At 54.2% G+C, this 211,506-nt stretch overlaps 45 protein-coding genes across 45 annotated transcripts; 24 read left to right on the top strand and 21 right to left on the bottom strand.

The window, feature by feature from the left end:
- Window positions 1–1,739: 1,739 nt before the first annotated feature.
- Window positions 1,740–7,377, top strand: COCSUDRAFT_55478 (hypothetical protein; the record flags this gene model as incomplete). Its single annotated transcript, XM_005651958.1, has 17 exons — window positions 1,740–1,874; window positions 1,990–2,101; window positions 2,189–2,287; window positions 2,594–2,907; window positions 3,018–3,101; window positions 3,256–3,467; window positions 3,619–3,691; window positions 3,817–4,096; window positions 4,235–4,335; window positions 4,525–4,707; window positions 4,925–5,042; window positions 5,216–5,378; window positions 5,587–5,681; window positions 5,964–6,178; window positions 6,380–6,493; window positions 6,685–6,838; window positions 6,995–7,377. 17 exons carry the CDS (start codon window positions 1,740–1,742, stop codon window positions 7,375–7,377), a joined length of 2,835 nt encoding a protein of 944 aa, XP_005652015.1.
- Window positions 7,378–10,456: 3,079 nt separating this feature from the next.
- Window positions 10,457–13,243, bottom strand: COCSUDRAFT_55477 (hypothetical protein; the record flags this gene model as incomplete). The annotated part of the gene is made up of 6 exons (XM_005651957.1): window positions 10,457–10,537; window positions 10,822–10,950; window positions 11,218–11,534; window positions 11,794–11,904; window positions 12,027–12,234; window positions 13,136–13,243. 6 exons carry the CDS (start codon window positions 13,241–13,243, stop codon window positions 10,457–10,459), a joined length of 954 nt encoding a protein of 317 aa, XP_005652014.1.
- A 487-nt stretch (window positions 13,244–13,730) lies between these two features.
- On the bottom strand, window positions 13,731–15,005 carry COCSUDRAFT_55476 (hypothetical protein; the record flags this gene model as incomplete). Its single annotated transcript, XM_005651956.1, has 4 exons — window positions 13,731–13,818; window positions 14,021–14,161; window positions 14,328–14,545; window positions 14,895–15,005. 4 exons carry the CDS (start codon window positions 15,003–15,005, stop codon window positions 13,731–13,733), a joined length of 558 nt encoding a protein of 185 aa, XP_005652013.1.
- Window positions 15,006–15,227: 222 nt separating this feature from the next.
- On the top strand, window positions 15,228–20,614 carry COCSUDRAFT_45875 (hypothetical protein; the record flags this gene model as incomplete). The annotated part of the gene is made up of 14 exons (XM_005651955.1): window positions 15,228–15,575; window positions 15,669–15,774; window positions 15,863–16,029; window positions 16,124–16,331; window positions 16,515–16,638; window positions 16,853–17,138; window positions 17,403–17,577; window positions 17,982–18,070; window positions 18,216–18,389; window positions 18,586–18,739; window positions 18,991–19,191; window positions 19,527–19,745; window positions 19,950–20,135; window positions 20,363–20,614. The coding sequence occupies exons 1-14, from the start codon at window positions 15,466–15,468 to the stop codon at window positions 20,612–20,614; spliced, it is 2,451 nt and encodes an 816-aa protein (XP_005652012.1). The 5' UTR covers window positions 15,228–15,465.
- Window positions 20,615–21,524: 910 nt separating this feature from the next.
- On the bottom strand, window positions 21,525–23,158 carry COCSUDRAFT_11197 (phosphate acyltransferase; the record flags this gene model as incomplete). The annotated part of the gene is made up of 4 exons (XM_005651954.1): window positions 21,525–21,807; window positions 22,111–22,317; window positions 22,645–22,773; window positions 22,938–23,158. 4 exons carry the CDS (start codon window positions 23,156–23,158, stop codon window positions 21,525–21,527), a joined length of 840 nt encoding a protein of 279 aa, XP_005652011.1.
- A 1,052-nt stretch (window positions 23,159–24,210) lies between these two features.
- COCSUDRAFT_39129 (hypothetical protein) lies at window positions 24,211–27,539 on the top strand (the record flags this gene model as incomplete). Its single annotated transcript, XM_005651953.1, has 5 exons — window positions 24,211–25,050; window positions 25,215–25,934; window positions 26,473–26,610; window positions 26,765–27,098; window positions 27,304–27,539. The coding sequence occupies 5 exons, from the start codon at window positions 24,211–24,213 to the stop codon at window positions 27,537–27,539; spliced, it is 2,268 nt and encodes a 755-aa protein (XP_005652010.1).
- An 842-nt stretch (window positions 27,540–28,381) lies between these two features.
- On the bottom strand, window positions 28,382–28,738 carry COCSUDRAFT_32014 (hypothetical protein; the record flags this gene model as incomplete). The annotated part of the gene is made up of 1 exon (XM_005651952.1): window positions 28,382–28,738. One exon carries the CDS (start codon window positions 28,733–28,735, stop codon window positions 28,559–28,561), a length of 177 nt encoding a protein of 58 aa, XP_005652009.1. The 3' UTR covers window positions 28,382–28,558.
- A 244-nt stretch (window positions 28,739–28,982) lies between these two features.
- On the bottom strand, window positions 28,983–36,829 carry COCSUDRAFT_55471 (hypothetical protein; the record flags this gene model as incomplete). Its single annotated transcript, XM_005651951.1, has 21 exons — window positions 28,983–29,171; window positions 29,306–29,343; window positions 29,524–29,730; window positions 30,022–30,132; window positions 30,580–30,808; window positions 31,097–31,255; window positions 31,531–31,737; window positions 32,191–32,361; window positions 32,646–32,838; window positions 32,950–33,161; window positions 33,362–33,596; window positions 33,772–33,924; window positions 34,256–34,424; window positions 34,594–34,681; window positions 34,825–35,012; window positions 35,113–35,301; window positions 35,416–35,548; window positions 35,863–36,027; window positions 36,133–36,260; window positions 36,397–36,490; window positions 36,647–36,829. The coding sequence occupies 21 exons, from the start codon at window positions 36,827–36,829 to the stop codon at window positions 28,983–28,985; spliced, it is 3,441 nt and encodes a 1,146-aa protein (XP_005652008.1).
- A 599-nt stretch (window positions 36,830–37,428) lies between these two features.
- On the top strand, window positions 37,429–41,233 carry COCSUDRAFT_64244 (tRNA guanosine-2'-O-methyltransferase; the record flags this gene model as incomplete). The annotated part of the gene is made up of 11 exons (XM_005651950.1): window positions 37,429–37,438; window positions 37,755–37,996; window positions 38,181–38,294; window positions 38,397–38,480; window positions 38,627–38,710; window positions 38,860–39,003; window positions 39,209–39,352; window positions 39,638–39,742; window positions 40,061–40,190; window positions 40,444–40,640; window positions 40,930–41,233. The coding sequence occupies 11 exons, from the start codon at window positions 37,429–37,431 to the stop codon at window positions 41,104–41,106; spliced, it is 1,431 nt and encodes a 476-aa protein (XP_005652007.1). The 3' UTR covers window positions 41,107–41,233.
- Window positions 41,234–41,365: 132 nt separating this feature from the next.
- On the bottom strand, window positions 41,366–42,309 carry COCSUDRAFT_55469 (alpha/beta-hydrolase; the record flags this gene model as incomplete). Its single annotated transcript, XM_005651949.1, has 3 exons — window positions 41,366–41,643; window positions 41,799–41,999; window positions 42,249–42,309. The coding sequence occupies 3 exons, from the start codon at window positions 42,307–42,309 to the stop codon at window positions 41,366–41,368; spliced, it is 540 nt and encodes a 179-aa protein (XP_005652006.1).
- COCSUDRAFT_45873 (N-terminal nucleophile aminohydrolase) lies at window positions 42,266–46,047 on the top strand (the record flags this gene model as incomplete). The annotated part of the gene is made up of 7 exons (XM_005651948.1): window positions 42,266–42,372; window positions 43,770–43,787; window positions 43,951–44,058; window positions 44,217–44,428; window positions 44,700–44,842; window positions 45,016–45,102; window positions 45,197–46,047. The coding sequence occupies 7 exons, from the start codon at window positions 42,266–42,268 to the stop codon at window positions 45,269–45,271; spliced, it is 750 nt and encodes a 249-aa protein (XP_005652005.1). The 3' UTR covers window positions 45,272–46,047.
- A 2,079-nt stretch (window positions 46,048–48,126) lies between these two features.
- Window positions 48,127–56,211, top strand: COCSUDRAFT_39124 (hypothetical protein; the record flags this gene model as incomplete). The annotated part of the gene is made up of 18 exons (XM_005651947.1): window positions 48,127–48,190; window positions 48,413–48,563; window positions 48,849–49,185; window positions 49,663–49,816; window positions 50,072–50,247; window positions 50,467–50,638; window positions 50,757–50,848; window positions 50,967–51,160; window positions 51,330–51,505; window positions 52,069–52,286; window positions 52,436–52,522; window positions 52,669–52,812; window positions 53,073–53,520; window positions 54,088–54,336; window positions 54,687–54,875; window positions 55,177–55,692; window positions 55,852–55,971; window positions 56,108–56,211. The coding sequence occupies 18 exons, from the start codon at window positions 48,127–48,129 to the stop codon at window positions 56,209–56,211; spliced, it is 3,591 nt and encodes a 1,196-aa protein (XP_005652004.1).
- Window positions 56,212–61,138: 4,927 nt separating this feature from the next.
- COCSUDRAFT_52173 (PEPCase 1) lies at window positions 61,139–70,782 on the bottom strand. The gene is made up of 20 exons (XM_005651946.1): window positions 70,722–70,782; window positions 70,473–70,652; window positions 70,148–70,240; window positions 69,862–69,996; window positions 69,423–69,596; window positions 69,022–69,114; window positions 68,532–68,741; window positions 67,916–68,109; window positions 67,452–67,602; window positions 66,712–66,821; window positions 66,183–66,396; window positions 65,417–65,629; window positions 64,972–65,127; window positions 64,459–64,605; window positions 63,854–64,084; window positions 63,297–63,419; window positions 62,815–62,892; window positions 62,452–62,568; window positions 62,023–62,115; window positions 61,139–61,711 (listed from the first exon to the last, which is right to left on the bottom strand). Exons 1-20 carry the CDS (start codon window positions 70,770–70,772, stop codon window positions 61,595–61,597), a joined length of 2,880 nt encoding a protein of 959 aa, XP_005652003.1. The 5' UTR covers window positions 70,773–70,782; the 3' UTR covers window positions 61,139–61,594.
- A 261-nt stretch (window positions 70,783–71,043) lies between these two features.
- On the bottom strand, window positions 71,044–73,131 carry COCSUDRAFT_21410 (WD40 repeat-like protein). Its single transcript, XM_005651945.1, has 6 exons — window positions 73,006–73,131; window positions 72,620–72,869; window positions 72,277–72,447; window positions 71,969–72,079; window positions 71,638–71,772; window positions 71,044–71,410 (listed from the first exon to the last, which is right to left on the bottom strand). Exons 1-6 carry the CDS (start codon window positions 73,113–73,115, stop codon window positions 71,234–71,236), a joined length of 954 nt encoding a protein of 317 aa, XP_005652002.1. The 5' UTR covers window positions 73,116–73,131; the 3' UTR covers window positions 71,044–71,233.
- Window positions 73,132–74,083: 952 nt separating this feature from the next.
- Window positions 74,084–79,058, top strand: COCSUDRAFT_55463 (hypothetical protein; the record flags this gene model as incomplete). Its single annotated transcript, XM_005651944.1, has 10 exons — window positions 74,084–74,235; window positions 74,495–74,609; window positions 74,736–74,897; window positions 75,052–75,186; window positions 75,328–76,081; window positions 76,194–77,923; window positions 78,028–78,163; window positions 78,297–78,489; window positions 78,740–78,863; window positions 79,005–79,058. The coding sequence occupies 10 exons, from the start codon at window positions 74,084–74,086 to the stop codon at window positions 79,056–79,058; spliced, it is 3,555 nt and encodes a 1,184-aa protein (XP_005652001.1).
- Window positions 79,059–79,659: 601 nt separating this feature from the next.
- COCSUDRAFT_39121 (hypothetical protein) lies at window positions 79,660–85,804 on the bottom strand (the record flags this gene model as incomplete). Its single annotated transcript, XM_005651943.1, has 15 exons — window positions 79,660–79,839; window positions 80,346–80,516; window positions 80,828–80,977; window positions 81,227–81,385; window positions 81,678–81,803; window positions 82,082–82,165; window positions 82,525–82,676; window positions 82,866–83,047; window positions 83,335–83,465; window positions 83,635–83,792; window positions 84,071–84,279; window positions 84,535–84,668; window positions 84,860–85,056; window positions 85,086–85,199; window positions 85,399–85,804. 15 exons carry the CDS (start codon window positions 85,802–85,804, stop codon window positions 79,660–79,662), a joined length of 2,553 nt encoding a protein of 850 aa, XP_005652000.1.
- A 1,197-nt stretch (window positions 85,805–87,001) lies between these two features.
- COCSUDRAFT_55461 (hypothetical protein) lies at window positions 87,002–89,628 on the top strand (the record flags this gene model as incomplete). Its single annotated transcript, XM_005651942.1, has 8 exons — window positions 87,002–87,028; window positions 87,379–87,444; window positions 87,537–87,695; window positions 87,919–88,100; window positions 88,492–88,608; window positions 88,697–88,787; window positions 89,013–89,240; window positions 89,446–89,628. The coding sequence occupies 8 exons, from the start codon at window positions 87,002–87,004 to the stop codon at window positions 89,626–89,628; spliced, it is 1,053 nt and encodes a 350-aa protein (XP_005651999.1).
- A 295-nt stretch (window positions 89,629–89,923) lies between these two features.
- COCSUDRAFT_55460 (hypothetical protein) lies at window positions 89,924–90,645 on the top strand (the record flags this gene model as incomplete). Its single annotated transcript, XM_005651941.1, has 3 exons — window positions 89,924–89,941; window positions 90,070–90,258; window positions 90,493–90,645. 3 exons carry the CDS (start codon window positions 89,924–89,926, stop codon window positions 90,643–90,645), a joined length of 360 nt encoding a protein of 119 aa, XP_005651998.1.
- A 326-nt stretch (window positions 90,646–90,971) lies between these two features.
- COCSUDRAFT_39119 (acyl-CoA N-acyltransferase) lies at window positions 90,972–93,948 on the bottom strand (the record flags this gene model as incomplete). The annotated part of the gene is made up of 8 exons (XM_005651940.1): window positions 90,972–91,142; window positions 91,480–91,656; window positions 92,123–92,212; window positions 92,353–92,514; window positions 92,780–92,944; window positions 93,224–93,349; window positions 93,514–93,780; window positions 93,919–93,948. 8 exons carry the CDS (start codon window positions 93,946–93,948, stop codon window positions 90,972–90,974), a joined length of 1,188 nt encoding a protein of 395 aa, XP_005651997.1.
- Window positions 93,949–94,094: 146 nt separating this feature from the next.
- On the top strand, window positions 94,095–95,482 carry COCSUDRAFT_64238 (hypothetical protein; the record flags this gene model as incomplete). Its single annotated transcript, XM_005651939.1, has 4 exons — window positions 94,095–94,123; window positions 94,595–94,704; window positions 94,823–94,905; window positions 95,030–95,482. 4 exons carry the CDS (start codon window positions 94,095–94,097, stop codon window positions 95,213–95,215), a joined length of 408 nt encoding a protein of 135 aa, XP_005651996.1. The 3' UTR covers window positions 95,216–95,482.
- Window positions 95,483–96,655: 1,173 nt separating this feature from the next.
- On the top strand, window positions 96,656–97,804 carry COCSUDRAFT_55457 (hypothetical protein; the record flags this gene model as incomplete). Its single annotated transcript, XM_005651938.1, has 4 exons — window positions 96,656–96,715; window positions 96,828–97,061; window positions 97,258–97,368; window positions 97,613–97,804. 4 exons carry the CDS (start codon window positions 96,656–96,658, stop codon window positions 97,802–97,804), a joined length of 597 nt encoding a protein of 198 aa, XP_005651995.1.
- Window positions 97,805–98,275: 471 nt separating this feature from the next.
- COCSUDRAFT_45870 (SecY protein) lies at window positions 98,276–102,065 on the bottom strand (the record flags this gene model as incomplete). Its single annotated transcript, XM_005651937.1, has 9 exons — window positions 98,276–98,407; window positions 98,685–98,903; window positions 99,254–99,365; window positions 99,586–99,773; window positions 99,953–100,122; window positions 100,409–100,646; window positions 100,989–101,176; window positions 101,579–101,746; window positions 102,023–102,065. The coding sequence occupies 9 exons, from the start codon at window positions 102,063–102,065 to the stop codon at window positions 98,276–98,278; spliced, it is 1,458 nt and encodes a 485-aa protein (XP_005651994.1).
- A 1,014-nt stretch (window positions 102,066–103,079) lies between these two features.
- Window positions 103,080–104,144, top strand: COCSUDRAFT_39116 (hypothetical protein; the record flags this gene model as incomplete). Its single annotated transcript, XM_005651936.1, has 4 exons — window positions 103,080–103,109; window positions 103,371–103,649; window positions 103,785–103,943; window positions 104,052–104,144. 4 exons carry the CDS (start codon window positions 103,080–103,082, stop codon window positions 104,142–104,144), a joined length of 561 nt encoding a protein of 186 aa, XP_005651993.1.
- On the bottom strand, window positions 104,134–106,195 carry COCSUDRAFT_64236 (hypothetical protein; the record flags this gene model as incomplete). Its single annotated transcript, XM_005651935.1, has 4 exons — window positions 104,134–105,177; window positions 105,354–105,549; window positions 105,760–105,914; window positions 106,076–106,195. 4 exons carry the CDS (start codon window positions 106,193–106,195, stop codon window positions 104,659–104,661), a joined length of 990 nt encoding a protein of 329 aa, XP_005651992.1. The 3' UTR covers window positions 104,134–104,658.
- Window positions 106,196–107,678: 1,483 nt separating this feature from the next.
- COCSUDRAFT_64235 (hypothetical protein) lies at window positions 107,679–112,310 on the top strand (the record flags this gene model as incomplete). The annotated part of the gene is made up of 9 exons (XM_005651934.1): window positions 107,679–107,816; window positions 108,105–108,281; window positions 108,704–108,901; window positions 109,167–109,275; window positions 109,806–110,004; window positions 110,269–110,351; window positions 110,715–110,899; window positions 111,356–111,520; window positions 111,868–112,310. The coding sequence occupies 9 exons, from the start codon at window positions 107,679–107,681 to the stop codon at window positions 112,078–112,080; spliced, it is 1,467 nt and encodes a 488-aa protein (XP_005651991.1). The 3' UTR covers window positions 112,081–112,310.
- A 1,615-nt stretch (window positions 112,311–113,925) lies between these two features.
- COCSUDRAFT_45867 (Oxysterol-binding protein) lies at window positions 113,926–116,742 on the bottom strand (the record flags this gene model as incomplete). Its single annotated transcript, XM_005651933.1, has 10 exons — window positions 116,487–116,742; window positions 116,227–116,337; window positions 116,013–116,130; window positions 115,730–115,897; window positions 115,438–115,548; window positions 115,267–115,323; window positions 114,999–115,163; window positions 114,646–114,791; window positions 114,426–114,552; window positions 113,926–114,156 (listed from the first exon to the last, which is right to left on the bottom strand). Exons 1-10 carry the CDS (start codon window positions 116,513–116,515, stop codon window positions 113,926–113,928), a joined length of 1,263 nt encoding a protein of 420 aa, XP_005651990.1. The 5' UTR covers window positions 116,516–116,742.
- Window positions 116,743–117,291: 549 nt separating this feature from the next.
- Window positions 117,292–123,865, top strand: COCSUDRAFT_45866 (hypothetical protein). The gene is made up of 14 exons (XM_005651932.1): window positions 117,292–117,394; window positions 117,646–117,744; window positions 117,851–118,090; window positions 118,225–118,359; window positions 118,534–118,726; window positions 119,052–119,240; window positions 119,468–119,634; window positions 119,850–120,008; window positions 120,413–120,652; window positions 121,136–121,375; window positions 122,039–122,200; window positions 122,563–122,673; window positions 122,965–123,070; window positions 123,234–123,865. The coding sequence occupies exons 3-14, from the start codon at window positions 117,875–117,877 to the stop codon at window positions 123,254–123,256; spliced, it is 1,941 nt and encodes a 646-aa protein (XP_005651989.1). The 5' UTR covers window positions 117,292–117,394; window positions 117,646–117,744; window positions 117,851–117,874; the 3' UTR covers window positions 123,257–123,865.
- A 438-nt stretch (window positions 123,866–124,303) lies between these two features.
- Window positions 124,304–125,391, bottom strand: COCSUDRAFT_55450 (GILT-domain-containing protein; the record flags this gene model as incomplete). Its single annotated transcript, XM_005651931.1, has 4 exons — window positions 124,304–124,377; window positions 124,601–124,693; window positions 124,933–125,137; window positions 125,233–125,391. The coding sequence occupies 4 exons, from the start codon at window positions 125,389–125,391 to the stop codon at window positions 124,304–124,306; spliced, it is 531 nt and encodes a 176-aa protein (XP_005651988.1).
- Window positions 125,392–126,238: 847 nt separating this feature from the next.
- COCSUDRAFT_45865 (beach-domain-containing protein) lies at window positions 126,239–134,420 on the top strand (the record flags this gene model as incomplete). Its single annotated transcript, XM_005651930.1, has 18 exons — window positions 126,239–126,447; window positions 126,568–126,811; window positions 127,117–127,372; window positions 127,643–127,821; window positions 128,192–128,470; window positions 128,774–128,997; window positions 129,355–129,534; window positions 129,910–130,115; window positions 130,526–130,683; window positions 130,816–130,926; window positions 131,208–131,396; window positions 131,795–131,861; window positions 132,009–132,214; window positions 132,495–132,608; window positions 132,770–132,903; window positions 133,173–133,353; window positions 133,706–133,909; window positions 134,025–134,420. 18 exons carry the CDS (start codon window positions 126,239–126,241, stop codon window positions 134,217–134,219), a joined length of 3,336 nt encoding a protein of 1,111 aa, XP_005651987.1. The 3' UTR covers window positions 134,220–134,420.
- Window positions 134,421–135,477: 1,057 nt separating this feature from the next.
- Window positions 135,478–136,315, bottom strand: COCSUDRAFT_55448 (hypothetical protein; the record flags this gene model as incomplete). The annotated part of the gene is made up of 2 exons (XM_005651929.1): window positions 135,478–135,704; window positions 136,201–136,315. The coding sequence occupies 2 exons, from the start codon at window positions 136,313–136,315 to the stop codon at window positions 135,478–135,480; spliced, it is 342 nt and encodes a 113-aa protein (XP_005651986.1).
- Window positions 136,316–136,758: 443 nt separating this feature from the next.
- Window positions 136,759–139,795, top strand: COCSUDRAFT_34828 (putative Acttin-related protein 4; the record flags this gene model as incomplete). Its single annotated transcript, XM_005651928.1, has 11 exons — window positions 136,759–136,771; window positions 136,872–136,963; window positions 137,131–137,247; window positions 137,394–137,467; window positions 137,616–137,827; window positions 137,991–138,157; window positions 138,334–138,486; window positions 138,598–138,666; window positions 139,051–139,114; window positions 139,437–139,568; window positions 139,692–139,795. 11 exons carry the CDS (start codon window positions 136,759–136,761, stop codon window positions 139,793–139,795), a joined length of 1,197 nt encoding a protein of 398 aa, XP_005651985.1.
- A 575-nt stretch (window positions 139,796–140,370) lies between these two features.
- COCSUDRAFT_39108 (protein prenylyltransferase) lies at window positions 140,371–142,697 on the bottom strand (the record flags this gene model as incomplete). Its single annotated transcript, XM_005651927.1, has 7 exons — window positions 140,371–140,507; window positions 140,686–140,827; window positions 141,076–141,248; window positions 141,489–141,751; window positions 142,067–142,233; window positions 142,343–142,504; window positions 142,626–142,697. 7 exons carry the CDS (start codon window positions 142,695–142,697, stop codon window positions 140,371–140,373), a joined length of 1,116 nt encoding a protein of 371 aa, XP_005651984.1.
- Window positions 142,698–143,253: 556 nt separating this feature from the next.
- On the top strand, window positions 143,254–151,812 carry COCSUDRAFT_11457 (hypothetical protein; the record flags this gene model as incomplete). The annotated part of the gene is made up of 24 exons (XM_005651926.1): window positions 143,254–143,348; window positions 143,648–143,801; window positions 143,994–144,128; window positions 144,301–144,401; window positions 144,516–144,669; window positions 144,813–144,871; window positions 144,986–145,123; window positions 145,237–145,382; window positions 145,492–145,580; window positions 145,774–146,013; window positions 146,303–146,542; window positions 146,742–146,840; window positions 146,967–147,134; window positions 147,359–147,478; window positions 147,584–147,764; window positions 147,861–147,930; window positions 148,056–148,255; window positions 148,543–148,799; window positions 149,120–149,323; window positions 149,659–149,775; window positions 150,038–150,199; window positions 150,483–150,632; window positions 150,944–151,189; window positions 151,417–151,812. 24 exons carry the CDS (start codon window positions 143,254–143,256, stop codon window positions 151,810–151,812), a joined length of 3,921 nt encoding a protein of 1,306 aa, XP_005651983.1.
- A 447-nt stretch (window positions 151,813–152,259) lies between these two features.
- COCSUDRAFT_45864 (Saposin) lies at window positions 152,260–154,027 on the bottom strand. The gene is made up of 4 exons (XM_005651925.1): window positions 153,527–154,027; window positions 153,294–153,354; window positions 152,930–153,165; window positions 152,260–152,756 (listed from the first exon to the last, which is right to left on the bottom strand). The coding sequence occupies exons 1-4, from the start codon at window positions 154,019–154,021 to the stop codon at window positions 152,550–152,552; spliced, it is 999 nt and encodes a 332-aa protein (XP_005651982.1). The 5' UTR covers window positions 154,022–154,027; the 3' UTR covers window positions 152,260–152,549.
- A 157-nt stretch (window positions 154,028–154,184) lies between these two features.
- COCSUDRAFT_26736 (hypothetical protein) lies at window positions 154,185–155,715 on the top strand (the record flags this gene model as incomplete). Its single annotated transcript, XM_005651924.1, has 6 exons — window positions 154,185–154,466; window positions 154,545–154,651; window positions 154,745–154,865; window positions 154,975–155,124; window positions 155,263–155,439; window positions 155,563–155,715. Exons 1-6 carry the CDS (start codon window positions 154,242–154,244, stop codon window positions 155,713–155,715), a joined length of 933 nt encoding a protein of 310 aa, XP_005651981.1. The 5' UTR covers window positions 154,185–154,241.
- A 3,800-nt stretch (window positions 155,716–159,515) lies between these two features.
- COCSUDRAFT_32006 (hypothetical protein) lies at window positions 159,516–160,291 on the bottom strand. Its single transcript, XM_005651923.1, has one exon. The coding sequence runs from the start codon at window positions 159,817–159,819 to the stop codon at window positions 159,622–159,624; it is 198 nt and encodes a 65-aa protein (XP_005651980.1). The 5' UTR covers window positions 159,820–160,291; the 3' UTR covers window positions 159,516–159,621.
- A 935-nt stretch (window positions 160,292–161,226) lies between these two features.
- COCSUDRAFT_11629 (thioredoxin-like protein) lies at window positions 161,227–161,771 on the top strand (the record flags this gene model as incomplete). Its single annotated transcript, XM_005651922.1, has 2 exons — window positions 161,227–161,382; window positions 161,529–161,771. Coding segments are annotated over 2 exons (399 nt in total), but the record flags the coding sequence as incomplete, so codon positions are not given.
- Window positions 161,772–163,153: 1,382 nt separating this feature from the next.
- Window positions 163,154–167,188, bottom strand: COCSUDRAFT_52166 (Zn-dependent exopeptidase; the record flags this gene model as incomplete). Its single annotated transcript, XM_005651921.1, has 8 exons — window positions 163,154–163,318; window positions 163,703–163,915; window positions 164,276–164,467; window positions 164,850–165,043; window positions 165,246–165,339; window positions 165,671–165,883; window positions 166,205–166,410; window positions 167,122–167,188. 8 exons carry the CDS (start codon window positions 167,186–167,188, stop codon window positions 163,154–163,156), a joined length of 1,344 nt encoding a protein of 447 aa, XP_005651978.1.
- A 6,515-nt stretch (window positions 167,189–173,703) lies between these two features.
- On the top strand, window positions 173,704–181,593 carry COCSUDRAFT_39101 (hypothetical protein; the record flags this gene model as incomplete). The annotated part of the gene is made up of 15 exons (XM_005651920.1): window positions 173,704–173,782; window positions 173,902–174,150; window positions 174,273–174,349; window positions 174,441–174,522; window positions 175,938–176,129; window positions 176,235–176,347; window positions 176,718–176,881; window positions 177,110–177,277; window positions 177,512–177,573; window positions 177,731–177,789; window positions 177,936–178,074; window positions 179,683–179,765; window positions 179,925–180,092; window positions 180,962–181,177; window positions 181,444–181,593. The coding sequence occupies 15 exons, from the start codon at window positions 173,704–173,706 to the stop codon at window positions 181,591–181,593; spliced, it is 2,001 nt and encodes a 666-aa protein (XP_005651977.1).
- A 3,071-nt stretch (window positions 181,594–184,664) lies between these two features.
- On the top strand, window positions 184,665–187,603 carry COCSUDRAFT_45860 (hypothetical protein). Its single transcript, XM_005651919.1, has 10 exons — window positions 184,665–184,795; window positions 184,975–185,073; window positions 185,178–185,324; window positions 185,435–185,545; window positions 185,639–185,854; window positions 186,180–186,350; window positions 186,494–186,604; window positions 186,732–186,915; window positions 187,080–187,207; window positions 187,295–187,603. Exons 1-10 carry the CDS (start codon window positions 184,706–184,708, stop codon window positions 187,340–187,342), a joined length of 1,305 nt encoding a protein of 434 aa, XP_005651976.1. The 5' UTR covers window positions 184,665–184,705; the 3' UTR covers window positions 187,343–187,603.
- Window positions 187,604–188,640: 1,037 nt separating this feature from the next.
- Window positions 188,641–190,043, bottom strand: COCSUDRAFT_45859 (hypothetical protein; the record flags this gene model as incomplete). Its single annotated transcript, XM_005651918.1, has 5 exons — window positions 188,641–189,013; window positions 189,215–189,325; window positions 189,442–189,657; window positions 189,784–189,888; window positions 189,996–190,043. 5 exons carry the CDS (start codon window positions 190,041–190,043, stop codon window positions 188,831–188,833), a joined length of 663 nt encoding a protein of 220 aa, XP_005651975.1. The 3' UTR covers window positions 188,641–188,830.
- A 1,874-nt stretch (window positions 190,044–191,917) lies between these two features.
- Window positions 191,918–194,100, top strand: COCSUDRAFT_64225 (vacuolar H+ ATPase V1 sector, subunit C). The gene is made up of 7 exons (XM_005651917.1): window positions 191,918–192,362; window positions 192,477–192,617; window positions 192,718–192,927; window positions 193,067–193,183; window positions 193,328–193,453; window positions 193,564–193,723; window positions 193,846–194,100. Exons 1-7 carry the CDS (start codon window positions 192,102–192,104, stop codon window positions 193,947–193,949), a joined length of 1,119 nt encoding a protein of 372 aa, XP_005651974.1. The 5' UTR covers window positions 191,918–192,101; the 3' UTR covers window positions 193,950–194,100.
- COCSUDRAFT_64224 (hypothetical protein) lies at window positions 194,071–200,543 on the bottom strand (the record flags this gene model as incomplete). The annotated part of the gene is made up of 19 exons (XM_005651916.1): window positions 194,071–194,587; window positions 194,709–194,939; window positions 195,041–195,198; window positions 195,323–195,575; window positions 195,725–195,996; window positions 196,173–196,286; window positions 196,401–196,580; window positions 196,693–196,822; window positions 196,915–197,221; window positions 197,315–197,483; window positions 197,762–197,866; window positions 198,125–198,345; window positions 198,451–198,606; window positions 198,771–198,894; window positions 199,023–199,139; window positions 199,267–199,386; window positions 199,495–199,662; window positions 200,079–200,339; window positions 200,430–200,543. The coding sequence occupies 19 exons, from the start codon at window positions 200,541–200,543 to the stop codon at window positions 194,374–194,376; spliced, it is 3,414 nt and encodes a 1,137-aa protein (XP_005651973.1). The 3' UTR covers window positions 194,071–194,373.
- A 1,941-nt stretch (window positions 200,544–202,484) lies between these two features.
- COCSUDRAFT_83456 (hypothetical protein) lies at window positions 202,485–204,758 on the top strand (the record flags this gene model as incomplete). The annotated part of the gene is made up of 7 exons (XM_005652323.1): window positions 202,485–202,682; window positions 202,916–202,990; window positions 203,086–203,310; window positions 203,407–203,657; window positions 203,810–204,170; window positions 204,346–204,528; window positions 204,687–204,758. The coding sequence occupies 7 exons, from the start codon at window positions 202,485–202,487 to the stop codon at window positions 204,756–204,758; spliced, it is 1,365 nt and encodes a 454-aa protein (XP_005652380.1).
- A 4,401-nt stretch (window positions 204,759–209,159) lies between these two features.
- COCSUDRAFT_34821 (AAA-domain-containing protein) lies at window positions 209,160–211,070 on the top strand (the record flags this gene model as incomplete). Its single annotated transcript, XM_005651915.1, has 6 exons — window positions 209,160–209,278; window positions 209,396–209,573; window positions 209,772–209,953; window positions 210,059–210,172; window positions 210,366–210,474; window positions 211,023–211,070. The coding sequence occupies 6 exons, from the start codon at window positions 209,160–209,162 to the stop codon at window positions 211,068–211,070; spliced, it is 750 nt and encodes a 249-aa protein (XP_005651972.1).
- Window positions 211,071–211,506: the final 436 nt, after the last annotated feature.

Raw genomic sequence — 211,506 nt, 5'->3', positions numbered from 1 at the left:
TTTATTTTGAGCACAACCTGTCAGCAAGCTAGTTTTGACACTGAAATGCAAGAGCGCGCCCAAAGTCCGATAGTACAGCACTGTTTTGGAGCTGCTGGTTGCTGGCAAGTGAGGGGGATATGAAAGCAGAGAGTCAGGCAGCAAAGAGGCATGCACTGCACACTCGCCTGCATCCAGCCAGAGGTCAAAGGCATCGATGGAGTCTAGAGGCTCCACGCCTCGCACTGGCTGTGTTCTTTGCAGCGGGGCCACGCCATTGCCGTTCTGATCTGCTGCACTCGCTGTGCGCTGCTCGGGACTGATTGACGGGCTGGTGGACAAGTGGTCTGGGCTGGCACCGTTGCTGCTGCTCGCGGACGAGGCCTGGGGCCGGTTCGCCCCTCTGCTGGTCTCGAAGGGCCTGTCTGACTTGAAGGGACTCTCTCTGAAGCTGTGCCTGATGGCGCAGGGTGGCTGCCCTTGCGAGCCTGCTGTGCAAGACACATCCTGTTATCAGCGGCATTGACACAGGAGACAGCTCAGAGTCGTCATAGAATCAGACGACGATGCAGAGCAATCATAAGTAAGAATGTAAGAAGCTTGCCTGCACTGCTGGACGAAATGTGTCTCGAGGAATTACTTCTGGCTCCTCTCAGAGGACAGTGCAGTGTGCGATCATGAGGAGGAATGTGCAGACTGCTAAACGATGAGGCTTGCGTGGGGAGGCATTGAGGGTGATTATTAGCAAGGCCCCACTGCGCAGTCCCTTTGTATGACATCATTTTTCTGGCCCCACACGAGAGCTGCCCTCAAGCTCACCAGGTTCAGAAGTATGGTGTTGCTGTGTAAAATAAATGAAGTACTGATGAACAAGCTCTCTCAAATAGGCTTTTTGCCTTTGCTTACGTCAGATCACTTTATCTGTAATCAGCTTTCTTCTCTTTGTTCGGGGAATCAACACAGAATGCAACTGAACAGACGCCCTTTCGCATGAACGATCCACAGACTTGCTGACCTGCAGGAACCAGCATAGTCCCCATCGGAGAGTCCTGCGTCCAGGAACGGGGGGACCGCCTTCACCCCCCCGAAAAGCGAGACCTTTTTGCCACGCTGGCACTTTTCCCACCAAGCACTGTCTCTCACTCATGATCAGATGTAGCATATTTTAGCTTTGTTCCAAAGGAGCTCGCTTCATCAAATTGCAGTTTTTGGGGGGCACTTTCTTGCTCCACCTTTTTTGACTGACTGCAAATTGCTGCACCCAAGACTTTTCGGATCATCTCCACCCAAGCTTGGCAGTGATTACCAGCAAGCTGATGTGTGGGCCAAACATTGATATCAAGTATTGAGATTGGAAATATGGTTTTCATGCTCAGCAAGTGCTGCAGTTTCATCTCATCCTTAACATTGATGGCGTGCTGGTACTGCCGGGGGGACCCCCGAAAATGACTGGACGATTTTTGCCGACGCTGGGTATCTAATCAGGCAACGGAACAATTATGGCCCAAAAGCGTAAGGAGCCTATCCACATCGATAAAGCAGACCACCTTTTCATCTTTTGGGGTTGAGAGTCGGGAGCCGGGTTTGCCGCACGGAGCGCACACAGCGGTAGTATATCTGACCAACAAGCACTGTGTAGTGCTCCAGGAGGCAGCCCGCAGCGCAGCTCGCGTAGCCGGAGCCGGGAAGATTGACACGGGGCAGCAACGCTTTAGCCGGGGGCAGCTCATGGGTGGCTTGAATAGAGCAGCAGGTGGGCTATGAGCCAGATGGAGCGATCAGAGACGGAGGAGAGGCGCGATGCCGAGACGCTGGCGGGCCTGGCCAACGCCCCCAGCACCAGCGGTGGGAACGAAGACCGGCCCAGCAGCTCGGGCCTCAAGCGCAAGACCAAGGTACTACCCTGCTAGTGGCCTGTGACAGTCAAAGGTCGCGCCTTGGGCACGGGAGTACTGTGATGGGGAGGCTGAGTGCTCAGAAGCAGTGTCTGAGGCGCTTTTGTGTCCGCAGACGCGCAAACCCTACACCATCACAAAGCAGCGAGAGAAGTGGACTGATCAGGAACATGCGCGCTTCTTGGACGCCCTGCGCATGTATGGCCGGGCGTGGAGGAGGATAGAGGGTGCGCGCCGTGCCCTGCTGCGGTTTCTTGCAACTTCCGGGCCTCTTCCCCTTCTGCCTATCCTGACATCCTATCCTGATGCCGCAGAGCACATCGGGTCGAAAACCGCGGTGCAGATCAGGAGTCATGCCCAGAAGTTCTTCTCGAAGCTGGAGAAGCAGGAGATGTCGGGGGCCAAAGGCGAAGGTGCGATTGCGTGGGAAAGTATCTCGTCCACAAGTATCTGGGCGTTTATGTGTCCTCCGATGGTCCGGTCCGAAGGTCCGTGTTTCAGCGTGGGGTCTAAGCTGGCCCAGCCCGACGGCCTCAGCCAGTGCGGTGGAGTTTCCTGGACGACAGAGCCTGGGAGGCTGCTTTGCATCTGCCGTGCTGACCTGACTGGTGAACTTGGAGGGGAGTATCCTGCCTTGGTATCATCATGGCACCTGGGCAGGAGGGGGTACTGAGTGGCATCCACCGTGGCTCTCACGAAGCCATGCCATGTGCACTCAGGGCTGCCGGACAGCATCATCAACATTCCGCCGCCCCGCCCCAAGCGCAAGCCCTCGCACCCCTACCCCCGCAAGCCATTCTCCGGGATCGGCAGCTACGATGGAGCGGGAACCACAGAGGGCGCGGGGTCGCAGGATCAGATGCCGGCGCATGCGCGGATGCCGGACTACTCACATCTGGCGCCCAAGCTCAAGGGCAACGAGCGCCTGGACGTCGCCGTTGCGGCCGTCACCCAGGCCGCCTCGGCCGCCGCGGCCGCGGCCGCTGCCGCGGTCATTTCTGCGGCCGGGGAGCACATCAGGGCGCACATGCAGGTGGGTCTTTTGCACAGCGCTCGGCTGAGAAAAGGCTGTGACGGCTTGGTGCTGGATTAGTTGTTGTATGCGTGGCGCACATGTTGAGAGTTTGTGCGGTGCGCGTGCAGGCATGCCCGCCTCAGTGCTTCCCCTTCTATGGCCTTGCGCCGTCCATGCTCGCTCAGCTGAGCCTGCAGCAGCTCAGCCCACAGGTGCGATTTCTACGCACCATCTATTTGAAGCAAGTACAAAGCGCATGTCAGCCGTGTCCAGCCATTGCCATGTCTCATTCTAGCATGTCTTGAGGTTCTGGCAGCAGCAGTATTGTGAGGTGGATCTTACCTAGCGCGCTGTGTGTCCATCCAGGGCGCGCTGCAGGGCTCGCAGTCCTCGATGCTGCCGCAGTACTCCGCCTTCAATCTGGCTGCGCAGACGGCGCCGCCGGCGGTCGGGCGGCCGGGCGCCTTTAGCAAGCTGCAGCGCAGCGAGTTCTCTGGCACCAGCGCCGACCCCTTGTCGGCCCCTGTACCCGTGCGCGCCATTGGGCGCACAAATGTTGATGGCAGCGATGGCAACAGGTGTGTGGCTCCCTGTACTTTGCGATGGCGTGTTTCTTTGAATGGCTGTTGAGTGCTCAGCTCGTTTGTACAGCGCTATGCTTGCAGCAGAAGGAGTGGCTTTGTGAGTGTGATGCATGGGGCTGAGGCGCTCGCTGTGGCTGTTGTGCAGTGCTTGCTCTCGGGAGGACCCACTTGCGGAGGATGGCCGTCTGCCAGGAGACACAGGAGCCACGTCGCGCCAGGTGCTTTCCCGGGTCTGTGCTTGTGGTGCTGGCGGGGACATGTGTAGCCCTTATGTCATTGAGGGACTTCTGCACTCCATTCTATGACCTGGACTGCAGGCTAATAAGCCGCAATCTGTGTGCAGGGCATGGGTGTCAACACGCTCAGCTCATGGCCATCCGGTGTGGGGCTGCAACAGCAGGCGGCGATGCAGCAGCAGTGGTCCCCGGAAATGCTGTCAGAGCTGTACTACAACTGGAACAACATGACCTCGCTCTCCGCCGCTGCGGCCGGGGCGAGCGGCGGTGTTGAGGCGGCAGCCGCCACCAAGGACAGCAACTGGCGCGCAGTGGTGCAGGCGGCCGCCGCAGCGGCTTCCCAGTGGGAGGTTCAGAAGCTGTCTGGCCTCCAGCACCGCGACAGCGGTGAGCTTGTGCCCACAGCATGACTGCAAGTTCTTTGCAATGTGTAGCTCTTCACTGGGCTCGTTTGATCTGTGTTGCACATACTGCCAAGGAGGGTGGGATCATCGCCTGAGCAGTCAGCCGTGTGCCTGTTTGCAGGGATGGGCCAGACGCAAAGCGTCTCTGCGCAGGCAATGGGCAAGGACAAGACGCTTCCTGTGCAGAACATAGCTTCGCGCAGTGCTCTCCGTGGGAACAAGGTGAGCTGAGGGACATCACACTTCTGTCTCTTCCTTTGTCAAATCCGTGTAGTCTGCCTTGTTTGTGGCATGGCTCAGCTTGGACCATCTATCATTATTTGAACGTAAATCTTGATTGGAATAAAATCTTGTACAACATGGCTTGTTCCAATGGCGCTTGCATTTATTGAACCTTGTCTGTTGCCACAGGTGCACAGCCTGGAGTTGAAGGCGCGCCGTCAGGGGCTGAGCGGCTCAGATGGCAGCGGTACCAATGCGGCCGAGGGCCGGGTGGATGCTGCATGCGCCAACGTGGGCAACCCCGACGCTGGCGACGAAGACTCTCCCTCGCGCAATTTTGACGACTCCCTGTACCAACCCCTGGGCAAGAAGGTGCGCAAGAGACTCCTCTGCCGTTGAGGCCAGCTTTAGAAAATAATTGTGATGCAATGCTGAGCCTGCATCCAGTTTGGGCATTGGCATTTGGCATGTTCAGCCCACATTCTGCTTGGTGATGTATACATGGTCGCCTTGTTCAATTACTTGGGCATCACACTTGAATTGTGCGTGCAAAGGCATGATGTGCGCTGAGCGGACGAGTTTTTTGCAGGGGGCGATGGGGTCGCTCGATACCAACAACTCTGACCTGGACACGGGCATGAAGGGGGAGGGCGAGCTGGCATACCAGGTGGACGCTGAAGGAGAGGGCTCCGGCTCAAACCCTACAGGTGGGCCCATAACTGCTGCCATGCACCCACTGCATTCGCTCACTTCTGGATTTTGGGCTTCATTGTGATTTGCATGGAGAAACTTTAGAGAAACTTTACCCGTTTCTTATGGAGACGGGTAAATCTTTTATTTAGGCAGTGCATGTGCTCACGGGAGCTGGTGGTATATGCAGGCAATGGGGAGAGCGGCAACAACAGCAATGGCAACTCTGGCGGCGAGGGCAAGAGGGGCAGCAACAAGGGCTCCAACTCTGGCTCTGGCAATGACACAGACCCCTGCGACAAGGATGTTATTGGCACCAGCAAGGAGCCCGCCGCTGCTGCACCCCCCCAGAGGTACCGCCTGGGCCCCACTCTCAAGAATTTACACATGCAGGGGGTTGCCATGCCCGTGACCCGTCTTGTGACATTCCCGCCTGCAGCATTTTCTGCAGTGCCCATGTGCAGCATGTAGCATACAGTGCTCGGTCGCCGCAGCAGCAGCAGTCATGAGTGGAGAGTTGGAAGTTGAGGCATTTTGTGAGAGATGGGTTGGGGTGTGCAGTGTGAGGGAGAGCATTGCTGGCAATGATGCGGGAGGCAGCGGGGGCACCAATGGCACCGGCAGTGGCAGCGGGAATGCCACTAGGATCAGCAATGGTGAGTGCTCCTGTTCTCTCTTCTGCCTGCATGTAGACCTACACCCTGTCAGTGTTTGTAGGCGTGTTTGGTGCTTTTTCAAGAGTCAGAGTTCTGTGCTCCCTCTTCTGCTGCCACTCAACTGGTAACAGGCGGGTCTGCATGGTTCGCTGCCTTGCAGGTACCCTTGCACAGCGCTCGCGCCCTGTTTTGCGCGTGTGTCGCTTCAGGAGAGCTGCGCATGGGGAGGCCCATGAGCCCCCCAGGCTGCTGGTGCCTTGTTTGATGGCGGTTGTGCCACAGGCGCGACAGTTCCAACAGGTCTGAGCAAGCGCGAGGGCAGCGATGAAGGCTGCACATCGCTGGAGCACCCGCAGCCGCGCGCCCACGGTGTCGGCAGCAGCGAGCCGGCCGACCCCGCCGCGGCAGCAGCCGCCGCCGCAGCAGCCGCCGCCTTCCTGGCTCAGCAACCGGCTGCGGCTGCTGCCCCCGACTTCTCCGCCCTCAACGGCGCGCAGGTGCGCTGCACTGTCGCTTGCAGCCCTTTCAGGGAGGGTCTTTCAGAGATTATTTCCGTCCTATACTTGCACGTATGTGTGGGTCTGAGTGTTGGTCTGCTTGTCAGCCACACTCCCAGAGTTGCTAGCAGTGTTACTGTGCAATGCTGGGGATTGCATATGGATGATGCCGGTGCTCACAGAAATCTCTGTGACGTGCAGGGCCTGATGGACACTGCGCAAATGGCGCAGGCGGCATCAGCGCTGCAGCAATCGGGCCTGGCGCCCTATCTGCTCCAGCAGCAGTACAATGCCCAGATCGTGCAGCTGCAGCAGGTGTGCACACCCCTTAGTCATCCATGGATCGCCTTTTTGGCGTTTGCAACTCTTGCCTTTCGTGTCTTGCGTTGTGTTTTTGCACCCCCAACTTACCTGGCTGACATAACAGGTCTTTGATGTGCCAGAGATTCTGGCCATTCTTGTGCTCAGTTGTGCATGTTGCTGAGGAGCTAAGGTATGCCGTGCAGGCGGCGATGATGAATTGGGGCGGCCAGAAGATGTCAGCGTTGGACATGTTCAGCAGCATCATGGGATTCCAGGCGCTGGCTGGGCAGCAGGCTGGACACCTGCAGGCCCCCGCGCTCAGACCCCGTCCCTCCGCCATTCCAGCTAACAGCGCTGGTGCGACATCCTCCTGCAACCGTATTTCCCAGCCAATATTGCTTTCTGGACAGTATTCCTGCACGTCCCTCCAAGTTACTTTATGCGTTAGCACATGTGCGCTTTTGCAAGCAGAAAGTCGAGTCTGTTGCACTGACCTCTTTGGTGCCGCGGCAGGTGCTAGGGAGCTCCTGTCGGCGCAGTCGGGGATGGCCTCCTTTGACGCGATGCCGCACGCGCCCGGTATGGTGCCGTGGGCGTCGGCCGATGTCGGGGCCGGCCTGGCCGATGCCGCGGCGCTGCCGACGGCCGCCTCGGGCGTCCTGCCGCGGCCCGGCAAGCCGCCCGTCGGCGCCGGCGCCGGCGCGGACTCGGTGTCCGTCAGCGGGCATGCGCATCAGAGCCAGGGTTTCATGCCGTACAAGTGGCGTCACCATCCGTTGCCGCGCGGCGTGCACCAGCTGCAGCCCGGCGGCCTGCTGTCGCTGGGCAAGCGCTCGGCCTCGGCGTCGCTGGCGGAGCCCGCGCGCAAGCGCGCCCTCAGTGGCAACCTGCCCTGACTGCCTGGGGCCCCGGAGGGGAACACGCAATGTCCCCTTCCACCTTGTGCACCGCCGATCCTCTGGACGGCCCCAGGCATGGCACTTGGACTCACTCCACTCTCCCATGTGAGTTGGCCGTGGTAAATAAAGGCGGCTGAGTGAACATAAATAAAGTGCTACTCTAGGGGAGTGGCTGAGACAGACAGGAGCCAGGGGCTGTAGAGCACTCAAGTGTGGGCAGTTCAGATCTTGGATGATAAAATTGGTGTTTGAGTTAACAACGTTTTAAGTCTCGCTCGCAATCGACTCTGATTTCTGGCAGGCCAATTGCCATATTGCAGAGACACCGGGAATGTGTTGCGCCCTTCATGTGTGTTATGATGGGTGCCCGTGCATGGTCGCAAATGGATGGAGGCTGCAACCTGTGGTCGAAAGATGTGTTTGATCACAAGTTGTATTGTTGACTGGTTATGGCTCAAGACGTGTTGACATGCACAAGCACAGCTAAAATTGTTTTGGCCCGATGATTGTCTGGATGATTGTCAAGCCGAAAGCTTAAGCTTCTTTCCTTCTTTTTTTCAAATCCGTGGCAGGGCTTGCAGGCAGCAATGTGACGGACAGATCGAGTCCAATCTGAGAGCCCCTGCCACTAGCGTCCTAGCTGTGTGTCAGCAGGACTCGCAAAGTAACGCTCATTGTATTGTAGACAAATTAAAAGCAATAATATTTTGGGTGGACACTCTGGGCTCTCTTTGTCTGGGTGTTCTGCTCAATGCAGCAGAGGCACTGATCATGTCTTTTGATGGTTTTGCGCGTACGCGCAACGCGTTCAGTTTCCTATTTCCAATTTGAAAATCATTTTTGACTTGTGTGGCACGTGTAACAGATTGGCTCTGATGACATCCTCAAGCTCAGGAATGTCAACAAAATCTGATGTATGCGCCGATCAAGGTGCAAGGCCTTTATTTTCGCCCATTTTGGCAATGGCAATTGCATGCACATAATGCTGTCTTCTTGGTGATCGTTGCTGCAATTGATCGTCTTGCGAGCAGAAGTAATATTGCACACCTTAGTGCCAAGTCATCAACACGCTCTGCATTGAACACTTTGGTTTCGACCTGAGCTCGATACTTATCACACAAAGCGCTCAGAATCTAGGAACATACCGCAATAGCCAATCAAGGTCTCTTCAGTGTCATACAGGAAGTCCACAGGATCATGCTGCAAATGAATATGTAATATCAATCCTTGACCATACCCTCAAATCCATTCGACGCCTTGGTGAGATTGGATCCAACAAATCAGCATTCAGAATGCATACCTACTTCCCCTGAGCAGTCCAGCAGCGGTTCGACAGAGAGAATGTATAAATCTGGGCCAGATACTGAGACTGGCCAACGCCTTTCTTCTCCCGCACAATGCCTCAAGGCAACACTGCACGAAAAGGAGCCAACAATAATATGTTGTTCTTCTGAACCTAAACTGCCTTCTTGTCTCATTCCTGGAATCCTGAATCCGCAAATTGACCTGGTCACACCGGTTTCAGAAGCAACTACAAGTCTGGGCTTGCACGATGACTTGCAGCAGCAGAGCTGCACCAGTCACCTTCGCCTCTGCATATCAACCAGACACACTCTCGACACATCAGCGCAGGCCAAAGACTAAAAATGCCACAGGGGGATCACCTGCTGCACAATTGCAGCTCAGTCCCTGCATCACGCCTCCACAATCTCAGACAGGTACTCTGAATAATCGTATTCCTCTGATGCCTGCAGCAGAAGGTTCCGCATAGCGCATGCACCACAACATAAAAAGTCACCATGCAATCTTACGGTACATCTTTCAGGTCGCCATTATTCCTCCACCACTGACCACATCTTCTCACACCGTGCATTGCCACCACAGGGTGTCTGCTCCCCAACACACAGACAGCTGCATGTTGGGAGACTCCAGCCATCTGACTGCAGATTAGCTTTCTGACTGGGCAGGCAGTGCCACTGAGCAGCAAGTCCGCCCAGTACTTGACGGCCTTCCCCACAGTCTCAGCATAACCTGTTCAATCCAACAGATCCCGAGGTCTCCGCGTGTGACTCTGCCTGCTTGTCTTCGCTGGATCGAACAACAAAGAATGCCAGGATTCAGGACAAAGGCTTATCAATCTGAGCCTGAGCTCGCACCCCACCAAAAGGGGTGCAAAAGCCCATATTCCCCTGGCGATCCTCCATTCGGCACTGCTCAATCCCCCCTGGCCCAATTCTTCCTGCAATCTGACTCTGGCACTGCAAATGAATAAGGGGGGCAAGCTGAGCAGAGCCTGCAGGAGGGCCAGCGCTTATATATCTAATAAAGTCTTCAAGAGGCTCCCTTGCAGATCCCCCGGAAACGAGGGCAGGAGCAGGAGAGGGGTTGCAGCCCCATCTCAAGAGCAAACAAAGATAGAATGCATCCCCAAAGCCAGCAGACAGCCGATACTCCCCTAAAGAGTCTGCACCCACACCTTGCAATCCCCGCCAGACAGATCCTGGCGGTTCCATTGCATGCATGCACAGCGCGCTCCTCCCACCACTGCTCAAAATACTTGACTTTTTCGGGGGACCGGGCGCTCCAAAAGCAGCCCATCAAATGTTGGATCCAGCAGGCGCCACTTGTCATGCAAATTTTGGCAGGCCGGGGGGGTATTGTTTTGCCCCATCACCCCGTCTCAGTGCCAGAACCCGGAAGGACCAGGGTCGAGAAAAAAGGAAACAAGGTACCCGAACACTCCCTTGCACCCGCAGCAAGTCCCGTGGTAGGCTCGACCCCCCACAGAAAACTCGGGGGGCCATGTCACCGGGACACAAGGCCGCCAGGCACAAGGGTGCACCCTGCTCGCTTGGAGCACCGACAAGCCAGCCTCAAACTTCTGAAATATGCGGACGAAGGGGCATGGACACTTTCCAGCCCCGTTGGATTCAGAGCGCTCCAAGCCTCCTGTGCCGGCGTCACATGACCAGCCTGCAGCGGGAGATCTCAGGCAAATTGGCCTGGCAGGCTGGCGCTGAGGGCGGTTGAGATGGCCTCAGCTTGGTTTTGTGTGGGCGACGTCCTCGCCAGAGACTCACATGAGCATGGTCAGCTGGCTGCGGTCGCCATACAGGTCCCGCCAGTGCCTCTCGTCCTGAGTCAGGGACTGAAGCTTCTGCATGACACAGATGGGTCTTCTCAGCAATCAGCACGCTGTCCTTGCCCGTTCAGGAAATGCGGTACTCCATCACACCCTGGCTGCGCAGCTTCGGATTTCGGACTTTCGGATCAAGGCAGAACCAGGAATTGGCACTACCGCTGGGAAGATGCATACAGCACAGCATCCACAATCAGAATCCAGCAGGAATCTTCTGGTGCCTTCAGAGCCAGAGTGAGACGGTCAAATCACAACTCAGATTTCAACTCTTTCCAGGCTTAGTGGACTGGGCTGGGGCGCACCTGCATGGTGATCAGGATGTTCTTCCTTGTCTTGGAGGCCACCGCCACGCAGCCGTCCTCGGCGATGGGCTGGAACGTGGGTGTCAGCGTGAAGATGTAGTTCTTGCCATGCAGGTCGTGCACCTTCACCTGCGCAGCCGCACAGCAGATACTGGTGAGCTCCAGTGCACACATTCCAACTAGCACGGCATTGACGCATGCCAAGTCTGCTCAATGCCTTGCTGAGTCAGCGATGCTGACAGCTGAGTATGAAGTATCAAGAGCATCAAAGAGCCCCCTCCGACCACAAAAAGCAAGCCATGCAAGCAGCACTAGTCCTACAGAGATGCCAAGTCCTCCCGGCGTATCAACAAACCGAACTCCTGCTGATCGTCAACTACCACTCTCATAGCATACCAGGCGTCTCTTGACCACGCTCTCGCCACGGCAAAGATGCGCGCAGGTGACTGAGCGGGCAGTCACCTCGACGGAGGTGGGCGTGAACGTGGTGCGCAGCATGTCGGTCTGCACGCCGCGCAGGGGAACGTACACCTTCACCATCGTGTCACTCTGCTCCCACGAGCACGTCGTCAGCACCCAGTACCCCTCCGACCCTGCCGCCGGGCCCGTAGCGCCGTAACCAAACGGCCACGGGTTCGCCAGCGCACCCCCCAGCGGCCCCGGGGAGACCAGCGCCCCCGGACTCGTGTGCCCCTGCGGCATATACACTCCCCCTGCGTGCATCACACACCCCTCGGCTCACCCCCTGCACTACAAGAGCAAAGGGATTTTAATTGCACCTTACAGAGCAGGCAAATGCAATACAAAGGACTACAGAAAAGGAAACCATCATCGTACAGCAAGCAGACAAGCACGCTTCGAGGCTGCCTTCACTGGCACACTTTAGGGATCCACATGATGGTAGGAACAGGCCGCCATGGCGATAGAGAATGACATGCAGCAAGGGAGAGGTGGGCAGGGGCGGGCAACCACCATCCGAGGCGTCGGATCTGCCGGAGTACTGGCGCTGCTGCTGGCCCCCAGGCGGCCCTGGCCACATCTGCGGCATCCCATAATCCAGCTGCATGGGGTTAGGTTGAAGCCCTGCAGGGGCGGCATCCTGTCTATCGTGCGCTAGAGAGGCCAGAAAAACGGCCCGAGGTACATGCAAATCTGGTGCATAGAACACAGTGTGAGAAGAGGGCGATGCAAGCACGCCGCCGCACCTGGCACGGCCTGCATGTTCTGCAGCCCCTCCACCAGCGGATTGCCCAGAGAGGGCTGGCTGGTCAGGCCTGGGAAGGACTGCCTCACAGGATCCACCTGGCCCAGCCCAAGTGGTTCGCCTGGCCGCTGAGCATTGCGGTATAATGGCAGTGCGCCCGTGACGGCTGTTTGAAAAGGGGCGAGGGCGACTTCACGCCTGCGCTTCTCCTGTGCAAGGGCACAGCAGGCCTTCAGGCTGATGGTGCAAAATGCCCATCGGCATGCCTCGACATGCTCTCCCAACGATTCTCTGCAATCCGCTTCGTGCCTGGTAGTAACAGCACGTTACCAAGGGTACGCTGGTTGTTCACAGCTACTTCGACGCTGCTTAAACCTTATTGTGTCAAGACCTCCTTGTTCCGGCTGCCACGCCATGACCACGATAAGCTCCCACTTCTAGTCGACACCCGAGCACTGCTTTCATCCAGCAATTGCTGGAAAGAATTAACAAATAGAAACGTGATGCACGCGTCGTGCAATTGCGCCGAAATTGAGGCCTTCTAACGGCAATCTACTTGTACGACACCCTCCATCGAGTTGAGGAAATTGGGACTCTAGCTCGGCCTCCAAGCCGAATTTTCTGTGACGGAGATACAAAACTCCAGCTTCGAGGGCACAGCATATCGATAGCGAAAGCAGGGCGGCGGACACACCAGAGACCAAGATCCGGCGCGTGTTGCCGGCAGTCACGCGTTGCCTTAGACACCTTCGAACCGCAGACGTCCTCCTAACTCTAAGGTGCCATTGACAGAAATGCCAAAAAGAAACTGTGCTGCGAATGTCCACATGAGGCACAGCTGCCGAAACCAGCAGGCTGCTGCATCACAATACAAACCTCGGTATGATCAAACGTCTTATCAGAAGCTCTCGTGCCCCAAAGAACACTCTGCAAAGCAAGCCAGTGGTATCAGGGGCCCCTCTACCAGGGGCAGGGATCTCCTGACTGCTGCATTGCTCGCTTGCAAGGCTAAAATTTGAGTCAATAAGTCATTGCGACGCGTCGCCCAGCAGCGAGAGCTCGCCAGAGCTTTGTGCGGTGTTGCCAACACTATACGTGAAACCTGCATACCTTCTGGAGGTCTGACAAGAGTAACACGAGGCGTGTGCGGACAAGCTGTCTGGTGGTGAGTCCCAAGAGCCTCTCCACTTCCAAAATGTCATCGTCAAAGTTGTCCATTGAGCACAAGCCTCATATCGTGTCTGCGCCGCCCCTGCGCAGACTACTTGAGCAATCCTCCTCCAAATTATGAGAAGTTTGTGTGGTGGGCTCAAATGGGTGCTATGCTGACGGTAGAGTCTCTACCGCGTGACGCACGAGATATGTTCGCCGAGCGGCGTTCTTCTTTTGTGGCCTTTTCCCGACCCCAACTCGACATGGGATTTAATGTGGCCCTCCCTACCCTAGACCTACAATTCACAGTCCGAACTCCAGGTCAGGATATGCTGATCTTCTGAATGCCATCGTACACACTTGACACAAAAAATCACGATGAAGAAAAGAAGCTCTTGTGTCGGCCGGGGTGCAGGGCGGTCGGGGGCGAGGGGCGCGCAAGGGACTCTAGTTGTAAGTGTTGCGGCAGAGGGCCGTCTGATCCAGCAGTGAAAGCACTGCTTTGAGGAGTTTGATCATGGAAAGCTAGGCTGCAATGGGCACGCACCTCTGCCTATGCTGAGGTGGGTGGCAGGAGCACCAGCGCTGGTGCCCGCTCCGCCACTGCCGACAGCCTCTTCCTGCTGAATTTGCCCAATCCCCTGCAGCAGCCCCAAAATGCTAGTGAGAATCTGTCCATTCTGCTGCTGTCAACGGGCCTGCAGCCACCCCAGCAGTCTTCCATTCCATGGTCATCATGGCGCCATGGTCACCAACAGCTGCCAGCGGGGACTGTCTCGCACCTTGTCAGGAACACTCCCTGTGCGAGGCAGCTGCTTGGGTTAAAGGGCACTCTCCACCAACCATTGGAGCCGCTGGTTTTTTGCCACCGCCGATCTCTCCAGCTTCAGCCGGTCGAGCGCCCGCTGCAGCTCCTCTGCGCGGCTCTCGCTCACCGCCAGCTTGTGATTTCTCTGCCGGTCCCGGAATTTCTGCTGCGTGCGCCTGCGCGGCCCAGATCAGCCCATGTCATGCACAGGCATTTGACAGACAACCTTCCAAATCGTCACCAGAACGGGCAGTGTCTCGAGGGGCATGCATGGCATGCATTGCATGCTCAACAAAGCAGTGAGATAAAAGAGGACAGATGGAGACAAAGGCATTTGCCTACCGGTTGTTTTTCCTGATGGCTCTCAGGCCGTCAGCATCGCTGCCTCGCACAGGTTCCTTCCCATCTGAGCTGCTTGCTTCCGGCTGCTCGAGTGGCACCACGAGCCTGCTCTGGGCTCTTCTGGGCTGCCTGCGCTGCACAGGCAAGTCCGTGCTCCCCAGGCCTTGGCCGGTTCTGTTGCGGCTGCTATGCCTTCCCCTGCCTCCCGGCTCCTGATCCTGAAAGACGCGATGATGTGTCAGATTGCATGAAATGCACACCAGCAATTCAAAAACAACTCTTATTGTGGCGTGCCCTTGATCTAGGCCCTCAGACCAAAGAGGTTGCATTTACAGCAGCCATCCACCCAAAGGTTTTCCACTTAGACAAATGGCCTGGACTTTTTCGGAAGGGGCAATCAGAAATGCTGCAAAGGGGGCACCTTTTATGATCCTACCAAGAAACTCGCTTAGAGGCTTTCAAGACAAATGTACATGCAATGGACCCCTTGCGACGGGACCATGTTATTGTACTACACTTTGCGTCCCAGACGAAGACTCTTACTTATATCAGAGGCATGCCGATGACGTTGTCGGATAGACCCCCTCGAGGCTGAATGTTGGGCGCAGCCAGATCCAGCACGGCATCGAAGTCCACGTCTTCGTAGTCCAGTGGGAGCGACACGACCCTTAGTGGCATCAGGGTCACACAGCTGCCATTCTTAGACTGCAGGATCCTCCCAATTCCCCAACACGCACTCCCTAGCAGAAAAGAATGTCCAAGGTGGAAATCTTGCTACGTCCGTTCTAGTGATGACGAATGCGGTGGTCGGCGGAACCCGAATTTGGGCAGTGTGCGCTGCCCGCAATGGGCAGCACCAGGAGTCCTTGGTGCCGTGAATTGCCCCTCGTTAAAACGATAATGAGAACTTGTCATTGAGAGCACGTAGATCTCTGGATTTGGGCTCCCGTCATATAGCACAAAATTCATCTTGGTGCTCTCTCCACTTTCGGAGCTGTGAAAATGTTTCCATCACCACCTGCTGGCCTATGGCGATGGTCACCTATATTCATAAATATTGAGAGATAATTGACGGTATTGGCACATATTAGTCAAGACCTGGAGGAGGATAAATTGAATCTAGAGGCCAAGGATCAACATGTCTGATGCTGCATATACAACCTTCCCTGGATTGAATCAGGCCCTTGAAAGCCGCTGGGCCATTCGCAAGAAATGCCAGGCTGTTGAGCTGTGCTTAGACGCCAACAGGTGGGCGAGCTCGGTGGCATGGTCCATACCTTGCTCCATGCATCACAAGCTGCTCCATTGATGATAGCTAGAAAGGACCTTGCTATGCACCAGGGACAACTACCGTGGATTCTTCGAGCAGTGCTTTTCTCAGCTCCTGAAGCAGATTTTTGGCTATGATGGATCCAGCTGGCTGGATCAAGTTGCCCAGGCAAGTCCAGTGTGTATCATAGACACTCTGCACTTTCTACTTTCAGGACCACCATGAGCAGTATGTTAGATGATTACCATCATGTGTACTGTCGCAGAGTGGCGAGGAGGCCAATGCGCGAGCCCTTGAGGACCTGCTCTCACCCCACGGCAAGCTGTTCAGGGCCATGCACAGCGCGGATGCTGATGGGCTCATCAAATTCATGTTCCCCCTAGAGCGCCTCCCCACACACACGCAGCTTCTTCTTGCATCAGAGGGGGGCAGGTAAACGCAATCATTCTCGCCCCAACCTTCGGCTTCTATCCTGTCATTGTTTCACCGTACAGGGAAACAAAAACAATTGTCTTGTGCTGAGCAGGCAGGAGCTGGAGCGCTGGCCTCAGTACAGGGGCCGCATATTCCAGGACGCGCAAGGGCGCACCCAGATCCACCTCAACGTGCTCTCCTATTTCCTCTTCTGGATGGCCTTCTATGTGCTGCGCGGCAGCCAGGCGCAGTCCCTCGCTGCACCCACGCGCGCCGCCCTCTACAGCCACCTCAACCCCTCCTTCGGCTCTGTCAAAAAGGTGCTTTAGTGCCCCCCTTTATGTCCCTCCAAGGACCTTCCCGTCTTGAGAATTATTCTCAATCTATAACTGGGCAAAGAAGGCCCACATCAACCCAGTGGGCAATGCCTGCTGTCCCATGTATATGTGAAGGATATGGCTACATAAATGTGTAAAAAGCTGACGTCTTGTATACTTTCGTAGACACTGGGGCTGACGAGGAGCCAGGAGCCAGTGGAGGGGCACCCTTACCTGCGCCTGCTGCGGCTGTATCTGGAGGATTTCCTGCCGCGTGACGATGCCAGCAGGCTTGCAGACCGCAGCAATGGTGCGTAGCCCGCAGAATCCTTCGCACTGTCATGGACGTTCTGCTGTGAGCAGCTTCTGTCCCCGACCACCTTGCTTGAGTATTGCCGAGGCTCGCGCGGTGAATAATTCAGCTGTCAGATTGGCCCGGATCTGTGAGAATTGTTGGCTGACCGGCACCCCATCCCTCCTTTCCCGGTACATCTTACATTTGTTATGTCTGCGTTGTGCGCCAGGTCTGCGGGGGTCGGGAGCAGCGGGGTCGTCGCAGATGCTGATGGGTTTGCCGGCGGCGGCGGCTGCTCGGCCGGCCGCGCAGGAGCACCCAACGCGTGGCGAGCTGCTGCTGTCGGTGTTCATGGAGTTCTGGATGGCCGACGGCGACTGCCCATTGCCCGGAGCGCCCCTGCCTGGCGGCGGCAGCGGTCCCAACACGCCAAATGCGCGCAGCGGCCGCGACGGCTGGCGGGACTTCAACGACAGCTGGGGCGGCCTCCTCTCCGCACGATCCTCCTCCCTCAGGTCCTTCTCGGCCCCTCCTTCCTCATTCTCTATTCTTTTGATCTGATCACTGTTATCCAGTGAGGTCATCTCTCCAATGTCAAGAGATCACCTCAAACTAGAGCTCAGAAGGTGGTCTCTAAGCCCTGCAAGATCGCTGATTCATCTTGCAGGGCATTCATTGCGGGCATGGCTGTGTGGCCAAGTGATTGTCTTGTGGATGATGGCGGCTGGATTGATGACGGTGCACATAGGAAATTGCATGGTGCTTTGGATGGGCTGCAGGGCGGTGTCGTTTGATCCCCCCGGCGAGGATCTGGTGGGGGCTCTGGTGGTGCTGGCGCGCTACGTTGTGTCGGTGGAGACGCCCGGCAGCAAGGACGGTGCTTACAGCCTTGCGCAGGCCGGCGCCTCAGCATGGCTGCCGCTGTCTCCAGTGCAGCCCCTCGTCTCCATGCAGGTATGTCATGACTTGATGCAGGACAAATCAAGGAAGCTACCAAGATGTTGATGGAAGTGTCAGCTTGAAAATTTGGGTCGGGAATCAATAGAATAGCAAAGAAGTGCTCTAACGTGCACTGCTGCACCAGTGCTCTTGACTGTGCCTTGCCCAGCGCCGAGGAGTGCTAAATGTGTAAGAAATCTTTGTGATGGATCCAAGGATGTGATGAAGGGATCAGTAATCTGGACTGTGCAGGTGCCACGAGTTGTAGGGACTCCGTACTTGCCGCCCAGTCTTGGAGCAGCCGCCCGCCCTCCTGCACAGGTGGAGCCCTACCTTCCTCCTCTTCACCAATCATTTGTCTTTCCCAGCTCCCCTAAATTTTCCCTTGCAGCAGGATTTTAAGAGAGCTATGCGCGCAGGCGTTCGCTCGGAACCTGTACCGGCTGCTGCGCAGGGCCTTCACCCAGTGGCCGGAGCAGCGCGCCGTCACCCCCATCGTGCACCTCTGGTGAGCGGCCCCATGCTCTGCAGAACTCACTCTTGTTCAGCCAACGGCACAACTCTCAAGAAGTCTCCCCCAGTCTTTCAGTTGGGCTTCCAGGGTTGTGCCCGATCATCTGGTTTTTATCATGACGGCGGTGGTGTGAGCGCAGGTGCGCATATATTGCGCCGTGGTGGCCGCCGAACGGCGCCACGGCCGCGGCCTCGGGGGGAGGCCAGCCGCAGCCGTCGCCGGGGGGCGCCCCGCAGGCGCTCAGGCGGCAGCTCAGCCACGTGGGCGAGCTTGTCGTGCGCCGCGCGCCGGGAGAACCCCAGCAACAGCAAGGGTGCGCTCTCCAGCCGTCCATGCGTGCGTCGTGGGCTGCGTGCCATAAATGCAGGATGCGCAGCGAGCGGCTGCAGGCTTCTTTTTTATTGGCAGAAGGACCATGTTCATGGGAGATACGCCACGATGATGCACATGCGTGCTTGGGGATTATCTGGTGTTGGGTATCAGCTTGAGATGGTCTTCACGCTGCGCAGGGATGCCTCGGCGGGGCGTTTCAGCGGGGCGCAGTGGCAGTCCCACGTGCTGGCAAACATGCCCTTCTACTCGCTGCTGCTGCCGCTGTTCCTGGAATTCACGCGCTCGCGCGTCTCCTTCCGCTGCGACGAGTCCCTGGAGGGCCTCAAGCGGGTACGCCCTTCTGCGCTGTACATCTTGCAGCATGCTGGTCTGTGTGGGTTTACAGGCTTCTGGGTACTGGGTACTCCTGACCTCATGCGGAGGCAGTAAAAGAATTGAGTCGAGACCTCTTGCATAGCTCTGCCCGCGTTGCTCTGAGACCTTCGTTGATGCAAGAGCATTCAATAGCTGGACATGTTCCAGACTGTCAGCGCTCATTTGTGTCAACACATGCTTGAAGCAGAGGGTGTGGCGCTGCGCAGGTGCTGTTGATATTCGCGCAGGCGCCGGAGCTGTGCGAGCTGATCGCGGCGGTGGAGGACGACTACGCACGCTTCCTGCAGCACCCCGGCCGCCGACCGGAGGGGCCCTACGCGGAGCTGCTGCCCTTCCTGGCTGAGCAGGCGCAGGACTGGGAAGCCGCCGCGCTCGCCACGTCATCCGCCGGGTCTCCCACCTCCTCTGTGAGTGTTCCCTCCCTGGGAAGCATTGGATCCCTTCCTCTGCCTTGCCAAGGCACGCTGCTCACGCCGAGAGCGCGCCATTGTAAATGCTCAGGACCTGCTGCTGAAAGTGGCAAGTGTTGAGGAAGTCTCACTCCACTGCAACGAGTTCTGCCAGCAAGCCCCAACGTGGCGCTCAGTCTTGCTGTTGCAAATGTGCGTGCACGTAAAAGCCCCAGTACCAGTGCATTGATAAGGGCTGCACGGGTTTAAAAGGTGCTCGAGACTGCATGGCAGCCGCGTCACCTGTCAGCTTGTGACCGTGCGGGCTGAAGGATGCCTTGCTGGCTGCACAGGCGCTGCCAGAGCTGCAGATGTTTTCGCGGGAGGCGGGCGGCGCGGCCGCAAAGGCGCAGGAGGTTCTGACAGCCGCGGCCGGGGCCGGGCGCGACTCGCTGCTGGCCGATGTGCGCGCTCTGGCCGCCGCCGTGCTGCCCATGCGCGCCGCTGAGGCCACCGCCACGCAGCCGACTGGCGCCGCCGCAGCCGCCTCGCAACCGCTGCCGCACGTCCGGGTGTGTCTTCTCGTTCAGTATGATTGGAATGGCAAGCGGCGGTCTGTGTGGGCTTCCATAGAGCCCTGGTGGAGTCTGGGCATGATATAGCGACTGCACTGGCCTATTTTCAGGGCTGCAACTGTGCAGTGGTTCTGCAGAGCAGATCGTGACAAGCTCCAGGAATGGACTGCCGCGAGTAATGTTGCGTTCTGTCATGTTCAGGCGCTAAGGCTGGGACGACGGGAGGACCTGGGTTACAGGGGAGACCCGCTGCGGCGGCCCATAGCGTCGAACGAGATAGCCTGGCTTGTGCGCGCTCTCGTGCACGCCTCGGAAGCGGCCAACGGTGCCCTTGGTCTCGACCGGCCTGCCACAGAGGAGGAGACAGCACAGGGAGGCCTTGTGCAGGTGCTGCGGCTGTAATTCTGCTGTGTTCTGCCAGACAATTGATTTTACTGATATCCTATGTGCTTGAACGGTGTTTATGTCAATTGCAGTTGTGCATACCCTATGCTAGAAGGTACCACAGAGGCAGCTTTTGGGGTCGCACCTGCGGCGTTATTCAAGAAACCCTCGCGCATCATGCATTCTGTGAGGAAGACTGCTCTGCTGATGAAGAGTGTCTTGCTGTGCAGCATGCAAAGGAGGTGCTGCGAAAGAGGGGTGGCATAAATATGCGCAACCCCTGGGGCATGTGCCTGGCCGAGGTGCAGACGCTAATATGGATCCCAGTGCTGCTGACAGCGCTGCGGCTGAGCTGGCACACCCTGGCATTCATCTGGCGAGTCATCACCGAACCTTATGAGGAAGACCCCCACCCGTCCCCCAGCAGCGGCTATGAACATGGCCATGACCACAGCTCCTATAGCCACGAAGCATCCCTGTAGCAAGACCAATTTGAGTATGGACCACACTGTATGGTGCTGCTAGCTGGGTGCAGAAGTGGGGCCCGAACTCGAGCAAAGGATGAAACATTGACTTGGAACAAACAGGAATACTGCAGGGTTGCTGAAAGTGCCAATCTTTGCGTGCATGGGTGTGTAAGAATGGGCTGGTGCCACCGTGCTGGTGCCAACTAAATTAGGCAAGGTTCTCCCAGGTGCATCTTCGCTTACACTGCTGCTGGCATCTTCGTAAGAAGCATAGTGCTAATGACCTATGATCTAATAACCCCATTTCCTCCTCCTTTCTTCCTAAACCACCAATTTCCACAAGCAGGGTCATGAGGGTGCATGCGTTGTGGGTTATCTCCCATCTTTGACAAATTCCTGTTCTAATAAAACGCATGAAAACTTTCAAACCCAGTGACACTGTGCAGCTTAACAAACATTTATATTCAATGAACATGCGGTGTGCGATAAATAACATGAAAAGACATGTTAGTCAAAAGGGCATGTGCCCTTAAACTGCGCATTTTCTTACCACTGCATCCAGATTCATCCACACCGATGACTGCAGGAGCAACTCATCGCTCTGGCAGCACAGGATCCTTCTTGCGCAAATCAGCTTCAATGCCCTCCTGTGTCAGACTCTTCTTTTTCAACTGGTTTGCGTTGGGAGGAGATGCCGCCTCCAGCTCCTGCAGGCTCTGGCAGACGCGCTCCGTTATGTCCTTCCACACCTGCACAGCGAGCACATGAACATTCAACACCTTGCCATTAATGCTGTGCGCGCACTAAGAGAGTCCATGCAAGATGTGCCATGCTGTTGGCCAGCCCCTCTGAACTTCCTGGGGCGCCGATCAGCTTTGTTGACTTGTGAGTCGCAGAGGCGCCAACTTCAGTATTATCATATCATTTACCATGTTGCCATGCTGTTCCTGCCAGAGACAGGGTGCGTCTGCAAACACGCTGCAAAAAAAGGCGACAGCGAAGAAAGGTCGGCCAGGTGAGCTGGATGGGGCAGGTGGCGCGCCTGTTTCTGGTCGGTGCCGGGCTGGCCGCAGCGGCAGGTGAGGTCTGACACGTCCAGGGGCTGCCCAACGGTGATGTCCACCTGGCGGCCCACCCGCGGAATCCGCCCATGCTCCGGCATAACCCGCCCCATCCCACTGTGGTAGAAGGGCAAAATCACCGGGTTCCTGCGAATGTGCACAGATCTGCTCTCACCACCCCCTTGCTCAACAATTGCACATTGTAAGTCAACACCTCCACATGTTATTGTACTAGACAAGCAGAGCCATGCAGAAGCCCTGCTCTCACACACAGCGCATGATGTGCAATGCATGCATCCCCAGGAAAATTCGCTGCACCCTCCTCGGATCCAGGGGTTTCACGGGGTCACAGGATGGCCTCTGGAAGCATGCGTGAGGCAGAGCTCTGATGCACAGGCATGTGTGGCAGCTGTATAACGAGCAGAAGGAAGAAGAGGAAATGTGACTAACCTGCCGCTCTCAGCGACGCAGTCGCAGACGAGCTTGCCGACGCCCCACTTGCAGGGCTGCACGCGGCCGCTATAGCCGACGCGGCCCTCTGGGAACACGTGCACCCAGTCCCCCCGCCCCAGCAGCCGCGCCGCCGTCTGCATCGCCGGCTGCTGCAGGCCCCGCCCCCGCTCGATCGGCAGCGTCTTGCCGCTCAGAAAGAACTGCCTGGCGCGCCACACAACCACCCTCAGCACATGCAGCTCAGGGGGCGCAATACATTACTGTCCAGGGGACTCTAGAATATTTAGTACCCCCTGTGCACAAACATGATCACGTGACCTGGAAAAGCGGCGCTGGAGAGTGACGGGTAGGCTGACCTAGCAAGATGTGGCTAGGTGTCTGGAAGGTGTAGAAACATCTGGTTACACGGACATGAAACAAGAGTCAATTCCAATAACCATGTCCCTGCTGGGCGTTTAACCGTTGAAGCCCCGGCACAGTCCCTTGCTGGTGTCTATAGGGGGTAAAGGTTGCTGGGCTGAGGAAGCTCACCCCAGAAAGGCGTTGCGGTAGCAGATCTCCTTGGCGCATAGAGACCACCGGTTGCCCCCATGCATGCTTTCTGTGTAGAAGAACTTCCACGGCAGCAAGGCGCTGAGCACGACGGGGTCATCTATTGTACTGCAAGGACACATGACGATCAACGAGCCGCATGCACATGTTGGGCACGGAAATATTGACAAAGGCTACAGGCGAAAGACACCAGATTCCTTTGTTGGTGATCCCACTAGCGGCAAAGTATATGCAAGCTTGGATGTCTCGGGTGAGGCTTTATAATCACGCACCTGGTGTGATTGCAGACTGTCAGCAGGCCAACGCCAGGGGGCCTGTTATTGGCTACCTCCTCGATGCCTTCAACATTGGTGATCCTCGTGGTGTTGAGCACATTGAGCACAAACTTGCTCCCTATAGCTACTAGACCTAGCGTAAAATTTCTACCTAGATCTCCCCACGGCGCATCTATGGGCACCCCGTCAAGAGGATCAGTTTCACAGATCGAGTCCATCAAGACTAGTGCGTCTGCACCGCCCTCCTGCTCAATGAGATATCAATGATAGGTGTTACGAAGACAATACGGTGGCATGAGTAGTAGCCCATAGATCGGAGGATGTAGTCATGAGATGCACTTGTTCAAGGAAGCCGAGGTGCCGTGAAAATACCAGCCTTTTAGCTACAAGAATTACGACTTAGTATACACAGAAGTTGCTCGATCTGATGGGCCGGTGAAAGATTCAATCTTCCTTCCTCTTCGACTCCTACTGCTTAAAGTGAGAATGAGTCACCTGCCAGCTCGGCGCAGCGCGGTCGTTGTTCCGCCAGATCCTTGCATCGCGATCAAGGCTCACTGCGGATCATGCGTTCTATTCCCGCATGACATTCTCAATATGCTTGAGAGCCTGAGCCGTTGATTCAAGCACGGCGGTTTGCTTCTTCGTACTGGGGTCGTGCAAGTTTGGTTCTACTACATCAAGTAAGTCTCGGGAAAGTAGCACAGGACTGCATTTTGGCCTACCACTCAGATTATCACTCCTTGGGACGTAGTTTTCCGGCCTTAATTTGCCAGGAATCACCTTGGGGCCTTTGAGGGAGCGGGCATAGGGCTGGATCTTCTGATGACGGACGCCCACCTCAGGTGCTCTCTCCTGAGGCTGCTCCTAGTGCACGGGATACTTAATATAGTAAATAGCTGCTGTTGGAAGCCTTTTCTAGGCCAGCTGTGCCTCTTGGGACCCAAGGAGGTGTTCCCAGGACCTAACTTAAATTTGTCACGAGGCCACAGAGGTCTGTGAAAGCGTGAATTGTGACCTCCTTCGGCGTAATGTTCTCATACATATCATTGATCGCCAGAAGTGCAGATATCCTGGATGTCTCATGCCAGAGGGCAACACCTGAGCAGCTGCTACCTGGCTTCTGGCGAGGGTTGGTCCCTTCCAGGATGCAAAAAGGAGCCTCCTGTGATGTCTATTCACCCGGAGCACTCTGTCTGCAGGCGGGTCAACTAAAGCCAGCCACTCCTGCGGATCAAGGCCGCCTGCCGCCCAGCGGCAGAAAAGAGGTATGCCGCAAGTAGTAGATGCGGCCGCCGCAGCAGCCTCCGCGAGCTTGTGTTGGCCGCCCTTGGGCGCCTTCGCGCAGGCCTCCAGCGAAGCCCCCCCAGACTGGTGGCAGCAGGGGCATGCCATGGGGGCCATCCCAGAGCGACAGTCCAATAGGCAGTCTCCTCAGATCTCAGGCAGCCCCCACACCACCCCCACCAGCCCCATGAACCAATCGCGCGAGATGTCGCAGCTGTCGATGTTCCGCCTCGGCTCCGAGACGGAGGTTGAGCGCGGCTCCAGCTGCGAGGGTGACATGGGGCCCTGCACCAGCGATGGCATGCCAGCCTCTGCGCCCTCCTCCATGTTCTTCAACACGGGGCCCAGCGGGCAGCGAGACGCGCCCTCGGCCCCCGCGCTCCCTCCGCGAGACACCAATTCCCCGCCACCGCTGCCGCCGCAGCTGCGCGCAGCCGAGGGGGGGATAGTGGGGCTGAGCACCGTGGGGCTGGATGGGGACTCGGGGGAGCAGAAGGCCTCGTTGGACAGCAGCTCGATGTGGTCGCCAATGCTGACCACCGGGATGGCCGCGCTGCAGACGACGATGGGGGCCGGCAGCAGCGTGCAGGGGGACGCGCCGGCCGGGCGGCTGCCGGCCGCGCCGAGCCTGCAGTCCTGGGCGGGCAGCCTGGAGGTGCCCGGCTGCCCGGCAGGGCGTTCCTCGACCCTCAGCTCGCCCGCTGCGGCTGCCGCTCCGCTGGAATCGCCGCCGCCTTCGCCCCTGCAGGAGGCACTGGGCGTGGGCCGCGATGCCGATCCCTCGCTGCAGGGCGGCTCTGTCACGCTCAGCATGCTCGCACAGGTGACACCCTTGAAACGTGCACTTGTTGTCAGGAAATTTCAACACATACATTTGCATGGATATTGTATTGTAAACGAGCTGGTGCTCTAGTCTTAATAAAGGAGCTGCTGCTTCAGTTTATCATAACGATACAGCACTTGAACTGAGAGGGGTGGTGTGAGCAGGGAGCCAGCGTGCAGTCCAGCCCGCAGCTGCCCATGAGCAGCCGGGATCGGACGCCCGCCGCGGCCGCCGGCGATTCCTGGGGCGCCCCCGACACGCCGCGCCCGAGCGCTTGGGAGGACCAGCCGGTAGCCGCCCCTGCAGCGCAGGCGCCGGCCGGAGCCGGCGGCAGCGCAGATATCGCGGCAGCAGCAGGCACCGGGCAGGCGACGGCCGGCAGTGCCGTGCGCTATGAGAGGGATAGCTGGGCCGCTGGATATGTCCGCCCCGACACAGGCAGCGCCGCTGGGGCAGCCGGCCGTGATGCGGCGGCGAGCCCTGCGACCAGCAGTACCTTGCAGACGGCACTGGCGGACGAGGCACGCGGGGCGGCCAGGCTGGGGCGGCCGACATTTCGCGAGCGGACAGACAGCGCAATATACCACCGGGACGAGGAGGCTCCGGAGGCTCCCTCCGCGCCGTTCAGGGTCGTCCGGCTGGAGCCGTTGACTTCTGCGTCGCCGGCGCCTGCGCGGGAGAATGCGCGTGGCAGCAGAGGGGTAGATACGGGCAGGGGCGGCGCGCAGGGGCAGACAGGGGAGATGGGGCTGCGCGGGGCGGAGGAGGCGGATGCACGCGCGCATGTGCTGCAGGCGGAGCTGGGCACCAGCGTGGTGCAGCTGTGCCGCCGCACGCGCGAATCGCTGGACGCTCAGGCCGCGCCGGGGCCGTCCGCCGCGCAGGTGCGGCCCCTACAACACACTTTTCACCTCAATGAGTGCCCGAGGCATTCTTTTCGCATAAAGACAGTGCCATCAAGACGCTGTGCTGTGGGGGGACATGTCCTGTGCTTCCAGGGCAACGGAAGGCCTCTTGAGCTGGGCATGATTGGTGGCTGTGTTGCAGGCGGGCGCGGGGAATGGGAAGTGTGCGACGGCGCCGTGGTCGTCGGGCGCACAGGCGGGCAGCGCCCCGACCAGCGGCGAGCTGCCAAAGTCCTCCCTGCGCGACGACAGCGCTCGCGACTCCTGCGGCCGCACCGAGGCCGACTGCGCCGACAAGGCACGCCTACTGGCTCACTAGAAACCCCTTCCCACAGCCAGATCTAGAGCTTCTGCTCCCAGATTCCCTCGAGGCCCATCTGCGTGTCTCAACATGCCCACTCTAGACGACGTGTTGCGAGCACCTTTCCTGCAGCCCTCCTCGTGTGCCACACCGTGCTGTGCGTGAAATGTGAGTCACTAAGCATGCAGCGCTGAGATGGGTGTACGTGTTTTGCAGGTGTGGCCGGGGCTGAGCCTGAATACCGCGCTGACCCCTAATAGCGGCATGCGCTCGGTTGCGTCTGCAGTGGACGGCTCGAGGATGGAGCGAGAGCTCTCCTCACCCTACACATCCTCTGTCATGCCACCTGGCCAGGTGAGCGCCTTGCCTGCAGCCTTGCCTAGAGCCTTTATCTTGATTGGCACTTGCACTCCTGAGGGATTGCAGGCACAGCTACAATTGGCCTTAAGACGTAATGCTTCTGCAATGCAATGTGCATGTTGATCTGTCTTTGAAACGCGGGTGACAGGAAGAGAATTGGACGCAGGTGGAGGGTCCTCGGCTGAGCGGCCAGCGCAGCAGCGAGCAGACCAGCGGCAGGCTTGGCGAGGCGGCGGCGGCTGCGGCCGGCGCGGGCGGCTACTCCCGCGCGCAGCCGCAGGCCGGGCCGGCATCTGCGCGGCAGCCGCTCCTGGCTGGGGACCGCGCCGGGGGCGGCGGCGGCAGCAGAAGTGTGAGGCTGAGCGGGGAAGCGAGCTTTGGGTCCAGCAATTCCAACGGCCCGCGCCTGACGGAGGCGCTTCTGGCCGACCTGGAGACCCAGCAGAAGATGCACGCGCGCAAGGAGAAGCTGGATGTTCATGGTGGGATATTTTCTGCCCCTTTGCTTTCTCACACCTGCCACATTGCAACATTTTTTAGCATTGCTGCTGCACTGCGGTGCGCTGTGCAGGGGTTCTGTGTGTTGAAGTTGAGGGGATTGGAAGCATGCAATCTGCTGTATTGTGGCATGACTTTCTGACAATGCTGCAACGGTGAATGAGAAGAATGTGAATGGTGTGTGCGCAGGGCGGACGCGGGCGTGGCTGGCTGCAGCAGAGCTCACCCTGGAGACGGAGTGCCGGGCAAAGAGGATGGCAGCAGCGCGAGAAAAGAGCTTGAACTCTGTTGACTCAGCCATGAAGAGAGGGGGCAGGAGCACCCCTGCAAAGGCAGCAAACAAAAAGGCAGAACCCAAAAAGCAAAAGGAGCGCCAGGGATTTGGCCAGTGGCTGTCCTGCTTTATTGGAGGGGGCACGCACTGACCCCTTTCCCTCTACTTCTTTACATTCGTGTGAAGCACGGCTTTCGTGTGGCTCTGGCTTTTATATTGTCGTCTTCAAGAAGCTGCAAGCACGAGTTTTTTTCCTTGTGCTAGTTCATCTGCATTTTCTGCATGCCGCAGCAATTTTCACAGATCGGAGAGATTTGCGTTCATGTTGGGCTGGGAGAGGCAATCTGCCAGCAAATGATCAGGCACTGTATGTGTCTGCAACGTTGATTGTGTGCTTGCGGGGACTTGGGAGAGACCAATAATGAATTTGGCGGCAACATGCAAATCTGGGTGCCATGGCCCACACAAGAGGAGTTGTCATGCTCTGTCGCCCAGATTAGCATTTTGATTTTGAACGGGGGCTAGCTCACTACTTATGCGCATTGGGGAAATCATAAACATTTGTTCTACTGAATAGAACCTTAGGCAGGCCCATCTCATTCCCTAGGGGCAGAAGACTGCACATGGGTTTGTCCGGGTATCACAGCATTGCTGCATGCCTGAAGGGCAAGTGTTTCTTCCAATTGGCCTGCCCTGAAATAGTCAACGGTGTATCCCTTTCATTCATTCAAAGGACTGCGGAAGTTGTTATTCATTTTGCAACGGTACCAGAAGTGTGATTGATCAAGGATATCGACTTGACAATCTGAGTGTTGTTCCTGCTGTGCCATGCCATGCAATTGTCTGTGTGCTAAGTTAGGGTCTTTTGTTCCTGCTCTGCCCCCATATTAGCATAGGGACCGTTGCTTTCTTATTCAGTACTCATGATCATTGCATATTCCTTACTAGCAGCAGAGCTGATGGGGTGTAAAGCTGATGTGTTACGTTTGGGATGCCCAATCAAACGTAATTGCCTCGCTTACTTATGCGCACTTGCATGGCATGTACTCAGTGAGTACTTCTCACGCACCAAAGTTCCAGCATAGACTGATCGCCTAACGCCACTCAGTGTACACATACATTAGATCTCATCACGATGATCTCAGAGGGCCTTGGACGGAGAAATCCTCGTCACTTAACTGTTAGGCAGCACCCATGAACAATGTCTGAGCCTCTGCCATGCATGTCAAGAGGGCGAAAGAATACATTTACAGTACTACTTCTACTGATCAACAACCGCCGACCAAACAAGTACATGCATATCACGCAGTCAGCGGCGACTTGCAGAGGCCCAGAAGGGAAAGCCATTTGGTGGCAAAAAAATTGGTCAGCATGACAGAAGGAGAAAAGAACTTCAGGGCAGCCATGGAAGGCGCAAGTCACAAGTCTAAAAGTGGTCTTTGCAAAAGTGTCATGTAGTGCTCCTGGGTTGCGGATCATTGTATTGTTGCTGCACGACGTGCACTTGCGAGGCAGCCCTTCCTCTCATCTCCCTGGCGCGCGCACTGCTTTGATGCCTGCATACCTCTATCGTTCATATAGGGACACCGCCTGCTTATCTGGGCGGCGACTGGGCCTGCTGCCCCAGTCTGACCGCAGTTCTGGCGGCGTCGGCGGCAGCAAAGCCGCACTCCGCGTCGCAGAATGCGCGTGCGGCCGCCAGTGCGGAACCCATCGCATCCAGGTGCGCCAGCGAGTCCTGCAGCCGCAGCGGGCGGCCCCTCAACCCCTGCTCTGCCTTCTCCTGTAAAGTCACACCCCATGTCATATGAAGCACCGCACGTGCAGTGACACTGGTGAAACAGTAACCTAGCCAGGGACATCCACAACACAAAGTGTGCTTGCCCAATGGTTTAGCAAAGCACAATGGACAAGCACTCTTGTGTCGAGAGCTTCCTGGCTGCCCGCTGGGTGATCTGCGCCATGAGTGACCTCAGCAGAGGGTGGTGGGACGGCAGGCGGAGGGGCTTTGGTTCTAGAAATTCAAGCTAAATTGCAATTGAAGAAGAGGCGACCATGGGGACGACATTCTGCATAAACATTGAAAGCGCTGCACAATAGGCAGCCATGTGCAGGGAGATTCTGGATAAGAGCACTGCTGTATGCGGCGTTTGCCAACTTGGCGAAGGCAGGTGTGTTGTATTGTAAGGGAAAGGGGCTGCTTGCCCGTGCGCGAGCGTGGAGGCCGGCGGCCATCTCACGGGTGCATGCAAAGTGGTGGTGCGCGATCGACAGCGCCTCTGCGTCCCCCGGCCGCTGCCTCTGGATGGCTGCCAACACCGCTGCCCTCCACAGCCGCACCCCTGCAGCAGTGACTTTAGATTAAGCAGTATGCCGATGGCACCAAGGCTGTTCCACACCAGCTCACTTCTCCTGCACCTGCTCGTAAGGATGACCAAGCACATGGTGGCTATCAGTGCGTGGTTGATGTGCAATCAGGCTGATAACCAAGAATTTGGGGACTCCATGCGCGCCAAGGCTGAGGAGTCCCCCCTTCTTACCAAGGGGGGCTGCACAATACGCATCTGGAAGGCTTCAATTGCTTCCAATACAAGGCGGGAAGACCCAGAACGGAATTGTGGGAGGAAACACACCGATGTCGCCGGAGGGCCCGCTGCCGGCGCGCTTGCTGAGCAGCAGCTCGAGAGCGTCCGCGCGCACCAGCAGGTCCATGCCCGCCCGCACTGCCTGGTACTGCCCCAGCCCTGCGCACCCAGCCGCGCCGTTACTATCATGCAAGTGACAGTTGTGAGGTTGCTGGATGTGGCCGCTAATACAGGCCCCTGTTCTGCTGACAGGCAACTCCGTTGCCTGCTGAGCTGGAAAGCAGACTGCCTTCGCAGTAGGGCCGGGAACTGCCAAGACTGACTGTGGAAGGCATGGGTGACCCGGCGGATAACCCTGTCCTGGGGCAGGCTCGTCCTTGGAGACCCATGCCCGGCACAATCAGCCCCCCAACGCCCACCAGCTTGATAATCCCTCCAGCTGGAAAAGACGCAGATCATGACAGGCCATTGACACAATCACGCAGCCATCAGCCAACTTCCTCGGCGCGCAATATAACCATTCACATTGCATTATGTACAGAGCCACCAGCAGACTTTCCCGGCGCCCACGGGAAGCGCTAGTCACAGCCGCGCACACAGACGCACCGGCGACGAGGTGCACGAGCGGGCGCCACTCGCGGGCGGCGGCCCATGCGCGCGCGGCCACGGCGGCCAGCTGCACGAGCACGTCCAGCGCGTCGGCGGCGCCGCCGGCCTCGAAGGCTGCGTGCGCGCCCAGCAGCAGGCCCGCCTCCACGTCCGGCGGCAGCGCCCCGTGCCGCTCCAGCAGCACCGCCAGCAGGGAACTCCCCAGCACGCCCGGCGCGCTCAGCCCCTGCCCGGTCCGGTCAGCCGCGTTGACTCAGCCAGGTCAAGTCAGCACGTCTTCATCCGTATTTGGTTCCATGCAAGGGTCAGGCCTTGCATTGGTTTTCTCAATGTACGTTGTGTGGTGGACTCAACTCAGTCTGCCATTGCACGAGGAAAGTGCACTTGCATGCTGCTCTCCACCAATTGACGCCCTAAAACCCAACAGACATGACTGTTTTGAGGGAGCGCAGCTTGCCTACGCACTTGCCACGTGCACCGGCAGGGTGCGTGGGCCTCACAGCGAGGGGCGCACCTCGGTGCAGCTGAGGAAGCCGGCGGGCGTCCAGGCGGCGGCTGACTCGGCGCGCGCGTCGTGGTGCGCGGCCAGGAGGCCCTTGAGGAATGCGTCCGCCAGCACGTCCGCAGTCTCCTCCACCGACATCTGGTACGCAGCCGCATACTCTATCGCCGTCTGCGCCGCAAATATTTCCCGGCTATTACTCATGGCTCCCAATGTGAGAGGGTCAAAATCCTCTTGCCGGTTTCTTTGCTTGCCATCCAATGCAGCCGGCAAAACGACTTTTGTCAAGGAATTCTCGCCCGAGTGGACTGTTACAAACAAAGAAAGTGTCTTTACATTTGAACAAACCTGTCTCTCCCATGTCCTGCTCTGTCGCTGAGGTGATCCCCATGCAGAACCACACGATCCAGATTTACGAGCAGGTGTCTTGGGTTACAGCAGCGCACCGGGGCGGCGGCGGGCCCCTTCATGAGCAGGATCTGGAGGGACTGGCGGGGCCCGAGGCGGGCGGCCTCCGCGCAGGTCATGCCCAGCAGCGTGGCCGCGCGGAAGCTGGCCACAGCCAGCGCGCACACCGGCCGCGCCGCGCCGCGCCCCGCACACGCCTGCAGCGCCTCCAGCACTCCTATTGCAGTATCCACCCTCGTCTGCCCCTGCGCGCGCCAGCACAAAGAAACAGTCAGCTTCCGTCAGAAGGAGTATTAGTGCGTTGGGCGGTACACCCTGTGAGGAATTTCTGGACATACCTTTAGCTGGATGTGGCGGCAGGTGCATCTCAATATGGACTAGCTGACCTGCAGGCTGTCTGTCAATGCAGGTGCACATGTAACTGTGCGTGCTTGGGTCATATAGAGTGATGGCATTACCTGTCCTGATGAGACATTTTACAAGCAGGTATGCATATGGGATCATGCCGGAGGTGGGCAATCTCTTGGTCTGGAAGGATGAGTATCGTCATATGTTGGACCGGTGAGATTGACTCAAGGGCTACACTTGGCAGGAGGTGTTACCCCATTGAATGAGATTGGTGCATTATTTGAATATACTTGCAAGCATATATTTGTTGAAGGCAATGTTGTGGCAAAAACAAATTGATGGGGCAATACCCGGCGGCGTAGGAAGCTCATTACGGCGGCAGGGACGACCTGCGCGACGGACTGACCTTCCTCGGCGCTGCCGGGCGGGCGGCAGAGGCGGATGATTGCCACCGCCGCCTCCACCAGCACCACCTCAATCGGCGGCGACGCCAGCTCCCGGCTCAGCGCCCTCGCACCCGCCTGCGCGCACAGCAGAAAAAACTATCTTAAGCATGACCGGTACAGGGCACTGAAACGTAACGACAGCAGCGTTGAACTCTCAGCACTGCGGACCGTACAGGACCACTTGTTCTCATTCTTATCAAGATTAGCGATGTGATCATTTGGATTACCTGTATCAGGATGTCCAACACAGGGCTCTGGAACATCTCGTCAGATAATGAGTAAGATCTACAGAGAATATAGGTCTTGACCATAAGGCATCACACCACAACGGTTATTTGGCGGCGAGGAAGGCCACCCACCACGTTGCCCTGTTCCAGCTGTGCTCGGACGGCGGCGGTGATTTCCTTGGGGCCGGGTATCCCCAGGATCTGCTGCAAAGCGGCCAGTGTGGCGTCCACGGCAGCCTTCTCACCTTCCCCATCTGTTCCTTCGACTGCAATCCCAGGCATTGCTGCAGCTTGCACTGCACCGCTCGCAGACCTCTCCTTACCCCTGAAAAGCAGGGCACTGCATCTCTCAACACATTTCCTTGAGGAGCGGTGCAATAAGAGGTCAAATGCGCAGAAGACATGCACGCTCGGGATACACATTGTGGTCAGGCACCTTGACGCAGGTGCAGAATCCGCGTCGGCCTCTTCTTCATCAAATGCAGTTGCTGCCCAGGGCGCGATGAGGGGCCCGGCGCGCAGCGGCGCGGGCTGCCCATCCAGCTGCAGCCGGGCAGACAGCAGCTGCAGGCTGCGCGCCAACGCCCGCACCAGCCCACTCTGTGGCTCCGCTGTACATGACTCCTGCTCAAGCCACGTCAGCGCTTCCTGCACCATCAAGAGATACTCCTTCAGGAAGGGTCCTCCCAAGAAAGGGCAGGCCATGGACTGATGGATGCCCCGAGTTTCACACGCCCACCCTCGCCTCTCAATTCATCATCAATAGGCAGGGGTGAGGAGATACAAAACTCAAGGCACGTCACGATGCATATAGAGAACTTCATGACAAAGCAATCCGCAGACCCAACCTGCAGTAGGGAGAACTGCTCGCGTGGGGAGATAGCCAGGCTGGCGGCCTGCTCCACCAGGAAGCGCGCAGCCAGCAGCGGGGGCAGCTGCTTGTCCGCAAACAGCGCATGGATGTCCTGCCACACGCCCTCGCGCAGCCTCTCGCCCCACGCCAATTCCATCCAGTCGGCAAGCACCGCAGCGGCCTGCGCCAGAGTCACCTGCTGTGACTGCTGCCCTGTAGCTTCCGCCCACCTGGGCACCACCATGCGCTCAAAACTCAGCTACTCAGAGTCTGGCCTACCAGATTAAACACAGCAGGCTGCACGAGTGATCAAGCTTCAAGATGCTTGAAACTTTCTAGAGCTTGATTTGCATGTGCATTTTGACCACTGGCAACAAGAATGGAGCAGTGTGTTTGAATGTGTACCTTCGGGCATTCTGCCAGTCCTGCTTTGCAAGCATGTGCGCCAAAGCGGCGCCGGCGTCAGCATAGACTGGCATGCGCTCGCTGGGGGTGTCAGGCCAGGCCACGAATGGCTCTGCTTCGCCGCCCAGCAGCTCATACAGCAGATGCACCCTCCTGCACATGTTGCGACAGACAACTGCTCTTTATTGCCTTCCACTCATCCCTTACAGGTTAACAGGCAAATAAGCACAGGCCACTTGGCTTGGCATAATCATGGGAATGTGCAATGAAGACTAGAAAAGATGCAAATGGTCAGGGTCACATTGAGAGGGTGTCAAGAGGGTGGAGAATATTTAACCATTTATATTGCAAGCAGATTGCATGCCCTGCGGTATGTATTGCAAGCAGATTGCATGCCCTGCGGTATGTGTACATATATAACTCTGAGTGTTGCAGAAATATTGTGTAAGGCAACACCAAGGTGTTTGCTTGGGGGAGAACGGACCCGTAACGGGCGCTGCCGCTGCCCCCAGGGACGGGAAGGTCGAGGGAGACGATGCGCTTCAGCAGGACCTGGCGCTCGCAGGCGCTGGCAGCGCTCCTCAGCAGCTCGTCCGCGACTGACCACGTCACAGCCATCACCCAGGCCGCCTCTGTCTCCCCCTCAGCAGACCCTGCGTCCCACAAGGTTCTGATCACGCCATAACACAAGCCAAGCAATGCAATGCTCCATCATTCATATCATGCACGTGCTGAACGCAACTGGACTTTACCGCATCAGCAGTGCCTCTGCGCTACCACAGGAAACGGAGGCACATAAGCCACTGCTGCAAAGGGTCACACCTGGACGCCTGGCAGGGGGCGGTGTCATTGAGCGGGTGAGAGATTCAAGATGGGTCTCCATCTCTCGGTACCTGCAGCCCGCCCCGCACTGCGCAGACAGCCCACATGCATGTGAGACAGGTCCATCCCACACCATTTCCAGGGCTTAAACACCACGTGAGGCTTTCGGGTGTGTGTTCTGCACCGCGCGAGACAATGCTTCAAAAGACGATGACGCACGAGTAGGCGGACCTGCAGGAAGCGCAGGCACCCGACAAGGGGGCAGCCAGGTAGAAACAGCTGCACAGCCTCGATGGCCGCCTTGAAGGCGCCCTGACTGCATGCTGCCCGCAGGGCAGAGGCCGCTGCAGCCCGATTGGTCTCCACCTCGCCTGCCTTCTCCTTCTCTGCCTCAGCTCCTCCTTCACCCCCATATTCACCTGCAAGAAGCTCACCATATTGTTCTAGGTACCAATCACATGCTTCAACAGCTTTTGGATTATGGTAGGAAGATTGCAAGCACCCATGACTGATGCGCACCTTCATCAGCGCTGCTCTTGCCAAGCGTGGCGTTCAGCCACACAGCCAGGCAACGGAGCGGTGCGCAGCCGTGACAGGCAGCCAGCAGCGCCAGCATGGGCCACCTGTGCATGAGGGCTGCAGCAAGCAGCGCTCCCGGAGGATCGTCCAGCTGCCCGACTTGCGCCAATAAATCCAGAAGCTCCAGACCTGTTGGGTTAATTTGAAAGAGTCGGTGCATTTGCCATTGCGAATGCCAGCACATACCACAAACTGTAATTGATCAGTTTTGGGATGATGCAGCTGTGCTGTTGTGCGCCTTACCTTCGCTCTGCGGGAGTGCAGAGGCCGAAGGGGGTGGTGCAGTTGCTTGATCAGGGGCCAAGCCCCGAAGCACGTGCAGCAGGTGATGCCGCAGGCTGCTATCCTCAACATGCTGCACAGCCGTCCCAACGATCTGCACAACAGGGGAGAAGCCTGATCTCCAATTATCATCATTAATATTACACGCTTTTCCTGCCAGAAGCAAGGTGCGTCTGCAGACAAGCTGCAGTAAAGGCTGCCGAAATCCTACCCCTTGATGGACTCGCCAGATCCAAGCAAGACCCAGTCAACCGTGGGCACGGTGCTCAGTATTTATACTGCCCCCCGCCAGCCGGGGCTGATCTCCAATGAGACTCCTTATATATTATTGCTTTGTGCCCGTCATTAAGAACTTATCGGCAAGAGAAGGATCTCCTGCCGTTTGAAGGATAAGGGATAATTGCGGACCTGTTGGTATGGATAGCTGTCCGCTGAGGCTTCTGCCAGGAAGTGGACCCAGTCGTTGTCGGCTGCCAGATGCACCATCCGGCTTGCATCCTTTTCCAGGCCATGCTGCTCACAAAAGGCCCTTAAAAGCACCCACTCATGCGCTCCCTTCTGACGCGCTGCACTCTGCGCAACACCACAGGCCATGTCACCTCCAGGAAGCATTTTTTTGTCTCCAAGATTTTGGCATAGGAAAACACAGCGCTAAGATAATCAGAATGACAAGCTCACCTTTGCTGCAGAGTCTTGAGGAGCCGATGCAGCTTCTGCTGAGAGCACAGCCTTTGCCAACTGATCTGCAATCGGTTGCGCAGCTGCATTTAGGGAGTCAGGCTCTGCTGTGCTAGCCTCAGCCAAGCCTGATGCCATTCCAGTAAGTGCATGGTCATCCACGAGTCCCTCTGCATTACAATATCATAGAAATGGTCATCAATATGTACTTGCTATCAGATACGTGGTGTTGACGAACCCATATCATTCTGTTGTGGGTCTTACCTTCTTTGATGCGGCGCAGAACTGCCACATCGACCTGCAATCGCCAGGGAGGCAATTTGCAGAGGGCCAGCAGAGTCACGCCTGATGCAAGCACCTGCATACACAAAAAGATCTCAGGCACCAGATGAACAAGGCTGCGCTTCACTCTTCTACAGAGCGGACATCTTAAGGCCCATCCTGGGGAGCACTCTTGTGTGTATATGTGCATTGCAGTGTCATGACCCCATGGCTCCCATGCATGCATGCACACCTTGGGATCTTGGTAGCAGGCCAGACAGACTCTTTGAGCGCTCTGCTGCAAGGTTGCAGCATCATCCTCGGAAGGGAAGAGGGCTGCATCAATAGATGCATTTGACAAGTAGGTGAGCAGTGCCCTCAGTGGCTGCCCAGCCCGGATCAAGTCTTCCACAATGTCCATCACCTGGACCTGCATGATATGAGACCTCTCATACACAAGTGGATCGGTAGCTTCATGAGTGCCACCCTTACAAGGTGTGAGTTGGGTCAATGCATCGTGATGACTCACCTTCAAAGTCACCAGATTCTCCCCTGCGTCATTAATTGATCAAAGCTAACAATAGCTTACGTTGCAAAAATACATATATATCATCGATACAGGGTTTTATGCTCAATGTATCTGGTACAATGGTGCCCATGCAAAGGCCAACACTGTTGCAATTCCCTCTAATTCTGATATGATCGACAGCTGGTCACAGCATCTCTCTACCTCTACAAATCTCTGAAACATTCAATATATAGAGACAAAACTAGGGATTCACATTGGCACTGAAAGGAATGTTAAAATCTACGTTGCAAACCCTTCCAAAACCCTAGATAGAATTGCTTGACTGCTAAGGTGACAGCCCAGTTCTTCCAACAAAAAATAAATTGAAGAAGCTGAAATAGATAAGTTTGTCAACTGTTGAATGTAATAGATGAGTTTGTCAAGTGTTGATTCTCATTGTGTAGAGTACCAAGTTTCCTAGCGAAAAGTTACAAGGTGATCTGATCAGGTGCTGAAAGAGAGTCCGCATGGAATTCGGTGCCCAATGCACTGCAGACAATTTGCGACGCGCAGGTAATAACTATTGCTTGCAATCTTCAGATAGGTTGCGAAGCAAACGAGTTCATCAGGTGTTTAGGTGGTCTAGTAGAAACTTTAAGCAGGGCAACTTTGTTCACAGTACTATTGTGTTCATGATGTGTCCATTGCGTGAATTTTGGGATTCTGCCATCTTGCCAGCTGCACAAGATTTTGAGGATCATCACCATCGTCCAGAGGATACAATGGCCCCCCTCTGGAATGCAACCCATAGCTGAGCCTTAGTCTTCAACCGAGCTGCAATTTTCTGCTGCAGAAGAAGCTGGCAACAGCTGCAGCACAAGCGGGAGGGAGTACCTGGCCTACTTCCTGCACAGGCATCTGGACTTTCGCCTTCCTGAGATAGACTCCCTTATAGAGCTAGCCGGGCAAGGCAAGGCATCTCAGAGCAGGTGGAGGCAGCCATTCGGGGGGCACTTCTACTCCCCTTTCTGGTACCTGCAGCTGCCCTCCGACGCAGTGGCGCATGAGGTTGCAGAGCGCTCCATCCTGCTCAAGGTCAGCCTCTGCTGCATGACTGCTGTCTAGTGCGGGTTGCTTGTTGTTACTCTTGGCAATTCTATTGCCCCTCAGCTTGGGGGTAAGATCTCCTGATCCTTGTAATGATGCTACTTGGAGGAAAAAATTATGAAGTACAGGGTCTCAAGATTTTTCTTCAGGCGATCATGTGTAACTCCTGCAGGGGTTTTTGGAGCTTTGGGGTGAGGGGGAGACATGGGAGGAGCTTGAGGCTTCCATTGCTGCCTTCCCAGACGAGCTGAAGCAGCCCTGGCTACAATCAAATCTGTCCATGAAGGTGGGCTGTCATTCATGATACACTCAGTGAACATCTGTCCATGGCAACGTCAGACTTTGATTGTAGATTCGAAGAACATATGCCAGAGAATGTCTGCCACAGGTGGTGATAGATGGGTGGGGACGGGTCATCAACAAGCAGGAGCAATCGGAATGCCATACTCGCTTGGAATGCATCCCGTTCCAGGCATGCTTTGCTACCATATATACATTCCTTCAGCTCTGCTTCCCTTGCATGCAACCTTGGCGTATACCGCTTCTGTTGTTGCTTATGATTTGAATGAGGAACACCTTGCTATGTCAGCACGCCTGAAGGATTGTGTGCCGCTGCAGAACCCTGTGAAACTGACAGATCCAGACATCGTCTTCCGCCTCATCATCGCAAACTGCTACAGCAACCACGGCATGCCAGACACTGTGCGCCCTCTCTCAGTGTCTCTTTCCCCCCAGGCTGCTATGCCATGTCGCAGATACAGGATGGCATCAAGTGAATGCCGGCTGATTTGACGAGTCAAGCGCTTGCAAGCCTGAGCATAAGCTGAAGCTGGCAGGCGGTGGGTGCGCAGGTTCCCAAGCGGATGTACTTTGGCAGAGAAGTGGGAGTGGGCAACCGCAGGGTGATCTCCCAGTATGCGCTGCCCAAGCGGGTCTACCTGGGACCCACCTCGATGGACACCGAGATGGCCTTCCTCATGTGCAACCAGGCCGAGGTACTCTCTCAAACCAACTAATAAACTAGCTCACATGCAGCATCATGCGTCACTAATTGGATTCTGTGGTCGTTCTGCCTAAATTTTCCTGCAGCACACAACACTTCTCCACCAATACTAGTCCTGCTACGCGAAAAAAATCGTTGTGCTGTGCCTTTTGTGCACACGTCAAAACAGAGAGTGCATATTGCTATGTGGGCTGCAGGTGCGGAAGGGCAGTTTTGTGTTTGATCCGTTTGCTGGCACCGGCAGCATTCTGGTGGCTGCAGCGCACTTCGGAGCGATCACCCTTGGCGCTGACATCGACATCCGGGTGCTCAGAGACGGCAAGGTGGACACCTCCGGCAAGGTGCGCGCATCACCCACCCTTGTGTGCCTTTTTTTTTTTGCATGCATGCGCATGTGCCCAGATCTTGAGGAGGAAAGACATGGCCCCCCTCTGGTGGTCCCCCCCTGCCTTTGACATGCTTCTCGAAACTCAAAGTGCAAGGTGCCCTGTAGACAAGCGGGGCGTTTCTTCACTCGTCCCTGAAAGTATGTCTTGGAACAAATTGCCCGTCGAGAGTTCAAGCAGGTGCCTTCAAATTCAGATGATCACAAAGACAGAGGCATGATGGGGGCATGCTCCCGGCAGGTGGCGGACAATTGGGCCAATTTCACGACGTACGGCCTGCAGCAGCCGGCCGGCCTGATCCGCGCCGACGCGCACCGGCCGCCCTTCCGAGACAACCTGCACGAGGTGGCAGCCCTCACTGCTTCCCCACACCTTGCATACATGCACACTTAGTTGCAGAGTAATTCTGAGTGCAGTTGGAGGGGCGAATTCTAGACTATTTTCCAGGGAAGGCGAATCTGAGGGAAACGGAGGGACCAAATCTGAGAGAAAAAGAGGGAATGATGCGCCCCAGTGACAGTTAACCTCTGGCCATTTCGCCAAATAATTGGGCAGGTTCCTTTTTATAGGTGCCCTTTGAACCAGATTCTTACCAACCTCTCAGTCTTTAGGGGCTTGTTCCATCAGTTGCAAATGACTCAGATGTTTGTTTTGCGCGTGCAGATATTGGATGCGGTGGTGTGCGATCCGCCGTATGGAGTGCGCGCGGGCGGCCGCAAGTCGCAGTCCAAGCCGGACCTGCAAGTCCGCAACCGTGCAACCCACATCACCTCCACCGCACCCTACTCCATGGGTGTGCTTTTTTTTTCTCCTGCTCTCCCAACAGCGCACTTCTTGCTCTTGCATGCAGCAAAGTCCCACTCACATGCCGATGCGGCCACCTGTATCTAGTGCTTGAAAAGGTACTGCAAGATTCACATCCGAATCCTGCATGTAAACGGCTTGTGCAGGTCTGCTCATATTGTTCTCTGCGGTCTGATAGGTAATTAGAGGCACTTCACTCAATGTGCCGCAAAGCTTTTAGTGATCGGTGTCCATGTCTGCAGGCGAGTGCCTGCGCGACCTGCTGGACGTGTCAGCGCGGCTGCTGAGGGTGGGGGGCCGGCTGGTGTATTTCCTGCCTGCAGCTCCAGAGGTGTATAGGGAAGAGGAGGTCCCACGCCACCCTGCGCTGCGGCTGGTGGCCAACTCCGAGCAGGTCCTCACCGCCCGCTACAGCCGCCGCCTCATCACCATGGAAAAGGTACCGGCCCTGTACACACCTGGATGACATTCCCAGCGCTCCCTTGTGGCGTCTTTGATCCAAATGTGTCTCAACTTTCGAGGAAGATCTCGCAGTTGCCCAATAGCTTAACAGTGCTGAGTTATAAGACACCTGCTTGACCTCTAGGGGACGCAATTGCAAACGCGCCCCTCAGATGCCCCTTCTCTTCTCTGATTGCAACCTTTCACAGACGATGGAAACAGACATTAAGTTTGACAAAAGGAATTTTGGATGACAATTGTAGTAGTAAGGCTTGTGGCATGTGCAGGTGCATGCATACGATCGTGAGGCCGCAGCGGCCTTTCATGCGGAGCAGGGAGATCCGCGGATGGCCATAGACGATATTCCTGCGATAGTGTATGAGCCGCGCCAGTACGTGGATGGCAAGCTTGTGGTCTCAGAAAAGCCCGCCAACAGACCAAAGTACCGCAGCAAGCTGTGCTGATGTTCTGCCTGTCCCTTCTGGCACTAGTGTACTTTGCCTTTCAAGCACCACAGCACTGCACTATAGTGACTATTGCATAACACATCTAAGTGTTTTGGGGCGGGCATGATGTTACATTCAATTTGCTAAAATCAGCATAATGTTCATACAGTACAGTGAAGGCTCTTGATCTATCTATCTTCCAAGTCTATAAAAAGCTGTCTATGCATGTGGACATCATAGTGTGGATTTTTGCATATCAAGAAAAGGTCCACGAGTTCTAGAGCTTCACTGGCAGGGGCAGAAACTGTAGCAGCAGTTCATTCAGTTGCTCAGGGGCATCTCTGGGAACCCAGTGGCCTGCGCCTTCAATGCGCTCATACCGCCACAGACCTTCTCGCACAAATTTGGATGATACAAGCATCTGAGGCTCCAACAACCCCTGGTCGCCCGTTGACCACACTCCCATCACAGGGCAGGCCACCTTGGGCATGTCAAGCGCTGGCTCTGTTGCAGCAAAGCGCTCCACCTGAAAGTTTGCTCGGTACCAAGCCAGACCTGTACAAGCACCAGGCTCTTATTTCTGCACAACTCTTGCAGCTTTTAAGGGATAATGAGCAATTTGATCCATGCCTTCTCAAGATTTTTGCGAGGTATCTTTAAAAGATACAAGAGAAGTCCTGGAGGGAGCAAATTTGGGTGCATGCGCGCACCTGCCGACAGGGCACCAGGCCTGAACAGGTCTCTGATGTATGTTGCCATGTCTTCTGACCCCACATGCGGCCCCATGAATTCTCGGAAAAGCCGCCAGTTATCCGCCTGCAACAGCTGCTCGGCCTTGCCCTGGTACTGGAACAGCAGGAAGTACCAGCTGGCTGCCCTCTGCTCTGCACCCCCCGCTCCCCATGCACCCCCTGGCATGCACATCAATAGTGTGTCACTAGACAAACCTGACACACATTCTTCTCATCAGTGGCGCTCGCTCTATTTTCATGTCCGCATACTCTCTTGGCTGGAATTTTGTACACGGAGCCGTGAACTGGAGCGAGAAAATCAGAGGAACGCAAGCTCAGCTCGTCCACAATGACTCAACAAGATACACATGTGCGGGCATGAGACGTGGATGTAGATCTGTCATGCAGGCGGGAGGGAAGATGGCTTACCAGGATGACCAACAGAGATGGCCACCAGCCGCTGGACCCTGTGGGGCACTGTGGCAGCCATGCGCCATGCAAGGGCAGAACCCCAGTCATGCCCCACCAAGCAGAAGCTGGAACACAGGCACATGTCAGCATTCCAATATCACACGCCAGAGGCTGGAACATTTTGCAACCTGTCATAGTACATTATGGCCTGAAGTTCAATCGCTACAGCACAGCGATGGGTGCTGACAATTGCGAAGATGGCTCACCTGTCAATTCCAAGCGCATCAAGAAGAGCCAGAACATCTGCCTGAGCATGGCGCAGGGCATACGCATGGATGTCAGCCGGTTTGCTTGACTCGCCAAATCCTCGGAGATCCGGTGCAACTACTCTAAACCCCTGTTGTACTAGCAAAGGCACCTGCAAGTGATCACTTGAGTCAGTGAAGCAGCGTGCCCAATCATCTCCTAGCAACATGTTGAAGATGACCCGAGACATTCCATCTATTTACACGTACCTGAGCTTTCCAAAGCCTGGAGGAATCTGGAAAGCCATGCAACAGCACAACACAAGGGCCGTTGGAGCATGGGTTCCCTTCAACCTTGGCAGCGATCGTGATGCCATTCACAACAAAGCGCATGTCAGGCATATTGTTGAAATCACTGTCGATCAGGAGGCTGGAAGATCCTCAGAAATTTGGCACCACAACAGGGCACATGCCGTGCCGGAAATTCCGTGATCAAGTAAAGCTCAGGCTGAAGGTAATCCCATTTTTGTTTCTAAAGAGTAACACATATCCTGAAGATTGTCTATTGTACAACTCGGGTCTCTTATCTTGTGAGACAGAAAGAATGGTTCACGATGGGGTTGGAGATCCGCTCGTCCAGTCTCTTGTTGCTGTCTGCCTGACTACAAATCGCCACTTTCATGCAAACTAGTTGCATCAATCCATTTTTCTAATACATTATTGCTGAAACAGACGAAGTGTTGCATGGGAAGTCAGTCCCCATGTGGGCAGATCATAACTCCTCCCGTCCAGCTGAGACAAGCAATTTTCCTCCAGTGATCATAGCAACTCTGCATTGGATGAGGCAAAAAAGCACGTTTCACATTCCTTCCAATCGGAGGCACGTAGTATTTGAATCATAATTTCTTACCCGATTGGCACATCATCAGGCATCCTTTGCCCAGTTAACAGCCTAAGGGAACTCAATTTAGGTGTTGCCATCAACATCCAGTGAATTAGACTTGTATAGAGCCATTTCAGAATGGCAAACGTGGCCTATCAACTAGGTAGCTCCGCTTTTGCAGCGAATAGTGCACACTCTGCCCCTCACGCTCACCCCAGCTGGAGCCCGTAAGCTACTCGGCTTTCCTTCACTGTACACAATGTAGTTCAGAAGAATTGTTTTTCATTTCAACGGTGCTAAAGGAGTACTTGTAGATGGTCTAAAGGGCAAAATCGCATCTGATGATTTCTAGTGTACACGTCTGCAAGACTTTATTGTCAGGGACTGAATATCCTTTGTTTGTTAATCCAGGTATGACAACAATGGAGGGTGCGCATCTTGTGTCTTCACCATTTCGGGAAGTGTTTTATGGAAGGCTCAACTGTGATGAGAAAAGTTTGCCTCGTCACCTGCCTCTACTTCTCCTGGGACTTCATAGCTTCAACACTCGTTCAATTGATTGCATTGATCTCTATTGCTGTGCCTGCCACAGGACATGTGTGGCTGTTGCTGGCAACGACTACTGCATTGTGGCTTCAAGCACCCGCCTCTCCACTGGATTCTCAATCCTCTCCAGAGATGTCTCCATGGTTCTCAAACTGTGCGCTTACATCCACAGACTTCCAACACTGATCTTCAAAGCTCTCCATGTCCTCATGTATCACCTGCATCCTCTGTTGCAGGCCTGGTGCGGATGCCAGTCAGCATGGATTGGTGGAAGCATAGGGAGGAATGAATGAGACTTGTGCTGCGATGCAGGTCGGACAAGCTCATGATCCTGTCGCCGGGCTTCCAGGCTGACGCGAAGACACTGCACAAGGTGCTGCAGCAGCGCTACATCCGCTACCAGTTTGACCACGGCCGGCCCATGAGCGTGGCCGCTTGCGCGCAGCTGCTGGGCAACACCCTCTACTACAAGCGCTTCTTCCCCTACTACACCTTCAACATCTGCGCCGGGCTCGACGAGGAGGGTGAGCACGCGCGCTGCCCCTATCTAATACACTCACAGGGCGTCTGGGATTGGCATTGCTCCCCTTGTGCACTGTCTTCTGGACCTGGCGCTGGAGCTGGCAAACGTGCAATATTGATTGAGGCCTTCACTCCCTGGACACCAGGGAAGAAGAGGTCCTTCTGGAGATACTTGGCCTGCTGTCTGCTAGTTCCTGACTACTGACCGGTGAAATCGTGCATTTGCATTGGTGCACAAAGAGAGAGCGCTGACAGAGTGTTGTTTGCGAGCAGGCAAGGGCGCTGTGTACTCGTATGATGCCATTGGCTCGCATGAGCGGTCGGGCTACGCAGTGCAGGGCTCCGGCAAGGACCTGATCCAGCCTGTTCTGGACAACCAGCTCAAGGCTGCCAGCCCCCTCGTCCTGCCTCCAGAGGTGTGTCCTCTGGCTATTACTCTTGTGCTCACTGTGTTTGCACTGTTCTGCTCCTTTTTAGTGATTGCCTCAACGAAGAAGAGTTCAAATCGCAAGGCATTGGGTGAGAAGTATCTGTGTCAAATGTTCCCCTAAGCTCTGAGATCACAAGAGCGTGCTTTCTCTGCTTGCAGAACTGGATGAGCTCGCTGCCGCTGGACCAGGCAGTTGACCTTGTCAGAGATGCGTTTGTCTCAGCTGGCGAGCGTGACATCTACACGGTGAGATATTTGGCTGCTAATACTCTGGCATTCTGGGCTCCAGCCCTTGCATGCAGATTGATCCAGTGTGCATGAACCATATGTGGCCATGCAGGGTGATGCAGTGGAGATCTACATCATGACCATGGAGGGCACCAAGAGGGAAGTCCTCGAGCTGAAGAAGGATTAAAAAGGCTGCTTGCTCTCTCAGCTTCAACTACCAAGCATGCCAAGATACGACACTGGGATGAGGCCATTTAAAAGTCACAGAAAGCAGCAGTGTGCCAATACTGGCCATGCTTACTCTCTGCGATAGTACACTGTAAAGAGAATCGAAGTTCTTACGGCTGCGCGCTGTAATACAAGAGCCCAATCTACCAAAAAAGGCTTACCTGGGTCTAAAATCACTGTATTGCGGGCACGCCAGAATTCCTTTGCTTGCATACGCCTGATCAACGGTCATATCAATGCATCACAAGTCCTGCTCACGTCGTAAGAGCCTTCGAGGTCAATGAGTAGGAAATCATTTGTTCAATTTCATAGTAAGCACGCCGCATGAAATGGTAAGGATATATATATTCTTGACATAACTCAGTCACCAGAAAAAAGGGTACTGACGGTACCAACATCCAGTAAGTAGTCTTGCTGAACTCATACTCTTAAACCAATATTTCAAACACCTCTGATTGCGCCAGACACTGCACCTCTCTCGCCTCACAATGGCTGGGGGTCCTGAACAAACCTCGCCAAATCACTCTTGACCAGAGGCAGTTTGTGACAATACAATAGACATGCCACAAGCGCGCATGCATCTTGGGCGACTCGCGGTGTACAGCGCCTAGCTTGCAGGAGGCACATCGACCGGCATGCTGTGCCAGGTGGTGATCTTGGGGTCCCGGGGGTCGCTGGCCGGCTGCCAGCGCGTGTCGCAGCTGATGCGCATCTCATCGCTGTCATTTCTAGCCGACATGTGCAGCACGCGCGAGTCCAGAATCAGGACGTCCCCTGAAATGAAGTTGGCTATCTTCCAGTCCACCTCGAAGCCCAGGTCATCGCCCAGACGTGAGCCGTCGTCGTACAGCCATCCGCTGGATGTCCCGTCAGCGCCCACCTTGGACTCTCCGTAGGTGCGCTGGATCTCAGCAAAAACCGGATCCTTGTGTGACCCGCGGGCCACCTGCACGACGCATGCACACCTGCCTCAGCATACCTACAACAGCATGGTGCCCTCTGGACATGCATGTATTGGCTACAGTCGTTCAAGGGTGCTGCATGCGCAGGGCTTGAGAGAGGTGGCTGCTCTGTGCAGGCGGGCGCGTACCATGACTGGACCCATGTGGGCTGGGATCTCGCCAAATGGAATCCAGGCCGTCAGCATGCGCTCGGAGCCTCCCACAAACACTCTGTCCATGTGCACCCCCGTGAACTCCCCGACTCCCACCGCTCGCAGCCATTTGAAGCCCGTGGTGACGACCTCCTCGCCCTGCCGCAAGATCCTCTGCTGAGCCATTTATAGGGATACTGTGAAGGGGTTTTGAATTGCAAATATGCGAAGTTTTGACATTGAGCTCGGCTGTGCATTTTGGGAAAGTGGAGAGAGTTACCATCAGCCTCTCCATGAGTTGGAACAGGCATTTCTTTTCAAGGATGCGCCTCACAGGTTCCGCCATCGCGATGTCCTGTCTGTTGATGAGACCGATTCCAGTCTGTTTTGGGCCTCTTGGGGCCAGAGGAAAGCGTTGACAGAGGTTTTGGAGGATGAAGTCGTGTGCCTGGACAATACAAGAGCTGTGAAGAAGGGGTGGGCAGTTGTACTGGTCAAGTAACGCCAGTTGATTGGGGCATTGGGTTGGACTGGAGCACCAGGAAGCATACCTGCTCAACGTCTTCGTAATCAAGAAGACCACGGATCAACACATAGCCGTCCGCGTCCAGCTGTGCTTTGAGTTCCGGATCGTCATCTTCTGTATATGTTCGAAAGCTGTGCATGTTCCTGATCATCACCTTGCCCTTCCCCGCATAGAGACGACGAGGACAGGCCCCCAAAGGCATATCGTATGCGCGACCAGAGTCATACTTTGGCATGTCTGCTTTCTGAAACCGCTTCTAAACACAGACAGGTTTACTTTAAAGTTGCTGATGGTGGCACTGTCCTTGGAACGACCCCACTTTACTGTGCATGGACTGATGGACGTGAAGAGCACCCACACGTGGGTCACACAGCTTGAAAAATAGTCACGATAGTTTTACCGCGCAGCTCGATCGCGAGATCCATGCAAGGCAAGGAACTTCAGGGGTGAAAATATTTACAAGGGATATTATTCTTGCCCTATTGGATGAACCCTATCCCAACACAAAGAAGAGATGGGAGGCTCCCATTGGGAGCCTATCCTTGTGGTGCTTGCGGGGGAATCTGGACAGGTGTACAGGTCCTGTGAGGTGCAGTCATGCCATGTATTTCGGTGCTCCAATTTACAGTGGGTGACGGCAATTAGACCAGCAAAGTCAAACGGTCTTGTTAGAGGCATGACTGGTTTGCAAATATTGCAACCTTCCTCGATAAAGCATGCCACGCAATAATGTTCGGTGGTTAAGATATTATGGCTGGAGCGTATTTTGGCTGGCCCTGGTATTGTTCTGTATTGACGAGGTAAGTGCATACGAGCAGTCAAATTGTGACCTGCCACGGTGCCTGAACGAATTGTGACATAGCGTCGTATACTTGAAATCTTGCTACAAGTACTGCGTAAGAGAAGATTGAAATGCCATTGGGACCGATAGAATTGCTGTACGACGTGCCGTGGTGGTGGGTTGAGTCGGAGCCTGTTGCAGGGCACCTTGTGCACCGGAAATGGAGATGCCCTGGTGCAGCGGGCGCCCAGAGTACTCTTCAAGCACAAATATACCAAGCCTGGCCAGCGCCTGTCAGAGCGCTTCACCAGCGACCTGTCCAAGGAACTTAGGGTTTTGCAGAGGAGGCTCCTGCAGAGCGCTGGGGCTGCTGACTTACAAGTGCAGTCTCTTGGCAGCCACACGGGATATCACATGATCGACCTACCCCCTGGAATGTCTGTCTCAGACGTCCTCAAGGCCCTCCAAGACCACCCTGGTTAGTGCACCCCAGCCAAACTGCACATTTCCTATCCCCATGCTTATCTTCCTTATCTTGTGCTGTATGGAATCGACACCGTGCAGCTCTTCTCAGCAACCTCTCCCAGATTTTGCCAAACAATGCATACTTCCTTTCACTTCCAATAGCCAGGCAGGCAGCTGGGGCCACCAGATGGGTGACCTCAAAGAAGCTGATGGCCGTTCTGTACAAATGTGGCAGGTGTGGAGCACGCGGAGGTCGACAAGGTGCTCACAGCATACAGCCAGCCCAATGACCCTGACCTGCCGCAGCAGTGGGCTATGTACAAGCTGGGCCTCTTCACCGACACGCTCCCCATCAACGGCCAATCCGACGAGGGCGCCTGGAACAGGTGCTCCCACCAGACCCCTTCCTCTGCACCTGCACCTGCTCATTGTATTATCCGACCTCAATTGGGTATCTTACATGGACAACACTGCCTGCATGCTGCGCATGGCTGTCAGCGGGCGCCAGCATGTGACATGAGGTATGGTGCATCTTGTTGCTCTGAGGCCTCCCCTGATGCAGCCGTCGGCTCTCTTCAAGCAACATGCGATGCAGGACCCGACTGAGACCAACAAGCTCTTGATCTGCTAATGTCATTGATACTGAGACATTAAATGTGCGTCCCCCGCAGGAGCACGGGCTCGCACAACGTGGTGGTGTGCGTGATAGACTCGGGCATAGACTACACGCACCCGGACCTGCAGGGCAACGTGTGGATCAACTCCGGGGAGATCCCCAACAACGGCATCGACGATGACAGGAACGGCTATGTGGATGACTACCATGGCTTCAACTTCCTGGCCAACTCGGGGGATCCCATGGATAACAACTACCATGGTACCCACTTATCTGGAATGGTGGGCGCGCTGTGCAACAACAACATCGGCGTCTGCGGCGTCAACCAGGCCGTAAAGGTCATGGGCTGCAAGTTCCTGGACGGCTCAGGCAATGGCTACACCTCGGACGCGGTGCGCAGATACACTCCTCAGTCCCTGGCCACTGTTCGTGGAAGGATGCATTCAGAGCCACATCTGCGTGGGAGACTCTGGCAAAGGCTGCTCTGGGAGGGAGACACCTCCCATGGAAATGTGTAAAGGATTTGGCTCCTGATCATGCTTTCCGCGAGAGGACCTCTTTCCCTAGAGCCATTTTGGTCAGCAGATCCCAGATGCAGAAATCCATGGAGGGATTATTAAATTCGCATATCTGGTCTTGGCCCCGGCTGGCGGGGCGCGGTATAAATACTGAGCACCGTGCCCACAGTTGATTGGGTCTTACTTGGATCTGGCGAGTCCATCCAGGGATAGGTTTATGGCAGCCTTCAACTGCAGCTTGTCTGCAGGACGCACCTTGCCTCTTGGCAGAAAAAGCATGTAATAAAAACAATAGTAGTATTAATAATAATAATATCTGGTTAAATTGATCTCCGGTGGATGCCGTGACAGGTGCGCTGCCTGGACTACGCTCTGGAGATGGGCGCTGACATAACCCTCAACTCCTACGGCGGCCTCTATGCTGACTCCTATGCGCTGCAGTCCGCCATCGAGGCCGCCGATCAGAAGGGCCAGCTCTTTGTCACAGCTGCCGGCAATGACTACGGTGCTCCTTGAGATATCTTTTCTTAGTCACATCCCATTTCCTATGCAGTGTTCTCTTCTTGAGAAGCCGGTCTGAGAAGTGACTATGATGCTCATTTTTCACATCCTCTCTTGATAATCCCCATTAAAACTGCAATGTTCTCTTGTGGAGAAGCCTGTTTGGGCACTGATGTACTCATGCTGGCCCTGAAAAGTTGTAAGGGAAAGCTGAAGGAGGCAAAGGGTGTAGCAGATGAGGAGTGGTGCGTGCATGCAGGGGTGGATATAGATGCTACGCCAACATATCCAGCGGCCTACAGGAATCGGAACATCATGTCTGTGATCGCCACGGACCAGAATGACGGCCTGGCGAATTACTCAAATTTTGGCAAGAATAACGCTGACCTTGCCGCCCCCGGCAGCAAGATTCTCAGCACCGTCCTGAACGGCCAGGTGCGCCCACATCCCCTTCTCGTCCCTACATGTCTCCCAGCAATTGTATATTTTCTCTCCCGAGTGGCCTCTGCAGACCATACACCTTATCTCTGTCTATGGTCTATGGAGATCACTCGGGAGAGGACGGCGCACAGTCACTCGTTAAGCATTGCTCAGCAAATGAGTGTTGGAAAATGGCCGTAGAGGGTTTAAAGGGTGCATGGTGGCTGCGCGCAGTACGGGATGCACGAAGGGACGTCACAGTCGGCCGGGTATGTGGCAGGGGCGGCAGCGCTGCTGCTGGCAGCGCACCGGGCGGCAGGCCACAACGCGTCGGGCGCCGACATGAAGGACCTGCTCATGCGCGGCGTTCTGCGCTCAAATGACCTGCAGGAAAAGTGCGGGGCAGGTGCGCGCACATGCACGCACGCGCAGCCACCATGTCTTCATTCATATTCAAGGATTTGTGCTCAACAGTTTCTCTGCGCTGCGTTGAATGCGGTTGACAGCATGCGCTGGTTGCGCAGGAGGGATGCTGGACATTGGGCGGTCGATGATGCTGGTGCCTCCCAGGCTCGAGCAGCCGACGGATGAGGCGCTTGCCCCGGCTTCCGGCAAGGTGAATGCTCAGAAGTACCCAATACTTAGAATTGCACTCTTCATTCCCTGGAAGAGCCATAGGAAACAGGCGCAATATGAGGGCAGGTTGTAATGGGTGTGTATTCGGTATGGTGCAGATTGAAGGGCCATTGGTGGCAGAGGCGCCCTCTCTGGGCAGCGGGCCCATCAGAGTGTCCAGGCCAAAGCTGGTGCTGGGCAACTACCCGCCGACGCCCGACGATGTGGCCATCAAGTCCCTGGTTGCAGACCCCCCGCCCTCCCCTCCTACCACCGGCCACAGCACACCTCCCTCAGTCGTGCAATACTTCAGGTGCACATCTATGTAATCCTTGCATGTGCAGTGTCCATATCTTTGCTGGCAAAAGGATGTCTGCTGGTGTTTGGTTCTTTCCTGCCTGTCTACCCTTAGATTAGTGCAGACTGCAGTTTATTTGAAGCTACACAGATCTGACAGTTGCGGCTGATGTGATGGCATGCAGCGGCGGGTTTCCACTGCAGCATTCCACGTTGGTCTTCTTGCCGCAGCTGGACGGCAGCTTCCGGACGTGCGCTGCGACGGGCGTCAACCAGCTGCCCAGCAACTTCTCGTACGGCCAGGACATCACCCAGCAGCTGCTCAGCAGCCGCGCCGCCACCATCGATCTGAAGGGCTCAGGTTGGTCCCAGGAAGACAAATATGAGCTCGCTTTCACGCTCCAGCTGCTCTCTTTGAATGCGTCCACCAACTTCTCTGGGTGGGTAAGGGGACGGCTGCTACACTGTGGTAAGCAAAGGATCATCGGGTTCAGGAGCAGAAGGCGGTGCTTCCCTGGACAGACACAGTCATTTCCTGCCCTCGGAAGGAATCTTGTTCAGAAGGTCATGCCTACCCCGAATGCAGCTTGGTGAGCCAGGCCAACACCAGTGTGGCAGCTGGCAGCCCTGAAGAAGCAGGACAAACTAGAATGGTCCGCACGTAGGCGCTTCTTGAGCAGCTCCTAATCTCTTCTTTTCATCTATCTGTGAATCTGATGTCGTGTTGAGCTGCCCAGCCCCTGTTTTTGCAGCGCGATTTACTTTTGGGCAGGCCATAACACGACTGTCCTAACTTCGTCAGGTTCTCCTAGAGGTTGGGCGGACTAAAGATGCACCATGGGGGACATCATACTGTACTGCAGCGCCAAGCTCAGAGAGCACGATGAGCGGGAGGTGATGACCCAAGGATTGCATGTGCTGCAGATGTGCAGCTTGGAGGCATGACTGTGCGTCACTTAGAGGTTCGGCTGGACGGGACACTGCGCCTGCTGCCTGACGCAAGCAGCAGCCAGGACGTGTCGGCTCAGAGCCAAGACTCATCCCCCAATGCAGCTGAATCTAATGCTGTGGCTGCTTTCCGGAGCATCCCTCAGATTGGTGCCCTGGCGAACGCCGGGCTCTTCCTGAAGGATGGTGGACAGGTGCGACCGAGACGTTCTTCTTCAATGGCTGTCATACCTTTTCAAGGGTGCCTTGTTTACGTGAAGTAATGCATACAGATGGCGCAATGTTGTCTTGGCAATGTTTCTGGCATGCAACTGGCCTGAGAGAAGATTTCCATGCTTGCCAGGTGTCGTGGTACATGCGCCCCGACCGATTGGTGGTCTCCTTCATGTACGTGGGGAGCACGCAGACGTCTCAGAAGTCAACATTCCAGGTGCTCTCAATGCTCCTCAAGCTACCGTGGCTGGCAGTAATGCGAGTCAAAGGCAAATCCATTCACATACAAAGTTGTGAGACTGACTGGGTGAAAAAGGCAGCAGACCTGCCCGCTTGTAAGCAGCCATGGCTGTGGTGATTCAGGTGGAAGTCTTCACACGGAGTGGGCACTATGAGCCGGCTGGCACGCTGCGCATGACATGGCTGGATGTGGGAGTGCAGCGCGGCGTGGTGGGCATCTCTTTGGGATCCACAGCAGCTCCTACTGCCATAGAATTCCAAAACCAGGTATGCCTGTACGGGATGATGTGTTTGGCCTCTCCTGCAGCAACTTCTTGGATGATTAGTCTGGTGATCGGGCGTGCGACACAGGGTGCACGTGCCTATCTGCAACATGAGTCCTGTGCTGACTGACTCGCCTGGTCGCTGAACTGCAATTCTCTGATTGTTGCTTCCCTGGTGCCAAGCTCGGGGCAAGCAAGATCTGTACTGCACGCATCAAGATCTGGGTATGATGTCAAAGTTCAAAAACCTCATCTCTCCCGCAGGCTACCTGCCAGGTGCCTGCCAAGCTGTGGGTGGACCAAGCAGCGACCCAGCCGGTCACGCTGCCGGCCGCGCCGGCCGGCCAGGCCGCAGCCACAGCGCAGCGCAACGTCTACCTCGCCAACAAGGGTAACACCTCACTCGTGGTCTCCCTGCGCGCAGCGCCGCGCTCTGACAGCGTGCTGCAGCCCCAGCTCTGGCTGGATCCTTCCTCCGGGTATGCCGGTGATTTCAGCGGCGAGTCAGTGGCGGCCGGGTACGCTTTCTCCCATGGGAGCGGCGAGAGCGGTGGCGGCGCGGTGACTGTAAAGGGAGGCGAGGGGAAGCCGGCGCGGTACTCGGAGGAGGTGCAGGTTCCGATGCGCATCCGCGCGCGGCTGCAGCGGGACCGGCCGTGCAGCAACCACTTCCTGGTGCTGTCTGCTGCTGCGACGCCTCCCACTGAGCCAGGTGGGGCACCAAATGCCAAGCAAATTTTGTTTGCAATTCATCAGTCCCCCGAGGTCCTGTGTCTTGCTGCACAGTTATCATTTCCACTCTGTGGTCAGGCCGCAAAGTCTATCTCCGACACACGATGCCCCCAGTCTGGAGACACAAGTTTGTGTCTGCCTCAAAATGGAAGTATTTAAGATTGTGGCAAGGCAGATGGATGCGCTTGTGGGATTTTGAGGATGACAGTAAGAGTTAATCGACGGTGCACACCATGTCTCCGTCCCTGACCTACAATATATGACCACACTCCCTTGCTTGTGACAGGATCGCACAAATGATCATTGCAGATGTGCTGCAAATATACATGACTCAGAGCTATTTGGTTCTGCACCACCTTCTTTGCATGCATTTTTGGGCCATGACAGTATTTAAATTGCCATTTTTTTGATGGAACGCAGACACATGAAAAATTTCTGATATGAAGATGGGCAGTGACAGACTGCCTACAAGACCAACGAGCCTCAGGTGGCTCCCAAAAGGTCTCTACAATGTTGTACATGACGCTCAATACCGCCTGCCTTCCAGGGGAGAATGGTGCGCTGTGGGTGGGCATGGATTGCGGGCAGAGGAGTGTGCGCATCTCAGGGACCCCAGACCTGGGCAGGGGGAACTCCTGCGTGGACTTTGGCAGCGTTGGCATGACGGTGGAGGTCGGGCCTTCAACCATAATGGTCAGCACGGACGGCTGCTCACCGCTGGCAGGGCGACACAGCCTGGGGCCGGGGCCCTTCCACCTGTACCTGGGCGCCAATTGCTCCTCCGTCGCCTGCCCAGGTAATTGCCAAGGCACCCTGTCCCGGCTCATCGCCATACAGACGTCTAGGAGAGCGCACAGATACCAGAATTTTTGTGTTAACTTCTGCCTGCTTGCAAGGGATGCTGTCATTGTCACACTTCAGTCTCTTAACTTTTTGCAGGCATCCCAGGTGATCCTACTGAGGTCCTGATGCTCTGATTGCTGTTGCCAGTCATCCAGTTCAGGTTCAATTCTTGCATTTCTCTTCTTCTGATATCATAAATATCTAGGTGCGCTGCAATGACAGTCACAGGGCAACTGCGTGCTGTGAGAGATGGAATGTGTAACCATGAACGGCTGACGCAACCCTGATGACATGCGGGCACAGGAGGGGTGACGTGGGAGCGGCTGGAGGTGGAGTGGGGGTCGGGGGTGCGCATTGCAGCGCCGGAGGGGCTCGCGGCGGCGTCTGACGCCCCCAGCAAGATCCTGGTCATGCAGGCGCCCGGCGGCGGCAGCCTCGGCTCGCTGCAGGACCTGCTCTCCCTGCCGCCCTACCCAGCAACTCCAGCCACCAGTGCGTCCTTTCCTGCCCTGTTATTAAGAGAATAAGGTGTATCGTTGATGGCAACTGCATGACTGCACTGAATTAGCTGCGACCAATTTAGGGGACTTAGATGGAGTACAAGACCGTTATGACCTTGCACAGCAAACAGTCCTACATTGAGGAACAGACTTGCGCTTTAACACACGTGTGCAGCACACAATCATGACACATTGCAATAAATTTTGACACCATGAGCAAGGCATCTACCTGTCGCAGTAGAGGCATCTCCCAAGCTAAGTCTGTCCTGACATTGAGCACGGCATGCATGCAGGTCCCGTGCTCACACCGCCGCCGCCGATAGTGCTGCCGGTGACGCCGCAGCGCGGCACAGGCGGCGGAGCGCAGGTGAGCGCGGCTTCCGTGGGGCAGCAGGGGCGGCGGCAGCTGCTGGAGGGCGCAGCAGCCGACCCGGCCAGTTCGGGCGGCCTCATACAGTCAGTCCTGAAAGCCTTCCACACCACAAAGGCCAAGGCCCTGACCGCTGTACAGTCGCGGAAGGCCGCGGCAGGAGCCGGGACAGCACAGAGCCAGCCTCCTGCAGGAAATCAGGTCTCAGATTTGGGGCTAGGGAGCGGTACAGCCATGTCTAGCGTGGGGGAGGGGGCAGCGGCTCCAGCGCCGGCTGCTGGGTCGCCGCAGCAGGCAGGGGAAGGGGGTGGGGTGGAAGGCAAGCGGACCCAGCTGCGCATGGGGCTGAACCTGCCTGGGGAGGATGACCTGGCTGCAGTGGCGTTCCTGGACGTGGGCCCCTCAGAGCAGGCAGTGTCTCCGCAGGGCGCGCCGACAGGTGGGAAATTTCTTCAGCAATTTGCGCATGCATGACAAATCAATTGTCGAGGCAGGAAGTCACAAGGAGTGCATGAATGCATCAGCACAGAGCGGGCTGTGCTGTCCATATTTGGCAGGTATGTATGCAATATTTGATGTGGTGTGCTTCTTATCACAGGGGAAGGCAGTCAGGCGATAGGCGGGACGGCTGAGCCGGCAGTGAGTTGGGTGACCATGGGCAAGCCCATTGTGGTCGTCTCCAGCTATGGCAGCCAGACAGCGCAACTCACCTTCAACAGTACGCCCCTCGATTCCCCTGCTTCTGACCGGCCCCATCTGTAGCACCTGTCCTGCTGGAGCGACAGCAACTTGTCTCGCAAACAGCCCTTTACGCGAGCCCACAAGTCGGCTTACAAGCTCTCTGGGGGTTGCAGGTGATGGGTTGTCAATTGGGTCCTACCAGGCAGAGCTGCTCATCCAGTCCAATGACCCAGATCAGCCGCTCCTGCGATTGCCGCTGGACCTGAAAGTGGTGTAGTAGGCTCTTTCAATTAAGAGAGTTCTTCTGCTTCTCTGATCTGTTGCGGACTCTGTACCTTGGCCGTCACTGGTTTTGGGGGCCTCTCAGAAGGTTTCAGGATCGGAGCCGTGGAAAGAGCAAAGTCCAGGGAATTGGGCAACTCTGCAGCTGCTACTTCCCAAAGCCAGCCTTTGCCTCGGCAATTTTGTCAAGTTGCTCAAGAGTTGTAGTATTTGTCACTGCAAGAACACAGCAATCACAGTGCATGTACGACCAAACTTGTGTGTTATATTTTTTTGGTGCCTTGTGCTTACATTAAGCACTGCGTGCATATGTGATAAGTTATCAGTAGCAAGGTGCGCTTTGATGCCAGCACTGATGTGCCTTCCTCATATTGATAGGTCAGGTCTGAATTAGGCCTTATGTTCCATTAGCATTGAAGATCGCGTGCATATCTTGAGTTAGCATGTAGCATATTGTGTCACAAGTACCCTTGATTGCCTGGAGTTGTGAGTGTGTCAGCATTGCCTTGAGATTACAGATATGATTATTGTGTGTTGCATGCAAAATAACAAGCGAGTGCTAGAACGGATTTTTGGTTGATGCCTCGTGTGGAAGCAGCAGCATTGTGTCTGCAGCATTGCATGTGGTGCTACTTTTTGATAGATATAAGTGTTCCACTGCGATACCGGATAGAGAGGGGAGGAATGTAAGGTGAAGCAGACCGTCAAAAGTACTGATTGCCAAGCTGTAACAAGGGTGATCCTTCGAAGCAGAAGAAAAGGACTATAATGATGACATCAGTCACGCACTGCTTCCTCGATGTCATTGCATGCTATGCACCCACAAGCGAGCATCCTTTTTTAAGTTTCCTCACACATCAGACGTTCCGTCTGGACTCAATTGTGCTCCCTGGCACACAACCAGAATTGTGGAACATGTTCTACGCATGCATGCAGCAGAAATTTTCAGGATGGACCCATGTCTGCCACCCTGTCAGGATCCAGCGGTTCATGCACTTTGAAATGTCACACAAGATGTGCGGATGAAGCTCAGCTGCATTGCTTACTGCAGAAGGCCATGCGCACGTCAACAGCCTGTCTCGTTGAAAGCGCATGCTGGCGTGCTCTGGCAGCACTTGGTGGTGCAGGGCAAGACATATGCATCCTCACCAGGTCCGACTATGTCTCCACTGGAGAACACTTGCGGCCAAAAGAAATCATCCAGGAACTGCAGCCCCTTAAAGCTGTCGTTCATTGCCTGGATCCTCTCTGATGCCTGGGCAGGGTCGCTGGTGACATTGAGAGGGATGATTGCACGGCAGCCCTCCGCCCATGTGCACGGAGGTATGAGCACCTTTTGACCTGCCAAAGGAGTCCTCGGGCTGGCCCCAGCACATCCAATGCATGGCTCCGTGCTGACATTTGCATGTTCGTTGGCGATGTTGATCTCGGTGTACCTGCAAAATTCAGGCCTGTGGCTAAGTGTCCTTCATATGTTTGGGAGAAGCAGCAGCAGCAGCAGCAGCAGAGCCTGACACCTGTATATGCATGGAATATGCCACCTGTAATTGAAGCCTCCATATTCAGCCTCAGGGAAGAACATCTGTGCGATGGCGTCATAGTCCTTCACGCCATCAGCGACCCAGGAGACCTGACAATCAGGTGCGCTCCAATTGGTCAGAGCTCTGACTCCAGTGATCACAGTCAGACAGCAGAGGGTGAAGTGTAACGAAAATTGCATCCTTATTCTATACTTCACAGAGGTTACAGAAAAGCAGAATTCCAAGAGTCAGAGTGGGCCTCGGTTTGCAGCTGCTTGGCACCCCGTTCCTGTCTACGCTATTATCGGACGCAACAACGGACAATTTCAACTCCTTTGGTCCGTCAGACAAATGTTCATCGTTGTGTGATACAGGTCTTCTCAGGTTCCGATAAGGAAAGCGCCCGAAAAGATCTCCCCACGTTGGAAACCTCGGAATCGTTCAGCTTATCTAGGCACATTCACATGTGCTATGCATATGAACTGCACAACCAGGGTCCAGCAGACTAGCCTACTCTAAGGTGTAATCTTACACACAAGTAGCTGAAAGTATCATTGTTACTAACTCTGATGGTGTACCCCCAGATTTAAATCTTCGAAAATAAACAAGGCAAAGGAAAGGCTAGTCTGGCTGCACAGCAACGACTCCTTCCAATCCTGTCAGCTTGCTTGCGCATCCACTCTCCTGCTACCCTCTGATGGCAGCGAAACTGTGTGCACAACTGCTTTCTTGGCAATCCTCGCGAGAAACTTTAGAGATATATTAGTACTCGCGCCAGCGTTTGCAAGATCACTGGTTAGATGAGAGGCAGGTGAGTGGCACAGCTATTTCTGGCGTGCAGGAGGGTGCAGCGGCTAGCCTGCGCTGTTGCACCGGCCGCTGGGTGGTTGCAGCAGGCACCGAGGGGGCTCCCGGATGGGGTGGAAGGGGAGCGGACTAAAGTGTGCATGGGGCTGAATCTGGCTGGGGAGAATGACCTGGCTGCAGTGGCGTTCCTGCATTGTGGCCCCTCAGATCAGGCACTCTCTCCACAGGGCGCACCTGCAGGTAGAATTTCCTGTGCCAAGCTGCATATGGGTGACAAATATGTGGTGGAGCAGGAAAACTGTCCTGATCAACAAGCTATTAAAAGCCCAGCTGGGAGAGAGAGAGAGAGAGAAACATTACATCATGCCAGCCAACAAGGCTGATTAGATGTTCACTGTATCTAGATCAGTGTTTACGCGTCCTAATGAGAGTCTGATAAATTGAGCCACCTGTACAAGATCATCTTGCCACATGAACTGACGCATAGTGGTAATACTGGGCCTAAACAGGCTGTCATACCTAGCACGCAGATCATGAAGCGCAGGACATTCAAAGACAATATGCCGTTCATCACTAATGGCCTGAGTGTTGCACAAGTGACAGAAACGTTCCGAGCGAGGTACTCGATTCCCCCAACGACCCTGATCAACTGGAAGACCGTGACAACCAGTACGAAAGCGCAGGAAGAGTCTAAGCGTGGTGGCAGACACAGAGATCCTAAGACAATGGCGACGGGGATGAATAGCAGCAAACCAGTTCTCATAGATACAAAGTCGAGCCCCTTGTGTTGCACAGGTTCTAGGACACAAGGCCAAATTCTCCCAGTGTGCATCTAATTGACCCTGTAACTGTTGTCTAACCTGGGCCAAAGAGATCTGATCCATAGTATTGCAAGCAATGTCTAGGGAATACCCAAGCTTTTGCAGGGCCTTGTGTAAACTCCAAGCCCAGTTCTTTGTATTGTGCACAATAGCATCCCTGCAATCGTCCAGTGCAATTTTCCTATGCAGGCTTGTAGGTGGCAGGCCAGCAAGATGGGAACCATGCATGCTGGCTAGGCCTGACAGCAGAGATCTTGCAAGGGCAACACATTTGCATTCACCCCAGGGCCAAAAATTCATTCCCCAGTCAGTCCTACCAGCAATCGAAGGTCTCCACCAGGAGGTTTTGATACTTTCAAACTTCAACAGATTAGGAGCCAGACAATGCTCATTAGCATACAGGCAACCATGCATTGTTTTTTTTCTCAGCATACACTACATGCACTAGCCTGACAACTGTAGATCACACAATTCCTGAGTCCCGCATGCAGCAGGTCAGCAGGCAGACTACAGCGTCTGCTCCCTTGCACTTTACAAATTGAACCACGCTGCATGTCCTTGTGATTTTGATTGTATTCTACCTGGCATCTGTTCAAGTATGAAGATCTGGCGTCCGTTCAAGCGTGATAAATCCCGGGCTGACCATCAATACTGCATAGAACTGGAGCATTTCAGGAGCTTGTAGCACCGCGCATTTCAACAGCCCTTTGCTGACAGCGCTCACGGGCGCTTCTCGTGGCAGCAGACAAGCTTGCAGGGGTACACATAGGCAACCTGACCGGGGCCCACAATCTCCCCAGTGGAGAGCACATATGGGATCTCGACCTGCTCAAAACTCTTATCTAGTGCTTCCACAGTCTGCCTGGCGTCGCTTTGCATCGCGGTGGCATTCAGGGGTATGACTGCGCGGCACCCCTCTGCCCATGTGCATGGCGGGATCAGAATATTCTGGCCAGCCTCAGGGATCCGTGGTGAGTCCCCAGCACAGTAGAGACAGGGCTTGTTGGTGACGTTTGCATGCCCGTTGGCAATCGCGATCTCAGTGTATCTGCCACGATTTCAATAGTGTCAGTATCCAGTCCTGCTGATCCCATAGACCAAGCTAGGCATGTGTTTACGTCTCTGCTTCGTGCATTGGTATCATGATACAGATTGCCCCACCAGAGGTCAACTGGTGCTTGGTCACGGCAGGGCAACTTCTAGACTGGAGCGACCGGTTTAAGGACAGAATTTTGCACGCACCTGTAGTTGAAGCCTTTACTTGGAAGCATAGCCTCAGGAAAGAACGTTTGGGCGATGTCATTGTAGTCCTTTACGCCATCGCTGATCCAAGACTTCTCACAGTCGGGTGGGCCCCAGTTCGAAAGAGTCCCGGTGCAAGTGATCAGGCTCAGCAGATAGCAGAGAGCGCAGCACGAGAAAAAAATAATTTTCATTGCCATAGGGCTACAGCTATGCAGTCAGCAGATCGAGTACACTCAGACAACAAAGGAGTGCCTGATGCCAAGGCCGTTCGGGTCTTCGATAGAAACGGTAGTGCTCTGCTTGACCTTCCTATTCTCCTGGTGATTCTTTGACACACGATTGGAAGTAAGGCGATGAAAGAGACGGCACTCTACATCTCCGTGGCCCCCGTCACGATTTACCTCGGGATCATTAAGGCTAATTTAGGCACATGCAGTGCATGCCTGTTTTACCTCACTGAAATGACAATTCTCAGACTAATATGTGACATGCTTTGTGCACTGCATGCACCCCATTTGATCTTGAAGTTGAGAATTGTTCCTTTACATGTGCAGCGTATACTTAAATACAATTTTAGGTGAATCGACCGGTGGCCATGCATTGTGCGTCGCCGACCGGCTGGAGAAATTGGGTCCAACAAATGGCGCCGATTCTCTAACCAGATGCCAAAATACACGAGTCACACATGCACCAACCCTCTTGACTCTTGAGGCAATGCATCAGCTTGTGCAACAGAGTCACTACGGTAACAATCACCCATGCGCACGGCATTGATGCAGAATTAAAGTTTTCAAAGCGACCAGACAAATTGTGAGGCTAGGCTTAGCTGTACAACAAAGACATCACTTGGAGCATCTTATGCTCTCCGGACCCATGGTCATTTCACTCGCTCCCTGGCAACCTAACTTTTTCGACCCGCATCAATCCACGCACAACTTTGACATGTCCAGCGCCTCGATCCTTTGAACGCTCCAAGAAAATCTGCTCAGCCTGTATTCTGCATGCCGGCTGAGACGCCCTTCATGGTGATGATGAGGGTGTCCTCCACTGCAGCCTTGTAGGGGTCCTTCCAGGCACTCGAAATGTCCCGGGTCAGCAGCGCCTGCATGCATGCATGCATCACCCCATCACATCACCCACTTGCAATTCTGGCGCTCCCAATGCCTTGTATGTCTTGCATTCTAGCTGTGTGTATATTTATGGCAAACACGTCAGCTCAAAACCGCCCTGCAGCGAGTGCCTTCACTTTGCCTTCCTTCCACGACCTTCCAAGACTAGCTTCCAGAAGCTTGATTGTCAAGGACCAAGACGCTCTTTGCTGAAAACCCACATGTTGAAACTGCAGTCATCTTGAGAGCTTTTCCAGTGATAAAAAGAGTGAAAAGGCAGAAGGGCTGGATGGAGGGAACGCGCCTGCACGGCGGGGTCGTCGGGCTTGTAGTCCTTGTAGGCGCTGTCGATGCCCTGCCCAGATTCCATCGCGCGCAGCGCCTTGAGGCAGTACACCTGCACACCAGCGATGAATCACCTCCCCTTCCTTAAAACTTGTACACCCCACACCCCTTCCTGCTCAACAATCCCGAGGACACCCGTCTCAAGTCTGTCCCGAATGCTGGCGATGCTTTGCTGATGGGAACAGCTCTGGCGCTGATCACATGACAACCATCATAGAATGGTGTGGCAAATGGACTCTGGAGAGTGCAGGTTCTAGGCGGGTGCACCTGGCAGGAGGTGACTAAGCAGGCACAAAACGGGCAAGCAGAGGGCGACAGGGTGACTTTGGTGATCTTAGTAAATTAAGAAGAGTGCCTTGTGGGCAGGGAGGGCAGGGCAGGCGCTGACCTGGAGGATGTTGAGGGGGGTGATGTATGGGGCGCGCAGGGCCAGCTTCTGCTGCAGCATCACGTCATCGTTCGTCTCCAGCAGCTTCTTGTGGTCCATCACCTTCAGCAGCAGCGTCTGCGCAGACACAGGCAGCAAAGTCAGCACACAATTCCCCAGCACACAATTGCAGATCGGGGGATGAAAGAAGTGCTTTTGGAAATCCGGCATGGTGCATTCATGAGCAGGAAGCCAAACATGCTCAGTAAGCCAGGTTGTGGCGTGGGGTGGGAGAAATATTCTTAAGGCAGATGAAGCAGGGTGCCGGCCGGTAAAATTGTTGTGCATGTGCATGTGAAGTGGTGACTCAGCACGATGACTCACCCGGGTCTGGTCGAAGCGCTTCCGCAGGTCCTCGCCGAAAGGCCACAGCTTCTTGTCGACCAGGCCCGTCTCATAGAACTGCAGCAACATCTTCAGTGATCAGCGCACCAAGAAGACTCACTGTACCGCCACTGCATGACCACTGCCGCCTCAACAGGCATGCCATGCAGCGACAGAGGTACTTGTTCCTGGGTCTGACCTTCAATCCTGCCTGGTTGTAGGTCATGTCCCAACCCTCAACTAGCAACACTTGACTGCCTTGAGTAGTATGCAATGTGATCATCAGTGCTCCTGGGCCGGGAGATGTTTATGTCGTTGGTGCACTCTGCACTTTGTTACACCTGCGAGGCAGCCCTTCCTCCCTTCTTTGGCGCTCGCTCTGTCTTGATGTATGCGTTCTATCTTGGCTTCATAGAGGCTGTGAAAATGTCTGCGGAGGGCAGCATGTGGACATGTCAGATGAATGCAGGAAGGGGCCATGCCTGGGCGACGCGGGGGTCGGCTTTGGCGAAGACCATTTCGATCATGTCCATGGTGACGGAGAAGAAGGGCCACTCCTTGTACATCTGCTGCAGCAGGCCCAGCTTGCCGCCGTCTATCATCGCCTGCACAGCATTGCACAGTTTCCCAACTCAGCGTCCTCTACAACACTCTCCTGTTGTCAAGAGTGTTCTCAGAACACCAATCCATGCATGGCTGCACGCAAGATCGTGGTTCAAGCCCACTCCTGAGAAGGAACGAAATGGGCACGAAATGGGCAAATGGGCAATGGGCTAGAGCTGCATCCAGGCCACCATCCTGAGCTGGACAGGGTAAAAGCCCCACTTTTCTCCACCGTGCACACACTTAACCAGAGAAGCCTTCCAATCTTGCACTTACGGCGCAATATTCATCATTGATTTGACTGCAGAACTACCGTAGTGACCGGTCTCGACCCCGCACTTTTGAAAATTGCCATATTAAACAGGTTCCCGTAGGGATTTCCCGCAGGATCAAGACTTCTTTAGTTCTCTTTTTGCTTAAATCAAGGGAGCAGCACCTGAAATGCGTCTCCGATGCCGAGCCAGACGGGGAGGTGGAAGCGGGTCTGGGTCCAGGCGAAGATCCAGGGGATGGCGCGCAGGTCGTCGATGGAGCCGGCGGCCTTGCGCTTGGCGGGGCGGCTGCCGATGTTCATGCGGCCCAGCTCGTTGACGGGCGTGGCCGCCTGAAAGAACTCGATGAAGCGCGGGTCCCCCCGCACCACACCCCTGTACGCCGCGCACGACGTCTGCGCGCGCATGCACAGGGAACGCCGTCAGCCGACAGGATTTGTCACCTTCATGTAAGGGAACATGAAGGTGCCATCTTCTGGGAAGGAAGCATGAAATTGCTAAATGTCATAATAGGATGATTGATGTTGTGTGTGCTGCAGGGATGCTTCCGGCACTTGCAGCAGGCTCAACGGCAAGGAAGGGCTATGCCTGGCCAGGAGGCTTGAACAACATTGCATGCTGAACTGGGCATGAAGTTACAGAGGGGGACAGAGATGCAGACAAGGTCCCAGGGAAGGCAGGACGTGGACAGGAGCAGAGGGCGATTGGAGGTAAAAGCAAGCAGCAAATGCTCCATGCATGTGCCAAGCACGAGGGTTCTGAGATGCACCTTGGACATTTCGTTGAGGACGGAGCGGAACTCGGCCTTAGGCTGCACGACGGGGTTGAGTGTGGACTCTAGCACGGCGCTGGTGTACAGGTCCAGCGTGCGGAAGCACACCTCCTTCTCCCCAAACTGCTGCTCCAACGTCTCGCCCTAAAGCGCGGTGGACGAGTCAGTGATTGCACGTACTACAAATTTGTTCTTGATGTTGATGAAGGCACTAATGCAGAAATCAGGGTTTCGGGCATCCCGGGGCAACCCAAAACCTGACTGACTGCATCAGCGCCTTCAACGAGGTCAACAACAACTTTTACACACGACCCAAAGAAGCAATAGGCAGCATGGCCTGCATAAGACAGAGATCTCGGCTCCTGAAACGCTGTTGCTTCATGGTCCACTCTGCAGCACGCAGGCATGCCTTCCTGCCCTCCAATGGTCACTGCACTTGCTGTAACAGCTAAGTAGCTAACGGCAGGCCAGCGTCTCAAAGAGTTGCAGATGCAAGTGGGCAAGTCGTGCCTGGATGGTGACGCGCAGGGCGCCCTTGATGGTGCCGGGCGGCTGGGAGAGGATGGCCAGGTGGGTGGGGCCGCCGCCGCGCCCGACGGTGCCGCCGCGACCGTGGAACAGCGTCAGCTTCACGTTGTGCCTGTCCGCCACCGCCACCAGCTTCTCCTGCGCGCACCCGTTCAATGCACACTCAGGCTCTATGCCGTTGCCCTTCTATTCAAGACTGCTCCTTTTCTTCATGGAATCCTCCACAGAGAGCAACGGATCTTTAACTTCATTGAAACCCTCCACAGAAAGCAACGGCAGCCTCAGGTGAGTTGCTCTCTGATCGGCATGAGCAAGAGGTACTTGTAACAATCTTGGACATGCTGGAAGAGGAAGGGCAGGAAGAGACGTGGGTGCACGGGTTCAAGTCCCCAGGATGGCAAGGACATTTTTCGTTTTTACAGCGGACCTGGACTTCGTAGAGCCCCCAGGCGGCGGCGAGGCGGCCGGCGTCCTTGCCGGAGTCGGAGTAGCCGATCATGCACTCCTGGACGCCCTTGATGTGGTCTGCATACCATGGGTTGCTCAGCAGCTGCTCCATGGCCGACTCGCTGTACTCCAAATCGTCCAGCGTCTCAAACAGCGGCACCACCCGCAGCGTCTGCTTCACCCCGCACTCCCTCTGCAGTCCAGCACCACGGAATTAGGTCATTTGTGTGTCGACTGCAGCCTTGCTTGGATGTCCGTGTCACAGGATCCAGGTGTCTGCAAGGCGTACTTCTGCAAATGACTTGGGGCAGGCCAAGATTATTTCGTTTATGAGGAAGTACCTCTCCCTCCGTGCAAAACCAGGAGGTGCGGAAAACAATCTCCGCAGCCCAGGGAAATAAGACTGAGATATCTTTAATTTTGGAGCAACAGATCTACCTAAATCTTGGCATGCCTGTACGACGCGCTATCATGCACAAGCAGCAAGCTGCAGATTCCTGTCATGGCTTGAAGCCCCGTGTCAGTGATAAAACCCATTCATTGGCACAATGCAGCCCAACAAAGCAAGCAAAGAAGAGAAGGCAAGCACTTAGCGCTACTTAGCACGTCCCTAACAAGCAGCACAAGAGAGGGAATGACCCAAATAAAAGAGCAGGAAATAGCGGCGAAGTAAGAAGGGCTTCCTGCCATGAGCAGAAAGCTGCCAAATGAGGCAAGCGAGGTAACAAAAAGGGAAAGAAAGTGACCTGCAGGAGGACAACGGCGAGGACGTCTGAGCCGGTGTGGGCCATGGAGATGATGTAGGCACCCAGGGAGTCGGGCGGCAGCTCGGCCAGGATGCGGAAGGTGGAGAGCACCTCCGCCACCTCAGCCGTTGTTGCCATGCCCGGGGGCAGCAGCGGACGCTTACCAGTCAGCTCGCTCTGCAGCCACTTCAGCCGCTCCTCCTCGCTCCACGCCCTGCATCCCACAGCCATCCAGTCACTTCAGTAATTGGATCACAAGCTGGGCCCCTTGTGCCTGGGTAAATTATAAACAAATCTGCGCCACAGAGCCCCCAGCCACCCCGGTGAGAGTATATCAATAAGTCCCTCTATGCTGGGATTACACTGAGCGTATAGAATGATCCGTATCACCCAATTCAGCCGACAAAGGCGGAATGTTCCGGCGATGGTGCCCTGGTGCACAAGTGGCCAGACGATTGGCTCCAACATGGATACCTTATCATCCAGAGGCTGCTCAATAGGGGCAGAAAATAAAAAAGGGGGCACGCACTTATAGGAGCCGATGCCGAGGTATGTGGTGATGGTGTCGAGGACATCGTTGTGGCGCGAGGACTCCTGCCGGATGTCCAGCCGCACCATGCCCAGACCAAAGCACTGCACCTGTGATCACACACCAGCCACGCAGCTGATCTCAGCATGCATGCCTTGCCAAAGAGGTTAATTACCTCTTAATACACACCATCGCGCAGCTAATCTCAGCATGCATGCCTTGCCAAAGAAGCACATTGCGTGTAACTACATACCAGCCACGCAGCTAATCTCAGAGTGTATGCCTTGCCAAAGAGGCCCATTAACGAAAGTGCGGGTGGACGGACGCAGTGTGCCTTCAGTGGGACCTCTCAAAACATGGAAGCAGGGGCCTGTAAGGTAGACCCATGCATGTTTACCAAAGCTGAACTCATATGCATGCAGCAGTTCATCAGCTGCAGGTATGTGGACACAGTCCTGTGGAGCATGCATGGGCCATCTCTGGCCCCCATCTATGGCACAACATCTGGGCAAAAGAGGCATGAGCGCAGAGCCTGCATCAAAAGACGGTGTCCTGATGCATGCATGCTGGTGCAGCTCCCCTGACCTTAGCGAGTCTTTGCTCAATAAGGGAGTGCAGCCACGCGACTGCCAGACGAGGGAGCAATCGTGAGAACGTCATGATAATGTAACGAAGACATAATCATGACCTTATGTCTACATTACGTAACATCATGATTATGTAATGAAGCATGCGCTGACCTGGCGGATTGTGTCGAGGAGGCGGCCGTTGGCGATGGAGTCGTCCTCCGTCTCGATGAGTGAGTTGTACATCACCAGCAGCGGCTCCACCATCTCCTCCTTGTTGTAGTACGCCTCAGGATCATTCTCCAGAGTCTCCTTCAAATTCAGGCTGCGCACACCCCAGCATGAATGTCATGCAACAGCTGTGTATTTTGATCCACAATCCCCACTCGCACGACTTCCATGCTTCTGCAGCAATGACTGCATTCCTGCTTGGGTGAACTCTTTAGGACCACATAAACTCTGCTCTCAAATGCACAAATCTGGGCTCTGCGCAGCCTCTCATGTTCAAAGATTGAAAGATACCAAGAAGAAGCCCGAAGGAGGTTTTGAGGGTGTGCATGTGAGGAGCTGGAAAGCAGCTGGAAAGTGTAGATGGGAAGGGTGTGAGCTGCAAAGGAAGGAGAGGGGAAGCGCCGTACTTGGTGTGCACGAGGCAGTGGTGTAGGATTTCGCGGGTGTGGAAGAGGCGGTCGCGCATCTCGGACAGCACGAGGCGGAAGGGGTCCTTGAGGGAGATGACGTTCCAGAACTCGACAAAGTTCTTCTTCTTGCGCTCGTCCGCCAGCGCCTGCTCGTGCGGCGCCTGCTTCGAGTGCACAGCCTCCGCCAGCTCCTGTCAAAACACAAAATTCGTCAAAAAACCCTCTCTTATGGACTTTATTTCCACCAAACACCTGACAACCCAGGGCCGCCTCTCCTGCTTCATAGAAATAGCAATGCCTTGCTGAGTACACCCAGATCAAATGAAATATGCAGCACCAGCAAGTGGAGGTGGCATCACCGGCAAGCTTCTGAAGCAATGCCAATCTACAGCAATGCCATAAACAAAGTACTGCAAGCGCGAGAGGCGCCACAAGAAATAGATCTTGGAAGGCACCGGTGAAGCGCAGGCACATTGAATGTACACGCTCAGGTGCCAAGAAGACTTGACCTGTTAGCCTTCAAAGCACAAGTTAGGCAAGGTAGACATGCAAAGACATAGCTGACTCGGGCAAACAGACACTGACTTGCGCAAGTATTAGGAGAGGAACGTGCTTGCATCTCGGTGTTGCAGCGCCAGATGGAGAGCTCAAACATGAGCTGCTCGATGGCGGTGAAGAACGCGTTTACTGCGGCCAGGCGCGCCGTGATGACTACATCGCGTGTCGTGTCAGCCGTCACAAATGGGTTGCCGTCGCGGTCGCCGCCCATCCACGACCCAAAGTTGAACAGGTTGTGCGTCAGCGGCAGCATCGGCTGCCCGATCTGCGCGCAATGCAGACCCCAAGTCAGCACAGTACGTGTGAGGTGGCGATACAGTGGCTGTCAGAGAGCTTTCAGTCAAGCTGGCGCTTGAACTTCTGAAGAGGAATAAAGCCAGCTCAACGTCAGTATTGATGTAATACGCTTAAGTGCCTGGAACAGAGATGTTGTGAAGTGCCAGCAATCAGTGCAACGGCTGCATCCACTCTGCTTGGCATGATTGCAAAATGCAACATTGAGACTTGACAGGAGTGATGCCAGAGGCGGGTGGTCGAAGGGGCACCTGCTTGAGGGCGGTATCGATGCGGCGGTAGAAGGTGGGCAGCGAGTTGAAGATGGTGGAGTGGAAGTAGGACAGCCCCTGCCTCATCTCCGCCTGCACACACCCACAACATGCTATTGAGGCGCTTGAGCTCATCTTGCTATGGAAGCAGGCAAACTCGGCAATGCCATTGCACTGGCCATGAAACGCATACTATTGATACAGGTGTCTCGCTCTGGCGCAGACAAAGTATCTGCACATCTCATCTTCAAAAGTCACTTTTAACTCAGTGCACCCTAGACTGAGTCAGCCATGCCTGCGCTTCCCTTCTTTGCACGCCTTGCAACAGGGTTGCCTCACACGAGTGCCTTAAGATTTCAACATCTAATCGCCAAAAGGGCATATTGGAGGGGGGTGGTTGCCTGGGGTGACGGTTTCTGGCGGCGGATTTCGTCGGTGCGCCAGGCGCCCTGGATTTGGCCTCGAATGCTCTCCAGAGTCTCGATCTTCTCGTAGGGCGACAGGCGCTTGTTGTGCAGGCTGTCCATGTCCGCCCGGATGCGCGCATACTTCTTCAGCAGCGACTGCCGCAGCGCCTGCAGATTTTATTCAAATTCTCGTCAGTCACACCTCCTCTGAGGAGAGCATCAATCCATTTGTGTTTGCCTTGTGTGCAACAATGTCCCATATGGCCATACCCATGGTCACAGCCTGTGGCCACTCTATCTCTTGAAGAAACACCGCTGTGCTATGTCGATCCACTATCCAAAGCCAGACAATAATAGACATTGCAAAAGTATGCCAGAGGTGGTGGCCTTCTGAAATCAAGGTGAGAAGCTGATATATGGTCCTGCAGCGTGCCTGGGTGGGGTGCGCAGTGAAGACGAGCTCCACGGTCTGCTCGCAGATGGTCTTGTAGATCTCCTCAGGCTTGACCCCATTCACCTTGATGAGCCGCTTGAAGGACCTGTTGGTGGACCTCGTGGATTGCTCCACCTGTTTGGCACAAATTGCGCTTCCTCAGAATTTTTGTCACTCACAAGAGGACTGCTTTCCTTCTTATGGCTGAACGAAGGTTGTAGATAGCTTGCTAGCTGCAAAGCAACTGGGTGCTGACAGTTGCTGGTTCAAGGTCTAGGGGTTTCACCTCGCCAATGCGGACAGCACGCTCCAGCTGTGCATTACTGATCTCCTCTGATAAGTTGTGCAGGTTGAGAAGCTGGGAAAAACAACTGGAGACCTGCACAGACATCAAGAGAGAAGGTCAGGATCAAGCCTGCTCTCCAGATGCTTTTACACCCTGATAGATGCTCAAAAGAGTTGAGGCAATTCTGCCTACACATATAAAGTGTTATATTAGCAAATCGCAGCTTTCAATCAAAAGCAAGTGTCCTGTCTGAATGTATTCTACAAAACCCGCTCCAGATCTTTTAGGGCAGAATAATAGAATAGGTCCTGAGAGAGCCCCGCACCAGGATCAATTCGTCTGGATTCAACCCCGAGAGTATTTTCTCGAGAGCCTGAAAGTCCTTGTCCGATTCTGAGTTGCACCATGCGAGCGACAGCTTGTATATCTCGTCGATCCTGTCGGCAAGGTTTGGGTGGTGATGGTACACAATTTCGAAGAACGTGTTCCGCAGAAGAGAATCATCCTCACGCAAAAGTAGTCTGGCCTCTGACAATGTGTGTGGCAGCTGAGTGGGCAGAGAATCTGCTGTCACAAGGGATTGTCTAAGGGAAAGCCTGGGTGCTTTGAGCGAGGGGACAGCCATTGTTGTCGCCATACTGGAACCCAGTGATTGGCAAACGACAGCCCTAATATTCCAGAGCGGTATGGACCACACCGAACGACATGCAGAGTGCCGATCAGGCAATTTCACATCGTGCTGGTGCATGTGAGACATGTGACAAAATTTCCACGGTGATACGACTGCGTTCCTTGGCAGGGTGACCCTCAAAAGTGGTTTTTGCCAAGACAGAGGAATAGCGTCTTTTCATTCTGGAGTTGATGTGTTTCCTTCCTTCCTTCCTTCCTATTAAGGGTCACGTCTCAACCTATTACAGACGATGTGATACTACAGAATCTGCAGAAGCAGAAAAAAGCAAAATCTGCTGGCAATACAAGCTGCCAAGACTTCCAAACAGCCAGGTAATCATACAGAAGATGCAATCTCTGCTGCGGCAGGCTGGCAGCTAGCCGTTGCAAACACAACCTCAAGCAAGCCGGCAGCTCTCAGACGTTGCGCACGCCCCAGACCTCGATTTTGCCGTTGGTGTAGCCAGAGTACAGAGTGGCGCCGTCAGCCGACCAGGCCAGGGACACGCAGTAGGGCACCTGCGCCTTCTTTCCAAGCTCGCCAAAGTCCGGCTTGAGCTCGTCCACAATGCTCTTGCTCTCCAAGTCCCAGATCTGCGCAGCAAGCCGCAAGACATGATCAGACAGACATCAAAGCGGCTGACTAAAAGACTGCCACAGCAACGCCCCTGCTTGAGCCTCCCATTTGATTGTCTATGTAGCGACTTGCTCGGAGCAACCACATAGCAATTTTGCTTGGACCAAGACCATGCCTGCAAGCGAGAGAGACGTTGTCTATCACCAATGACAACTGCTGTCATGTTGTGGGGCAGAGAGTGGACCTTGATGCAGTTTGTGGTGGCGGCGCAAAGCCAGTAGCGGTTGGGGGAGAAGCACAGCGCGTGGATGATCTCGCCTGCCTCCAGGTTGTACAGCCGCTTGCCCTCAGCCAGATCCCACAGCATCGCCACGCCATCCTGCACAAAATAAGCATTCCTTTTCTGGCATTTTCCATAATCATCCTTCCGCCCCATCCTGCACATTGCTCCTCCGCCCACACACATCTCTCAGAATACCAGCTCCAAGCAGCAATAAATGCTGCGCACACAGCAAATTAAGTGGTGAACAGTTCATGCAAATGGCGGTTCATCAAGGATGCAGATGATGGCGCACCTTGCCGCCGGACGCGCACAGGGAGCCATCGGGGGAAACGGTGACTGTGTTGATGTAGCCGCTGTGGCCCTGCAGGTTGGCTCTGAGTTTGCAGTTCGTCAAGTTCCACACCTGCGCAGCACCACCGGTTGCCTTCAGGCCCCTGCTTCGCCACCACTTGACTCGCCTTCCTGTGAACTTCATCAGACTCCAGGGGTACACCACTTGAGAATCACATGTAGTTCTGCTTAATCTGTAAGCTTGATAGGATACTGTGTTAGGTCTAGCCAAGGTGCCTGAAAGGTAAGGCATGCGTTTTGGGAGCTCACCTTGACCAGCTTGTCCCAGCCAGCGGAGACAATGATGGGGTTGTTGGTGACGGGGGAGAAGCGCACGCAGGACACCCACTCAGTGTGGCCATCCGGCTCGGCAATAGTGTACTTGCACTCGCCAATGGTGTTCCACAGCTTGATGGTCTTGTCGCGCGAGCCAGACACGATCTGCAGTGCAGCCATTCATTATTCCCGCAATCCTTCTGTCAGCCTTTCGGCCGCAAGATTCTTCATGCAGTGCTTGGTGTGCCTCAACATTGTCTGTCAATGCCTGCCGCTGTGCTGGGGCTATTCAGTAGCAGGTCTGATCTGGATGGTAGAACAGGTCTGATGAAAGTACCTGTCGGTTGTCCATCGAGAATGCAACGGACAGGACATCCTTGCTGTGTCCCAGGAAACGGCGAGTGGTCTGTCCAGTGCTCAAGTCCCAGAGACGCAGAGTGCCATCCCAGGAGCCAGACAGAGCAAACTGGCCGTCAGAGGAGATGACCACATCCTCCACAAAGTGCGAGTGCCCCTTCAGCGACCGCTTAGCAAATCCATAGTTGCCCTCCTCACGAGTCAAGGTCCACACCAGAATGGTCTTGTCCCTGAAGAGAGCACCAAAAGTGATTCTCACAAAGTGAGCTCCGATCGAGCAACTGCACATGTATAAACACCAGCATTCGTCCACTCTTATGTTTCAAAGAATCAAATATATATGATCGAATTTGATAGGATACCCACCTAGAAGAGGAAAGGATGGTGTCTGAGTTGGGATCTAGGGGCGTGGCGATGGACGTCACCCAGCCAGCGTGGCCCTCGAGGCTCCCACGGTGGTACAATGTCTCAGCCATGCTGCCTCGAATCAATGACTGAACACCTATGTTTTGGACATCAGCAGCTTTTGCAGCTCGCCGCCTCCATCTTGGCCTGATGTCTCATCTCCCGCGTAGGGCTTGATAAATCCATGAAATATAAACCCTATATAGGGCTTCTTCCAAGTTTCAAATTTGCGCAAGCAGCAAGAAATTTCCCCCAGCAATAGAAAAAGCACCAAATAGGACATTCGTCAATCCCTTCGCTGATGAATGATCACACGGATCTGTTGCTGTGAAGGCGAAACTCAGTCCAGGATGGGTAGAAGCTGTCAACTTGTCTTTGGGATGTTTTTGTGAGCCTGCAAGATACTACCGTGCACATTTGTTCTAAGAAGCATTTTGATGGATGGCGGACAACCCCTTTCGTTGCTAGGAGGTCCCATATCTGTCTTGAAGTCTTCGAACACTAGAGGGCAAGCTTTTCAGACTGGTTCTCCTGGAGCAGAGTCATCATCTTCTGATGAGGGTCTTACAATGTCGATACTTCGTCAGCAAGGTACATCAAGTGGTTTTTATTCTCTCTTTTCATTTAGACTTGCTTGTTCTCTTGTTTCCTTGTTTCTCACAGAGTCACTGATTAATTTTGTTTGGTGACATCCTTTGTTTCCCTTGCAGCTTCTCGTAGCACGGCATTTGCGAACAGGAAACGTGGTGTGATCGGAGAGGTACGCTCGTGGTGAATATCATATCGGGTATTTGTCTAATCTCCTTCGTGCCATGCTGCTGATTGGCACTCATTAACATCAACAGGCACCTACAGCCTCTCTGAGCGATAGCACAGTCTTCCCCGACGATCCTATTGGAGGACCTACTGTGCAAAACCTCGAGAAGCAGGCGAGTGCTCAAGGCGCTCTTTATGCTGCGCCACCTGATCGTGTCGCCACACTTTCTCAGACATCCATCAGGCGTCATGAGGTGTTTGCAAGAAAGCAGACAGCGCTCAAATGATGATCCAATGGGAGTGTGCGCAGTTCGAGGCCGAGGAGGAAAGGAAGCTGAGGCAGCTCAGCAGCTTGCAAGCTGTCTCCCCTAGCCCGCACAGCCCACTCTCCATTGCCAGCACACCCATGGGGCCATCGCGCACAACCTCTGGCATGTCAGTGGCGATGTCACACATGCCGGCTGAGTCTCAGCTCCCCTTGGGACACAGCACCCTCCGGCCACTTATGTCCCCTCTGGGGCTCCCACCCACTGGAACAGCCCAGTGAGTCCCACCTGCACCACTCTCCTGCCATTTTAATATCCAGATCAACCCCTTTGCATGCTTCACGGTACCTTGAACACACCAACGTGGGGCACCCTGATTGTCAGATGGTGGGCCTTGCAGTGATGCTTAAGAGGGTGCAAAAATGCAGGCACTTTACGCGGACCAATCCTTTGGCAGAGGCCACCCCAGCTGGGCCCTCGATCTCGCCAGGCGCATTCCCTGCAGGCTTCAGCAGGCTGCGCGCTAGGCAGGCCATGAACCAGGTCTGCACTCCATATTCTCATTTCTCACCTGTACATTTCCAGGAGTGAACAGGCACGTCAATGGGAGCAGAGATGGTCACAGGCGTTCAGCGGGTCATGCCTTCCTTGGCTGTGATGCTCGTGCAGGAAGACAGCGATGAGGAGAGCAGTAGTTCACCGAATGCTGTGGACGAGCCCTACCTGAGGAACAATCCTGCCTTCGAGGCCTACCTGGACTCTGACAGCGACAGCACCTGCTCCATGGAGAGCAATGCCTGCACCACGCCTCGCTCAGCCATTCAAGATCAGGTGCCACCCTGTGCCTGTGTCACCCTGCGTTCGATGCTTTGCCATCTTGATTAGAGGACTACAGCACTTGCATGGATGGACAAAAGATCGTTTGTCGGGCCCTGCATTGCTTGAAGAATGGCGGATGAATGATCAGACCCGCATGTGCTGACAGGTGGCGGGCTCTCCGTGGCTTGGTAGGGTGCAGACCTTCATTCAGAGCCCGCAGTCCGGATCAGCAGGACGCGCCGTCGCAAAATCCGCGCCGCCGACTGTCCAGAGAGGAGCTGCCCCTGAACCCTACAGCAAGGTAAGACCAAAGGCATGTTTACACCTAATGAGTCTCCATTTCCCGCGCCCAGGCACAAAATTATTTGCGCAGTCTGTGCGTACACTTCCTGTTTGCTGAACAAGATATGGACGAGTGTCTGAACGTGCTGTGTCCTTGCAGGATGGCGCAGGACATGGCCAGACGAGCAGCATCGATCTGCGCAATTCGGTCACTCGAGCGCTGTTCGCGCCACCCGCCGAGCCCGGCAGCTCCCCAGAGGCCCCAGCTTTGTGGCACCAGGACGCCGCGCAGAGGCCGGCTCAGCCGGCATTTGGGCGTCACACGGCGCCGGTAAGCCCCTGCCGGGAGTGGGCACTGGATGACACTCCGCAGGCAGGGGCGCAGGTCCGGGAGGCCGCAGCCGTCGTGGACCGCCTGCACGAGGGCGTCGCGCGCGCAGCCGCGGCAGTCAACGCCGCCGGAGACGGCGCCGCGTCGCCGGCCGGCCGGGAGGTTCTGCGCGCGGCGGCCGTCGTCGACCGGCTGCAGGCCGGCGTGCAGCGGCAGGCCGCCGCGCTGCGCTGCGCGCAGGCGGCGCGCGCGGCCACCGCCGCAGCCGGTCCCGGCCCGGGCGCAGAGGCAATGCAGGACGCGGCGGCTCAGCCGGATTCAGCCCATTTGCCGCGCCAGCAAAATTTGCAGGCAGATGGCGTTGCGCAGTTGCCCAGACAGCAGCTCTTGCACTCAGGGGAGGCTGCGGCGGGTGCTCAGGAGCTGGTGCACAGCTGGCAGAGCGCGGCAATGGCAGGAGATGCTGCCAGGATGCAGGAGGGAGAGGTCGATGCCAAGCTTGGGAAGAGGATGGCTTCGCTGTCGATCCTGGCATCCGGCTGCTCTGAGACTGCCGAGGCGCCTGCAGCACCCGCTGATGCAGGTGTGTGCACGCGCTTGCCTGAACTTCATTGCTGCCATGGCCTTTTGACCTTGACACAGACTTGCCAGAGTTGCGATTCTGTCACTCACGTATAGAACCCTTTTCTGTGCAGGGGTGTCTCAGGCAGGCTGGGCGACAACAGCGAAATCACCAGAGAAGCCACTGCCGCAGCCAACTCAGAAAGGGCGCGACAGCAGAGGCTCATGGCTGCGCAGCGCGCTGCTGCTCTCCGCTTTGACAGCGCTGCTGGGCTCCACTGCCTTGCTGCTAGCAGGGCACCACATGGCAGGCAGCCAGGACAGGCTCGCCGCCTTACACAGCGGCTTCTACGGCTCCGCCGCCGCTTCGTTCGGCCGCTGCATGTCCCAACTGCAACCTCTCGCTCACATGCAGCAAGCCCAAGGCAGTGCCGACAGCCTGGGTCGTATTGTTGGCCGGGAGGCGGCTTGCATGTACTCAGCTGCTCGGCGCGAGATCGCGCTGACTTGGCAGGAGGTCCACCCCAGCCTCAGCAGCCACGTCAGCACAGCGCGCACAGCAGCCGGGCGGGCCACGGCAAGCCTCAGCACTCAGCTCTCTCCCATCCGGGCCAGCGTGAGAGGCCTCGTGGCCCGAGGCGCGGCTGCATGCCATCTCACGGCCGAGCGACTGGCGGCCTCCCTGTCTGAGCGGTGCCCTGCATGCGTCGGCTTTGCGGAGGCGGCAGCGGCACGAGTGGGGGGTCTCGCACAAGCAGGCAGCGACGCGCTCGGCCGGTGGCACGCAGCAAGCGGCGCAGGCGAGCTCACGGCCCCTCCCTCCTCCGAGCTGTATCACGGCGCGACGCTGCTGCACAGACTTCCGCAGCAGCTGAGCGCAGCAAAGGACGGCTTCGCTGCAAAGGTCTTGCCGGTTCTTGCCGGAGCGGTGCCGGCCCAGGCGTCGGAGGCGGCCGGCCATCTGCGGGCGAAGCTGGCCGGTGGCTGGGCAACTTGGGCTGCCCTGCTGGAGCAGAGCGCGAGAGCCGTGCTGCCGGACGATGCGCGCGCATCTGCCGAGCGGCCGGCAGCCGATGCGGCAGACGCGCCGCAGGCGGCAGAGGGGCGGCTGGGCGCAGCCGCGCGCGCCGCCGGGGCCTGGTTTGGAGGCTGGCTCGGCAGCGAGACAGAGCCCGCTGCTGGCGATCTGCCCCAAGAATATGAGGCAGATGATGTGTCACACGCGCCAGAGGCGCCAGCGCAGACGCATGTGCTGCGGTGGCCCGGCAGAGGCGGCCACCAGTCATCTGAAAGCACACCTGAAGAGCTGGAGCCTGCTGATGCCGCCTCAGAGAGCAAGTCGGCTGATGAGGGCGCAGAGGCAAGTGAAGATGCGTTGCCAGAGCAGGCCGCAGACTCCCAGCAGGAGCAACAGAGTGAGTGGGAGGCTGAAGAAGGAGAGATTCCCTTGACAGATCGACCATGCAGCGCCAGAGAGCAGTGCACAATTGAGGATGACGTGGCTTCTGGCACAAGCGCAGAGGCCAAGGCTGATGGCGACACTGCTGAGGACAAGTTGCAGAACGTTGCCCCTGTTGAGGACAGCACAGTCTCAGAGAAACCTCCCCTGAGCTTTGACAGCCACACAGCAGAGGAGCCTGCAGATGAGCCTCAAGCGGATGAGGGCCTTGCAGCTGCAGAGCCAGAAGCTCCTGCCACAGCTGAGGGTGCCTCTGACCTCATGCAGTCAGCGCCACAGAGCAATGAGGCAGGTGAGGTGGCACAGCAGACGGCTGACAGCCAAGACGAGCCTGCTGACCCTGCAGAAGCTGAGGCATCAATTTCCACAGAGCCCAACAACGAATTGCATGGCCCACCACAAAAGGTGAGGCTGCTGTGTCAAAACAAAATCAAAAAAAGTATTCCCAAGACAAATAGGACACCAATCCACCAGGGTGTGAAATTATTCAAGTCATTCCTATTGCGCAGGCGTCTCGCCAGTCCTGGGTGCAGCGTGCTCTGGTTTTGGCAGCAGCTTTATTGGGCACGACAGCCCTGGCACTGGCCGTCTATTTGTGGCCGAGGCAGGCTTCAAGTGGACAGCAGCAGCTTCCTGCAGCAGCCGGTGAATTGCTGCTTCACTTAATCCAGCTCGAGAATCTCAGTCTATGCTTGCCTGCCATACATTCAGGGTGGCACGTGACCCTCTGGCAGTGTCGAACATGGTGCATCATTGGGGCGTGCTGCACCTTCTGCAGGCGGAAGACAGGGGCGGGTAGCTCACAAGTTGTCCAGGTTTGCGGCAGAGCAGACGTGCGAGGCGTGCGAACCATCGATGATGGATCTGTCAGCACATGCGCCCAGCCCAGTGCTGGTGCCGAGTGTCCCCCAGGAGGAGGCGCCCCTCGAGACCTCCCACCGCACCCCACGAGGCAGGCCCAAGAAAGGCAAGTCTCCAGCCTGGACAGACAATTGCGATATCACTTCATGGTATATCTTCTGTTGCAATGACAAGTTGGGAAGTGTGTACTGAGAGACATGGGCTCCTGTCAGACCAGAATTTTGCACATCATACAAGCCCGTATTTGCCTCTTCAAGAAACAATGCCCACCACAGGAGGATCTCTGTGGTAGCCTGGTCAAATAAGGACGTTTGAGTCAGTATTAGTGACGTATGCCCCATTGGATGCAGGTGCATCGAGCACGCCCGTCTCGCGCTCGGCCGGCCGCGGCTCCCCCGCGCAGCGCACGCCGCCGCACACGGCCCCGGCCGCCGGATCGGCCTCCGAGCCACGAGTGACACGCGCGCGCACCCGCTTCGCTGAGGTGAGAACCTCTGCACACGCTTGCTTCCAATGCAGTGCACCTATCGCACTTTTCCTGCATGCATGCTGCGCAGCCGCTCAGCATATTTATTTGGTGCGTTTTGAGATGGGAAAGCGCTCAAGCGTCGGACCTGGTGATCAGGAAATGCGGAGGACGCCTCGGGCGACGGCGTATCCTGGACCCTGGCAGGAGTGAGAATCTGCGCAAAAGGCGTGAAGCATAATATCTGTATAAGAGGGTCCGACTCCTCTGTCAGGTGCTGTGGCGCTGTCCGCCAGTGCAGAAGGCATGCATTTCGCCTGCAATGATGGTGTGCGTGCCAGATCTGAAGGCTATGCAATGCAAGACAGAGCTTGTCAGGGCCGCAAACAGCTGAGTCAGACCTTGTACATGTGAGGGGTGGTGTGAGAGGTGGCAATTGTGAGTGAAGGACAAGATCACCAATTACACGGCCACAACACATATGCTGAGAATTTTTTGAAAAACACCCCGGATTGTGTTGCCAGGTCTTTTGTTCTGATCATGTGTTCAGAGAATGCAATGACGTTTTGTAAAATGACATTTGCATACAACTGCGGCAAATTCTGCAGTCTATGCGCGTGCATCAGCTTCAGCCTGTGCAATAGGCACATGCATGTCAATTTATTTCACCTTCTATCATAAGCTACTTATAATTATGACCATGTCTGTCACAAACATCTGACTCTGCTCAATTCCAGTATATCCTCAATCAATCATGCATGAGCCCCACAATTCCAGTCAACAATGTTCTCAACGTTCACGTGCGCTGTTTTTGTCAGAGTGTCTGCACAGAGCAAGTGCTGCGCGCGTCGTCGCAGTCATCATCAGAGGCCAGGATGGCGTCCAGCAGCTGCCGGTTGAGCGCCTCGTTGGTGTTAGGGTGGAAGGTGCACTCCCTCATTGACTCCGCCAGCAGAGCCGCCTGCAGCTGCAGCCGCCGACCCTCCGTCTCCTTCTGCGCAGCACAACACGCACTACATTCAGACTTAATAGATCTAAAAAATCCTCTCTTCACCCGGTGCACTTCTCCGTTCTCAACAACAGACAGGTAAAAAAGAATTGAATGGTAACCAGCGCGGCCTGGCACCGGATGTCAGACGTCTGAGGTCCTCTGATCATATAGCAGGGCTGCCATTGACAGGCTGGCATTGTGGCCCGCCTTCTCCCAAAATCCTAGAGTCCGAACAACAACAGCAATGCAAGGAGAGCGTAATTCAGCCTCAATAAATTGGGAGCAGAGATTGGCACAGCAGAAGAGCAAAACTTAAGAGTTCAGAGGAGTGCATACAGCTGACGTTTGAGCTTCTCTGCTTGTATACGGTAGTAGACTGCTTTTCGCTGGCCGGGGTTGTGAAGCACCTTCTCCGGAGATACAGGACTTCCAACAAGTTCACAATGCATTAAAGGGAGTGATAGGCGCAGTAGATGAGCCGGAGCTCAGGTCAGGGGAGTGCATGGCACCTCGCGCAGGTCGGTGCGCAGGCAGAAGGGCTGGGGCACGGTGGGGGCGTGGGAGTCGCGCGGGTGCAGGATGAACGCCTTCTCCTCCCGCGCGGCCTGCTCCGCCGCCAGCTGTCGCGCGCGCTGCCGAGTGGCCATGTACGCCTCCATGCCCTTCACTGCCACCTCCTCCTGACCCAGTTTCACCACACTCCATGCTCTCAAAACATGCACTTTCGTACTGCAGGCAACATGAAGGCCGGCATTGGCTCCCTTTTGGCCTTCAGGAACACTTTCTGGACCTGGCCAAGCCCATAGTTGAATACGGTATATCTGTCAGGCAAAGACTTGCTGGCTTGGTCGTCACTGCAAGACACAATGGGATTCGTGCCACCACTAGCATCTGCCCATGCTTGCTGCCGTCACTTGAAAACAAACATGATTGATGAAGAAAAAATGATCTGGTGGTAAAGGTGGGGGAGAGGCAAGGGTGCAGGAGGCACCGTGGGAGGGGCCGGAGCGCTGGAGACGCGGGTGGGGCGGAAGGTGCAGTCGGCCAACTCGGCCATTTCACGCCGCGACCGCTGCTGCTCCAGCGCCGTCTCCCGCTCCGCCCGCTGCTCCGCTATGCGCCGCAACAGATTGCCCTTCTCCTGCATGCCCCCACCCACCCACGTTATGCTCAATCCCATGCTCGTTTGGTGCGCAGCAATATAACTTGACCCCCAAAAATGTCACTCCTGCCCTCCTGCCCTGCATTTCCGGGAACGGGACCGCAGAAAACGAGCTTAGCTACCAATATCAACGGCAGGCGGAAGCAGAGCACAGCCCCTCCTAGTGGCTGATCAGCAGAGCCTCACAGGCCTTTCTCAAAGGAGCATAAGGGGCCATGAAGCGCGCACCGCGGGGTCGCGGTTTTCCTGGTCGGCGCCCTGGCGGGAGTGCAGGCGCGGCCGGAAGGTGCACTCAGCTTCCATTCGCGCCTCTGCCTCGGCCGCCATCGCCTCGCGCCTCTCGCGCCGCCGCTCGCTGCTCGTCAGCTCGCCCAACCTGTCCCCGCCCTGCAGTTCCCCCACCAGCTCCTCTGACCTTCTCTTGCGATCAGGTAGACCCTGAGCTTGATTAGCTACGCTCAGAGGCGCATGCAAGGAGAGGACCGGCCCCACCAACCCACAGAACATCGCACCAACAGGACATTTCTGCAAACTTGCCTAGAGCCCGCTTCAGCCCTCTTGCAAGCGACCCCCTGAGTTGCTTGGAACAGGCTCAGGATCCAGAACACCACAGCCTTGCAATGCAGAACACCACAGCTGGTCATGCGGGTGGAGACCTGAGAGGCAAGGAGGTATGCACCTTGGCGAGGCGCCTGGAGCGCTCGTTGATGGCGGGTTGGAAGGAAAACTGGGAGTAGTAGTCATGGGCCACCCCCGCGCGAGCGCCCTCCACCCGCCGCTTGTCCGTCACCGCCAGCCGCTCCGCCTGCGAGGCAACACCTTGACGCTGCCACACCACAACCTCTCTTCCAAGCTCAGCTTCACGCTGGCAATATCACTCGCTGGACAGGGAACCACTCGCTCACAGGCTGGCAGCGTGGCCTGCGCTGTCTGCTGCAGCCCTGTTGAAGGGTGGCATCGTGCCCCTCCAAACGCTGACTTGTGTGAGAATTTTGTGCACCACCCGTAAGATCTGACAAGTGATGCCAATAGTGACATCTGTAAAATCTTGGTGCGTGCCTGTTCAAGGGTGCTCTGGCCCACATGGTCCGCCGACCGCGCAGATGCTGCCAGGATGACTGCCGACTGGCCCTTGGTGTCTGGCGAGAATGTGCAGTTCGCATCCTCCTGCCCAAGCACAAACTGAAATCTGTCACAGGCCTCAATGACTTCTTTTGCACCTCTTCAGAAGACACCATCACTCCATGCATGTGGAGCTTGCAACTGACAACTGCACCGCACTGGGTCAGATCTGGGATCTCTGACCAGACTGCAGCCTTTCAGCGCATGCAATATTGGCTTCTAAAAAGTAACTCTACACGCGTTGCATGGGACCAGGGAGAACAAGTCTGAATGCCAGGCACACAAGAGCGCACCACATTTCTTCTTTGACGACATTGCAGGCTCTCAGCGCATGCCATAAGGGAAGCTGGAAAGCGATTGTAAAAAGCATAGCACCAAGCATCATAAAGGATGTGACAGGGCACCTCGGACTGGAGCACGCGCAGGCGGCGCAGCTTGAGGTCGTGGAAGAATCGCTGGCGCTCGAAGAAGTTGCCCGGCAGCTGCGCGCTGTCCTCCAGCAGCCGCTCGCTCGTGCGGCACAGCTCCGGCGCGAAAGTGAAACCCGCCTCCGCATCTGCACCCCCACAACATCATCTCGCCATTGTTACTCCCCTCTCAAACCCTTCTTATCTGTAAATGCCTGTGCCCCGGGGTAAGTGACAAGCAGGAGGAAGGAGGCCAGCAACTTGACTTGCTTGCTGAGAGAACAGCCAGTCAAAGACAATTGCATGCACAAGGTCATAACACACTGCGGGCTGCCCACCAGGGGTTGGTGCGGGCAGCGGGCGGGCAGCGCTGAGGCGCTGGGAGGCGGGAACCTCGTCGCGCAGCTCGCGGATCTGCTTTGCCAGCGCCATGCGCAGCGATTTGTCATTCACCGCCGGCGAGAAGGTGGCGTCCGCATCGGCCGCCTCCCGCGCCAACCGCATGCGTGCCAGCCGCTCACTGAAACGCACTGGACCTCAATCTCATCTGTTGTTCCTTGAGTAGTTGCAATACACCCCAACGAGACTGCGTCCTCCTCTCATTGCAAGTGGTCATCTTCCCACTACCCTGGCCATTCATAGTACTGTAGTACAGTTGGCATCTTTCCGTTTCTCTTCTAAATAGCCTGAAAACAATCACCAATTGCATGCATATTACTGAGAAAATAAAAGTTGTCCTGGCTGTGTGGAATGTTGAGCTCAGGTGTGAGTGTGGGATGGCGACAGGTGCCGGCATGCTGCGCGCACCTGCGCTGGCGCTGCAGCTCGCTGAGGCGCCTGTGCAGGGGCGTGCGCGGCTCGGCGGACGGATTGACAGCCGGTGCAAAGGTGCAGTCCCTCAGCTCCTCCTCGTCCCTCTCCGCCCTCAGCCTCTCCCACTGCACCAGCACCCACCTCTTGTCAAGGTGACTTTTCCAAACCTAGGCTAAACGGTGCAGGCCACTTTAGACTCGCGAGACTTGCGCATATAACAGTGGGTGAGAACAGCCCCGGTATAGTAAGCAAAGTCAAGAAAGGTTTTGGGATGTGAAAGGACGGGATAGGCACCTGGCGGTACTTGGAGTCGTGGTGGGCGTAGAGGCGGGTGGGGGCGGGCAGGCGCGCGACGGTGGCCTTGGGCCCGCTGGCCGGCCCGCGCCCGGTCTTGGGCACAAACGTGCAGTGTGCCAGCTCGCCACCCTCCTCCTCCCGCTTCCTCGCAGCGCCTGAGTGCGATCCTTGGAAGATTAGTTGACCAGGCTAATATTTTCACCAGTAAATCTCCAATTTACCTCCGTCAATCTATCCTACGTCAGCGGCGTCATGCCAGTGATCGGACGAACTGGGATACAGGTGGTCTATGTATGGATTGACTCAAAAATAGGTTCCTCGGCTGCATCAATTCAAGCCGACGAGGCTGCAGCGTTCCATCACAGCATGCAAATTGTCCACGAGCACATGTGAGGAATTGCTGAGTTGAAGAAACAGGGACCAGAGAGCGCACATTTCTCCCATAGCTGGGTGCGCGGCTGGGCCAGGCGGGCGATGCGGGCCTCGCCGGACAGCGTCGATTCGCTGCCGAGCGCGGGGCTGTGCGGCCGCGGCGGCAGCAGGGCCGGCCGGAAGGTCATGTCGCGCCTGCGCTCCTCCAGAATGCGCTGCGCAGCCGCCGCCCGCGAGTGCTTGCGGCTCGTCTCGCTCAGCCTGAACTCCCTGGACCACACACCAGAATTCTCGGCTCTGTCTAGCATACCATGTTGGCGGCATTATGCAGGCATGGCTGCGTTGCTTCGGGTCTATGCTGAGCCCGCCAATGGCCCTTTCCACCTTGTAACAACTGCCAGCGGGGCATGATGGGGGCAGCACAGGCCGGCTAAGGCCACTAGGCTAAATTATGGCTAAATGGACACGGAGCTTGAATTGGTAGCTGCAAAGATGCAATTCTGTATGCATGGGGGTGAGTCGCACTTGGGAATGGTGGTCTGAGGCGAGCGGCGTTCCCTGGGAGCACTCATTGATCTGCGCTCTGTCGCTGCGCTGCTGGGGCTCCACAGCGTACCTCCCTCCCCATACTTGGCCGGTATCGTCCACTGCCCGACATCCTGCCACACCGAACACAACATCCTCTCCATTTGACATCCCTTATTGGGGTTTGAGTCTGCTCAGTCAAACATCTACACCCCACCTTAAGCATGCGCAGCTGGCAGGAAGCCAGAGCTGTTGTTCATGCACATGTTATTCCAGAAGTAATCATTTACTCGTCCTGAGGTGCTGTCGCAGCAGTCAGGCGCACCTGGTGTGTGCTGCCTGGTGTGGCACGCAAAGGCGCCGCTTTGCTGGCCGATGGAGGAGCTTCATCGCCGGTTCTGTGGCTGCTGGTGTCTGTGGAGGCCGGGCTGTACAGCATGGCGGTGTCCAGCTCTATGGGCCCAGCCGCGTCCCCTCCCAGCAGCGCCAGCAGCCTCCTGCCCTCGTCCACCTTCCGTTCTGCTGCATGCCCCGGACTTCCCTCTTCCCACCGCGCTCCCACTTCTTCCCCATAATTGTGCCCGTCCCCATCCGCAGAGCTTGCCGGGGAGCCTGCACCCTCACGCCCTTGAAGGCGCTGCTGTGCATGCCCCTGACCGCCATGCCTGCTCAAGCAAGCATCACCTGGATCTTCTGGGGACCCTGACTGTTCACTTGCGTCCCCTACTGCTCTGGTAGTGCTTGCTGGTCGCTCATCGGCGCCCCAGCGGCCTTGCACATGTATCAACCCTTTCGGTGTGCTGCCGTCTTCTGATGTCAGTGCCACGGGTGACATCAGCGCCTGCGCCATGCTGTCAAGCGCACCGCCACTGCCCTGCAGCCGCCCCGGCCACCGCTCCTCGGCAGGAGAAGCTTCCAGTCCCTGTGAATCTTTCTGCTCATGCCCGCTGCTGTGGGCAGCCGCCGTGTGGCTGAAAGGCCAGCTGTCTCCCGGTGAGTCAATCTGCAGATCTCCAAGATGTGAGTGGGGTTGACTTCGCAGGGGCTGTGCTGCCTCTGAGCGGTCGAGGGAGTAATGCAGCGGCGGCTGGCGCGAGCTGTAGGGGGTGTCAAAGCATGAGGCTGGCTCATCACTGCCATCGCTGCCTGGGCTGAGGTGAAGCCCTGAGGGGCCTCCATAGCGCGCCTCTGATGGCGCACCCACTGTGCTCTCTGGTGATAGCAGGGCGGCGGAGCCTGCCCCTCCACTGCTTGACCCTGCACCAGCCATTTCTTTGCTATTCGAGCCGCAGCACGAGAATTTCTGCATGTATGTGCACAAACATCAGCCCAGACATCTTAGTGGAGCTGAGTTGGAAACTTAGGAGAGGTGTGCTTGGATGGACTTACTTCGAGCTTTGCGTTGCTCAAGGAGCTTCTGCACGCGCTGAAATCGCTCTGATGGGGTGCTCACACTCAGGGGTGATGCTTCTGAGTTGCTCCTGCTGCGTGCCTGTATGGCACTCAGTGCATTGTTGGCCTAGCAGCCATCGTTTTGCAAGAGTAAATATGTAATCACAACATGATGTTGTGCTCAGTTGGGGTCTGCACCTGCCGCTCAGACAGAACACGTTCAAGCAGTTGCCTGCGTTCTGGAGTCATGGAGGTAAAGTTTTTCGTGTTGACGCTCCCAAATCTCAGCTTATTACTGCCATCGTTTTTGGTGCTCTACAGTGTCTTCAGAAGTTCCTCTAGGTCTGCAGCTGAATTGTGCATATGACCATTCCCTGTTGACGACCTCTGTTCTTACGATACAATGCTCCGACTAGTCCAGGCCGATGACTCGAGATTATATCGAAAGGCTTATTGTGATATTTAAGGTCACTGACTGATCCTCATGAGGTGCAGACAGAACGGGCACGTTGGTCAATGTGCAATAGACTCTTACACCAGAACATAAGGATTATCGCCTCTATAGGGTCGGGCTTAGCCAAGTCACTTAGACTTCACTTCTTTGTTCTCATCAAAGCAAAGGAGTTACCGCTTCTGCTGTTTTGCAGCAATCTTGTTATATACTTTCTCATGCTTGACGTTGCCTATCTAGGTGTTTCTTGGCCGTTGCTGCTATTGATTTGAACGGCCCAGTACTGTTGATCGCTGTCGTTATGCATATCGCAGAAGTATTTCGAAGATGATTACTTTGTCTCCTGTTTCATTGCACCAGTCCTGGATGGAGAGGGTGTTGTCGACTTGGTCCCGGTTCGATGTCTCATCATGAGCCCTTAGAATGGATACATCCACCTAGACGAATCAAAGACGGCTCGATCATAGAACTATCGTACGTTTCGGGCATCTGGAGCATTCGCATCCCCTTGATTTCGAGCGACCCGATAGTGAGTTGGGCAGGTCGTAAGGCACAAAGTAGAGCCCCATTTTGATTTCATTATCAGGTGTAATGATTGCAATGTTCCATTATGTACCGTAGAACATGCAGAATGTGTCTGTGGCGTCACAGGTAATTTTCTGGTGCAGGATATGAAAACGGAAGTCACCGGAAGCCGGCGTTTCAGACCGTTGTACAAACTCCAGCGAGAGTGCCGCGAAAAAGGAAGTTTTCGTGCTTACAATTCCAAGCCCCGCTAGCTAAATAACCACTTTTGACTGCTGCATAACAACGCGATTTCTTGAGATACCGGAAAGGACATGGAAGAGCTTATTCTGAGAGGGCGTGCACAGGGAGCAGCCGAAACCCAGGTATTCGATGCAATCAGAACACAAATTAATTTCAACGTTCTCAGATCTACAATCAATAGTATCTAGCGCATCTTGCATCGATGGTGGCCTGAAAGTTATTGTGGCTGACAGATCTCGGTCTCGGCCTATGAAGCAGACAAGATCGTTGATGGGCTCAAGCTATTCAACATATCAGAGGTAAACGCCTGCTTGGACGTTTCAAAACACCCAAGTCCCATCGATGAGACTCGTGTGCAAGTGTCGGCATCCATGCCAACTATCTTGCGCAGGTGGGCAGCCCGGAGTGGCTTGATCAGCAGGACAAGATGGACAAACTCAATCTGCAGGCCCACCAAAGCGCCCAGTCTCACACGGATGAATATGTGGTCGAATCCATAGTTTCCAGCGCCAAGGTCTCCCTGCTCCTGCTTGAGCTGCTGGTCATTGAGGTGATCCCCTCACTGGCAAGGAAACTGGTTGCACGCTTTGACCTCATCCCTTCTTCAGTCCGTCAGTCTGTCAGTCACATTTCCATATCTTATGCATCGCCTCCTGCTAATTTGGACTGACTTGATGCCGTGACTGTGAGTCTAAGATTCAGCGCCCAGGATGACATCCAAGCACTTAATGTAAACTTCCACTGACAAAATCCTCTCTGCACGTGTCGAGCAGGTCTGGAAAGAGAAGGTGCTGCCTCATCTGGAAGAGCACCTGGCCCACAGAGTGGACAACCTGACCTCTAATCAGCTGCTGTACTCTGAGGCGGGGATGGCGAATCTTCTGGAAGTCTGCCTGTATCATGAGCATGCCTGCCAGGCCATGAGCGAAGATGCCCTGCTCGAGCTGTGTGACTGGTGCTATCGCAAGCTCACCTTCCTCAACACTTGCCATGACAAGGTGGCAGGGCAACACCAAGGCAAGCTCGATGCTGCTCACAAGTCCCACAATGTGCTAGACAAACAGCTGGTCAGTACAAGTATGAGACTTCTTTTGGCTGTCCCGGAGGAATGATGACGTGCTTTGTGTGCAGCAGGTAGCGTGCAAGATATGCTGTCCAGAAGTCCAGTGGAAGAGCTGCAAGAACAGAAGCTTGAAGTCGATTTTAAGGTGGCTATCTGTGCTCTGACAATCGTCAGGTGCGCATCTATGCCCTTGACCTACTGATTCCATGCCAGCTCAGCGTCTTTGCAATTGATGAAGTCTGCAGCAGACATGGTCATGAATGAAATGGCCTCATCTGTCCAGGTACCTGACAGACCATGTGAATACTGTGGCTCTGGGCGTGGCAGTGCGTCTGATATCAACCAATGACACCATCTCTGCCCTCATCCCCTTGATTGATCGGCCCCCTTGGAAGCGGAGGTGTGTACTTACTTTACCTTGCAGGGTCGTGCACACCGCCTGGGAGCATCATGGGGGACTTTTATTAAGACTTTTCATATCGCGTCAGGGTGAAGAAGGAAAGCCAGACATATCAGAATGGGCAGTGGCAGGTCATTTCACCAGAGGGCAGCCTGAAACTGACCCAACACGAGGCGCAGGTATGGCCTCGGTCCAGCGTTTTTGGAAACCAAATTTGCATCCTAATATCAAAGCAATGTGCACCGCCATCAGCATGCAATGTGCCGATCACAGCTCCACAGCCTCTGAAACTTGATTTGGACTTGGGCAGGCCATGTCTTTGCACTCTCGCATTGGCAATCACCTCCTCACTATTGGGCGGACATTGTACTGTCAAAAATGTCAACAGCCTGTGACATGTGCAGGTGTGGCTGGCGCTGAACAACCTCTTAGTGGACCCAGGCTGCCGCGAAAAGGCGCTGCAGCAGAGCAGCCACGGAGTAGAGTCGCTGCAGCGCTTGCGGCGGCACATGAACGAGGTGTTGCTGGATCAGCTGCCAGTCCTGGCTGACCTGCAGAGAGTACTTGATGAGCTGGCAATGGGCTGTTCTGGCCTGCCGCACAATGCACACTCCAGCCTCATCATCGAACAGGTCCCTCCTTACCACTGTGATAAAAATTTTACCTTCTTCCATTGGAGATCTGGATGCTGTGGGTGTTGCTGTCTTGAGCCTTATTGTCGCTCGATGACACGATTGTTCTCATGATAGCTGTATCTGCATGTCATTAGCTTTGAGAAGTGTGCTCGAATTGAGGCGCTTGAGGGACACCCCCCTTGCTGCGTTTCTTTGTGTGCAGGTGCCAATGATCCGGACGAGTATCATGAAGGGACAGAATTGGCGCAAGATTGCAGAGGAGCAAAGGGAAAGTTTCTTTGGGGCGGAGGCTGCGGCTTTGTCAGAGCAGCGCATGCGATCTATGCTCAAGACCCTGGAGGCCATGTGCGACATGCAGCCAGATCCGGCCGCTGACAAGGCATGACTTGTTGCTGCATCTGCATCTGCATCTGCATGCAGCGCTACTATCTTGATTGCAAGAAGTGCTGCAGGTATCGTCTTCGCGTCCGTTGCGGCTCAGTGAGGCTCACTTGCATGTGTGTCATCAGGAGAATGCAGAGGGCGGAGGGAATCTGCTGAGAGTAGTCAAGGTCAAGTTTTGGAGCCATGTGAAAGAGGACGTCTATGAGATGTGGTCGGATCTAGTGCTGAGCATCGACAGCTCGAAAGCACCAGAATCTGTGACTGTGAAAGGAAAGGACAGTGATTCTATCAGCGGCATGAGGCACCGGCTGCAGGTACCCCTCACTCCTGATATGACAGGGCGTTGACAGATTATCTGCGTGCATGTGTCCTCATGCAATAGTGGGAAATTCAGTGATACGAATTCAGTCCTGTGGGAGAGATGAGATTGTTGACTTGACAGGCTGTGGAGGTGTCTGGCTCAAAGCCTTTGCCGTGCAGCGGCAAGGCTGTGGCCATATATGGGAATTGCCCAGCAGAGACAAAGTTCACTTTGCCGGTCGCCAGCACGCAGTCTTCCTGCGCAGAGGAGCTGGCGCGCGTGGGCTGGCTCACCATTGGCCACCTCGCCACACATGGCTTTGCAGTACAGGTGACTCATCATCTGGGTCAATTGATCAATGACTCAATGTCTGGGTCATGACCACATGCAAGTGCAGCTACTAGGTGCAAGAGTAGAGCGGGATTGTGAGTGGGGTTGAGCATACAATCTCAGTGAGTAGTAGCTGCGTGCTAGGGACCATAATTCCTGGTATATGCTTCCAGAGATGCGACAGTACACTGACAGGCTTTGCCAGAACTTGAAGTGTGTGCATGTGGTGACTAGGTGAAATTGCTGCGCGCGGACAAGCCTCAGCTGAGGGACAGGAAGGAAGGGGGATGGCTGTCATACCATGTGGCAGGGGGTGCAATTACATTGCTTGACAAGGGCGACGAGCCCAAGGAGGGTGAAAGGAGAAGGGGCCCGCTTGACTTTTGATCATCAATAATGTGGACCCGGACTCGAGAGACTCGACATTTGCAATGTCTCAGTTAAAATCTCTTGCCGATTCTAAACCTTGATCAAGTGGTGTAGCTTGAAACGTGAAGCACTGTAAGTTACTTAAGTCCTGTAGAAGCAGTGCACTGAGACAAACACATTAAATTGGCAGCGCCAAAACTACCGTAACTCATCATTCATTATAAACTAAAATCAGTCTGTAAGGTATTGGAACCTTAGCCATGCTGCCAGGCTACCAACCAACGTCAGAATATAAGAAAACTGGCCAGGAGAAACTGCTCTGCGCCGCTGCCAGAGCACAAGAGTTATAGCAGGCGCTGCACGTAGGCCACAAGGGCGCTGAGCTCATCCATGCGCTTAGTCACGGCTTCCTCAAGGGCTGCCTCGCGCTCTTCGGCGCTCTCTCCCTCCACGTCATCCCGCTCCATCGCCACCGGCATCCCCGACCCCGGCCCCATCCCGCTCCCTGCCGGCACCTGCCATACAGCGCACAGTATTTTGAATTAAGCCTCGGCTTTTCACAGGAAAGGAAGGACTAAGCAGCCGTGCAACACGGATGAAGCAGCAGTTGGGGCCTGCAACGAGTCTCGAATTGAGAAGCCTGGCATTGCAGGAAGTAGAGCAAGACATTATGCCGAGACGTGCAAGGCAGTGCGAGCAAGGGAATATGGCATTCCTCATGCAAGCAACACAGACATTTCTTGCTCGATACAAATGCAGCGCGCAAAGAGCCATCTCAATTCCTGTGCAGCAATCTGCACAACCACAGTGCGCCTGAGAAGGGTGAACGAGAGCCCTGCGCGTGAGGCTCACCCTGGTCATGTGGAAGCCGGCCTCGGTTTCGAAGATGCGCTTGCCCTCGGCCACGCGCTTGGTGGAGGTGACGCCCCCGACCAGACGCGCGCGCACCAGGCCCTCCACCGTGGCCTGCCGCAGCGCCTCGCCCCAGCCCGGCTGCGCGCTCAGCAGCACCTCCCACAGCTTCCTCACCTGCACAGTCATCCTCCAGCTTGTGCCAGTCGGCCATGGGCAACGGGAACTGATCATTGGTGACCGCCAAACCGTTAACACCTCGATTGGCGTGCCCTCCTTTGCATGCACTTGCATTACATGCTATATGACTACCAAGTAAATGTGTGCAGTTGATTACTTGATATAAGAGTGGGATCATGTAATCAGATGTCCTGTAGGGGAGGGAGACCATTATGCAACATATCATACAAGCAGGGATGCATACGGCCTGGCAGGGCCACAAGGGCGCTCAATTATGGCTAGTGCTGATGACAGCAGAGCGTGGAAAAGTAGGAGATTTGCGATCTTGGCATCACTGCGCGAGGCCAAGGTCTCCCTGTATTATGCATGCCACGTTCACAGGTTGATGTATCGTAGCCAGGGATGCCAGCAGGGTTCAAGCCGCCTGGAGGGGAGATTTACGGCTCTCGGGAGGAGCTTGCACCTGTTTCCTGGTGATGCGCAGGTCGGCCTGCGCCCTGGCCTGATCCTTCGGCTGTAGCATTGGTGAGACGGGTGCCTCTGCACCATTAGCCTGCACAAAGACATTGAGGCACACTTCACCCTTGATTAATTAGAGGAGGTATGCCAAGGGCATGGCATGGAGATGCCCCCTGCATTGTGACCAGTCACCAAGTGTGCGGGTAATTCCCAAGCCAGTGGAAGACTGGTCACCTCAGGAGGTGTGGCACCGTTAGAGCTCGCGGCGGCTGTTGGGGAGCCACCTAAGGCTTTGGCAGTGCTGGCGGCCAGGTCAGCAAGCCAGGGGAGTTTGACTGCCCGCTGCAGCTCAACGCGCTCCCTGATCAACTGCACTGTGTCCGTGGGATCCTCATACTGCGCCAGAGAGCGCTTGTATTCAGCACCGTCCCTTGCTCACCAACACAGCAACAATCTCAAGCGGTCCTACTCGCGAACATTTCAGCTCGTGTTGGGAATTTTTCTTGGACCGGGCTGCATCCTGGACTGCTCTTGCTGTGAGCTCACTGGGAATGCCCGATATGCCGCGCCTCAGGATATGGGCATGAGTGAGTCGGCAGTCAACGTGTTTGGGCTGGCAGGAGCAGCAGGGAAAGCTGTGTTGGTGGGGAGGGGCAATCACCGTGATATCGACAGCGCCCCTCTCGTCGGCTGTGATGTAGGCGGCCTCGAGCAGGGCCCTGCCCACGCCCTCGCCCTGGTTCGGGGGCGGCACGAGCACTTGTGACACCCGGATGCGCGTCTGGTTCGGGTAGCACCAGAAGGTGTAGATAGTCGCAAATCCCGACTGCATGCATGCAGCCAGCCCTCAATTCGTGCGGGATGCTCATTGCGATTGTGCTTTTATGGACAGATCATTGAGTTCCATGTCTTGTGTGCTATTCACGGTTGGGAAGCTGTGGGACATCTACCAGCCCTGTGTGGCTGGAACGATGTGGTCTCTCCCCCTCTCTCTCTCAGTGATTATTATGTATCATTCCAAATTTAAAAAAGAAACCCAGGCATTATTCAATTTTGAGCATGCAGGTAGCAAGACGGGATACATGGTGCAGGGTGGATGTCTCACAACGGTCACAACGCCGGCATCAGTGTGAAGTGCAAGGAGCAGGTCCCACTCTGGCTCCTCCGGGTCGATGAAACTGGCGCCGTCCACAAAGAACATGAGCAGCGGCTGCAGGCGTGCATGCAGGTCCTGCACAAGGCATGCATCTTTAAAAGTCCCCCAAAGGCTTCCTCAGTCCTGGCGCAATCTAAGTGTGAAGAACATCCGTGATTCATCAATAGGTGCATGCACTGGTACATCTTGCAGAAGATGGGACCCACTCTGACAGACTGGTCAGCCTTGCTGAGCTGCACCCTGTACACAGCCAGGCTGCCCCTCTCTGGGCCAAATTCCAGGACCGGCTTGCCCAAGCTTTCAAGGAGGAGCGGAGCTGCGCCCTGAAGTTTGGTCAGGTATTCCTGACGTGTGGTTGAGAGTCCGTCCGTGAACTTGTCTCGCATGGCCTTCTCGATGTCGTCTGCATCCTGCATCTTGCTGCTGTAGCGCACCTCGAGCAATGCCTCAAAGCTCCTCTGGCTGAGCCAGATATCAATCTCCAGGTCCTCATAGCCCTTGATCACCTGCAAAGATGAAATTCATGGGCTTACCATATCAACCAGGAGACTGCACGTTATTGGTGCATTGAGTTGTATTGGCATTGGTTGCCACTTTACACCTCGGGGCGTCGTGGCATGAACAAAATCGGAATGGCCGCTCACCTCCTCGTCCCCAAAGAACTGATGGCACATATCAGGACGAAATCTTGATGATTCAGTAATTGCTGTCGGTTCCTCTTTTGCATCAAGAAAATGAAACGTGATGGCATCGTTAGCATCAATTAGCGCTGTCTTTTGGCGCTTCGCAGACGGGGATTCATCGTCTGCCATACCTAACGATGGATACTGCCGCGGGACGTGCAAGCAGGTCCGCCCCAGAAAAAGTGTGCCCAAGACATCTTCTTCCAAAAGTTTGGTCAGTACTGGTGATGACTCTCTAGTGATGACTCACGTCCAGCTCATCCTGATGCTGCTTCGTCCCAGCTAGCTCCGACAGATCCGCGCACAACATTGAATTCTGCCCGTGCTGAATAGATCGGGCACTGATAAGATCTCTTACTCAGGAACTCATCATGTTGACGTGTTCTCTGAGGCCGGCATTGTCTTCAACTTCTCTGTTCTCACCAGGCGTGATCTCTGTTCCGATCTGTACGATCTCTTTCTGGGTCACTGGTCTAATTTTGCTGCGTGGTGTGGGCATACCAGATATCATTGGGCTGAAAACAATTCGTGATGGGTGTATTGGTTTTGTGATAATTGTTGCAATTGCAGGTACAAAGGCACCATCACTCACAAGGATTTCACAAGGGGGTAAGGCACTTCGCTGTGCACCCATCAGGGGAGTTGGTAAGGATGTCCTGGGGACATCTGGGTTCCTCGACCTTGCAAAGCTGGTCAGCGGAGGTGGACAGGCAAAGAGCGTGTATGGGGATCTGGCGTACAAGATAGGTGAGGATTACCCTGGAATCTTAGCTGTACCTTTTGTGGCACCTGGGCTGTTCCACGTCCTAAGCGCTACATATAGTAGTAGCAAACCTACAGCGAGCATAATTGGACTTTGCTGCAGGAAAGGAGGTGTATGTGGACGTCCAGGGCTGGCATCTATATCTCAAGGATGTGACTGTCGACAAAGACTTGAAAATGCATCAGGTGGGGAAGACATCTATCTTTCCAGGACGTTGGCAGTCTTTCGCTCTGCGACTATTAGACACAAGTGCTCTTGCTGGGTGTGGGCGGCTTTTTTACCCCTTCAGCAAAAACTTGTGTGTCACAGGCGCTTGCAGAGCAGCTTGGATCCATGGCAGGCGATTTGTCAGAGCAGGAGCTGGAGCAGCTGTTGAAGAAAGTACCCCTAAGCTTAGGGGCCGGCAAGCATAAGATCTCCCTGTTTGATGCGCTGCCATCTTCTACCATCCGCGATCTGGCAGGCATTGTCGAGGACTTTGCCCGGAACCAGTGAGTGGTGTGTCAGCAATGCCAAGAGAAGATAAAGAACTGAAAGCTACAATATGACCAGATATTGAGATGTGGGCCACTGACTGAAGCACATAAGGGTGGTCAGGGTCCATTCCATTAGTGCAGTTCTTGCAGACATGACCCGATGGCCTTGCCAGCCCAACCACGCTGCTGGTTAAAAGTCCTGAGCTCAGTAAGTATGTGTATGGGCACAAGATATTGCTGCAATGATCTCATGAGTACTTTACAGTCAGGTAAACGCCTTGTAGCCATTTCAAATGGCCCATTTGTATGTTGCGTTTGTTGTACCAGCTGTTATCACTCATGATTACACAAGAAAGCAAGCACAGCTTGCGGCGTGCAAGCAGGAAAGTGGCACATCAGACTATTTGCCGTCCTGCATCTGCGCTTTCCAGCTCCAAGCTGTCTGAGGTTTCACAGCTGTCATCTCTAGGCTTAGAGCTCCCATCCTCAAAGCATTCCTCAGCCACCCCATCACCAGGCAGAGATGCACTGCCCAGAGCCCCCTCTACATCTGCAAGTCTACAGGAGCAGGTCAGCTAACAATCACAGGAGCTGTCAGGCACCCCAAGCATCAGCTGCGCATTTGGCTGCTTTTGCAAGGTGCTCACCTTTTGAGTCCTTTGCGTCTGACTCTGCAGCGCTGTGCTTGGTCTCGGGCGCACCACAGCTGTCTGCTTCTGCCGGCGCCGCTGCAACGGGATCTGCATGTGGCACAGATTCCTGCACAGCTGCATATTGGGCCGCCACAGGGAAGATGTGGCCACCATCGGGCCTGCTCATGGACCCCTCTCCATATACGGTGTCCCCCTTGAGGAGCCCAGACAGCAGGTAGTAAGCCTGTGCACAGCATGCTGCAAGCAGCCTGCAGCTCCGAGGGAGTCCCTTAGAGATCAAGGACCTTTTTTGGAGCGTCTGGTCTGGTAACAAGCTCTTACTAACAGCCACCCCCTCCGTGACAGGTCAAAAATCTGCATTGATCCACGGTATCATTCAAAAATTTCCTACTGAAGCTTCTCCAGATTTGAGTGCCAAACAGCTGCTTTATTTGGCGGATGATCTGTCATATACACGTTTGGACTTGACGCCTAATCAGGATGTCGGCCTTCTTCGTTTGTTGGATGATCCAGGTTCCCTCAATAGCGGTAGTCAAATTCCTTAGGAAGTCATTGCTTCGTGATCTGAAAGTATACTGCAATTGGTGCTGTGTGTGAGAAACAACGCAAGACACTTTATATATTCAGGCAATCTTGCCTTTGGTCACTCAATTCCAGTATACAGCTCTCCACTTTCCCAGCAGTCTGCTCGATCTGAAGTATTTGCAAATGTAGCTTGTCTGAAAGGGCATGTAGATCCGGACAAGAGTAGAAGCGTGACAAAGCACCTAGTGATCTGGGACTTGGCTGTCAGGAAGTCAGGCACGATGGTGAAAAAGAAGGCTGGCGCATCAAAGCAGCGGTTGAAAGCTGAGCGCAGAGCAAAGGTTGGATCCACTCATGGCTCAAACATGATACATGTCGTCCCTCACCCTCTGAAAATATGACAAGTCAACCTAAATGCCACAGGCAAAGTCTGAAGTTACTTCATCATCACAGGAAGGTGCCGCAGCAGATGCCGAGCAGGAAAGGGAGGCAGCGGTGACGCGGCGGCTTCAGCAGAAGATTGCAAAGCGGGTGAATTTCTTGGAGAAGGTGGCTGCCAGCCGGCCGGCACCCAAGCTAGGGGTGCAGCAGGGGGGCACTAAGAAGAAGCGCAGCAAAGATCGCGGCCCCGGACGGCTGGGAGACTTATCCAACCTCACCGCCTCCTTGGCAGAGGCTGCCCAGCAGGTTGTGCCCCGATCTGTTCTCCCTTCTTGCTCGCCTGCACTGTTGTGTGCAGGGCTGCACAGCGTCGTGCAACAGTCACCTGCATCGTATTTTTGCAAACTCATGTGCTGTTGCTTGGGCGCTGGCAATGGCAGGAAGGATGGCAGATGCCTCAGGGTGAGTTCGCTGCCTGATGCGAGGCTCATGAAATGTGCAGGAGGATGTGAAGGCGGCAGCGAAGGCTGCAATGCAGAGCAAGGGCCTGGGGGCGGGAGGGACGAGGAAACGACTGCGGCTGGTAGAGAGGGAGACCAAAAGACTGCATCAGGTGCACTGCTTTATAAGCTTTCAGGCTGGGGTCACACTGACGGTTCCATACACTGACGGTTCCATCATTGCCACATGCTGATTGAAATAAAGATCTGTACATGCAGCGGAATATGAGCACAAGCCGTGAGGACGCTGAACGCCCATCAGTGCCTCATGCTATTTGTTTCGGGGGGAATTCTTTACACGCAGTGCCAAAACGTGCACAAGCCGTCTCTAAGGGTGGAAGATGTGGCATGCCACAGGTGCTGGCGCATCCACATTATCAGTCAAATCCCATTGCAGCGATCACCAGCCACCTGAGTGCCACGCTGCCGCCACCGCCGGAGGCAGCCAAGCCAAAGCCAGATCCCGCCATGAGAAAACAGCAGAAGGCGCTGCGGAAGTGGAAGCAAAAGGTTGAGGGGCCAAACGCTATGGCTGAGGATTCGGAGTGAATACCAATGTGCTGCAGTGTTCTTTCTGTTGTCTGATGCGCCATTTGTGAGGTTGCTGAAACAGGTCTTCACTTCTACAAACGAATGATGCAGCTTTTGCAATTTTGATTTCGCCAACCATGGTGGCATTGTGTAACTTGCCTTCTGATGCACTTTGAATCAGATGCATCGTTCGCTTGCATGCAGAATGACTTTGAACAATGCGCATGCTGCAAGTCCAGCTGATGCTGTACGACTGCAGAAATATTGATGAGCAGCACTACTCAGTGCTCATAGGATATTACATAGGCCTAAATTACTTGTATCTGATTCTTTACAGAGACACTTGATACCAGAGCTCTTCTTAGCTCAACGATCATAAGGTCCAGTACATACATATTTAAGCGAGTCAAGGCAATTTATGGCAATGGCATTCGAATCACTCTAGATCTAAACAAGTCCTTACGACAAGCCAACATACACATTTGCCGGTCAGTAAATTGCAGGCGTTGACGAAGGAACCAGGCTTGTTTCATTCTTGGCATGTAAATCAACAGCAGACAAGAGCTCCCTCTCCCTTGCAAGCGCCCTCGCCAGCCGAGGCAGCTGCATCAGCGACTGCGCCTGCACACAGACCCACACACTCATCACCACATGCCACAACAGCCAGCATGCTTCCTCGCATTCCTTTGAGTAAGCCGCAAACTGCTGCCACCCACAGTACAAGCCACGCACAAGTGCGAAGGCCTGAGCATGCAAGCTTGAGCATTGCCACAGCAAACGCCCTGCAGGCAGCTGCATGAATACCCAATTTCCGCTGGCTTTGGATTTGCCAATCATCTTACGTATAGTATTCTTCAGCAAGCACAAGCTAGTGAACGCAAGGGGGCAGAGGCTGCACCTGGCGCAGGGCGGTGGTGACAAATCCGGTGATCATGATGAGGCTGATGGCGTTGAGAGAGGCGCCCAGGTGGCGGGTGCATGCGGCGTCAAACAGGTTGGCGGCGACGGCCAGGCCGGCAATGGCGAGGCCGCCCCAGAAGCGCATCAGCCCCTGCTGCTGCACCAGGAAGTCCTCCGTGAAGGGGCCCGGGCTCACCCCCTTCACCCCCGCATCCACCTGGCCAATCAGCACACCCATATCATCAAATCTTGTCAAAATTTGTCTGCAGGACTTCCCTTGCCTTCTGGCAGGAGAAGCGTGTGCAAATAATGTCATTGTAATAATAAACATATTCAAGTCTCCCTACCACACTCCATAATTCCATCATAAAACCGCCAATCCAAAGGCTTCAGACCCGCAGCAGGCCTCAAATTTGGACTAGGATATTGCAGCAAGGGATCTAAATTGTAGGCAATTTCTGTATCTCTCCGAACAGAAAGCCGGCTTGCAAGCAATCTTAAAGCACCAGAAAGTAAATGGACTGGTATGTGCTGTTGGAGGAATGGCCAATGGGAGGAGGGATGCACCGACGCCATCCACTCAGCCATCTCACGCGCTGCAGTGCCGCTGGAGAAGTCCAAGATCATGGTCATGAACACAAACAGCCCAAAGCTCCATGGCAGCACCGCCGGATTGAACCTGTCAAGCGCACAACTCTCTCAGCCATTCCTGTACCACACATGCTCTGCTGCAGGCACTCGTCGTGCACGGATGCATGTCTCAATATGCAAATGGTAACTGGACAAAAAATGCTTAAATTGGGGCTGCGCAAGGCTCGTGTCAGACGCCCACAATGGCAGCAGAACAAGAAGTGTAAATCTCCCTTTTTTTCCAGGGAGATGCAAGGAGGAGAGCGCACAGGAAGGCGGCCATGCGGGCGGCGGCTGGCGGGGAGACAAAGGCGACGACTTGGGGGGACATGTAGAATACGAAGGAGGCCATGAGTAAGGGACCCATGCCGGAGGGCGCTATGCGCAGCGGCAGATAATCCGTCGTCCGCGGCGGCTTGGCCGGCAGCTGCGATGGCGCCCGCCGCTTCCCCAACTCCTGCAACACATATCCGCAAAGAGATGAGCGCAATCTGTAGCCCCAATCATCTCTCGGGCCGTGTGCCCTGATTACCCAATGGTTTGCACTCACTGGCTGGGGACGGGGTGCTGTTTGACTCAGCATTCTGGTGGTCTCAGCTCCGAAGAGAAGCTGTCATGTGAGCAGTGATAGCGCACCTCTGTGCGACGCTTGTAGTACACGAGGGGCAGGCGCTTCTCGATCTGGGTTACATACACAGCCGCATACGCGAGCGCAAGGCACGCCGACACAGCTGCCCCCAGCTTCCAGGCCGGCACTGCCGCAGCCGCCAGCAACCCCGGCAACTGCCTCAGCTTTGCCGCATATCCTGCATCCCCCCAGCACCCTCAAATCCTGATTATCTCAACCCCAACCCTTGGCTTTTCTGTTTTATTCATAACATTCACATAAGAAGTACAAGCACCTATATACAGCAGTGTTGGTTCTCAGCAGCAATGCGCCACCGGCCATGCACATGCATATGAAGATTTAAATAGCTGGTCTTTTTTCATCACGCTGATACTCCCAAGGATATTGACTACATCCTTCCCGGCAAAAAATTGCCAGCAATGCAACGTTGAACAGCAAGACAGAAGAGGAGGTCAGGGCGGCACCTGCGGCCATGCCGGCGCAGATGAGGAGGGAGATGCCGTCCCCGAGGCCGTGGTCCTCGTTCTGGTCGCACACAAAGCGCAGCAGCATCGCGCCCGCCACCAGCGTCGCCATTGTGTGCGTCAGGAAGCCGGCCGGCGCGATCGCGTGCGGCCGCAGCTCCACCGCGCGCTTGGCGCCCAGCACCACCGCAAACAGCAGCGACCCCACCTGAGTGTACATCTTTATCACCGCCGCCCCCTGCGCAAGCACCAATCTGAAAATAATCAAAAATCCTTGATCAAGATTGTAATTGAATTGGAAAGTCCGGCAAGCAAAGCTCTCGGTTGTGCTGGGCAGAGGTGGCTGCCAACAGCTCCATGAATGATTAGCTTGATTCTTGGATGAGGCCGTTGTAATGGGAGAGCCTGCGGCCTTCTTCACAAGTTCGCTCTTGTGAGGACGGCAACCAGGCGACCATCACAATGGCCTCTATTTCATGGCGAGCTGACATGCTGCCTTGAGAACAAACGCTGTCCATTTGCATGGGCACGGCAAAAGAGGTACTTATTAAAAATTTGAAGGATTGTGCATGAATCCCACCTCGCGCCCAGCTCGCCGCAGCTGCTGCAGGTGCACGTAGATCTCCTGAGGGATCTTGAGCAGCAGGATGAGCGACAGCGTCCAGGATGCGTCGATGTAGGGCCCAATGCCCAGTTGAAAAATGCCCACACTTGCGCTATCCGCCCCAAACGCCTCCTCAAACCCACCGCCTGTGCCGAGAGCCGAGCCTGCCCCCACATAAAATATGAACTTGCCTTCACCCTCTGCACTCCATGCTTGCAAGCCATCTCCTCAAGCCCGCGATTGAAGTTAACATCAGCCTTCCACCCCATGCCTGAAGCCCCTCCTCAAGGTAAGGTATCTCATCGGCACCGGACAGAACTCATCTGAAGCGCTGTTCATGCAGCCAGAAGAGGCATGAGGTCTGTCATACGACATCTTGCCTGGCATGTTGGCGAGACAGACAATGCTAGATCGGGACAGAGTGCACAGCCAGGCTAGCAACGACGTCTGTCAAATGGTTTCAGCCCCTGGCAGACTAGCAATACAGACGGTTTTAGGGTCTGCCGCCAGACAAGCAACAAGGTCTGTTGAAATATTTCAGGGCCTGGCAGATTGGCAAGGCAGACAGTGCTCGCCTGCGGCTGCGCTGGCCACCGCAGCCAGGTTGACGCCCGGCAGGGGGATGAACTGCCCCACGCGTGCGAGTGCCAGGAAGAGGACTGTGAGGGCGATGCGCTGCAGCAGCTGGGGGCTGCCCAGCAGGGGCAGCCTCAGCGTCAGCCATGTCCACCAGCCTGCGCAGCCAGATGTCCTCAACACTCCAAGAATTCGCATTTAGGTGGTAGAACTGATACAAGGGTGTTGGTAGACAGTTGCAAGCTTTGATGCCAAGGTGGAGATAACTGTGCACAGGTGCGCATTGATGGCTCATTCTGGAGGCCTCAAGCTTAAGATTGCTCCATCATGCAGCCGTTAGGCAAGCCTGCAAGCACATGCATGGCAAGAACACGCTGCATTTGCATCAGTCACAGCAAGGAAGTTGCATTGTTAACTAAAGAAGGGCTGGGTACCTGGCGAAGAGGACATCTGCGGCGTATACTCGCTGCTGAGCATGCCGCGCCTGGCGGCTGTGCATGCTGTGCGCCTCCTTCCTCCATTGTTGGCAGGTGCCAGGTTGTGAGAGCTGGGCCATTGATGCCCCTGCTGCTTTGGGGCACTGTAGCTACCACATAAGGGGCAGTGTTGCAGAGATGCCAGCGCCAGGCAACCTCTTAAGCTCTGCCTGCCATGGAGACACCGCAATGCATCTGAGTCTGCTGCAGGCCCAGTAGATCTGGCTGACACGAGGCGGCGAGTAGCTGTTCTTGCTGCCTGTCTGGCCAGCTGGGGCACGACATGTGGGCTTCTGGGGCGAGCAATGATTTGCGGATGTTGGAAGTGCGGGTTTATGCCCTTCTGCACGCTGGCATACCCTGTTCTTTCCATTTCTCAGCAGTCACACTCCCTTACTACAGCTTGTCAGGACGTCCATTGTTCAACAACTGTTGTGCCGATCGATATGGGAGGATATTGATATATCCTATAGAATACTTTTTCTTCCAAATTTGTCTTTCGGCAAGCTGTAACAGGGGCAAAGAGCTCTGTACTGATCTATGCTTTAAAGATCTGATCTCTTTGAGCCGCTCATGATTGCCACGAAAGCTCCACCCAGATAGTTAGCTAATAGGAAAATCAAGCAAGTCAAGGATTAAAATGACGTTAAGCTTGTGCTGGCATTCAAGCACCTCCCATGCACCTGTAATTGTCATCCTAGTCTATGCCGAGAATCAAGATATACGTAGGCAAAGGTATGCTTTAGATTTACTGTCACTTGGAGAGCTCTAAAATTTGGCGCAATGTGCGAAATGGCTGAACGATTGAAGACACCTCCACCAGCCCCAAAACAGGCTCCACCCCGTGATATGTAACGCCCACGCCTCTCTGTCCATCGCGGTGGAAAAGCTTGATTATCTGTAAGTCGCACAATATACTAATAAAGACCTTCTAGAATCTTTGAGGTCTCGCTGGAACGCGCTGCCAATCGTGCGGGTATCAAATTCGACGGGCAGATTATTCAACAGGTTGGAAATGGGGAAGGGGCTTGATACTTGTCTCGTGGTACAGCCTATGGTTGTAGGGTCCGCCAATCCAGAGGAAATAGGTATCGCAGAACGGAAGAAAAAGCTGATCCTGCTGACCCCCGTAGACCCGGACCCACAGCCCAGAGGAGCCCTTTCCAGACAGGCAAGACAACTCGATTATGTTATGATGTGGTCAATTGTGTTAAAGTAATGCTTGTTCACCTTTGCTTAATTGACTGTCAAACCTGTCCAGAGAACCTTGAGGCTCATGACTTAAATTCGAACAAAGTCCCTGCAGGAGACAGTGGAGGACATAGAAAAGCAGCTGGACAAGATACAGGAGCTGCCAGAGAGCGACAGCTATCCACTCTTCCACCTGCTGCCAGAGGTGGTGCAGCACTATGCCAAGCTCCTGACGCTGCCGAACGAGCTCAAGGGGTTTGTTGTCAGCAGACGGTCACCAGAGGAGTGTCTCAGGCTGTCCAAAGAGGTGGCCATTGCCACCTATGAAGGTGCTCGCAGGCTTCTGGGCGATGCAGAAGCTGTGGTCTGTGTGCCACCTCCTGAGCTCCTGCAGGTACAGTACTTCACTTTTCTACTGTACAACCTGCTACTCAGCCAGCTCTTCAAAGATTGCATCCCATCTTGCAATGCTCGCCTCATCTACAGCGCGTCTGATGAGGGAAGAGGGATTTTGCCTTTTGTGATGCAGGAACCTGAATTCAAGACACGGGCGCTGTGGGAGGGCATGGCGGTGTTGCGGCCCTGGGATGAGATCCCAGCAGATGTGCTCGCCATGGAGCCGCAAATAGTGCCTGAAGAGGCCACAAAAGACGGCACCCTCAACGATGAGCAGAAGGAGATCCTGCAGGTACCTGCAGTCACCTGTGCTCACTGAGACTGTTTTATACCTGCTGAAGTCCCTCAAATACTACTGCAGCTGGGAGGAAAATTTGACAACTTCGTGCCGGTGATGCAGGAGGTGCAAGCGTTGGTGGACATTGCTGAATTCATGCACTACTGGAGTAGGAGAGGGTGCACCCTGGAGCTAGAAACTGAGTACCAGATTTAGATTTTGTAATGTACAAGCCATCTTTGGCCAAGCAGCGTACCAGTGAGGCGTTCAGGATGACCCCCGAAATGGCACCCAGATAGCCTTGGCGTTTGAACAGGCCATTCTAGCCAATCTTTGTAGTTACGCTTCAGGACATTTTGCAATGCTCCTATAGCAGAGTCCTCACAAAACACAACCTGTTTTGACGCGGTGGATTTGCATCAGGAGGCAGGCCTCTGCCCATGATACATGCACGAGTTACTATGTTGCGCCAGATCGAAATGTCTTGAAGCAAAGAATAGGCATCACATGCGGTGAGACTCTCCTCCTGAGCTCGGAGCTTTGGTGGGACTGAATGAGCTGGAATGTATGAAAGCTCTGACAGCATAGATGGTCTCTTTGAATGAAAGCGTCTGTGTTCACATGGTCCCTCGGAAACATTACGCAATATACATCAGCGACCCACCGTAGAGGTGTCCTCCACATCCTCATCAGTGATCACTCCAGCGTTCTAACGTGCATCTTTCCCGGTCTAAGTACGATCCCTCCCGCGCCGGTCACGGCTCCTGCTGCGCCGCCTCTCCCTTCTCTCACTCCGCTCTTGGCTGCCTCCCCTCCTCCCCTTTCTAACCCGCCCTTCATCCCTGCCCCTTGATCGATCCTCGCCACCCTCGCGACGGTCACGCATGTGCCCGCCGTGCCGCTCCAGGCTGCGCGACCGCGAGTCGTGCCGGCGCCTCGCGTGCTGCCGCTCGGGGGTGGGTGAGTCATGCCTTCTCTTGCGAGCCGGCTCCCTCCCGTCCAGTCGGCTGCTCTCCCTGTCCCTGACATGCGCGAGCTCCGAGCTGGGCGCTGTGCGTCTGCCTGCGGGAGAGGTATCCTCTGCAGGGTCTGCCGGTTCGGAGGCATCAGAGTCTGCGCCGTCGGAGCTGCTGCTGGGGCTGCTGCCTCCTGCGCTGGCGTCTGCTGGCGGCCCTGCCTCGGCCTCCACCTTGGCCCTCTTCGCCGCCTTTTTTGCCTTCTTCAGCACCTTCTTTGCCTTCCTCTTCTCCTGTGCACCCCAGACACACCTCCTCAGCCAGATTGCCATTGCTGCCTGCCTCCGTACCCCCAGGCAACACCCAGGTCATGATTGATGAACCATTCACACCCACCAACGCAAAGCTACACCGTGACAGCGGAAGGGACAAGAGCAAGCTCACAGCATGCCTCAGAAGATCTGCACACCTTCTTCTCGGCGCGGCGAGCCTCCTTTGCAGCCTTCTTCTGGGCCTTGCGCATGCGCTTAGCATCGGCCTCTGTAAGCACGGGCGGCGGCGGCAGCTGCCCTGGGTTCATGGGCGGCGGCCCCGGCAGTTGCTTGGATGGCAGCGTGCCTGCCAACACCTCATGTTCTGCATCTCCCGCTCCTCGCACTGCATTCCTGCAGATTGCCACAAAATCAACATTCTCAACTGCCTCTCTATCTTGCCGCGACGCTGCCTTCACCAGCTTCCATTCACAGCGTACATGTGAGGGACAGATCAAAAGTGTCGAGTCCTCCAGCTGGCAGCGAATTGGGGACTTGCAAAATGATGCCATTTCTCATTGCATTGATGGTGTGCTGGTGTATGTGAGCAGGAAGGCCACGTACACAGAGTAGCCGAGGCCCTTGATGCGCTCGGCTTCCCTGTCCCCTCCCTCCCCGTCTACTTCCTCTGCGTCCTTGCTCATGAGCTGCGCCATTTCTTTCTGGTCCAGCTGCGGCTGCTTCGGCGCCCGAATCACCTTTGGCTTGATGCCAAGCGCCTGGAGGTGCACCATCAGGAGGATACATCATACCATATTGCACAATTCTGTCAGTGACAGGCTGTCACTGTGAGACTCAGTTGAACAAATACTGCTCCTTCCAGCACCTACAAGATTGCATGCGGAAGAAGCTGCTAATCGCGGAGCATTGGTTGGCACACCTCAGCCATCAGCTCTTCCTCACGCTGCTTGACTGCGTGGAGCTCTGCTGCAGCAGCTGTGTCGCCTCCTTCTCCCTTCGCGCGAGTGTACCAGTAGACGTCTTTGCCTGCAATGGGCATACAAGCTGATGCAAGGCCCGCAGACTGCTTCTCGATGTTGTCAATGGAAAGAACACATGTAAATTGAGACAGTACGAGCTCGTGGGAGCAATACAATGTGGGAGGTACCTTTCTGCCACCTCCCAGTCAAGGCTTTGACAGAGTGTCCCAAGTAGTATTCTCTGTCCTTATCTGCCTTGACAGAGTCCCATGAGAATTGATCTGCTCCTCCACGGGTGCCACCTCTGGGTGGTCCGTTGTACAAGGACATTCCAGACCTCTTTCAGACCTCTTTGTCCAGCTGACGAAGAGCGCTAGCGTCTATGTCAATCAGATGGCTTCTTCCAGGGGCCCTCTATCCCGTGAACAGGCTCTACCGCGGTATGAGAATTTGACGAAGAATTTTTATACACCGCTATAGAAATGGCAACAATCTGAAATCGACCAGAAAAAGACAAAGACAAATATGGAGATCGCCTCGCGTATTTCGGTGCTAACCAAGCAGTGGCGGTGGACAATGCAGAGCCACAGCACTGGATAGAAAGTTGGTGTTGCTTGCGTCAAGCAAACAAAGTTGTGCTTCGTCGTTGCCTCAGCTCGTGCACCAGCTTTAGCTTAGTAATTACTTAGTTATAACCTGCCAGGTCACTCTCGTGAGCTCAAATGCCATCAAATGACCAAGCAATTCAGCTGAATTTCAGAGAATCATGCTGTCAATCTGGAATGTACAGTGCTCTTGATCTCGAACCCAGAGCAGGCTCACCTGTGCTTCTACAGAATTTCTATTGGACCGGATGATGATCGGTGAAGGATTGAACGGACATTATACCCTGTGATGGTGGTCCCTTATTGATCTTATCCTTATAAATCATGCGGAGGTATCACAGAGGTCCACTGTGCTGTTTCCTATTCTGCATCGCTCTGGTGCTGGCCAGCGCCAAATATTTATATATACACGATGAGACGGTCTGGACAAAGCAGAGCTGGCAGGCTCTAAAGTTGAGATTCCCGTTGGAGAAGCTGCTGCAAGAAAAGGACTTGGATGGGTACGAGGCCATCAGCAGTAAGGGCGCATACAGCCAGGAAACACTGCAGCAGGGTTTGCTGGCCAACAAAGCGGAGAGGCAAGCCCCTGAAGAGGAATTCTAATACATACTGTTGTTATGCTTGTCATTGTGCTCCCTCAGCCAGGTTAGTTTCAAGCCATCACAGCATTGATCATTTGTCTCTGTGGTGCACAGGAAGCACCCCCTCCTTGAAGACTCTATTCAGGACGAAGCACAATTGGGGGTTGTAGCAGGGTTGGTGGGATGCAAGGTAAGTGCTTCCTGGAGACGCACATGTGACCTGCCTGTCCCTTGCAAACTGCTTGCAGGAGACTTACCTGGGGCAGATCCAGCATTTCTTGACCCCAGATCCAGTACAGTATATTGTCAAATGCATTGCATCCTCAAGACTCTTTGGCGAGGAGTCTTCGCTGTCGTGGGTGCTCAATGCAGCTGGCATGTCTTCTCCTGGGCAGGTGTGTCACCAGCTAGTGGCAGCTGTGTGGAGCAAAGGGCGGCAGGAGATCCACAATGGTCTGGCGGTGCCGTCAACCTCCAAGATCAACCGACAGCTGTGGCACACGTGTGAAAAACAGGTGCATCGCTTTACTCTTTATACTGCGAGATCAGCATCCTCCGGCCTGTGTTGTGACCAAGGGAAGTAACATCCAGCCAGACACTGGTCACGTATGGCAGCACAGGGACTGCAGGCCTTAGCCATGCCATGCAAGATACTTGCAATGATGTGGTACGCTTGTGACGGATGTGCATTTGCAGCTGAAGATGGCACAAGCACATGCCTACTCTTCAACATCAGCTGTGCGCTGTGTCACGAAACAGGTGTCCAAACGTTAGTACCACTAATACCTCGTGTCGCCGAGCAGGTGACCGGGGACCTGCTGCGGGAGTGGTCCATTCTGCTGATGGGCTCACCGCTGGCGGCGGCTGCGGGGAACGGCGAGGAGGGCTACGCGTACGTGTTCAAGGCGCGCGAAGGCGTGGAGGCGCCCTCTGACTTTGAGCAGCGCGCCCTCGCGCGCAGCTGCACCGACATCCAGGAGGTGCGCCGCCGGGAGCTGTTGCGAGAGATTCACTCACAATGACGTGACTCTCATGTCCGAAAAGATGTCACTGTTCCATCTGGAGCCTGTGGTGGAAGGAGGATGCATGTGCCTGCACGAACCCTGTTTGTGTTTTGTTACCATCATGCCAGGCTTGCTCTTCAACATCCCAGAGTGACGGCCTGCTTCCTGCACTGAGCACATGTTGTGGAAGCGCAAGTTTGCTGCTGGCTTCACTGGGCTGTCATCCTTGCTTATCTCGATTAGTTATTTGGAGGATTTGCAGGCATGACACGAACGGGACACGCTTGCATCGTAAAGAAGCAGTGAGACGTATTGTGCTGCAAAACACGCACCGCGCTAACTCTACTAATAATTGATTATGAGACCTGACGAGACTGTCCTCCTCTGTTCTCCTGCAGGGGCAGGAGACAGGCGACGTGCATTTTGCGACTGAGCTGGCGCAGAAGCTGGGGGATTATGAGAAGGTGTGGGGCAGGCTGAGGGCGGAGGCTGGACTGGGCCCTGTCAAGAAAGCAGCCGTGCTGGAGCATCAGGGCACGCCGGACGGGAGCTCCTGCAGGGACTACCACAAGCAGTGCGCCTGGTGGGCCGACAAGGTGCCTGCCACCCACCTGCTGTACATGGAGGCTTTATTGGTGCATGAACAGATGGATGTGATCTCGGCATTGATGCTGAGGAGGCTTCTGCTGCACCTCATTTGAGACTACCTCACAGGATCAAAGTGGCACAGGCGCACCCTACAGAGCACAGAATGCCAGCAGCGCTGCCAGTGTGATTTGCCGCAGAGGGCGCTGCAAGCAATTGAGACTGACTTTTGTGCATGGTAGCTACTTCTGACTGGCGGGTGTGGGGCATGTGCAGGGGGAGTGTGCGGCCAACTGGCGCTACATGGTGGGCGGGGATTACCAGAAGGCGCTCAAGGGATTCTGCCGCTTCAGCTGCGGCGCCTGCAGCCTCTCTGCAACCTCAGGTGCTGCTGGAATACACAATTAAGCTCGACGCACAATATCACTTACTTTGTCTCTTTTGCATGCCCACTTGCATGTCCTCGACCATTTTGGTGCCTGGTCCTATGATCCTCACCCATGTTCCCCAAGGACACAGATATGCGCCATCTTCTCGGTGCTGGTTGGAGAGCTCCCAAGCAATCTTCCTGTCACATATTTCGAACTTACACACTTCCTGATCTCGCTGACTCTTCAAAAAGCACTCTCTTGTGCAAACCTGAACTGAGATGTTTGATGCCGGTTGTGGCTTTGATTTAGTCCGCCCAATTTAGAGGAGCAGATGAGAACTTGGGGCCATCATCGTTACGGCCTGCCCAAGCTGCAAGAATGGGAGCTGGGGAGCTCAGAACACGACCGAATTTACGTATATATGGAGAACAGAGACTAGAAACTCTTCAAGCAAATGCCTACGTGCGGACCACTCTATCATTTGACACCCTGACGGTGGTTATGCTAGTGGTGGTTCAACACGGATGCACTCCATGCGCTGCAGGGTTGGGGGAGGAGGCTGATGCGCGGCTGGAGCAGGAGAGCGCAGCGCTGCTGGCGGCCGTTGACGCACAGCTGTGCGCGCAGCGGCAGCCCTGCAGCGGCCTGTCGGGGGACGCGCACCGAGCGATGGACACCGCCAAAACAGGCGGCGCTGCCACCTCCGCCGGGGAGCCCAGCCCTGATGTCATCGCCGCTGGCCGGTGCGACACATCAGCAGACCCTGTTCCTGCTCACAGATCTCTGAAGCATGTCTGCCACCAAATTGCCAGGATCCAACTGCATCCACATGGTTTCCAGGATAGCTTGCCATGGGTTCCATGACTTGTAAACATGCAGTGAAGTGTAGAAGATATCATAGTTTGGGAGGCAGGAAGGCTGCTGGGCTTGCGGGAGTGCCTAGGAAAGCAGGCAAACAGGGTTGCATTGGCCCCACTGCTTTTTGATGGGGAAGTCGTTCTGTGCAGAAACATGGTCAGAGCCCAGATGACACTCAGGGAGAACCCCTTGACTAATCTTGATGGACCGCTGCAGCCAAGCGACTTCAAGGGTGCGACCCTGCTTTGAACCTGCTCCCCTGAACCAGACTATTCTATTCGCACTCTTATCATACCCTATCTATAGATCAAACAGTCGCTCCCGTGGACCCGTCAAGTGTCTTGCACAGCATATGACAGTGCAACCAAGAGTACCTGTCAGGAAGACTCTGAACCTCCCCTTTAGGGCCCCTTGTCAAGTTTCACAACATACAGTACCCTAAAGAGCCCGACTCGCCACTCCCAGCCTGCTGGTGCTGCATGTGCCAGATCATCCCCGGATCTCTGTCATCCAAAAGGTCCCATCATGGACTCCCTCGTCATGTTTGCCATATCAACAGAGCCCACGTAGTAACCCTGATCTGCTGCTGCTGCAGACGTGCTGCCTGGCAGCCTGGGGGCAGCGGTGCTGGAGGAGGTGGCGGCGCACTGCTACTACGTGAGCCACGGCTGGTGGAGCTACGAGCTGTGCCCTGGGCACCACGTGGGGCAGTTCCACTCCATCGAGGGCGAGCGCCGCATCGAGTCCGTCCTCAGCCTTGGCCGCTACGACGCCGTGCAGGTCCCTTACATTCACCCTTTGCGCATCCTGATTGGGCAGGGGGTCCACATATTGATCTTGATGTTTAGTATAGAGCCCCCTGGTATGTGTGATTCAGGGGATGCCTAGGAGTACAGGATGTAGTCTTGAGTAGTCTTTAGTCTGAAGTAGTCTTCAGTACCCCCTTGAGTAGTCATTAATGTATGTAACATGTGTAGAGTCTATTTGCTAGGATTGGCGCACAAGTAGGAGTGTCAATGCTTCATTTACCTGTAGGTAGCTCAGAAACGGACCATCAGATGAGGTCAATTGCAATCATGTTGGTCGCCGATGTTGTCGCTTGCAAATGAAGGGATCATGGGGCTTACAAACGGAGGAGGTTGTGGGCCTTAATATGATGGTAATTCCAGTTCCCCATACTGCCCCCTGAAGGAGAATTGTACAGAGTTGAGCGGAGCGTCATGTGTGGCTCTGCAGGAAGGAAGGAAAAACCTGGGACCAAACTCGTGGCCCGTCCTGAGCGAAGCCGCAGACAAGCTGCCAGGGGTGCAGGAGGGCCTGAGCGTGCCTTTCATCGAGACGACTTACAGCGGCGGCGCATCCTGCGACGGCTCCGATGCCAGCGCCAAGCGCGCCAGCAAGGTGCGTATAAGGGCAAGTCTCGATGTGTTCTCTTGCTCAAGTGCATGGGGCCGTGCCTCCATTCTAGAGAGATCCTTGCTTGCTGGTGGGGACCTGATATTTCAGAATGTTGCGTTCCGGCTGATTGCCGTCAGATTGGAAAGCTGTTGCCAATTAGCAAGGAAAATGATCTGCATGAGTGGTGCATGATGTGGGTTGGCTTGTAACAGCGTGGCACAGGGCCTGAACAGTCCAGGTTGCAGCGTTGTTACACTCTCTGCATGTCACATGGGAGTCACCGATGGTGTTGACGTCTAGAAAACATCACCATGGCATACCCAGGTGTGTGCTTTGTTCGTCTGCGGCAGGTGCAGCTGGCATGCTCGCCGGATTCTGATGCCTACATGCTTGTGCGCGAGCCGGAGACCTGCCGCTACGTGGTAACTCTGTACCACCCCAGCATCTGCACTGTGGAGGGCTACAAATACCACAAGACGATGACACTGGACGAGGTCATGTCAACGCTCAAAGTGCCCAACATCCCACCCACCCAAGCTGCGGCAGACCGGGAGGAGCTCTGATGCGCGTGGCCCTGAAGCATAAAAAGAATTATTTGTTGCACATGCATGCTGACAGGTTTTATCTGATGGTGTGCGAGTTGTAGGGAATTTACAGATGCATCATTTTTGTGATCCCGCCAAACCTCTCTTAACATCTATCAATGTCACTGGCAGACCATTCCTTGGCCATGAGGCAGCAAGCCGAAAGACTGGTGTCTTCAAACGCGTGAATTAAATTCTAATATTCCTGCACCCCTTATTACATAAGGGGAAGCTTCCATATTGCCGTGCTGGCCTGATCTGGCTGATCACAAGGACAGATTTATTTATGTATGGCATCTTACAAGAAATCTGGAAAGACATCCCACACACTCGAGTACTTGCCAGGTTCAATCATGAGCACATGCATATACTATATAGTATTTGAACTTCAGTGAAGCAAGTGCGCAAATCACATGATCATCATAATATCCATCGATGTGAAACACTCAAGATTAGTTGGCGCCGATTATATATGCTAGCATGATGTGCGGCTGCCGCACCCGGCACGCAACAATGGCCTCAAGCTGATGCTTGAAAGTTGGATCAACCTTCTAGAGTGCATGCCTACATCATGTGCCAGAATGGTGTTCATCTCAAAAGCAGGCACCTAGAATTAACATGCACGCTCATCAAGTGAATCCCAAGCCAAGAGCATTTCACTGCAGAGCCTGTCTCATCAACAGCCTCGGGTCTTGATGCACCCCGCAATGTGTCTTAGACACTTATCTGATTTATTGTTATTATCAGTATTATTACACGCTTTTCCCTGCCAGAAGCAAGGTGCGTCTGCAGACAAGCTGCAGAAAAGGCTGCCAAACTCCTACCCCTTGATGGACTCGCCATTTCCAAGCAAGACACAATCAACCGTGGACACGGTGCTCAGTATTTATACCGCTATCTGATTGATACCATTAGCAAACTCAGTTGTTCAGCATAAGGATCGCTCTGCCTACAGGTTTTTGCCGCTGCCATCCGGACTAGAAATCTTGATAATTGTTGTTGCACCTGGCACTAAGCTGAGGCTGTCTAAGAGTCCTCCAGCTCTATAAGTATGCACAGCCATTTGCAGCACATCTCTTCTTGCTGTCTGCCCTTTCAGCTGCTTCTGGGTTTCTTGCAGCCCTACATCTATCAAAAGGCCAATGATATGCCTGACAGGCCACATCTCAGATCATACACAGAAACACATGAACCGCTTGAAATCCAAAACAAAGTTCCGGCAAATCCGGCGAGGTGCTTTCACCCTTACCAAGGAAGCCTGCCAAAATCTGTCTACCGAATCGCAGGCATTCATGCATCCAAGTGCTCGTTCGAATTCAATAAATATGCCACCAAGTGCGCGTTTGCATTCACCAGATCTGCCACAAGCATCAAATCACAACGACAGCGCACTCTGCGCATCATTTGTTGCCCAGTCTGCACCACAAGCAGAAGCAGCCGAGCGGAAAAATCATTCATCCATGCACAGTTCTGCATTGTTCGTTTTGTTGAGGGCGATGCCTTTTAGCAGTGCCCCGTGGAGATAGCCCCATATGAACTGTCATGCAGCTCCAAGCAAAGCATGCAGAAGAACGCAACACACCAAAATCAGATGCAGACTCACACCGATGCCACATGCGCAAGGGGCGAGTGACAACAAATTGCAGTGTCGAGAATGCTGCATTTGCATGCTGCTGACCAGTGGAAATTGCCAGTCCATCTCGAATGCAGGCGCTCTGGAATGTGCCGGAACGCCTCCGCACCCATTCAATTGTTGGGTGCAGCTAAGCGCACTCAACCCCATTCCAGATTGGTGAGGGGCAGAAATTGAGACACCCTGCCAGCTCACTGGTTGAGGCCAAAGGGGTCCCTGCACTGGGACCAGTCCCCCCGGCGGCGGTCCTCCCAGTAGGTTCCCTTGCGGTAGCGCCAGCGAAGCGCGCGGCCGAACGGCGCCTCGGGGGTGGCCAGCTCAAAAAAGTGCGGGGCGATCGGCGCTTTGTCGGCCCGGCTGGCGCGCACCTCCGCCATGTACTTGGCGTTGCGGTCCTCCAAGATCTTCTTCGCCGCATTGGCCTGCGCGCAGCACAGCGCGCATCAGCCGCAATTCAAATGCCATTTCAATACCGCAAGGCGCTGACTTCTGCTGCGCGCTAACGACCCAATCTGCGGGGTCTCTGCCGCTCCAAGCAGCCAGCCCTTGGCACGACAGGGAGTGCTGCATCTCCACACTACAGCAGGAAAATGTGCAAGGCATGTGCCAACATCTCCAATAAGCACCACTTTTCAGATGCGGCAACTCAGAATCAGGGACTAAAACACAGAGGTTGGATTGCATGGGCGACCTTGTCATAATTGCCGCGCTCCAGGTGTTGCAGGTCCGGGCGCAGGCGGCTGTCGGTGGGGGGCAGCTTCTCGCGCAGGCCCTCCGTCATCTCGTTGGCTTGCATGGCAAACACCGTCAGGCCCCACCTGCGCACCCAGCCGACACCCTCTGCACCGCCCCATGAGTGATGAGCGCGCAATGCAGGAAATAGCAATTTTGAAGACAAGCAGCCATGTCACCTGTTGTCCTCCGTAGGGGCGGGGTTGAGCTTCCACAGGAGGCGCTCTGAGCCGTCTGCCAAGGTGGCATAGAGTGCCTCGTCCCACTTGCCATGGAAGATGGGCTTGTCCAGCTTCTGGCCGTTCTCCTCAAGGTGCCCATGGATCTGAACAATGACCCCAAACAAAGGACCTCAATCTATGTTATTCTCATCACAAAATACGGTAGTCATCACATAACAAAACCCAAAAGCAAAATTCGCCCACCCAAGTCCAGGGGACTTTCGGGTCTTTCAAGCCACAGAGCATACAAGCATGAAGATAGATTCTGTGTGACACGAAAGGTGATCTGTGATGTATGTGTGGGTCCTCACCAAGTGCTGGGACTCCTTGCGAGATTTGAGGGAAAAGGTGATCATTTTGGGCTTGACGAGCTCCATGACCGCTGTCAGCCCTGTGTCGAGGTTCTTCACGGTGTATGTGCCCATGTGCTGGATGTATATCTTGCCCACTATCAGATTGTTGATAGTGGTCTGGACCTGCAAGTCAGCACGACCTTATATGGAGGAACAGAGTGGTTTTGCAGTACTACAGGCAACTTGCTTGCATAAAAAGTAAGGTGATCCACTGCGGTGAGCTCACCTTGTGCCACGAGTACACCTCCCCATCGTCGAATGTGACTTGCAGGACGAAATTCATCTGCGCAAGGAGTAGCCACAGAATCAGTGACAAGATAGAAGGCCAAACTAAGTTGTTGACAGACATGTGCAGGGACAAGAAATGTGTTCATAGTTGCAGTGGAAAGGCACATACGTTGAGATCCACGTATGCACCATAGAAGGAGACGTGCGGCTCATTCTCTGATTCCAGGACCCAGCCGCGCCCCTCGGTGTGCTGTGCCATGACGGGTGGCAGCCGGGCAACCTTCACGCCATCAAAATTTTGATCATTCCTGCATTAATGATTTGCAGAAAGATCTTGAGGACATGGCAGGATCCGTTTTGGCAAAGTGCGCGAATCTCTGGCATTCAGGATGTCATGGTAACTGCATGGACTTTACAATGCTCTTCCTTCAAGGGTGAGGGGAGGCATGTGAGTTGCATACATGCTCAGAGACCATGCGGAAGCCCTTGTCTGGGTGCACCAGCTCGTAAGTCTCTCCCAGCAGGGGGTCCAGGCTGCGCTTGGGGCGCTTGCAGCTTGCATAGGGGCTCACAGAGAACGCCACAACCTCCATCATCCTCTCAATGCTGCCCTTGGGGCACAGTGCAGCCTGTGCAGCAACTTTCTGCATCACCGTCTGGCATGCACGGCAAGCTAGGAGCAAGATCTGTGCCTGTGAAGGTCTCTGTAACTATGATATCATTAAGGTAGAAGGGGGATTGCACCTTGTCCAGGAGCTCACAGTACTCCAGCTCTTCTGCCTGCTTCTCCAGCTCTGTTAGGGGCAGGTGCATCTCTGTGGGCAGTGGCATGCTGAGGATGTTGTCTGAGCCCACCATGTCCCTGCAGCAGGAGAAAGCAATGCCTTCTCAAGCGTTGGGGGATCCATTTTGCAGTGGATACCTGGCATTAGTTGATAGCTGTCCCCAGAATGCTTACTTGATCATGGACCAGACGTGTGGACTCCGTTCCGCTTGCTCTGGCTTCGGCAGACATTGTCTCCTGTTGAGGACTGGAACATCCAGCTCCGGCATATGTGTGGTTGCAACCCTGTGAACAAACCCAAAGAAACAGATTGAGCAACAAGGTCCAGTGGAGGAAAAATTATTGATGTGAACTTCTAGCTATACATCATGGTTGACATCATCTGCATTTTTGCAGCAATGACGCATCCCCAAGGAGCAAGAGAGTGCGCTCACGCATTATCTGCGGCCAATTCTGGTGCCATCGTGTTTCGGGCTTGAGACCGTAAGTCCCGTCTCTACGCAATATTTCGATTTAAATTTTTGAATGTTACTGTTTGTAATTATTGATATATGCGATTTGGACTGTTGCAACAAGAATTTAATCGCAAACGCAGCTGCGCCTTTCGAGCTTCAAAACAGACGCGAAGGGAAGCCCAAAGCACAGTTTGTGCAGAGGATTATGGGATAATTGAGTTTGACGACCTCGTTGATTGCTTGTGTGACAGCATCGTTGTTCAAGAAGTCGCGGTTCTTGGACGACATCTGTCATTCCGGCCATTCCGGGGCCATGATTCGTAGATTCACAAGACATGAATTCCCCTGTCTTAGCGATGTAGCAAGGGGATTGGAACCCTCTCAACGGAAAGGGCCAGCATTCCATGCTCAGCATTCTCCACGATTCCCAGCTTCGAGCATTGTAGGCAAGTCATTAACGAGGAAAACGCCTGTCGAATCTTATATTAGAGGGTCAGCGACGCTTTTCCTGCTCCCTGGAATCTACTTGAAGCGGCCGCGGCGTCCCCAGATTGAAAGGGCGGGAGCTGCCTGGCGCTGGCAGCCGATATGAATGGCGCGGCATCAACGGTGTGGATTGAGATGGGGGTACCTTTTGATGGTTCATTATGAAGCTATGATTGCGTGCCGGAAAGCCTTACCTATACTTTTCCGCAAACATCACCGTGAGCATCATTCCCAGAGGCAGCTGTGTATTGTTGCAGCACCTGGGGGCCCTGAACAAGCCGGCGATGACACGTGCAACTAAGAAAGAAAAGTATGAGGCACCACCAGAGGCATCTGGCAGCAGCCAAGCCGAGGAGACGTCGGCTGGAAGCGTGGAGGTGGAAGCCTTGGCACCAGTAACGGTAATATATCTTGTCCACTCGCCTGCTCCTGCGGATGTTGAAGTACGTATTGAACACTTCAACTTCGGTGCCTCGATGGTGCAATTCGTTGAGATAATTGTTTCCAATGCATCACTCTAGGTCTACAGGTGCATCCACACGCTTTTGGACAGGATGTTGCACACCAAGAGGCTTGGACATATCGTTCCTGACATCGCCGGATGTTGACATACTGCTTGGACGTGCCTCTCATCTCTGCACTGGATGCGCAGGAGGAGGAGGCCTCACGGCTGCTGGCACCAGAGGCTGCAGTGGAAGAGGAGGAAAAGCTGCGACAGCAGAGGGAGCAGGAAAATATAAAGGCTCTGCAGGTGCGTCCTGCACGATTGTGCCAAGTCTCCGCTGTCTTCGCCAGCTCTCAAACTGCACACATTGCGGTGCGGGCATGTCCTCAGGCGATCGTGGGGATGTTGGCAGGCGGCCTTCAATGGCCAGAACGCTATGCTGGACGACGACCGCTTCAGCGAGCTGGATGCGCTGCTCAACCAGACGGGAATGTACACAAAATTCTTGAGTGAGCAGCTGCAGCAGATGACTGAGGAGATGGAGGGCAACGATGCTGCCCCTCCTGCAGCTGGCAGCAAGCGCAAGGCCGGCAGGCAGGGAGGCAACAGCAGGAAGAAGGGCCCCGGCATCAACTCAGCAGCCGTCTCAAAGGTCCGCAAGGCTTTCCCAGTTTACTGTGTGATTGTCGCAGTTTCAGCTGTGGGCGGGGGAGGCGAGTGAGGTGTTGCTGTTTGTGAGGAATGCACATGAAGAGAGATGATCAATTGACTGGGCTGGGTGTGCAGGTGCAGCAGGAGCTGGTGCCCCTCATAAAGGGCGAGCTGCGGCCGTACCAGATAAAGGGCATCAAATGGATTGTATCCCTGTACCAAAACGGCCTCAACGGCATTCTGGCTGATCAGATGGGCCTCGGCAAAACGGTGAGCGCAGCAATGCCCTCTCTTAACATTCAAATATGTCTTTGATATCGATATATTTTGCTCTCATCTCACTGTCAGAAACTTTAGAACAACGTACAAAGTTTACTGTTGTGCAATCCATTAGGATTGATTGGTGTGCACACAATGGATGCTGATGTACTGGTGTGCTGGCAGGTGCAAACGATCGGCTTCCTGTCGCACCTGCGGTCGAGGGGCGTGCCAGGGCCGCACATGATCATAGGGCCGCTGTCCACGCTGTCCAACTGGGTGGCCGAATTTGAGCGCTGGTGCCCCACCATCCCCGTCATCCTCTATCACGGCAGCCGCGCCGAGCGCCAGAAACTGCGCACCAGCCGCATGCCCACCGGTGCCCCCCTGCTTTCTGTGGGGGGTTCCTCAATGTCGTGTTGCAACCCCTGCCCTTCTTACCATGTTCTTCTGACGTCCATAATGGACATGCACAGATGCATGGCATCTGTGCTGCTTAGTATCTTGCCGGGCGCAGCAAGGTAGTGTAGAATGCGTTTAGGGAGCTAATGACTGCGTGTGTCAGGACTCCTGCCAGTTCTGGTGTCGATCTCATTAGAGTAGCCCGACCTGGTGTCATAAGCATGCCATGCTCTTAATAATAAAGGTGGGGAGTCGAAGGCAGAAATGGTGGGGCATGTGCTGAAGCATGCCAGCATGTGCAGGCCTGGTGAAGAACACCTTCCCGGTGGTGGTGACGTCGTACGAGATAGTGATAGCGGACGTGAAGCACCTGCAGCGCTACGCCTGGAAGTACATTGTGGTTGACGAGGGCCACCGCCTCAAAAATTCCAACTGCAAGCTACTGCGCGAGCTGCGCACCATCCACACCGGCAACAAGCTGCTCCTCTCCGGTGCGCTGCCCATGCCTTGTAGCTTGCGTTCCTCTGTCTTTGCCTTTGCATGGGTGTCCGTCTTGTGTATGCTTCCTTGTACCACGAGCAAACACACTGGGGGAATTTGCATTGAAAGGCATTCTGCCGTTTCTGGACTCTATTGATAACATTGCCACTGAGAAAATGGGGAAGGGGTTTGGTGATCAACCTGGATGGGATGACATCACAATGTGTGATGTGCATAGGCACGCCACTGCAGAACAACCTGAGCGAGCTGTGGAGCTTGCTGAACTTCCTGCTGCCGGACGTGTTCAAGAGCCTGGCCGACTTTGAGTCCTGGTTTGACTTCAGCGGCGTGGGCGAGGCCGGCTCCGACCAGCACATTGTCGCCCAGGAGCAGCGCAACCGCGTGGTGCGCCCCTGGTCCACCCCAGCATTCACCGGTCTCATGCACCTCACATGCACCAGCCAACTTTTTAGCATCTTAGATGTACGTACTTGTCTTTTCCTGGTGCAAGTTCTGCACCTGCTCTTGCAGTCCTGCAGGTCGGACCATGCTATCAGCCAAGTGAGGGTTGTCATAAGGGACATGCTGGCGAATTTTAGCGATGAGCCCGGATTTTGCAGGTGAGCAAGCTGCACAACCTGCTGCGGCCATTCTTGCTGCGGCGGCTCAAGTCGGACGTGGAGAGCAGCCTGCCGTCCAAGGAAGAGATTGTGCTCTACTCGCACATGGCGCCCGACCAGAAACGCATCAACGAGCAGCTCAAAGACCGCACTGTCAATGTGCGCCCATATCTCCATGCATGTCCCTCTGCCTGCCGTTTTGCATAGTGCAACCTTGAGCCGGGCACTCAGCTTGCACGGTCAGATGCCAGAGCAGAGGGGCACTTTGCACCAGTCTGTTTGCATAGATTCTTTATTGCCGGGCTTCCACCTTGCCGGCATTTTCTCACAGAGGTGCATTTTGACTGTCAATTAGTAAGGGTGGAGTGCTGAAGGATCTTGGAGGGTGCATGTGTGAAGCAGATGCTGAGGTGCTGCTGATTGTTTGCAATTACTGCCGAGTTTCCATTTCGTTGAGATGTACGATGTGGATGGCGCCCAGAACTGATAATGGTTGTGGAATGCTGAAAAAAATGCGAGTGTGATGTAGATGCTGAGGTTCTCCTGCATGCATGCATGTGCAGGAGGCGATAGCGAAGGTGGAGAATGGGCAGCGGGGGGCGTCCATCTCCAAGCTGAACAACGTGCTGATGCAGATGCGCAAGAACTGCAACCACCCGGACCTGATCACCTCCGCGCTGGACCCGTCCCCCATGTTCCCCAGCGCGGCTGAGCTGGTGGAGCAGTGCGGCAAGATGCAGCTGCTGGACCGGCTGCTCAAGCCCCTCAAGGCGCGCGGCCACAAGGTCCTCATCTTCTCCCAGGTGCGGCTTTTCGCCTTCCCTCTCATCGTTTCAATTGGCTGCTGCACCCTTTCCCCCCTTCTATCACTGCGCCGACTGGCAGGTGCATGGCTGCCTCGTGAGCAAGCAGCGCAAGCAGGGGAGTAAATGTCTCCGAAATTGCACTCCAAAGACTGGATGCTGCAAGTTGCTGTTTTTTTGTTGATGTGTCGTGGTTTTCATATCATGCATGCAAGATCCTTTTGTGGTTGGTTTGCTGCAAGTTCAATGTGCATGTGATGCAGGAAGTGCATGCAATCCTGAATTGCCACCAACTTGCACCAGCACAGCACAGCGTGTCTTTCTGCTTTCCCTTCAAAGTTTTTCGCTCACGCTGGGCGCTTGGATAATTTCCTCACATGCTACATGATGGGCAGATGCTACATGATACATGACACCCATGATGCACGCCAGGCCCTCCATGCGTGCCAGATTTCCATCAATCATTGTTACAAACATGTGCAGATGACGAAAATGCTGGACCTGCTGGACACGTATCTGGAGCAGCTTGGCCACAAGACGACGCGCATCGACGGCAGCATCGGCTGGCAGGATCGCCAGGAAGCCATGCGCGCGTACAACTCCGACCCCGACATGTTTGTCTTCCTGCTCTCCACGCGCGCGGGCGGGCTCGGCATCAACCTCACCTCCGCTGACACCGTCATCATCTATGACTCAGACTGGAACCCCCACCAGGACCTCCAGGTGGGCCCTGGACTTTTTACTCCTTTTTTGAACTCTTTAGTATGCCCAATACTATAGGGGTGCTCGCCAATGTGCGTCCACGACATTGTTGCCTGCCGAAATGCAAATCGATATGTAGAAACTGATGCTGGGGGAGCACCAGCAAACACATAGCGATGAAGGTTGAAATATCAAGACATTTCTCACGGGGATATAAGATATTTGTGCGTAGCACTCTATTTCTGTGGCTGCCACTGGCCGTCACCAGCTGTAGCATAATCGACTAGAACCCCCTCCATGTGGGCTGGACCTTCTTGGCCTCTTTGAAGTATTCCTGGGGCTTGAGCTAGCTGTTTTCAGCTGTGGCACAGGCGACCTTTTTTGAAGTGTTTTTGGCTTGAGAGCTAGCTGACAAAAGCTGTAGCACAGGCGGCGCTCCTTTTGCTTTTCCTGGCTTCATCTAGCTGCCACCAAATGTGGCAGAGGCAAAGACAGCTATTGCCGGTGTCCAAGTAATGCACAGCCATGCATCTGGGAGCGTAAGATTGGCATTTGCTGCTTTCTCTGCCTGTCATGCCAGGGTTGCTGAGCTGTGTGACAGCTCGTTCACCCTATATTTGTGCATGTGGAAGAGTGACTTTATCAAGCTGTGCTCTGATGGGTATGCTTTCTTGCGATGCACAGGCGATGGACCGGTGCCACCGCATAGGGCAGCAGAAGCCGGTGCTGGTGCTGCGGCTGGCGACGGCGCACAGCGTGGAGGGCAAGCTGCTCAAACGCGCGCGCTCCAAACTCGCCCTCGAACGCCTCGTCATTAAAAAGGGCGCCTTCCTGCCGGGCGAAACGGTGAGCAGCCCCTTTAGAAATTCAATCTCACTCCTGATCTTTGGCAGGTCAAAAGGGGTTGACTTGGGTGACCATATTCTACATTGAGTGGCCTGCGGGCATGCTTTCATTTCTTGCTTTTTGCCATGCTCGCCTTCAAAAGGATCGGCGCCGGCAATGTAGATGAGCGAGACTGGTGGCATGGGACTTGAGAGTGACGGTGTGGCACCTTGGCCAATGTCAGTTTTGCCAGGGTGCACATGTCTGGCGCTGCATGCAGGTTTGGGGCGCTGTGTGCTGTCTGATGGGAAAGAGGAGAGCTCTGGATGCTGGTGCTTGCGGAAAGGGCAAGGGGGCTGAGGTTGTTGTTGCTGATGGCGCAGGAGGAGGACATGAAGGGGACATCGATGAAGGCCGACGAGCTGCTGGAGATCCTGAAGGAGGACAAGGACACCAAGCGCGACGAGGCCCAGTCCGGCGTCATCTCTGACAAGGCACGCTGAACGCCTTTTTTCCCACTGCTGTCTCTTCTAGCAGTGACGTCTCGGAGCCCTCTCTGCGGCTCCTCTGTAAGGGAGTTGCTGTCAACTCTGTGTGGATAACCCACACATGCTGATAGACCCCGGGCGTGAATGAGGAGACAGACAAATGATATTTTGTGTGATGCACGGCTTCGTTTGAGGAGCTGCAACAGCTGCTGTTGCTAAGACTTCGGTCGCATTGGGTGAGCTGCCTCCACTGGATTTTTCGTTGTGTGGGAGACTGAGTCAGCATTGTCTGCGCAGATGCTGGAGAAGATATTGGACCGGACCCACCTGGCAGAGAAGAAGCCACCCCCCTACTCTGATGTGGGGGTGGGCTATGAGATCGTCCACCATGCTGAGGGATCCGGTGAGAGACACTCACTTTGCAGTGCCAATATGCAGTGCCCACATAATAGGCATCCATTCTTCTCCGGTTGAAGGACCTATGACTTCTGCAACTAAGCGCTTGAGGGTACCTCTTTGAGTTCCAGTGCATATCATTTTCTGACAAGTGTGATTTTGTGCTGCAGGGCTGCTGTCTGGCGTGGAGTAGACACAGTTTGAAGGCTGCACAGTCTCCCAAGAAGAAGTCTCAACGGACAGCTGACCAAACGCTTTACCCCAACGCTGCTATTGGAGCTTGAGGCAGCATGTTTGTGCTGCCTACATGCAATGCGCTCCTCAAGTGCTTGTCTGGTTCCTTGAAGCCTTGTCCTAGCATCCCGCTTGCTAGGAATTGTAGCGCGGTTGTAGTTGTCAGAGTAGGAAGGAAATCTCTTACTATTTGGAAATGTCAAGAAACGAAACTCGAACAATATGACTGAGCGCACTGAAAGATGTTGCTGGTCTGAATTGATGCTGTGCACCACTGTATCTTAAGACTCCCCAAATTGGGAGCAATATTGACAGCTCTTGCATCGTTCTCACCCAAGCAAGAGCTCTGTGAATAGGGTGGCATTATGTCTTTGCTTCATTGTTGCGCATCCCCTTTGAATGTTTTGGGTTGCAGAGGAGAGCCACATGGCGCTGAGGATGCAAATGATCGTCTAGACAGTGAATGCAATTGTCAAGCAGTGCCCACAATGCTTGCAGCTGTGCGTCACAGCTTGCAGTCAATGTAAGCATATGCCATTTTTACAATTCCTGTAAGCAAATTTCTCGATCATAGGCACGGTGCTTGCTAGCGCTGACAGGAATATGCAATTACACTTTTTGAATTTGTTCAAAGGCCCGCTGCAGGCTCCCAGAAAGTTTCTGGAGGCTTGTCTGACATCTTAAAGTTCAGACACCTCCACATGTAATTTTACAATCAGTTCCAGCCAAATGCAGACAGCAGCGAAGATGCAGCTTGCGTGAGGAAGCTGGTGCTGTGCAAGCTGTAGCTATTGCCTTCATTTGACGAGCTCTCAAAGCAGACATCCGGCCTGCAATTGCATATAATATAATATTTTATATTCACACAGCGATTGAATGGCGCATAAGACCTCATCCCAGCCTACGGCTCGTAGTGTATACCAGGAACACAGATCTCCTGTGAATGTGGACAGATAACACTAGTGTCTATAGACTCTTTCAATCATAGACTGGAATGGCAGAAGGCTCACCTCGAGTTCTCATGCAGTGCCACGCAAATGTATGTCTGTAGGTTTGCATAGTCATCCAGCAGTGGAATGCCTGCATGGATCGGAGCACACAGTCAGCCCTGACAACACTGCGTATCGTTTGTTTTGTCACTTGTAGCCCTGTCTGTGTCTTTCATTGCCAGCTTGTACAGGCACTGACGAGAGGATTTACTACTGATCTCCTTTCGGCTGCACGTGTTCTAGGCAGGTTTTCCCTTGTTTGTACTCCAGATCCCTGAGGCTTGACTGTGAAGGTGAGCGAATGAGTGGCGCACCGTTCACAGTCACCCAAGGCACATACTGGTGCTTGGGCACCAGTGCATCAGTTGCATCGGCAGCTGCCCGCTCCAGGTCGTCCCCTTTTCCACCTGTTCAGCCCACAAGACTTATCTCTTCATGATGCACACGATTTCCAGAGTGCTCCTGTCATACATTTCAGACGTATCTTCGCCATAGAACTTATGACATGGGCTGTCTTTAGATTGTTACCACTGTCCTTACCAATCTTCTGGCATTGTCTCTATATAGTGTCATAGTTAGGGAATAACTCGGGAAAAAAGCAGAATTATTGCCCCACTACGGTGTATGCAGTAAAAGATGTGCGCACCAGTGGCACAGTCCTTGATGTCATTGTAGGCCAGCCCTGCCTCCTCTGCACATCCCTCCACGCTGTCCTCTATCTCAGCCCCATATTTCCCCTCCACGCATGCAATGAACGGGAACCAATCCTCCTGATGCTTTGCTTGGTCGATGGCGCAAGCAAAGACCCTGTTGAGGCGGCACTCTGCCTCGCCATGCTGGCACACAAGCCCCTGCATGGGTGCAGTGGCCATGTGCTTAAGTCATGCCAAGGTGCGATAAACTGCATGATCTGGGCCCAACTATGGCGTGCAGTCACGTTGCTTACCTCTGATGTGTTCTTGGCATTGCCATATGGGACGAGATCGAAGTCTATGTAGTCAGAGAGGCCATTTTGGAACAGCGGTGCTGCGACCTTGGTAGTGAACTGGGCGCAGTATGGGCAGAGGCTTTCCTCGTAGAAGCCCACTGTCACCTTATCCTGCATGAAAACAGAATATGTTAGTACTCAATCTGTTGATGATCTGCCTACTGGGCCCTGCCTAAAGGTCCTCAAGGTGGGCACACACGTGGGCCTGTATGACTCTTTGCTATACCTGAGACACTAGTCGCGCAGTCGCACATCCTGACTGCAAGATGAAACACAAGAGTGAAATGACGAAAGTAAGCTTGATACTGGATGCTGTAGAAGTCATGACGAGGCTGATCAACTTTCTCACTTTTCGATCGGCTCTGATTCTCTCGTTGCAGGCACCTCTGACTTCACTAATCTATTGAAAACTCACGTTGTGGGTGGGGATTAGTGCTTTCTCGTGCTGCTTTCTCGCGACAGAGCTGTAACGAAACAGGATGTGAGCACATGCGTCCACGTGCCATCTTGAGGGTTCATTGAAACCCTTCACACTTCTTGCACAACAACGCGCGAGTTTGTAGTTTACTATGCGTTGGCAGGGATCTGGAAACAGGTTCGACACAGAGCTGGAATGTCAAACGGATCATCGTCCATTCAGGTTCCCTTGGTGAAGGCTCTAAAGTCTAAGAGAGGTTTAGGCAAGCGCGATTTCTGTTCTTCTGACGAAGAAGAAGAAGAATTCAATCGCACTATTGAGGTCTTTACCGAAGATACCCCACTGCCAAAGACCGTCTCTACGACGAAGAAAGTGCACATCACCGAGTCTAAGATTCTAGGAACTGCTCCTCCTCGCAAGCCACGAGTCGGACCAGAATACCAAGCAAAACTCCCAGCTCTTTATTCTCAGAAGGGATCGGATGCCAAGCAGCCCTGAGGCTCACCGGGCTGGGATGGTGGCTTCCAAGGTAATTGAAGGCTAGCCATGTTCGGCACCAGGAAGGCGCCCAAGCGCTTCTCGCTGCTGTTGCTGGAGGAGGGCGAAGACTACGTTGAAGACTGGGTGGCCGAGGCCAGGTGGCCCTCCAATGTGTCAGGCAACTGGCAGGGCCTGCCCAAGCTCCAGGGCCGATTGCGCCTGTGCTCCAAGTCCATCTTCTTTGAGCCGGACGATGTCCGCAACCCCATCGTCAGGTGCTGCACCTGCTTTACTCTGTTCCCCAGCCTGCATTGCCTGCTGCATCTCTGCTTCCCACCCACCCATCCCCTGCCTCCAAACCATCCATTACTGACCGGGATAAGTATGCCCTGCAGGCTGCCGCTGTCTCAGGTGCAGCGCATGGAGCCAGAGGGCAAGCAGAGCTTTGGCATGGCGACGCAGCTGGTGGTGAAGATGCGCGCCAACATGGCAGACGCCCCTTATGTGTTTGAGAAGGGCGCCATCACCAGCTGGCACTTCCACCTGGCCTATGCGCAGCTCAGCGGCTTCATGCCGGTCGCGCACCACTACCTCGCCGCCTCCCGCCTGCCCTACTCCGAGCGGGACGAAGCCCTCCAGGTGCTGATCTCTGTTACCTTGTATCGTGATGCGAACAGTCTCTCCTTTTGGAGAACCCTTGATAGCAAGCTGTTCCGATTCAACAGCCTAGGTTATTGCTGCAATTTTCAAGGATGACGGGCAAGCTTAGGTACTGTAAAAATACAGAATTTGTTCTAGATTTTCAGCATGTCTGGCTCAGTGAACACAGGATGCTTCTGTCGATCTTCATAACGGCATGCTGTACAACCAAAGCCTCCCAGCATGCAATGCACACTGGCATGGGGAAGAATGGTCTGTGACATTACAGAGAATGACTGGCACAGGCGCTGGCACGGGAGCGGATGGCGGCGGCGGCATTCGACACGAGCCGGCTGGTGGACTTCACGGAGCGCGTGCAGATCAGCCTGGCCGCCGCGCAGCTGACGCCGCTCGTGCGCGAGTCCGGCCGGCTCGTGGTCACTGACCGCCGCGTCTACTTCCAGCCGCTGCATAACGTCACCGGTGACTCACCAGTGCGCGTGCACGCTCTCGCAGACGTGGCCGCCGTCGCCCGCCGCCGAAGCTCCCTCAAACCCACCGGTGCGCCTTCTGCAGACCTCACCGATTCTTCAATTCTTGCGCTACATTTAAACACCCTTATTTGTGAATGAGTAAGCATGGGCCTGTGTCTCTTCCCAGTCACCTTGGCCCGTCTTCATGTGCTGCATGTGACTGTACGCGTTTCATTTCTGTCGAGCAGCTCTAATTATAAGGTCGATCACGTTATCCAAACGGGGTCTAGGGTGCAGCTGCAAATCACTTGCAGCATGTGTGGCAGCAGCCATAAGTGTCTCCAATGCCATCATGCAGGGCTGGAGATATTCTTCATCGATGCGGGCGGATCTGCGAGCGGCCCCAGTGTGTTCTTTGCGTTTGGCAGCGAGCTGGAGCGAGATGATGCGGCGGCCGCCATTGCCGACCAGCCTAGCGTGGGCGCCAACCTGCCGGGCGGCCGCGCCGTCGCCTCGGCCTGCGGCTCCATCCTCGAGGTGAATCCCCATCCACATGCTCCCCTTTCATCCTGGTCTTTCCTATGCATTTAGTGCTGTCTATATTCCTTGCAAATGCAGCTATGTTGCCTGTCCGTGGATTTGCTTCCCACTGTCACACAAGCTACCTGCCACATACAGGAAGGATCTCACTCTGTGAATATGCATTTCAGTGTGCTGTCGCGCTTCGCCCGTTGGGCAGGACTTATGGTGAAGAGTTTGGGGAGGTGTAGAGGAGGCAACCACATCTAGTAAATGAAGGTAGTCGCTCAGAACGGCGTGCAATCTAACATTCTTGGTCCCTTGCGCCGCTGATTAGATGCGGTAAAGAGCCCACAAGAATCTTTCTAACTGCGCGTCCTGTGTGCAGGCGGAGGGCGGCTGGCTGCAGCGGGTGACGGGGGCGTGGCAGGCGGGCAAGATCAGCAACCGCGACTACCTGCTGTTCTGCAATCTAGCCGCCGGCCGCTCCTTCAACGACCTCACCCAGTGGCCCGTATTCCCCTGGGTCCTCGCCGACTACACCTCCGCCAAATTAGACCTCAATGATCCCGCTGTCTTCCGCGACCTGTCCAAGCCGGTGGGCGCTCTCAACCCGGCGCGCCTGGAGCTATTTCGTGAGCGCTTCCGGGAGATGCCCCGCGGCGAGGTGGGGCCCTTGCTAATTGTGTCTTTATGCTTCTCGCATGCAGATCTTGTCCGAATATTCCTTGCACCAGAAGTTTGAGCCGCGTATGAGCTTATGACTTAAGTTTCAGTATCCTTGATGACTTGCCTGAATACGTAGGCTGATCAAGTTTGGGTTTTCTCATCTCCTCCCCAATTTTGTTGGAATCCAGAGCATGCAGGCCCTGCTCGGGGCTGGGAATAAATTGGAGCTGCTCTGTTGCCAATTGTCGACAAGCTGCATGCTCAATTGTATGGGAGTCAATTGGGGTACGTGGAACTGCAGGGCTTGGACTCGCCGTTCATGTACGGGTCGCACTACTCGTGCCCGGGCTATGTCATGTTCTGGATGGTGCGCGCGGCGCCGGGGCACCTGCTGCGGCTGCAGGGCGGCCGCTTCGACGCTCCCGACCGCCTCTTCTGCTCCATCAAAGAAGCCTGGGACAGCGTCACCGCCTCCACTGCCGATGTCAAGGAGCTCATCCCAGAGTTCTTCCTGTCCGACACCAGGTGGGCTGTCCTGCTTGTGCCTCCCTGGTGCTGTCTGCTTGTGTCTTTTGTTCTGTCACATGTCCTGGCCTGGTCCCATGCCGAGACTGCTGTATTTAGGAGATGAGACGGACGTGAGAGACATGGAAGAAGCGAAAAACACACTTTTCATGAAGAAGCGCTGTGTTGTTGTTAGGCTGGCATGGATATTGAGCGTCTCAAGCATTTGCAGTCGACATGATGATTGGAAGCATAACAGCATTTGAGTCCTATCCTCAGCTTTGCTATATTACAGCAGTGTCATGAGAGTTGAGCGCTCCAAGGGTGCGCTGGACAAGGTTTTAGTAGACAAAGATCGAGGCCCAGTGTCATGTGCAGCTTCCTGGTGAATGCGGATCATCTGGCGCTGGGAACGCGGCAGAACGGGCGCGCGGTGAATGATGTGGAGCTGCCGCAGTGGGCCCACTCGCCGCAGCACTTTCTGGCGCTGCAGCGGGCCGCGCTGGAGAGCCCCTTTGTGTCCGCCAACCTGCACCACTGGATCAATCTCATCTTTGGGTGAGCCTGCCCCCACGCTTACATAGTGAATTTCCACCCCCTTCCTTCAGATAGGGGGATGGGCTCACCCAGGCCCTCAGGGGTGGCAAGGTCACTCATGCCTCTGGCATGCCTGAGTGTTGTCTCCTTAATCACGCCCTAGGCTTCATCAGGGCGTCTGCAATATATCTCATTCAGTTCGCTCTTCAGCAGATCTTTTGCATTGATGATCATTGCACTTTCGCAAATGTAATATCCAAGAGCAAGTTGACGCAGCACCTCAAGCCAAGCTCCTGCGTACAAAGCATGGCAATGCGCTTTCTCCAAGGACACACTGCATCAAAAGTGGCCCGTGAATACCTTACCTTGCCTGAGCCGGCTGGGTCCTTTGTGCAGGTACAAGCAGCGGGGCAAGGCGGCAGTGGAGGCGGACAACGTGTTCCACCACTTGACGTACGGCGGCTCCGGCGAAACGGCGCCGATGAGCAGGCACGAGCGCGCGGCGCTGGAGGTCCAGATCAACGAGTTTGGGCAGTGCCCGCGCCAGATCTTCCACTCTCCCCACGCTCCCCGCCTCGTCTGCCCGCCTGCGCCCAATATAGGTCAGAAAGGCGCTCCCTCTTCGGCTGCACCTCCTCCTGTAAAGTTCTGAAGCGTGCGCTGAGCATCACGCTGTGGACTAAGAGAGGGTACCAACAGCTGGTGGCGTGCACAAGTTTGCCCAGCCTTCCTTCTGCTCTTCTGGGGCCCACTTGAGTGCTCTAGGATTGCAGAAACGGGCTGGGATTACTTGTGCCCTTCATCGACAGCTAGAGACACAAGGTGGGTACTGACTGGGGAAGGTCCAGGGCATAACCATGTCTCTTGCAATCTTGCAATCAAGGTGACCAAGGTGATCTCATCGCTCATCAATGCATCACCTTCCTCCGGCATGGCACTTGATATGTGTCCACTGTCCCAACAAGCAAGGGTGCATAAACAAATTGTTCTGTTGATAAATTCTGTGGCTCAGACGGAGCGGCGGAGGCAGCTGCTGATGCGGCGGGCAGCCCGAACAAGTATGGCCGGCGCACGGGGACGGAGGCGGGCAGCGAGCTGTCACTGGCGCTGCTTGCCACCATCCGCGAAGCCGTGGCATCCCCCAGCCCCCACCTCGATGTGCCTCTGGAGGTGTGCGCAGATACTCTCCTCTTGATTCTCTGTCTCTGAGCAGATCTGCGTTGCCTTGTAAAACATATCAGCATATATGAGGTGCAAATTTGTTAGAAATTTAGAATATCAATCCGATTGCTGGTTGTGCAGGTCCCGGACATGCTGGCAAAGCTGGACGTACTCGCCCAGCGCAAGCGGCAGGAGGAGTTACTGCGGTCCTCAGAAGCTGACGATGCCAGCACGTCTTCCCTCGACACCCAGGTATCAGCTCTTCTCTAGAATTTTCTCAGCAGGTGGCGGTGCTGCATGACACACAATGCATGGCTTGTCAAAGCTTCCATTTGCAGTGCACTCCAGATGTCATGAAGACGTTCTTCTGGTGTTGTCCACAGAAAGATATTTATAGCATATAGCATATGGTGGCATCAATCTGAGGCTCTTCTAGCAGGTTGGAAGGGGCTTGTGTGGGAGCCTCGCCTCTAAACTGGCTCATTACAGCGGCCAATATCGCTGTCTTCGTCATGGCAATGTGGGGCCCGTAGGCGGAGAGGGAGACGGCGCCGGTGCCGTTGAGGGGGGCGCCATCGCGGCTGCGCAACTGGTCGGGGCGGCTGGGGTCGCAGATCACCTCTCTGCGCGGTACGCTCAGCCCGACAGCTGACAACGTCGGCAATGTCACCTCCACCCTCAAAGGCCTCTTCCAGCGCCAGGGCAGCGCCGGCAACGGCCACGTCCCCACCGCGCCGAACCCCCCGCTCCCACCGGGGGAGAGAATCAATCTACTCGAGCCCAAGGGCCTGCAGCCCATGGCCGAGCCTGCAGCCGCCAGCGGTGGTGCAGGAGCAAATGACGATCAGCAATCTGCTCTTGGTGGCCGACCTCAGCGGCAGTCTGACCCAGTCAGCAGCTCCCTTGCGGGTACCAATGGAGCGCCAGCCGGCAGCTCTGGAGACCCGATGGCTTCATCCAGCAGCCAAAAAGGAGAGTCCGGTGGTCCAGCGCAAGAGAGTGTAGCCGGTGAGCCAGCTGGGAAGAACCGGGCTGAGCTGGGAGAGAGTGCAGCATCGCCCGGATCATCTGTGTGTGATGGTGTATCGAGCAGGCTCCCATTTGATGACTCCGGGTACAGGGATACAGAGCCCAGCCGCAGCAGGCCGGCTTCTGCGCGGAGGGCTTCTCAGAATGGGGACTTCAAGGTGAGGCTTCCTTCCACAGAACAGTACTATCATCCACATGCAATCTTGGCACAAACAGCAGTGAAATTGTACAACCGCCCGCTCAAGAGCCTTGACAGCACAATAAGTTTCTGTCAGGGCTTTGGTGGTTGTGGGTGGCACTGACAGGTGGCCATGCTGTGCAGACGAGGGAGACCGTCCCTTGGCCGCCTGGGTTCAGGGACAGGCTGCCAGAGCGGCCCACGCGCAGAATTGTGGCGCAGCAGGGCGCTGTGAATGCAGCAGCAGCCGCGCGCACAGAGGACGGGCCCCTGGTGTACTGCGTGGGGCAGACCGGGACGCTCAAGATCTACTCCTTGGAGAGCGGAGCGCAGGTGCGCAGAGCCTTTCGCCGGCAAGGAATATGTGTTGTCCCTTAGGCGCTCATGTTCAGGGAAGATGCATATGCTTGTGACGTATTGTGTGCTCAGCTCGTTGCCAGAAAAATTTCGCTTTGTTGTCAAGGCGCATATTACAGGAGACTTGCATGTGGTGGTGGCATGTCTTCCAGCGTGACAAACTTGCGGATAGACTAGAGAGGAACAGAAGGAGGAGTCTGCGTCCCATCTTCAAGGGCAAATGAGTGTGCGAGTGACATGGAGCTGTGCTGTGCAGGTGAGGTCAGCCAAGCTGGCAGATGTGCCCTGCACATGCCTGGCCCTGCTGGATCCTCAGGGCGACAATCTCAGCAGCCACCCTTTCGCCCTCGCAGGCTGCTACGACAACAAGGTGCCCGCTTCACCTCAGCATCCCCTTCTAATGTCCTGTTTCTGGCATGCTCTCTGTACATTTCTCCTACTGAATCCCTTTGGGACTGCCCTTTGAGATGATCACCACAGACACATTTGTATTCACTGGCATGTGCTAAATTTCAAGTGGTCTTGCTGCAGGTGTACGCAACACAGCATGGCCGGCCGCTGGGCAGCTTTGGCGCTCACGACGATGCGGTCTCCTGTGTGCTGGCCCCGCCCGCCGCAGACCACATCATCACTGCTTCCTGGGACTGCTCCGTCAAAACCTGGAGGTGCTCATTGCCTGCCCCTCCCACGTAATCTCTTTCCATGCATGTTCTTGCAGATGACCTTGCAATCACATCCGAGTCTTCACATTGAAGATGCCACCCATGGAACATTGTATTGAAAATGTGGAATGTAAGTGTTGTGCAATCATTTGCCCAGGCGGACATTCGGACGTTCTAAATACTATTCATTCCGGTATCACTTGTATTCTTTCCAAACCTTTGAAACCCCGTTGGGGCATTGGCTGAATGGACGTTTCAAATATTGGGCGCAGTTTGGCGGAGGGGCGCGCGCCGTGGGGCGGCCAGCCGGTGATGCCCTCTGCGGAGCTGGGCGAGCACGACGCCGGGGTGTGGGCCGCCGACTGCGACGCTCGCGGCCGCCTGCTCGTCACCGGCACCGAGGATGGCTCTGTCGTGGCCCTGGACGCGCGCTGCCGCCAGACGCTGTGGCAGGTGAGATTTGCTTTCAGATCACAGGCTCGGCATGTCTGGAGAAGTCAATAAGGGAGGATCATGAGGGCTGTGCACATTTTTACAGTGGCGAGAAGGTCGTGCTCATAGTGTTCTAGTCATAGTATTCCAGTCATCGCAGCAGCATTGGTGGCCTTGTGCCACTTCAGGCGGGTTCTCTTGTTGCTTGTGGCGCCTGTGTCTGTCCTCTGCTCTTGCGTTGCAGAAGCACTTCTCGTATGTTGTGGCGCCATGCTCACAGCACAGCCTTTTCATACCGACGTCTATGATTGACCTGTTGGAGTGCTGTAGCAATTAGAATTGATGCAAGTGACGGCTGCGTGCGTGCGCGCAGGTGACAGTGTCGCAGGACTATATCGGCGGGCTGCGGCTGACCCCGGACGGCAACATGGTGGTGGCGGCTGCCGCTGATGGGCTGGCGAGCCTGCTGGAGATGCGCAAGGGCGGGGCGCGCCTGTCTTCTGTGGCGTGCGGCGGCCCCCTGCGCTGCGCTCAGACCGACGGCCACCTGGCGCTGCTCGGCACTGAGAGCGGACAGGTGACGCTCTTTGATGCAGCGCCAACGATCTGAAGAGGAGCTCAATGGAACACACTACAACATAATACTGAGGGTGGAAGCATAGTGAGAGGTACTGTATCTGTCTGCCCTGCAGGTGCTGTTCTGGGATCTTGGGCAGCAGCAGGGGGAGCGCCGTGCCACGGCCGGAGGCAGTTCTCCGGGGCCTGATGGCATGTACAGGCAGCTGCAAGCCAGCGGCAGTGCTGTGAATGCGCTGACTCAGCTGGACGGCAGCTTGATCACAGGGCACGAGGACGGCGCCCTCTGCTTGTTTTCTGGGCAGCTCTAGATGCCTCCGCTCGGCTGGCTGTGTGCTTGGACAAATTTGCTCATGGTGCAGATGTGATCTCATTGGGTAGGGGGGGCGCATAATATGTCACTGTCAGTATTTGGTCGTTTATATGTTTGCCATTCTGTTTTTCTCAGCAATCACGACCTGATCGTGCGCCATTGAGTGCCACAAATCTTTGCAATATACATGGAACGGATTAACAATCGCAAAGCGGGTTTCTGTTGCATAGTGAGCTCTCTCAAGTTCCCTAAGGAGCATGCTTGAAGCTATGGCTCATGCGCGAACCTTCTACACGTCATCAATTGAATATTGTACATTGGGACCCTAGCTAGGGAGTCTTGTGCAGCAGACAGCTTTCCACCCACGTCTAACTCTCGCAAGCAGCTACGGCATGCTTGTGTGTGATCAACAAACTTTGGGGCCTCAAGATTGGTATTGAAATTTTGTAGCCAGCTTCGTATATACCCTTCTCTGCGCTGCTGCAAGTTCCCACGTGGGAATGTCCAAAAATAAACAGAACAGCTCTTCTGAAACTATCTCGCACAACTCGGATGATCACTTGAATATCTCAGAACACAGTATAGGTACAGTATCTGGACTGGCTGAATACCTGTACAGTGAGGATCATGATCTCCGAGAACTGGCACGATTGTCCGGCATTGTCCACAGAGGGTCGACGGCATCTTGATCATGTCTGAAGGGGGACTCGTGTCTGATGTGTCTGATGGGGGCCACCCTCGGACATGCTTCAGATATGTCTAGTACACCTTTTGAGTGTCTGATATGTCCGATGATGTCTTGGAGATCTAGTGCAACTTAGGCACATGTCTAATGTATGTTTAGATGTTGTTTATTGTGTCTGACTCAGACAGCTTGAGTGAGGGCCTTAGCATGTCCAATCCAAGTTGTAATGCAGTTTGTCCAGCATGTCCTTACAAAGTCTTACTGTGTCCAAACCACTGGTAAATAGTAGTCTAGACGTGTCCAATGCTGTACTTATGTGTCAAATAGCAAGCTTGACATATTTAACTGGCACTAGCCAGAGAGCAGCCTTATTAGACTGCTGTCTTGAGAGCTGTACAGTCCCCAATTCCAGCTCATTTGGCTACAATTGTAGCAACATACTTTCTGCATGAGCTAGGTGCAGCATGCATGCTGCACCAGCACCGCACACATCTGCCATTGACCCCAGATGTTTCCAAGATACCGGTAATTGTAGCAAAGTGCTACGCTGCGAGCATGTTCACAGTGCATCTCATAAATTCCTGCCAGCGCTGATAACTTCCATCTTCCCGCCTGCTGCTCCCCCTGCCAAGCAGGCAGCGCCCAACGACTTCAGTTGCGGCGATGGCAGCTGTATTTGCGCATGCGCGGCGGCTGCTACAGGATCCCCACTGCTGCCACCACCAGCCGCTGTGAGGCCATGGCCCCCCAGCCCTTGAGGAGCATGTTTGTCTGCGCTCAGCTGGGCCACAGGCGCTCCTGCAAAGCAGGGTGTTTGTCAAAAAGGACCACTCTGGCCTTAGTGTTGCATGCACACAAAGCAGCCAAGCAAATCTTTTCTCAAGTGTTGAGCCGGAAGTGAGGTGAGCTCCTTTCACTGATGAGCTGAGGGAGCTTCAAGAGGAACCCAATGGCAGCATTGAACAGGGAAGACCTCATTGCCCAGCCGTAATATGTATGCATCTTATGTGGCATTTCGACAGGACATTCAGATGGGGTGCTGCTGCAGCAGGGAGTCACCTGACAGAAATGCTGCTCAGATGGCAAAAGATGCAAAGACACGCTTTACGCCATAAACAGACACGCTTTACTTTGAGCACAGAGGAACTGTATTGACATCGTCAAGCAACATCACATGTCAACATATATCGGACTGCTGCAGCTTGTTTTCAATCCTCGGACGGATCAATCGGCAAGTTCTCCGACGACCATAGCAGTGTGTCTTTGAAAGAGGCCAGTACAAGAAATTGAGCACCTGTAACACCTCCAGTGGATGCCACAGTTGCTTTCCGGGCTGCCTTGGTGGCTAGCTGCTTCCGAGGCGCCTTGCCTCCGCAGGATTTGCGGGCGGTCTGCTTTTGTCGCACCATTGCAGGTTCTTTCCTGGACAAAAGCTCGATCTGAGGAAAGATTAGTGGATGGAAGCCCAGACGTTACGCCCGAAACGCAGCATTCAGGCTTGTGCCAAGTCTGGCTCCTCGTGCATGCCAGAGCAGGTCCAAGCTTGTGCGAGAGCAGGTTTCTCTTTGCCAGTTACAGCGCTCAATTAGTTACAATTGATCTGTTTAGGACTCTCTCAATTTTTAAGGGAGCCTCTCATCACCGTCGACGTCATTTGGGAGAGGGCTGGTGTTGCCAAAGCAGCATAACAAAAGTTGCGCAAAGGAAGAGGATGCTCAATTACAATTGGAAAGTATTACAGAAACAGTAGTGCCAATATATGTTAAAAGTTTACGAAATCTTGTAACATATACGATGAGACAGTCTCACCGAAGGAAGTTGATCTAGCTTATCCAAGTCGAGGACTGTCAACATGTATGGTGGAGGTGCGCACCATGCTCACAACCTACTTTAAAAAAATAATGTTAGAGGTGCAATTGAATACGTTATTGCAGATTCAACAAATTGACACGCTTTATCTCGCAGATGAGGTGAATGCCCTTGTGATCGACCTTGGATCCAGCACAGTCAAAGCTGGCTACGCAGGGGAAGATACCCCAAAAGCACTATTCCCTGCGGTGAGTCATGAATGTAGATCAAGGCATCAACCAGCATGCATTTAATGTAAGTTTGTGGCATTTGCAGAGCAGTGCAGATTGCCCAAGACATTGCACCTGCACCACTTAGACGATCATACCTAGGCTGTATATGTCACCCAGCATGACTGTGATCCCTGATTGCGCAGGCGGTGGGCTGTATAGGAGAGCATGATGGCAGTGAAGTGAGCAACGGCGGTGAGAAGAATGGACGGAAGCTGCATGTCGGATCGCAAGCGATGGGATTCAGGAAAGATGACATGGAAGTGAGAGCATTCTTGCCTTATCAAACCATGGCCTCAATGCCAGTAGTATCACTACAAACCTGTGTCCTCTGCAACGTGGTTGCGCCTGAAAACGTGCTCTTGTGGGGAATTTGTTGATTGCACACAGATATGGGTGCTACCCGCAGGTTGTGCAGGCGTGTAACAACGGGCTCTATGACAATTGGGATGCCATTGAAGCCATCTGGGGCCATATCTTCAAGTGAGCGCACCCAATGTGACATCTCATCAAAACACACTTTGCTCTCCTGCTGCTGCCTGTTACCATCAAAGATTTGCCTTGATCAAGCCTCAGTTCCTAATCTTTCAATATGCACCGTGACATGAAACAAATGTGCGCATGCTTGCAGTGATCGGCTCGCTGCAAATCCCGCCGAGCATCCTGTAATGCTGGCAGAGCCCTCCTTCAACACAAAGGACATCAGAGAGAAGACGGTGGAGCTTCTGTTTGAGAAGTTCTCGCCGCCTGCTGTCTTCCTGGCGAAGAACGCTGTGCTCTCTTCCTTTGCCATGGGCCGACAGAGCTCACTGGTAGTGGATGCTGGCCATGAGGGCATTGTAGGTCAGTCCCTCCATCTCCCTTGCTCTTATTATGTTCCTGCATGATCTCACCGCTGACCTCCGCGGAGCCCGCTACAGTGTGTTGCAAATTGTTTCTGCACACACTTGCGCTTAGCACTGTAGAACACATTTCTATACTGAGGCAGTGGTGGCTATGCGCGCAGTGTCGGCTGTGCATGACGGGTACGTGCTGCAGAAGTCGATAGCGAGGGCGCCCATCGGCGGCAGGCTGCTGACGCAGTGCATGCTGCAGTCGGTTGAGTCCAAGGGCATTACAGTGAGGCCGTCCTACTCTTTCAAACGCAGCATCAACGCTTCTGGCCAGTATGAGGTGTGTCATCATGAGCTATCCTCATTTCACTACCCCTTCCCACTTGGGGTTACTATATCTAACAAAGTTTGGTAGTAAATTGAAGTTAAATATAGTACCCCCTGCTTCCCTGCAATGTAGAGTTGGATTTCGGAGAGCCAAAGCAATCCTAGAAATGATGCCTGTGTGCTGTGCAGTTGAAGAACCTGGACTTCCCTCAGACGAGCCCCAGCTATCGCCAATTCAACATGGAACAGATTGCAGCGGATGTCAAAGAGAGCATCGGGCGCGTCTCAGATGGGCCCTTTGATGCAGAGCAAAACGCCAGCATCCCCACAGTCAACTATGAGGTGATCCAGTGGATCTAAGAAGGCCAGGATTTCTCCAGCACGTTTGGCAATTGCATGACTGTACTAGTTGTCAAGTCTGGATCTTGGCTCACCTGTTTTCCTGTGCTGCAGCTGCCTGATGGGCAAGAGATACAAGTTGGCCCAGACCGCTTCAAGGTTCCTGAAGTGCTCTTCAACCCGGTGGGACATCACTCGCCAAAGGATGCTATAAGGCTATCACTTGCTCACAAGAAACTACTTTTTGTGGCTTTGAAGGGCGTAGTAAACAAGATGCCTGACTTCATGCTCTGTAGACCATCAAGGCAATATTGAAGTGCCTGACTTTATCCTCTATAGACCATCAAGGCAACATTGAGGGTGCTTGCGTTCTGCAGAGCCTCTTGTCGACTTTTGCTGGCCTGGAGACTGTGAAGGGGTATGATGGAGGCGACCTGCTGGGCATGCAAGGTGACTGATTGCACATGGAAAGCTGTCGAGAGACAGATGCGTTCGAACGCCAGACTCATTGTCTGCTGGGTCTTGTGATTGTCATCAGTGCATGTGTGCCTTGCAGGTCTGGTGCAGGACAGCATAAACCGCTGCGATGCAGAGCTGAGAAGAGATCTCTACAGTGGCATCCTGCTGGCAGGTATGCTAGTCTGAGCTGAAGCCAGACTGATTCATAGAGATCATGCATCCAGGGGCTTGCAGTCCTGCCAGGCCTGACAAATGGCGTTGCAGTACATATCACATGCATTGAAATTCACATGATTAGTCCGCCCAATCTAGAGGAGCACCTGAGAAAGGTGGGACAGTCGTGTTATGGCCTGCCCAAATGTATATCGAGCTACAAAAACAGGGGCTGGGGAGCTCAAGACAACAGCAGATTTACAGATAGATGAAGATTACAGACTAGGAACTGCTCAAGCAAGTGCCTATGTGCGGACCACTCTAGTTTATCTCCTGTGCAGGTGGCACGGCGATGTTCACAGGGCTGAGGGATCGGCTGGAGAGGGAACTTGCAGAGGCAGCGCCGCACAACTGCAAAGTCAAAGTGACATCGCCCGCCAACTCGCTGGAGCGCAAATTCAGCGTGTGGATAGGTGCGGCACAAGGAGCTCTGCTGCTGCTCTTTTCTGTCATTGTCAAGCTTTAAATCTTGCATGTGAAGATGCTGCCGCTGTCTACCTGGTGATGGCAAGCAAGGAATTTCATTGAAAGTGCAGGGGGGTCCATCCTGGCATCTCTGGGCTCGTTCCAGCAGATGTGGGTCTCAAAGAAGGAATATGAGGAGCATGGAGCGGGCATCGTTCACCGGAAGGCTCCCTAGAGAAACGCCTCAATGACGCACCCAAAATTATTGTGCACACCAAGATCTTGCGTCTGCTTTCTGCCAGGACTGGTATGATGCAGTCTGCAAATTGGCTTGTGGGCATTGTAAGTGTAGTATCCCGCAGCTGAACCCTGTAAGGTCAATGTGCAGCTGCGGCACATACAGTAATCACAGGCTTTTCTGTGGAAATTCACATACAGATGACATCGCAGAGACTTCGTGCTGTGATGTATGCATGTATTTTAGTCCAGAAGCGGACGCAGCCTTGTGGGTATAGCTGCAGCAGTATTGTTGCCACTCCCTTTACTTTCCCTCGCAGGGTGAAAATGTAACGCCATGGCCGTCAGTATCGCACAGTTGAGCCCTGTAATTACACGCTTTATCAGCCTTAAGGCCAGGTGTGTTCCAGCAGCAGGTCTACAAATGTCTTCCAAAAGTCCCTGCCCCGGCATTTTCTCCACCATTGGCGGATCACCAAGCGTGGAGAAGCTCAATGCAGCATGAAGAAGCTTCAACCTCATGGGAGAACACTTTGTTGATAGTACTCTGCTTGTCAGAAGCCATGAGTCATTTTACACCGGCCTTGTGACCACTGCTGCCTTTCCTTCAAGAGCATCTTTGTAGTACCCTCTGCGCATCGGATCAAGTTCCATCAGCTCTGTGTACAAGTCCCTGATCTGCTGCTGGGCAGAGCCTTCTTGCTCCACCCCTGCCAAGCACACTCACTCCTCGCAAAACCTTCAAGCTTCAGGCGTAATGCTAATTGTGATGTTGCAGAAAACATAGCTCCCACATGCTTGAGGTCCTGCTCATGCATGCAGTCAATGCAGTGCAGGTCTGGACAACAGCAGGCTGGGCAGTGCAAGGATGCGATTGGTCAAGCGCACCTTCACCGCTGTCCAGCATGGAGCGCAGCTCCAGCAGTCGTGCCATAGTCAGTATGGGCCACTTGCACTTGCTTCTGTCGGGCTCGCTCTCCAGTAGCACCTCGCACCGAGTGATCTCTCGGCTCACCACGTCCTTTATTTCCTGCAATAACACCAGGAATCTCATTTGTTGTCAATAATTGGGGCCCACTTGCAAGTCTTGCGCATAAGTCTTTCTGACGTGTGCTTGAATGGAGTGGGTCTGTGCACTGACCTCCTCCCAACATTCAATTCTCGGATTCAACATTGGCTTGAGACTGAGGAATTGTGTGCATCCGTCCCATGAATATTTCTTAAGGAGCAACAGAATTCGTAAATTTGGGTGCAGGGCAGAATCAGCCAATGACCCACCTGCACCTCTTGCTGCGAAGCCTGCCCCTTGCCGCCAGATGCAGGGACATGTGCCATGAGCTGGCTGAGTAGCCACCGGTGGTACACCCACGCGCTCTGATCCTCCGGGTCTGTGAAGGTCGCCTGCTGCACCAGATCCAACTCCTGCCCCAGCGCCCAGCGGGGTATCGGACCTGCACCCATGAGCACTCTGCTGAGCATTATATCCACCTTGCGTTTGCTGTCAAAAGGCCAGATGGTTGCTCTGACTGATTGACATCTTTGGGGTAACCATCAGCAAGGCGCTACTGCAGCCAGCGTGCGAATGGTTTGGATCTCGGTATGAACTTAGCAGTGGGTGAGATACATGCAGCAGTGTCACAGATCAGCACTGATGCTTCGGTTCAGGGCAAGAAGACCATGTGCATGCACACCGGGAACAGCGGCTGGTGCAGGCGCAGCGTCTGAGGGCCGTTGGTCTGCAGCGAGCAGATCGGCGAGGGTGGTGGTGGGCTGCGCGGCGTGAATGTGGGGCAGCAGCACGGTGCGCGCGTGCCAGGCGGAGAAATTGCTGAAGTTGGCGTTGATGCACTCCATGGAGTAGGCCTCCTCCTCCTCAGGCGGTACACACGCGCGGTCCGCCACGAAGCGGCGGTACGCCCAGCCGTGGAAGTTGCGCGCGTCCACAGCCAGCAGCCTGCATGTGCGCGCAGCACGCTCGCATGTGCCGGCTAGTAGTCAGAAAGTTTATGGCGGCATTCTGTCAGGCACTGCCTGGATGTTCCATGCTATTCTGGGCAGAGTAGATCTGGCATGTTACATGAGATGCAGGTTTGTGTGCAATGCCTCGCGCTTTGACTGAATGCGGCATGTCCCAAAATCAATTTCTATGCAGTGCCTTGCATTTGACTGAGCAGCATGCTCCAACGGCAGCAGGATTGTATGCTAAAGCCCTGTGCTTTGTAAGCGCGCCAAGGGTTTTTTGTGGGGAGGGTGAAAATGCAAGGCTCACTTTGTAACGATCTTGAGTTCACGCTCGAGGGAGACGACTCCAAGCTCCACCAGCCACCGGCGGTGGTGCCAGGCAGCATAGGATTTGGGGTTCTTCTGCAGGACCGTCTCTGTCAGTTGCAGCTCTGTCTTGACTGCCGCATCCGCTGCCTCAGACCCATGCTCTCCCTGCAGGCCCACACAGAAGCTCTCAGAAGACATGCTGATAGATCTATGTTTTGCGCATCCCTATATGATGTACAGGTGATGCTGATGAGGGGGGAGGCGCTCAACAGACCTGGAGGGTGTCCTTCAGAGCCTCTCGGCGGTAGTTCCAGACAGTGTACACCTCAGGGTTCTGCTCCAGCAGCTTCGCTGCCAGCGCCAGGGACTCTGGGTCATACCGCCGAGCTGCTCGCCGCGATAGCACTTCATTGCTCAGTCTGCTGAAGAGCGCAAGCTGCACACATTCACCAGCTTCAGTCAGGCGGAAAGTGGGATGTGCCCATTTTCTCTCAAATATGATCAATTAGATCTCAGATCAACTTGAATATGAGATCAAGCTCAGAGAGATCGCTTACCCTTTGCTTGCTTGCCTTGGCTTTCTCCGGGTCCTCTGGAGTTCCTAAAGGAACACGAGGACGCCCGTGCATGAAACCAGATCAACGAGGAGATATATATGAGCGAGTAAATTGTTGTATGATATCGAGCTTTAAAGCATCGCCAGTGTATTGTGGCTGATCAAATCAAGATCCATTCACCGGTTTTATGCAGCGTGTCCCAGCTCCTCTGGATTGGGCAGGATTAAATCCACCTGCACAAAATAAATTCTGCTGCTTTTCGGTCTGTTATCATCTTCTGAGGATGTCCAAGAATGGGAGCCATTCAGGTCCCCGTCATCAACGCACGTGCTGCAGACGTGCGGCAAATTTGTTGAGGACTGTCAATTGCCTAGTTCTCAGTCTGTCTTTGACTGTTCATAGATTATATTTGGTCTGTAGAATATTGCAGGTTGTGCATCGTGGGTCCAGATATTCAAATAATGCTTCTCAATATCTATCGATCTATAACACAATAGTCTATGGAATGCCTTTCGGCTTTCAGAATGGATCCGTTATAATCAAGTATGACATTTTGCGCAATAAAAATTTCTTTCAGGCAAAGGGAAGGACCACATTCCGAGGATTTAGGGCTGTGAGGCCGTTAGGCATGGCGGAAGTGCACCGAGATCTGTCGTTCAGCATCGACAGAGGTGGCACATTTACTGACGTATTTGCAGAGGTAGAACATTCTGCTGACTTCTTGTGTGACCATTGTTGACTACAATTCACAGTAGCTTAGTTCTGTTGCACACATTATGACGTAAGATAGGTATGTATACTAGTCCGAAGAAGGTCGACTGCTTTGCAGATCGGCACAGAGAGCGGTAAGAAGAGACAGAGGTAAGTCTACTTGACGGCAATTTCAATTCCATGCATTGCTATGAGGACAATGGTTGTATTGATTAATGTGGCCTATGTCATTGAGGCATACACAAATATGCATGCCTTGTGGAAGATCCTGCCACTTCTCGCTGGACATCCTGATCATCACATGCGCACAGAGTACTGAAGCTGCTGTCAGAGGACCCTGCAAACTACAAGGATGCCCCTCGAGAGGGTATCCGGCGGGTACTTGAGGAGGTTACAGGGCAGCCCCACCCGAGGGATAAACCGCTGGACACCTCACGCATCATCTCCATTCGGATGGGCACCACTGTAATATCCTCCATTCCGCTGCTCTCCAATGGAGCCATGCATGCTGAGCTTCACACCTGTATCGCTCCATTGTGTTGTGGCTCTGCATCTTTGGTCAGTTTTGATGAAGGACAAGAGAAAAGCTTTCTGGCTAATTGAAGCAAGATGCTGTGTGTATTCTTGGGGCAGGTGGCTACAAATGCTCTGCTGGAGCGGAAGGGGGAGCCATGCTGCCTGGTTACGACAAAGGGCTTTCATGACCTTTTGCACATTGGCAACCAGAGCAGGCCGGCAATCTTTGACCTGGAGATCAGTGTGCCTGATGTGCTGTACTCCCAGGTTGTCGAAGTCGATGAGCAGGCGCGCTCCTTGATATAGCCATAGGCTTCCAGGCTTGAAGGCAAAATGTGTCTTGTCTGCACCTACAGCGGAGCATTGCCCTGTGTGAGACTCGTGTGCTGATTAGGTGGTGCTGCCATTGGGAGAGAAACCAGATAAGCGGGCAGGCCGCAATCCCAAGCGCGACTCAGAGCAGTACCCGCCTGGGGGGCCCTGCAGAAAAGGGGTCACAGGGGAGGTTGTCTGCATCCGGCAAGAACCAGACTTGGAAGCTGTGCGCAGGTGTGCATAAGCCATAAGCACCATCTTTCAGGCATGCTATTTAGAATCTCATGTGAGGCAGCCAAGCTGGCATGCAAAAGGAGTTGGGTCCGAAGCTGCCCTTTTGTGCTGCAGGAATCTCAAAGCTGTCCTGAATGGCGGCATAAAGAGCTTGGCAGTGGTGTTCAAGCATGCAGCCATCTTTCCAGACCATGAGGCAGCTGTCGGTAGAGTAGCACGCGAGCTCGGTTTCGAGCAGGTACTGTCGAAGTCTTTGCTCTGTACTCATGTGGCTTAAACCTGACTTACAAAAAAATTGTGCAAAAAGATCCCTGGGAAGCTTGAGTATCTAATGCAGACTAGTGCTCTAGTGATCTAGTGCTTGTGAAATTGCAGGTCAGCTTGTCTTCTGAAGTCATGCAGATGGTGAAGATGGTCCCCAGAGGCTTCACTGCAACTGCAGATGCCTACCTCACACCTCATATCATGAGGTCAGGAGATTCAATATTTGCCCTCCTTTCCAGCTGCAAGAGGGTCTATGCAGTCCTGGTGGTCTAGTGATCTTCTACCGAGAGACTGATTGGCTGGTGGCACGTGCTGCACAGGTACATTCAAGCATTCCAGTCCGGGTTTGATGAAGGGCTGAAGGACGTGCAGCTGTCCTTCATGCAGTCTGACGGAGGCCTCTCTCCAGTGTCTTCCTTCTGCGGCCACAAGGCTGTCCTGTCAGGACCAGCTGGCGGGTGCGACCCTATATATTGCCAGCGCTTAGACACGGGCACAATAACTGCTTCTCTGTTTGCTGTATGACTAAGGGCAATGCCACAATTTCTTGAGTTCATAGTGTTGGGCGCAGGTATGTTGGGTATGCCTTGACCACGCAGTGGGAGGGGCAGGAAGCTGCAAAGCTGCAAATGATCGGCTTTGACATGGGAGGCACGTCCACAGATGTGTCGCGCTTTGCCGGTTCATATGAGCATGTTTTTGAGAGCACCACAGCAGGTACCATCACGAACTCCACCATGCATCTTCAAGGTCTTTATTAATGTCAGCCTTCCACAAACCCACACTTATTAAGAAGTGTTTAGTTCCAAGCTGTGCTGTGCTGCAGGTGTGACTATCCAGGCTCCACAGCTGGACATCAACACCGTGGCAGCCGGCGGCGGCTCCCGGCTGTTCTTCAGGACAGGCGTATTTCAGGTGTGCTGCTGAGCCTCACACCCCATTAGGCAGGTAAATTGTACTGGACTGTCTGTTATACCAAGGTTCCATAAAAAGCCCTCGTTAGCCAGCTGTCTGACTCGTTCTTTAACGTAGCAGCAGCATATCTCCGCATCCTATCTACTGAGAATGCATGTCATGCTGGTCTTCACACATTGCTGTACCTGCGCAGGTGGGCCCAGAGTCGTCAGGCGCGCACCCGGGCCCGGTGTGCTATCGCAAGGGCGGCTATGCGGCCATAACAGACGCCAACCTGGTTCTGGGCCGCATCATGCCGGACTTCTTCCCCAACATCTTTGGCCCAAACGAGGACCAGCCGCTGGATGCTGACGCTGCTAGGAAGGCCCTGGAAGATTTGACGCGGCAGGTCAATGAAGGGTCGCCTGGGCAGCCGGCCAAGTCTGTCGATGAGGTAAGCCCTCTTGCCTGCCCTTAGTCAAGGATCTTGATTGACAGCTGTGAATTTTCAAGTATTCTGCGCACCTGTATCGCTTCATCTTATGCAGTTATACCATGGATAAGAGCAAGCTTTGCAGCTGGGGAGAAGACTTGAAGAGACTTCCTCACCCATGTGCTGCAAGTGAGCTTTGATTTGTGAACTGCCGTAAACATGCATGACAGATTGAGTGCAAGCCACAACTTCTCTCACACGGTGTGTTTTATGTGGTCGGGCAGCTGCAAGGGATTTTATGGGTGCGCAGGTGGCGATGGGATTTGTGCGTGTGGCGAATGAGACGATGTGTCGGCCGATTCGCGCGCTGACGCAGATGAAGGGCTATGACGTGGCGCAGCACTGCCTCGCCTGTTTTGGCGGCGCGGGCGGCCAGCATGCATGCGCGATCGCGCAGAACCTTGGCATGCGCACCATCTTTGTTCAGCGCTATGCCGGGGTCCTCAGCGCCGTCGGCATCGGCCTCGCCGATGTGGTTGCAGAGGAGCAGGTCGGTATTAGTTCCGTCTTGCTCTTGAACGCTAGTGTAATCAGTGGGCTGGCTGGTGTGTTGGGCTCTTTTGAGGGCTTCTTTGCTGAAGCTTTGGATCGTGTCTGGGGGCTGGCAAGCCATCGTTGGCATGTCTCTGCCAGGGGAACTAAACGGTCAGTGAAATATATGTGGCTGAGCAGTGTCTGCATGGCTGCAGGAACCTTCAGCAGACAAGCTCGATCCGAGCAGCGCAGGGGACTTGGAAGGGAAACTGGATATTCTGCAGCAAAAGGCTGTCAAGAGGCTTCTCAATCAGGTGGCCATGCTGTGGCAATACATTACAACAGCTCTGCTTTTGGATTTCCACAGTCATGAAGTGCTCTTCCACATGCTTGGTAGGGACATGCCTTGGCAAGTTCTCACTATCTACTCGGCTGTGCAGAGCTTCACTGAAGACCAGATTGCAGTGGAGCGGTTCTTGAACCTGCGGTATGACGGCACGGATGTGGGTGTGATGACCACCTGCTCAGAGGAAGGCAATTATACAGAGGCGTTTGAAAGCGCCTACAAGCGCGAATTTGGGTTCATCCTCGAGGGGCGCGGCATTGCGGTAGGCAGCCCATCATCATAAACTTCATGCTTCACAGCAGATTGGAAGCCCTGAGCGGGTAGTCTGCAAGGGAGCCTTGCCATTGTTGCAGTGACCAGTGCCTCTTTGATGCCTTTCAGGCATGCCCTTGTGAGGCCTGAGGTTCGCTGAGAGGGTCCCTCATGCTGCTGCAGAACTGCTATAAGTCTATGTAATTCAAAACCGTCGTGTATCATCGCTGGCAGGTAGATGATGTGCGAGTGCGGGCCACGGGCAAGGCTGTACCACTGCCAAAGCCTGGGGACATCACAGGGGAACCTGGGCCGCTGCCGGCTCCTGCAAGGGTCACCTCGGCATACTTTGAGGTGCGGCAGATTCTGCTGCATTCTTCATTTCATTTTGCTTCGTGACTAAACTAGCGCTGAATACATGCATGCTGGCATGAAGTCGATGTGGGCGTGATTGAGCAGGTGGGAGGACGTCAGGACACACCGGCATACGTGCTCCAGGACTTGCAGCCTGGCCATGTCATCACGGGTCCTGCTGTCCTCATTGATGACATCAGCACCGTCGTGGTGGAGCCCTGCTGCTCCGCGCACATCACAGCCGGGCGAGACATACTGATACAGGTTGCGCACTCACATCTCTGCAGTGAGCTTAATAAATTTAAAGGGATCAAAGCTTTTTGAGACTTTTTCTCTTTGCGTCAATATTTAGTTAAAATCATATGGGTGTCCCAGGTGGGAGTGGAAGCGGCTGGTCCAAAAAAACCCCTCACAGAGTGTGACCCCATCCAGCTGGCAATCTTCTCCCACAGGTGAAGCATTTGCCACCCTCTGCAAGCAATTCCTTATGGCCTCGTCCCCTTCAGCAACCCTTCTGGAAAATGAATGTTGGTGGCCTGGTCTGCACATGAGACTGGCAACAGCGACGTGTGTGCAGGTTCATGGGCATTGCGGAGCAGATGGGCCGCGTGCTGCAGCGCACCAGCATCAGCGTGAACATAAAGGAGCGCCTGGACTTCAGCTGCGCGCTGTTCGGCCCCGACGGCTCCCTGGTGGCCAACGCCCCCCACCTGCCTGTCCACCTCGGCGCCATGTCAGAGGCCATCCGCTACCAGGTCCGCAGCCTGATGCTCAAGAGTGAACAGCGCAGACTCTACAGTCAACAGACATCATGCAAAACGTTGCACCCTCAAGCATCGAAATAGCCTGTGTCTGTTCATCGGCGGCATGCCTTCTGCATGTATGTGGGGCGAGCCCTATTGGCAGTAGCAGTGACTTTCTCTGTAAGTTGATACCATTGCAAGGCAAAGGCGGATGCACTTCAAGGCAAGTATGGATGGTTACAGATCATGTGATGTAAGGAAGATCATAATTGTGCGGCTGCCATGCGCAGATCAAGCATTGGGGTCCGGGTGGTGAGGGAGCGAAGGCGGGGCTGAAGCCGGGGGACGTGCTGGCCTCCAACCACCCGCAGCTGGCCGGGGGGTCCCACCTACCGGACATCACAGTCATCACGCCAGTCTTCAGCGATGCGAAGATCCAGTTCTTTGTGGCATCACGTGGGCACCATGCGGACGTGGGAGGGATCACCCCCGGATCCATGCCCCCCAACAGCCACAGCCTGGTCGAGGAGGGCGCCGCCATCCTCTCCTTCAAGCTCGTGCAGGGCGGGCAGTTCCAGGTGGCGCACCCCCTGCAGCCACCTTCAAATTTCTATGGTTGTGGGCCATTTCCAGGGGAAGTGCAATCGAAATCCTTGATGTTGACAAACAAGAGGATATTCAGAATGCTGTTGCGCTGATCCCATGGCAGCATGGCTGCAGCCTACAGAGATAGGCACGGGTCATTTTCTGCAAAGGACTAGAGAGATAGGTTTTATGCTGCAAAGAACTGGCAACCTTGCGTGTAGATGATAGTACCTATGTCCAGGGTGGAGCTGATCGAGCATAGCAGCTATGGCGGAAGACAAATGTCAGGAAGTCTGTGTGTGGTGCACCGCAGACAGAGGGGATCACGGACATACTGATGGCCCCGGGGCGCTTGGGTGACTCGATTCCGGGCATCAGCGGCACGCGCAACCTCAGCGACAACCTGTCGGACCTCAAGGCGCAGGTGGCCGCCAACTACCGGGGCATCTCCCTTGTGGAGGAGCTCATTGCAGAATATGGCCTGCCCACTGTCATCGCCTACATGCACCACATCCAGGTCAGCCTTTGTCAGAAGCAAGATGAAGTTTCTCTGTATGTAGGCCTCAGCAAACTGGTAAGCAATGAGATCAGCGATTCGTTCATTCTATTCGGCTTCATTAACGGTGCTGCACCAAGTCTGGGGGCACAGAAGTATGCATGTGACAGATTCACAACCAGAAAGGCACCCACTCAAATTATAGCAATAAGATGCGTTGCATATGCGTTGAGATATTCACTGCATGCAACTTGCGTAGAACGTAGACTCTGCTGATGCAATAAAAAAAATGTTATGAGAGGGCAGAAGGGTGATGTGACAGTTAGTGGCAACAGATGATGGTGTGCTGGGCACAGGCAAACGCGGAGGATGCGGTGAGGCAGATGCTGATCGCATTTTCGGAGGAGCAGCAGCTGCCGGAGGTCGGCACTGTCACAGCCGAGGACCAAATGGACGATGGCACTCCCATCAGAGTAATCCCCACGCTCCTCACATGAAGCTGTGCACCCTCAACCTCGCTTTCTTCCAATGTTCACACTTTAAAGACATCCATGCCAGACCCTCGCGCAGGGGGCCCGGGCTCACCCAGCCCTCACTGTGACGAGGTCAACCTTGATGCCTTTGCCGAGACATGACCCTGTCTCCTTGATGAGGCCCCAAACTTCATCATGGCGCCTGTATCATTTCAGTTCATCTGTAAGTCCATCAATGAGGATGCTGTCATTGTGAGTGCAGCTGGCGGTCACGATTGACAGGCGGGAGGGCAGCGCAGTGTTTGATTTCGAGGGGACAGGGCCGCAGGTATTTGGCAACACGAACGCTCCCCCGGCAGTCACCTACAGCGCCATCATCTACTCCCTAAGGTGCATGGTGCACCAGGACATCCCTCTCAACCAGGTAACTCCCCAGCCCACTACCCATGCACTGCATCACCTGTCAGCCATTCAGCTTGCAATTTCTTGAGACCAGCTTGTATGGGTAAAGATGTGCTGAAGTGATCCGGAAGTGGCCCGGGCCGGTACAAATACTGAGCACCGTGCACACAATTGATTGGGTCTTGCTTGGATCTGGCCGGTCCAACAAGTGAAATCTCGGCAGCCTTTACATACAGCTTGTCAGCAAACATGTCTTGCCTCTGGCAGGAAAAGGAGTGTAACAAGATGATATACTGGATGTGCAGGGCTGCCTGAAGCCGATAACAGTGCGCATTCCGCCCAACACAATTCTGAGCCCCTCCCCGACCGCAGCGGTCGTGGGCGGCAATGTGCTGACCAGCCAGAGAGTGACGGACGTTGTTCTCAAGGCCTTTAATGCAGCTGCTGCCTCCCAGGTAACGTCTCTGATTCCACTCGTTGCAGCCTCTGGTGCTTCAACTTAGTGCAGCCAGTTGTGATCAGCACACAGGCACACGATATGGCTGCGGAAGAAAGAGTGCCAGCCGGTCTGTCCATGCAGGCTGTTGTGCTGCATTGTCTGGTTCTTTACTAGGCTGCAAGAGCAGAGCTCATGCACTTTGAAGCCACAGAAACCACCCACAAAGAATCTCAGGGCAGAGCAGAAGCTATGCAATTTGAAGTTTCAAGGACCATGTGCAAGAAAGCTGAAGGGCGTGGGAAGAAAGGGTGGCGGGTGCGCGCGCAGGGGTGCATGAACAACCTGACGTTTGGGGACGCGGGCATGGGATACTACGAGACAATTGCGGGCGGCGCTGGAGCGGGCCCCGGCTGGCACGGGCGCTCGGGGGTGCACACGCACATGACCAACACGCGCATCACCGACCCAGAGATCTTGGAGCGCCGCTACCCGGTCGTGCTCCACCAGTTCTCGCTGCGCCCCGGCTCCGGCGGCGCCGGCCACTGGCGCGGCGGCGACGGCGTCGTGCGTGAGGTGCATGGATCGTTTTGTCACCATGCTGTCAAATTTTCTTGCTGGTGCAGACAAATGTTCTGAAGGCTCATTGCGGACATTTCGTTGTCCGACTCTTTGGGAGTTGGGGGCGCACTCCTAGCCTGCTGTTCTGTAGTAGAAAGAGGGGGCTCCATTATAGCGAAGACGAGAGAAGGTTGTGGCATTGGTGAGCAGGAGCGCTGAATTGTAGTGCATGTGTTTGGCAGATCGAGTTCCTGCGGCCGATGACGGCGTGCATACTGTCGGAGCGGCGCGCGGTGCGGCCGTTTGGCATCCTGGGCGGGGGCTCAGCGCTGGCCGGCATCAACCTGCTGCTCACCAGCGACGGCCGCACCGTCAACCTGGGCGGCAAAAACAACGTGGAGCTTGCCGCCGGAGAGCGGCTCCGCATCCTCACTCCAGGTGCGCGCATCTCAATCCTGGCTTGCCGGGAACGAGCCTTGCCCTTGGGCCCTGCTTTACTAGATCACCCCCAGCTACTCTGGCTGCAAAATCTGCAATTGGAGGTCAGCCCTGAACACAATTTTGCGCATGGCCGTGTGATATGCGCAAAGGAATCAGCGGTGGCAGGGAAGCAGAGCAGTGGAAAGATAAGAAAATGAGCATGATTGCGCTGTGATAGATTCTGGCGAAGGCGAAGTCGTGATTGACTCTTGAGGAGCTCGTGTTGTGTGCAGGTGGCGGGGGATGCAGGCCAGAAGATGAGGGCGGGACGGATGGTGGTGAGGGAGCCAAGGTCCCCACCGTGAAGAGGCCACGCACAGAGTTCAGTGCTGTTGCTCGGGTGGGAGGCAGCGTTGCCAAGTACAAAGCAGATCAGGAGTCCGCATGAGGCAGCAAGATGTGTACTGATCGTACAGTGTATGAGGCACAGTATTTTTTTCATTATAAAGTGACATGATGTATACTTTAGCAAATGCATGAACCCAACATCACTCTCAGTGCAAAGCTTCGAGACGGACCGTCACGGCTAGTAGCTTTGACGACGTTTCAATCACGTCGGAGCAGGGATCACATTAAATAATTGATATTGATGTACCATGTCCTCAGATACAAAGAGCTCTTACAGCATTATCAGGTCTACAAGGTGCCTTCGTGTGTCATCACTGCCAAGAATGAGTGCAAGGCTTGCATGTCATCACATCACTCATCTGAGCAGATGATCATGGCTTAATACTACACTATCCCAGATCGCCACTTGGCTTCAACAGCAGATGCACGGGCCAAGAAGGGTCTACATAATAGTACACAAGAGTACATGAAAAATCACTACATGCAGCGGTAATTGGGTTGGATACATTCGCAAGGCGACAGTTGAAGACACTACAAGGCTGACATATCAGACGGAGCGCATCAGGCCATTCAGGCTGGTGGGCTGCGGGCAGTAGCCGGCGTCAATGCACAGCTGAGGCTTGAGGTACTGCACAATCATGTTGACGACCAGTGGGCCATACAGCTCTACATAGTTCAGGCACTGGTCCTTGAAGTTGGGGCCAAACGCCTGGCAGGCCTCCTTTGCATACTCCAGAATCTGCTTCTGGGTGTCCTGCAATCACAGAAGTTCATTAGCACTACATGAACATATTATACCCAATTGAGATGCACAAATTTCACTAGCGGATAATGAAGAACGCAGGATCATCCGTCATGATACTAAGCTGAGGGCTAAGAAAATTGGAAACAGCCACCATGACTACAGCAATGGCAATAGGAGCTTACCAGGTTGCCCAGGATTGCAGCGGCCTCAGTGACGACCATCTTGCAGGTGTCACAGAAATCGTTGGTGGCCGACAGCTCATGGGCACGGATGCGAAGGTCTGCAGCCTTAGCAACAAGAGACAGGGGCAGCGATGGCACGGTCATGTTGGAGTACAGCTGGCTCGGCAGGCATGCACCGAAGTTGGTGCAGATTGTCGTGGCGTCGAGGGTCTCAATGTATGCAAAGAGCTGCTCGCCTGTGACACAAGGCAGGGGACGCAAGTCAGGCATGCAGCAGGATAGGAGTATTGAAAATGGTTCAAAGGTACTGCAAAATTTCAATAACGAGGCTTTGATGTGGTCGATAGAGCTGCACTGCACTCACCAAACTGGTCCACGTAAGCTGTGCAGGGTGCCTGCCAGTCAATTGGCAGTGTCTTGCAAGCCTGCATACACAAATAAGTCTCCTCGTCATTAATGAAATATGAAAGCTACAAGGCCTTTCGAAGTCGGACAGGCAGCAACAGCGTGTCAACTGAAAGACAGACTCCTGATGATTGGCAAATTTAAAAGTGAGCCAAAGGCAGATCTGCTGTGCTAAGCATAACCACTAAGTACCTGATGAGCACGATCAATCATTTCTTTCTCGCTCTCGGGGTTCTTCAGCTCCTGCTTGAGGGTGATCAAGAGCATCTTGCAAATCGGGCAGTTGAAGTCGTTCTGCTGACCAACTCCGAATCTGGCAGTCTTGCTCAATGGTGGTGCAGCACCACAGAGGGTGGCATCCGCGCAGAGCTCGTTCGCTGACAGTGACTGGATATACATGACCCCCAGTGGGATCAGAGAAGGTGCGAGCTGACCACATGCCTCTTGCGCATCAGCAGGAAGCTTGGGGCAAACATCCTTCAGGATCATGCCAATAATCTCACTCTGTGTGTCTACATCGGAGAGCTCGCATTTCACTGACTTGACTAGCCACCTGCACGAGCCACACAGAGGGGCTTGGCTCTGCAGCCTGTCTGATCCTAGGCGAGACTGGAGTGGTGCCCCGTGCGCGAGGGCGACCAAGGTCAGGCACAGCACACCCCACAAACACCTTTGCTGAGGATCCATGATTGCGGGTTGTAAAGAAGAATGAAGAGCTTGCTGTCCAAAATGCTGAAGCGGTTGCCACGGATCGCCATCAGAGACCGGGGTCTGACGCAATTTGCTTTTCTGGTCACCCGATAAATGACAAGTACGGATTGACTGAATATAGATAAAGACTTACAGACTCATTTGATGGTAATGAGGACCCATTAGGCCGAGCACAGCTCACATACACGTTTGCTTTATGTCCTCCACCAGCACGGCATTGCTCCATGAAGTTGGTTGCCTGAGGGGATTGCGTTCTGCAATCCCATTTCTTAGGATATCACCTAGACTAAATCATAAGCAATCTATCCCACGACAGAGGACAGTGATTCAGGCGCAGAACATGTCCAAGGCGTTGTGGGCATTGGACTTTGATGGGGTGGTGTGCAACAGCGTAGGGGAGAGCTCAAAGTCCGCATGGCAGGTATGATGTCCACGATGTAACTTGTAGATATCCTATCAGCATTGAGGATCGTTAGTAAGATCGGTTGGTTCTTTCCAGGCATCAGCCAGAAAATGGCCTGACCTATTTGCCAAAGCAGAGGTCAAGGCCCAGGAGACCGCGGTTGAAGAGAAGATGCGCACCGTGCGGCCAGTTGTCGAAACCGGGTGAGATCACTGAATGTGTCAACCTTTGCTTTGCCCACGAGGAACTCCGGTAGCATCAGACAACCTGACCAGGAGACCTTTCTTTGGTCGCAGGTATGAGAATCTGGTGCAGATCAGGTGTTTGCTAGAAGGTGACTCTGAGGAGGATATTCTCAACAACTGGCACACCATCCTCCCAGATCGCATGGCAAGGTGGCAGCTTGACAGATCAGAGGTACGACTGGCAGTCCTTCTGATTGTTGCCAGGTTCATGTAATGGACTTCATGAAGATGTAGGCGTGTGCACAGTGCTGCAACAGCTGCTGACTTGCTGTGTGGCACAGCTGGTGGACTTGTTTGGCGATTTTCGCGATGAGTGGATAGCCAGAGATCTTGATGGCTGGCTCAATGCCAACGAGATCTATGAGGGCCTGCCTGACATCCTCACGCATCTCATGCAGCAGCACGACTTGTACATTGTGACCACCAAGCAGGTGTCTACCTAAACCAATGCTACTCTTCTATCTGCCACTTCCCAGCTCTCAAGTAAGAAGCCGCTACAAATTTTCAGAGTTGAGCTCATGGAGGACTCCAAGGAGAACCAACAGTAAAGCATGTTGTGTGCTTGCCAGGCCCGCTTCACAGAGGCGCTGATGCACAACATGGCAAAGGTGCCCATTTCGCCGGACCACATTTTCTCAACAACGGTCTCTGGTCAGCCCAAGAGCGACATCCTCAAGGACCTGCAGCAGCAGCACCCTGGCACTTCCTACCATTTTGTGGAAGACAAGCTGAGCACCCTCGAAAAGGTGCCTGCCCCTGTCCTTTTGGCAACATACACCATTTTCTCCCGCGCGACTTCTTTGTTGCCTGCCAGCTGCATCAGATTGGTGCGTGCTGCACATTGACTTAGTGGGTGTATGTCATGTCAGGTCTGCAAGGTGCCAGAGCTTCAAGAGTGGCAGCTATATCTGGTGGACTGGGGGTACAACACCAGGGAGGAGCGCGAGCGCGCAGAGGCCAACCCCCGCATTTCAGTCATCAACAAGGCCCAATTCGAGGCCGCAGTGGGCTTGAAAACGTGAATTTGGCCTGCTTACGACAGCACTGTCGAGGGATTAATCTATATCAGAATTGTGCGTCCGCCCCGATCTTGTATGCCATGACCAGTGGTCTGCAGGAATACTGTGTTGTACTGTCATTGGAGTTCATCTGACATGTCCCATGCCACATGGCAATCATGGGAGGCTGGGTTCTGTAGCCCGTAGATGCCTCACAGTGCGGCGCACACAAGAGTAATGCTTGCATCTTGTTGACCTAGGTCTTTGACACCACACAGCACTGCGGTTAGACTATGAATGTTGATGATTTAGTCTGGAACTATATCATCAAAAGCAAACGATGAAATCTTGTTGCCTGTCAGTGATTGCTGCAAGCAAACAAGCTGACTCAGATCGGATCTGCGTGCCGGGTCAACTTGCTGCAACCGAAGTGTCCTGAAGGAAAATGTCACTCTGCTCTCTGCTGGCTCCAAGCCAGAGTCTGGACTGAAATCCAGACTCTGGCTCGGATTTCAGTCTGGATATGGCTGAAATTAAGTGTCATCACCTTAATTTCAGGTGAAGGAAGGAAGGAAGATTACATCACTCCAGGTGATGACACTTAATGAATATTGCAAGGTGGGGTGGGGCTTTGCAAGAATCTCATTTCAAATGTTAATGCTAAGTTAGTGCTCCTGGGCCGGGGGATCATTGTCACAGTACGGTATTGTTGTGTATACATGACGTGCCACTTGAGAGGCAGCCCTTTCTCCTATCTCCTGGCGCTCGCTTTGTCTTGATGTCTGCATACCTCTTTCTCCAATCTCCCTCCAAGGTGGGTGATATTGGAAACCCTCGATGCGTAATCGAGTGTCCCTGTTGGCCCTCAGCAACAACAATGCGCTAAAGTACTGCGGCATCACGGTGACAAACCTTCCTTCGTCACCCATCAGATCGATCACTACTGATCGGGGCGCGAGCCCAAAACATTGATCAATGCTGCCGGGCTGAAAATTGGCCGAAGCAAATTTTTGCATCATGTCGCTCTGGCTGGCGTGTCTGCTGGCCGTGCTCTGTGCCACGGCCGCAGTGGACGCACAGCTGACATCAGGGGAGGTCGGTGCGAGCAGACAGCAAGCTGCAGGAGCAAGGCAGTCCTCCTCGGCGGGATACTCTAGTGGATCTTTCAGCGCTGGTGGTGCACAAGGCGCCACTAGAGGCACTGCTAATACCTTCTCTACGACTCTTGGCTCTCAGCCAGCCGGCACTAGTTCCGGCGGAGGCACTTCCAGGACTGGGACGTCATCGGCCACCACACTGGGCGGCACACTGGGAGGCGGTAGTTCCGGAAATGGCAACAACAATGGACAGTACAACATCGGAGGTGGCAACGGAAACACCAATGGCAACGGGAACGTGTTGGGAGGGAGCAACGGGAACAGCAATGGGAACCGGAACATTGGCAATCAGAACGGTGAGCAGCTAATGGGGCCCGCCTGAGCGATCAGCGTTTAGTGGTTTCATGTCTGCCCATCACAGCTGTTCTGGCAATCAGTTATGCCACTCCAGTTGGTGTAGAAGCAGGCACGGACCAACGCGTTCGGCCATTGCTAGTGAATTATGGCAAGCGAGGCAATGTTGTGCATACAGCTGCTTGGCTGTATGAAGGAAGGGAATTTTCGTCTTTTGCTTGTTACTGAGGCACAAAACTGTGGTTGCTTCTAGAAACTGCAGACCGCTGGTCTTGGTAGGCCTTTGTATTGAGTGATCCGTTACCTGTGGAGAAGACCTGTGACAACCAGCATGTGAATGCCTTGCAGGCAACGCCAATGGCAACAACAACCAGGGCACCGGCAATGGCAATTTGAACGGGAATCAGAACACTGGCTCAGCCAACGGCAACGGCAATGGGAATGCCAACAGTGGCAGCAACAATGGTAACACCAACGGCAACGGCAATGCCGGCAGCAGCAATGGCAACAACAATGGGGTCGGCAACGTCGGTAGCGGCAACGGGAATGGCAATGGCAACGGCAACTGCGGCTCACAGGTGAGTCGCGCGCGCATGCAGCGCTGCATGCTTGCACTAGATTTGCACCCCTGCCTGCACCACTCACCCGGTTGACATGAGACATCCAGGTGCTTCGTGGGACTTCTGCAACTGTTGTGAGACGGCTCAGCATTGGATTCTAAAGATATTTTCGGAGATTACGCAGTTTACTGTGGGACTCCTGCAATATTTGTGATATTGAAAACGGCTCACTGTGTGTCTTGGCTGTGCAGGGCTGCGGTGGCGGCAAGTCTGACCCCATCATGACGGGTTTCTCGGGGCGTAGCTTCAACTTCTTTGGCGACGTCGGCAAGACCTACAACCTCATCTCCAGCATGCACCACCAGCTCTCCATGAAGCTCAAGCTGGCCCAGATGTGGAATCACAACGGTACCAACATGATGGTGAGCGCTGCCTGCCTCCTGTGCCAGTCCTTTGTTCCCTCTCTCTGGACCAGACAGCATTGTAGACAACTGTGAGTAGCTCTCCTTGCTATGTTCTGGGCATCGTCTGCCTTGCAGCAGAGCAAACACAATCAGCAGGATCAGCAGGCATGACCATCGAGTGCTTCAGCTGAATTGCTGTTGTGACCTGCAGGGTATTGGCTTCATGTACAAGAGCTACAAGATCCTAATGGAGCTTGATGGAGACAAGCCCAAGGGTACGCCCCTGATAGCATTTCATTGTTCCTTTCCGTAGGGTGTAACCTGCTGCACCGTTGCCATTAAGCATTTGAAAGGGGGCTTTGTTGGACATGGTCTGACCGGACAGCTGTGCTGCAGTGTACGTGAATGAGAAGCAGCTGGTGGAGAAGAAGAAGGTCCAGAGGCACGCGTGGCGCTTTGAGGACGGCAGTGACGTGGAAATGTCCTGGAACCTGTACATGCCGGGCGTGGGTAACGCTGTCGTTGTGCAGACTGGTGCGACCCCAAACCCTGCAGAATTCATCCAAAAACGCAAGCAATATTACAATCTTATTGCCTATTTTCAGTGTTTAAAAGAAAGTTGATGCTTCCCAAGCACTAAGGAAGCTTCTATGAAGGTTTCCTGCATGGCTTGTGCAGCAACAGCAGTGCAGCAGTGTATTGCTGAGCATGAGTAAGAGACACTGGGGAGAGCCTAGGAAATAATGATTGGTGATTTGCTCATGTGGCGAGTGGTGCTGAGCTGGCTGCTGTGTCAACGTGCAGACGTGCTCAAGGTGCTGCTGTGGCACACGCCCAAGGGAATAATCGATGAGGGCGGCAAGGAGCTGGAGGGCTACCTCAACTTCAACATCAGCCTGCTCTCCCCACCCGAAAACAGCCAGATGAACGTGAGTCCGTCCCCCTGCTAAACAATCACATACATAAAACAGACTTCTTGATGACTCAAGACCTTATGCATGCTTTGCTTCGTGCGGTCTGTCACTCTTTCTGTGCTGCCAGGCCTCACAGATGAATCAGACTATCATTCCGGATGAGGGTGAGTGAAGATTGAATGCATTCTTACTGCGCTGCAGGGTATCATTGGAGACACCTACGAGCGCTTCACAGTGGGCCAGGAGGCATTCAACCCCAACAGCACATTTTGGCTCCCAGAAGATGTGAGCATACCCAAGCCTCTTGAGTATCTGCCACTGTGTTTGCTCTAATGTGCCCTGCTCCAGCGTGCTGAACCTTTTGGCACCTGCATATTAGCATGGGATGAAATTCCGTGTAAATACTCGTGTTCTATTCTCTGGCGCTCAATATGTGCTGTGTGCATGGTGCAGGAGGCGTGGCACGGCAAGGGGCTGGCGCAGGACTATGAGATGGCAAATTACTGGGACACAAAGTTCAAGATGAACCTTTTTGGTCTCAACAGCCCAGAAGTGCGCGAGCGGCAAGCACTGGAGCAGGATCCTGCGCAGCAGCTGTCTCTCAGGAGAAGATTGCTCGTCTCCAGGCGATGAGGCCATGCAGCCAGCGCAGGTTCTCTCTCTTTGTTCTGGAGAATTTGAAATGCCCAGCAACTTCTGCATTGCAGAAACGGGTGTCTGAGTATATCATTGACAGTGTTCTGAAGAATCCTGCCATTCTATGGAGAGTAGGAGGCAGCTGACAGATTACTGCTCCCATGCTGAGGAAGCATATTGCAAGGGAACTTACCGGAGGTTTGTCATGCATGCAGTCACTGCATCGCCCACCTTAGGGGCCTAATTGCTTGCAAAGGTGGCGAATTCAATTTGATCAGTCCTGTACATTGACATGTTGGTCTTATGGTCTCAGTGGCTCTGTTTGATTTACAGTGTTTCCGTGAGGCCTCGCTTGCCAAGTGTTGCCTTGCCACGAGTGGTGGCGCTAAACCTTTGTTGAAGTATTGTTGCTGTACTTTTTATTTTATTTTGGAGGGCGACCTGTGCACAGCCCAGCCACAACAGGTGGTTGTGAGTTTGGTATTCAGACTTCGTATTTTTGAAGGTCAGAGGGACATCATGATGTGGATCGCGGAAGCTTTGCGCTGCGGGGCTATTTAGTCGCAGTGGCAAGAGCTTCCAGCAAGCCTTCTGATGGCTTGCTGATGGACAGATCTGTAATTTACTTTCCAAGCACAGGCACCTCCGAAGGGACTCCTGCAGCTATACAAGCTGTCTGCTACCTTTGGCTGCTGGCTTGAAGCTTGACCTTTTCAAATGCATGCGTGGGTTGGCGGACAGCTTGAAGCTACTGCGCCACTTGAGGAAGTTGGCTGAACAAGAAAGCATGCAAAAGCGAGAGAAGTGCGACACACTGCATCTGTGTCAGCCAACAAGGCCAATAAATCAAGACAGACAATATGACATACAAGGTGAAATTTAATGGCATGCCAAACATACTTGCTCATAAAGCGCCACGTGAGATGCCTGAACAGGCTGAACATCACAACCAGCATAGCCAAGCTTCAGACAATCAGTTGTGACCCTTCAAAATACTCAGACAAGGATGAATTTGACAGCGACGTGCACCACACGGTGCATACACAGCAGCACCCGAGTCGATCATCAGCTTTTGCAGCGGCGTTCTTCTGGGAAAAGATTCTCTAGACACACAGTTGTGAAAAGTACTGCCTCCCATGAAGCAGACGTTTCCCGTCGTTATCTCTTGGGTGCCGCTGGAAGCGCTGCAGGCATGCTCGCTCTGCCTTCAGGTGTGGTTTTGCTTCCTGAGATGTGAGCTTGATCAAGATGATCTGGGAGCTTTGGGTTCTGAGCAACGCAATCCTGAGTACTGACCATGGGCATTATGTTCCTGTAGGTGCTCTAGCCTCCCCAAGCAGCTCATACGACTTCACCGTGGTGCAGTACGGCAAGGAGAGGACGCTCAAAGAGTTTGAAGGACAAGTAACTGTCGTCCTCAATATTGCCAGCGAATGAGGTCTGCAGGTGCGAAAAGACTGTCCCTTTTCTTAGACCAGCTACTTACATTGGCTACAGGTACTGAGTTGCTTCAGCGGGAATGTACTGCGACTGTCCGTGATATACTTCCTGCCCTGTGCAGAACAGGAACTATGGTAGTCTACGAACGCTGTACCAAAAGTACAGAGACTCCGGGTTCAACCTGATCGCATTTCCATGCAACCAATTTGGAGGGCAAGCGCCGCGCTCCTCAGATGGGGAGCGCGAGTTTGCTTACAAAAAGTTTGGCTTTGAGTTCCCCATCATGGTAGGTTTATACTGACCCAATGCTGCTTTTTTATGCAAGGAATGTTGCCTCCACATAATCTTGCACCAGGCAGTGCAAGATGTTATATGGTGTTGGCAAGGCTTCAGAAGTTGATCAGATTTTCACTAGTGCAAGCTGTGCAACAGGACAAGATCGATGTGAACGGCGCGGACGCGCACCCACTGTACACCTTCTTGAAGGAGCAGACAAAGTCGGGGGACATCAAGTGGAACTACACCAAGTTCCTGGTGGACCGCAAGGGCGTGCCCCGCAAGTGCTTTGGATCCCTGTTTGACCCCATCGACTTTGAGGATGATGTGAGCCCTGCTTGCCCCACTCTATATGCTCGTAGCAGGATACTTACACGCTCTTTCTTGAGCTATTTGTGACAAGCTGGCATGTTCAAATTTGAAGATTAAAGTGACAGGGCGTTGAAGCAGTGGGGGCACCCGGAAACTGCTAAGGACTGAGACAAGTTTGTGTGCCTGAGAATTTGCTCGTGTCACACAGGTGCGGCTGCTTCTGGGTGGTAAGGATCCCTTGCCGCCGGACTGCGCGAGGCACCCGGGGCGCATAGCCTGCAACGTCGATGCCATCCTGGCTTCTTAAAGAGAGCGCCACCATCCCTTCAGCGTGCCTGCGCGCGTTGACATTTCTTACTGTACAATTGGAGAAAGATAGAGCTGAAGAGTGGACTGATGACAAGCAGTTGGGGTGAGTGGCGGCACTGGGAGACTATATGACGGCTTGGACACAAATCTGGGGATCCCAGGCAGTCTGAGTCTGAAACAAGCAGTTGTGCTCTGAGCTGGGTCGTTCCCTGGCTCTGTGGCTCTCTGTGTCTTCCTGTTGTGAACTCATACCTGTTTGCAATGTTTATCAGAGGTGCTTTAGTTAGTAAGGACGGTCTTGCAACAGCTGCAGCAGATAAACTGCGCTTGAAGCACTGCGAGCATGAGATGTTTGTGTTGTTAGCCTTTGTAGTTTTCTTCAGAGTGGCTTGACTAAAGCTTCAATGCGGTTGCCAAACTGATTCAGGCAGCATCCTGGTATATTCAAGGCCTACATCACATGGAGATATTGAGGACAGCAATCCTTAAAGCTGAATGATGACGTGATGCTCTGGATAAAGAGTCACTATCCAAGTTGGCCTTCTTGCATGACAGCCTTAATCATTACAATTCCTTGGTGGCTTCAGCTTTTGAATAGAATTCTTGCAGCTGCACCTAATTGGATAATGACAACAATCGGAGAAGCTGGCACTTCTGAGCAAACCCACTATGCTCCGCAGAAAGGAAATTTTGGTCACACAAGTCCTCACTGTCACAATACTGAGAATCAACACATACATGTAACTTTGCTGCTATGACTTCACCCGTAAATCTTGCTTGCATGCACGTTTGCACAGTGTTCATGCTACGGCAATTCGTACAACACAGAAGATGTCATAGTGAGAAAGTGAGAAAGTGGCGCGGACACCGGACCCTCATTACTGTACATACCAAACGAGATATAAACAATACTTCATGTAATCAAGTGCGCGGGAGGTGAGCTGACAGTCCAGGACAGTCCAGGGACTTCCACCGTCACCGCGGTCAGCAAATTCTCAAGTGCAAGCAGGGTACTGCTCTGGTCAGTCCGGCAGCTGGTCCATTATGAAGGCTGATTTTTGGCCTGTCCCAGAATGAAAATTGGCCAATGAAGGCCGGAGGGGGCAGACATATAGCGGACCATGCATGGCCTGCGCTGGCCTCTCCTCACCATTTTGACATCAGGCGTTTTCCAGCATGCAGAGCAGGTTCTTGATGACATTTTTGCCGCGGATGAGGTTAATGCGCTGCAGGCGCTCGTTGGCCAAGTGGCACGCGTCGCTGGACTGCCCAAACGGCACCAGCAGCGCCGGCGCTCCCAGCATCTTCTCCAGCGCTGACGCCACCTGTTCACAGCGTTTCCTGCTGCCTCAGCACTCTACTTCCTTGCCTGGCAGAAATCTTCTCCAGGCAACATGACACATAGATCGTGAAGATGCAGCCCCTCTTCAGTGCCTGTGCTTCAAATTGAATGCCAACCCAAGAATGCAGACATGTCAATTCCAGTATCGACGTTTTCCTGAAAGCACATTCACCCCGCCACAAAATGTACCTCTTCACCCTTTCGAAAAGCCAAACCAATTTTTGTATACAGCTGCTCTTCAGAGCTCAATTTAACATGCAAGAGCGGGGCTGGTAGAGGACATCTATAGTCTGTGGCAAGGAGGCACCATTGGACCACTCATTCTTGCCAAACTTAACCATTATTGTCATTGGGGAAGGGCACTCACGGGCATGGTGCCGCCCTCACGCACAAAGAGGGGCTGACGCCCCCACTCGGCGGTCAGAGCGCGCTCGGCCATCTTAAAGAGCTTGCTCTCCGGGTCCGCCTCCCACCAGTCCCCCACGCTCTTCACGCGCACCGCCGCCGTGTTGCTGCTGCCCAACGCGCTGAACGCCGTGTCCACGTGCGCCCGCAGCGCCGCTATCAGCTGCTCCGCATCCTGACATGGGAAACAGCCATGCGTCAGTGCCTCCATACTTGCAGGGGGAAGCTTTCTCTGCGCAGCCCCGCCTCCTGGAGACACCACGTCTCTCGCTGAATTCAGGCACAAAGAACAGAGCGGGGAGCTGGCATGCATGAGATAGGTCATGCAGACAAATGCATGACATGCAAGGACGCTGCAGTTCATCATCTGCAAGGAAGCCACTGCACATCATCCCCTTCTTGCCTCGCACCGTCTTGCCGCGCAAGGTTCCCCTCCCTTTCTCTCTTTGCCTCTGGTCGAGGAGACCCATGATGAGCCACTCTGTTGCTCTCATCTACAAGCAAAGACAGAAGGAGCGGGACAGAGGTAGCAGACCTGGTCGGGGACGAAGCGAACGGAGACGTTGCCGACGGCGGAGCGGGGGATGACGGAGAACCGGGTGGGGCCGAAGCGGTAGAAGGGGTCCCCCGCGCCCTCCTCGTCGTCCCCCACCCTCACGTCCACCACGCTCAGCGCCGGCTCACACCACCGCGCCCGCAGCAGCTCGCTCGTGCTCTGAGCCTTTACCTGTGACAATGCATGCGCTTGATCAGGCCCCTATTTGTAACAACTGCAGCGGTAGCTGCATGGAGTAGTAGCCGCGCAGTGGCCCCATTGTCGCAGTGCAGTGGTTGCAGCATGCGCTGGTAGCAACACAGTCATGCATGACAGTCAGCTCGCAGATGTGCCAAAGGCATCTCTATTGGAATGCGCTGCAAAACAAGCCTGCAAGCCGCTTGATTGCATCGTGTTGGCGCGCATGCCGGCTTTCCATGAACGATTCGGTGCGCAAGTGCGACCCTTCAGAAGGTAATCTGCTTGCGGCAGCAACACGCAAACTGACTAGAATTGCAGCACAGTGATAACGGCACCCTCAGAAGGGAGAGGGTACAGGAGGGGAGGGGCGCACGAGGCAGGGGATGCCGAGGGCGGCGCGGTAGCCGTCGAGGGAGAATTCGGAGGAGGCGGCCAGGCGCTCGAGGGCGGGCTCCAGCGTGTTGGGCCGCACGAGCGCCTGGAACCCGGGCACCAGGATGCGGTTGCTGCTGTCCACTAGGCTTGCCAGCACCTTCATCAAATCCGCCAGCGGCTCGTTGAACACGCCTGCGTGCCGACAAAACACACCCACTGCCTCAGCTTTAAAAGTAAATAGAACATTCTGAGCCAGCACTGTGCGGGGCGCACCCGTCACAAGGGGACGACAATTATAAAAAGCCATGGACACGAAAGTTGGCAATGGATATAAAAGCGTCTTAACAACATAAGAACTGTTTAGCATTGATCTGGGAAAGCATAGCATGCTCACCGCCCTCGTTGCCGGAGTGCAGGTCCCTGGCCGGCCCCTTCACCTCCACCGCTGCAGCAATCATCCCCCGCATCCCATACGTCAAGCACGGCACCTGCATAAGCCAAGTGCTCAGCAACACTACACACCCATGATCCCCAGCAGATCATGACGGACTGTTGCACACAGCAGCCCGAGACTGTCTTCCCGAGATGACAAACAGTCCTTGCTGGATGATCAATATTATCTCAGGCTGCTCCTACTGAGCATTCAGGGAAAGAACACAAACTGTCAGGCACCAGCAAAGACATGCGGATTTCCCTGCTCTGAACCCTTGGCAGAACCAGTCATGCACCAATTAGAAGTGCGTTGCTTGGTCGCTCAGCACACAAACAGACAGACAGGCACTGCAACATGCGCTTGTGGGAGCGGCCAGAGCAGCTGACCTCCTCGCCGACCCAGAGGGTGTTGGAGATGATGATGAGCTGGGTGCCCTCAAACCAGTGCAGGTTGGCCTGCACAGCCTCGCGGAAGCCTGCGCTGCCGTTCTCCTCCTCCCCCTCAAACACAAACGCCACGTTCACCGGCAGCAGCCCGTTGGCGCCGCGCCCCTCCTTCAGCATCTCCTTCACCGCGTACACAAATGCCAGGATGGGCCCCTGCACATCACCAACAAGCCCACTTGTTTAGGGAGTCTTTCATAACACCATGCAAGCATACTGGCATCCTGTATGGACCAAAGATAGCCATCGGGAAGCCTCCTCTAGGTGAGATTCTTCGGACACGAGAAGCACACTGCAGACACCTCGGGCAGAGCATGAGAGGGCAATCTTTTGCCGACTTCAAGATGAGTGTCACTGTGTGCCAACGATCGATCGAACCACTGCATGCATGCCCTCCTTTTATACTATGCATGCAATAAATACACAGAAGAACTGCTACTTTGTGACTGCAGAGGGGTGCCAAACGATCAGGCGCGCCTTGTTGTCGGAGGTGCCGCGGCCGTAGAAGTAGCCGTCGATGGCGGCGACCTCGAAGGGGTCGGTGTTCCACTCGCGCTCCATGGCCGGCTGCACGTCGTAGTGGCCGTAGAAGGTGACAGTGGGCAGGTCCGGATTGCGCCCCAGCCGCCCAATCACCACAGGATTCTTGTCCTCCACCGGCCGGCTCAATTTTATCTCCGCACCTGCGCAACCATCCCCGACCTTGAATTTCCCTTGCAACATTCCTGTAGAATTGCTTCCGATCGCCCTGCATGGTTGTCCTATGGCCCACTGGCTTTGTCGTTGCTGATCTTGAAGTACAAACTTGCACTGGTGCAATAGCAATCGCTCCTGGTTGCTTGATTGCATGACACAGATGCTGCCAGCGCGATGCAGCATCAGAAACACGTCATCACGCCAAATCAATCAGTATGTTGACAAGTGAGACAGAGGAATGACATTAAAAGCCTCACCGAGTGACTCGAGCAGGGTGGCCAGGAACTTGGCGCCCCGGAAGCAGTCCTCCTGCAGGGTAGGGTCGCTGGACACCGTTTTGAGCCGCACAAAGTCCCTAAGGGCATGCTCCAGCTCCCTCTCCAGCTGCTGCACCTCGTTGTCCGTCGTGCTGCACTCGCCCGGCGCGCTGCTCGCAATGCGCGCCCTCTTCGTTGCACCTGCTTTCGAAAAACCCCAGTTTTAGCAGTCTCAGCCCTCATCAATCCCTGCATGTCTCACCATGATGCTGGACACCTGCAGCCTTTGCTCCCAACATCCTGACAATGTGTCAGCTCCCTCCAAGACGAATTCGGCTGGTGCTGCACACGAGATGCCGCATGGAAGACAGGGAGCAAGGTATCATTCGGCCCTGGAGGGGAGGCTGACGTTGCACATGTGCATGACAGGCAGAGCCTCACCGTCAGTGTTCCGGGTGGATTCTGAGGCGGAGGTGGGCGCCAATCCGCATGCCTGGCTGTCGTACATGTCTCTGCTGTTCCACAGCCGCACTATGCCATCCTCCGACCCGGTCACTGTGTATCTGCAAACATGACCGTGAAGCTCTCAGCAACACGTCTAAACCTCAACTGTTTTGTAAAGGGCTCTAGCACACTTCCAGACAAAACCCACCCCCGTAACATCCAACATGGGGATTAAAGTGCAAACAGCCTTAATGTTCTGAAGCATGCAGCACGGCGTGACGAATGTGGTGCGAGCTGAGAGTGACTCACTCTGGCGAGAGCGCGGTTGAGAGGAATGGCAGGGAAGGGGAGGGGGAATGCGTCGGGGCAAGGGTGAAGATGCGCAGGCATGACCAGCATTTTGAACGCCACAGCCTGACGGTGGCATCCGCACTGGAGCTCGCTATCAGTGCTGCCCCATCCATGGCTGACAGGGCCGGCCGCAGCTGTGCACCAAAACGATCATCAGCAGGGCTGTGAGAAGAATTTAAGCATCTGCAGTACACTAATCTATATCAATTAAGTGTTAGAAAAGGGTACCTCAGAAGCAAATTCTGGGGCAGGGACTCACCTCTCTCAATGTCTCGCCCCCCTTTGCATGCCCGTTCGGCGTGTCATGTGATAAGTTGGTGTCAGTGGGGAATACTGGTGGCGGAGGCGGCAGCCCGGAGATGCTGAGCACATCATCCTTGTGTCCCGCCAGCGTCTGTCTGCACACCATTGTCTCCATGTCCTGGGCCACACAAGTCCCAGATTAGACAGTCAATTTCAGCATTTGCACACCGACGTGACCTGACAAGCGCACAGACAGCACTGTGCTGCAGCAGGGATCTCACCCAGACACGGATGATGTTGTCCCGGCCGCCGCTGAGAAGCAGGCTGCCGCAGCTGTAGAGCGTGAGAACGCTGCCTCTGTGCCCGCGGAGCACCCTAATTACACCAACCAGCACACAATATCCCAACATTAAAGACCACAAGAAACACCACCATTAGCCGCAACAGAGCATTTGCAAACCGACAGCCGATCAAGGGCATGCAAGAGGGCACATGAAGTGCAACAGAGGCATCAGAAGGGCAAGGAGAATTCTCCAAGCCATTCTAAGGGCAAGGCAAAGGGCATGCAAAAGAGCAAAGTGGAAAAGCAGCGCACCTGAAGAGCGCCAGGGTGGAGGCGTTCCAGACGCGGATCATGGCATCGCCGCCGGCGGAGCACACATACGAGCCGCACAGCGCGAGCGCATGCACGGCACCGCAGTGCGCGTCCTCTGCAGCGCTGCACACGTCTGGCAGCGCCTCCCGCGCCAACGTCAGCCCCCCCGGCGCATGCCCATTAACCGCCGCTGTGCTCACCTCGTCCCCCGGCCGGAACGCTTTTATCGAGGCGTCCTGCGCGCATGCACCACAGCCTCATTTTTTAAGCTGTAAAATGCAAGGGTCCTCCACAGGTCCTTTCGCTTGAAAGATGGCCAGATTCTGCTTCCTCTCGGCATCGTTCTTAGCACTCGGCAAAGGATTAAGATATCGACAGGAACAGAGGGTCACAGTGACAAGTGTGATGCAGCTCAGAGTCCAGAGGACTCACCTGGCCAGCGACATAGACGGTGCCGTCGAGGGCGACAGCGAGCGCGGAGAGGGCGCCGCTCTCGCGCGGCTGCTGCAGCACGCGCACGCAGGCGTAGGTGGCCAGGTCCCAGACTCGCAGGGAACGGCCCCCGATGCTGTAAAGCCGCCCGCCCGCTATGTGCAGCCGCTGCACCGGCCGGCTGTGGCCCGTCAGCGTGCGAATGCACTTCCCCTGAGCCAGATCCCACACCTGCAGGTGACATAATTCTTGCTTCAAAAAAGTGTGGCAGAATCATGCCATTCCCTACCTTCTGAAGGTCAAGCATTGGTTTAATACACAGAATATTTACTTTTAGGAAGCTGGAGCCGGTATTGCACGAAAAGGCAATTGACTACAGCTCACACACTTCATACCGGGAGTTTGCATCGAGATTTGAATTGACACGCGATGAGCATGCACGCATGTGGAATTCACAGCTAGCAGAGGAATGCTTGAGCAGTGCCTTGATGGTGAGGTCGGTGGAGGAGGAGAAGAGCAGGCGGTCATCCAGCAGGGCCAGGCACAGCAGGGCGCCCGTGTGCCCCGTCAGCTGCTGATCCTCCGCTGTCACAACACGCGCCCCCTCATCCATCTTCAACGGGCCCGGCATGCTGTCGCTCCCCTGAAGCTTCCCGCCCGCTGCACACGCGACATCCACAAGTCAGCCATTGGTCACTGAGCATGACTGCATGCTACATACCTGCCCTGCTTGCAATCTGGGCGACCACAATAATAGCCCTTGTCCAAGTCAGGCCTGTCTTTGCACCTCAGCCTTAAAATTCTACACGCCTTTATGGAAATCAGGTCAAGCAACTAATGAGGGGTGAGAAATCCTTGCAAGATTTAGGAAAAAGTTAGGGTAGGAGGAGGGTCGCACTGTCGCGCCGCCGTTTCCGCTGCATCTGCCAGGGCCGCCCCGAGACCTGCACGGCGCCAGAGACGGCCTCCAAGCTCATGGCAACCTCCTCCTGGCGCGGGTGCACCCCGTGTGGCCCAATGGCACTTCGCATCACATTTATGCAGCTGCCCTGCACATCAAAATCGCCCTTGATGAGACAGGATATTCAATGCTTGTGGAGATTGACAGACATCTGATGAAGATGTTGCAGCATGATTGGGATGTGTTGACAGGAACCAAGGGCATCTCCCATGTGCAAAGTTGAGTGAGAAAGGTGCTATCACCTTCTCACTGATAATGATCAGAGCGGAGTTGCGGGGCACAGCAACCCATTCCCCGGCCTGGCGGGTGATGGGCTCTGACGCGACCAGCGCCACTCGCGTCCCCACCGCCCCATAGCTCAAGCAGTACTCCCCCTGCCACCATCCACATCCATTCTTGAACAATGGCTGCTGCATCCCTTCTGCTAGGTGGGACCGCCACACCCAACCTTCCTCGAGTGTCTTTATTGCCCGCTGATGCCCACAAGAGTGCTCTTGTTTTAGAAGCATCAGGCAGAGAAGTATATTAGTATGCTGCAGGTCAAGCAGGATGCCCTGGGGGATGGAAGCAGAGCGCGCACCTCCCCGGCCACTGCAGTGTTCCGCGCGCTGGCGGCGTTTGCTGTGGGGCTGCAGGGCACGCAGCCGGGCTCGCCTGGGCCCTTGAGCGGCCCGGGCGCGACAGGCGTAGCGGGTGCCTCCTGGCTAGGACCTGGGCAGCGCTGGAAGGCGGACCCCTCAGCATAGTACAGCGACGCCGGCTCCTCATCCTCGTGGGACACATAGCGCGTCGCGATTAGCGTGCTGCCGTCCGACACGGCAAAATTGAGCAGTGACACCTCTGTGATTCCAGCCGCCTCCTGCGCCGCCGTGATGCTGGCAAACGTCGCCTGCACAACACCCGTCATGTAGTCAACTGTTTTATGTGAGAGTCATCGTGCGCCTTCAGGTCCACAGCTTCAGGTTCTTCCATCTTTGATGCGCCAAGCAGAGGAAACTGAAGAGACGCATGGTGGCTGCAAGGGAACCCGTCAATGAAGCCCACCACAGGATCTGTCCTTTCTTCAAGCCCCGAGGTGCGCTTCATTGCTGGCCTTCCCTTGCAACCAATTCCGGTGAGACAGGGGTCAAGGGTGAGTACCTCGATGGCGCGCAGGAGCACATGTGGAGGGTGCTGCGAGGTCAGGTCGGGGAGGTGATGGAGGAATACAGAGAAGCAGACAGCGCTGTCAGAGTGAAACGACTGCACGGTGTCATAGGCTGCGTCTGATAGAATGGACAGCAAGGCTCTCCGTATCTTCATGAAGCCGCCCACCTGTGCAGGACAGCATGTTTTAGTACTTTTGTGGCCAAGCCTCCCCATTACTGGCACTCTCATCGGCTCTCTGGGGTGAGCTGCTGGGCGCACCATGCCATTGTGCATCCACATGTAGCGGCCCCACTGAAAGGGGTGGCAGTTCTGCTCAGACACCGGCATCCCTGGCATGGCTGCTCGGACCTGCATCCACATTCCCAAAAGATGCTGATTACAGGTACAGACCGCTGCTATATTCAGTGCATTGCAAAGCCAAAGCACGCACAAGGCGCCAATACTTACGTGGGCAAAGACAAGGGGCGATATTATTTTGCAGGAAAGGCGCCCCAAATTCTCGTTGTTCCTGGCCACACAACACAACGTCATAAGCCATGGAAACAGCAGTCAATTATGACGGCAACAACTCAGAGATGCACCTCATGTGGCAAGCTTCGAGATCAGCTTAACATGCTCACCAGGCTGGTGTGATGGAAGTGAAGACGCATGGTGTGGGATCCACCCTTGCAACAGGTTTCCCATCCATGGCATCTGATGTAAACCACCTATTCAGCCATGCGCCACGTCAGCATGTGCTGCAATCTAACATTGATGCTCTTCATAGCTAAGGCAGCAAGAAAAAGAGGAGCTGCAAGCAACTGCCCAATAGGAGGCATGACGCAATTCGCACCCTATGCCAAATCCATCTCCATTCAAGTTGCCATATGCCAGGTGCGAGGGCAAGCTCGAGTCCATTTTCCTCTCCCGCGCGTCATACGACTGCTTTATGATGGATCTATCCGGCCAGAGAACAACATCTGCCACCAGGACTGGCGGCCCCATGTATGCCATCAAGCGGCACATTCTGGCGCTGCCCTGCTGCCCTGAGGCCCCTGTATTCTTGCCGCTTCCCTATGTCTGACGCTGGCGATGTAAACCTAGCCGCACACGAACGTACGAGATCGTCTCAGGAGTATTTGAGCAATTTACAGTACTGAAGGAAATCCTGACAGTGGAGAAAGAGATAGGCAGAAGATGTCAGATGTCTGCAAAAATAGACATTAAAGAATCTTAGCCACAAGGCTGGTCGAACAGGATCATTCATCCACACATCAAATGCGAATTCCATCCATGCTGTGAACGCACCGAGTTACACAGTGTGGCTGGGCGCAACTATTGACTTCCTTAGAAATTTTGCAACCTCTGCAACGGGTCCCAAGCAGCCCTTGTCGTAGAAGTAACAATTGTGCCTTGACTGGATAGTCTATTAATTATAAAGTTATTGCTGGCCCTTCTGTCGTCCGCACCCCAGAAAAATCTTAGGTACTACTTGCTTCGGGACACAAACAGACTTCCACGCCTGCACAGCGCCTGATATATGTCAACAGATGAATATACTGGTAGTTTTTCGATTGAAACTTGCTGATTGCCCAAGGAAAGAGGCGTTCGCAATGGTGGTTCGGTGTTCGGATGCAATATTGCCGACATGTGCTGGCACGTGGCTACATGATGTATTTCAGCCATGAATACACCAGCTTGGCTGCCCTTTCCCCGTTGGCTTTCCCCCAGTTATTAATTGACTCTTGGACGCATGATTGCATGTTTGTCCAGAGCCGGACCAAACTTGGTAATTCCTTATTCTTATGTTCTCGTTGAGAGACTTCGTTAAGACCGAGCTCTGCGAGGTGAGAGCATTAGGAGAGGAGAGACGTTAATATGGGTTACTAAAAATTTTCATCACGAATTCTCGTCAAATATTCTATGGCCACGATCGTGGTCCTGATATTGCTAAGACAGCCGTCCTGAAGAGATGACATGTGCAGGACCTGACTCTGCTGCATCGAATACTAAGGCGCCATCATCCTTCACCATTGCTCATTATTTCAACGATCTCAATGTAGAATACCATTTTCAATTTGATGGCCGATCTGGAAACCACTGTCAGCAGCAGACAGCCAGCACCCGTTGGTCCTCGTAAGGACAGCACGGGAAGACAGGGATGCAGGCAAAATGGCCAGCGATGGTCCAATCTGGCAAAAATCAACGTCAGAAAAACCGGCTCAAGATCGCTGTCAGGAGGAAAAGTATTGCATGTTTGGGTAGGCACCTAGCACCACCAAGTTCGGCCTGGTTGCGCGCTGCTGGTGACCATAGTCTTGCAGACTTGACGGAGTTGCCCTGTAACATTATTTTGCTGCTTTCTGCAGACATGACGCTGCAGCCGCATCATGGCGCCTTTCTAGGGGATGCTTTCAATTATGCGAAGCATCTGCTGGCCGGCGCGCTGTCAGCTGTTGTGTCCAGAACATGCTGCGCTCCCATGGAGACCGTGAAGATGCAGATGATCTTCAACCACCGCTCTGGGACCACCATGCAAGTTGCAGCAGGAGTTTTTAAGGATGAAGGCATCGGGGGTTTTTGGAAGGGCAACGGTGCTGCACAGATCACAACCACTTGCAGAGCACATGTATCAGCGAGTTTGTCAGATTGCTCAAAGATGAAGACGTCCTGCAAAGTAGGGATTCTTACCATCTATTTGGTTCTGTTGCAGGTATCAATGTCTTGCGCACAGCGCCATATAAGGCATGGCCTCTCTACTCAGCTGCCTGCCAAGCATGTTACAGGGAAAATTGTTCACAGACACAAATGTTGGATACATCATGATGGTGGCAGTGTGCTGCAGGCCGTCAATTTCTTCTGCTTTGATATGTACCGCAAAATTTTTGTGAAGGCCCTCGGACCGGAGCTCCGCAATGAAGCAAAGCTTGCAGCTGGTGCTCTGGCTGGTGCGACTCCACTTTTCACTGCTTAGCACCAATTCTGTGCAGGGTTGCAAGCTGCATGATTGCATGTCCTGTTGCACCTTTAGTGCTGACTCCTGATGGGCTGCTCATGCAATCAACAGGCATCACAGCCACGCTGTGCTGCTTTCCGCTGGATGTGCTGCGTACGAGAGTCCTCAGCGCGCCAATCAGTCAGCGCGAGGGGAATTATCTGGCCATGTTGGCTCGGATTGCGCGCAAGGAAGGACTCCCAGCACTCTATGTCGGATGCGCGCCTGCTCTGGTGGCCATGGTGCCCTCTGGGGCCGTGTACTACTGGCTGTATGACATGCTGAAGGAGAAGCACCTCAAGCATGTGTCCACCAGCACAGGTGGGGTGATGTTGGCTCTTCCCTGCCCTATTCCACTTCTTGCTTGAAATTGTTTCTCGTATGTTGAAGCATCGGAGCTGGTGCAGCATGTGTTGAAGTGGTTGCATTGACATGCCTTGCAGGCCAGCAGGCGTCCAGACTGGATGCAGCCCACTCCCTCTTGTATGGGGCGCTGGCGGGCGCAGCAGCAGAGAGCACTGTGAGTGGCTCACTCCCAAATTATTTTCGTTGTCCGCTCCATCAGTCATGCAGATCCCAGATGTTTATGCGCACCCTGTTGCATCGCGCAGGTGTATCCCTTGGAAGTGATCAGGCGGCGCATGCAGCAGATTGCAGCCGCAGCAGTGGGCAACAGCGGCGGTCAGCTGACACGTGCTGCTGTAAACCATGCCAACCTGAAGGCATTCTCGCATGCTGCAAACGAGATCTGGATGAAGGAAGGCCTAAGTGGCCTCTATGCCGGAGTTGGTCCCAATACCATTCAGGCACGCTCTGTTGAATGACTCTAAATTCTCATCATTGCCTTGATGAAGGCTGACAGCATTATGTTGATCTGGACTTTGCTCAGGTGCCCTGATGATGGATCTCGTGCAGGAAGCAGTCAGCATGAGCTTTCTTGCAATGTGATGGTGGCCATTCTGATCCAGCTTGTTCTGTGCAGGTGCTGCCGAGTGCAGCTCTTGGGTATTTTGCGTTTGAGACATTCAAATCGCTGATGCGAGTGAGAGAGTGAGATTCTTTGTTTTTACATGTGCACGCAATGAAGAATGGGAAAATCATAGCTCTATGATAGACTTTGAGACTCCAGGCCTTCTTCTTGTAGCTCATGTGCGAATTTTGTACGTCAGTATCTCTCAGATGAGAGAGGAATAATGTGAAGCAGTGGTCTCCCCGGACTGCCAGTCCCACCAGTGGTGACTACCTGGTCCCTTATGCAAGTGCATTTGTGGTTGATAATGTAGCAAGGGTTTCTGAACCGTGCACCAGCTGGCAATGTGCAGCTGTCAAAAGTAGTACAGTAGAGATAGGCTGAAAAGCACATGGACGAGTGGCAAGCAATCAGCGTGACATGTGCCCTGTCTCATGCATGCAGAGGAAGCCAAATTTGGTGAGGCACCGCATGCAGTCAGACAGACGAATTCCTTCTGGCAGTCGAACATGCACTTTGTTATTTTCATCACGGACCTCCACTTGTATCCCTGGCGATTTGCACAGGCATACATTCAACAGCCACTGGCTTCCTTCAGTCGTTCTCAAGTGCGAGCGCCTTCCCAACTTCGTCGTCTGGCACCACAGCACAGGTAAGGAACCCACTTCCGTCACGGTCGCCAACGGCCGACGAACCCACCGACAAAAATCAGAGATGAACTCAAGCTAGGATGGGTATAGTGTTGCTTTGCACAGCTCCTACCAGTAGGAGGTACGTACCCAACGATTGCCAGAGAGCCTGAGACGTGCTTCCGAATTCAAAAATTGTCGGTCACAGCTCGAACTCAGGGCTCGACTTTCTACACCTATTGTTTGATCTTGCCTGCTTTCCTTCCCCGTCATAGGACAGAGAGCGCTTGTCTGTACAGAGCTGCTTAAAGTCAGTGCCACAGCTTCGACTTTGGGTTGGGTGAGAGCGTGTTTTCACTGTTGCTATCGAAGAGCTTTCGGATAAAATGGCCGAAGACTGTCTTTGGAAGATCTGCTGCATGCATGAATAGAGCCAGAGATCTTTTAGGTCCCTGGTATGGCTGCAGCAGGAGATCGATCGTCAATCATGTGAGGCCTGCCTGCTACAGGAAAGGAGCCTGTCTCGCTTGCTGCATCCAAGCTTTTCGTCCCATCCAAGCGTCGCATCAACGTCACAGCCATGGAAATGGCAATCGGCACCCTCTTGCTCACGCTGCTCTTCCCTGTTGCCTTTGCAGATGGCATTGAGTGGCAAGCCATGCTGAAACCTCAGGGCGGCGGAGTGAGATACAACGGCGATGGTGTGCCTTCCCTCATGCCATTGACCATCCCTCTTGTGACTTATAAGCAGCAGCTGGCTCATGATTAATCACGCATGTGGTTTGCTTGTATGCTTGCTTATGCAGCCACTCCAGATTTGATTGTAGAGATGTCTGCGTCAGGCACCTATTACGGCCAACAAGATGGCCAGAACGATGGGGGCGCCTGCGCCTTTGGCAAGTCTTTCTCCAATTCCCTGGTGAGCTTCGAGCTCACCCTACCAGAACTGCATTATTGCAAGAATTGTGAAGAGGAGCTCAAGTCTTCTGCACATGCAGGCCTGTTTGGTCAACGTGCATACTCTCCAAAGCATTCTAAGAGATCTCCAATGATGTGACTGGACAGTATATGAGTTTCTTGGGCGGCCCTGAGCCCCATTCGTCTCTAGTCCGCCCAATCTAGAGGAGCACTAGAGGAAATGTGTCCCACACTTGCTATGGCCTGCCCAAATGCAAATCGAGCTGCAAAAAGAGACTTGATAGTAATTAAGCAAGTGCCTACGTGGAAACCACTTTAGTTAGATGCTAAAGCTATTGTCTGCTGATGGATCATCCTGTCTACATGGCCAGGGTTTGAGCTGGAGGGAGGGCGTGCAAACCTACATCGCCCTCAACCGAGCGCAGTACAACAACTCCCAAGCTTGCGGCCAGTGCCTGATGTACCGCGGGCTGGGCGCTGGAATTGGCATGCTGCCCATACCCTCTGAGTGGCAGTTTGGCCTGGTCGACAATGTGTGAGTACCCTTTCTGCTTTTTCCTAATGTGGGTTGCTGGCTGACTGTCTGCTGTGCACTGTGCAAGGCATTTCCAAGTCGGAATGTAGGCAAGCTGAGATTGTTTGCAAAGAGTACCTGAGAGTGTTGCAAAGACTCTTCTTGTTGTAAGCAGCCTGCAGTGAAGAGGAGGTTTAGATGAAATTGCCCATGTTTTGGGCAACAAGAGTGCAATGCATGAATGTACAGGTGTCCAGAGTGCGCTTACGGCAGCATTGACCTGGACAAGAACGGTGACGGCCGCTGGAAGGTCGAGTGGTACCCCATTCCTTGCAATGTGGGCGAAGGGAAGTTTCACTACTTCTTTGGTGGCAGCCCCAACCCCTACTGGTTCATGTTTGCCATCTCCAACACAAGGTGCGACTTCCCATGTCAGGACTACTATTTGACCTGTTGCCGCCCGCTGAGTGTGTCATATTGGGATGGCTTCTGCTCTGTTGTGTGCTGCAGCTGCAGGTTCTTGTAGTGAGAGGAATGCAGACATCCAAGCAGAGCTTTTGCACTCTCACAAGACAGCTGTTCTGCATGCGTGAAGATGTTTTTAAATGTGGATTTAAGCTCCAGCATGTCTGAGATTTGAACACACTGCAGGGTGCCGATACAGAGTGTCAAGCTGAAGTATCCTGACGGAAACTTCTACGACCTTGCCCGTGGTGAGTTCTTCTGACAGCCGTACTTGACATGTGCCTGCTTTGAGAACGAATAACTCCCCTTTCTGACTGTGGCTATATTTGAGGGAATGCTGAGCACATCTGCCGATGATGTTAGGGGGAATTTGAGATGAACTGGGTGCATTGTGATGGTCTGCAGGGTGGAACAACATGTGGGCGGCCAACGGAGGGCCTTTCAACTCTCCCATAGACCTCGCGGTGCGCTGAAGATGCTCCTTGCTCAACGACGCATGCGCAAAGCGTGTCAGTGCATCACTGATTGAAAATATCAGTTGTTCTCAGGCATGCCATGAAAATACAGCTCTGTTGCTCATGTACTAAAGTGCTGTGTTCTGACTGCGCAGATCACATCAGTCCTGGGAGACACTGTGCGTGACACCATCCAGAGCACAGCGGGCTGGGATGGAGGGTCGCAGTTCCCCTATCGCGCCATGGGCGCCAGTGCCCAGCCACCTTCAGATGGGAAAGCACAAACCACTCAAGGTGGACGGCGCATGCTGCAGAGCTACTAGCAGGTAGCCTAGTAGGTGCCTCACGTGAATCATCAGGCCGGGCATCCCTGCAAAGGCTGGGGTGGTCGATACCTTTGAGTGGACTGAATATTGCTTATTTTCACCCCATAACTGCATGCTGCTAGCCTAGCAGTACACTAGTGCTTGACAGTGTGACACTGTCAATGTGGCCTGGCATCTTGCAACTGCATTGCAAAACTGATTGTGCGGCATCGCGTGACCCACACGCGCTTTTCATTGAGACTAGCTCATTTATGCATCGTTGAGTACTGCAATTCGTGAACTGCGTGCACTGCATCTCCCATACATGGAACTTGCATTGATTGTACTTTGAGACGATGCAATTGATTATTGTGTTGCATTCTGGAATATTTAAAATTATTGTGTTAAATTGCTATTCACTTGCATGCCACGTGATGCCACTGAGTGGTGCCTTTATGTGGCGCTTACAATTGTTATGTTGCAGCTCTCATGTAAATCAAGTTGCGAATATGTCACAATACGCGCCCAACGCCAATACCCAGTGATTCTTCCATTTGTGTCTGCCACAATTTTTCATGCACATGCACCAATACTGGCAATATTGACTTCTTTGGGTTGCCAACAGCAGCTGCATCTCAGTCTCATGATGGGAATATTCATTGATGGCTGTAGCTACGTAGCAGTATACTGTGGCCTATAGATTGGACCTCGTCTGTCTAGGGAGCCTTGCAAGCCTTTGGGAAGGCTACTAGCTGCAGTACAGCCTCAGAGAAGATGGATGAGCAAATATAAACGTGCCATTTACCCAGTCAGTGAGTTCAGAAGTCTGGCAGCCTACTCTGAGAGCAAGTCTTGCTTTCATACCAGTACCGCTCGCAAGTCAGGCCTGCCCTATCTGCATCGAATGTCCTGTAGTGTAATGTGCCCAATCTCAAGGTCAAGCTGTTGCCTTATGTCCAGGGACTGAGCAATTTTTGCAGAGCCTGATCCAGCTGTCAATCACCTTCTTCAAACCTGATCACCAATGTGACTAAGAGATGACAGATATGAAACTGCTTTCATCGTTCAACATAGAAGTCTTGGAAAAGTGACACTAGGATTTCATCGGCCTAATATTGGTTCTTTTGGTGAGCAGAATCAACGATGCAGAATCTGCAGGATCCATTTGGTGCTTGTCTGAATTTCTGGCAGTGCATCTTTCCGTTAGCAGCTCACGACGAAGTATCTCTGGGCAACAGACGTTTTAAGGTGTTGAGGCAGGTCGGTTTACTCCCGTACGATTAGAACCACGCATAATTGATCGAATATCAGTACAAGGGAAAACTCAATAAAAACGAAATCAAGAAAACGCCTTGCAGTTCCTTATTTGGCATACGTTCGAGCATTCGCTCATCGCAACGATCCGTATATGCCTCTTCAATTTCATGAAAACATCCCAAGAGACTCGTGGAATGTACTGTTGTTGGGCTAAATAGTATATTGACAAGATGGGCAGTGCTCCTCGCCTCCCTTTCTCGCCGTGGGTGAAATTTAAGTTGCCTGCATCACTTCTTGGCAATTATGTGGACTGATATTGATGATTCGCAGCTGGCGAAAGGAGGATATTCGTTTGTATATCTAGTGGAGGAAATACTCAGCCTGGGAAGTCAGGCAGAGCCGCAGCAGTATGCTCTCAAGAAAGTGAGTTGTCATCCCTTGCTGACTGTCATTTCAATGATTGCAAACAGCCATTACCCATATCATCCGGGCCAAGTCTCTTTCCAGATAAGGGCAAGATCCCAGAAGGAGTGCCTTCAGAAGCAGTACAGGTCCAGTGCACAGTCTGGCTTGCAAATACAGGTGCTGACGTCCACTGGGGAGCATGTAGAGCTTGCATATACCGAGATCAGGGTCATGCAGAGCCTGAGGCACCCAAATCTGCTACCGCTGCTGGCATCAGAGCATAAGGAGGTAGAGGACGAGGAGAGTGGCGTGTCGGCTTTTTACATGCTGTTCCCCCTCTACTCGGTGCAGTCCAGCACACTCGCTTCAAATCAGAGGATTGAAACCTAAAACTGTAATTCCATTTATGTCTCAGACCTTTGTCTAGTGAGAACATATGCGTCCTGAAGAGCCGCAATGTTTGCTGATCAGCGCTGATCAACATGTCAATCCTATTTTGCAGCAAGGATCGCTTGTGGATCTTTTGACACAATGTTCAACAGATGGCACGCAGTTGCCTTTGCGGGATGTCCTGAGCATCTTCTTACAGGTATCCTTCTTGCACTTACAAAGGGATTCTCTCTCTCGTGCATTGGAAAAACCATATTTCAGCATCACTGGTACGTGGTGTTATGAATTGCCTCATAGTCCTGGAGTTCTAACAGGTATTCTTTCCATGCAGGTTTGCAGCGGGGTGCGTGCCATGCACCGCAGTTCTTTTGCTCACAGAGACATCAAGCCGCACAATGTTCTGGTCAGGCGGCATCAGACTGGAGAATCAGCCAGCTTGAGCAACAGCAGCAATACTCCTGCAAGAGATATACGGCATTCCAGCCTGGCCTCATTATCAGAGGCAGAGCCCCTGCAGCTGCCTGATGCCTGGAACAGGAGCTGCTATCATGCAGTGCTCATGGTGCGGCCACACCTGACACCCCTCACGTGTTCATGTGCACAATTTTTCGCAGAGGTGCAAATGTCAATCTAGAGGCAAGCAGTCATGCACTGTGGCGCTGCAGAAGTTGTAATCCAGTAGGCCTAGGCACCAGCCTGACATCTAGGTAGGGCAATCTATATCATGCGAGGCAGTGGCAACCCTCTGCGCAGATGGGAATGCAAGGGGTTGCCCCACATTGCGCCACAGCAATTCTAAACTATTGTGCGGCGGGCATGCACAGGATTTTGGGAGCACGCGGCAGGCGAGGGTTGAGGTGCAGAGCCGGCAGCAGGCAATGTCGGTCCAGGAGGATGCAGAGGCCCACTGCAGCGCCCCATACCGGGCGCCAGAGCTGTTTGATGTCCCTTCGCAGTGTGTTCTGGACGAGCGCGTCGATGTGTGGTCCCTGGGCTGTCTCCTCTACTTCATTATGTATGGCATCTCTCCCTTTGAGCGGGTGAGGCAGCTGCTCACTGTACCCTTCCTGCAAGCGTATTGCTATGTAAAAATTTGTGGGTGCTTCTGAAAGACCTTGCTTGAGCAGCTGGCAGGGATGAATCTAATTGAGCATTACGGTACTGTCGTAATAGAGGTATTGAGGTCTTGTGAATATACTTTTGTCTCACAATATTTTTTTCAAAGCATGTTGCAAGCTGGCTTTCTTTGCTGCAGGCTATGAACGAAGCTGGAGGGAGCCTGATTCTGGCTGTGCTGAATGGGCAGGTTGCATTTCCCCAGTCAGACCACTTCCCTGAAGATGTGCATAACCTTGTGACATACTGTCTCACAACAAATGCTGCTGAGCGGCCGTTTGTGGATGATGTCATTGCAAGGGTGCAGGACCTGCTTGTAAGATGTCCCATCGAATGCTGATCAGTGATCAGCATTTGACGTGCTTGGAAGCATTGAAACCTTGAATAAATTGTCCATCAATCTCCATCACCGAGTTTGATATCGAGACTTGATATGAAAGAGGCTTGCAGGCTGAGGCTCTGCCAGACAGTGTCCGCTCTATCAATGATTGATCGTTTGTGAAGTTTGTGACCAAACTTTGGTCATTCCGAGAGGGTGCACCTGCAACATGATATTATGATCTAATTATGAAGAGTACTGCTCAGCAGTACTTTAGGCAAGTAACTGCATTGCATTCCCATATTGCAGAGCCTACATGCACGGTGCACTTTCAATGACCGTCCTGTGACCGTCACTCCTGTCACAACTTGAAGTTGTCCAACATATGCACCGGTGTCACCTGGCGCCAGCACTGCTATGTGCCCACTGGTTGCCCACAGCATTTTCTTTCAACTTGAAGTTTCAAATCTGATGAGGCCGAGTCTGCACAGTTCCTAGCTGGAGAAGGAAGGAAGGAAGGAAGGAAGGAAGATTACATCACTCCAGCCGCCTAGGGCTGATTGGATGAACTGGCAGCATCCAAATAATCAAAACAATCCATCACAAAATGTGCAACACCAACAATGTCCAACTGCCACATGAATTGCTGCATCGTCACAATGGCTGCACCAAACAGCCCAGGATATCTGTCCCGAACAGATTGCAAGGCAGGGCACTCAAACACAAGGTGGCGCTCATCCCCAATAACCTGCTGGGCACAACGCATGCACAAACGCTGGGGCCGGGGAATCCTTGCCCAGCGGCCCGAGACATTGGGCAGACTATGACAACCCATCCTGAACTTCAACAGTATACGCAAGCAACGGGCACTCAAAGGCTGCTGTAAGAGCTGGCAAGGGTGGCGCACACAAGCTGGCCTAGCAAACCATCTGTGATATGTACACAAGGTGGCATTGCTGGACGGGCAGGTCCTAGGGCAAATGTCAATGTCATCCCAAACCTGCAGTGCTTGCGCATCTAGCAGCTGCATCACAGCATCAACTTCCACAGGAACAAGGGTGTCAAACCGAATAACAAACTCATACCCAATTCGGCGCAAGCCCCGCATGAAGGCCCAAGCCCAATTCTTAACATTACGGGTTATGGCATCCCAACAATCATCAAAGGGCCACTTGCCTGTGAAAATTATTTGCAGGCAAGGCAGCCAAATTGTTCCAGAACTTGATAATGCGCCGCCACCACACACAATCAAGGGTCTGCTGATTCAACTCCTTAAGCAAGATGGCACCATGCACAGAGGTGGGGACGCCAGCAATGTCTCTCAGAATTTTCAGGTGAGAGGAGGCCAAGGCAGCCCGGCCCCGCCGGCTGTCGCCACCAGGAAGGCTGCGCAGGCCCCACACCTCACAACCGTAGGAGGCAGTCGGCGGCACACATGCATCATATAGGCGCAACAACAGGCCAGCTGACATGCTGCAATGCAACTTCCCATATTGCTGCTTGAGCTGTGCCCACACACCCCACATGTTCCTGTGAAGCTTGCCAAAGGTGAGATTAATGCCTTGGGCACCGTCAAAAAGGGCACCCAGGTACTCAAACTGCTGAACCCAATGTAAAGGCGCACCACCACAAAGCCATTGAAAAGGTCCTGGCAAACTTGAAGAGAACACCACAATCTTTGTTTTGTCAACACTGATGACCATTCCCGTTTGTTCACAAAACTCAGCAGCTGCATCAATCAAGCGTTGCAAATGAGCAGGTGTGGTGGCGAGCAAAGCAAAGTCATCGGCATAGCCTAGATCTGGTACACAACTGCCAGGACGCAACTGCGGGCCAACCCCAGGGCACCTCTGCAGCAAGTGCCTGTGCAGGCCATCTGCAAACAAGCCAAACAGCGTTGGGCTAAGGGGGCAACCCTGCTTCAATCCTGTCTCAGAGGGCAAACTAGGACCCTTCCTGCTCCCAATCTTAATGGCAACCGTAGAATTGGCATACAAAGACTGAATGGCAGAGAGCAGGTGGCCATCAATGCCCAGGCGACGCAGACTCTCCCAGAGCAACACCCGATTCACTCTGTCATAAGCACCCTTCAGATCAAGAAAGCAACAATACAAGGGCTGCTTAGCATGGTTTTGCCGGTCGATAAAATGCTGCAAGGTGAATAGCTGGTGGGCCGTAGACAGTTTTGGCCTAAAGCCAGCCTGTGTGGCTGCACGCAATCCAGCCCCCTCTGTGTACTTCAGAATACGAGAATTCAATATGCCAGCATACAAGCGCATGATGGGCTCAGTAACGGCAATGGGTCTATAATTGAGCATGTCAAGCTTGCTGCCTTTCTTGTGCACAGGGGTGATCAGGCTACCATTCACAGAGGGTGGCACTTGCCCAGCCACAAATGCAGAGTTCAGCACAGCCACCAAAGCATGCGCCAGGACATTTTCCGGAGGAGGCATGCCTGGCGCCCGCTCATCTTTTGCATACCGAAACAGCTCAGCTGGTAAACCTTGCACTCCGGTGGCACGACCATTGTGTAAACTTTTGAGCCCAGCAAGCACCTCCCCAAGAGAGATGGGTGCATTGAGAGCATCAACATGGGCAACAGGAGCACTGGGCTGGACAGGGAAAGACAAGTGGGGCAGCTCAGCAATGAGTGGCAACTGCAAGTTTGCAACCCGCTTGAGATAGCCAGCCCACAATTGCACTGGCTTGAGCTGCTCAGGTATATCAGACTGCTGAGACTTGAGCCGCTTCCAGAAGGCTCGGGGGTCACTGTGCAAATCATCAAGCAGGCGGCGCAGTTGCGCGAGCCGGTGAGCGCGCCGTTTGTGGCGGACGGTGTTGTGGTAGGCACGCTCCAGCGCGCGCACTTCGGCTGGATCGCCCCCGCACCGCGCGCGGGCGCGGACGTCCCGTTTAAGCTGGCGGCACTCCGAATCGAAGAAGGGCGCGTCGGCACGCGCCTTGAGAAATCATCTGGGGGTGACCCTGTTCTACACCCAGGGCCAACTGGGCAGTCTCTGGGCCAGCCTCTGGGCAGATGCATGGAGCCCAGTTTGGCGCGCTGTTCTGATGTTGACGTCGCAGGGAACAAAGTTGGGCAGAAACACGACTTGGCGAACAAATTGCGGATGTGATGGCTCTCAGGAAAGAATTGGCTTTAGCTGCGCTCTTAGCGCTAGCCTTGCTTGTGTCTTCTGCTGCTGAAGACTCCTCAGTTGATCAGGTTCATCCTTGAACAGCTTGATCCTCAAGTTGGGACGTTCTCTTTGTTCTTGCTGTGATATATTCATATTTTCGTGCCATGCAGAGCTTTTGCGCTGCAAATGACCGGTCTCTCTACGAGGGTGCCTTTCGAGGGTTTTCTTTCAATCCATCAGCTTCACTGCTCGTGTCGCGTTGCAGGTGGCCGACGACAACCCTGCACTTAAAAGCCTCAGGTCAGAGCTCCGAAGTAAAGACAAAGACATCGCCGGGTTGAAGAGTGAGCTGAAGCAAGCGAAGGTGTGATCTTGAAGCTCACTGGCAACCTAGTCCTGGATACAGGACTCCTTGTTAACAGTCAGCTCCAGCTCGACGTCAGCTGATTCATCGTCTTCGTGTCCCAGGCGGCACAATCGAATGTTGACAAGATTGCAGCCAAGCTGAAGGCAGCAGAGGAGAAGGCTGAGACTTATGGCAAGCACATCAAGGCCACAGCAGACAAGGCCACGGCTCTGGAGAAGGCTGCTGCTGAATCCAAAAAGAAGGCATCTGTGAGGCTTCATCGTCTCCTCCCAAATTTTTCCTTGCGCATCTGCCTCAGAGTTGACCACGAGTATGGTGACCTGCCAGAAGGAATGATCTGTGGGCGGCTTGTGAGCAGGAAGCTCTTGCCGCAAAAGAGGCTTTGGCTGAGAAGGAGAAGGCTCTCTCAGAAGCACAAGCCGCCTTGAAAGCCAGCCAGGAGTCTATCAATGCTCTGGATGCCGAGAAGGTGGGGTTTGTACTGGGCTTGTGCCCAACAGATTTATGTGGGACATGCAAAGCTTTCTTGAACCACTGATCGAGTGACTCTGCGTGGGAACAGGCTGCGGCACTGAAGGAGGTAGAGAAGCTGAGCAGCGAATTGACAAACCTCCAAAAGGTGAACAAGAATTTTGAGAAGCTCCAGAAGGAGCTGCATGCAGCGACAAAGACCCTGCAAGACCGTGCTGACAAGTCAGAGTCCACCCTGAAGACCCTCGAGGCCAGCCTGAAAGCAGCTGAAAAGTCTGCCGCCACCAGCCAGAAGGCCTTGCAAGCGGTGAGCGATGGGTTCTTGAGCCTCTCTTCCAATTCAAGCAACTTGCCTTGCCATAAGCAGCTTCATCGCATCGTCAGTGGTGACATCTTTCACTGCAGGCGGAGCTCCAAGCTGAGCACTCAGCTGCTCGTCTGGAAGAGCTCCTTCACAGGACACGCAAGAATTGGCTGCCTCTGTGGCTGGAAGAGCATTACCAGAAGGTATGCTGAGGAGAATCCATGAGATTTTGTCTCAAAGAGACCGCCTCATGTTTGTCAGGAACCCGCATAGTGCTTTATTCATCTCCATGCGAGCGCCATTGAAATTGATTTAAATTGAGTGGCAGGGAGCTGATTCAGTGCGGCCGCTGGCAAGCAATGCCTGGGAGCATGCCAGCAAAGTGCATGTGACGGCGCGCAGCAAGTCTGTGGAGCTCTGGAAGGCGCTGCAGGTCAAGGTGCAGGCGCTGTTGAAGGACGCAAAGCCCTTGACTCGGAAGTACTTGGTCAAGCTGCAGGTGCGTGCTGCTGCACTTGCTGCGCGTTAAGGAAGTTTTCTAATGATAATGCAGCCTACTGCTGCTGCTGCCACTTTGAGCACATCCAGAAGTTGATAATTGAAGGCTTCACTATGGCGCTGATTGGTGTCATATCTGCACAGGGCTCCTTGTCCAAGCTGCAGCTGGCAGTGAAGAAGCATGCCATTCCACAGCTCCAGAAGGCACTTGCCTCCACTAAGGCAGCCACACACAAGTTGCTGTCTCACCCACAGGTACGACAGACCACCCCGACTCAGCAGCAGAGGGCTACCTTCTTTTATCTCCACGGCATGACTGGATCCCAGTCGTTCGTTGTTGCTCTTGAGTGGAATTTTGTGAGTTGTTTTCCTTTGTGCTCAGGTGCTACAGGCTCGACGTCGGGTTCACAAAGCAATCCAGGATCTGAAGGGTGAGATCAAGAGGTACATGAAGAAGCATGCCCTGACCTCGAAGTACGCCAAGGAGCCCTTCCTTACCTACGCCCTCTACACAGCTTCAGCCCTTTCCTTGACCCTCTGCCTGCTCCCATTCTGGGCAGTTACAGGTGAGCCCCGGCAGACATCCCCCGCCTTCTCTCTTGTCCTGCACCTCTGTAGTCACTCTTCTGTAGTTTCTAGACTAGCGTCCACAGTGTTGCGCTGTGCTTTGGTCGCATCCAGAACGACAGCTCTGGGTACGAGTCTGAAGCTGAGTGTGACGTGTGCGCAGCATTGCTGCGAGGCAAGAAGAGCCGCACAACCAGAAGACCCCCAAGGAGGCCAAGCGCCAGTTCCAGCACTACCAGCAATGTTCAGGGGGTCAAAAATGCAAAGACGAAGAACGCTGGAGCTGGAAAGGTGGGCAGGTTGCAATCGTGCTTTGGGATGTGCTTGTTGCTCAAGCGCAATGCACTTCACTTCACTGAGAGTTTCTGTGCTGGCCAGGGGCGAAGGATCACCATGGGAGGAGACTCCATCCGAGTCCCAGAGTGACTGGTCGCAGCACTGTCAGACGTGTCGTGGACATGTTACTTTGGATTTTGTCAGAACTGCAGTGGGCATTTTATATTATGGCAGGCCAAGTTGGCCAACAGATGGCTTCTTTTGCTAAGTGAGTGACTTTCAGTCCTATCAGAGTCTGGGAATGCGTTCCATTTCAATTTGCATAGTTTGCATATGGTAGCTGCTCAGCAACGACTAATTATAGTACTTGCATTGCGGGTCTGAACCGCATGTAACATTATGCGGCTCTCAGCCAATGTTTTCAAGTAGATTGGCCACTGTTTTGCGGATTGCAGGTGCACATTGTCACAACGATCGACATTCAAAGATATGATACAAAGGGACGACGCATGAAGACATATACATGTACCGGCACCGTATGTATAAGCTATGCGTTGCGAGCGGTAGTACTGAACAGAAATACATTTGCATTTGCGCCAAGCTGCATTCCTTTGGCTTACAAGTGCAAACTTGTGAAAACTATCATCAACTCCTCTTCCTCATTACCTTTTGCCCTATTCAGGATATAGGAAGCTGGAGGAAGCTGCGAATCTGTCTATAAGTCCGCAGGATGGTGAAGAGGCGCTATCGGATGATTGTCTTCCATGATTCCCGTACGTAATACGCAAAGATGATATTCATTCCCTTGTGTTGTCAATGCGGATCTGGAGTTAACAACCCATGCCACTGCAAAGGTGTCGATTATGATCCCATGCGCAAACATTTCAAAGAGCACTTGGTATCCAGTGATCACATCATTACAGTTATCTGGGGTTTTATCTGAACGAGGTTGCATCATCCGATGTCTGACAAGGGTCTGTGCTGGCAGTCATCGGGCCAACGCTGGGGGCCATCGCATTTGTACTGAGTGCTATTGTCTGCTGGCCAGCAGGTGAGAGGGTGGCCAGAATGGTCTTGTTGATTCTTCCTTTGCTGGTGTCAAGTTGATATTCACTTTTTATCTTGTCACTTAGTACAGGATTTGCAAAGGGGTTGAAGCGTTAGTGCCTAGTGGAAAAGATAGGCTTTGGAACAGGCTCCGGAACGATTGTCACAGAAGTGACCTTGTTGGGCGCCTTGTAGGAGCGCTGACGTACTGCTGCGCGCGGGAATCTGCAAACAGCTGCTTTGGAACACCGGCGCAGATCAATGATGCAATGACAAACGGCTGCCCGATATAGACCGAAGTTGCTCATATTAATTAAGGCTTCCATGGCTGGTCAGTGATGCAGTGCTCATCAAGAAAACATCCAGAATGTGAGTGTACAAGGCATGTGAAGTTCAGCAATGTGCTCTCAAGCTTTTATGGGGAGACTCATTCTCCGAGTCTGTCGATGGCAACACTCCATTTATCTAACTTCACGTTCTATGCGTCAGTGAGACTGTTATCTTGCTGCATTGCAAGACTTCAACTCTGCAAGAGAATCACTGCTCGTACAACGAAAAAGGTCCTCAGGTGCTGCCCAAAACTGACAGCGTTCATATGCGCACTTCCCAGCGCTGCTCACCCAGCAGCCAGACTGTGTCACCCTCCTGAAGATCGTCGTCCGTGTCATCACCGCTCTTCAGCTCCAGGACATCAGAGGGGCATGCATCGGGGCCCAGCAAAGCTTTCCATGTGGCCGCATCTGAGACGCCAGTCTCCGACAGACCGTTGCATGCCTGTCATACAGCCAGGACCAGTACATTAATATATTGCTAGCTCAATACACTTGAAGTCCACTCCAGAAATCTCACAGAGTATATACGACAAAAGCATTCTGTGCAGGATGACTAGCTGCTAATCATGTTGAGAGTGGCAATCCAATTTACCGATAAGACGCACGCTGTTGACATGAACTATGCACTGTTCACATCTCGCACCTGGAAGGTCAGCAAGGAGCTGTAAGTGTCCATGCCGAACTGCCACCAGACGCAGTCATCCTCCCCGCAGTAGTACCCCTTGTTGTTCAAGGCAATCTGCAGCCCATGCACCTGTGCAGTACAGCCAGTCACTTCATCCGCTGGTGCCTCTTGCCAACAAGGCTGCTCCATGCCGCTAACACAGACTCCCGCACAACAGTCTGGACGCCAGACATGTGTCGACTCACCTCTGCACCACCTTCTCCTTCCCGCAGGACAGGCCAACTGGTGAGCCGTGCAGCTTGCCTCTGCTGGCTGCTCGCCCCGCTGTCGCTGGGAGCATGAACCTCCTGCTTTGCATAAGCGCCACTAGAGAAGCTCTGTGAGCCTAGACTTCCATTCGAGGTGGCCCCCTGCCCAGCAGGTGCCCCTGGGGGGCTCGCACCACCATCGCCCAACAAATCCTGCACATGCTGCATGTGATTAGTGAGTGCCCAGAAGGACGTTCCCCACAGGTGATGATGTTTGCAGGGCATGTCAGAGCACGCGTCACAACCTTGACCAGGTGACGGAGGAAAGATATTGCTCACCAGGGCCGCAGCCTCAATGAGACGCATCCGGATGGTTTCAGGGCCCAGAAGCGCATTCCAAGTGGCCTCATCACACGCTCCCGTCTCTGGTAGCCCAACACTTGCCTGCTCACCCATACTGAGCCTTTCAGATAACCGTGTGCACAGATGTAGCAATCGCGCGTTGGGCATTGTGTCTCAAATTCTTCATGAAAGGCAAAACAGGGCCCCACCTGGAAGGTCAGCAACGCTGAGAGCGTCTGGTTCCCAAAGAACCACATCTCAATTTCCTCATCTCCTGGGGCAAACCCCCTCTCATCCAGCGCTCTGTGCAGCTGATTCACCCAGAAGATGTCATCCGACCCATCTGTCAGTGTGGGTGGACTGCCACCCACCTCCCTCCCTACTCCACTGCCGCCTAAGCACACAGCCAGCGTGAAACACAGCTGATGAAGTGTCAAGGCAGCATGCAACCATCAACCGCACAACAATCCTGGGAAAGGACACGAGGTATTTCACGACGTGAGGTCTTTTGCCCACCTGTTGTAAAGGAGCTTGATTGACTGCCCATCTCTGGAAGTGGACGGTCAGGCTCAAAGTTATTCGCCTCAGTCAACTCCAGTGGCTGCCTCTGTTGACACATGAACGCAAATCAGTCAGGGATAATTAATGGGCACCAGGCCCGTGCACTTAGATAAAGATATGGTAAGCTTCATGGATGCACTTGCGTATCAGGTCCTTTTTTTAATACTGGGCCATGACAGGCTGCCAAAGTCCTGATGTGATGCAATCTGTAAACGTTCTTGAATTTTGAAACTATCCTGGCCAAGGAACGCATGCGTATCATTCTGTGCAGCTGCCAGTATTCTGCCTGTGATACCCCTGGTGAACAAGAAAGTATTTTCCGCACCATCCTGGACCCTTTTTATGTCCTTGTCAAACCCTGCTCGAGTCGCATTGCACAAACCTGTACAAGGCTGGATTTGAAGGGCGCCTCCTCAGCCAGGACATCTGTGCAATCGACAGCCGCCATTGCCTTTGCAAAATCCGCTGCCCATGAGGGTTCACCCATCTCAGCTGCTTCGCGTCCATACAGCGCCTGCAGGTCTGAGACATTGAAGAGCTCGTTGGAGGTGCTGTATTGCTGCTCATGCAGACTTGTGCTTTCTGGTGCCTGAATGCTGCTGGCAAGTGCCTGCTGGGATGTGATTGGACTCTGTGGTGGTTCCGACGGTCCTTCAGCATGGGGCTTGTCAGGTGTTGACTTCTGCAGCGGTTGTGCTACAGAGCTGGTGCTGTTTAATGCTACTGCTGGCTTGCTGACTGCGCCTCTCACCTGCAGAGACGGTATGTCAGCCGCTGTGATGCACTGATGCCTGTGAGTTTGAGAAGCGCCAACATGGCAAACAGCGGACCTGTACCAGCAGAGCCTGGAGGTCAGCTATCTGCTGGAGCAGATAATGCTCTCGCTCAGTCCATGCAAGCCTCTCTGCGTCCCAGCGCTGCATCTCACGATCCCATAGCTGCTGCTGGCGCTGCCAGAGCATCTCCTCCCTGTCGTCATTCCTGCAATATGCATGCCAGGGTGCATACTGCGCTTCTCTTGACAACTTCCAAATCATAGCCTTGACTGAAACATTGCTGCGAAATTGTTCGAGGATCGGAGGACTAGCAACACCTGCTCGACTGCTGTGCATAAGTTGTTCCAGCATGTCCGTTCTGAAGCGCCTGTGCACCAAACGGTCCAGTCCAGTCAGATGCACCCTACTCATAAGAAGAAGGCAAAGAGCATGCGGTGCAATTCAGCCCTTCTTGTAGATATAATAAATACTAACCTTCGAAACAACGCAGATTTGACTGCTCGAGACCCTCAAAGGCGTGATTATGAGGTGTCGTAAAAAGGTAGATCGTGCCCAGCACGCTTCCCGGCGTCGCCACGGATGCATCGCATGAGCGTGCAAACTGCACATCATGACTATAGTTGTTGCCTTCAACTTATTAGTAGGATTGATGACGTCCAGCACATGCTGTGCATTCGATTCAGAGAAGCTGGGAATTGGGTCGGGTGTGTCCAACAACAGAGGGTGCATTCACTCGACCGATCTCAAATTAGGGTCTTGTTCAGCAAGTTCATTGAAGACTTTTGCAGATGCAGATCGTGCTGAGAAAAGGGAGCAAGTCCTAGTTTGTTGTCTGCAGACTCTCCAGAACTATACCCATTGCGCTCTACCAGTACAATAGCGGATGCCCTCGAGGATGTGAGCTCAATCTAGGTCACCCGTTCTTTGACGGATGCGTGGTATAACAGGCCCACAATAGAAGTCTGAGAACACAGGAAAATGTATTGGCTTGTGAGCTTGCCCCTTTTGGAATCAGAGGACCGCTCATGGACCTTGGTCCAGAACAAAACAACCTATGAAAATGACTACAGCATAAATTTCAAATTTGCCATCCCTGACCTCCGTGTCGGAACTCTCGACTCTCTGATGGTACTCAGCGACGATCTGGTCAAGGTCAACGCCTTGGTCGAATCGGTGGTGAACAAGATCAGGAGGCAGCTCTTTGACATGGGCTCAGGACGTGCAGAGGACTTCCAGGAGGTACCTTGACTGACCGGAATTTACATATGCTATTAAATACTATAGTAGGCATGCAAGCACATGCCAGGATTGCCAGGTGCTGTGAGACTGATGATCCCAGGGTTGACCTTGCAGGTGAGCGTGGAGGGAGTCAGCCCTGACCAGTATCTGGAGAGATTCTCATGGAACGAGGCCAAGTACCCACCCAGACGGCCCCTTAGCGAGACAGTGTCAGCCATCACAGAGACTATCCAGAGGCTGGAAGATGACCTGAAGGTAGTTTCCCTCCATGCATGCAATCGTGAATATTGCAGAGGTGTCTTGAGGCTACAGAGTGCATGTTTGATAGTCGAATCTGCATGAAATTGGTGCGCAGGTAAGGATGAGTGAGTACAACCAGCTCAAGGGACTTGTCACAGCTGCAGCCAGGAAGCAGACCGGTTCGCTGGCCGTGCGCGACCTCACTGGTCTTGTGAAGGCGGACGATGCTGTGAACACAGAGAACCTGATCACTCTCTTCGCGGTTGTCACTAAGCAAGACAAGTCTGAGTGGCTCTCCACGTATGAGACACTCTCCGACTTTGTGGTGAGTGCCATCTGCCTCGTTCAGAATATGTCTTTGGAACATACCCAGCTGCTGATCCTAATACAGCAGTAAAGTGCACACAAGATCAAGTGCACAGATATGTCTTGACGATGCACACCGTACCTGCCTCCTTCTACAGGTGCCTCGCTCATCAAAGCTGATCTTTGAGGACCAGGATTACAGCCTCTTCTCCGTGACGCTCTTCAAGCGGGTGGCAGACAGCTTCAAGGCTGCGGCAAGGAGCAAAGGATATCAGGTGATCAATCTTCCAGATGGGGATCTACAAAGTGTGATGCACAATTGCAGCTGGAATGACTAACACTGATATACACAGGATCCTCCGCTCTTATCAGTGGAAAATGAATTGTAGCCCTACTGAAGTTGATTGTGGTTGCTGCAGGTGCGTGACTACGAGTTCGACCAAGAACTGCAGGAGAATCAGAGCGAGGCAGCAAAGACCTTGAAAGCCAATGCAGACTCAAAGCGGTCACAGCTGGAACAGTGGAGTGCCTCAGCATATGGCGAGGTGTGACCCCAATTGTACTTCTGAAGGCATGTCAAGGCCGGCTTTTGAAACTTTGCATCATAAATGATGTCTTTGATCGTGAGCATGAGGGTTTCACTGGGCAACTGCAGGCCTTTAGTGCCTGGATCCACATCTGTGCCATCCGGCTCTTTGTGGAGAGCATTCTCAGATATGGCCTGCCGCCAAAGTTTCTGGCAGTGCTGCTGAAACCAAACCAGAAGAACACAACAAAGCTGCGGAAGCTTCTGGCCTCCCTCTTTGGCTCGTCTGGTGCGATAAGTCTTTCATCATTGGGAATTTCTTTCTGAATGTAGCTCTTTTACCTGGAAGTCCAACAGCCATATCAGACATTCTGCCTTTTTTTTTTTATAACGCTGCGATCGTGTGAACAGGTACAAGCCAGTACTTTGATGGCGAGGCTGGGGCAACCGGTGGGTTGGCTGGCGAATCAGAGATGTACCCCTATGTGTCATTCACAGTCAGTGTTGATGGGTGATCCTTCAGATATTGGAACTGTGAAACTCCAGTCTCTTGGTCTTGGGCGGTGTGGCTATCACGGTTTTTGTGCAACGCGTGAATAGGTGTGACTCATCATGTCGTTGTGCGATAAACACTTTGCTTCATAGAATTCTTAAAGCGATCACAACAGCAACAAGCATACAATTGAGAACAGAATGTCATCATATAATCCTGTTGTTACTCTATTCAATTTGCTCACAGCTCACAACAAGTTTCTGATCAGGATTCTGTTTCAAGTATGACCAACCAAATTATTGGAATGAAGAGGAAAACAAGCTGAAGTGCAAGACTCGCATGCACATGTGCTCAAATATTTGTTCATTGAGAAGTTCTGGATCAGTTTTAGTGTACGCCCGCATCTCTTCAGACCAAATCCACCCCATGCACTGCACCAACAAGCCTCAAAACGTCGATATTGCCATGACCATCTCTCTCAGTGCATGGAGGACCTGCTGCCTGCTCAGATTGCATTTTGCCGCCAGAGCAACCTGCTCTGTCAGTGGGAGCCACTGGAAGCGGTTGAGCTGGTCGAGATCCAGCACTCTGTCATCCGAGACGGGTGCCTCAAAGCTTTGGCCGCCGGCCAATGCCTTGACTCCATGCTTGTATCGCCGCCTGAAGTACAGAGAGGCCCACATCAAACTCTTGACAGGATGCATGCAAGCAGCCATGACTCTCCAAATGAAGCATTTCAGGAAGCTCAGAGAATCGAGAAGCTTGGCAATCTGTTGCTCACCTGAAGCTCACTGGATTGAGGCCTGCAACCTGAGGCACAGCCAAGACCATCTCTCTCTGGAGGGCAAGCAACTCCTCCGCTGGCAGTCCATCCCAGGTAGGGGCCAGGCTCGCAATAGAGCCAGCAGCACTGCCAAACACGGCCGCGCGCAGCTGCACGCCCGTCGCACTGGCTGGCGTTATGCGGTGCGAGAGGCTGCTGCAGATGTTCTGCCCCACATGGATTGCTCCCCTGTTGACACGCCAAGGCATTCAGGTTGTAAAATGCACTGATTGGCAGGAGAACATGGCCATGTCACAGGCTATGCAATGGATGCAGGTCTGGAGGCTTACAATGGCAGCAGTTTCTTCCCCTGCCAGGTTGCCTGCTGTTCCTTCCCTCCGTCATAGGCAAACAGCCGCAGGTTTTGCGCCGCGTCGCAGGCCAAGAGAAAGAGCTTCTTCCCATTGACAAGAAACTCTGCAGCCTCGACATCTACATCGTTGTAGTCCTGCAAAACAGTCAGCGTTTAATCTGATCTGTAAGGCTGAATGCTAAAGAACATAGCCTGCAGCAGATCATCTTGTTCTTATCATAACACCAAGTGAGCTGTTGATACGACTGGCCACCGGTACCTTTGAGAGCTGTGTCAGGGCTGTGTAGTTAGCTTTCTTGTCAGCATACACGAAGGTGAGCCCCTTGTGCACGTCGCCCAGCAGGATGAAGGTCTTGATAGTCGCCACTGAGGTGATGAAGAGCTGCGCGTGGAAGAAGCTGATCATGTGGAGGCTGGAGCCCCGCAGCTCCATCACCTGCATGTTGTTGCCGACAGCGGCCACCAGGCGGCCATCCATCACAGCCAGGCCCTGCACTGGGCGGCTGAACCCACTGCATGCCACACATGCACATGGCATCAGGCAACTGCTTGCGTGCGACCACGTGGCCAATATGCCTCAGAACACACAAACAACCTAGCACACAACAGGCAAGCGAGTACCGTGACCCTAGACAAGCTCATCTAATGCAGGGACGCATACCTTGCATGCACAAGGGTGAGCTGCCAAGAAATTGTGGGGTCTGCTTGCTCAGCGCCGCTGGTGCTCGTTCTGGTCGCTTTGAAGAGGAGGATGCGCCCCGAGCAGGGGTAGTCCTCTCCATAGTTCAGGGCAGTGCCCACTGTGATGTATGGCTCGAGAGCGCCTGTCTGAGCGTTGCGCAGCCAGTCCGCTGCCACAGAGCAGGGCTCCTCTCCAGGGTCCAGTGCATGGCGCGCCACAGTCTGGTAGCGGCCGGGCTCCAGCAGCCGCACCTGAGGACACCGAGGCGCTGTGAGCTGACAGCAAATTGTACAACGCCGTAAAAGGGCAAATGCATGCAGAGCATGCCAATTTGACCCCCCTGGCATGACGAAAGCAGAAGACGGAAGTCACTCCACATCAGAATAGGTCAGCGTAAGACAAGAGGATAGGTGCACGGGGTTCGTACCTCTCCGCCAAGCTCAGTGCCGGAAGCCTTGGCAGCTGCGTCAGCACAGATGTACGAGTAGGAGGCATGCGGATCCCCATCAGACGCCTCTTCTTGATGTTCTCGATAAGGCACCTGACAGCAAGGAAAGTCAACCTACCACTCCAGTAGTCTCTACTGTGCAGAGAGCGGCAAGGCTGCATGCACGTCTTGAAGCAAAGCGGATACAGCTGGCCTGAGCTGGCGCACCGGGCGGGAGACAAGCAAGACGTAGAGGCGGGCTTCAGCGTAGTAAGCCAAGCGGTGGGGCGTCGCTCGCACAGCAATCTTCTGCAGCGGCCAGGGTGTATCTAGGCGCGTGCGCATGGGCAATTGGCAGATCTTCAACGTCTCACCGTCATTCTCAGCCATGCAGGCAGTGATGAAACCCTGTCAGCCACGTAGAAAGGTCATGAGCGCCCGCTTTTCCGCATTGGAACACAACCCTTGCACTGAGGATGTCAACAGGACAGGTGTGCACAGGGTGAAATAAGTTCAGCACCAGCGGGCAATTGATGTTGTGGAATGGGGTCATGCCGGATACACGCCCCTCCACATCCATCGCATGTGCAACAAGAGTCCCTCTGCTGGCAACCAGCCACAGCGGTCGCTCTCCACTCACAAACATTCCGCTGCAGTTTGCACATGCCCGATCAATCACATTATCTCGAACAGAGAAATGAGTGGGTCTTCATTCAGTTGCCTAAGCGCAGCATACGCGCACCTGTTGACATGCTCCTTGCTCTCCCCTAAGCCATCAAAGCGCGTCATACTGCTGCTCGGAGCCGTGGTTTTACTTCTGCGGTCCTGAGGAGGGCAGTGTGCATGCGCGGGCAGGCTGAGCCTCTTGAAGCACACACGGCCTCGTGGAGTGTGGAATGCTCTGTAGGCCAGGAAAGTGCCATCCGCAAGAAGCAGCAGAAGAAACGGTAGATCTTGGTCTTTCACAGCCTGTGTGCCCCCTGACTGGTGATGAAAGCATTCCATCTTCACCTCCACCACACTTGGCAGCCCCGTCGCTCCATTTGTGTCTGCAGCAGTGCCCCAAAACATCAATGCTTTAAAATACCCTCTATGTGCCATGTGTAAAGGCAATGGATTCAAAGAAATATGGAGAGCTCCACCTTGAGGTGAACTGCTGGGAGCCACCATCGGCCCGTCTGATATGTCGTTGATGGAGAGCAGCAGATCCAAATCTGGCAGAGAGTAAACCTCCATGCGAGCGGAGCGGCACACCACACACAACACAGCTGCGCCCTTGTTTTCAAGGTAAGGGTGCAGTTCTCTCAGCGCCTGCAGTGCGAATGTTCGCGATGAATCATGGTGAAGGCAGCATGCTGTGATGCCTGCAGCGCCTTGGGATAGCTTGGCTGATTGGGGCGCCACAGCCAGCTGACCTGCAACATGTTCATGCCATCAGACACACGCCAGCGCAATAATAGTATACAGCAGACTCAACGCATGGCACAGGCAAACAGGTAGCCGGAACGAGGCCCACCATGCATTGCGCCAGCATACAGCAGAAGGGCATTGCCGCTGGATAGGTGTAGGAGGAGGTATGGATCTGCCACGGAAGCCGCCACAATGGTTGTGTTGCTGACACCAATGAGATCTTGAACAGGCAGGTCCTGCACCCTTGAGGATCCTGACAGCAGCACCACCCCGCGCGCATGCACCTGCACAGCAATGTCTTGGGTGCTTACAAAGAGATGTTCAGGCTCAAAGCTACTCACACATTCTCGCTCCAGGTAGTCCAGAGATATGAATCAGGAGAACAGACACACGAATTGCGCCCTGACAAAGACCAAGATCATAAATAAGAACCTCATATCATCCTGTTTGTGAAGGTACACTGTTCTCTTGCCGCTGATTGGGCTTCGCCCCATTGTTGCCTCTGCAAACAGGCCTGCTGGTTGAGAAGAACATCAGATCACCTGCACAATGCGGCTGTTCCCAAGGAGATTTCCAGCGAAGACTGTGCGGCTGGACAGGATGAAGTCGACTTGCGAGGAGTCAGTCTCGTCCAACTCCTCGCCAGTGCGCAGCACCTTGGTGCCACTCTTCTCATTGAGGAAGAGGAAGGCATGGTATAGGAGGCTGTCATCTACAGGCAGGCCCTCAGGCTGGAAATGCACAGCCCACATCTGATCAACCCCTGCACACGCATATGTATTCAGCAACAGACAGGGCATGCATCCACGCTCCACTGCTTCTTCAATTATAAGCTTACTTGATAACCTGGTGCCCGAGTCTGCCCCACCTGGGAGAGGGACCTCAGTGACCAGTTCTGGAACGAGCGAGCTGCGCAGCACGGCCACAGCCCCAAACTTGTCAGAGCCGACGGCTGCGAGCAGCTTGGGGGGTCCGCGCTCAGTCTTGGCCACCCACTCCTGTGGCGCACTGGTTGACGCCTCCCCTGATGTGCAAGCCAGGTGCTTTCAATTTTGCATGCATGCACGGGAAAGACATCATTCATTACTTCAAAACCCTGTACTTTCTAGAAGTCTTACGGGTGTGTCAATAGCTATAATAATCTGCAGAAGCACGTCATAGCATGTATAATGAGTTGGTGTGCTCTACCTGTCACAAGATCCTGCACAATGCCAATGCTGACCAGGCTGTCCACCACTTGCAGGCTGTACTTGGATGCACCAGTGGTTGACGGCAGTGCCGGTTGCGCATCTGTGCGGTAGATGAGGGAGACCTGGGACACACAAGAGAAAACCTCAAGATGATCGACCTAGATCTCTGGGCGTTGAGATCTGATTGACCTGCTCTTGCCGTTTGAAACAGATCTCCTGTTTTTAAAGGACATAGGACTGGGAAACGCACTTCATCCTCATCCTCATTCCCCAGATCAGCAGCATCAGGGTCAAGGCGTGGGCGCTTGCTTGCATGGGTAGCATCCGCCTCACTCGCCTGCTCCTCTGGGCCTCCGAGCAGAAGAGTCTGCAAGCAGAAGCTTGTCAAGCCATTCACCCCTTTCCTTATTGCATTACACATCAACAAAGTGATAATAATTCGCAAACAGTGAGTAAACAAGAGGGGCGGTTTCTGCCATATTGCAACCCCCTACCTGCCCTTCTGGCACGGCGCGAATCAGCAGAGAATTTGCAACCCAAGATCCAAGAAAGAGCAATTCAGGGCCCAGCCTGCACATGCAGGACGGTGGAGGCGCACCCTGTGCCTTTGAGACCTGCACATGCCGCCAAGCACCGTGAGTCTCCATACTGAGAACAGGGATATTTCGGTGTAGAGACACGTGGTGCTGAGAAGGATGTGGTGCATGGTCGGAAACACTCACTTTCAGGCGTTTGCTACCCTCGAGCTGCACATTCACAAGAATGAGCTGGCCAGAAGCAAGCCCAAGAAGCAGACTGTTGTCTGCCAGCCACGCCCCAGAGCAGTCTGTCAAGTCAAGCTCAAAACCTTCCGCCCTTGGTGCGCCGCTTGCTGCCGCCGCAGCAGCTTCCTGCAAAAGCTTGAGGTCAATATCATTACAGGACTTCTAGAGCTGCGCTTCATCAACATGCTTTAGCCAGAGTGTCAGAATGTAGGACGGGCATCCTGTCAATGGTATAGAAGGTAACGGCTTACCGGGTGGACATTGTTCACATACTCTCGCGCATGCTTAGCGACTCGTTCATGGTTTGCAGCATGAAGGGAAGCTTTGAAACGATCATCCACGCCTTGAGGGATTGGTGAGATCTCTATGCGGGACGGCACAACTCCAGCATACGCTTGTGAGCTCACAGCCAGAGAGCAGGATCCGCCCTGCTGGCAGCAAACTTGGAATTGATGGGTGCAATCTGAACACCTCAAGCTCAGCCTAGGCCAATCAGGCAAGACTTGCAACGCTGGCAAAGGATAACCGGTGTGCATGCCCACCTGTGACACATATATCAGCAGGTTCTGGCATATGACCAGCCCGCCCCCGCCTGGAACTTCTATGAGCTTGAAGGCATCGCTGGGCAGATTGCCTATGGACCAAAGCCTCGTGTGCCGCTTGTGGGCCACATTCAAGGAGAACGCAGTGACTTCCATGGTGTCCTTGCTGTTGCGCAGCTGCCCACCCCAGGACGGCTTGGTCTCATGCAGCACCAGCAGCACAGGCTCGCTGTAGCGGTGCAGGAACACAGCATCCCTCACCTGCCACGGCCAGTTCCCACATGTAGATTGTGTGCCGTCTGCTGCACTTGCTTCAGTAGTAATAAATAATGGATGTGCTGCAGATGTTACCTCTGAGATCCCCAGTTTTGCCAGCTTCAGCATGTAAGAGTTGCCCACAGTCGTGGACAGCGCTTGACGATCAGTCTGCAGCTCAATAATCACATCCAGGGCTTCAATTTCCATGGATGGTAGCACCGCGAGGCATCCATGCAGGAGAGTGGCAGCACAGCGACCCTGCATCCATCCATGTATCACTTTGGTAAAGATCAAAGTCAGACATGTTAATTGAGATCCAAGTGGATTCACCCGATGTCCGGAAGCATACCTGAGGGTCTGTGATCAAGTGGGGGCCGTGTGTTGTACTACCACCCAGTAATGTCCTATCGCCGTCAAAGGAATGGAGCGATGTTGGGGCAATGCCTTGTGTCTCCACAACCCAATCTAGCACACACACCTTGGCATCTCTGCACACAAAAGAGGTTAATTACAATGACTATTGAGAATATGGACGTTGTAGAAGCATTTAGCCACATTTGGTAGTGATTGAATGTGATGCAACTTCACCTGAAGGCGAGCAACAAGGCATCCCGCTGTCTCCCACTTGCGCGGCATTTGAGCACGGCCATGCTTTGCACCGTTCCGGACAGACTGTGCTCTACCACAAGTGTGAGCCAGTATTCACCCACCTTCTCAGCATCCCTCCTGTGGACAGGACTTTGCTTCACGCCACTGGAAGATGAACGCCACAGGACAGCTGTCTAGATGTTGCACTCTTACCTGACATTGTAGATTTGAATGAGAGTTTCCCTCACGACCACCAAATCCGGAAGTGCATCTGGGTGTTTCTGGGTTCGAGGCTCAGCGTGGGTGAAGTATGCTGAGGCACAGTGCGTCACGCCCGTTGGCTGGTGGATCTACAACAAAGAGTGAGCGGTAAGTAGCCATTGCTAGCTCACCAAAATAAAAGCAATACCAGAGTAGACGTGATGACAGACCTCCTTGAGGTAGGCGATAGGACCAGCCATCGCCATCGAGATCAGTGTTCTAAAATGCAACTTTATTTCCTCAGAGTGAAGCTGACTAATATTCCATATTCCGCATTGCCACTGATTTTTGGGCGAGATATACTACGCAACTGAAGGCCCGATTGACTGAAGATGTTTCCATCGTTACTTAGTACATCGAGATCCTTGCACGCCTATCTATTCGCAACACCGTGTACGCAACACCGTGTAAAAGATGTCCCAAAGGTTGAACAGCACTTAGCACACAGCTGCCTATTTCGATTATAGATCGATTATGCATTAGGATCGCTAATTTCCTTCCGACAATGTGATTAGGGTTTTTTTAAACCCCCACTTCCCTGTTTCCAGGGGATTATTCAATTTCTTGCTAGTTTGTGACCCTTGCTTCTCATGGACACAGGGAGTTAAGCTCGCAACCCTACTACAAACTGAAAGTTGATCAAGTTGGCTACAGTCTCCTCTTGAATACATTCACTAGCCTGCGAAAATCTTGTTTGAATTTTAGCTCGGGAGAGTATGCACAGCAAGTAGCTGAGCACAGGGATGCATAAGGATTTATTAGTACACGGCAGCCGTCTGAGGCAAGCACTCTTCACACTTGTATAAAAGAGGGAGGCCTGGGGTTGTAGTCGATAACAGAAGACATGGATGATCTCGGTTTGCATTGATGCCTGATTGAATGAGGTGGGAAAAGAGGACTCACCTCGGTTCATGTCGCTCACTTGGTGCAGGGTCACGGGTACTTGCGGTGATCCAGGACCTTCCCATAGATTACCCTTCACTCCGTGTGGGTCATGGAGGCATGCACAAGGGAAGTTTGAGGTAAGAAGGCTTTTGGCTTGGGAGGAGACCGTCGCAAAGTGGGTTTCACTTGCTAAGCTTAATCTGCTTTGGTGTGTTGCAGGTGTTCAGAGAGGTCTGCAGGAGCAGGGATGTTCTTTTAAGAGCAAGGAAAGGGCGATCCAGTGGCAATGGTGCACCACGCCGGCAACACACCCAGGAAGCAAGTGTGCCTCCAAGGTTGCCAGAGGAGGTTGTCGAGCCACTCAGAAATCCACATGAGGCTGTGCATGCTCCAGCCGCTCTCAATGAAGAGTTGATGGAATGCCAGAGTGTCACCGAGATCTTGGACATTGTGACAGAGGAGGCCGCCATAATGACTGGCGCAAATGCCTCTCTGGCCCTCATGCGCCTGGTCAACCTATCCAAATCGCAGCTGCAGCAGCTGCGAAGCAGACCAGAATGCACGAAGTTCCTGAGTGTTCTCGAACAGCACATTCATGAGCTGGGGCCAAAGGTGACTTCATGATGATTGTTTGCTGTTCATATTCTGAGGGTGCTCCAGAAGTTCAAAGAGTCTAACTTTGGAGTTCTGCACAGGAACTGGCCCAATCTCTTTGGAGCCTGGCCAAGGCAAAGTACAACCGGCCCAAGCTTCTGCGCCGTCTAGCGGATCATGCATGCTTACTTCTTGCAGACTTCAATGAAAGGGACATGTCCACAGTGGTGTGGGCATTTGGATCTCTGCAGTACAACCCGGGCAAAGCTCTGCTTGATGGCATTGCAGCAGCTGCTTCTGCCCGCCTTCATGAGTTCCAGCCGCAGGTGGACATCTGCCAATTCTGTATGAGAAACTACTGCTTGCTTGCATATTTATCATCACTCCCCGCTTATGCTGAATTTGTATGCTTTTGCACCAGGGGATCTCTATGCTTACATGGGGCTATGGGAAGCTTGACCATGCGCCTGCTGGCGATCTGCTGGACCAGATTGCTCATGCCTTGGAGCTGGACGTGTCCGTGTACCGCCATCAGGCTGTGGCAAACATGTTCTATTCTTTTGCGCGCCTGCAGAAGGACAGCCCCACCCTCTGCGCTGCAGTAGAAACGCATGTCACAGACCACGCCGAGGACTTCTCTCCGCAGGTGCGTGATAGAAGAATTTGATCGCTCCACAAAACCCATGCACGTCTATTCTCTGGCGTAACTTCCTGTCTGACTGCTTGTTTGTGTGTGCTGCAGGAATTGATGAACATCCTGTGGGCTTTTGTGAAGTTTCGCTTTGTACCAAAGCAATTCATCGCGGCACTGCTGGAGTATGTTCTTGATGAGGACAGAGCTCGTACATTCCGCTCCTCAGACTGGGCTGCTCTCATATGGGGCCTTGCATCTCTTGGCGTCTCTGTTCCAGCAGAGCCCATGGCAGCCATCAACAAGGCTGGTCTGCAGCATCTGCCCAGCATGACTGCGCCCGAGCTCTGCAATGTGATGTGGTGAGCAGAGCAATGCCGCGCCTTGTCTGTTTCACCATTGCGTTCTGAAGCTTGAAGCTTGAAGTCCTGGCTCATCAATTAGCGCAGAGCACCTCACTTCCCAAGAAGATGGTGTCATTGAAGACTTATGCAAACATGGATTGTGTCTTCAGGGGCCTCAGCATCTTGGACGAGTGCAATCAGCCGATATTTGTGGAGAGCATGAGCCAGCTGCTGGAGAACAAACAGCAAACTGTCTTGGAGCCCCGCCTTCTCAGGCAGCTGCTGCAGGCTTCAGCTCTGGCACAGGCAGCTGACGTGTCTGTCAGCCTGCCGGAGCCAGTGCACAAGGCGGCTGCCAAGTGGTGGCGCGCCACAGCAAATACAGTGCCCTCTCTCACCCATGACGGCGTGTCACGCACGCTGAAGAATCTGGGCGTGAAGCACAGGGTCCTGGTCTTCCTTCAGGAAGGCCTCCCCACCGTGGACATTGCATTGGAGGCTTGGGGAGACCAGCCGAAAGTAGCAATCCAGGTCAGAACAGTTTTCACCCTTTCTCTGCCACCCTTTCTCTGCATGAGGTAGCGGAGTTGTACCTCCATGAGGACGTGCCTGCCAAACGATGCACAGGCAAAAGGAGATTGTGCAGTATTGTCAACCTTTCTTTGTGCTCGTCCTGCTTGTGTCTGAGAAATGGTGTGCGTGACAGGTTGTTGGGCCACACGAAGTGTCGACCAACACAAATACGCTGCTGGGGCGTGCGACAGCAGAGGCCCGCTTGCTTTCTGCCAGTGGTTGGCGCCCCTTCCACGTCGTTGTGAGCACATTCTCAGACCCAGCCAGTCAGCAGACGCGCAAGATCGTGAGCCAGCTGCAGAAGCAGGGCTTGCAGGTCAGGGTGCCAGAGGGTGTGAGGCCAGGTGTGCAGGGGATGCAGAGGGTGAACTCAGGACGTAACGCTGGTACTTCTCCAGAGGTATCTGCAAAGAGTGGCTCTCTCAGCTCCTCAGAGGACACGCAGCTGCCGCTGGTGATTGGACTTCATAACAGCCGGGACAGCTTTTCAGGAACAGGAGGACCTACAGCGATGGCAGAACCGAGAGTGCCTCTGGGTACAAGTGACTCCGGGCTGCTGTCATTAGCAAGATATTAAGTAGAGATAGAAACGCATGAAATGTCTGGCGTTCTTTGCTCTTATTAAGCCTCATTCCTGTTCTGAGTGTGCAAGCACAGCCAACACTTAACTTTGCTTGACGGTAACAAGCAGGTTAACCCACATACGTGTAGTCTTTTCAACAGCTAAGTCAGCGGCAGTCTCATACGATCTTGTGGGAAGTTGTAAGAGTACTTTGGATGATTGGCAAGTCCGGAGTCCATAGCTTTCCAAGCCTACCACCCATGCATGCTCACAAGATATTTGCCCTTGATGTACAAACACTGGACTCTCTTAAAACTATAAGTGGAGCTCAACCCTAAGCGCTTGCTGGTCACAGTGCAGGAAGATGTCGAAATCTTCATCTTTGAATGAAGCCTGAGTCCATCGCACTGTCCGAGAGACCTCATTATTCATGGGCATCGCATGCATGTGAATCCCAGTCAACGCTGAGCAAAATCCAATCGATCAGAATTGTGCTCCGTGCTTTTGCGTGCTGAGCTCCATTAGGTAAGGTCGTTGGGCAGACTGACCGCAGAGAGAGTAACAGGTGAAGACGAAGTAATTCTACAATCGTCTTTATCACTGGACGAAAGGCCCTTGGTCCCACACATCTGTTCTGCTTGACGCTTTCATGCTCTGGCTTCTGTGCAGGATCGTGGCAGAAAACGCAAGGATGGCTTTTGGTCCCACTGATAAGCAGCTGGAGAAGGTTCAAAAAGATCTCGGGTGACGCTTTCCGGGTCCCCTTCACCAGAGCCTCCTCATTGTTCAGGTGCTGGGCTGAGCCTTAAACAATGTGTAATGTGTTCAATGGAATATTGTCTTGCATTGCAGGTACGAGTTCACGGACAAGTGGCTGCTGAGGCAGGTATGTGAGCAGAAAAGTACCCCCTTGTCACAGAAGAGCCCAATGGATGCATGCCATGTACATTCCATGTAGCTAAAGAGGGCTGCATGCCATCATTGGATACCGAGTTGATGAGGCAAGGCTTTATGTCCACAGTTGCCATGCTGACGTATTACCCTGTGCATGCACAGGCATTTCTGCACCCTTCAGCAGGAGAATTCAACAACTACCGCCTGAGCTGGATGGGTGTGATCTCACTATTTTAAAGGCTCGCCCGTTTTGAATGTGCCATTCGCATGCATGCTGGTAGTGCTGCAGCAGCACAGGTGTTCAGACCAGTGGGATCATTCATCAGGACGAATAGGACTGCACTTGCACATCAACTCTCTGATTGGTGTGCATGCAGGAGATGCTGCCATGCAGCTGGTTGTGAGTCAGCTGGTGTTTGCATCATCCACTGGAGAGACTACCGAGATCCTCAATGACAGGCGCAAAGTGATGGTAACGCCCAGTCTCTAGTTCTTTCTTTCTTGATGAACCTTGCATGCATGCCCATGTTTGTTGGGCCTCCCCTCTCTCAAGAGCTTAGAGCTCACAATTGCCACTGTATGAACCTGTCCTGGGCGGCTGGGGTTGATGTGTGACCTTTATTTACATGAGTATGTTAGATCTGAAACTGCAACAGTATTATGACATGATGTCCAATCACAGGTCATGCGGGAGTTCTGCGCTGAAGGTTAGCTTGCCTTCTCGATATTTCTCCATGGTATTTTGCATCCAAAGAGTCAGTGCTTTGCTTTGGTCGGCCACCTGCATCAGAGTTGCCCATTGAAATTGCCTGGCTCATCTGATGGTGTTGTAAGCTGAGCGGACATGGAATGCAGGCTGCAAAAAATTGGAGTGGCACAAGATGGCCACGGTTGGCAAGTGCTTCGCCAGAAAAGAGGAGGAGGTCACATGTAACATGCAGGCAGAGCTCTTTGAGGCAATCTGGTGCGCCGCATTATCAACCCAAGACTGAAGTGCTGACTAAAAGATGCCGGAACTGTATACAATCTTCAGATGTACTGTATCTCGAGCTGTTGTGTGTTGCAGGGGGGCTCTCTTCATTGATGCCCATGGCGATTACAAAGGTGTGTCAAAGCAGCTTTTATCAACATATGTGCAAGACCCAAGAATTTTCTGGACATGATGGATGCTCACATGAGACGGCCATCAGGCCGCCTTCAGAGTCCTGGCTGGCTCAAATGCCTGCGGATGTTGCAGTGGTGCTGGACGCCTACACCAAGAACTTCCCTCTGCACGAGCTGGAGCCCATCTTCACGGCCATCGACGAGAACAAGAAGAGGGACATCGAGGCGAGGGAGGTCGCCAAGAGACTGGCCAAGAAGAGGCCCAAAACTGCGGAGCCTGCCAGTAGCATTGAGCCAGCATCCACAATGGAGGAGGAGAAGTGAGGCCATGCCCAATTTCACCAGATGCAGTGCAGTTTGAATATAATTGAATGATTTCTTGTCCTCTTGATGACAACCTTGTATGGGGCTTGGCTTATACGCAATCCCTTGGTGCCCCATATCTGCCTGTCGCTGCCCAACCGACCTGAATGAAACGCTGATCTTCAACACCCTGTCCATGATGAATGCCAGCACATGGGCTTTTTATTATGTGAGGCGGTGTGCTGTGCGCTGATATGAGCATGACTTGCAGTCCCTTACCTGGGATCTGCACGCGGCGCATGTGGGTGTGCTGCATGGGCCTCATGTGTGTACTCCCGATTTGTTTCCAACCTCAGACGGCCTGCCTGCCGTGTAGCACTGCATGGCATGGCACTCATATGAGCTGGCTGTGCACATCTGTTGTACCAGAATTAATAGTACATTTTGATCAAATGAGGTGTTGTCTTGTTTATTTGATGTTGGCTGACTTCTGTGGCAGCTTGACTGTACAAGTGCATGTACTCAGCTCAAGCTCTTTGAGGGCCATTGCTTGAGCTTCTGAAGCTCGGGCGGGTGGTCAACAATTGAGGATTCCAGCATACACTGCATACTTGACATCCTTGTTGCATGGGGTTGTGCCTTGGCGAATGCATAATGACCAGTCTTGTGGCAATTTGGTGATAATTAGTGGAGAGAGCCTGATGCCTGTACGCATGCATGTATCATGTACATGTGGGCCCACGTGGATGGCCATGTGGAGTGCCTTCTTGTTGGAAGATTATGAAGCAGTTCCAATAGGAGAATTATCCTCCCACATCTGTTGCCGGTTTTATGTACTGCACCTGTCACTCACTTGATGCTACGATGATGTTTGCAAGCGCAAATTTCGCACCGGGGATTCTCACCATCACATGAGCATGAGCTGTGCCCTCTGTGGGAAGGACGCTGCCTTCGCAGGCGGTTGTTTGGGTCCTCTTTTGGGACCTTTGGGATCAAACTCTTACTACTGCCACCGCTTGTGTGCGCTCTGGAGCCCGGAGGTTTATCAGACTGCCCAAGGCACCTTGCGGTGTCTTCAGGCAGCAGTGAAGAGGGGTCGTGCAATGAGGTACGAAAGCATATGGAGGCTTTGTATTTCTTACACACCTAACGTGGGCAGATCGCCTTGATTATTGCTCCTTGGTGCACTTCACTGACAGCGGCATCACAATATATTCAAAGACAACCAGATTGTCTTCAGGCCTTCAAAAGAGTGTCTCTGTGCAGATGCTCACACTGTCAAACCAGAGGAGCCACTATTGGCTGCCGGGTGGAGCGCTGCTCGCACTCCTTCCATTTGCACTGTGCAAGGGCAGCAGGCTGCACCTTCTACCCTGCACAGTTCGTTGTGGCATGCACCACACATGCACCAGCCTTCAAAGAGGAGGCCGAACAGGATGGGTGGGTTTGGGCGATGCATGCACAAGACGCTCTCTCACTTTTCCAGCCTTTGTCTATTGTTTGTGCAAGATATTCTACAACACATCTGAGCATCGATCATCTGGACCTGAACAAATATCCCTTGCGGCATGCAGGGCCTTGCCTGAGTCGCCATGCAATCCTGTCCGAAGACGCCCCAGCCAGCAGGGCGGGCGCGTGCAAACCAAGGGAAAGAGGGGTAGGAGAGCGGAAGAGATCAAAGAGTACATCCAGACTGCGCGAGCAGCTCACAAGCGCGCGCGCATGGAGATGAGGTGGGCATGTGACTGCGACCATTTGTGCCCAGTAAAGATAACGCCTTAAGACAGGGAAAGCATGGAAGGGGTACATTGCAGAAAATATACATCGTCGCTGTGTGCAGGCAGGAGAGCGAGTCCTCTGACGACGAGGAGCACTTCCAGCGCAAGGAGGAGAAACGCCTGGAGCGTGACAAGGCCAAGCTGAACCCTGTGATCCTCAGTGAGCGCCGACCATGCCATCTTCCCAGAGAGCACTTCTCAAATATATGCTCTCACAGCTTGCAGCGATCCAATAGACAGCTTTAAGAGCCTTGCGCTCTTGTGCTATGCTGTGTAGGAAGGCCGCAGCCTGGGGAGCAGAGCAGCATGCCCGGCTGGGAGTCACTGGGCGGCCTGCAGCATGTCGTGGAACAGCTCAAGGAGATGGTCATTCTGCCGCTGCTGTATCCAGAGCTCTTCAGCCACATGCGCATTTCTCCGCCCAGGTCCGCTATTTTTTCCCGTTCTCGCTAGGAATTTGGGTTCCACGCTTGGGACGAGATGGCGCAGCAGATGGAGAAACCTAAGTGAGTTCTTGGATTGAGGCGGCTGCCATCCTGCAGGGGCATCCTGTTCCATGGCGAGCCCGGCACGGGCAAGACCCTGGCTGCTCGTGCGCTGGCGGGGGCATGCGCGCGGGCGTCGCCAAAGCCGGTGGCTTTCTTTGCGCGCAAGGGCGCCGACTGCCTTGGCAAGTTCAGCGGGGAGGCCGAGCGCACCCTGCGCCTGCTCTTCGAGGAGGTGATACCCTCCTCTTCACCCTCCTCACAAGCCATACATCTTCCGGCAGGTCCGGCTAACCGCAGGGCGCCTGCATGTGGCCATTTGTTGCACACAGCGTTGAAGACTCCATGTTTCCCTATTGCCCGGGAGAGCGTATGGGCTGTTGCACTGGGCTACCTCAAGGCTGCCAGAGGGGTGTCCTGGTGCGTGTTGCAGGCGGCTGCGCAGGCGCCAGCGATCATCTTCCTGGATGAGCTGGACGGCCTGGTGCCGGCGCGCGGCCAGGCCGGCAGCGGCGGCAGCGATCAGATCTATGCCAGCGTTGTGTCCACCATGCTCGCACTCATGGACGGCGTCGCCGACCGCGGCGCTGTCGTCGTCATAGGGGCCACCAACCGGTGATGCCCACTCTGCAGCGCCCTTGCCTGGTCACACCATGTTCTTTTATCTCATGTCCTATACATCATCCACCATGCTGATTCCCAATGGATTGCTGCAATCAGGCCAGAAGCGATTGACGCGGCCCTGCGGCGTCCGGGGAGATTTGACAGGGAGGTCTACTTTGGCCTGCCATCAACTGCTGACCGGCTGGAGATCCTGAGCGTGCACACATGCAGGTGCGGGAAGTGTCCAGTTAAAATGGTCCTTTGCATGGTGTTCAAGATGTCTACTCCTGCAGGCATGCGATCGCGAGTGCCAACTATCAAATGACTGTTCAATGCGTGGGGACTTAATTGCACTCTATGACTGCCCATGGATATGTCAGAGGGTCACAAGGCATCTGCATGAGAGACTGATGTAGTATGCCAGGTGGGAGCCTCCACCTTCCATACAGCTCCTGCAGGCAGTGGCTGCAGCAACACAGGGGTTCGCCGGGGCCGACCTGCAGGCGTTATGCGCTGGCGCAGTCATGGCTGCTGTGAATCGCACGGCCCCAGCCCTCCTGCACAAGCTGGAGCAGCAGGCCATGTCAGCCCAAGCGTCCGGGACCCCTGACGGCCCATCACTCATGACGGACTGCGGAATGGTTGGTGCCTCAGGTCAGCCCAGTCTCAGCCAGGAGGAAGGCCAGGCGCCCCGCACAAGGGCCAGCGCCCGCCAGCTTGCAGCTGAGGATAGTGCAAGCGGAGCACCAGAGCCAGGGGATGGACAAGCGCAGCCACAGCAAGCAGCTTTGCAGCCACATGCAGCAGGCAGCAGCGCAGCATCGTGCGATGCGAGAGCGCAAGCGGATGCGCACACAGTGCCAGGCGACGCGAACGGGAGCATGGATACAGAGACGGTGCTCTCTGGGGTGCATGTGCGGGCGAGTGATTGGCGCGAGGCGCTCGCGGCCGCTCCGGAGCCTTGCTCTCGCCGGCAGGGGCTGGCGTCTCTGGCCGCGGACGCCGCGGCGCCAATGCAGGCCCTCCTGGCGCCCGCCCTGTTGCCTAGCCTTGCAGCTGCGCTGCGTGTGCTGCATGCGAGTGGGCTACCGCTGCCCACCGCCGCCGCAAGCGCGGCAAGCCTCGCTGAGGTCAGCATTGCGCGCTCATTGGAGGCCCGTGACCCACCAGATGCCGGCGCCAATGCAGGACAGGGGGACGTATGGGAAGAGCTGCGCACCAGGCTGGTGCAGGCCGGAGCCCTGAAGGCGGCAGAGCACGTCATCGCCTCAGGTGGTTGCTCTGCTTTAAGAATTAAAAAGTCCTGGACATCACAAAAGTCTGCTTCTGTTGTCATCAATAAATGACACCTTCTGCAGAGTTTTGATCACTCGCGCTCATTCTCGCTTCACACACACAGAGCTCAGGCTGGAACTTGGTGTGAGATACGCTATTTGTTGCCTTTCCAGGAGCTGTGCAGCATGGGGTGGTAGAGGACGGACAGCTGCAGCCGGCTGCGCCGACACCCCCAGTGCTGCCGAAGAGTGCTGCTGCGGACCCGGACGTGCGCGGCCCCTTCCGAGTGC

The sequence above is a fragment of the Coccomyxa subellipsoidea genome, assembly GCF_000258705.1.
Source record: "Coccomyxa subellipsoidea C-169, whole genome shotgun sequence".
Lineage (NCBI taxonomy): Eukaryota > Viridiplantae > Chlorophyta > Trebouxiophyceae > Coccomyxaceae > Coccomyxa > Coccomyxa subellipsoidea.
Note: the sequence above shows the minus strand (reverse complement) of the source record. Positions and strands in the feature narration are given on the sequence as shown.

What these genes read in the sequence shown, in the direction of transcription:
- COCSUDRAFT_52173 (XM_005651946.1), bottom strand. Translation starts at nt 70,772, where the DNA reads ATGGCTGTCCCCTCGCTCAAAGCACCCAGGCTTTCCCTTAGACAATCC. An exon ending in GGGGGCTCTACGAAGTCCAG is followed by an intron (nt 65,128 to 65,416) that starts GTCCGCTGTAAA and finishes GGGTGCGCGCAG; the next exon opens with GAGAAGCTGGTGGCGGTGGC. An exon ending in TCCTCAACGAAATGTCCAAG is followed by an intron (nt 64,085 to 64,458) that starts GTGCATCTCAGA and finishes ATGCGCGCGCAG; the next exon opens with ACGTCGTGCGCGGCGTACAG.
- COCSUDRAFT_21410 (XM_005651945.1), bottom strand. Translation starts at nt 73,115, where the DNA reads ATGGCTGAGACATTGTACCACCGTGGGAGCCTCGAGGGCCACGCTGGC. An exon ending in ACCATCCTTTCCTCTTCTAG is followed by an intron (nt 72,870 to 73,005) that starts GTGGGTATCCTA and finishes TGCTCTCTTCAG; the next exon opens with GGACAAGACCATTCTGGTGT. An exon ending in TCTCGATGGACAACCGACAG is followed by an intron (nt 72,448 to 72,619) that starts GTACTTTCATCA and finishes GCTGCACTGCAG; the next exon opens with ATCGTGTCTGGCTCGCGCGA.
- COCSUDRAFT_45866 (XM_005651932.1), top strand. Translation starts at nt 117,875, where the DNA reads ATGCTGGACGACGACCGCTTCAGCGAGCTGGATGCGCTGCTCAACCAG. An exon ending in AGGAGCAGCGCAACCGCGTG is followed by an intron (nt 119,635 to 119,849) that starts GTGCGCCCCTGG and finishes CGGATTTTGCAG; the next exon opens with GTGAGCAAGCTGCACAACCT. An exon ending in CCTTCCTGCCGGGCGAAACG is followed by an intron (nt 122,201 to 122,562) that starts GTGAGCAGCCCC and finishes CTGATGGCGCAG; the next exon opens with GAGGAGGACATGAAGGGGAC.
- COCSUDRAFT_45864 (XM_005651925.1), bottom strand. Translation starts at nt 154,021, where the DNA reads ATGGATCCTCAGCAAAGGTGTTTGTGGGGTGTGCTGTGCCTGACCTTG. An exon ending in AGCTTACGTGGACCAGTTTG is followed by an intron (nt 153,166 to 153,293) that starts GTGAGTGCAGTG and finishes CTTGTGTCACAG; the next exon opens with GCGAGCAGCTCTTTGCATAC. An exon ending in CTGCAATCCTGGGCAACCTG is followed by an intron (nt 152,757 to 152,929) that starts GTAAGCTCCTAT and finishes CTGTGATTGCAG; the next exon opens with GACACCCAGAAGCAGATTCT.
- COCSUDRAFT_32006 (XM_005651923.1), bottom strand. Translation starts at nt 159,819, where the DNA reads ATGGGAGCAGTAATCTGTCAGCTGCCTCCTACTCTCCATAGAATGGCA.
- COCSUDRAFT_45860 (XM_005651919.1), top strand. Translation starts at nt 184,706, where the DNA reads ATGGCTCTCAGGAAAGAATTGGCTTTAGCTGCGCTCTTAGCGCTAGCC. An exon ending in AAGACTCCTCAGTTGATCAG is followed by an intron (nt 184,796 to 184,974) that starts GTTCATCCTTGA and finishes GTCGCGTTGCAG; the next exon opens with GTGGCCGACGACAACCCTGC. An exon ending in ATGCTCTGGATGCCGAGAAG is followed by an intron (nt 185,546 to 185,638) that starts GTGGGGTTTGTA and finishes GCGTGGGAACAG; the next exon opens with GCTGCGGCACTGAAGGAGGT.
- COCSUDRAFT_64225 (XM_005651917.1), top strand. Translation starts at nt 192,102, where the DNA reads ATGTATTGGCTTGTGAGCTTGCCCCTTTTGGAATCAGAGGACCGCTCA. An exon ending in GGCTGGAAGATGACCTGAAG is followed by an intron (nt 192,618 to 192,717) that starts GTAGTTTCCCTC and finishes ATTGGTGCGCAG; the next exon opens with GTAAGGATGAGTGAGTACAA. An exon ending in CAAGGAGCAAAGGATATCAG is followed by an intron (nt 193,184 to 193,327) that starts GTGATCAATCTT and finishes TGGTTGCTGCAG; the next exon opens with GTGCGTGACTACGAGTTCGA.